Source organism: Mauremys mutica, chromosome 13, assembly GCF_020497125.1.
Source record: "Mauremys mutica isolate MM-2020 ecotype Southern chromosome 13, ASM2049712v1, whole genome shotgun sequence".
In the NCBI taxonomy this organism is placed as follows: domain Eukaryota; kingdom Metazoa; phylum Chordata; order Testudines; family Geoemydidae; genus Mauremys; species Mauremys mutica.
Window position 1 is genome coordinate 27,893,380 of NC_059084.1, and position 287,462 is coordinate 28,180,841.

The window sequence follows — 287,462 nt, forward strand, 5'->3', positions numbered from 1 at the left end:
GTTTTGTTATGACAACAGCAGGAGCAGCCACAACTCAGCCAGCCATGATTACATTTCCCCCAGGAGCAATCATGCAGGTATGTCACTGTCAATCATCCTGATTAAAACCTTGACATTTCAGTTCAACACGCTCCTTGTTCACGGAGTAACGGGTCAGGAGAGCAGCGCTCTGCTCACTCTCCAATCGAATTGGGTACTATACGTAAGATGAAGACACCACACAGATAAAAAGTTGTGTGAAAATCCAGATGGGGCTGGTGTGGGTTATATAAATATTTGCTGCTCTAATTTGGGGCATGTAACAACAAAGGTGGGGTGGCTTAGACTAGTGTTAGCTTAGACGTGTTTGGTTATAAACCATTGTCCAGTTTCAACAGCTTTGTACTTGAATTAAACTCTTGGGGCTGATTAAGTCCTTCCAGGGGGTTTTTTACCTCTCCAGCTAAACAAATGAGAGCCTGCTTGATAATAAAGTGTGAAAAGCCACTGGGTGAGCCTGAGACAGCGCCTTGAATTCCTGTCTACACTCAGGGTATGTCTACACTGCACTTCAAGGTGAGATTGTAGCATGGGTAGACGCACCCGCGCTAGCACTGCTAACTATAACAGTGTAGACGCAGCAGCATGGGCTTCAACATGGGCTAGTAACACACGTATATGCCCAGGGCCCTGGTGCGCTTGTACAGCCCATACTGAAGCCTGTGCTGTTACAGCGACGCCATTTCTTTCAGTAACGCTAGCGCAGGTAAAGCTAGCATGGGTGTGTCCACCTGAGCTGCACTAACACCTTGAATTGCAGTGTACACATACCCTTGTAAATCAAACTATTGCTAACTGGGTTTTAGCCATGAGTTCTTCTGAATTAGTATTGAAAATGGCATATGTGCTAGCTGGGAGAATGTGTGCACTGTTTTCTTAAATCTATAGCAGGAAACTAGGCGGGTAGAGGGGAGCTGGAGTTTCCAGGCAGTAACTCTGCAGTGATGGGGGTTGAGACAGAACCGCCTTAGGGATGGCACGGCAGACTGCTTGCTTTACTCTCATAAGGTTTCTTGTTTGTTTAGAAGGAAGTGGTGCTCTGATTTGCTGGCATTGCTATATGACAAAACACAACTGCAAACACTAGCCAAAGCTGAGGACCCAGGGCCGGATCTTAGTTTCCTTTCTGGTCCCTGACTCTGTATAGGGTCCTGAAAGCTGCTAAGAGAATAATACAACCCAAGATGCAGGGCCGGCTCTAGACCCCAGCGCGCCAAGCAGGCGCGTGGGGCGGCCCTTTCCCGGGGGGGCGGCATTTGGCTTCGGCGGACCTTCCGCAGGCATGCCTGCGGGAGGTCCACCGGAGCCTGGGACGAGTGGACCTGCCGCAGTCATGCCTGCGGCGGGTGCCGTGGTCCCGTGGCTCCGGTTGAGCTCCCGCAGGCATGCCTGCGGCAGCTCAAGCAGAGCCGCGGGACCACGGCACCCGCCGCGGGACTGGGGAAGGGCGGCGCAGCGCGCCGCGCTGCTTGGGGCAGCCTAATTTATAGAGCCGCCCCTGCCAAGATGCCATATTAGTTCTGAGCTATAGCGGAACCCCCACATCAGTCACTAGAGTAAACTCAGCTCAGCTGTGCCTGGATTCACAGACAAGAACAAAGCTGCTGTAGAGATACATTTCCAGCCATACTTGACAATAGCACTTCCTAACCCACTCCATTTCCTGACCTCTGGTGCAGGGGGTGTGGCCATGGGAAAGGAGTGTGTGGTCATGGTGTCCTTTAGCCATCGATCAACAGCTATGGCCTCCTGGTCTCCTACATAGCTGATGTTATTTAGAGCAGCCCTGAGGTGGCTCTGATTTATGGAGTGGACTAGCCTGGCAGACAAATAGAGTGGATTACAGATACATTTGCATCCCCACTCCTGAAATGTGACAAGCCCAGCTTGACTCTAGCTCAGGACCTGGGTGGGTGTAAATCAGACTAGCACCTGACACGCTAGCTAAAATAAAATCCCAAAGGCTCCCAATCTTCATGCATAAGCTGACCACCACCCAGGGTCAGGAAGGAATCTCCCTCCATATTACAGTACAGATTGTGTACAACAGACCAAGTTCACTGTGGACTGAATTCTGAGCTCATTTACATGCTGCGCAACCACGCTCAATTCGATTGTGTTGCAAATGAGAGGAGGCAGGAGGAAGACAGTCTGTGTGCACATGGCTTGACCACTAGCTGGAAATAGTTCTCTTCAGAAAGAGCCAGTTTTATTCTCGAGCCATGGAGTCTTCTCAGGTTATTACCCAGCATGCAGCACAGAAAACAAAGAGCGGTGATTCCAGAGTAAGGAACTCAGCACTGGTACTAAGGGGCTTGTGTAAAAAACATTTGCTCTCCCAGCACAAAAGGAGATCCCACTCAGGACTGCCTGCCAGGCAAAGCAGCTGTGTGTCCTCCAGGCCAGTGCAAAGAGAAACCAGGGAAGCTGACAGATTAGGGGAGAGTTCTGTGTTATGCTTTTCCTTACCATTTCACCCAGTGTCCCGGAGCATTGTGTTCTGGCTTGTTTGAAACAGGCTGTCTTGTGTCACTGCAGATGTTTGCTCTCAAGAGGCGAAGTCTCCAGCAGGGTCCAAGCCGGTAGGGACCTGCTGAAGGAGCCCCAGTGAGAAGCAGAGGTGCTGAAGCCAATGGAGTTGAGGGGCTCCCCCCTTGAGCACAGTGCAGACACTGGACCTATTGCTGAGAAGGGCACAGTCCCAGACAGACAGCTTAGCACACGCTGCACCATTGTGATGGGGAGATGAAGCTTGAAGGGGTGAAATGAATGAGCTGCGATTCCAGGGTGAGGAGTCCCATTCCCTGGGAAGATATTGGAATTCAGAACCTGGCACAATGGCAACGCGTCAAGATGAATGTTCAATAGTAACAACAGTAATGTCAGATTGAGCCCCCCGGGGACTGGGCCAGCTGGAGCAGGGACTGGGGCTTGGACTGTGATTGTGAGGTCAGTGGAAATGCAGCAGCCCCATTGGTCAGCTGTTCAGAGCAGATCAATGGGGTGTCACCATGCTGATGCTCTCATCTCTCCGTGGTTGTGTTGGGACAAATCCCTGCCCCTCAGGCTGCCCCAAGGAGAGGCTCAGCCAGCAAGGACACAGAAACAGTGACAGGGAATGGGGACTGTGTGCAAAGCACAGCCCCTCCCTCTGGCGAGTGCAGGCAGAGTCTCTGGACTGGACTGATAAGGGGTATGGAGGTGACTGTCCATTCTGCGTCTCTCCTAGGCTCACTCCCTTTGTGGGGGTGTTTTCGGAGACGGGGCTGAGGTGCAGAATTCAGATCTGTGTTCAGATTTCTCACACCCCAAAGGGACGGGACAGGGGATTGGCTCTGGGGTTTTGGTTTAGCTATTTGTAGAGAGAGAAAAAGAGAGAGGTGGGGAGGGACAGAGGGAGCTAAACCTAGACATGTAAATGAAGAAAAACCCCAGGGGTGGAAGGGACCTTGTTCCACTCACCCTCCCATTCAGAAGCCATTTTTCCCTTTTCAGTACCTCAGGTGTCTTGGCCCAAACTTTTCCTGCAAAGAATAAAGGTAATAAAAAGGTAATAATTGGAGACATACCAATCTCCTAGAACTGGAAGGGACCTTGAAAGGTCATTGAGTCCAGCCCCCTGCCTTCACTAGCAGGACCAAGTACTGATTTTGCCCCAGATGGCCCCCTCAAGGATTGAACTCCCAACCCTGGGTTTAACAGGCCAAATGCTCAAACCACTGAGCTATCCCTCCCCCCAATAATAATAATTAATAATTAATAATTAATTAATAAGATGATCAACTGAATAATAAGATGATCCAGTGGGGAGTTCCTGAATCCATCCCGTGACTTTGGCAAACTCCAGTTGTGGAAAGAGAAGACACGGTGCCAATAGAAAGGCAAGGCCTGAATCTGGATCGAGTTTGTTGGACTGATGAGCTCGACCTTTTGGCTTGAGGAGAGAGTTCAGCAGAAGTGCAGGAATGTCCCTGGGCAGAAGCAGTCCTAACAGGGTGCACAGGTGAGCATGGCAGCTCTGGGATAGCCCACTGCGGATGGCACCACCTGGCCATTGCTGTCTCTCCAGTGACGAAGGGGAGACTCAGCCAATGCCCAAAGGAGCTGGACACTCTTGTTAGAATTGTGTATTTTGTTTCCACAGATCGAACAGTGCCCCAGCATCCTTAGTCCATGCAGACAGAGAGTGGGAGAAGAGAGAGAGAGAGGTTGGAGCCCATCAGCCAAGCCCAGCAGAGCCCCCGTGAACAGTGCAGTGTGGTTTGTTCTCACACAATGTGGATTCACACAAATGGGATTTTCTGCATGTGTCTCTTGCCTTATTCATTCTGTGAGCTGTTTGGAGTGGGGATGTGTCGGAGTTGTGTTGTGTCAGAGCACAGCACTTTCACGGCACTAACCCCATGTCTGATACTAACCCCACCCCTGATCTGCACCCTGACTCAGTGCCATGCAGACCACAAACCCTTCCCTTCCACTTGCCACCTTCCCTCCCTTCTAGGCCATAGAGAGAACAGGAAGCTGTGTTTTCCCTTCAATATGCTCAACATGCTCGCAGCTCTGCATTAAGACAATGACTATAATCAATCTCATGCTTCAAGGCTTCCACCAGTCATCTGCAGGGGTCAGGAAGGAGGTTTTTGCCTCCTGATGCATTGTTGGCCAGATGTATTATGGATTTTTTTCACCTTTCTCTGAAGCAGGGGTGTGCAATAATTTTGACAGAGGGGCCACTCTGTGAATTTTGGTGAGTTGTCATGGGCTGCACATTTCTACTATATTAATGGAGTGGGTGCGGGGTCTGGGAGGGAGTTTGGGTGCAGGAGGGAGCCTGGGCTGGGGCAGGGGATTGGGGTGCAGGGTCTGGGAGGGAGTTTGGGTGCAGGAGGGGGTTCTAACCTGGGGCAGGGGTAGGGGTACAGGATGGAGTGCAAGGTGCAGGGTCTGGCTGGAAGGCGCTTACCACAGGTGGGTCCCGGCCAGTGGCACAGCAGGGCTCAGGCAGACTGCCTGCATGCCATGGCCCCACGCTGCTCCCGGAAGCAGTTGCGGCTGGCTGCTGCTCGCATGTCTCTGCGCACCCCTTGGGAACAGGGGGACAGCAGGTCTCCGTGCACTGCCTGTGACTGCAAGCACTGCTCTCATTGGCCGGTTTCATGTGGAGCTGCCTCCCCTCCCGCCAGGGGCATACAGAGACATGCCAGCAGCAGCTGGCCACTTCTGGGAGTGACGTGGGGCCACAACAGGCAGGCAGCCAGCCTGAGCATCCCGCTGCACCATGGGACTTTTAGTGGCCCAGAGATCATGAGGGGGCAGCCAAGGAGCCTGGCGGTGCAGACAGAAATGTTAGACAGGCCAGATCAGGCCTGCTGGCCGTATTTTGCCCACCCCTGCTCTGAAGCATCAGGTATTGGCCACAGCTGAAGGCAGGACACTGGAGAAGATGACCCAAAGCTCTGAGGTGGTACAGTGAATCCTCTCTTCCCAGACACTTAGCTGGTGAGTCTTGCTCACATATTCAGGGTCAAACTGATCACCAGATTTGGGTTTGGACAGGAATTTCCTCCCAGGTCAGATTGGCAGAGATCTTGGGTTTTTTCTCCTTCCTTTGCAGCATGCAGCAGGGAATCACCTGCTGGGACCATCTGGGCATATCCCACCTAATCAGCTGCCTGCCACTGCAGGGGTCTGAGGCACTGGGGGCACCACGGTCTCTCCTGTTCTCTGCCTGCCGCATACGACAGCTTGTCTCCTGAGGTCTGAAATGTGGACAAGATATTTAGCTGTGGTTTGGTCAGATAAAATCTGAGTTATCTTTTATCTTTAGTTATATGTAACCAGGACACGGCGAGGGAGAATGACCCAGTGAGTCAGTGACAGAGCTGGAAATACAGCCGAGGAGCCCTGACTCTGAGAGGCCCCAGACCTTAGGGCTAGAGCATTGGCACCATCTTTGGGCTCAAGAGAGGAGAAGGCCAATGGCGCTGGGAGCAGCGAGAGAGAGCAGGAGGAGTCAGTGCAGTGACTGTTCCAGCAGCAGAGAGAGCAGGAGGAGCGAGAGCAGCACCATGAAAAAAATTGGGCACAAAACTCAAAGGGGGAGTCCCATGTGGGGGTGATCACAGCTGCAGCCCTGCTGTGAAATGGCCCTCGGTGCCCTGAAGAGGGAGCGACAGACACTGGTGACTGGGAATGTGGGCAACTCTGGGTATGTTACCAGCGGGGGAGGAAGCGTTGGCCCTTCCTCCTGTGGATTGCCATGGGCTCGCAGGGGCGAAAGAAAATGCAGGCTTGTTATTTACCAGGCTGCACGTGGCAACAGACTATATTGGTAAGGGATGCAAGGAGAGTGTGGGTCACGATGCAAACTGCTGACACACACACACACACACACACACACACACACACACACACACACACACACTAAACTTAATCAATTTAAAAGTTTTATTGGGGATAATTACAAGGGGTAAGGGAGCAGCGTATGATTAGCTAATAGAGTTAATGAAACTTAAAACACACAATGACTAAAATATCTATTAACAATATTTATAAACAAAGATGCAGCATTTAGTAATAACTGATACTTACAAATACAAACCAATGCAAACGTAGAAGCTCTGTTTGAAACACGTGAGCTGAGAGAGAGGCTTCGAGGTGATCAGGCTCGGTTACAGGTATACACAGGATACACGGGTATACACAGGATTCGTTTTTCTTTCTCCTCTCCCTGCCTGCACATGGCAGGCAGGCCATAAAGTACCCACAATGACATCATAGAAGTGTCATAGGGGACAGGGCCCAAAACCTGTTTGTGTTCGTTTCTGATTGGCACAAGCAAAGTTTACACCATGTAGGGGAGCAGGTGCCTTAAAGTCTGGCTTCGCCCCCAAAAGGTGAGGAAATGCATATTGTCTTAGAATGCGTTCAACACTGAATGACAAAAGAAGAGGCCAGGGCAATACCGGTATGGGCAAGTTCTATAGGATGCAGACAGGAACTCATCCCAACACCTCCCTGCTAGCTCCCCTCATGGGGAGCGCTGGAGGCCTGAGCGAGGGGGACAGGGGCAAAGTGTCTACACCGGTTAGAGAAGGGCTGTTATAAAGGTACCGAACATCCACTGAGGCCCATGGCAGATGTGGGTCGGGGCCAGGGATAGGAGGCCTGAGCTAGGGGTGCAGATGGGACCATCGGAGACTCAGACTTGGAGATGCAGAGTCGTGGTCTCCTCCTTGAGCAAAATGGAGGCCCAGGATCTCTCCCTAAGAAGGGTCCATTCCCAGAAAGATTGCAACAAGGCAGGGTGGGATGCAGGGGGACCCGACAGCTGCTACAGCTGTATTCTTTCTCGGTTTCTCTCCCTGGTCACCTAATTCCTTCATTTTTTGATCCTTAGTGGTACACTAAGGATCACCAGGAGATACATGCATCGGACTATCCCACTGCTCCATGGCTAGAGCACTGCCTTGAGAGGTGGAAAATCCCTCTGCAAATCCTTTCTCACCCTCAGGCAATGGGGGAATAGAGCCTGGGTCTCCCACATCCCCAATGAGTGTGTTGTCCACTGGGACCTGCCTGCAACTGCTGCTGATTTGTGTGGAGCGAGGCAGGAGCCAAACTTGTTCTCCCAACAAGTGACACAGGTACCTGAGCTGCCTGCCTCTGGGGGCACTCCCGGCTGTGGATCACTAGCAGAGATCAGCCCTCCCTGCATCCCTGACTTAGGCCCCAAGCTCCAAGAGAGGAGCAGGATTTACGACTCTGGCTTTTGTGAGTGGTGTTCTAAGGCGCCTCTCCCCATTCATTGTATAGGGAGCCTGGGTGCCTAACTCAGGCTCTGTGGCCTGCAGTGATGTTCCTATGATTTTCTAGCGGCCTAAAATGTAGGTGTTGTCATGCTCAGCATCGCAATACCTCAGTGCCTTGTAGATCCAGGTCTCAGATACTGTAGTGATGCGCACCACAGAAAACCCAGGCGGAAATTAATAACTGTCTGCAGAGCAGAGTTTGAACAGTGTGCCGTGAATAAGGCCTCGGGTTACACACTGAACAATGAAGATGTAACAGAATAGTGAGTAGCAGCTCATTCAGGGAACACTTTTCACCCCATGGACCGAGTGTGGAAAAATAGAAGCTGGGACCATGTAACTAAAGACTGGCTCATCATGTATACACACAAGAGGGCTTCATTATGGTTGCACAGGAAAATCTTAATTCTGGAATTTCCTACCTTTTGGGTACTTGACTTTGCAACCTTAATAATGTTCTTTTTAAAGTAGTTCATGTTTTTGGGGTGTGTAATAATTTATACAAGCTAGATGGAGACTTGTGGGGTTCTGCCCCTGTGAGGGGGAGGAGAAGCACAAACGATGGGGCAGAGTTAAGGCTGGGGCGGATTTCCAGGTTTCCTGAGGTTTGCACTAACTGTCTGTTCATTTTCCCATTTGCCAATTGTTTGGCATTTTATCACCGCTCTTTGGAATGCGTTGGTTTGTTTCCACCTCACCTTTCTCTCAAACTTGGTTTTTATTTGGGAGCTCGACTTAGAGCTTGGGTTTGCTGCTGAAGGGGGGCTGGTGCACGGGGCTCTCTGATTGCGGGTTAGGCTGCCCTTTGGAGACCCCACTCTCTGCAGGCTTTTTTCTATGTTTAGTGAAACAAAGTGAAGGATTCTTTGAAACAAGTCCAAGTGGGAACTGGGATTGTTTAGTCTGCAGAAGAGAAGAGTGAGGGGGGATTTGATAGCTGCTTTCAACTACCTGAAGGGGGGTTCCAAAGAGGCTGGAGCTCGGCTGTTCTCAGTGGTGGCAGATGACAGAACAAGGAGCAATGGCCTCAAGTTGCGGTGTGGGAGGTTGAGGTTGGATATTAGGAAAATCTTTTTCACTAGGAGGGTGGAGAAGCACTGGAATGGGTTACCTAGGGAAGTGGTGGAATCTCCTTCCTTAGAGGTTTTTAAGGTCAGGCTTGACAAAGCCCTGGCTGGGATGATTTAGCTGGGTTTGGTCCTGCTTTCAGCAGGGGGTTGCACTAGATGACCTCCTGAGGTCCCTTCCAACCCTGATAGTCTATGAGTCTATGGTTATTTAGTGCAACATACATAGCTGCCAAATCCATGCCCCTTTATAAAAAACGGCCTAGTGCCCATGTCTTAGGAGGAACTTAGGATCATTCCAGCAAAGGGGCAGAAGGAGAGATGGCAGGTCCAAGGCGCAGGTCTTTTGCAGAAGCTATAGGAGTTGGTTGCATCTGGCCTTAGACGTTTCAGGTATTTAATACAAGATTTGGGGTCCTGCTGCACTGCCCCCGCCCCCAGCCGCTCTTGTCCAGTTGCTTGTGATCGCCCTGGTGCCGGTGTTTAGTCTGCAAACGGTTTCTCTGCTTGATCGTAGGGGCGGGAGTCCTGGCCTTGCCGGGCCAGCTTGCTGCCCAGTCTGCCGGTTGTTTTCTGTTCCCGCACCACCGGGCGGGGTGTTTAGTGCCCGTGCTAAGGCAGTGACTAGCCGGGGCCTGCTCCGTGGCGAGCCCCGCTGACGCTGGGGCCACTCCGGGGAAGGGCGGGCTCCCACTGAAGGCGAAGGTTCCGCGGGGCAGGGGCTCCCGGCGAGAGGAGAACGGCGCGCCGCGGCGCGGAGTATGTAGCGGCGCCCCGCGGAGCAGCTGGCTGGCGTGACCGATCCCCGCTCGCGTCCAATCAGGCAGGCGTGGAGGCGGGCGGGGAAAGTTGCCCGCTGGAGGCTGGCAGCGGTCGGAGCGCGAGGGAGTTGCTGAGCCCAGCTCCGAAGCAGCAGCCCCGGGGCCAGCCGCCGGAGATCCCGGCCCGGGCGCCTTCCTGCCCCCGCTGGACCGGCTGGAGGAGATGCTGGGCTGTGCGGAGATGCTGGCAATGTGCCTGCTGGCTGCCAAGCCCGCCCCCAGCCCCTGCGCCGGGCAGCCCCCGCAGCCCCGCGGCCAGGGGCTCGCCCTCTTCCACGATGTAAGTAGGCGCGGGGCGCGTTCCCCCTGTGCGAGGAGCGGGGCCAGCCAGCAGGCAGCGTAGGGTCCCTTCCCGCGGCTCCCACGTCCAGGGGGCTCAAGCCCGGGCTAGCCGGAGCCGGCGGCTGGCTGGGAGCGCTGGGCTGGGAGCTGGCGGGGTCCCGCAAGGCAGGCAGAACCCACCGTAACGGAGACTTCTGGCCGAGGCTGCACCCTGTGGGGAAAGATGCTGGTTTAGCTGCTCTGTGTGTGTGTGTGGTGTCCGCACCCACCCACCTACCGTGATGCGCACGGTCAACTATCTATCTGTGACCCAGGGGCACCTGCAAAATCTGCCTTTAGGGGCACAAGCAGGCAGTGATGTGGGCAGGTGTGTGAGTACAAAGGACAGGGAATTGTGTCTTTGCATCCCCACGTTTTGCATCCACGATTGAGGTGTCCGGGGTTGAAAATGTGTCCATGATGTGCAGTGCCATCACTTGGACTGGGAAAGAATGGGGAAATCCTTGCTTTCTCCTACGGAACAATGTGCAGTTCCTAGCACTGTTCCCTAACAATACACACGCCGATTTCATCCTCCAACTTTGCAAAATGCTACTAACATCCTTTTGGGATCAAGCTTTTGGGGGTTTGTTTTTCTTCATTGTCATGCAAGGAAAATAGTACGTGTTTCTTTTTCAATCAGTAGCCTGGGGAGGTTTTGGTTTTGGGGCTGGTCGATTTTCATGGCCAGTTTGGAAGCTTAAGCCCCTAACTGAATTATGTAATGTAAGAAACCTACGGTAAAAGTCACCCGAGCATGGTTTAAAATCTCGGCCGGGAAATCTATGTTAACAAAGGTTTATTGAAGCTGGCAGTCACACACTTAATGTGGGCGATGAAGGGTTTTCTAGTCCAGCTCCAAAGATGACTGCCAGCTGGGAAACATTTGAGTGTCTTTGCTTGTAATGTGCTGTATTTACTGCAGAGTTGTGGGTATTGCCTGATCCTTGTGTTCACTGCCTCCCTCTTAGAAACTAAGAGTTAAAAGCAGCTTTGAAGTAATGATCTGACTTAAAGCTTCCAGATCTCCAATGCTAGGAGCTGGCTAAGAACAGCTGCCCGTGCTTCCTGCAGCTGTGGGTGCAGTGGAGAACTTTCTGTTGATATCTTTCATCTTGACATTCAAAGCAAACAGCCCATTGTGCTTGATGCTCTGCTCCCCTGAATGTATCGGAGAGACATTAACGGAAACCCCTGTGGCTAATTGTACAAAAGAGAATTGTATGAAATGTTTATGAAGCCAGATGCTGGTGTCTGTTGGTGCCCCTGGCTCATTGTGAGAGGTCTCCATACCCTCACACCCAGGCTTTGCCAGTTCAGCCTTTATTGCACACAAGAGTGAAAGCCTTAGGAACACACAGCCAATTGGCTATTGTTTCTTTTGGCTCATGGATCTTAGGGTACGTTTATACTTACCGCGCGGGTCGACGCGGCGAGTTCGACTTCTCGGAGTTTGAACTATCGCGTCTGATCTAGACGCGATAGTTCGAACTCCGCCCTGGTCTACACACAGCCCCGGGGTCGAACTAGGGTACGCGAATTCAGCTACGTGAATAACGTAGCTGAATTCGAACTACCCTAGTTCGAATGACTTACCCGTCCAGACGCCGCGGAAGCAAACTCCGCGGCTCCAAGGTCGACTCCGCCAACTCCTCCTGCCGCGGTGGAGTACCGGAGTCGACCGCGGCGCTTCCGGAGTTCGAACTATCGCGTCTAGATCAGACGCGATAGTTCGAACTCCGAGAAGTCGAACTCGCCGCGTCGACCCACGCGGTAAGTATAAACGTACCCTCCGGAAGCGCCGCGGTCGACTCCGGTACTCCACCGCGGCAGGAGGAGTTGGCGGAGTCGACCTTGGAGCCGCAGAGTTCGCTTCCGCGGCGTCTGGACGGGTAAGTCATTCGAACTAGGGTAGTTCGAATTCAGCTACGTTATTCACATAGCTGAATTCGCGTACCCTAGTTCGACCCCGGGGCTGTGTGTAGACCAGGGCTTAGTCCTCAATCCTTTCTCTCGAATTGTGTATGCTGTGGAATTGCTTCCTACTTAGACAGTAGCTTGGAGCTGTGGAAACCACTGCCCAAGGTACTGTCTCCTCCAGAGGGTCTGACGGGTACCCTCAGAGTCAAATGTGCCCAGCTGACTCTTAGAACGTGGCCTCCTGCTTCCCACTGCCTGTGGCTACAGGGTCACCCGCTGGGCTTTGTGCAACTGAGTCACCAACAAGAGACATTTTTTTTCATTTCAAACATGCAGCGTTTCAGCTCCTGGCTCATTGCCTGGCTGTCAAAGTGCTGGTCACTCCTGTCTCAGGCAGAAGCCACCTCTCTCCTCCTCCCCTCTCCGAGCAAGTGAGGTGCCCTTCCTAGGACTGAAATCAAGCTGGTGGTGGGGTGGCCCAGTAGCTAGGGGGAGGCTTTGATGCTGACAGAGGGAAATGAAATGGAAGCTTCAGCCCTTCCCTGAGGATTAGAACAATTTATAGCAAACGTAATCACCAGGACAGAGTCCAACAGGAGGAGCATGACTTGCAAGGCCCTTGGAGCACTGCTGGGGCTGGAGCACAGTTAATCAGCATGGCTCAGTCAGAACTAGTGACGTCTGACTAAATAAATTGTTCCCGTTTGCACCAATCAATAAATCTGCAGGATTTTGCTTTGAAAACTCTAAGCTGAGGATAGACCGGGCTGAGGATGTGTTATTACACTGGGAGCAGTGTCAGCATGTCTGTTGTGACAGGAGCAGCTAAGTTTCTGGCTAAGGGTGGACTAGATATTTGAGCTGAGATTTGCAATGGACCCAAATCCCAGGTCAGCAGGAGCTGAGTGCCCGATTCTCAAGGATTCTTTGCAAATTCCAGCCTTTGCAGTTGATTTGCAATGTTAGGTGTTTGCAGCTGCACACATATATTTGCAGGTGTCTAAATTCTCATGTCAGGTGACACATGGGGGAGGTAGGTGCTCAGGTACCTTTGAGATTGGCACAGAGTAAAAGCCTTTATAGAATCACATGAGTTAAGCATATGCAAATACCTGCATGTAACTGTCCATGCTGAACTTTGAAAATCTGGTCCTATTTCAGAGAGAAATAAAGTGGCAGAGAGCAGTAGACAGAAGTCCTGCCAGTCCCAAGTGTTTAAAAATAATCACAAGTCAGGCCTCCAAATATCATATGTAAATAATGATAATAAATATTGGGTCATTTTTAGTTTGTATTCTGGTTTCAGATACAATAGGGATCATGTCTGCAAGCTTTTCTCTGAAACAACATGGGCAAGAAACTCACTTTAAAAAGAGCTGAGATTCTCATGTATTCACATGACTCCAGAAGCCGGGGCTTTAAGGAAAGCACCAAATAGTGTGAGACTCATGAAAAAATTGTGAGAATTGTCAAGTGCAACTGTTTAAAAGTGACACCCATTAGTGCTTGTCTAATCTAACTGCTAAAATATTTTACATGCTGTCTGTTTTATCTGCTGGAATTACACACCCTATTGTAAACATGTCATGAACCAGTTGAAGTCAATCCTATTTGCTCAGGTAGGGGTGTCTGACAGACACCTCAAAGACCAGGTGTGGCCCAGCGACTTCTAGAATACCATCCATGGCTTTCTTTAATACAGAGGTCCTGTAATGGACATGGCCGATCCCAGCATGCAGTGCTCAATCTTGATCTCAGTAGCAAGGGTGCTCAGCTCAAGGTGGAGCATTACATGCCGGGAAGCGTAGTCTCTGAGGGAAGCAATTTAGGTGTGCCTCCGAGACTGAAGTCTGGGTACCCAAGTCTGGGTACCCAAGAACATCTGGGCAGCTTTTAGGGTGAAAGCCGCAGTTCCTGTGCAAAGCACAAGTTAACTTGGGTTGCATGAGGGATGCTATCCTCCCTTCACCCACAGGCAGGGTGCCGGATGTGGATTTAAACCCCACTGGGGGTTTGTGGCCAGTGGGTCTGTGCAGACTGCAGCCCCACTCTCTCTGTGCCCTTCTCCTTTGGCTCCTGCCCCCCCCCCACCCCGAGCTCCTGGGAGAAGAACCCCCACAGATTTCCCCGTCCTTGCATGGCTGCTCCGCTTCCTGGGCTGTGCTGCCGAATGTGGTAGTTTCACAGCATTTGGCTTGTCAGGAGTCAGAGGAGCCGGGCTGCCCAGCACCAGGTGCCTATGGAGAGGCCCAGCCTGAGCATGCCTGGGTGCTCATCTCAAAGACATCGTCACTGCAGATAAGATCCTGCCACACCTGTCCACGTTGAGTGGCAGCTCGCTATGCCAACCATCAGCTTCGGTGGGGCTACTTGTGTGGTGAGTGGCCACGCACCCTGTGTAAAGGTGGTGGAATTGGGCCCTCTGCCTCAAGAGCGAGCTGAGAATGGGATGAGACAATCAGGGACGAGGCTGCACAGCTGGTAAGTGGCTCCAGACTTTACAGCTGTGAGAGCCTGTGTTTGCAGTTTCTGTCCTGGGGACGGTCACGGGGGGCACGAGGGGAATGTCTGAGGCAGGGGGAAGCCATGGGAATTCCATTCCTCTCTGCTCACTGCTCCCCAGCAGTGAGCACTCAATAGCTCCCCACCTGGGAGTGTATTTTTCACTTCTCCATCCATTTTGCTGTGGTTTACATTAGCACTTGCTAAATATTGGCCAGGTTGTGCCCGGTGCCTGTGCAGGTGATGGCTTCCCCCTTGTTTCTCCCAGGCAGGGGCTGGCTGCAGTTGCAGTCCTTGCACTCCCCTAAATACAGGACTGTAAAGCGTTAAGTACACCAGAAAGGATAGGCAGAAGGAGGGGTCGTGGCTGTCCCTCCCCCATTGCAGTGACTTGGAGAGGAAGGAGGTTCCAGTGCTTAGGGCTCTATCCAAGATGTAGGTTCAATTCCCAGCTCTGCCACAGACTGCCTATGTAACCTTGAGTAAATCACTTAGTCTCCGTGCCTCAGTTTCCCCTCCATATAATAGGGATAATAGTCCTGCCTACTTCATGGGGTGTAGTGAGGGTAGATCTGCTGGGGACTGTGAGGCACTCAGCTACTCCAGTAATGGGGACTTTACCTAGATAGAGTGCACAGAGCATCCCCTTAAAGAGCAGGAGCTGCACTCCCCAAGCACCAGTCACCTTGCTTTGCAGCTTTCAGCCCTCTCTGTGGCTTCCCCTTCACCTCATGTCTAAAGCAGCTGAGAGATGAGTGGGTCACCCCCGGACCCCTGCGCTCTCCCTCCCTGCATGGGCATCAGGGCAGAACACTGTCCTGTATGTTTGTTTCAGAACAACCTGTTTGTTCCAGGGTGATTAGAATCAGAGCGAGAGATCTCAGCCAGTGCTGGTGCAGTAGCTTGGCCCATTGCTTTCCAACTCACTCTGCACCGCGCATACGTTCCTGCCCTACGGATGGGCCGGAGTTCTTGCAGCGCGGCATTTGTAGCTGAGCTTCCAATAAGGGAAGATTGTACAGAAACCTGAGATACTTAACCTAAGCTGGAGCCACATCTCTGACCTGGCTCTGGCTGGAGGAGCTGCCCAAGGAATAAAGGGGGAACTGGGCTCAGGGAAGTGATAATGTGACAAAGAACTTCTTGCCTCTAAATCCAGCTCCCATCCAACTGGGGCGAGCATAGTAACTCGCTTTTCATGCCTTCTTAAGAGCTTAGGTGCCATGAGTTTGCAAGACAGTCCAGTTCTCAGCAGACTTGGGCATTCAAACAGCAAAAGATGCCCAAACTGATACTAATTGGCAGTTTCATTGGGGAGGCTAACGATGCATTGTGCAAAACAAAGACCTCTCTGCCCCTAACCCTTTCAGCTCACGGTTGAGGGGTGTGAGGCATGTGGACCTATTCTGCCATTGGAGGATTTCAGTCTGTAGGACTGTCGAGCCAGCGTCAGTGACTACCCAAAATGTTCAGCTGGATGGAGCAGGCAGAGCCCCACTTGAAAAGCATGGTCTGGCTGATAGATGCTGAATGCCAGTAGAAATCCTCTGGGCAGCTGCTTTCTTACCGAACAGTTAATCAGAGCACCATTAGCACAATTAACACCCGAGGCACCAATCTTGTTACCAGCAATCCTAGACGCATCCAACGGCTGCCCCTGTTCCCACAGCTTCCCTTGGACCTTCTGTTTGGTTTCTCTGCTCATAGGTTAGTCCCAGAGACGGGTGGGAGGATTTTAACACTTCTACTTTCAGCACGAAGTAACCGGACAGCTTCCAAACAGCTTCACTGAGCTTGGCTGTGAGCAACAGCCTACTTCCTTCCATGGCTCCTCCACTGCCACAGGCCCATGCCCGCCTTGCAGATCAATACATGTCAGCATTTGGAATGATAAGCAAGAGTGCGTTACACATGAGAGGTGTGTGTGTGTTAATATACTGCTAGCCTAGAGCCACCTCTCATCGTGCGACTTCAAGCACTTCACAAACATCAGTTGAATGAGCATCACGATCCATCCCTGGGGTAGACTGAGACACACGACAGTGCTGAGTAGCTAAGTATAACTGTAATTACCCCTGTTTTACAGATGGGGAAAGCGATGCACAGGGATTTTAAGGGGTGTGTTTATAAAGGGTCTCTGCTTGTTTGTTCCCACATGTCTGCATGCAAGCAGATGCATGCTTTAAAAATTCTAACCTGTGTGCACATGCTGTCAGTTGGCTGACCCCTGTAGTGCAGATCCACACACCTGTGCCCTCAGAGGTCCTAGACTAGTGATTGGCAATGCACACAGAAGGTGTCTGCACCTGCCAAGTGTGGCTGCATGCATGTGCATGCGGAGAATGGCCTTGGAACATGGATCCTTAAATGACTTGCCCAAGGACACCCTGGTTTAGCCCAGGACAGCCCAGAGTCATTAGCTGTGCCTGGAGCTGGACCCAGAAATCATAGTCTCCTCCTCACTGTGTTACAACCCCCACCGCTCCAGCTGGTGCTAATTAACACTCTCTTTGCATGCAGTCTCAACAGAGGCACCAAGGACTAAATGGGTCCATAGAGAAGGAACTGTCCTATCAGCCATAGATTAGCTCCTTCAGGTCAGGACTGAGGCCCATGCAAAGGCAGCATGTGGAAACCTGTTCCACTGTGGACTATGCCAGGTTTAAACAGAGGCCATTAGTCTCCAAGGCTTCCCAGCACCTTTGAAATCAATAAAGTGTGTACACACACACACACACACACACACACACACAAACAAAATGTGGAGTCTGCCTCCCACTCACTTGCTCTTAGCCACTGGACATCTCGGTCTCCGTGCTTACAGAAGATTGAAAATAAAGAGCCCCCCTTTATTACCTCTGGGACTGAAAGGGCGTCACCCTCCATCTGTCCTTGAAGTGAGACCCCGAGCTCCATCCTGCATGGGTGAAAATTCTTATCGTTTCCCTGGGGCAGGCGCCTTGAGGCCTGGAGGGCAGGCTTAGCTCAGGTGCTGCTGAAGATAGGTACACCTGGCGCCCCTTCCCGTAGGCCGTGCTGGGGGAGGACGGAGGCAGAGGTCAGAGAAAGCAGAGAGGATTTCGGAAAGGCAGCCCACAGAAAGCTGCAGCTGCTTTGGCCTGCCCGGAGCCTTGGCCAGGTCTGCTGTTCATGGCTAGCACAGGGGGGCCCCGTGAGGAACTGCCACCTCGGCAAGCGACTGGCAGCCTGCAGTGTATCTGGCAGGCTCCTCCTTTGCTGTGAGCCTGATGGTGCCCGTTAGAGACATGAGGGGTGGGCAGACGAAGGGGGGCTGACAGTGGAGGGAGGGATAGGGGATGGAGGGTCTGCTGAAGCATCAGAGGCCTGAGAGCCACACCAGGATATTGGATTCCTTAGATGCACAGGGAGAGAGCACAGGGCTTGTGCAGCGCGCTAGGGTGGCTCCTCTGTGCTTTCCCCTTTAAAGGTCCGTGAGGGTGCGAGGAGAAAGGAGCGAGGAGAAGAGAGAGCAGACGTGAAAAGAGGGGTCAAAGACAGGGGAGTGGAAGAGGAAGGAAGGCAGGGGAGGGAGGGAGAGAGGATTTAGAGATGAGACACCCCCTACCTCACCACTCGTTATCCATCAGTTGAGACATGCAGGCCACACAAATCACCGAAATAGCCTTCCCCGCCGACGTTTGTCCATCAAATGGCCTTGGCAGATGTGCAGAACGTTAAGCACGAGAGCCTCCTGCCAGCTCCCCCCTGCCAGCTTGCCACCCATTGGCTTTATCCAGCTGGCTCAGTAACAGCCAGAGCTCACAGTTAGTGCGGCCCCGGTGCTGTTCTTTAATAGCACATCCTGGGGGTGCCCAGAGGTCCCACTGCGGAGCGGGGTCTCCTCCCGCCAGGCAGCTGAACACATGTGTAGGTAGCTATAGCTTCTGCCCTGAGGGCTTGCAGTGTAAGAAATCCTCTCCCGTTTGCTTGGTTTATTCCGGTCAGGAAGCCGCCTGGAGGAAGTTGCTTGATGCCACAGGTGTGTTGGAGGGTGATATGAATCCAGGTGTCCCTGCTTGCTCCCTCTCCTGCTGAGCCAGTTACGTCCAACACAAAACACAAGGACAAACCGTCCATGAGCTCAGCTGAGGACATGCTGTCTCAGAGCTGGCAGCGTGGTGGCTTCACACCCCTAGGAAGCCCAGGTCATCCGTGCAGCTAGCTGGGAGTTTAGAGGCCAGTGATTCTGAGATGAGTGTGGGAGAAGAAAGCATGCCACTCCTGGCACCCGAGAGGATGCCAGCTGAGTGCTGGTAGGGGGAGCTGGCAGTAGGTGGCGCCATGCAATAGCGAGGGAGGCTGGAGAAGGAGCAAGGGCTGCCAAGGGACAGGGAAATGAAGAGGGGGTTTATTGTTTAAATTGGATCTAAATTTCCACGTTTGTGGGTGGGCTATTGGAGCACTAAATCCTCCCGCTCGTTCCAGCACAGCATGCTGAGCTCGAGGTGAGGAACGCAAGCAAACAGGCAGCAGGCCGGTTTAATGTGATCCTGGCAGGTCTCTCTCTGGGCTGCTAAGGCTGATGTACTCTGGGTTTCTGCACCAGCCCGTAACCCAGAGGCATTGTGCAGGTAGAGTGCACAATGGCTAGGCAGAAAGGCTAGAGTCATTCCTGAGTCTGCCTGGCTAGATTTCCATTCTGTCCCCTGGACCCAGCAGCGTGTCTCACATGAATGCGTCCTCACAACCCCTCCTAAGGGCCGGATTCTGGCCCGTACCCTGGGAAGGGTGGACGAGGGGCTGTGCAGCGGCCGGAGCCCCCAGAGGATGTGACTGAGTCAGCCAAGCAAGCCCCCTGCCACCCTTGCAGAGTGGTTCCACCTCCAGATCCAGCCTCTGCCCTCTAGTGCAGAGAGAGGCAGAGGCAAATCCACTGTCCTAGTCTCACCATGTCCCCTTTAGGGTATGTCTGCTCTGCAGCTGGGAGCATGATTCCCAGCATGAGTAGATGGCATGTAGCCAGGAGGTCCAGGCAGGCTTGTAAGCAGGCAGCTACCCCCAGCTACACTATTTTTAGCGCACTAGTTCGAGCAGAGCTGGCCCATGTCTACCTGAGCTGGGAACCCAGGTGCGGCATAGACCTACCCCTAGACAGGATGACTAGGCAGGAGCAGGGACTGGCCATGCCTACACTGGGGATTGAGGGGAGAAGAGTTCCTTGAGTCCTATCAGATGTCACTTGGAATGGTCTTATTGTCCCCATGAACATCTAATCCTTTTCTGAACCCTGCCCAGCTGCCCCAGTGCAAGGAGTCCAGGCTGGGCGCTCCCCTGTAGGGCTGGCTGGAAACCAAGAATTCCAGTTCATGGAACATTGCGACGACTCAGAATGTTATTATTCCACATCGGGATGAAACCGAGACCTTGTGACATTTTTTGCAAATGGAGAGCCCCTCACCCTAGAATAGCCAGTAGTCCAGTGATTAGGGTACCCAGCTGGGCTGTGGGACACTTGGGATCAAGTCCCTGTTCTGTCTGAATTAGGCACCTAAATATCTTTGAGGATCTGGACCCAAGTGGCCTGAAGACTATCCCAGGCATGACCCATCACTTGGGAGGCAGGTGGTGTCTAACCCACCACTCTTAAACACCCATCCCACCCTGTGACACTGACCTGGATAGACATGGCTTTCACAGATCCCTGAGGTTTCCAAGACACCCAACAACCTTTACAGACCATGGTCCAGGTTTTCACAAGACCCCTGACCAGACTTGCAGGAGCTCTGCACTCAGAGTTGGAGCCAGATTTCCAAAGGAGTTCAGCCTCCCCCACCCCGCTCCGCTTTTTGGAAAATCAGCTCACTAATTTTGGAGCCTGTGTGGGAGCTGAGCTCTTCTGTACAGGGAAGATCCCCGGGCCCAGATGTGCTGGCTGCACATGGTTGGTGGCTCTTTGTCAATAGCCTGAGCAGATCAGCTTCAGATGCCGCAGGGGAGCAGAGCTGTGCAGGAATGAGCCATTTTTACAGAATCACGGTTCTTGATCATCGCTACACCTTGAGGTCAGGCTTCAGATTCCCTTTGTAGTTCAGAGGAATCCAAGTCTTCTCAGGAAAGAGGTGAAAGGTGGCGCTGTGCTGGAGGCTCAGCTTTTGCTATTAGCCTCCGAAAGACAGAAGAAAGCCTTTCTCTCACGGCGGCCGTAGGCTTTGAAGTGTTTGGCATGTTTATGCTAAGACAGTAGAACCTTCCAGCTGGTGCGGTGGCAGAGATATCCCACTTGAAGCGTGCACAACAAGAGCAGATGAGGCGTCCATACAGCATGGTCAGGGAGGATTTTTTCTAATCTTTTCCCTGTTCTTCCTTTTCTGTAATTTTCCCAGATGAGCCTTGACCCTTCCCTCAGCATGTTCTGCCCCCTCATCAACAGGGAGATTCATTAAGGCAGCAGCCTGTTTTCCTCACTGCTTTTGAATTCTAGTTTCTTGAATGCCCAGTGTTCTGCACAATGGGTGGGATTTTCCACAGCTCCTTAGTAGCCCCTAGAAGTGACTTTCCTCAGGCACTTGGGCACTTTGGAAGATTGCACCCAACTTAAAGGTCATTTCCTGGCCTCATGTGAATCCTTGCCAGAAGTTTTATGCCTATGAACTCACCATAGTGGGAGGGGAGAGGATCTGTGTGCTCGCAGCTCTGTTCTCTCCCTTTCTTCAAGTGTGGGGAGTTGGGAACTTCTCTTCCCCCCGCCTCCCTGATTATGGGCAGCATCGAAGCATATGACCTACAGAGAGGTTTCAAGGATAATTTTATCTATTTTTGGAAAGTGCTTTCCAATCTTTGGATAAAGGAAGTGATTGAGTTTGAAGTACAGTGTTTTTATTACAGTATATTTCCACTTCTGAACATCTCCAGTGCCTGGGGAGACTTTTCTGCACTCCAGGGCTTCAGCACTATGACTCTGCGTGAAATCGCCCCAGTTAACAAGTTGAAAAGAGGGTGTTGTGACTTCCAGCCCTGGGATCTGAGAATCAAGCCGAGTTCTCTTGGACGTCATGCGTTGTCGTTAATGAGAATGGTTCTGCATTCAGCGCAGTTCTGCTGATAATGTGAGAGCGCAAATAGATTCCAGCTTGCTGTCCCAGGGCAGGACGGAAACAGACGGCACTAAAAACCTCCTTGCCTCATTAATTCATCAGATCACTTGACTCTGAGTGCACATGGGGAGCAGTTCACTTCAGCAAGACGGTGCCAGGTTAGTCACTTTCCTGACCCTTTAGAGAAAATCACTGTAGCGCCTGCCTGGTGCTTCTCCCGGGCCTACTTTGCAACCAGAAGACAAACTAGTGAGCCCAGGCCCAATGGGGAGGGTAGAGTTGTGCTCCTCAGCCATTGTAACAAAGCTATGGTGAGGCTGCTGCTTTCCTTGAAATCCTTTCCTTGTTCTCTCCCTGCCCCTCTGTTCATTGTCCGTCAGATCTAAACCTGGATTTTTAAGGCTGGTTTATCTTCCACCTGCTCCCCCAGAATCAGCCCTGACCTCTCTGTTGTTATGATTAAGTGGGAGATTTTCCTTCCTGTGCTTCTCAGTCTCACTCCCAGACTCCCTGGTTCTTGGTCAGACTCTGGGATGTTGCCCTGCAGTAATGTGGGTTCCTATTTTCATTCCCTGGAGTGATCACATCTGACAGTCCAGGAGCTGAGGACATTATCTCGCCCTGTGGAGGCAGAGGAGTTCCCAAGGCACTGAATCAATTCATAGGGAGCTTAACAAAGAAATGGCTGTTGCTTCAGCACTTGCTCTCTCCCCTTCAGCATCCTCAGTATATTCAGTTGACAGATTCTCAATGCAGTGACCAGGGCTGTGGCTGGCGGTGAAAAGTGCCCGAGAGCGGCTCTGGAGAGAGACCCGGCATTACCTGCTTCGAGGGAAGGCAGCAGCAAGAGCATCTAAGGGAGACTGTCAAAATACATTACAGGATGATGGGCTCTTTAAGAGGGGGCGGGGGTCAGTGCACCTGTGACTGGTTACCTGCCCACTTAGGCTTAAGGGAAAGCACCTGGGCTATACCAAGAGGGAAGGAGGAAGAGCAAGCTGCGGCTCTCCCCCAAATGAATACGGGTCACTTTGTGGATGGTTGTGTGATGTGGGTTAAACACAGGAGAATTAAAGTGGCTGGGGAGAGAATCAATGAAGCACACAGGGAGGTCTCAGAATGGGGAGCTGCTTTGAGGTTTTAATTTTCAATCACTTTAAACAAAGAGAACGCTCTTCACTAGAAGACCAGTTAGAGAGGAGTGGAACTGATATCTTTGTGGAGAACAGGCGCACTAGTGAACAGTTTTAAATTTCTGGGTGTACTGTCCGATAATGAACTTGGAACTTGGAAGAGAAAGTATTACAAGAAATGTAAAGGTAGAATTAATCTATTTACAGGTATTTCTGGGATTAACTGGGGAGCAGATGCGAAGGTGTTGAGGATGCTATAAAGAGCGTCATTAAGGTCAGTCATAGGTTATGGGTGTCAAGCTTTTAGTTCTCTGTCTGGAGTGGAGGTGAAAAGGTAGGTAGCTACTGGAGAACCGCCTGTCAATTTAAGAATGAAAATGTTAGCTCTGACATTTTGTCAAAGGAAGTCAAGGGAAATAGCACACGTAGGAATACTGGACAAATATATGAGGAGTGTGGGAAATTAAGCTGACAACATTTGCCCAACGCAATAAGCTTTCCCAGGGGAAAAAGACTGCAGGTGGGTGGCCAAGGGGAGAGGAGGATCCTCTTGGCGGGGAAGGAGAGAAGCTCCAGGACTGAGTTTGTTTTGATTTCTAGATAAATAAATTAGGCCCAGAGGGGGAATGTGTTAAGGACTCTGGACTAGTGATGTTTATTTAAGGAGCCATAGAGAGGCTAAGCTGAAGAAGGGTGGTGCAGAGCCATGTGTGGGGTGCTACAAGACAGGCCTAGCCCTTTGACAAGTCCCAAAATAGATGAGAGAGTTGGTCATGGTGTTTCTCCAATGTGCAAAGGAGGGCTCATCCATGGATTTGAAACATGGGGAATGTCCATCTAGGACAGGCACCTTGTAAAATAGAAATTAATAATGATGCTTGTACTGGGTACATGGGTGTGTAATCTTACTGATATGGGCGGTTTATGTGGAAATTGCTGCCCTGTGCTGGGTGGGACAACAACTGTCCAGCTGTGTGTCATGAGCCCCACACTGCTTACAGCTGGCGGAGACCCTCCTTTAGCTCTGGTGCCAGAGAACATGCTGGAGGAGTGACGCCAAAGTTTGGAGCGGTCGTTCTGTGCTGTTCATTGACAAGGGTGGCCAGAGGTTTGTGACAGTAAAAATCATTGTGTGTCTACAGCTCCTCCCATCCAGGAGCCAATTGGAATGATTAAAAAATGCCTTCAGAGAACCAGAGAAGTTAGAGATGGGAAGGCCCTCAGGGGTCCCACCTAGCTCATCTCTTGCTGTCAGCATGAGTCCAGGGCAGGCATTTTGTTCTCCAGTATTCTGTCCTTAGGCAACCCTGTCCCAGTACGCCAGGGAGCCTGTGGGGAGGATTGCATAGCTAGAAAGCAATCCGCACATGAGAACATTATTTCCTTCTGCACACAACTAAAAACTCAGCCACAACCAAGTGAGAAAAACACAGGTCCATTTCCACCCTGCACTTACCAACCTCCGAATGATGGAGTATTTGGAGCAGCTGCGAGCACTGCTCCTGCACTACTGAGTGGTTAGGATGGACTGACTGGCGACTGAGGCTGGGACCAGTGGCAGATTAGCCACTGGGCCAGTGGGGCCTGTGCCCGGGATCCCAGGCCAATTGAGGATCCCCCGTGCCCTGACCCCGCTCCCCGGCAGAAGTGTTGGGCAGGTAGGTGGGGCAAGCCCCAGCACACAGCCCCCAGCTGCAGCCCCAGGACTGGATGAGCTTCCTGCTGGGGCTGGGGCAGGGCTGAGGGAGCTGTGACACCCGGGCCATGGTGGGGGCACAGAGGTTCTCCAGTCTTGGGGCTGCAGTGCAGGGGGGAGGGAGAAAGGAGGAAATGGTTATGGGGGGGCCTCAGTGGGGGGGGCAATGTGGTGAACTGTGGATGGGACAGGGTGGGTCCACGGGGGAAGGGGCAGAACAGTTGGGGCCACAGGCAGAAGGGGCAGAACAGGGGCGGGACTGCAAGTGGAAAGAGTTGGGAGGGGGCCCCCCACTTGCTCTGGCCCAGGGCCGCACGAAACCTTAATCCGCCTCTGGCTGGGACATAACAGACTAATGATGGGAAACACTGATCCAGAGCCACTCTGGTGAGCCATCGGGTTTGTCCAGCCATGCGGCAAATCAGGGTGTTGGGGTTCTATTCCCGCTCTCCCCTGACGCGCTGTGTGACCTTTGGCATGTCACATGATCTCTTATACCCATTCTACAGATGGGCAAACAGCAGCCCAGTACTGCTTCCCACCATGTTGTGGGTCATATGTAACATTACTCAGAGTCCAGGAGCTGAGGTCATTACCAGCCCTGCAAATGAAGTGCAGCTTCCATGGCACCGGCTCTTTCCCTGGGTCTCAGGTAGGGCCCAGTCCTGCAAGTCTTACTCAGGTGAGCATCTCTTACTCATACATGAAGTGAGGGCACCGACTTGCATGAGGAAAGGTGGCAGGACTAGGCCCCTACTGGCGAAACAGGCTGAGTATTCAAACCAAACCATTATTTTTAAAGGGGAAAAATATATCTGTTTTAGGAATTTAATTTAAAAAAGTAACTTCCTTTAACAACGCGGTCCCTCCCACAGCACTTAAAATAGAACCTTACAAAATGGAAAAAACCCACTCGCTAACTGCCTCGCCAGGGGCTAATTTGGGCTGTGTGGAGAGGATTGCGATTGCCATTCTCTAGGCCATTTGAAGACATCAAGACAGCACTAATTAGGGTTCCTATTATTAGTGTGCTTTGTTCTCAAGGAATCTAGCTGTGGTAGGATGGCAGGTTATCATTTCACCTGTCAGATTTCATCCCTGCAGTGGCTCACAGCCAGGAAGGCCTCATGCTTCACATGGGGAGGCTGGGTTTGCGTCTCACGCCCAGCCTGCACTCCAACAGAGTTATCAGCTGTCAGACAGGTTACGAGGAGAGACAGCGTTTGATTGGTTTTATTGACCAATACATGGGTGGAATGCCTAGCAAGCACAGGCCCCATGTAACATCCCGAGAGGCCTCAGGATTGCTGCCTGCGGAGGTTCTTAGGCTGTTGCTTGACCTTTCTTTTTGGGAAGTGGTAAAGAAGGGGAGACAGGCAAAAGAGGTTCATCCGCCTGTTGTTGTATCGTCCCCCAGGTCAGCACCGATGGATGGATTTAAAGGGAGGGGCTGTATTCGCTGCTGGTGTAGATTGGCGTTGCTCCATTGACTTTAATAAAGCTGTGCCAGTTTTGGAGTATATGGAGATCAGAAATAGGCACTTGCCTCCGAGCGCTGAATCCTGCTCAGGGCTCTCTGGGAATCAGATACTCACAGATTAGCCCTAAACTCATAGATGGTTCCTGGCTTGATGTGAATTCAAAATATGCTGTGCAAGGCAAACTCCTTCCTTCCTCCCCTAACTACTGGCAGCTGTTCTGAGCAGGACAGGATCATTGTAAATGCAGCAGCAAGACTATGGAAGAGCCACCCTGCTTCCAAAGTGACTTTCACGTCAATGCTCAGGGTCTGCATCACTTAGGTCTCATTTCAAGGATTGCTAGGCACAGGAGGCACTGGGGTGAGTTCCAGGGGCGGTGGTGGTGGTGATCTGGTCTGGTTAGTGGCTGAAAGGTGGAAGAGAACTGATACATGTACATGTAATAGATGCTGAGAGCAGGGGTAATAAAAGAGATGGGCCTGAACCAGACAGATCAAATCTTGCAGAGTTTGGATGCCGGGGGGAGGTTTGACTCACTGTCGAGTCAGGGACTAGTTAAAGCATTTGGATCTGGAATTGAACTTCCCCTAAGTTCAGGTGCAGAGTTATCTGGGGACTCTTGTACCTCCCGCGCCACCGGGTCCGAGTGCCCCACAAACACGAATGAGTTTATCATCACGGCACCCCTATGATAGGGAAGTACATCCTCACTTTGCAGAAGGGGGAAACCGAGGCACAGAGCGATTAAGTGACGAGCCCAAGAACACAGAGAGGGTCAGTAGCACAGCCAGGAATTGAACTAAATTAGGCTGGTATCCTAATCACAAGACCACCCTTCCCACTTAGAGCTCGTTAGGGCTCAGATCTAGCTCTAGTTAATAAGACTTTGCACATACAGCTCGTGTACACTGGGAGTGTCTCCAGGCATCTTGCAAATCTCACCATAGCACCCTGGGAGGTGCTGTACATAGGGTTTACTAGTCGTGCTTAACAGACAGAGAAATGGAACCACAGAAAGGTGAGGTGACTTGGTCCAGGTCTCACAGTGAGTCAGTAGCAGAGCCCAGGAGTCCTAGCACCCAGTCCTCTCCTGTAACCAATGGGCCACGTTCCCCTTCTGGAGGACGAATCAAACCACCTGGAGAAAGGTTTCAATTTTCTATAGCTATTTTGCATCACCTTACAGAATTGAGGAGAGAAATCGACCCCTGCTCTGGAATTCTATGGGATGGTTAATAATGACCCTTGGAAAGGATTTCATTCTCTACCGAGTTCCACAGGGTTTTAGAGCCGTTTCATAGGCTTCTAGAGAAATGTCTATAGCAGGGCTTCTCTATTTGATGCCTGTTGCATTCAAAGGCTTTTTCCCCCCATAAGGATGCTTCCCATCTCAAAGTGCTGTGGACACAGAACAATCTGCGGTGTGATCAGGATGCATCTCGGTGAGCCCTGGCTCTGTGCACACATTCAGGCTCCTAGCCCAGTCTCGGTCCCGGAAGGGATGCAAATCAGAAGAGAAGGCAGTTGCCAAGCCGGTGTCTGTTTAATAAGAGAGCATCAGGCTGTGAACACAAAGGACAAACAGCAATTGGTAAGGTGATGCCAGCAGTTTGTTAGGTGATATCACCAGACTGGGCACTGTTGTCTAGGCAGTTACTCAGGTGCACCCATGGGAAAGAGGTGGAGGAGGGCGTTCAGCAGTAAAAAAAATCAGCAAGAAGCCAAGAGAGAAATAAGAGGGGCAAAAACAGCTGATGTGGGGCAGATGCTGCCGAGTTCTCATGGCAGGAAGAGCCTTTCCCAGGTAATGATACCCAGGAGCTCTCCTATGGCAGCACCAGCCCGCACTCGCCAATTGCTGATTTTTGGGATTGGCGACAGGTTTGTAAAACCAAATTCAGTTTGGGGAGAATCCAATTCTGAAATTTGTTTTGCATGTTGAGTGACTTGAAAGAATCCATTGCGGGTCTGTGCCAGAGTGGGGGCTTGAGCTGGGGTTTCCCACCCCCCAGGAAAGCACCCAATGCCCAGAGTTCATGGATTAACTCCCCTGTGAGGTGTGCACTGGACAACAGGTGAGGTAAGCCATTGGGCCACCGCAAAGGGAGAGGCGAGAGCTTCCTTGGGGGTGGGGGCATGGAGGGCTCCCTTGGAGTCTTGTGGGAGCTCTTCCTGTAGGGGGTGGAGAGCAGCAGGGGGGGCGAGGGGCAGGTGGGGGACCAGGACTTTTAAAGAGCCACTTTGTTCCTGTGGAGGCCAAGAATTAATTAATATAGGTTTGAAGGGATCTTAATGTATGTTAGCTAATTTAGCAGAAGTTAGGATGTGACCCTGCATGCTGTAAGATATGTGGTACAGAGAGAATTGTGTGAAGAGTCATTACGACCTTGTAAACTGCAGTCTTGTTTTCTGTTCTAGTATTGCAGACAAATAAGATAGCGAATAGGCTTATGTATAAACAAATGCAAATGTTTATCTTCAATGTCTCCAAGATTACTAACCATTGTCTGTTACAAAGGTATAAATGATTGTTATGAATTGCTTACTAATTGAGAGAGATCCGTCCGGGACTAGGGGCAACCCAGATTCCTATGGCACTCTCTCCCTCTTGTGTTCACTAGAGAAATTAATAAAGTATTTAATTTTGCTGCACCCAAACAAAAAGCGAGAACTTAGTTTTTCTTCGACAATTTGGGGGCTCGTCCGGGATGGCAACGCCCACGGACACACAGACGGCTGCTACGGATCGTTCCCCTTCGAACCCCATGGCGCCACAATAGAGGTAAGAGACCTTTTGAAATCTCTATTGGGGTGTCGGAGGAGGACTGTCTGTGGGGGACGTCTGTTTCTGCTGGGCTCACGCCATCTGAACTTATTGACTGTGCAGCAGGATCAAATGCAGAGTGGTATTGGGGTGAGGCCCCAATAAGGTTAGTTTATAGCAGTACTGGGAACTGCTGAGTTGGCCAACAGGTAATGCATAAGGTAATGCATAAGGTAACATAGGTAAATGCATTAGAATGCACCGGTGCTGAGGGGTTTTTACTGCCTCAAGAGGGGTTGTCATACCGCCTCATGGTATTGGTCCGGACCAGGTAACGATGCATCTTGGTTTAAAAAAAAAAAATTTTTTTTAAAAGAGATAAAAAGGTTAAAAAAGGGTTAAAAAGAGGAAAAGAGGCCTTGGTGTGTGTGTGTGTGTACACCAGTGTGAGTGATCGTTATCGAAAGACGCCCAGAGTACCCCGTGAAGCGGAAGCTAATGATCAGGACTGCTCTAACGCAAGCCCGGTAACTAGTGGATCTTTAGGAGATCCGACCCACGGTGGGCTGACTCAGCTTGGCATAGTCCGGCGAGGAAGCTGCCTGGGTCTAGGAGTGTGTGAACCCATCTTCCCTCCCCTTTCCCTTCTGTGTGGGCTACTGACAATCTGATCGTCTCCCTGGAAGCAATTAGAGTACGCGGCTTTATCTCCCAGAGACTAGCCGACGCTCTTTGCTGTGGAGGAAGAGGTTTGAGGGGCGCACAAGCGGGAGGCGGTGTGGGAGAGGCAAGGGACGGGTGGAAAGCCAGATCTGGTACTGATGGAGGTTAGAGCAGCCTGAATGCTTGGCCCAGGGATGCATCCCCATTGGCCCAGAGACCTGGAGGGAACAAGCAGAACGTTCCCTCGGCCCACAGCTTCTTCCACATGATGCTGGGGTTTCAGGGGAGGTCGGGGAGAGGATGGGATTTGGGGTAGGCAGGGAGCATGCAGAGCAGCCTGGATTGCAGGGTGCACTTTGGGGGAGGCCAGGATTTGGGGGCTGGGTGAGGAGCTCAGGGAAAGGCTGGGAATGTGGGGGGCTGGACGGGTAGCTCTGGGAGAGTCTGGGAATGTGGGGGGCTGGACGGGTAGCTCAGGGAGAGGCTGGGAATGTGGGGGGCTGGGCGGGGAGCTCTGGGAGAGGCTGGGAATGTGGGGGGCTGGGCGGGGGGCTCTGGGAGAGGCTGGGAATGTGGGGGGCTGGACGGGTAGCTCAGGGAGAGGCTGGGAATGTGGGGGGCTGGGTGGGGAGCTCTGGGAGAGGCTGGGAATGTGGGGGGCTGGGCGGGGAGCTCTGGGAGAGGCTGGGAATGTGGGGGCTGGACGGGTAGCTCTGGGAGAGGCTGGGAATGTGGGGGGCTGGACGGGTAGCTCAGGGAGAGGCTGGGAATGTGGGGGGCTGGGCGGGGAGCTCTGGGAGAGTCTGGGAATGTGAGGGGCTGGACGGGTAGTTCAGGGAGAGGCTGAGAATGTGGGGGGCTGGGTGGGGAGCTCTGGGAGAGGCTGGGAATGTGGGAGGTTGGAGGGGAAGCTCAGGGAGAGGCTGGGAATGTGGGGGGCTGGGCGGGTAGCTCAGGGAGAGGCTGGGAATGTGGGGGGCTGGACGGGTAGCTCAGGGAGAGGCTGGGAATGTGGGGGGCTGGGCGGGGAGCTCTGGGAGAGGCTGGGAATGTGGGGGGCTGGGCGGAGAGCTCTGGGAGAGGCTGGGAATGTGGGGGGCTGGGCAGGGAGTTCTGGGGGAGGCTGGGAATGTGTGTGGGGGGCTGTGAGTGCAGGATGGTTGAATGGGGCACCACGTGCTGCTGTCCCCTGCACAGGGGTAAATTTCCCCATTCTGCTCAGTGCTGTAACAGCCATTGCAAACTGCTGGCATCTCAATGAAGAAGGGGCGTGAGTGAGGAGCTAATGCTCAGAGAGATGCCCGGTAAGGCTCATTGATTAGCACAAATGAGTTATGTGGGAAGGCAGAGAGCCTTGCTCCTGAAATGCAGATGTAATTAAACGTGTGTGTGTGTGTGTGTGTGTGTGTGTGTGTGTGTGTGCCTGCCTGTGTAAGTAATAACTCCATGTGCTGAGCTCAGCAGAATGGAAGCTGCAAATGCAAGATGCGTCAGTGGCTGGGTGCACAGCGCTCCCACTCTGTGGCTTTGGCATCCAGGGGAGAGTTTGCTTTCACTCCAGAGAACAGGCTTGTGTTGTGTCCTTTGTGACTACAATAAATAAAGCCCAAACATTTACTCAGGGAGGGAAATGGTTTATGGGCCACAAATCCCCACACCCTTCTTTAATAGCTGCCTGTGGACAGGATCCACAGTGGCCAATGTTCCACCCCCCAGCTCTGCACTTCAGAGCTGCTGAGGCCAAACCAAGGGCTCCCTAGAGCGGATGGATCAGAGGAGTTAGCCCGAAAAGAGGAGATGCCTTGAAAAGATCAAACATGGCTGTGAAGATTGTTAGCGGCATTTGTGCTGTCCTCTTGTTCCCCCTCAATCCCTGCTTCCCAGCATTAAAAGCCTCCCTTGTACTGACTCTCACGCTGCTCAGATTCAGGAACACAGGTCGTGCAGGGAAAGTCTCCTGTAGCTCTGGCTTTCCCAGCACACAGGAATGAGCCCAGTGAACTCCGGTAGATCCGCAGAAGCTTTATGCTCATTCCTTAATCACAGACATCGGCGTGGCTGCAAAATTGCTCTGAGCTGGGAAAGGGCGGAGAGCGGCAGATTTAGCCATTGCCAGACCAGCTGGTCTGAATTTCTGACCTCAGCGACCCCCCAATGAGACTGTCCTGCATGCTGCCCCCAGATTCTCACATCCTCTAGATCATGGGCCCGGCCGGGTAGAGTCTGACTTAGTCTTGTGGGTGTGCAGCACCCAGCACAACGGGGCCCTGATCCTGCCTGGGTATTTTGGGCACTCCCACAAGGTACATATTGGCTACTACTAATAAATAATAATTGGAAGATTCATTAAAACAGGACTATTCCGACTGCTCATAATACTAGCACTTTCCTTCAGTAGATCTCAAAGTGCTCTGCAAAGGAGCGTAAGATCATCATTGCCATTTTATAGCTAGGGAAACTGAGGCATGTGATTTGTTCAAGGTGACCCAGCAGCAGAGCTAGGAGGAGAACACAACTGTCCTGACTGCGAGGCTGGTGCTCTAGCCACGAGACAACACTGCTTCCAGGGAATTCAGCTCTCACCAGCCTGTATAGTGAGAGAGGCTGTATCTCATCTGCCCTAGCTGCAGAGGGCACTGCAGAACACAACCAACAGCAGGCATACACCTTGCAGTGTCAGCAAGCCGGAAGCCAATGCAGACGCTGGAGGCGACAGTGTAGGATGCCTGGCTCCATCACATACAGCCGAGTGAAGCTTCCTACAGGGGCTTGTGTCTGTGGCTGGAGACTAACTGGGAGATCTGGGGGGGCTGTACAAGGTGGCACTGCGGAAGTTCAGAGGTTTTTTTTTGTTGTATTTGGTCTTAAATGAAAGTTGTTTTTGGGCTGATGCTGATCGGTTTGTAGCTTTCGGTTCGGTTTGGTTTGGTTTGGAGTGAGAGCTCACTTTACCTGCCCTGTGCATGTGATGTAAAATAGGAATGGTTTGTTATTTACAGTTCTATAGTATCTTCTGTATGAAAGGCTCTCCAGGGAACCTGACTGGGATTGCCTCACCACTCCATGCCTTGCAGCTCCCCTGGGCTGGAGTGTGGTAAATGTTTAACATCAAGAAGCAACATAGCCAAGCAGGCTACGCTTGGAAGACAGGGGGAGAGTTTAACACGGGCAGACTGGACCTGTGGCTGGGACATGGTAGCTGACACCCAACACGGCTCTCCATTAACAGCTTCGAATTGCCATTCTGTGCCATCGGAATGACAGCACCTCCTGTAGCACAGCACCCCTGGGCCCTCTCCTGAGGCATAGACGAGGTACTAACTCGGGGAGAGGGGCCCCCTGCAGAGTCACTGCAGCACTTAGGGGTGTCCCCTCTCCCCCAATCCAGGGCCCTACACTGCCCAGCTGCTGTGCCTGCAGAGCAAGGTGGGAGGGTGCTGGTGCTCAACCAGCTGGTTCTGTCCGTGCTCTGGCACTGGCCCTGGGGATCCTGACCTGGCTTCAGAGGTTAGCTCTGGAGTTCTTTGGGCCAGGACTGCACTGGGTCCCTGCAGGGGTTTTGAGTTTTCCCATGGAGGAGTGGGGACAGGGCCTGCTCAGCCTTTGCAGCCAGGTCCATGTCTTCCGCCTCCAGGCCCTGCAGAGACTCCTTTGTTTTGCAGATAGTCTGGCATGGAGCACGTTGACATAGACCTTCCTCCACCGCCTCCGAGGGCTCCGATATGACAGGCAGCTCTTTTATCTTCATCCGAGGGGTCTTCAGTGAGACCTCTCTGAGCTGCCGGTCTTTCACCAGGACCTTCTCTGGACCTGGAAGCTGGTGTCAGCGACAAGGTCCATGATGGCCGCTGAGGGGTCAGATCTCCTCGCGGAGCCCCTGGTACACAACCTCCAGCTTGGTGTGCAGGTGGTGGAGTCCCCCTCGGTGCGCCAGAGGCAAGAACCACCAGAATTGGAGACCTCCTGGACTACGACTGGGGGGACTGGGTGAATCCCCTGGTGCTCAGTCAGCGCATGGGGCTCTCCATCCCTCATACGCCCTGGAACCTACTCCAGGAGGTGAGGGCATCCTTACTGCCCACCTCTTGGCCCTTCCTTGAGTGTGTCTTGCAGGAGGGTGCTCCCTACTCACCCCTGGCCCTCCAGACCTTGTTATAGGCCCCTTGCCACATGAGCCCCCCGACTCCCCTTGCATAACCTGAGCCAGCTGCGTGACTTGCAGCTGGCTCATTTCTGAATCGCGCCTGGCGAACAGACGTACACCTTTGTGCTCCACACATTCCATTTCTTCACCCTCGTGTCCAGCCATGACACCAAGTGGTGGAACCTTCTACCACCTGTGGAGGGTGAGGAACCGTGGTGGGCCAGTCTGTATTCCACCCTGGTCCCATGACCCGCCAGGGATATCAGCTGGCAGCTCCTTCATGGAGCCGTGAGCACGGACGTGTACCTAGCACGGTTCATCCCCCTCCCTAACACCTGCCCTGCCCGTGGTGTATGGGAGACCCTGGCATATGTTTACCCCCCTTTGCTGGCTCCTCCAGAACCTTTTCCTCAGGTTCTGGTTGCACTTTTCCCCGCACCTCCTGATCTATGCTCACCTCGTCTGTGGTCCCACTCGTCAACCTCCTCCTGGTGCTGCCCAAGGTGGCTGTCTATAAAACCAGGAGGAGGATGCTGAACAGGGAAGTGCTCTGTGACTGTGGGACTATTTCCATTCCTCCCTTGGTTCACATATCAGGGCAGAGTTCCTCTGGGCCATGTCCACTCATAGGTGCTAGAACTAGGGGTGCTGGGGGTGATGCACCACCTCCTGGCTTGAAGTGGTTTCCATCATATCCAGGGTTTACAGTTTGGTTCAGTGGCTCTCAGCACCCCACTGTACAAATTGCTCCAGCACCCCTGCATCTGCTGGCTCCCTAGACACCTTTGAGAAGCAGTGGGCACTGTCCAGGGTTCTCTGCTCAAGGTCCCCCTCAGGATCCCTGATTTTGAACCTGTAACCCTCGCTCCTGTCCCTGGATTATCATTTGTTGTCCTCCAAATTCATTTGAGTTCTTGGGACAGTAGCTCCTCCCCTCATGCTGAGGGAGGAGCCTTCAGACATGGGTGGGCTTGCGCCCACCCACCCTGGGAATTCAATAGGTGCAGAACAAGGTGGTGCCTTCTTTGCTCACCCGAGTGCGCACCCAGTCCTGCAAGCCATCCATGCCCAGTGCTCCCATAAACATCAGTGCGAGTTCCATGCCCAGGGACACACAGGACTGGCCCTTGCATTTGCATGTTGCCTTTGTGATTCTATCATCCCTGAGACCATGAATGGAAAATCAGAAAAGATCAACACTCAAGAAAGCAAAGTGGAGAGAGCCTGTCCATCCCACATCTGGGCAGGGCTTTGCTCTAAAATCCAGAGAAATCCCCAGTGGAGGAAAATGCAGGTTTCCTTATTGAGTGGTAGGCTGGAAAGCTCCAAAGTGCATCAGTCAGTCCTAATGGGCTCTGAGAGAGCACAGAGCAGAACAGCCTGGCCTGACTCAAAGCCTATATCCCATAGGTACCTATTACCTAACGCTGGCAGGATCTGGGCTAGTTTATATCCCTGCAGCAGCACAAGATGGGGAGGAGAGGTGCATGTTCTGCTGCGAACAGCATCCTTCTGCTGAGGCATCACCTGCTCTGCACGCTCGCTAAGGGGGAAGCATGATGAGGGGTGGGTAAAAGCCAGGGGTTTGGGAGTGTGACCAGCATAATAAAATCCCTCTCCCCAGCCACAGGACAAAGGGTTTCTTAGGGACAAGCTGCAGAGGTTCCTACAGGACGTTAGTAAAGAGGGCAGGAATGCATATGGAAGCAGGAAACTTTCACAGTAACTCAGTGTTTGCACCAAAAGAAGGGGAATTTACAGAAGTGAAATAACATTTCAAAGGGCTAAATTCTGACTCCAATGGAGCACTTCATCCATTTACACCAGCAAAGAATTTAGCTTGTGACGTCTAAATGTTCTGTCTGGTACCTGAGTTGCAGCCACAAAATCTGGGCATTCAGATGCAGAGGCCTAGTTCATGCACGGATGCAAACAACAGAGAGAATGATGGGTATGAAAGGGACCAGCACACTTCCTACTCATAACTGGCCTCTAGTTCCCAGGTTCATTCCTAGAGACTTTTTAGAACATAGGGCCAATACTTGCTAGCCTCCAATCTTCTGATACTGTACCTGGTTTTAACAAGAAGTTACATAGACCAACAGATAATAGACACCGAAAAAGCAAACTGTAACAAACTCAGGCAAATAACGCTGTTACAGAAGATTCAGGAAAGAGGCTGAGATGGTTTGGACACATGTCAGGAATGGACCTGGAAAGGTTACCACCTGTGGCAATACATGCCAGAGTGCAAGGAACTAGAAATAGAGGAAGACCGAGGATGTGTTGGATAGACCTGGTGAAGAATGACATGGAACCAAAAGGTTTAAAGAAGAATAAAGCTGTGAAGCTGGTACAAGATAGAAAGTGGTGGAAAGATTTCATTGGTCCCATTGTTGCTGTTAAGCTGACGGATGGGAATCAAAGAAAGAAAGAGAAAAAAATAATATCATAATGCCACTATATAAATCCATGGTGCGCCCACACCTTGAATGCTGCGTGCAGTTCTCATCACCCCATCTTAAAAAGATATATTAGAATTGGAAAAGGTACAGATAAGGCAACAAAAATGACTAAGGATATGGAACCAGCTTCTGTATGAAGAGAGATTAAAAATACTAGGACTTTTCAGTTGGAAAAGAGACAACTGAAAGAGGGGGGATATGATAGAGGTCTATAAAATCATGAATTACATGGAGAAAGTGAATAAGGAAGTGTTATTTACCCCTTCCCATAACACAAGAACCAAGGGTCACCCAATGAAATTAATAAGCATCAGGTTTAAGACAAACAAAAGGAAGTACTGCTTCACCCAACACACAGTGGAACTCTTTGCCAGGGGATGTTGTGAAAGCCTAAACTATAACGGGGTTCAAAAAAGAATTAGATAAGTTCATGGAGGACAGTTCCTTCAATGGCTATTAGCCGAGATGGTCAGGGACACAACCCCATGCATGTCCCTAGTCTCTGTTTGCCAGAAGCTGGGAATGGATGATGGGACGGATCACTCAATGATTCCCTGTTCTGTTCATTCCCTCTGAAGCACCTAGAATCATAGAATAATAGAGTTAGAAGGGACTTCAAGAGTCATCTAGTCCAACCCCCTGCCAAGATGCAGGATTTATTGCATCTAAACCATCCAAGACAGATGGCTATCCAGCCACGAAGCAGTGCCATGAGGCAGTGCATGTAGTGGCATTGGCTACTATCAGAAGACAGGATACTGGGCTAGATGAATAATTGGTCTGACCCATTATGGCTGTTTTGATGTTCTTAAAGAAAATCTAAGGGAAAAAGGAGTTCAGGAGAGCTGGCCGTTTCTCAAAGAGACAATATTAAAGGCGCAATAGTAAACCATCCCAGTGTGAAGGAAAGATAGGAAGAATAGTAAGAGGCCACTGTGGCTGCATCAGGAGCACTTTAATGACCTAACAATCAAAAATGGAATCCTACAGGAAGTAGAAACATAGACAAATTGCTAAAGATGAGTACAAGAGGAATAGCACAAGTAGGGACTGTAAAAATCTAGGAACTAGAACTCCCCTCTGCAAAGTTGGGATAGCTGATGTTCTGACAGTGCTACCAGGAAGCCATAGAGCAGTCCAGCTAGGGAGCACTGTGGATAGCAGCTGATGCAGGAAGTACTGCCCAAGGGACTCAGCGTGACGGTGCCTTGCGGCCTCTGGTTGGCCAAGGGCCCTATTTAATCCTGGGGTTGGCCTAGGAAGATGTCTGTGCATCTTTGGCCTGCTGCAATGCCAGACTTTGCTTGGTGTCAGGATCTCTGGACTATGACTCTGACCATAGGTGCCGACTCCGTGGGGAAAAATTAGTGGATGCTCTATACTCTATACTCTATACTCACCAGCAGCCAAGCTCCCCTTCCCCCACCCGCTCCATTTCCTCCTACCCCCCTGAGCGTGCCGCGTCCCCGCTTCTCTGCCTACCTCCCAGCATTTTCTGCCCGGCCACCACCAAACAGCTGTTTGGCAGCATTAGCACACTCCAGGAGGGAGGGGGAGGAGCGGGAATGTGGGGCGCTCAGTGGAGGAGGCAGAGAAAAGGTGGGGCCAGGGCAGGGATTTGGGGAAGGAGTTGGAATGGGGGTGGGGAAGGGGTGGGAAGAGGCGGGGCAGGGGCAGGGCCTCAAGGAAGGGGTGGAGTGGGGGCAGGGCAAGAGGCAGAGGGAGGGGGTTGAGCACCCACGTGAAAGAGGGGAAGTCGATGCCTATGACTCTGACTCATGCCTCCAGATACCAGGCTGGTACTGCCTCTGGACTCTGACCCTGGCCTGACTCTGACCCTAGTTCTTATGATTCCTCCAACTCCTGCTTGACGACTACGATCCCTGGTGGGAAGACCCTAGCCCAGCTGTGACTGCCAGGCCAGACTGCCCATGCCCTGGTCCCTTACAGGGACAAAATGAGTTATACCTACAAGGGACATAGAAAGCAATGAGAAGAGATTCTATACAGCCCTGCCAACGGGGGTGGGGGGGCAAAGAGTGCAATTGCTCAGTGGCCCGGGCGATTTAAAAGCGCCCAGGGGTCTCTGGCCACCGCTGGTGGCAGCACAGTGGGGCAAAGGCAGGCTTCCTGCACGCCCCCGCTCTGTGCCGCTCCTGGAAGCAGCTGGCATGGCTCTGAAGCCCCTGGGGAGGGGGTCTCCTTGCGCTGCCCCCACCCCAAATGCCAACTCTGCAGCTCTCATTGGCTGGGAATTGTAGCCAATGGGAACTGCGGGGGCGATGCAGGTGGGCAGTGGCACATGGAGACCCCCTCGGCCCCCCGGCTAGGAGTGTGCCAGTCACTTTTGAGAGCCGCCTGAGGTAAGCACCGACTCCCTGACCCCCGCCCATATCCCAACCCCCTGCCCCAGCCCAGAGCCCGCACCCAAACTCCTTCCCAGAGCCTGCACCCCCTCCTGCTCCCAAACTCCCTACCAGAGCCTGCACCCTGCACCCCCTCTCATACCCAAACTCCCTCCCAGAGCCTGTGTCCCACACCCCCTCCTGCACCCAAACTCCCTCCCAGAGCCTGCACCCTGCACCCCCTCCCGCTCCCAAACTCCCTCCTAGAGCCTGTGTCCCACACCCCCTCCTGCTCCCAAACTCCCTCTTAGAGCCTGCACCTCCTCCTGCACCCCAACCCCCTGCCCCAGCCTGGTGAAAGTGAGTGAGGGTGGGAGTTAGTGAGCAGTGTAGGGAGGGGGGATGGAGTGAGCAGGGGCGGGGCCTCAGAGAAGGGGCAGGACAGAGGCGTGGTCTCAGGGAAGAGTTGGAGCAGGGTGCGTGGCAAGAGTTTTGGGGTTTGTGTGATTAGACAATTGGCAACCCTACCGGGCGGGCATGTGAAAGCCCTGTCCATGCTGAAAGAGCGTGCCTAGCAATGAAGCTGACAGCTCACCGGGCATCACGCAGCGTAGGTGCAGCACCGCCCAAATGTCAGGTGGACTGCGTCCGTTTGGGCGCATCTTATGCATACGTAGGGGCCCACTGGCTGTTCTGCCCTGGGGCCCGGAATTGGTGTCATCAGGCCTCGTTCTATAAATACATTAGGATCAAGAGAGAGATGAAATAAAGTGTAGGGCCACTACTTAGTGGGGAAGGAAAGCTAATGACAGATTACATCAAAAAGGCTAAGATGTTTAATGCCTATTTTGCTTCAGTCTTCCATAAAAAGGTTAATGGTGACCAGATGCTTACCACAATAAATATGAACAAAAAGGGGGAAGGAACACTGGAAAGAACAGATTAAACAATACTTAGATAAATATTTGAGTCATCGGGGACTGATGAAATTCACGCTAGGGTACTGAAGAAACTAGCTGAAGCAATTATATCTGAGAACTCCTGGAGGATGGGTGAGGTCCCAGAAGACTGGAGAAGGACAAATATAGTACCTGTCTTTCTAAATGGGAACAAAGAGAACTCAGGAAATTATAGACCAGTCAGCCTAACTTTGATTTCTGGATAGATACGGGAACAAATTATCTTACAAATTGATTGTTTAAAGCTAGAGGATGACGGGGGTGGTAAGGAATAGCCAGGATGGATTTGTCAAGAACAAATCATGCCAATCCAATCTAATTTCTTTCTTTGACAGGGTTACTGGTCTAGTGAATGGGAGGAAACGGGAATACGATATATCTTGATTTTAGTAACACTTTTGTATTCTGATAAGCAAAGTAGGGAAATGTGGTCTAACTGTAATTACTATAAAGTGGGCATCCTACTCACTGAAAAAACATACTCAGAGAGTGATTATCAATGGTTTGCTGTCAAACTGGTGTGGGGGTGGGGGTGGGGAGAAGATTTATCTAGTGGGATCCTGTAGTTATATGCTCTGGGTCCAATGCTAATCAATATTTTCATTAATGATTTGAGTAACTGCATGAAAAGTCTGCTTATAAAGTTTGTGGATAACATCAAGTGGGGAGGGGTTGCAAGCCCCTTGGAGGACAGGATTAGAATTCAAAATTACTTTAATAAATTGGAGAATTGGTCTGAAATCAACAAGATAAATTCACTAAAGAGAAGTGCAAAATACTACACTTAGGAAGGAAAAATAAAATGCACAGATAGAAAATGGAGAATAACTGGCTAGGTGGTTGTACTGGTGAAAAGAATCTGGGGGTTATAGTGGATCACAAGTTGAATATGAATTAACAAAGTGACGCAGTTGCTCAAAAGGCAGTCAATGTCATTTTTGGCTGTAGTAACAGGGGTGTCATATGTAAGACACAGAAGATAATTGTTCCATTTACTCAGCACCGGTGAGGCCTCAGCTGGAGTGCTGTGTCCAGTTCTGGGCACCACACTTTGAGAAAGAGGTGGACAAACTGGAGAGAGCCAGAGGAGAACCTCAAAACTGATGAGAGGTTTAGAAAACCTGACCAATGGGGAAAGGTTAAAAACACTGGACATGTTTAGTGTTGAGGGCTTGGGCTGGGGTGTATAAACACCACACTGGAGAAGAAGGGATTAAGGAGCAGCTCTGGGCCCAGACAGGGCCGCCCTGGGGGGGGGAGGGGGCAAGTGGGGCAATTTGCCCCACGCCCCGGGCTCCACAGGGGCCCCCAAGAGAACGGGTGAGGCTCCCGCCCCGACCCTGGCCCGACCCCGCCTCCGCCCCTCTCCTGGAGCCTCAGCGCATCCAGGACCGTCCCTGAACAGGGGCAGAGCGTGCCTCCGGCGGGGCCTGAGCCCCTCCCTGCTCAGAGTAAGGGAGTGGGGCTGCGAGCTCCAGGCTGAGCGGAGGGAACTCAGGCCCTGCTGGAGCTCGCAGCCCTGCCCCCTTACCACGCGGCTCTGAGCGGGGAGGAGCTCAGGAGCCCCGCCGGAGCCATGCTGCAGCTGTCGAGGGAAGCTTCTGGATACGACGCGCTGAGGCTCCAGGTGAGGGGGGAGCCAGGGGTAAGGGGCCGGGGGGGGGTGGTTGGCTAAGGGGCAGGGAGTCCCAGGGACAGTCAGGGGACAGGGAGGGGGCAGAGGTTGAGGGGGTGGTCAGGGGACAGGGAACGGGGGGGTTGGCTTGTGGGCGTTCCAGGGGTCTGTCAGGACTCAGCGGGGGGGGTGAGGGGGTGGATAGGGGTCGGGGCAGTCAGGGGACAGGGAGCAGGGGTGGGGTTCTGGGGTGGTGGTGGGGGTCTCTGGGGGATGGTGAGGGGGCAAGGAACAGGATGGGTCGGGGATTCTGAGGGGGGGCGGGCAGTCAGGGGGCAGGATGTGGGTGGGGGTCAGATAGGGGGCAGGGCCAGGCTGTTTGGGAGGCACAGCCTTCCCTACCCTAAAGCTCATTCAGCAGTTTGAGGCTTGCAGAAGAGCCAAGCTGTTAGCTTTTCCATTAGGGCTACCATCCCTTTCACTTCTCAAATGCCAAATTATAGTCTATATTTAATTTCAGTGCCCTAGGGAGATTCATGTCATGGGAGGGTAGCTTCATTTAAAATTAGCCACTGGGGGAGGGATCACATGAGAAGAGCAATATCCTACACCACCTACCTCCTTCCCAACCCTACCAAGGGAGACTCCCCCTCCCCCCCCGCATTCCCTGAGGCTTCAGAGGGATTAATTCAGTGGTTCTCAAACTTTTGTCCTGGTGACCCCTTTCACATAGCAAACCTCTGAGTGCGACACCTCCCCCCCTCATATAAATTGAAAACACTTTTTTATATATTTAACACTATTATAAATGCTGAAGGCAAAGCGGGGTTTGAGGTGGAGGCTGACAGCTCGCGACCCCCAGTAATAACCTTGTGACCCCCTGAGGGGTCCCGATCTCCATTTTGAGAACCTCTGGGTTAATTTAATGTTAACACCCTTTGTCCATTCACATGCATGTACTATTTTGAGCATATCGGTTTTCACAACATAGGCTCATCCCAGATTCTGGAACAAACTCAAATGCTCAGTTCGTGGAGTATGTACACAAGATATACTAAAGACAAACCCACAGTAACCGTTTCCAGTTTGTGAGGGACCCCATGGAGCCAGTCTCTAGGAAACAGATAAATGCATGGAGGTTAAGTCCATTAATGGCTATTAGCCAGGATGGGTAAGGAATGGTGTCCCTAGCCTTTGTTTGTCAGAGGGTGGAGATGGATGGCAGGGGAGAGATCACTTGATCATTACCTGTTAGGTTCACTCCCTCTGGGGCACTTGGCATTGGCCATTGTCGGTAGACAGGATACTGGGCTGGATGGACCTTTGGTTTGACCCAGTATGGCTGTTCTTATGTTCTAACCTAACTGAACCCAAAGTTATGGAGACAGATATGAGTCAAAGAAGCCAGCAGAGTATCAGAAACCTGGAAAAATCTCTGACTGGATGGGCTCAGGCGTTTGGTCACAAGCTGAGATGGTTCAAAAGTTTTGGATTTTTTTTAAGCAGAATTTTTTATTTTTTATTGTTTCTTTAAACAATCAAACACAGCAAGCAGCAAATATTTGGCCACACACTTCTGAAACCCCAAACCATATTCAGGTTTTGGCAGACTAATTTCAGCTTTTCAATTAAAAAAACCACAACAAATTTTGAAGGAAAGCAGACGTTGTCCGTGATTTTTTCTGCTTTTTAAAAACCCCTAGTTTTCGTTCCAAAAAAAGTTTTGACGGAAAACCCTTTTAATGAGCTTTAGTGCCTTTTAGCACTAACTGATGCTGAGAACCAGTGATACCTTGTAAAGAAGTTTTCTCAAAACTGGGTTTGTGCCGAGATGCGGAAGGTTTATTTTTCCCAGGGCTGCCCGTGGAGGGGAGCAAGTGGGGCGATTTGCCTGGGCCCCAGAGGGACCCCCACGAGAATATAGTATTGCAATTTTTTTATGGAAGGGGCCCCCGAAATTGCTATGCCCCAGGCCCCCTGAATCCTCTGGGCAGCCCTGGGCGGGGCCACTCCTGGAAAACCTGCACATGTTGGAGATGGAGCTTTAAAAGGGAGGCAGAGCACCTGAGAAGCAGGTAGACGGGGGAAGGGAGCAGCCCTGTGCTCTGAACCCTGGGGGAGGAGCACCCCGCGAGCTCATGGTGCCTGAGGCTTGGAGATACTGACCCAACCAAGCCTGCAAAGGAGGGACTGGTGATGTTTGAACATCAGGAACTTTAATTTTGTGGCCATTTTGTGGTTCTACATAGCTGATCTAGGAAAGCAGCTATGTAGAACCCAAGGTGCAGATCTTACCTGCCTACCATTGGGCCCTGGATCGGTGCCCGGTGGAGAAGGTGTACCTGGGATCCCCTACCAGCGCCTACGGAGGGGATAACTACAGAGGTCTATCCCTCAGCTGAGACGCTAAGTGGGGAAGATCCTAAAGGTGCAAGGATCCAGACCCTAAAACTCCAACCCCAGGGGGGAAGCCCTGAAGCCCCTTTCTCACTTCTGAAGATAGCTGCGTCATTGGACTCTGTGTACCTCAAAAGGGCTGGCCTTGAATACGTGACCCAGCCAGGGGGCTGAGCGACTGAAATGACAGACCTCCATGTGGCAGATATATAGTGAGGAAAGGGAATGCCCGGGAGGAAGGCAACCTGCCACACCCCAACCTGACCCCAATGTGACACTGCTGGTGAGTGTTCTCCTCTACGGGGCTGTTATAATGAGGACAGGGATCAATTGTTCTCCATATCCACTGACAGTAGGACAAGAAGTGATGGGCTTAATCTGCAGCAAGGGAGAATTAGGTTAGATAATAGGAAGAACTTTCTAACTATAAGGATAGTTAAAGCTGCCTAGAGAGGTTGTGGAATCCCCATCATTGGAGGTTTTTAAGAACGGGTTGGACAAGCACCTGTCAGGAAAGGTCTGAGTTTATTTGTTCCTGCCTCAGTGCAGGGGGCTGGACTAGACAACCTCTTGAGGTCCCTGTCAGCCTTGCAGTTTTGTGTTTCCACATTTTTGTTAGCAGCTCAGCTGCTTGTTCTTGTGTACTGTCTGTGCTCATGGACGATACCATCCGTTCCTGGGGACATGCTGCTCTTTGGTGTATCAGTTTGTTTCAGCACCACCTCCTCTGTCTCTACCAACTACCAGAAACAAGAAGGTCTAGGGTAGGTATACTCCCAATGTGCTGGGTGGGAAAAAGCAATGCAAAGAAATCATTTATCTTCTCTGAAGCAACCTTATTTGCTTCTTTCACCTCATGTTGACCCAGCTGGACCCCTGATTCTTTCACCGGCCTCCTGTTTCTGAGGTACTTGATGGGTTTTTTGCTATTTGTTTTTATATCAGAGAGTGAGATTTGCAAAAGCACCTAAGTGACTAGAAGCACGAGACCTATTGACTTTCAACATGACTTGTGCAGTGAAATCACTTGGGTTCTTTTGAAAACTTATTTCAACTTCCCTCTGAGCCCGGTTCCTACTTTCCCTTTGACTTTTCACCTGCCATTATTCAGTATTATTATTGTCTCTACAATGAGATTCCGGGCTTCTCACTGTGTGTCACTCCGAAGCCTGGAATGTCTGAGTCAGTGTGAAGTGGTGGAAGCAGCTACCAGCATGGCTGAGAGTCTTTTTGTTCCGAGTATCACTGGGTTCCCCCATCACTGGGTTTCGTGGCCTGTTACTGTCCAATTTTAAGTTCTCAGCCATCTTAACTTTACACATTATACCCCTGCAACATCATGGCATGTGTCTCTGCCATGCCAAGAGTCCTAGTCCATGATGGTATCAGAGGTTGTATGAGAGACTGCACAGATGGGCCAGCTGCCACAGTTCCTCAGAACCACCCACACAACAACACAACCAGCACACACAATACCACAAACACATCGTCCCTCATTTCACACACCCCTGATTTGCACCTGCACAAATCAGCACGAATCTCATAGCATAGCACAGGCTGCGCACAAATCAACACAATTCTCCCAGCACAACACACAGTCATGCACACACACCCCCAAATCACACTTACTATAAAGCCTTGAGAGTCTCCAGTCCATCGCTAGTTATTTGGACTGTGTTAGCACCTCGCAGGCCCAGCCTCGACCAGGACCCCATTGTGCTAGGTCCTGTGCACACACTAAATAAAAAATGTTCCCTGCCCCAAGGAACTTACAGTCTAGTTTACGCTTCTTTCTACTGGCTGCACTGAAGCTGGATTTCCATTTTCAGACCGATCACTGTTCAGTTTGAATAACCCCTTTCACCAAGTAACCAAGCTGTTTTTATACCTTGCCTCTCTGCTCTCTATTTCCCTTGACAGTATTTTGTGAGGCTCCAGTAACCTCCAGGACAAATCTACAGATTTTAGTCTCCCCACCTTTGACTTTCAGTTCTCTTTGACTAGCTTCCGACTAGCAGCCCCCTTGTAATCGGGTTCCACCAGACGAGGAGGGCAGGGCTAGGAGACACCCAGGGACTGTGCTGCAGGAAGTGGTGGTGGGGATGATTAGTTAGATAGCATATGGTAAACAATTCCCCCCATGGCTGGTATTGCCCAACTGAGGGAGCTACGTGGCTTTTACATCCTCCTCTGGAGCACCAGGAACTGAACACTGATGGACACAGAGTTGTGGATTCGATAGACCATTGGTCTGCTCTGGTGTGGCGCAAGGTGGGATGGCTGACAGAATGGGTCCTTGGTCTGGTCTGGTCTGGTCTGGTCTGGCCCAAGGTGGGCTAGCCGACGGAATGGGTCACTAATTCATTGTGTATGTCCCAAGGTGGGCTAGCCAATGGGATGGGTCCTTGGTCTGCTCTTTTATGGCCCAACATGGGATAGCTGATGGAATGGGTCATTGGTGTGCTCTGGTGTAGCCCAAAGTTGGCTAGCAGATAGAATAGGCCATTGCTCTATTGTGTATGGCCCATGGTGGGCTAGCTGACAGAATGGGTCATTGATCTGTTGTGTATGGCCCACGGTGGGCTAGCTGACAGAATGGGCCATTGATCTGTTGTGTATGGCCCACGGTGGGCTAGCTGACAGAATGGGACATTGATCTGTTGTGTATGGCCCACGGTGGGCTATCACATGGAATGGATCATAGGTCTGTTCCGTTTGGACAGGACTTCTAACACTGTTTTGTTACCGAGGAGCACAGCCTGTGAAGTGACTGCCTCTCAGTGTAGTTATTTCCCTTTTTACGTTTTCATTATAATGTGACTAAAAGTCACACAAGCTTTGAACAGATATAACCTCTCGAACACAATACAGCTGTGAGCACTCACAGCCCAGCACATTATAACACTGCAGCATCTTTGGTGTAACTTACAAATGAACAGGATAGACTGTAACCTCCTAAATTCATCTGAAGTCAGCCAGGTGTGTACTGATTATCAGCCAATCCCAGAGGAATGAATCATGGAGGGAGATCCCCTTAACATTAGCTCAGCTCATCTGCTTTTGAGGTGTGTGGGTGGCAGGTCAAAGCAAGTGATAATTTATTTTCCACCTCCTGCCTAGTATTATCCATATTCTTTCATCAGACTCAAAAGAAATCAGTACAAATTGTATCAGACGTGAAACAAAGAAACAGATTACCCCATTATCCAGAATTACTTTAGCCAGAAAACTGACTTTCTGTAACCAGCTCCTTCATCATACCCAGAATGACTCTTAAATGCATGTTGTAGTGGGCACAGAATCAGCTACTGCTCTGCCCTCACCACGGGGGAGGAGTTTTGCTGCTGGGCGTGCTGCTGTTAAGGAAGATCATATAGGGAAAGGAAGTCCCATTTCCTTAGTGCTGTTACTCAGAGATTTTTCTGATAGGTGAAAGGCGGGAGGTGCTGCACTAAGTGCTTAACGCTGTTGTCTTTTTAAGCAAGTGTGGCCTGGTGGAGAGTGCACTGAACTGGAATGGGCCTCAATAAACTTGGGTTCTCTTCCTGGCTCCACAGCTGACTGAGTGACCATGGGTGAATCACTGCTCTGTGCCTCAGTTTCCCTCTCTGTAAAATGGGCACAATGATACCGACTTCCTTTGTAAAACATTTTCAGATCTACTGAGGGAAAATCCCTCTATACGAGCTAGGTATCATGGTAATTATTTTGTTTAAAGGAGCTGAAACATTGAAGGCTTTGAAGTAACAACCATGGTCACGTGCTTGTTGCACGTTGCAGGCCACATGCTGCAATCTGGTCTTTTCTAGTTTGGATCCCTCCATGCTCGCTACTCTAAAGCGAGCGGAGGAACAAAACGATGCTCTGTGCACATGCTGGAGTTTGCTAAATCATAGACAGGCATCCTCAGGGCTCTGTAGATTGGAGGAGAGAAACAGCTTGAATAGTTTGCAAAGGAAAATCTCCTCTGAGCAAACCCATCCCACATTGGTAATTAACACTCCAAGGATGTGTCTACACAGCAGCAGGGAGCTGCATCCCCGTGAGGGCAGGCAGATACATGCTAGCCCTGCTCCAGCTGGTGTTCTAAAAGTAGCATTGTGGCTGCAGTGGCATAGGCTGTGGCTTGAGCTAGCCACCCCAGGTACAATCCTGGCCAGCTGCTGGCACATACTCAGGTGGCTAGCCTGAGCCACGGCCCTTGGCACTGCTGTGTAGCCATACCCCTAGTCATTTGGGTAGATTTGCGCCTCGTTAGGGGTCTGCAAATTGAGTGTCTTCATTTGCTCTGCAGCAGGGATTGGTGCTTTTCTGTCTCACACAGGAACGAAAAGACGATGCCCTCTATCCCCAGTGTTGTTACAACACGTTCTGTGTTTTTCTTTTCAGGTTTTTCGACGAGCCGACAAGAACGGTGAGTACTCAGGACACTGTATCTTATCCCTGTTCCCAAGCTGCCTGTAGGAAAGTAGATTTAGTTCTTTCCCTATGGAGGTGTCTGCCAATAAAGTGGGTCTCAGGATTTTTCCCATAGGGAAAAATACAGAAATGGCAATGTCAGGGAGATGTTTAAGTGAGATCTACCCAGATAATCCTGGCAAATGACCTGCTGCAGGGAAGGCGAACCCCCATCTCCCCCCAGGTCATTGCCCATCTGCCCTGGGGGAAAATAGAACACGACAAGCCACATAGCCCAATGTGTTACCATCCTACCAGCTCCACAATGCAGAAGATTTGCCCCAAAGCCAGAGAGGAACAAGAAGCCATCCAGCAAAGCGAACCCACTGTGACTGGTTCCCCCTGGGGCGCCACCTGGAACTGGGGTACCGTAGAGCCCTCTGACCCACCAGCCTGGGCTCCCTGTCACACTGTGCTGCTGTGACAAGTTGCAGACACACTCCTGGTCTTACACTTCCACCAGCATCCACACAGGTAGGGACGCACCCAGCTGCAGTTACATGTAGGGTCTCTGACCAGCCACTGCATGTGAACCAACAAAAGACAGTCTACAGCCAAAATAACCGCCAGCTTTCTAGCTTAGGACCCCAGAGGGGTATCGTCCTGCCCTGGTCAAAACCCCGACCAATATGAATTTATTATCCAGTTCGCCTCCCCCTCAATGTGGAGAGAAACATGCAACAGCCTCTCTGAGCTAAGATTCCCACACGCTTCACTTCAAACTCACTGGGTTAGATTAAAACATAAAATAAATTTATTAACTACAAAAGATAGATCTTAAGTGGTTGTAAGTGATAGCAAACAGATCCAAGCAGATTACCTAGCAAATATACAAAAACACAAACTAAGCTTAATATACTAGACAGGTTGGATATGAATAGCAGATTCTCACCCTAACTGATGGTACAGGCAGACTTGTAGATTCTTAAGGCACAAGCTGCATTAGCTTTACAGTTTGGGTTTTTCAGGTTTTCATAGACAGGCTAGAAATCCCTTTAACCTGGGTCCAGCACTTCCCCCAGTTCAGTCTTTTTTCCTCAGGTGTTTCTAGGAGTCTTCTTGTGTAGAGAGTGAAAAACAACAGATGATGTCACTCCCTGCCTTATATAGCTTTAGCATATGGTGGGAACCCTTTGTTTCAAAACTTGGTTCCCAGACTGGTTTGTGGAAAAATACTGACATCCCAAGATGGACTCCAGAATCATGTGGCCTGGTCACATGTCCTTGTAGAGTCATAGCAGCCATTACTTACAGGCTGTCTGGAGTGTTCCCAGGAACTCACCAGGTAGGAGATAAGCTTCTCCTAAGGCCTACTGTTTTCCCTAATGGCTCATTGCCCTGAATAGGCCCTTTCCAACTAGCTATCTAGACCAGGGATCGGCAACCTTTGGCACACGTCTCACCAGGGTAAGCTCCCTGGCAGGACGGGCCAGTTTGTTTACCTGCCTTGTCATCCCTCAGCCCACGCCACTTCCTGCAGCCCCCATTGGCTTGGAGCAGCGAACTGCAGCCAGTGGGAGCCGCGATCGGCCGAACCTGCAGACGTGGTAGGTAAACAAACTGGCCCAGCCCGCCAGGGTGCTTACCCTGGCGAGCCACAAGCCAAAGGTTGCCGATCCCTGATCTAGACTGAAAGCATCTTGTCTAGTGGGCATTACCCAGGTGTAGTACATTTGAAGTACAGATACATAGTCAGTATTTATAACTTCAGATACAAAAATGATACATGAATACAAATAGAATAATCATATTCAGCAAATCATAACTTTTCCAATCACACCTCACATGACTTATCTTGTACAAAATGCATCATAATTATATTATAATAATATTACTATGATGAATATGGGGTGCAGTATCACACCCACCCCCAGCAGCTGGAAGCTGCTGGCTATGTCGGCTGGACTCTGATGGGAATATGTCTGTATTTAAGAGATGAACCATGTAGTGTCAAGGTTTAGTAAAAACTGTTTTCCCATGCTAATTTTCCCCTACTGTTACTCACACCTTCTTGCCAACTGTTGGAAATGGGCCATCCTGATTATCACTACAAAAGTTTTTTTCCTCTTGCTGATAATAGTCCAACCTTAATTGGCTAGTCTTGTTAGAGTTGGTATGGCAACACCCATTTTTTCATGTTCTCTGTGTATATATATCTTCCTACTGTATTTTCCACTGCATGCATCCAATGAAGTGGGGTTTAGCCCACAAAAGCTTATGCCCAAATAAAATTTTTAGTCTCTAAGGTGCCACAAGTTCTCCTCATTCTTGTACTGTCAAGTGTCCTCCCGGAAATCTCTCTGCTGAGTGGCCCTGACAAGGTGGGGAAAGGAGACTTTGCCTTACAAATGCATTTTGTAGCAACAGCAGCCAAAGGGCTCAGAGCCACATTCAAAGGGGAGCTGTGGGCTCCGATCCCCTGCCCCCACAACTGGATTCCTGGCTGTTACCTTTCTCTGATCATTTGCCAAGCAGCATCTGGTTGCTGCATTTGCTGGCATAGAAGGGGGAGAACCGTATTTTACTCTTTTCCACTGTTATACAGCAAGGCAGGGCCGCCCAGAGGATTCAGGGGGCCTGGGGCAAAGCAATTTCGGGGGCCCCTTCCATAAAAAAAAAGTTGCAGTACTATAGAATACTATATTCTCGTGGGGGCCTGGGGGAAATTGCCCCAATTGCCCCCCCCCCCCCCCGGGCAGCCCTGTAGCAAGGCAGAGGATAACAATCACTTGTGTGCCTGATGCGTCCCATGACACTTTTTGCAAGAGTTGGGTGTTAGCCCTGGCATCCTTCTTAAACTCCAGTTTGGATAATAATATGCCGGCTCCCTCAAGATGTGACCACTAGTAGGTAGGGTCTGGGGTTCAGGACGCCCGGGGTTCTGTTCCTGGCACGTCCACTGACTCATGGTAACTTCTCTATTTCTTCATCTGAATTGCCACTCACTTGCACCAGCGTTACACAGGTATAGCCCCTCTGGTTTCTTTGGCAAATGTTGCTCTACAGTGGTATGAGTGAGAGGGGAATCAAGGCATAGAATTCAGAGGCCAAAAGCCTGTTAAGCCCTCCTCCTAATTCCTCTTTCTGAGCTGGGTTATTCCCTTTGCTTTGGTTAGCCCAAGATTTTCACCTGTGGCAAGTGATTTGGGGAATCTCAGTTCTTAGGAACCCACTGTGAGACAACTGATATGCTGCGCCCTTGTCCTCTGAAAAGCAGCCCCCTTTAAGGCGCCTCACATTGGACTGCTAAAGACAGACGTGCGTAATCACCTGTCCCTTTTGAAAATCTTCACGAGTTTGCTGTCAAGCTTAGTTTGAAATGCCCTCGGGGATGGGGCTTCAGCAGCTTCCTTTGGGAGACTGTCACTAGCCCAGCAGATCTCAGTGTCAGGGATTTGGTCCTTAGATTTTCCTTTCTTAGAATGGGATGATAATACTGAACTACAGGCATTTTGGGAGGCTAATTACTGCATGCTTGTGGTATGCTTTGTGGGCCTCGCCTGGAACGAGCTATAGAAGGACTAAGCGGTGTTATTATTATTTATTATTAGAGCTGTGCAGAGAACAAAAGCTCTGCTTGGTGAAGGATTGTAGATTGCAAAATCTGACTTCATTCTGAATCGGAGAGAGAACTGGGGGCTTAATACTTTGGTCTCATTTGGGTTGGTGGGTTTAGTGTATGGTGATAACTGAAAACTTTGAAACACTCTGAAGGAAACCCCCCCACCCCCCCGGCCCAATTTTTGTTTCAGTTCACTTCAAAAGTTTTGTTTTGACAAAATTCACCTTTAAAAATGTGTTTGTCTTATAATGTAAACAAATGGGAAATGAAAAGTTCTTTCAAAATGCAAAATCAAAATGTTTCCTTCCCCAAATGTCACTGGGATGTTTTGACAGTATCAGGGCTCTTTTTCCTTGAGTCTCTTCCAAAACAAAATTCTGGGGAAATCAACTTGATTTCATCATGTATTTCTGTTTTGACAGCCCTGTGTATTTTGATGGAATGTGGTTCCATTGAAATGTCTGTGACCATCCAGAACACTCCCAGTCAGCCCACTCTTCTTGTATAGACTTTACATGGCCTGATTCACTTCTCTTTGCAGCTGTATAATTATTCCTCTCCTTTTATTTACATGCAGATGATGGCAAGCTGTCATTTGAAGAGTTTAAGAACTATTTTGCTGATGGTATTTTAAGCTCAGAGGAGCTGTGGGAGCTGTTCAGTGGAATTGACAGGCATCATTCAGAGTAAGTACTATAATGTCCTAGACAAGAGGATGTGAAGCAGGATTTAAAACTCCATTGTTTGTGGATAGGGTGACATTTGGAGATTTGTGCAAATAAACTTCTGCAATAAATATTAGGCATGAGATAAATCCACATCGTGGAATTGTCAGATATTAAAATTCATTGAATACCAGATATGAATGTGGCTGCAGAGTCAGACATTTGGGGACAATCACTATCAGATTTATGTGAATTCATTCCAAGCAACATCCATTTAAAATTATGTTACATTGGTTTGCAGTTTAAAAATCTGTTTCAGAAATATGCACCATCGTAAAACTGTATTAGAGCCGAGATAGACGCATGCAATGGGATCAAAACAATGACAATTCTGTGGTGTCAGTGACACATGGGACCTCATTTCTTATTTACATAAAGGCCGCTTTACCCCACCCTGTCAGCATAAAGGGGCTTCATATGGGATTTAGAGTGACTGAGAATTGAGGCTACTTTCAATGAAAATAGTGAGCTGAATTCTGATTTCTATAGGCTGGAGAACAGTAGAGTTACTCCAGAATTCCACTGTTACAGAGATCAAAGCCTGCCCTACTGTATCGTTCTACGCAACGTACAGCCAGATGGCATGGAAGTGCTGTATTTAATGTTTGAACCAGAGTAAGGACAAACTGCACTTTTTAAAATGATGGAGGCCAATTTTATCCCAGGCATACATCCACTTAAATGAACAGAGTTGCACCAGGGAGGAATTTGGCCCTAGGCTTTCTACACCATCTGGGAGCAGCCGGACTCTCTGAGCTGAGTAGATCCTCAGCACAAGCAAGCAGAGTCTCAGACTGCTGGGAAGAGAGACCAGAAAATCTGTCATCTCTTTCCAACGCTTTCATTGTCATGGTATCTCAATAGCTCACAAACATTCATTACTTTCCCCCGTCCCGTTGAGTTAACGCAGTTTTCCCTGCAGTAAGACAGGGAACAGAGGCACAGAAAGACGAAGGCCAGATCCTCAAAGGTAAGTAGGCACCTAACTCCAAGTCTGTTGCAAGGCCAGGAACTAAATCTAAGTCTCTTTTGCCTTAACCGCATTATAGACTCTAAGATCAGCAGGGATCATGATGATCATCTAGTCAGGGGTTGGCAACCTTTCAGAAGTGCTGTGCCGAGTCTTCATTCATCCACTCTCATTTAAGGTTTCACGGGCCAGTAATACATTTTAACGTTCTTAGAAGGTCTCTTTCTATAAGTCTATAATATATAACTAAACTATTGTTGTATGTAAAGTAAATAAGGTTTTTAAAATGTTTAAGAAGCTTCATTTAAAATTAAATTAAAATGCAGAGCCCCCGGACCAGTGGCCAGGACCCAGGCAGTGTGAGTGCCACTGAAAATCAGCTTGTGTGCCGCCTTCGGCACCTGTGCCATAGGTTGCCTTCCCCTGATCTAGTCGAACCTCCTGCACATCGCAGGCCACAGAACCTCACTCACCCACTCCAGTAATAGATCCCTAACCTCTGGCTGAGTTACTCAAGTCCTCAAACCATGGTCTAAAGATTTCAAGTTACTGAGAATCCACCGTTTAAACTAGTTTAAACCTGCAACTGACTGTGCCTCGGGCTGCAGAGGAAGACAACCTCCCTTCCCCCGCCGCCCTGGGTTATGGTAGTAGCAAGATTCGGGTGCCTGCTGTCTTTCCATTTCCACCATTCTGCAGGGTCTCCAGCATATGGAACACAGGGTTTAGCATGAGCGGTGACAGCTTCCACCGCCGTGTTTGTATTACCAGAGATTAGAGTCTGTTCAAATTTTTGCCTAGCAGCTGCACAGACTTGTGAGCTCCAAGGGGGATTCCGTTGTCAGAAGCCTGATTGCTGGTTTTCTGCTCTGTCATCTCCAGCAGACTTTTCTCCCCTTAGCCAGCTTTCAGGTGGAAATGACAGCTTTTGCATTAGACCTGTTTGTCTTGGAGGTGAGACTGTGAAACTTAAAGTGAGCAACCAGCCCGCAAGCTGCATCCTTGCTCAGACGCAACATGGCTGAACCACTCAGGCAGGATGACTTGTGAAATTGTTCCTGTTCTGGTGCGGATGCTTGGATCTGGAATGTGTTGAACTGCCAGAGCTCAGAGAGTAGAAATAACTATAGAGATGGTGGCTTAGTCTGAGTTTATCTGGCAGATTAGCACCCTGCGGGGCTCTGGCATTTGAATCAGTCTCCCTGACACTCCCTGGGTATGGAATCAGCAGGTTCTCAAGGAGATCTTCAGGTGAAAGGATGGATCTCACTTATTTACCAGTGGCTATCAAAGCAAACAGTAAAGGGGGTTCCACCTGCTTAAGCCATCTCATACAATTGACAGGCTGCAAAGACAGTGCCCTCTGCATGCTGTGCAGCTTGCAGTCTGATTGGGTGGTGTTTGACACCCACTTAGTACAGGTGTGAGGCACTGCAGAGCCAGCCCAGTGGATGAAGAGTGTTTTAAATGGCTGACCATAATGAAGTTTGCCATGAGAGTTTAAATGAGCGCTGATTTTATTGGTAAGGAATGAAAGACCAGAAGAAGATCTCTCTATGCTCGTTATATGACCCCCCACTGCCGCAGTATCTGAGCACCTCACAATCTCTAATGTTGTCCTCACACACCCCCATCAGGCTGTGCGTGGCTGTTATCTCCCTGGTGCAGATGGGGAACTCAGGCGCAGGCCCAGCGTCACACAGGAAGCCTATGGCAGAGCACCAGCCCATTAGTGATTATCTTCTACATGGAGGATGGGTGAAGTCCCAGAGGCCTGGAGAAGGGCAAACATAGCTTCAAATGGGGAAGAAAGAGGAATTATAGACTAGTCAGCCTAACTTTGATGCCTGGAAAGATACTGGAACAAATAATTAAATAATCAGTTTGTAGGCACCTAGAGAATAAGAGGGTTATAAGGAATAGCCAGCATGGATTTGTCAAGGACAAATCATGCCAAACCAACCCAATTAACTTCTTTGACAGGGCTACTGGCCTAGTGGATGGGGGGAGGCAGTTATCCGGCATATTGGGAGAATGGGGGGGTGCCGGTAAGTCAAAAATTCCGGTTAACTAAGAGGGAGGGAGTTGATGTTAGTAAAGCTTTTGGCACAGTTCCATGAGACATTCTCATAAGCAAACTAGGAAAATGTGGGCTACATGAAATTACTATAAGATGGGTACATAACTGGTTGAAAAACCCCATACTTAGAGTAGTTATGAATGGTTTCCTGTGAAACTGGGAGGGTGTATCTAGTGGGGTCCTGTTGGGGTCTGTCTTGGGTCCCGTACTATTCAATATTTGCATTAATGATTTGGATAATGGAGTGGAAAATATGAAAGATGGGAGGGGTAGCAAGAATTTTGGAAGACGGGATTAGAATTCGTAACAAGCTTGACAAGTTGGAAAACTGGACTGAAATCAAGAAGATGAAATTCACTAAAGAGAAATGCAAAGCACTGCACTTAGAAAGGAACAATCACAGCCACAGAGTATGGAATAACTAGCTAGGAGTGGCACGACAGCTGAAAAGGATCTGGGAGCTATAGTGGATCACAAATTGAGTAGAAGCCAACAATGTGATTCAGCTGCGAAAAAGGCTAATATCATTCTGAGGTGTATTAACAGGAGTGTTGTATGTAAGACTTAGGAGGCAACTGTCCTGTTCTCCTTGGCACTGGCGAGACCTTCGCTGGAGTACTGTGTTCAATAATCGGTGCCACACTTTAGGAAAGAGATGGACAAATTGCAGAGAGTTCAGAGGAGAGCAACAAAAATGATAAAAGGTTTCGAAAACCTGACCGATGAGGAAAGGTTAAGAAAACTGGGCATTTTTAGTCCTGAGAAAAGACTGCTGAGGAGGGACCTGATAACAGTCTTCAAATATGTTAAGGACTGTTATAAAGAGGACAGTGATCCATTGTTCGGTAGGTCCATTGGGGCTCAATCTGCAGCAAAGGAGATTATAGTGTGACATACCAGGGCACAATCCAGACCAGCAGGGGGCTGTATCACCCCGGCCCTGCAACCTTGGGTGCCTCATATGCCTTGCTGAAGTAGCTCCCACCTGGGCCACTCACAAACAGCCTGCAGGTCACCCCTGAGTGTCTGTGCGTAACTGCAGCCTGCCAGCTACACCTTGGCTCTCACCAGCCTGGGTTATACTGCAGGGTGACCCCAACATATCCCCAGTCCCAGATCTTCCCCCAGACATGTATGTCCTGCACTGCCCAGCCCTCTCCTGGACACAGTACACATATATTAAATCCATTATTCCTTTAAGGGAATAACATGCCATCTTATTATCTTCAGTAGTTACCCAGACACTTCAATTTAAGCATGCTGGATTAGATAAAATAGTAAAACAGTTTATTAGTTATAAAAAGAGAGATGTTTTAAGTGAGTCCAAGTAATGAGGCATAACAATCAGAAATGGTTACCAGAGAAATAAAGATACGACGTTTACTAGTATCTACCCCTATTGTGGGATGTTATCCAAGGGCAGAGCCATTGGATTCAGGTCCAGATCCAGTCTCAGCGAGCTATTGCCATGTCCCTGGCCGATATAGCTCAGCATGCTCATAAACTTGGGAATAGTTAGCAAGTCCTGTGAGCATTCTTTTGCACATAGAGGACACCTCCTACTGTGAAATTATCTTAGACCCTGACCTCTTGGAACTGCTTCTGTCCCTCTGTCTATAGAATCAGAGGGTTAGAAGGGACCGCAAGGGTCATCTAGTCCAACCCCCTGCCAAGATGCATATCGACCATTCCCCATGGAACTAAGGCTTCTTCATTACTGGTCCTCTCCCTGTATCGTCTATTTCCCACCCACTGCTATGCAAAGGCCTCTTCGGCATTGCTGTTCTTTGTTCACCCATCTGCGCAGCTGTTCCCAGCCCGAGCTGCTTCTGTCCATCCATCCCTCTCAGTAATTCCCAGCCACTCTTCAGAGTGATGCTTCTTCAGGGCTGCTCCTGACTAGAGCTGGTCAAAAAAAGCCAGTTATTTTTTGTGGGGAAATTTTGAAAAATGTTCAATTTTTTTCCTGAATTCCCTGCAAATTGTATTTTATTTCATGACAAACAGAAACCAAACCCCAGCATTTTTTTGGTTTTCAAAGACAGTTTTTGGAAATCAATATGGGGATGTTTTATCACTGGAAAAATGGAACATTTTGACCAGAATGAAATTTTCCACCAAATTGTCTGTTTTGGTTGTTTGTTTTCGCCCCCTCTGTAAAAAAAAAAAAGTGTTGCTCAGAATATTTCAAGCAGCTCTGCCCCAGCTCTTTGTCCATTGAGCAGGTCTCTGTCTCTGTGTGAGCTGGAGCCCTCTAGCCCTGCTTGGTATCATTCATGCAATGTCCACACTGAATGCTGTGCTCATGTGCACATACTCTTCGAGGTGGCTTGCGTATAAATGGCAGTGTAGCCGCAGCAGCAGTAGTAGTAGCAGTGGAGGCAAGGCTGAGCCATGCTGAGTACAAACCCAGCTGCCACTACCCGTGCTACCTTGGCAACACTGCTCTTTATACACATGCTACCTCTCATTGAGCTCCCACGAGTATTGGCATATGAGCAAGGGAATCACACCCCTCATTCATAGTCTAGACGTAGCCTTTGAGGGCAGGGGCGGCTCTAGACCCCAGCGCGCCAAGCAGGCGCGTGGGGCGGCCCTTTCCCGGGGGGGCGGCATTTGGCTCCGGTGGACCTGCCGCAGGTATGACTGCGGCGGGTCCCCTCTTCCCGCGGCTCCGGTGGACCTCCCGCTGGCATGCCGGCGGGAGCTCAACCGGAGCCGCGGGAAGAGGGGACCCGCCGCGGGACCGGGGAAGGGCGGCGCAGCGCATCGCGCTGCTTGGGGCAGCCTACTTTCTAGAGCCGCCCCTGTTTGAGGGTCATTCTCACATTTGTCTCCATTGACTCTGATGTAACGTTTGACTTTTAGGTCAGCTCCTGCTGCCCAGGGAGTTTCTTTCCAGAGAACATTTGGTTATACTTAGATTGTAAGTACTTTTGGGCAGGGGTTATAGTTCTGTTTTTGTACAGTGCCTGCTATGCTGGGGACTTGGTCCGTGACTGGGGCTTCTAGGCGACCACGATACAAATAATAAATAATTATGTTACCTCTTTTGACATGAGCAGTTCACCAATATTTGGGGCTTGCTGGTTATTTCTATTAAGAAGAGAACTTGATGATGGAGTCAGGTATTCCTTTGGTGTCATCCTGTTTATTTACAAAGATGTACAAAGTTCTGTTTCTCTGAACAAGGTAGGAATCAAACGGCAGGGGACAGTTTTTTGTTCACACTACCAAGCCTCTTGCCGGCCAGCACTCAGCCCAAAAGCTCTCTCTCTAGGCTTTTTCTGAGGGCCACAGTGCCTTTTGGCTGTCTCCTTGGCTTTCTGCTGCTTCTCTGTCAGTTTCTGTGGGGTTTCTCCTGCATCTCTCCTACACACACACAGACACACCACAGCAAAATCAAATTAATCACCCACCCATGCCTTTATCTGCCCACCTCTTGGACCGCATGGCCCAGACATTGCCCAGGTTTGCACACAGTCTAGCCCTTGGGCTCTGGTTGTCCACTGTTTCCACTATCGCTAAGACAGGGGCATGTAATTGTTCCCACATGCAGCCTGAATGGAAGGCAGCCATCATGCCAACACCCTGAGTGGGCAGTGTCACTGCCTCACCCCTACACAACAATGATAATGCTTGACATTAGACGCATCTGTGTCCGAGAGGGGAACGTCCTGCCTATGAACAAAAATATTTCCAATAAAAATATAAATTCAATTGTGGACGTCAGTGGGGGCCCGATTCTGGGGTGTTTGCTAGACTGGAACTCGCTGGCTTCAATGGGAATTGAAGTACTGGTGAGTTAAACTGAACAACTGGCTCCTGTGAGGTGCAGAGCATCCTCGGCTCCCATGGGGCAGCATGTTGCAGGAGACTCTCAGCCCAGGATTGGGCCCAGAGTTGGGAGGTGCTACTGGACGGTCTGAGAAATGCTCCAGGCTGGAACTGGTGGGTGTGAGACATTCTCATAAATTATCTCTCCCTTCTTGTCGCTCCAGTTTCTGGGTGACCTTGGAGCCCTCCCCAATGCAAGTCATTCGCCCTTGTGTTGAAAACACAAATTATAAAGAGCCAGGCCTAAAGTACTGCCTTTACCCCCTGTTCTTTAGAGCATAGCAGAAGGCTCCACTTTACCCACTGCCTGACAAGGCAGGTTTACCCCAGTGCCCACAGCAGATGACCCAGCACGGCCAGAAGGCACGCAGCAATGAGCAGGGTGCATTGCAAATCAGACCATCAGCCCACAAAATCAATGCTGCTGTCATCTGTACACAGCCTGACATGCTGCCAAGAAGGCTGGTCTGGGGAGCTGACTCTGGGGCAGGGGGATGCTCAGGGGATGCATGAGAACAGCTCTCCTTTTCCCTTTGAATCGCACCAGCTGTGGTGTCATCGTGGCCAGCTGTCACTGGCTGGTGTCTGTGACAAGATGCAGAGGCCTGAGGATCTGAGATCACTGAGTGTCTCGATTCCAGGGTCAGCGTTCCTGATACAGCCCATTAGCTAGATACAGCCCCTTAGCATCAACTGACCTGGGCTCTTCAGTGCTGCTGTTTGTGCACAGCATTTCAGATAAGGACAAGGAACCCGGCCTTCTGGGTAATGAAAACTGTGTAAACTGAACTCCCGTCAATGTTCCCGTCCCAGCTGGAGGAGTCCCTCTGCATTCAGCTCAGCGACAGAATCATAGAATCTCAGGGTTGGAAGGGACCTCAGGAGGTCATCTAGTCCAGCCTCCTGCTCAAAGCAGGACCAAACCCAACTAAATCATCCCAGCCAGGGCTTTGTCAAGCCTGACCTTAAAAACCTCTAAAGGAAGGAGATTCCACCACCTCCCTAGGTAACCCATTCCAGTGCTTCACCACCCTACTAGTGAAAAAGTTTTTCCTAATATCCAACCTAAACCTCCCCCTCTGCAACTTGAGACCATTACTCCTTGTTCTGTCATCTTCTACCACTGAGAACAGTCTAGATCCATCCTCTTTGGAACCCCCTTTCAGGTAGTTGAAAGCAGCTATCAAATCCCCCCTCATTCTTCTCTTCTGCAGGCTAAACAATCCCAGTTCCCTCAGCCTCTCCTCATAAGTCATGTGCTCCAGCCCCCTAATCATTTTTGTTGCCCTCCGCTGGACTCTCTCCAATTTATCCACATCCTTCTTGTAGTGTGGGGCCCAAAACTGGACACAGTACTCCAAATGAGGCCTCACCAGTGCTGAATAGAGGGGAATGATCACATCCCTCGATCTGCTGGAAATGCCCCTACTTATACAACCCAAAATGCCATTAGCCTTCTTGGCAACAAGGGCACACTATTGACTCATATTCAGCTTTTCGTCCACCGTAACCCCTAGGTCCTTTTCTGCAGAACTGCTGCCCAGCCATTCGGTCCCTAGTCTGTAGCAGTGCATGGGGTTCTTCCATCCTAAGTGCAGGACTCTGCACTTGTCCTTGTTGAACCTCATCATATTTCTTTTGGCCCAATCCTCTAATTTGTCTAGGTCCCTCTGTATCCTATCCCTACGCTCCAGCGTATCAACCACTCCTCCCAGTTTAGTGTCATCTGCAAACTTGCTAAGGGTGCAGTCCACACCATCCTCCAGATCGTTAATGAAGATATTGAATAAAACCGGCCCCAGCACCGACCCTTGGGGCACTCCACTTGATACCGGCTGCCAACTAGACATGGAACCATTGATCACTACCCGTTGAGCCCGACCATCTAGCCAGTTTTCTATCCACCTTACCGTCCATTCATCCAGCCCATACTTCTTTAACTTGCTGGCAAGAATACTGTGGGAGACTGTATCAAAAGCTTTGCTAAAGTCCAGTAATAGCACATCCACTGCTTTCCCCTCATCCACAGAACCGGTTATCTCATCATAGAAGGCAATTAGATTAGTCAGGCATGACTTGCCCTTGGTGAATCCATGCTGACTATTCCTGATCACTTTCCCCTCCTTTAAGTGGTTCAGAATTGATTCCTTGAGGACCTGTTCCATGATTTTTCCAGGGACTGAGGTGAGACTGACTGGCCTGTAGTTCCCTGGATCTTCCTTCTTCCCTTTTTTAAAGATGGGCACTACATTAGCTTTTTTCCAGTCATCCGGAACCTCCCCCGATCGCCATGATTTTTCAAAGATAATGGCCAATGGCTCTGCAATCTCATCAGCCAACTCCTTTAGCACCCTCGGATGCAGCGCATCCGGCCCCATGGACTTGTGCTTGTCCAGCTTTTCTAAATAGTCCCGAACTACTTCTTTCTCCACAGAGAGCTGATCACCTCCTCCCCATACCGTGCTGCAGAGTGCAGCTGTCTGGGAGCTGACCTTGTCTGTGAAGACAGAGGCAAAAAAAGCATTGAGTACACTAGCTTTCTCCACATCCTCTGTCACTAGGTTCCCTCCCTCATTCAGCAAGGGGCCCACACTTTCCTTGACTTTCTTCTTGTTGCTAACATACCTGAAGAAACCCTTCTTGTTACTCCTAACATCTCCGGCTAGCTGCAACTCCAAGCGTGATTTGGCCTTCCTAATTTCACTCCTGCATGCCTGAGCAATACTTTTATACTCCTCCCTGGTTATTTGTCCAATCTTCCACTTCTTGTAAGCTGTTTTTTTGTGTGAAGAAGAATTCACCCAAACAGTCCCGGTGTTTAAACACCGGCCCTTCCTCTGTGGTGCAGAGTGAGCATGAAGGAGTTTAGGTCCCAATTCTGGAGGTACATGAGCAGATGTGTAACTTTAATCTTCTGGGTGTGTTTTCTGTTTAGATTGCAAGGCCTTTGGGACAGTGTGACAGGCCAGCTCTGATCAGAGAATGAGCCCCACCTGGGAGAGATCGGGGGTCTGCCCTATAAAGAGCAGCAAGAGGCTGCCATGAAGGAGGCAGAGCTCAGTCTGCAGAGAGTGAGGGAAGCTCTCCAAGCAGCAGGGCGGGGAGATCCTGCAAAGACCCCAGGCAGGAAGGCCTGGGAGTTGGAAGAGAAACCTTGGCTTGTGTGGACCTATGCATGGACTTGGGTTGGGGGAGGTTGTGTTTTATTCACAGTTGATTTTATATTAATAAACCAAGGAGGGGTATTTTTTGACAACGAAAAAGTCTGAAGTGACGTTTATTTGAACAGTTCAAGAGGAGAAACTGAGGCAGACTGCCTGTAGCAGGACCCTAGGCCACAAGGGGGCACACCAGAGGCAGCCAGCCCAGTTACAAGCAGGGATCTGCCCCCTTAGAGATCTGTAAGGCTCCATGTGCAGCTGTGTTGCTATGTCAGTTGATTACCGTGTATAACGACAGCATTGTCGCTCCAGCCCTGCATTGGGGACGTGCATTAGCAGGCTGTGACTGCTGTGCCTTTGATCTCTGCACAACTTTGAGAATATGAGGAAACCACATGGATGCAGTTGAGTCCCTCCAGATATCTGTGTACGGTAGCTATGCACACATACCAGGCCTAGCTACACACGGCTGCTCTGTTAGGATCTAGAATGTTCTGCAACAGGAAACAAGGAAGCCCAAAAGAAAGCATCCAAACTATTTGAAGGGGCTCTCCCCAACCCTATACACTGCAACGTTCTGTTCCTGCACCTCACTGGCACTGCACCTCGGGCCATCAGAAAGCTGTGGACTTGTGCTGTGTGACTTGGGCATGGTCTGTGTATAGGGGGCTGGTGCCAAACCATCCCAGTGGTCTGCTGAAGTGACACGTAATGTGGGGGCCTCCGGACATGTTTCACTGTATGTGTTGTATGTATGTGCCCCTTCTGTTCTGCCTCGATGGGGAAGACGAGGGCACTTGGCAGTGGGGCTGGTAGCAGGGGAAGGTGTGGCAGGGAGCAGCAGGGGATGCAGCAGCAGCTGTTTGGAAGGCAACAGAGATACAAGGAGGGAGTGGCTAGAGAGAGGATTTGGGGAAAGTGAGTGAGAGAGGAGCAGAGGGAGGGTGGAGAGTGAGGGGGTAGGAAAATGCTTGTTGTAATAAAGAACTATAGTTAAGTGGAGCAAGAAGTGGCTATGGGTACGTCTACACTGCAGCTGAACATGTGCAGTTAGCCCACGTCCACTGCCTTGGTTTGCAGGGTTCAGGCTAAGGGGCTGTTTAATTGCAGTGTAGATGTTCGGGCTCAGGCTGGAACTGGGGCTCTGGGGTCCCACAATAGGGAGGAACTTCGCCATGGTGATGAGTAACTTAGAGACAGGCCCGTCCCCAGGGATAAGGAGTCGTTCAGTCAGCATGCAGCCACGCTCCTGAGACGGCCTCTTCTGATGCAGGTTTCTGGGCTGTTGTATGCCTGCCTTTTAGGGGCTGGACTGAGCCCACCAGGCACCAGCTCATTTCACAGTGGGCACAGAACAGTCGCCAGAGGGCAACAACTTTCCCTCACTGCTCCTGAGCTGGATTGGGACTGGTGACCTGACAATGGATGGAATAGTCTGTGTCCTTTACTGATCTCAGAGTGGCACTTATGGGCATGGAGATCCAGCATGGGGCAGGACACTGCGCTGCTGCTGCTAGGATCAGTTCTGGGCAACCTCTGGTCCTGCTGGAGAGATGGTCACTTTGTTCCAATAATTTATCCATGTAAAACGCTTGGGGAGACTTTCAGGTAGTTGGGCCGTTCATAAACAGGTGTGGGGGGGTCCCCAACAGCACTTTCATTATGTGATTACATTAATTTTTACCAGACAAGCAAAATTCTCTTGAACAGATACCAGCTCAGGCACAGAACCCACTCGCCTGCTTTTCAGTGAGTGAAAATAACGAAAAAACTAAAGATATTTTACCCACCTAACAAAGCAACTTACTGGCTCCAGGCTGTGCAGGATTTTATGAAGCTGAATTATTTATCAGTTCACAAAAATATCCTGCTGGCAGCCCATCAAGCTTAGGGCAGGGTTGGTTCTGGTGTTAGCCAGACAGATTAGACTTTCCCTTGACTCGGCACTTGTGTCAACTCTAGCTCACTAGAGTTTATTCGGGGGGTGCTGTAACTTGCCCTGGGATGTGCATGTGCTTCTTAAAGGCCTGATCCCACTACTACAGAAGTGTTGATTAGCTGTTTAGTGGCGCCATCTCCCTGCCGGTGCTGTTGCTTTTCTGAGCGCCCTGCCAGAGTGTGCACATGTGCTTATGAACTATGGACTGGCGGGAGAAACGCGTTGTCTGTGAGACGTGTGCAGTACAGTCCTCTTGCTGCTGCTACTCTGGAGCCTCTTACCGGATGGGATATGGCTAGGGCTGGCTCCAGGGTTTTTGCCGCCCCAAGCAGCAAAGAAAAAAAAAAAGCTGCGATTGCGATCTGCAGCTCTACCGCCACCACTTCAATCTTCGGCGGCAGTTTGGCAGCTGGTCCTTTGCTCCAAGAGGGAGTGAGGGACCCGCTGCCAAATTGCCGCCGAAGACCCAGATGTGCCGCTCCTCACCGTTGGCCGCCCCAAGCATCTGCTTGCTGGGCTGGTCCCTGGAGCCAGCCCTGGATATGGCTCTACAGTCCACTGCAGTGGCTCTTAACCTTTCCAAACCACTGTACCCCTTTCAGGAGTCTGGTTTTTCTTGTGTACCCCCAAGTTTCACCTCACTTAGAAACGACTTGCTTACAGAATCAGACCTAAAAATACAAAAGTGTCCCAGCGCACTGTTACTGAAAAAGTGTTGACTTACTCATTTTTACCATATAACTATAAAATAAATCAATTGGCATATAAATAGTGTACTTACATTTCAGTGTACAGTATATAGAGCAGTATAAACAAACCATTGTATGAAATATTAGTTTGTACCAACTTGGCTAGTATTTCTTATGTAGCATGTTGTAAACCTAGGCAAATATCTAGATGAGTTGATGTACCCCCTGGAAGACCTCTGTGTACCCCCAGCAGTACATGTACCCCTGGTTGAAAACCACTGGTCCAGTGCACCTGCATGTATCTAGAAGTGCTGTTCCGTGAGCTGTGAGTTGCACTTAGAACTGGGATGAAGGTGTGTTTATTTTACTCTGATTTTATTATTTTCTCATGTTTCTGGGTGAGCAGTGCTCTCACTCCCAAGTGCTCTCACTCCACTGCTCAGTATAAACTACTCCAGACCTGGACAGAAATATGGGCTTTGATTATTTGAAGTGGAAGCCCCGGAAAATGGAAAGTGAGAGCAGCGGGGAGAGTAATAATGTAGGAAAGAGAAGTTGGAGTGAAAGTGACACACTATGAATCACGAGGGATGAGGGCGAGGGGGGAGCAACTCACTAATCACAGAAGGAGTGGTGAGGTATGAAGCACATTCATCCCCATGAATCACTGACAGGGCCATTGAGCATTTGAAAAATCTCTGAAGAAGCACAAGGACTCGGGAGAGTTTTGTTAAATCATAATGTATTTGTGTATCTGCTCAGTGCTGAGGGGATATGGCTCCCGCCACTGGCTTAACAAGCCATTGCCTTGGGAGACGAAGTACAGAGACAAACACACGCTGGAGATGTCACATGCTGGCTCGCTGGCTTGCCAAATGGAACGAAGGCCTTCCAGGGAAAAGGAGGTAGAGGGATTGTACCTGTGCAAGGAAGTGTATTCCCACTGAGTGGATTGAGAGCAGGCAGACAGCTGATTTCCCAGGAAAAGCCAGAGGACGTGATTGCCCTTGAATAGCTTTTCCAAGAATGACTGAGAGACAAGAAGCCTCTTTCTTTGAAGTCAGAGCTATTCTGAGCTGAAACTCACAAGACTGGTCAGACATATTGCGAGAAAGAAGCAGGACTGGTCGGATAAGGTGCATCACCCTGGTGCACATGCCATAGATGCGCTGGGTACAGCTGAGAGCCCAGGACTCCCTCTCACCCTTTTCATTCTCAGGGCAGGCGCAGAGGTTAAATGGATCCCAGAGAACATCCTCTGCTGATTTGACTCCCAAAGCATCACATGCCCAGCCGCACTCCCTCTCTCTAATCAGCACTGCATGGGAAATAGCCAGCAGGAGTGGGGAGCGACTGGATTATTTGCATTCAGTGACACAACTCAATTATGGGAAACATTTTCATTGGCACCAATCACCCCTTCTGCTTCCCTTGTGACTTCCCATTGCCTAAAGCAGGCCAGGTCTCTCCAGCAGTTGGCTCAGATCCACAGCAGGCTGATGGGATAGGCTGTGATGGGGATACCCCCTGAGTTCCCACCAAGGGCATGCTCATTAAAACCCATCACCTGCACTCTAGGCGGTGAGAGCCACTCAGAGGTCGCTTCAGGTTCACCCCAAACTCTAATCAGTTTGTGTTTGCAAAGCACGTTGAGCTCCTCCGACGGCAGGTGGTAATGTGAGTTCTGATTTTAATAAGCATGCACCTTGGGAATGCACTTTCGCCTGCAAAGCAGTCAGAGCGGAATGAGGAGACACTTTTAATAATCTGTGGCAGACTGTGTTTCCAAAGCGTGATCATATCTAGGTCACGGCTGCCCTGCACTCGTCCCAGCGCCTGCTCTTACATAGGGAGAGGATGTGGCTATTACACCATCTCATTAGCCAAGGGAATGGTATAAAGAAGATGGGGCCAAATGCTGGGCAGTGGTGCAAAGTCTGAGTCGAAGGACTTTGAGCTGCATGAAAATATTTTTCCCCACCCTCGATCTGTGCTCAGAGACTCACTTTTTACATTGCTGCCCGGGTGGGACCAGCTTTGATTTGCCTGAATTTGAACCCACTTGAACATTGTGGTTGTGTGAGATTGACTTGATCAGAATCGGGTTCCCACCCCGCTGGGTAAGACTGTGCAGAAAGGGAGCCGAGCAAACGGAGCAACCTGATGGGAATTGGGGCAGAGAGACAGGGGAGAGCGAAAACAAATCCAGAGAGACTGGGAGACAAAGAAGCAGCGAGGGGCACAGAGACTATTCAAATGAAAAGAAGAAATGCAGTTGATATGGTGTGTATAGGATCATGCTTGTGCCAGCTGAGTTTCTATCATATAGGGCCTGATCTCAAACTCCTTGAAAGCTGTGAGGATCTCTCCAGTGACCACACTGGGCTTTTTTGGATCAGGCCTGGAGAAACAGGCTGACCTACAGCAAGAAACAAACATGCTGATTTGTAAACAGGCTCATCCTTTTGGGTGGAACTGCAGGCCAAAGTCTAACCCTGTCACACTCGGGCAGCACATGTGTGTTACAGGCCCTTTGATGCTCTGGTGATGGGCACTGGCAGAGACCCAGAGGTGAATATAGAAGTTGACCCCATGAGTTTAAATTAGAGAGGGGAAAGATTAAGAAGAGATGAGATGAACATCTGTAAGGGATGGTCAAGGTTTACTTGGTCCTGCCTCAGTGCAACAGGCTGGGCTTGATGGCCTCTCAGTGTCTCTTCCAGCCCATTTCTATGATTCTTCAAATAAAACTAGTTCAAGAACCTAAAAACTGGATCAAAAGTTTCCCCAAATCACAAACTCTCCAAGTGTGGACTTCACATATGTCCCTAATTGAAGCCATTTGGGTCTTTAATCCACTCAGCCTCACTATCAATGGTGTTCCACTTTAAGTCCATCATAAGCAGGTTCAGCTATAAATGTATTTCAGTCTTCCTTTATATCATGTCATTTCTCAGCACAGTGTTCCAGGAGGCCTCCGATCCCAGAAGCCCTCACCGTCACTCTAGAATGGAAAGTATCGCTAGTATGTGGCAGTGGGAATGGAGAAGACAGCTTCTCCTCCCTCTGGCTTTGGTTCAAAGCATGCAGGTTACATTTTCATTGCCAGCTTGGCTCAAGGAGAGATGATGATGGAGATTTTTATACACAACATGGAATTTGGCTGGGTAATGGAATGATCCCTGCACATCTTCTGCCATACACACCTGTCTCACTGCCAGATCTCTTCTACTCCCTTAGGTAACAAGACTGACATCTGGGAAGATGAATATTTTAGATCCCTCATGCTTTATTTTGCTCTTCTTCTGTGCAGCCACCATTGTCCCCTCTCTCATTTGCGCTCTCTGTCCCCTTTGTTGCTCTTTCTCCCTCCTTTGTATCTGGTGCTCCTGGTGATGAGAGCAACATAATCATTTAGCTAGCTAGAGTAGAAAGATTAGATCTAAAGGAATAAAACTCATAGCATGTTCCAACTTGTCTTTTTCTGGAGACTTCACTCTGGCTCTGATAAACAGAGAGCGAGTTGGAAAATCAAAATATTTCCTGTGGGAAATTTCAAATGAAAAATCTTTCAAATTTTTTGGTTGGAAAATTTGTTTTCCCATGAGACCTTTCAAATGAATTCAAAATGAAAATATTTAATTTTTACATAAAATGTTTTAATAGAACAAAGCAAAATCTCATTTTAAGCTGAAACTGAATGAAAAGTTGTTTCAAATCAACGTTTACTTAAAATTTCATTTTGTTTAGGTTTGTTTAAACCAAAAACTCAAAATGACATTTTAAATGGAAACAAAATGGGAAAAAAATGTTTCATTTCAAAATGTTGATTCCAAACAAAAATGTGTATTTGGAAATTTCCTGCAGGAAAATCATTTTTTTTGTCAGAATGTACATTTTCTCACCAAAAAAAGAGATTCAGTTTCAGCAAAAGTCCGTGTTTTGGTGGGAAAACTTTCCATGGGAAAGTTCTGACTAGCTCTATTGAAAAAGTTTCTCAGTTAAGCTGACATGCCCAGCCTCAAAAGGATGAAGTAGTCCTGATTTTCGCTGGGTTCACCCACAGCTGCTTGCAGAACAATGCAAGTCTCCAGAATTCATTCAGGGCAGCACAAGCTCAGAACATGGTGCTGTGGAGGGATGGCACTGTGGGTTGGGCTACCCTGCAATAAAAAAACGCAGCACTAAGTTGCAGAGCCGGGTCAACTGACTCGGGCTCGTGGGGCTAAAAATTGCAGTGTAGACGTTTGGGCTCAGGCTGGAGCCCAGGCTCTGACTGGCTCCCCTCTCATGGGGTTTCAGAGCCTGGGTTTGAGCTCAGATACCTACGCTGCAGTTTTTAGCCTCCCAGCCCAAGCCCCATGAGTCCGAGTCAGACACCCTGGGCCAGCTGCGGTCATGCAGACGTACCCTCGTCTCCACCATGTGGTCACACTGCATTAAACACCTGTCAGGGATGGGCCAGGTAGACTTTATCCTGCGTTAGCGCAGGGGGCTGGATTACAAGACCCCTCAAGGGCCCTTCCAGCCTGACATTTATTTGATTCTGTCCATGCACAATTTCAGGTCAGCAGGCAGCAGTGTGACCTCATGCTTTGAAGATGCAGGTGGGATAGGGGATGAAAACAGCTGTGGCTGCATTCTCAGCAGACAGCAGGGCTCCATGTGGGCTGGAGACCAGAACTTTCCATATTGTTTGTTCCACAAAAGGTATTGGCTCCCGAGCCCACCTTCCCCGCTGGCTCCTCGGTGAAATTCAGCCAATGCTCAGTAGCCACCAAGCTCCTTTCGATCAGCTAATTAAAAGGGGCAGGGTCCTGTGAATAAGGAGGAAGGTACTAAAGGAGGAATCCACCTGATTAGAAAAATCTGCGAGGTCTGACATGGATTTCATGGGGCACGAGGGCCATGGCCCCTCCCATGGCAGGCAAAGAATTGTTCAGCACAGGCCCCTTCACCTGCTGATCACAGGCATAATGGGGATGCGCAGTGTCTGAGTGCAGATAGCCATTGGTATGAGGCTCAAGGAGGGCTTTCCAAACCAACAGTGCCACCTGTAAACGCAGCTGGGCAGCCAGGGCACTGAGTGCGCTTGAGCCCTGGGAAAGGGCATGTTGCAGCGTCTTTGTGTTGCAAACTTTGCTCCAGTTCACCTTCATTTCTCCTCTCAGCATGGAAACCCCCATCTCCGCCTATTTCATCCCAGCAAATGCGACCGATGCTCGCACAGTCAGAGAGGGTGGCTCTCTCCCTAACGCCCAGCCTGTCCGTAAGCCAACTGGCTGCGAATGCACTCAGTGCTAGAGTAGATGGAGCGCCAGGAGAGAGCGGCACTGTGCACAGGGTCTTCTGCTGAGGTGAGCAGGACTCCAAACATCTTGGAAATGGTTGTCACTACTGATATTGAGAACCATTCTAGCCTGCCATCCCCGGGCGCTCTTCTTCTCCGAGAGTGTGGTGCCTTGGATAGAGTACAGAATGGAAAAGGGACGAGCTGTGCTGGCGCTCATTCAAGTTGCACTGAGGCTGGGGAGAAACCTGGTTTAGAGATGCTGCTGAATGGATGTGAGCATGGCGTTGGGGTTGCTGCTAAGTGGTGGGGATGTGGCGTGGAGTTGGTACTGGGTGGGTGACATGGCATTGAAGTTGGGTGGCTGGGAGCATGGCACAGGTTGTTGTTGGATAGGCATGAGTGTGGCATAGTGGTGCTGGTGGGTGTAGGGACCAGGGCACAGGTGGTCAGGCCCAGTGGTCAGAGTCAGAAGCCTGGAACCAGAGCCAGGGTCAGAGTCAGGTACCAAGCCAAAGGTCAGAGCCAGTGTCGGGGGTAGGGCGTAGGAGCAGGGACCAGGAACGAGGCAGGAAAGAAGGAACTGGGAACAGACAGGAGTCTGGGATGAGGAGGACAGGAACCAGGAACAGGCGAGAGGCAGGGCTCAAGAGTCAGGCAAGTAGGCAAGGTTCATAGTAGCAGCCAGCCAAGGATGCTGAGACAACTTCCTGTGCCTCTTTCTGGTTTAAGAAGAGTTTCCCAGTAGGGCTGGACATCGCCCCCAATCAGGAGCTTCGTGGATGGGGTCCTTTGTGAACTAGGGCTTTGTTGGCCCCCGCTCCACCGTTCTGGTGAGCTGCTGGGTGGTGGCCAGAGTCTGCGCACTGCCTGGGAATCCATGGGCCACGTTCAAGGCCTGAGCTCCCTCACACTGGGTGAGCGTGAGCATGGCCTGGGGAAGCAGCTGGAGGGTAAATTCAGTTCAATGGGACATTCAGACACTCTGCCCACTGCGGGATTGGGGGCTGGGAGATCACTGGGGAGCTTAGGCTGGGGATGTAGCTGAGTGATAACGCTGCAGGGAGAAGGGGTAGGAGAGCAGATCCATGCTGGTGGGGACTATGCCAGAACAGGCATGGCCTGGACAGCAGCAAGGCAAGTTTCCCGTGCAGCCCTGCCGACGTGCCTCAGCTCCGCTGGGCAGGAGCCATGAAGTGGGACGGGAGCTCAGCCTCTCTGGCCCATTCACGCCTGGGCTTCTCTGCTGAGGCTGCCATGGAGGGAGGCAGTGGGGATCAGCTGTGAATGTGGGTTTGGGATGAGTTCACTAGGAAGAGGGCTGAGGACCCCACCACTCATGTATCCTAGAACAGCGATCAGATGGAAACCCATCAGTCACCCATCAGTAACCTAGGGGCACAGGACTCTGCATCTCGCATTAAGCGGCATGCATGTCAGGGGAGGGGGGGTAGGTAAAGGGAGATGGCAGCAGGAGTCCGCTCTGCAGTGACATTTCAAACCAGACTTGATAAAACATTACTAAGCATGAAGTGGGGCACCGTCCTGCATGGGCCCTTGCGGGGTGCTGGTTGCTCTAGCAGGGCTTTTCCACCTGTGGAACTGAGCTTCTGGATCCTTGGAGGTTTTCCCATGCCTGCTGTTAATGCTCCGGAGATTTCTCCAAAGCCTCAGTGTGTTTTGAACGAGATTATGGGTCTAATGTAAACTGCCAAGCAGCAGTTTCTTTTTCATCTTGTGAGACAGGAAATATTGAGGTCAGATTAGGGAGGAGAGACTGGGACTTCTGGAGGAAACCTGGCTCTTACACCTTTTGGAGAAATGAGGTTGGAAATCAGCTTGAATTCCTGGTTATACAGAGAGAGACAATAAGACATTTTTTCTCTCTCTCCTGCACCCACACCTCTGGAAAGCAATGAAATCCTAGAAGATTTCTCATAAGAGATTATGGGTAATCTCAGGCAAAGGTCTCCAATTTTAAAGTGGGATGCAATTATGAAAAACTTCGCTTTGCTATATCTGATTGACATTTTCTCGCTCTGGATAATTTCCAGGTGTTTTCTGACAAAATCCCAATGGTGAAATAATGACAGTTCTAGGCTAATTAGGGTTAATTAGTTATGCATGAATAGTCCAAGTACAGCCCTGTAGAAGTGTGGAGACACTTGCTAAAGAGCTGTGGGTAAGGCCCCTAGATGTGGGGCATGGATCTGCTTTCTGAGTCAGGCAAGGGGATTGGAGTGAAAGAGGAGAATCCCAAAGCCCACCGTCTAGGTTGTCATTATCCCAGGTGGTCATCTGGAAGAGCAATGAATATGGACTGGGTTCTGTGGTCAGGACACATGCTGTAGGCAAAGAAGGCTGTGATTGCAGCACCCTTTTGATAGCTCCAACATTGGACATATGATGCCTTTAAATTATTGCCTTCTGATTTGTGCTGCAGAAGTATTTTCAAAGTACCATATAAAATCATAGTAATGTATGGCTGGAAGGGACCCCAGGAGGTCATCTAGTCCAGCCCCTCATGCTGAGGTGGGACCAAGTAAATCTAGAACATCCCGCTCACAGGTGTTTGTCCAACCTGCTCTCAAAACCCTCCAATGACGGGGATTCCACAGCCTCCCTTGGTAACCTATTCCAGAGCTTAGCTCCCCTTCAACGTTGCTTCTTATCCTACCTTGTGTGTACATGAAGAACAATTGATCATCATCCCCTTTCTAACAACTTTTTACATATTTGAAGATTATTATCAAATCCCCCTCCCCCAGGCATCTCTTCGCAGGAACTTGTCACAATAAAATCCACCCCGGTTGCTGAGATGTTTTTAATTCATTCCATACAATCTATAACCCTGCCATTCTAACCCTACCTGGAACCCGGCTTTTGTGATTATATTGGAATGGCGCTGCTCCCGAGCCAGAGAGTACAGATTTACTAGGCCTATTTACATGGCAGAAGTGGCAACATTGATGAGGCAGGTACGTGCACAAGGAACTTTGGCTTGTGGTCCCTAAGGGAAAGAGGGACAGGCATGGAAATCCAGGAATGCCAGATAGAAGGAGCACACTGGAATGGAAATACGCTTCCCATTTTGAAATTCTCAAAAGTGCTGAGCTGTGATTTAGCTGCATGACTCTTCTTTGGGTTTGGCTCAGTGTTAAATTATTCGGTGTTTCAATTATTAATTAATGTTTGTTAAGTATTTGGAAGGTGACAGCATTATTAATAATCCTGGGCCTCTGCTGAGAAGCCAAAAAGGGAGGCTAATAAATATCAGTGGTGACCAGTGGCATTGGAGCAATTTTTGTCGTGTGGGTGCTGAGAGCCATTGAACACAACTGTAAACCCCATGTATGATGGAAACTACTTCAAGTCAGAGGGTTTGGTAGCACCCCACAACAGCCCTAGTTCCAGGACCTATGGTGGTGACAGTGGCTTTTTGTGATGGGAACTCCTGTCCACTAGATACTGGACTGAGGCCACCAGCTCGTTTCATGGGCATCACTAAACAGTATTAGATGGCAGTGACCTTTTCTTTGTAGTAGAGGTTGCATGACTAAAACCATTCAATGTGGTGAATCCTTGACTGGGATTTGAGGTATCTGAGGTGGAAGCCATTACGGTATCTGAGGTGGAAGCCAAACTTGAACAGCTTAACGGAAGTAAATCGGGGGGCCCGGATAATCTTCATCCTAGAATATTAAGGGAATTGGCGAGTGAAATTGCAAGCCCGTTAGCGATGATTTTTAATAAATCTCTAAACTCGGGGGTTGTACCGTTTGACTGGAGATTAGCTAATATAGTTCCTATATTCAAGAAGGGGAAAAAAAGTGACCCAGGTAACTACAGGCCTGTTAGTTTAACATCTGTAGTATGCAAAGTCATGGAAAAAATTTTAAAGGAGAGAGTGGTTACGGACCTTGAGGCCGATGGCAACTGGGACAAATTACAGCATGGTTTTACGAAAGGTAGATCGTGCCAAACCAACCTGATCTCCTTCTTTGAGAAAGTAACAGATTTTTTAGACAAGGGAAATGCGGTGGATCTAATATATCTTGATTTCAGTAAGGCGTTTGATACGGTACCGCATGAGGAATTACTGGTTAAATTGGAAAAGATGGGGATCGAAATGAAAATCCAGAGGTGGATAAGGAGCTGGTTAAAGGGGAGACTGCAGAGGGTCGTATTGAAGGGTGATCTGTCGGGTTGGAGGGGGGTTACCAGTGGAGTTCCTCAAGGTTCGGTTTTGGGTCTGATTTTATTCAATCTATTTATCGCTGACCTCGGAACCAAAAGTAGGAGTGGGCATAGGCGGCAGGTTTGTATAATTTTTGGTGGGGCCCAAAATGGTGGTGCCCCCCCCGCTCCCGCCCTGTAAGCCGATATAAAATGAAGCTATAACGCGTCAGTGCCACAAGATTACAAGGGTCAATTAAAAGTGGAAAGTCAGAAGCAGCACTTGCCTACTTCAATATACAGTATTATATTTTGTTGCACTTGTTGTGATGAAGTGGGAATGTTAATATTTTCTCTGAATACTGTGTGGGTGCCTCAGTTTCCCCTGCAAGATGCCAACTGAAGGTGTTGGGGACAAAGAGATCAGGTGGCCTCCTTGTCCGGAAGAGACACGGAGGCCAGAGGAGGGAGTGTCAGTTTGGAGCTGGCTGGGGAAATGGGGAGAGACCCAGAACTTGGTTCTGGGCTCCCAACCCCCTAAGATAGACCTGACAGAGGGGTTCTGTTTTCTGTACCAACAAGCTCTGTTTAAACTGTGTTCCCGTCATCTCATAGACTCATAGACTTTAAGGTCAGAAGGGACCATTATGATCATCTAGTCTGATCTCCTGCACAATACAGCCCACAGAATCTCACCCACCCACTCCTGTAACAAACCTCTAACCTATGTCTTAGTTATTGAAGTCCTCAAATCGTGGTTTAAAGACCTCAAGGTGCAGAGAATCCTCCAGCAAGTGACCAGTGCCCCACGCTGCAGAGGAAGGCAACAAACCTCCAGGACCTCTGCCAATCTGCCCTGGAAGAAAATTCCTTCCCGACCCCAAATATGGTGATCAGTTAAACCCTGAGCATGTGGGCAAGACTCACCAGCCAGCACCCAAGAAAGAATTCTCTGTAGTAACTCAGATCTCATCCCAGACCATTGGGCATATTTACCTGCAAACCTTCTGTTTTACTGTCTGGCTGAGAATCACATCTGACTGCGGAGTTGGGGTGTAGGGACCTCTGGTTGCCCCAGGACCCGCCTGGGCAGACTCGCTGTGGAAAGTGCATGATGTGGAAGGGCAAGCTGAATGCTCTGAGGTCAGACCCAGGAAGGTGTAAGCTTCTTGCCCTGGAGACAGTATGCTCCGAGAGAGGAGGCTCCCCCAGAGTCCTGACTGGCTTTGTATGGAGTTGTTCCAAAGCATCACAGCATCCCCTTCCACACCATGCACTTCCCAGAAGTCCGCACAGGCACTGACACTCCCTCCTCTGGCCTTTGTCTCTTTTCCAGGCATTAGGAGGCCACCCGATCTCTCTGTTTTATAACACCTTCAGTTGGCACCTTGCAGGGGAAACTGATTTGGGAGAAATGAAGTAAAAGCTGCCCAAACGGAGCTTGAATTTTGAGGTGTTAAAATCTGGAAGGCAGGTGCTGGGGGTGGGAGAGGGCTGTGGGCTCCATGGGGGAGCATGGCAGCAACTGTCTGGAGCTGCATGGAGCCAGACACGCTGGTCTGAGTGGCACAGTAAGCAGTTTGGGGGTTGGAGAAGGGGTAGGGGATTCCGGGGGGCAGTCAAGGGACAAGGAGCAGGGGGGGTTGGATGGGGCAGAGGTTCGGAGGGGCAGTCAGGGGACAGGCAGCAATTGGATAGGCATGGGAGTCCAGGAGGTTTATCAGGGGACAGGTAGGGGGTGGGGTCCTGGGGGGAAGTTGGGTGGAGTCTCAGGAGGGGGCTGTTGGGGACAAGGAGAAGGGAGGCTTAGATAGGGGCTGGGGTTCCAAGGGGCAGTTAGGGGCAGGGGTCTCGGGAGGGGGTAATCGGGGGACAAGGACCAGTGGTGCTTAGATAGGGGGTGGGGGTCCTGAGGGGCAATTGGGGCAGGGGTCTGGGGAGGGGGCAATCAGCGGCCAGGGGCTGGGATTCAAAGGGCTCTGGGCTGCTGGCAGCCGCAGGGAGCCCTGAGTCCTTTAAATCCCAGCCGCGGCCGGGAGTCAGAGGGCTCTGCGCTGCCCGCAGGCTTTGCGGCGGCGGCTGGGATTTAAAGGGCTCAGGGCTCCCCGCGGCTGCCAGCAGCCCAGAGCCCCTTGAATCCCAGCCCCTGGCCGCTGATTGCCCCCTCCCCAGACCCCTGCCCCAATTGCCCCTCAGGACCCCCACCCCCTATCTAAGCACCACTGGTCCTTGTCCCCCGATTACCCCCTCCCGAGACAACTGCCCCTTGGAACCCCAGCCCCTATCTAAGCCTCCCTTCCCCTTGTCCCCAACTGCCCCCTCCTGAGACCCCACCCAACTTCCCCCCAGGACCCCACCCCCTACCTGTCCCCTGATAAGCCCCCTGGACTCCCATGCCTATCCAATTGCTGCCTGTCCCCTGACTGCTCCTCTGAACCTCTGCCCCATCCAACCCCCCCTGCTCCTTGTCCCTTGACTGCCCCCCGGAACTGCCTACCCCTTCTCCAACCCCCAACCCGCTTACTGTGCCATTCAGACCAGCGTGTCTGGCTCCGTGCAGCTCCAGACAGTTGCTGCTATGCTCCCCCATGGAGCCCACAGCCCTCTTCCACCCCCAGCACCTGCCTTCCAGATTTTAACACCTCAAAATTCAGGAGTGCTCAAGCTCCGTTTGGGCAGCTTTTACTTCATTTCTCCCAAATCAAATATACTGATCCACTGTAACTTGCTGTAGAAAAAGTAGGATAAAATTGAGCAAGAAATGCTTATTAGGACTGGAATTGCTATTTTCAACAGCCATTGCCTTTTTGTTTGTTTGAAAGGAAGACAGTGAGATTGCATTGGCAAATTCCCCATAGAAAGAAAGAGTGGAACAAAAGAATAATAAAGGCTCCTCAACTTTTCCTCATTTATGGAGGACAGTCTTATAATATGCATCCAGATATCCTCCAATCACACAAGCTGAAAATTGTTCCACTTTACTGCAGCTCTGTAAGCATATGGGAACCAATCCTGTCTGTGTTCTGTGCACATCCAAAATTCCGGCTGAACGACCCACCCTGGGAGCGAGTTACCAGTGACCCAGGGCTGGGGTGGAAGGAGGTGTGTGGGGGGGCACTGGTGTGGGGAGCCCAGGGCTAGGGCAGCAGCAGGGTGGAGGGAGGGCACTGGTGGGGAGGAAAGGGGGAAGCCCAGCGCTGGGGTGACAGGGGGTGTGTGTGGGTGGGGGGAGAGCCCAGGACTGGGGCAGCAGGAGGGTACGGGGGGAGCCCAGGGCTGGGAAGGGGGACAGCAAAAACCCCCCAGCTGTGTCCTTGTGTGTGTCTGTCTCCATCATCCCTGGCTGTGTCTGTCTGTCCCACAACCCCCTGGCTGTGTCCGTGTGTGTGTCTGTCCCACAGCCCCCCGCCAAGCTGTGTGTGTGTGTCTGGCTGCCCCCAGAGCTCACCGGCTGTGTCTGTCTGACAGTGACAGACCCTGCTGCTCACTCTGCCCAGCGCTGAGAGCCGCTGCCTGTGGCTCCCTCCCCCTCCCTGCTGTGGAGGCGCGGCCAGGCAGCTCTGGCACCGCCCCCGGCAGCTCCCATTGGCTGGGGTTCCCGGCCAATGGGCTGTGAGCCAAGTCAGCCCCGGAGCCTCTCCGGGGCTGGGGAGAGCTGCCACTGAGGTAAGAGCGCCCACATTGCTGGCGCGGGGACCCCCGGAGCACAGGGCCTGGGGCCCAAACATTGGTGGAGCTGGGCCCACCCTCGGGATTATTGGTGGGGCCTGGGCTCCACGGGCCCATAGAACTCGCCGCCTATGGGAGTGGGCTGATAAAGTTTGCGGATGACACAAAGTTGGGAGGTATTGCCAATTCGGAAAAGGATCGGGATATCCTCCAGAGAGATTTGGATGACCTTGTAAACTGGAGTATTAGTAACAGGATGAAATACAATAGTGAAAAGTGTAAGGTTATGCATTTAGGGATGACTAACAAGAATTTTAGTTATAAGCTGGGGACGCACCAGTTGGAAGTAACGGAGGAGGAGAAGGACCTAGGAGTCCTGGTTGATCGTAGGATGACTATGAGTAGGCAATGTGATGTGGCCGCTAAAAAGGCTAATGCGGTCTTGGGATGCATTAGGCGAGGTATTTCTAGTAGAGATAAGGAGGTGCTAGTCCCGTTATATAAGGCGTTGGTGAGACCTCATCTGGAGTATTGTGTGCAGTTTTGGTCTCCCATGTTTAAGAAGGATGAATTCAAACTGGAACAGGTACAAAGAAGGGCCACTAGAATGATCCGGGGAATGGAAAGTCTGTCGTATGAAAGGAGACTCGAGGAGCTCGGTTTGTTTTCCTTAACCAAAAGAAGGATAAGAGGAGATATGATTGCACTCTTTAATTATATCAGAGGGATAAATACCAGGGAAGGAGAGGAATTATTTCAGCTCAGTGCTAATGTGGACACGAGGACAAACGGATATAAATTGTCAGTCAGGAAATTTAGGCTTGAAATTAGACGAAGGTTTCTAACCATCAGAGGAGTGCAATTCTGGAACAGCCTACCGAGGGAAACAGTGGGGGCGAAGGACTTCCATGACTTTAAGATTAAGCTAGATAAGTTTATGGAGGGGATGGTATAACGGGTTTAGTCAATAGGTCAATAACATGCCACAATGGTAATTAGTACAAAGGGTCAATGATAGGATATTGTTAGCCTTTTACCAGAGGGTCTGGCTGGAGAGTCTTGCCCGCATGCTCGGGGTTCAGCTGATCGCCATATTTGGGGTCGGGAAGGAATTTTCCTCCAGGGTAGATTGGAAGTGGCCCTGGAGGTTTTTCGCCTTCCTCCGAAGCATGGGGCAGGGGTCGCTTGCTGGTGGATTATCTGGTACTAGAAGTCTTTAAATCATGATTTGGAGCATTCAACAGCAGAGTCAAGGGAGAGAATTATTTCAGGAGTGGGTGGATCGGCTTATGTGGCCTGCATCTTGCAGGAGGTCAGACTAGATGATCATAATGGTCCCTTCTGATCTTGAATTCTATGATTCTATGATTCTATGATTTGATTTGGGAAGTAATAATCAATGGCACAAACACAAAATGGGAACTGACTGCCTAGGAAGGAGTACTGCGGAAAGTGATCTAGGGGTTATAGTGGATCACAAGGTAAATATGAATCAACAATGTAATACCTTTGCAAAAAAAAACCCGAACATCATTCTGGGATGTATTAGCTGGCGTGTTATAAGCAGGATACGAGAAGTAATTCTTTCACTTTACTCAGCACTGATAAGGCCGCAACTGGAGTACAGCATCCAATTCTGGGCACCACACCTCGGGAAGGTTGTGGACAAACTCGAGAAAGTCCAGAGGAGAGCAACAAAAATTATTAAATTTCTGAGGAAAAAGTGAAAAAATTGGGGTTGTTTAGGCAAGAGAAGAGACGTCTGAGGAGGGACATGATAACAATCTTCAAGTACGTAAAAGATTGTCATAAAGAGAAGGGTGATACATTTTTCTCCTTATCCACTGAGGACAAGACAAGAAATAATGGGCTCAAATTGCAGCAAAGAAGATTTAGGTTAGACAGTAGGAAACACTTCCTAACGGTCAGGGTAATTAAGTACTGGAACAAATATCCTAGGGAGGTTGTGGAATTTCTGGTATTGGATGTTTTTAAGAACAATTTAGACAAACATTTGTCAGGGATGGTCTAGATAATACTTAGTCCTGCCTGAGTACAGGGGACTGAGCTAGATGGCTATCAAGGTCCGTTCCAGTCCTACATTTCTATGATTTGCCTTTATTTTTTGTCATGACCCATCTCAGGGTGGCTTCTGGCAAATAGGCTGTCTGGGAAGGGGCAGCTACTGTTCACCACACCATGGCTCTGAACAGGCTGGTTTGGAGAGAGCCCTGGGGGCAAGCCAAGCAAGGGGCCATTGGATCTGTGCTTCTGCTTGGAACTCTTTCCCCAGGGCATGAGAGGGCTGGGCCTGAGTCTGGGGGAGTTGTGAATTCAGACACCCCAACCCCCACTTAGCTCCCTGCACAAAGGTCTATTTGCAAGGAGAGGTGAATTTCACCCAGAGAGTGTAAGGATCCCTAGTAGGCCTGGTGGGGAACTCTACCATGGACCATTGTGTGTAGGACAATACTGATTCACCAGCTCTGACAGGCAGGGGGACGAGAGAGGGGGAGCCATGCCCCACAGTAGCCAAGTGGCTGGTGCACTCCATTGGGTTGTGGTAGACTTAGGATCATATCCCTGCTCTGGAGCAGTGACTTGACCCATGCTTGCCCACACCTAGGTATGAGTTCTAACCCCTGGGCTGTGGAGTCTGTCTCTTGCCTACTGAACATTTAATTGTTTATCCCAAGTGGAACAGCTCCAGCAGCAGTGCTGGTGATCAGGGCACTCACCTGGGATGTGGGGACTGAGGCTCAGATCTCTGCTGCAAATCAGGCAAAGTGGGGACTTCAATCTTGGTATTGCACATGCCAGGTGAGTGCCCTGGCCACTGGGCTATTGGCGCTCCCTGATTTTTCACAAGAAATTTGGAAAGGTCTCAGTTTTGTTTGCAGTGTGGTTGCAGCTGTGTTGGTCCCAGGATATTAGAGAGTCAAGCTGGATGAGGTAATATCTTTTATTTGGCCAACTCCTGATGGTGAAGGAGGTAAGATTTTGAGCTTACACAGAGCTCTTTGGGTCTGAGACACTACATGACACCCCAACATCATCAATTAATCAAAACTACCCCTAACCAGAGCTGAATTATCTGTACTCTCCAAGGGACTGAACTTCTGACCCACCACAAGTCCTGATACAATGCTAATATGAGGGGGACTAGAAGAATTTGTTTGCTGACTCTGCCCCAAAGAATTCTGTCACAGCAATGACACCACCATCCACAGCTACCAAATCCCCACCAATAGTCATAAAAAAATCATTTGGCTGGACACTCCACAGCAGACAAAACCACACGCTTCATCATTACATTGATTGATTCAGAAAAAAAAAAGAGTGTGAAATCCTTAACAAGCATCACATCCACCACAATCTCCCTGCCATTGAGAGGACAGCCATACAGCCTCTGAAATCCAGCCACCAGACAGTGATCAAACCACAGAAAGAGAGGTGGGGGACATCACAGACCTCAGCCAGGATGATTACATTAATGGGGCCAACCAACAACTGTCTGGCACTGCCTAATATAAAAAACTCAAAGAAGACCCAACACCATAATCCACCCAGGAATCTCATCTCATCAAATCCTTCCCCAGACAACTCCAAGAGAAACTCCACAACCTCCTCCCCCATGAACCTGCTACATGCTTCCCAGATGCACAGACAAGGGAACCCAGACAGACTCATCATATCTGGCCCTTGCACTCTTACTGGTGGAATATTGGGACTCATAGAAACCACCCTCAAGCCACTCACCACACAAAGAGGCAGCTTCCTCCAGGACACAACCGACTTCCTCCAGAAACTCTGCAATGTTAACAACCTGCCTCAGAACACCATTCTTGCCACCATGGATGTCACCTCCCTATACACCACCATCGATCCCAATGATGGCATCTCTGCCTGCCTCAAATATCTATAAGACAATGGACAATACTCAGACATTCATCCCAAACGCATCACTGAACTTGCCCATTTCATCCTCACCCATAACTATTTTATAGAAGGATAAGGTGAGAAGGGACCACAAGGATCATCTAATCTACCATCCTGACAAGATGGAGGATTTGTTGTGTCTAAACTATCCAGCCTCCTTTTGAGAACCTTCAGTGAAGGAGCTTCCACAACCTCCCTAGGCAAGAGAAAGGCTAGTGCTCTAGGTGAGATTTGAACTCACAACCTCACCATACTGCTTTATAAGTACTGTGTACTAACCAGTTGTGCTACTGGAGCACACAGGTTAGTTTGACCTTGGGAACAGCCATGGGTTCTAGGATGGCTCCCCAATAAGCCAACGTGTTCATGGGCCACTTTGAGGAAGAATTTCTGGAAAAATGCACCACAACACCAATGATATACCTAAACTCCCTAATGGATTTCCACCACAGCTTCAGCCACCACCCATCACTCCATCAGATTCTTGCTAGAACTCTCCCACACCAGCATCAACTTCCTGGACACCACCACGAGCTTTGACAGTGGAACCCTACAGACAACACTAAACCCAAGATCAATACACTAACTTTCACAGATCCAGTTACTACCCCAAACACACCAAGAAATCTGTTATCTACAGCCAGACACTCAGATACCACAGAATATGCTCTGAGGAGAAAGTCCGGGATATATACCTTAATACACTTAAAACTGCTTTCACCAAACAAGGACATTCCACCAGAAAAGTAGATCTCATCATGGAATGGGCCACCCAAATACCCTGAGAGAACCTGCTTCAATATGGAAAAAAAACCTCTCTGATGGCATAACCCTACTTGTAATCTACCACCCCACTCTGAAACCCATATGGAGTATCACTAAACAATTACAACTCATACTCGATGGGGACCACATCTTGAAAGAAATCTTTCCTGAACCCCCTCTTCTGGCCTTCAAACAACCCCCAGGCTTGACAAGCTCATCATCAGAAGCAAGCTCCCCACAGGCCAGGATACACCAACTCAAAGTGGCACCAGATCCTGCCATAAAAACAGAGGCAAAACATTTAGACATATCTGCTATGATGATCAATACCTGCCCAGAACCACCACTCACAAGGATCTTGATGGGGGACAATGATTGGCCCCATTGATTGCCCCAACTATACTATTTAAGCCAGAAGGAGGCATAGGAAGTTGTCTTAGCAGTCAGGAAGTCTCTCAGCTTGGATGGTGCACTGAACCTGACTTTTTCTTGATCCCTGGTCCCTGATTCTAGCTCTGACCCCCAGCTTGGTTCCTGACTGTGACTCTGACTCCTGGCTTGGACTCTGACTCTGACCCCTAGACAAGACCATCCCTGTTCTGACCACTAGGTCAGACCGCCCGCATCCTGGTCCTGACAGTATGCCCTTGCACACTGCATACGCCTATTGCATGGTGGTGCCATTCACTATTCTAACTTTTCCCCCTTGAAGTGGTTGTATTTTAATGATGGGTGAAATTATTCAAAGACAGACTCACAGATCAGATCACAATCATAGATATAGAGATAAATGCAAAAATGTTATGTTTAAAGAGCATTACTAAGGTTGCAAAGACAAGCACTCAAAACTTAGGGAATATCAGCATTCAGGCTGCCTATGCAACCTTAGCTTGGCCCCCTGTGTCTATGTATTATAATACAGTCTTTAATTACATGGCCACATGCTATTTTCCCACAGGTCCTCTGCATCATTCAGTGCACAGAACGGGCAGCGTTCACTGAAGAAGCAGCTATTCAATATTTTGTTTTTTCATTGTTCAGTGTCTGGCCTCGGCCCTTATTTACTGCATACCGTGCAAACCTTGCTCTGAAGACAGAAATATGAATTTCCTCACGGGCATTTCTGCGGTGCTCATCACGACAGTATCGGAGTGCTTCACAAACACGAATACATTGATTTTCACACCACCCCTGTGAGGTGAGGGGATGGTATCCCCATTTTACAGGTGGGGATTTGAGGCACAGAGATGAAGGTTGAAAGTGTTCACTAATGTTGGGTGCCTGATCTGATACAGGTAGTATCTGATTTTTCAGAGTCCTTAGCATTATAGAACATGTTATCCATTCAAAGCACAACTCCCATTGTCATCAGCTGCAGCTGTAAGTGCTCAGGACTTCTGCCAATCAGACCCCAGGGACTCAAGTTCAGCACCCAGAAAATGAGGGAAACACAGTTAGTGACTGCTTGTGAAAACTTGGGTTTAAGTGGTCTGAATAGCATCACACAGGAACTCTGTAGCAGAGGCAGGAATAGAATCTAGTTCTCTAGGGTAGCATCAGTGGCAGCTCCAGGCACCAGCACACCAAGCGCGTGCCTGGGGCAGCAAGCTGTGGGGGGCGCCCTGACGGTCCCTGCAAGGACGGCAGTTAGGCAGCCTTCGGCGGCGCGCCTGCAGGAGGTCTGCTGGCTCCGCGGATTCGGCAGTAATTCGGCGGTGGGTACGCCGAAGCCGCGGGACCGGCAGACCTCCCGCAGGCAAACTGCTGAAGGCAGCCTGCCTGCCGTGCTTGGGGTGGCAAAAAAGCTAGAGCCTCCCCTGGGTAGCATTCATCTCCTTTCGACCTTCCTTTCTCTTCCTGTCATCCCCTGCCTCATGCAGTTAGATCTTCTAACTTCTGTAACAAATGAGACAGGGATCTTACAGACAACAGTCTTCTTCACTACACAGCCCTGATTCACTGACTGAGGCAGGGGTCCAGTGAAAAAAATATTATGTGATCATGTGATTAAAGACTGTACCATAGTGCATGTGCACAATCAGGGCCGGCTCCAGAGCCCAGCGGGGCAAGCACCTGCCTGGGGCGGCCCTTTCCCGGGGGGGCGGCAGGCTGGGCCGGCGGACCTGCCGCAGTCATGCCTGCGGGAGGTCCACCGGAGCCCCGGGAGCAGCGGACCTGCCGCAGGCATGACTGCGGAGGGCACGCTCGGCCGGCGGCTCCAGTGGACCTCCCGCAGGCATGACTGCGGACGGTTCGCTGGTCCCGCGGCTCGGCTGGACCTCCCGCAGGCATGACTGCGGCAGCTCAACCGGAGCCACCGGACCTGCGAACCGCCCGCAGCTGCGGGAGGTCCAGCCGAGCCGCGCGACCAGTGGACCCTCTGCAGTCATGCCCGCGGGAGGTCCGCTGCTCCCGCGGCTCGGGGGCGCCTCCCGGGCATGACTGCTTGGGGCGGCCAAAAACCTAGAGCCGCCCCTGTGCACAATGTAGCTCAATTAATGTTGCAAAGGACACCTTAATTCTGGCATTTCCTACCTTTTGAGTGCTTGGCTTTGCAACCTTGACAATGTTCTTTTAACATAGTGTTTTGGGTGTAATTTCCTAAGTTTTTAAAAAAGCGAAGTCCCCAAAAGCCCAGAAATTCCCTCATATAGTATTACATTGAAACCCAAGTGGGTCATTAGCCGGGTTGGAACCTTCTGACCAACACACCAACCTGCCCGTTGAGCTAATGGAGTAACTGATAGCAGAAGTAGGTTGTCATCCTGTGTGCAGGCCAGTGCTGGAGGCAAGTGAGACACACTTTGCCAGTGGGTTTCACAGATATTAATGGACAGCCAAGGAATGGTGAAACTTGGGAATCATGTGTTCTATTCCAGGCTCTGGAGGGAAGTGTGCTGTAGTGCCAGGGGCGGCTCTAGGAGTTTTGCCGCCCCAAGCATGGCAGGCAGGCTGCCTCCCGCAGGCGTGCCTGCGGACGGTCTACTGGTCCCGCAAGACCAGCGGACCCTCCGCAGGCACGCCTGTGGGAGGTCCGCCGAAGCCGCAGGACCAGTGGACTGTCCGCAGTCACGCCGCCGAGGGCAGCCTGCTTGCCACCCTCGCGGCGCCGGCAAAGCGCCCCCTGCGGCTTGCCGCCCCAAGCACGCGCTTGGCGTGCTGGGGCCTGGAGCCGCCCCTGTGTAGTGCGCACAGTCTCTTCTGCCCATTCCCACCATGCGTGACCCCATCTGCCCTGTCCCCTCCAGCCTGTCCCAGTCCTGTCTCTTCCCTGCCCCTGGCTCTCTGTCTCACTCCCATTCTCCTCACCTAGTCCCAACCTCAACCTCAGTCTTCTCATCCCACTCCCAGTCTCCTTGCCCAGTCATTCCCAGTTCCTCTCACCGAACCGCCAGCTCCTTATCCTTAACCTCCTTGCCCAGTGAGTCCCAGTTCCCCCTGTCCTGGATCCTCATCTGATCTGTCTCTCTCCCATATCCCAGGATCCATCCTCCCACCCCAACATTCATGTCCCCCATACCCAGTGGCTCCCAGCCCTAATCTGCCTCCCAGACTCCTTATCCAACCTCAGGATCCATCCCCACTATCTGGCTTCTTGCTGTGGTATCCTTGCCCAGCCTGTTCCAGGTCTCAACCCACACCCCAGCTCCTCATCAGATCTTTCTCCCATACTCCCTTATCTCCTTCCCCGCACCCTACAAATTCTCAATCCCATTGTTCTTGCCTAGCCAGTCCCATTCAACCCCTAGTTTCTCACTGGTTCTCAGTCTCCCCCTACCTACTGGCTTCCGGTCCCCGACGTTTCATTCCCCAGCTCCCACTCCCAGTCTCCCTGCCCAGGCAGTTCCTGTCTCTCTCAACTCCTAATCTCAATTTTCCTCTCCGCTGTCAATCTTCACTAGCAGTTTCCACCCCTCCACTGGCTCCATGTCACAGTATGCTCCCTCCCCCCACAAATCCAGCATTTGTTCCCTCTGCATTTAAATCAGGTGGCTTCCTCCCCTATAGAGCCTGGGCCTCAGTGTGTGTCTCATTGAGGGCACAGGAGAGACAGGCTTCCTGCTCTGAGTGTAGGAGCTTGGGCCTGGACCCAGAATGGCCCACAGCAGCCTAGAACTGGCATTGCAGGGAAAGTCCTATTCAGCCTGCCCAATATGGGGATTTAGCTGCTAAAAGCAATGAAATCTCTAGGCATATGTGAACTGCAGTTTTTTAAAGCCATATACATTGGTCATATTTAGGATTTTTTACGGACAGGGATAACAAAGGAAACATTTTTCATACACAGGCCGTACCCCTGTCAAATTTCAAGTCCTGCTCCAAAGCATGGGGGCATTAGAGCTCCTCAAAGAAAATGTCACCAGAACTTTTTAACTTGTGCAAAACAATATATTGTTACCCTTTTGACTGGAGTTGTTAACCAAAATTCAGGATCTTGCAGGTTGTTTCCATTCAGAGGAGAAATTGATGGAGTCAAGTGTTTCTTTGATGCAATTGTGTTTATTTACAAAGAATGTACATAACGTCCTATTTCCCTGAACACAATGGGAATCAAACAGCAGGAAATAGTTTCTTTGCTCACAGTTCCAAGCCTCTCTTCTACCAGCACTCTGCCCAAAAGATTTCTCTCTTAGCTTTTCCTCAGGGTCATGCTACAAGTCTGTCTTTGATTGTCCACATCTTTCTTCTGCCTTCTCTGTATCTTTCTGTAGTGTTTCTATACATTTGCATTCAGACCCCTGGGAAAACCTCCTCAGATTGCAAGATTTGGCTCCTACTCCAGCCTTGCATAAGGCCTGTGTTTTGGAAAGAGATTTTATTTATTTATTCCAGGAAGGAGCTCAATTGCTTTTTATATTTGCCCGTAATGAATGGCGGCCGTTACATCCACTAACTTCAACAAGGCTTTGCCCAACCCCCAGCATAGCTGCATTTTTCCCTAGCCTTGTTCTCAGAAACGGCAGAATCATTTTAGCTGAAATTTCCCAACATAGTTCAGCCCAAATGGTTAAAATTTGGCAAAGTTATATGCAGCTGAAAACAGGGTTTTATAATGGGTAGTGTTGGGCAATCTTAATAATAAGTGGTGCTACCAACCCTGTGTATAATAGTCTGCAAAGTACTTTTGGATCTTTTGGAAAATGTCCTACACCATGAGATGGAGAAAGTAAAGGGTTATTGTTCTATTTGTTTAGCCTCTCAACGGTGGCTCCTAAAAGCAATCTGATGGCAATGTTACCGCCTGACTGTCTGTCTCTTTAAACAAACCACTTAAGTCAGCAATCAGCAGAGGAATTCGGACATGAAATTAATTCTCAGAAAATGTAACCAACCAGTCTGTGTTTGTCTCATTATTTCCACTAATCTAATTTTTTTTATGGAGCATTTCACTCAGCTTTCCACTTCCTTTGGTTTGGTCTGGAGAGGCCTCTTAGCATAAATTTGCTCTAGATTGAAAATAAGACAAAGACGACACTCATTTATGGACAGCAGAGAAAGGAGGTGCCTTTCTTTCCCTGCGACTCAGACACAGACACACGCGCATGTGCAAACACGGGTGCACAATATCACTTTTGAACCTTTCCCACAGGTTCTAGATCCTCTTTACAGCTGTCTCTCAAACTGTGGGGTCTGCCCTCCCTCCCCCACTGGGGTCTGGACAATGCCTGGCTGGGGACAGAAGCTCTTGCCCTAGTTTTATTTATTTCCAATCCTGAAAATAAGAAAATACCAGGGGTTGCCTTGGATTCCCTGCAACAGTCCCCTATTCCAGCTTCAACTAACTGACTCTTTCATGCATGCAGGACCGAGCAGGATTTTCCTCTGCAGTGACTCCTCCCTGTATCACTGGCACTGAGGGCAGGTAGTGGATTGACTGTCACCCCTCTGCTCTCAGTGCTTCCCTGCTAGTGCCCAGCCAGCATAGATCCTCTGTGAAGGACAGAGGGGAGGAGGCAATATCTGCTCGGGAGATGAAGGGACCAGAATCGGGGGACCCAGGCTGGCCATGAGCTCCTGTCTCCCCATGGGCAAAGAGTTAACTAGCAGACTACAGTAAGATTTTATTATAAACGCTGTGTGTACCTTCGTGCACTGCACGATATCACTCTGCCTGCCACCAGGGCCGGCTCCAGACCCCAGCGCGCCAAGCGCGCACTTGGGGCGGCGTGCCGCAGAAGGGTGGCAGGCGGCTCCGGTGGACCTCCAGCAGGTGTGCCTGCGGAGGGTCCGCTGGTCCCGCGGCTCCGGTGGAGCACCTGCGGGAGGTCCACCGGAGCCGCGGGGCCAGCGGACCCTCCGCAGGCACGTCTGCAGGAGGTCCACCGGAGCCGCGAGACCAGCGACCGCCAGAGCGCCCCCCGCGGCGTGCTGCCCTGCTTGAGGCAGCGCAATTCCTAGAGCCACCCCTGCCTGCCACACAGGGTGAAATCAAAGGGGTGGTAAGGGGGAAACCAGCAGGGAATGACAAAGAGAAGATGCATGCCAAGGGCCCTTGGGAAAACAGTGGGGAAGCTGTTAATTTGGGAATACCCCCTGCATGGCTCCAGCTAGGCTAGCGAAGTGTATTCCTCCCAGGCGGACAGGGGCGGCTCTAGGTATTTTGCTGCCCCAAGCACGGCAGGCAGGCTGCCTTCGGTGGCTTGCCTGCGGGAGGTCCCCCGTCCTGCGGATTCGGCGGCACACCTGCGGGAGGTCTTTCAAAGCCGCGGGACCAGCGGACCCTCCGCAGGCAAGCCGCAAAAGGCAACCTGCCTATTGCCCTCGTGGCGACCGGCAGAGCGCCCCCCGTGGCTTGCCGCCCCAGGCATGCGCTTGGCTTGCTGGTGCCTGGAGCCGCCCCTGCAGGCGGAACACAGGGTCAAAGAGGCTATTAAAACCCAAGAGATGCTGTCCTCGGCAGGAAGGGGCGGGGAGGGGCCAGCAGGGCAGCTGGAGGTGAGTCTCTGACAGGCTATGTCTACACTACAAGCAGGGGTGTGATTCAGGCGGGTTTGTGCTCAGCACAGCTCAGCCCTGTAACCCCTGCCTGCTTGGTGTGGTGTGCTGTCCCCCTCTAGCGACCAGCGAGTGATGAGCAAGCTACAACTTTGGCTCGGTGAGATGTGTCTTTCAGCTTATACAGTAGAAGCTCATTTGTTAAGCTCCAGAGGTCCCAGGTTTGATTCTGGCTGCCAACCAGAGTCAAGATGAATGTTGCCTCCAACACAGGAAGGGGCCTGAGTTCATTTGCTGATGGTTCTGGGAGGGCACTTTTGAACGTGACATGGCCCCTGCATGATCTTGCTTTAAAAATAAATTCTAAGCAGTGCTATGCTTTTATTGGCAAGCCCCTGCCCTCTTGAAACAAAGCCTGCGACTCCCCAGTGCTGTGGGAGAGGTTAGAACCTGGCCCTTTGAACCTGCCACCCTCCTGGTTATCATTCCAAATTTCACCCTGAGAACCAGAATGATTGGCTTGCACAGAAAACCAGGACAAAGTGAACACACTGCCTGATCCATGGCTACTGAGCCCCTGCTGCTGCCTGGGATGTAGCTGGGAGCAGCAGGTGCCAAACCTCGCTCAGAATCAGGTCCCTGCTGAACACTTGCATAACTCATCTATTTTTTAAATAGAACTTTAAAAAACTTGCTGATGAGCAGTATGTGAACTGGAGAGGGCTTTGTGTCAGCAGCTCTCAGTTGGCCATTTGCAGCAGCGGTTTCTCTTGAGACATGGCCCATCCTCTAATGAGAGTTTGTTTTTCTGTTTCTTGCAGCAACTTAGAGACGGAGAAGTTGTGTGGTAAGTAGGGCCACCAGCTTGGTACCTCTAAATGAATTAGTCCCAGGAGATTGTTTCAGAATTGCCCAGGTTTCTTACTTTAAAGCATCTGGCAGTAGTCACTGGCAGAGACAGGACACTGGGCTAGATGGACCTCGGGTCTGAGCCAGTCTGGCCGTTCCTATTTGTGCATCTCATCCAGTTGTGACAGGATGATATTGCAGGAACTCTGCAAGTTGAAAAGCATGGGGTTTTCCCCTGGGTGGGACATTTTGATCCCTGGGAAGGAAAGGGCATTTTGCTCTATTCCATGGGTGTCAATCTGGAGTCATTGCACTGATTTCAATGCACTTAACATGAGTTAGCAGAGAGCAGAATTTGACCTCATTTCATTATGTCTGGCACTGTAATGCCTGCTGTGTAGAAAATGAGCCTCAGCTGCCATTCCAGGTGAGGGCACAGAACACAATAATATCCCAGCAGCAGGTTTCCTAGGAAATAGCAGAATGGAGACAGACCTTGACGGAATTGCTTTGAAATCTAACCTTGATCTTCTGTCCCACTCCAGATTATTTCTCAGAACACCTGGGAGAATACAGACATGTGCTTTCTGCTCTGGAAGCACTGAACACTGCTGTCCTGGCTGCCATGGACAAAACCAAACTGGTAAGGATGGGGCCCTACAAAATCCAGGACCCACACTGTGGGGAGGAGAGAACACATTGGCGCAGTGAAACCTGGGTCTTCGTAATGAGTGCTTCCATGCCCTCAGATTCTTGCTTAATACCCCTTGAGGGGAATGTCAGTCCTTGCATGAGTGTGTAAATGATAATGTTATTAACCAGCTAGTGTGTATGTGTACCACCGCCCGCTAGTATATGGAACTGAAACTCTTCAGCTGTTTGTCATGGGCCCTATACTGCTAGCAACCTATGCAGATTCTAACTGAGCCTGAGTGGTAGGAGTTGTGTGTTTGGAGCAGAGAGTTCTGAGTTCTATCTTTGCTATCCCCATGAAATTCTGAGCGATGGTGGGGTGTGTACAGCACAGGAACAAGCAGGGTGTCCGGGGAGGCTGCAGCCTTGTCACAATGTGAAAAACAGGCTATTGTAGTGCTGAACTGACTGTAGCGCATGGGCTGGATGCAGCAAAACATGTTCTCTGTCTCAATATGCAGGCAGGCAGCATGGTATCCTGGTAAGAAAAAAGAGTGGCTTTTAAAAGTCACAGCAACATGCCCTGGTACCTGCCTGGGTTTGGAAAGCACAGAGGCATCGTGGGACTGGGGAGTAGGCAGGCCAGGCCCTTGCATGCATTTAGCTAATGGAGTCTCTGGCTTGTGGGTGCTGAGGAGACTTGTTTGGATTTTTATTCTTGAGTGTTCCTGCAGCAGGGACAGGTGGTAACGTGGCCTCAGTTGTGTGTGTGTGTGTGTACACACTCATGTATCTTTTGTGCTGGTAAGTGTGCTTTTTTATGAAACCAGGGCATGTGTGCACCTGCTAGTGAGCACACACTAGACACTAAGCATTTCCAGCTAACTGCAGCTCCTAAGAGAATCTCTGCCTTCCCACTAACTAGCCTTGGGGTGGCCCGGGACAATGGCCAGTAATTCTCGAGCTAGGTTTGTACCCTTCCTGCAGGTATCTATGAGGGAAGGACAGAAGCTCATTGTCCAACATTACCTGCAAGAGACATTTGACAAGCTGGTCTTGTACTGAGCCTTGATGGGACTCCCACCTTTCCCTCTAGCCCAGCTCTGCCCCTCAGTACATGACAATGAATCATCCCTCCACTGCCTTTCTTTGATCCCGTTATATGTTCACATGCTTTCCCTGTTAAGGTTTTCCCTCCATTCTCGGTGCCAATAGCCTGCCAAGCCCCCCTGCATTTCCTGGCTCTTTCAGGACAGTTACCATCACATGTGCTCTTTGTTTGAGTTCCTCTGGCAAAGCAGCTCCTGTGCTAGTCATTAGGAGGTAGAACAGTCTCCATGTCTGTAGCTTGCAGTGGCCTGAGTTGCTCTCGCTAGCTAACTAGACGGCTGTGTGGGATATATCCACACACAGCTGGCTCTCCGGCTGGTGGGTTATCACGGTGGAATGATGGAATCCTGTAGATTCCCTAAGAGTTGCAGCCAAAATAAAACCCCCATATTCAACCAATGTGAGTAATAACCTCATGGTGCTGCTGCTCTGCTGTCACCCCAGTAGGAACAAGGCTGGCTTGACAGAGAGGGAATCGCACCATGCGCATGCCTGTGGCTGTCTCACTGCTTGTGGAACAGACACGTCTAGTCAAGGTGTTATCATAGGTAGAGCTGGAGGAATACTGCCCAGGAATAGTCACAGGTATTTGTTCCAGTTTTAAAGTTAATACGCTTCGTCCAAGTGCATGATCCTTATATGTTTGCTTTCTACAGAGAGACCAGGGGCTGATTGCTAAAGGTATTTAGGTGCCTACAGATGCCTTGCTTTGGAGAATCCCAGTGGGTGCCTATCTGCATCTTTAGGCACCTAAATATCTTTAACAGGCTGCCCTAAGAAGCCAGTTTGCTGGCAGGAATGTTTAGAGAAGCAGGGAATTTTGAGTGAATAGTAGGAAAAAATGTAGAACTCCACACTTGAAATCTGACTCTGAGAGTTACCTTGTCCACTCAGGGTAGGGACAACACCAGGTCACCTGAGGTCTGAGTCCATTCAAAACTAACCAACGCAGCTTGAGTATTGAATGTCGAATGGGATGAGGGGCAGATCCAACCCTGATTCCCAGAAAGTATCCAGAGATAATGACTCGGTTTGAGAAAATAACGAAGGGCTCAGGACAATCCACAAACAGAAGAAGAGGCTAAATTCACTGGATGAATTCCTGGCTAGGAGTCACTTGCTTAGTCCAGTTGCATGTGCTTTCCCTCTTGCTCTATTTTATAAGCTCCCTTTGCATGGTTGGAAGGCAAATCTGTGACTCGTAACTAGGCCAGGCAGGCCAGGCCCTGCCTGCTTGTGCGTTGTATGGCAGAGAGTCTGCAGCAGAGAGCGTTCCATGCTAAATACAGCTGGGAGAACGCCTCTGTGAATAATGGATGGGAACGCTCCCTGGGAATCAGCGGCCCCTTTTTGTATCTTAAGTGTGTAAATTGGCTTGAGTCTGTACTCAAGGGCTTATTTCATTCACAGCTGCAGGGTGGGATGGAATTCCCAGAGATCTTTCTTTCCATTTCACATGAAGCAGTTCAGACTTGGTGTGCAGCAGATTGTGTGTGTGTGTGAGAGAGAGAAAGAGGCAGAAGGGAGAAGCGTGTGAGTGAGTGAGAGATGGAGAAGGCGTACATGTGTGTTTCCAAGTCGTTATGCTTCAAAAGTATAGGAGCTAGGGGAGCAGGGCCACTGCCCAGCTCTGCCAGCCAAGGAGGGTTGGCGTCATGGATAGGGTGACCAGACAGCAAGTATGAAAAATCGGGACAGGGGGTGGGGGGTAATAGGAGCCTATATAAGAAAAAGACCCAAAAATTGGGACTGTCCCTATAAAATCGGGACATCTGGTCACCCTAGTCATGGATGTTCGTCCCCCTCGAAAATCAGGCTCCAGGGATATTGAGTTTAATGCCCAAAACTGAGTCATCCAGATTTAGGGTACATTTTGGAAAATCAGGCCCTAAGTGACTTGCCCACTATCACACCATGACAAAGCCAGGAATGGAACCCAGGCTCCCAGTCGTGTGCTCTAACCACCAGACAACACTCCCTCCCATTAGGCAAATGGTTAACTTTAAAGTGATTGCTCAGAAATAAAACTATTCAAGGCAGTACACGGCATTGCTGCACAGAATTCCAGACCTCAGCTCCATCTGCCAGCCATTGCTCCCTTCAATCTCCTCATTAAAAGGGAAGCAAGAGGCAGAAATATGCAAATCCCTGCATTCATAGAAGCCCTGCATACAGGATATGGCTGCACACGAAAAGATTCTGACACCTGCTACCCACTCACTGGCATAAACAAGGCAATCGGAATCAGAAGAACATGTGAACAGCAGGCTGTTACACCATGGGGCTGTCACCGCAGCCAAGATTTGCTTCAGCTCTAGGGGGAGAGAGAATCATTCACAATAGGTGTCAGTCAGAAAGTCCTGAGTTTGTTTCCATTGGGGTGGAAGGGAGGATGGCTCAGTGGGTAGCACCACACGCTCCCCTTGTGCGTGAAATGGGACAGAGAGACCTAGCAAGTTATGGAAAAGGAGAAGAGGCTCGTGAAGGAGGAGGACTGAGACCCACTTGTTCCTGTTGCCCTCCTATGGTGAAAAAGTACAACAGCATAAAGGGACAGGGCAAATTCCTTCCTGCTCCCAGCAGGCGATCAGCTTGTGCCGTGAGGACAGGGGGTCCTTGTAATTTTTATCCTCAGTGCTGTGACTGCAGACACATCAATTATAGGTGGCACATGATGCAACAATGCCTAGAGTTAATGATGCCTAATGCTTCTCATTATAAACCCTCCTTTTCAGTTGCTTATAACTTGGCCAGACTTTAATCATTTAAGCTAAATTTTCCATGTTGGGTGTCTGCCTCAGGCTGAATTCTTTTGGAAAGTTTCAGCAAAAATGTTTCGGCATTTCCCAAGAGCAAGATTCGGGAGGAATGAATTAGTTGTTTATCAAGTAAATAGGAAAATAGAGGTTCCAATTCCCACAATTCTCTGGTTATTTAGGACTCCCACACGGTAAATAAAATTGGCATATTCCAGATGTCCCCATCACCTCCATTCAATATCCTCATTAAAAAGGAAGCAAAAGGTAGAAATATGCCCCATCCCATATGGTTTTTTGTTTCCAGGATAGATTCTGTTCTCAGCATGGTCTGTGTGTAAAGGTTTATTAGACACAGGTACAGGGCAAGATGAAAGTATCTCCAGATGGTGTCTTTTGTAATGAGTTAATTCTTTGCGTATTCAGGTGTTTCTACAAAGGACAGTGCAATTACCGCCTGCTTCACAGTGTGGCACCCACGTGATCTATTCATTCATTTAACAGTCACTGGTTTAATTATGATGAAGCTCACTGGGACGTTAAAGATGGCTGTATAGGCCTGTTCAGCAGGCACCTCGCGCACACATTCTCTTAAATGAACTTGTCACTTTTCTTTATCGCCTCTGACTCAGCTCCTTCAGCTTGAGCAGATTCTCTCCCAGCATTCTATGCAATCCACTGACATTTCTGTGGATAACAGAAGCAAGAAGGCCAGGCTGAAATGCTAGATTTCAGTGTATGGAAATGTAATGCGGTTCCAGGATCAATGCTAGACATATGATATGAGACAGTGGAGGGGGTTTTTCCGCCTAGGGCGTTGGATCAGGGTGGTAGCTCAGAGCTAACTCCTGCTTGTTATACTCATGGTAATTGTCACATTGACTTGAATGGGGCTACATATGTGAGTAAGGAGGGTCAGGTTAGGGTTTACTATCCATAGCCAAAGTAGACAGCAGGGGATGAAGTCTGGTTTCTTATTAATGTGATGTGCCCATAGGCTAAGCCATTAGAATAAATGAGTCAACACATAAGTAACTAGCTCTAAAAACATCAGGGATTTTCCAAAGCAAGTAAGTGACTCAGGAGCCTAAGTACCAGTGATTTTCAGTGAGACTTAGGCTCCTAAGTCACTTAGACACTTTTGAAAATTTTCCCTGTTGCCTCTTTCCTGCCTATGTCTTCATCACATTCCCTCTTCACTCAGACTGGCCCAGCTCCCATGGAAAGTAATCGGGATTATTACTTATCCTAGAGCGCTGGCCAAAGTCTGTCAGAGTTAAGGCCCCCAAATTGTTTCCATCCAAACCGCCTGTTTTCATTCATCCATCACTTTCGAATTTTTCAATTGCTGGGCTGAAGTTTTCCAGACTTGGTCTCTGTCCCAAGGGAATTTGGGGGAATGGTGGTTAAGCAAAAACAGCCCAAGTGTCTTAGAATTAGAGGATAAAGAAGAAAATAGTTTTTCTGATATTAAAAAAATTTCTGTTCATCGCTTTTTTTTTCTTCTTCTTTTGAACAGCCCTAAAGTCAAACTGGCTGTGAATTTTAAGTTCCAATTTGGCAGGGATGTAGCCGTCCAGCAGGAGCAGTGCAAGGTTTTGTTCTGGGGGGAATTGGTGTTGATTTGCTAGTTACCTGTGATTGAAAATCACCAGACAGGGTATGGGCAATCGATTTCTTTGCTAAGCAATTTAGTGGCACTCCAAAAGAAGGCCGAGTTACACTTGTGTGCGGAGCTAACTTAGCTGAGCAATACACAGCTGTGTCTCCTGACGGGCAACTTTCTAGCTATTTCAGAGAAATGGAAGATCTCTTCCTGTTCCCACGTTCCCCACCGTGATGCTCTTTGTCTACAGGAAGATGCTTGGAGCCAGTACATGCAGAATTCTCTCCTTCTGTCCTCCAGTGACTTTCATAATTCCTTGCACTTCCCAAACTTTATTTAATGACACTTCATACCACTCCCCGAGCCGGCAAGCAAATTGCTCCTGTTTAACCCGTGGGGTAAGCGACACACAGAGAGAATAAGGGACTTGCCCAAGGTCTCAAAGGAGGTGGGGTTCAGAGCTGGGAATGAATCCCAGTTCTCTGATGAATCCCAGTTCTCTGATCACAGACTGCTTTCCATCCGCAGCATGTGCGCTGGGATGGGATTACTCAGAGTCACCTCCTTTTCTACTATACATTGAGGTCTATGGTGGGGAAGGCTCTAGGCAAATGTAAAGCAGTTTCTTGAAGCCCATTTTACAGGTAGAAAAACTGTGACGCAGCAAGGTTGTGATGTGGGGAACACTTCACATCCTGGCTCTGCCATTTACTTGCTGCATGACCTTGGTCACATCACTGAACCTCTCTTAACATCAGTGTCCCTGTCTGGAAAACCGAGGTTCTCATGCTTACCCACCTCGGCGCAGCATTTTGAGATCTGGGGATGCAAAAATGCTGTCTATGTTCAAAGCCCAGTACAAAGACCCAGATCCTCAAAGAGATTTAGACTCCTACCTTCCATGAAGTCATTATTACAGAAATAAAAATGAAGGCACAGAATCAGCACCTGGCTTGCTTGGGCAGCACTGGGGTTCTGGGACCGGCATAGGCCTCTCTTCTAAAAAGGCATGGGTCTTGTCCTAGCTTTGACACCTATTTGCTGTTTGATCTTGGGCAAGTTATTTAACTTCACAGTTAGCACTGCTCTTCTGCATCAGCCTCATTCATTCCCCCTCCCCCAAACTCTCTAAATGACTGGGGAAGCACTGCCAGTGCAAATTCTTGTGATATGTTTATTTTTGCTCCAGTATTTGCAGTGCTTTTGCTTCCACACACATTCCTGTGAGTAAAAACCCCTTCACTCATCTTTGCGCCCAAGCAAATGGATGGGTTTCATCCGTGCCTCGCTGCCAGTGCCCTGCGATAATGCACAGAGTGCAGCTGATTCTCAGAGATATCCCAGTGGTGGGAAGATAGAGCTGGGCTTTCCTGGGAAGGAGAAAGGTGTCCTGGAAATGGAAGGTGGTGTAATTAGTCTTTATTAAAGTATCACCCTGGAGACTAATTTTCTGTTTGTGGAGCTGGGTTGCTTATGTTTTCCTCTTTAGGGTGGCTAATTATTTGAGACGAATCTATGCAAACAGATTATCGTCCTCTGGTAAGCGGAAGAGCCACATCCCCGGTGCTTCCTATAGGGATTAGCTGTCGGAGAGCACCGTGCATAACAGCAGCAAATGCAGCCTTCTGTGCACGCCGAGGCTTAGAGCCAGCTGACAGACCTCAAAGCTAGGTGACTGATGCAGCAACTTCCCTTTACAGAGGAACACGTCCATCTACTCTACCACAGTGCCTCCACGTCTGACGTTTTCACAAGGCTTTGCAGGGGTGCGTTACCAGCTTAATGGGCTGCACTCTCCTAATGAAGGAGTGTAACCACCCTAAGTCACCATCCCTCCTTCTTGCTCTCCTGAGTGTGCAGAGAGCTTGCACAAGGCCCCCTGCACCATGTAAACCCCAGGGGAATACTGAATGTGGACTTGTAAGGGGCCTGGGAGGAGAACCCTCCTGGGTCGCCACCCCACTCCAGGTGTGCCTCTAAAAACACCAGTGGGACAGAGGGTGTAGTCAGCAGAAGGGTGGACATGCTCTCAGGGGAACAAGGCTGCAGTTCCCTAAGGGGCACATGCTTTTTAGGGGTTGCCAGGTGTCTGGTTTTCGACTGGAACGCCCAGTTGAAAAGGGACCCTGGCGGCTCTGGTCAGCACTCCTGACCGGGCCGTTAAAAGTCCTGTGGGCAGTGCAGCGGGGCTAAGGTAGGCTCCCTGTCTGCCCTGCTTCCACACAGCTCCCAGAAGCAGCCGGCATGTCCAGCAACTAGGCGCAGAGGTGATCAGGGAAGCGCCGCGTGCTGCCCGAGTCCGCAGTGCTGGCTTCCACGGCCAATGGAAGCTGTGGGGGCGAAGCCTGCAAGCATGGGCAGCATGCACTGCACAGAACCACCTGGCCATGCCTCTGCCTAGGGGCCGGACATGCTGCCACTTCTGGGAGCTGCTCAGAGCCAGGGCAGGCAAGGAGCCTGCTTTGGCCCCATTGTGCCACCGACCGGGAGCCACCCAGAGGTAAGCGCAGCCCAGCTAGAGTTTGCATCCCGAGCCCCCTGCCCCAGGTCGGAACCCCCTCCTGCACCCTAACTCCATCCCAGAGCCTGCACACCACAACCCCTCCTGCACCCCAACCCCCTGCTCCAGCCCAGAGCCCCCTCCTGCACCCCAAACTCCTCATCCCCAGCCGCACCCCAGAGCCCACATCCCCAGCTGGAGCCCTCACCCACTCCCACACCCCAACCCTCTGCCACAGCCCAGTGAAAGTGAGTGAGGGTGGGGGAGAGCGAGAGACAGAGGGAGGGAGCTGGAGTGAGTGGAGACGGGGCCTCAGAGAAGGGGCAGGGCAGGGGGTGGAGCCTCAGGGAAGGGGCGTGGCAAGGGTGTTCTGTTTTGTGCAATGAGAAAGTGGGCAACCCTAGTGTTTATGCTCTAGGGCCCAGGCTGGCGTTCCATTGGCAGGGAGGGCTGGACCTCCCTTCGCCTCCAGGAGGGTGGGGGACGCTGGCTCTCAGAACCTGGAGGGAAAAAGAGGCTAGAAAATGTGGTTCCCCATAGCAGCCATGACAAGGGACAAACATGGTGGGGAAAGAAAAGGATTGTGTAGAAAGCCCCTTTCCAGGGCCAGATCTAGAAGGAAGCAGGTTGGGCCTTTGGGACTCTGCAGAATTCTGGGCAAACAAATTCTCTGTTCTTTGATTGGCTCTTGCAATTGTTTCTTTGTAGAAATTTTGAAGCTGCTGCCTCGGCCAAGTGTCTGCGGCACTGCAGAGACTCGCTGAGTGTTCTGGACAAACCAGGCTAAAGCCCAAGGCAGGGGCTGTCATAAACAGACAGTTAAGGGTTAATTCCTCTTTTACCTGTAAAGGTTAAGAAGTTCACATAGCCTAGCTGACACCTGACCAGAGGAACCAATGGGGAGACAAGATGTTTTCAAAGAGGGAGGAGGGAAATCAGTCTTTTGTCTGTTCAGAAAGGTTTGTGCCGGAGTGAAGGATCCAGGAATCAGCCATCTAACATTTCTTAAACGTAGTAAGTGTTTAGAGAAGGAATGTATTAGATTCTGTTTATTTTCTTTTGTGACTTTGTTTTTGCATAGAGGGAGAATCAAATTGGGTTTCTTTGTGTAACTAAGGTTTTTGCCCAGAGGTACATCCTCTGTGTTTTGGATCTGTTGTCTATGAGAGTAGCTTGCATACTAATCTCACAGAGATAGTCCTTTCACCCTTTTTCTTTAATTAAAAGTCTTCTTTTAAGAACCTGATTGATTTTTCCTTGTTTTAAGATCCAAGGGTTTTTTGGATCTGGGCTCACCAGGAATTGGTGGGAGGTCAATCAGTCTCAGTCCTGCCAGGAACAGGGGGATAAAGACTGGGGAAATATTTTGGGGGGAGACAGAGTTTCCAAATGGCTCTCCCATAAACATTTGTTTAAACTATTTGGTGGTGGCAGCTACTAGATCTAAGCTGGTAAATAAGCTTGGGGATTATCTCATGCAGGTCCCCACATCTGTACCCTAACGTTCAGAGTGGGGGTGACACCTTGACAGGGGCCATATTCAGATTTGTTTACAAATCCCAGGGATTTGCCTTTACTTTTTGTCCTGACCCATCTCAGGGTGGCCTCTGGCAGAGAGGCTGTCTGACAAGGGGCAACTTGGCAGCGACTGCACACCATGCGTTGGCTCAGAACAGGCTGGTTTGGAGAGAGCCCCGGTAGGTCAAGTAAGGGGCCATCAGATCTGTGCTTCTGCTGGGAACCCCCGGCACCTCCAGGGTGTGAGAGGGCTGGGCCTGCCTGTAGGTTGGGGGAGTTTTGAATTCAGACACCCCAACTCCCACTTAGCTCCCTGCACAAAGGTCTATTTGCAGGGAGAGGTGAATTTCACCCAGCGAGCGTAAGGATCCCTAGTCGGCCTGGTGGGGAACTCCACCATGGACCATTGGGTGTAGGACAATACTGATTCACCAGCTCTGACAGGCAGGGGGACAAGAGAGGGGGAGCCATGCCCCACAGTAGCCCAGTGGCTGGTGCACTCCACTGGGTTGTGGCAGACTTGGGATCATATCCCTGCTCTGGAGCAGTGACTTGAACCAGGCTCTCCCCCACGGTGCGTGTCCTAACCCCTGGGCTGTGGAGTCCATCTCTGAATTGTTTATCCCAAGTGGAACAGCTCTAGCCGCAGAGCTGGTGGTCAGGCCAAGGCTCAGGTCCCTGCTCCAAATCAGGCACGGTGGGGACTTAAATCTGAGTCTTGCACATGCCAGATGAGTGCCCCGGCCACTGGGTTATTGGCTGCTCTGAGATGGGAGCACCCTGTTTTTTCATGAGAAATCTGGAAGGTCTCAGTTTTGTTCTGCACTGAAATTTCCTTCAAAATATAAATCTTGTTTTCCGGCCCCACACCATGGCAGTGCCTCGATGTAAGCAGAACTGGCGATCAGACCTGTTCGCTGGCTGAAAAGCAGGCTAAGAAAATGCAGCCTTATTATCTAGTGCCTTTGGACTGGGACTCTGGAAAGCTCAGTTATTCCTCCTCCTGCCATTGGCTTTCTGGACAAGTCCCTTTGCACCTCTGTGCCTCAGTTTCCCCGTTTGTAAACTGGGGATAAAAATGCTGGTCCTCTTTGTAAAGTGCTTTGAGACCAACAGATTAAAACCTAGACAACTTTTGTTTTATGTACTGCTTTATGTTGCCCTGTTTTCAAATAATTTATGAACACCTGTTTCTCCTGAGCTTGCTTGTAGCGAATCATTGTAGTGGATGAATAATGGGTCCCTTGGAAAGGCAACATCAGGAGCCAACAAATTAGCATTCTGTACCCTTCCTCCTCAGCGGATGCTAGAGTGGGTCCATGGGCAATTAGTTCCAGACGGCTTTTGCAGTAAACAGAAGAGAGTGTCTGAGTTTGTGCAAATCAAGCAAATACAAAAGAATGATGCTGGCAGCGATTTCAGCGCCAAAAGCTTTAGCTAGAGAGAATGAGACTGTGCACAGATGGAGTCTCTCCAGGAATCCCCAGCCCATATTCGGGTTCCCCGCAAACCGACGCCCTGATCCCATTGTAATAGTCTCTTTATTTGGATTTCCTTCCAGCTGGGGCAAAAGGAGATTGAAACAGCAGGGGGAGCTCTCGCCACACCAGCCAAGGAGGAGAGGCGGGGGAGTTGGTGGGGAACACTGCGTAGATATGGTTTCATCGGAGGATGGAAAGCTGTTCTCTCCCCCTTGCTGCCACCCCCTGCTCATAATCAGACACACCGAGTACTGGAGAGGCAGAGAGCATAGGCCTGGGTGCTGCCATAGTAAAACCAAGCCAGAGATTTTCAAAGTGGCCTCCGGGGTTGGATTCATTTGAACAGGATCTGAACAGCCTGATGGCTCAAGTAGTGCATGCAATCTCAGCCTCCGGGTAGAGCAACCCCTTTGCATGAGGATAAGTGGTTTGTATCTGTCGCTGTGCTGTCGTGCTCTTGGTTTAGCCAACCTGGGTTGAGACTCTCTGCCTTATGCTCATCTGCCTGGTGGCTGGGTGTGTACCTGGGTGTGCAGCTGCAAATCCCTACCCAGGACTCCAAATAACACCCCACATGCTGGGGAGCTCAGTCTGAACCGGACTCCAGAGTTCCTGCTTCTGGCCCACCTCCAGCCACGTGGGAAGTTCCTGGCTAGCCCACACTGAGCTCCCGTCACCACCTGAACGGCTTTGTGGTGAGCTGACCTGCAGCTGAGACCTGTCCAGGCAGCCAAGGCCGGGGCCCATTTAGTTGCTTCTCTAGAAGGTTCTGATTCATGGCCTGACAGGTAAATGAGGAGGTTCATTTAAAACACAGAAGAAAGTACACCTGCAGTAACGTTGCCTTGCCAAGTGCTCTCCCAGTGGCTGAGGTAAGAAGCTGTATTAACAGCTGCTGTCCCCTCCCGCTCAGGTCTGAGAGGAGAGCTGGCTCTAGCCTGACACTTCTGAACATTTGAAGCCATGGGAACACTGGCTCAATTAATGGCCATGTCCTCTGGGGTTTTTGTCTCCTGACAGAAATGTTTCCCACTCCTTGTAATCCGGGTTACTCAGCGGATTTGGGAGAGCGTCCCAATGACGCAGTTAAATCATAAACCCCTCTTCTCTTCGGTGAGACATTGTGTCCAGGCTGTGCAACAGGAGTTGCATCTGCTATCTACTCTAGAAATGAATGTTACTGATCATTGCTGCAGAGCTAGGCTTTGTGACAGTCGTATGGCACCCTAAAGGAGGGTAATTCAGTGGTACGGGCAGGGGTGGCTCCAGGCACCAGCACGCCAAGCGCGTGCCTGGGGCGGCAAGCCACGGGGGGCGCTCTGCCGGTCGCCGCAAGGGCGGCAGGCAGGTTGCCTTTGGCGGCTTGCCTGCGGAAGGTTTGCTGGTCCCGCGTCTTCGGTGGACCTCCCGCAGGCGCGCCGCTGAATCCGTGGGACCGGGGACCTCCCGCAGGCAAGCCGCCGAAGGCAGCCTGCCTGCCATGCTTGGGGTGGCAAAATACCTAGAGCTGCCCCTGGGTACGGGGTTCTCAACTGGAGGGTGCTCATGACAGAGGAGCAGCCAGGCCAAACTGGAGTGGGCAGCATTGCAGCCCCATGCGTGAGGGCTGTTGTATCCTGACGCTATTGTAAGGTGGGGGCTGGGTCTTGAAGCAAGGATGCTAAGGTGGGGCATGTCGAGCTTTTCAGAATCCACCTTTGTAATAGTACAATTAGCTGCGTGTTAGTTAATAATCCCCACTTCTATAGCATCTCTCATCAGCAGATCTCAAAGCACTTCACAGGCTGTCATGTATTTATCCCCACAACACCCTTGTGGGCGCCCCCAGCCCGGATACACAAGGGACGTTACAAATGGCTGTGCGGACGTGGCTTGAGCTCTCGAGCCTGAGGGGGATGCCTGAGAGCCTGAGCTCCAGCGACTACATAGCTCTCTTTAGCACTCTAGGATGAGCCCCACCTATACAAGTCTGTGAACCCAGGCTGGGAGCCTTACTCCCAGGTGCAGTGTAGACATTCCCACAGGGCCAGGGCAGTGTTGTTAATTCCATTGTGCCTCAGTTCCCCCTCTGTACAGCGAGGCTGAGTGACTTGCCCAAGGTCAGACAGGAAATCTGTGGCAAAGCAGGAAACTGAATCTGGGTCTTCTCGGTTCCAAGCCAACACCCTAACAACTGGGCCCTCCTTCCTCACCAAAGCTGTTGGGAACAATCAGTGGAGTGGAGCTAAGCTCAGGACCCCAGTGAGGGGGCACAGCTGGCTTTATGCCATCCTTGCCATCCCCCAATCCTAGGGGAATTTGGAGGCCATTTCATCCCCCAGTACAAGTGAGAGCCGTCTCGGGGCTCAAGTTGCTCTCAAATGGTGGGCGAGCCTTGTGCTAACCCACTGCACAGGGGGTGAATTTCACCCTGTATGTGGCGTTTCACTAAGAGTTTGTCTGGCCAAAGATCCCTTCCCTTTCACCTCAGCAAGTGATGGCAAGCACTTCCAGGGAGCACTGGTAACTACGGGGGCTCAGGAAGGCCATCTGTTCATTCCCAGTGAGGAGCAGCTGTAGCAACAGCAGGAGACGAGGTAATCATCCCTAAACCTCCCTGCTGGGAGGTAACCACAGCTTCTCATCAGCCAGAGCAGAGGAGGGGATGGAAGTGCCAGTCCCTTTGGAAAGAAGAATTCTGTGCCATCTGGAAGGTGACTCTTAGCCCAGTGGAATCCAGGTATAGCAAAATGAAACATCGTTGATTTTGCAACCTTTATTCACTTTGTGGACATTCACTTATTTTAATTTGGGGAAACTGAGGTACAGGAAAGGGGCAGTAACTTGCCCAAGGTCTTGCAACAAGCCAGTGGCAGGGCTGAGGTTAGAACTCTATCCATTGGTCTGCACTGCCTCCTAGTCCTGGCTCCTGGACTGGAGAGACCATTGGTCTGTTGCAACATTCCTGCACAGGCTTGTGTGACATGGGAACTGTTCACAAACCTGTGGATGTGTATAAAAGCCTAGGAGTGGGCTCTCCCAAATCTACAGCCCCAATGAGCAGGACTGAACAAGCCCTGAAGCGTTAGGCTTGAGTGAGCCTGGATCCTCATTATATACAACACTTGCCCCCTTCCTCCCGCACAGACGTTTCGCTAGCACTCTCGGAAATGCCAGCGTTGACAGGGTTAAACTCAAGTGCTTTCTTTCGGGACTTACAAAATTATGGAGCCCTCAACTTCTCCAGGGGTCAGAGTGAGATGCAATAGGAATGGGAAATGTTCAACCTTGACAATGTTGTGGGAATCTGTTCTGGACACCCGCACTCTGGAGAGCAAATTCACAACATCCAGCAAGGGAGGAAATCTGACAGGCTTCTGATGTTTTTGGTGATTCATTTCTCCTCCAGTCTGAGTGACCCAGAGTTCACACCGAGCGGGGAGCCTGTGATTTGAAGGGGTTCACCATTTCATCATGTTCCTCTCCCCTTCTTGTTCTGATCGAGCACTGTTTGAACACAGCAGATCTTCTGTCTGTAATTTGATTTGAGCCTGGAAAGTTTGAATGGACTGGAAATTAGAAGTGACTCAGAAAGGAGCTCAGTGACTTACTGCAGATAGGATACTAGGGAAAAAGCAATAGTTATTGAGTTCACTTATGTTCCTCTCTCTCGCATGCATGCACCCCAGCTGCCCAGGGGATGAGGTCGTCTTCTCCCTGTCCCATGCTACCACAGCAGTAGTATATGGGCTCAGGTCTGTTACCCTTACTCCGCTTGTGTAGTTCAACTTCCATGATAAAGAGATTGCACTACAGTACTTGTACTAGGTGAACTGAAAAATACTATCTTTTTTTACAGTGCAAATATTTGTGATAAAAAATAATTATAAAGTGAGCACTGTAATACTTTGTATTCTGTGTTGTAACTGAAATAAATGTATTTGAAAATGTAGTAAACATCCAAAAATATTTAAATAAATGGTATTCTGTTATTGTTTAAGAGTGTGATTAATCGCACAATTAATCACAATTAATGTTTTTAATCGCTTGACGGCCCTAATTTGAATGATACTAAAGTAGGGTGAAAATCAGAAAATGAATAATACTTTTTGTAGAACCCAGGAATTTTTTGGTAAAAATCAGTTTAAACTGAAAGCAAAGGGACTTAAGCAAACACAACACAAGGAAGACCATGGGCTCCGTGTACATGCAGTGCACACTGACAGAAGGAGCTTTTTGGATGGTGTAAGAACACCAGTTCCCAGAAAGAAAATGTCTATGCTGACAGGAGCCCTGATCCGTCGACATAGCTGTGTCCGCTGGGGTGTGGTTTATACACACCCCTGTCCGACGTTGCTATGCTGCTGTAAGTTTTAAGTGTAGACCTAGCCTGTCATAAGCAGCCCCATCAAAGTAAGTGCTGCCCAATATAAGTGTTACAAAACTGGCCTTGCAGCTGATAGAGGGCGTGTGGGACAGTCTGCTGGGATAGAAAACTGCTGCCTGAGTGAGGAGACTGTGGGGAGACCACTTCCTGCAGCCAGGGGTCAGTGAAGAGGGGGATAATGGGGAATGGGCAGAGGAACCGTTGAGGCAACAAAGGAAATGGAGGAGCCATGGGGTGAGGTGTGAACCACGAAGGGAGGAGAATGACAACAAATGGGCCCCCGGACAGCTAAACATAGAAGCTGCTGCCGAATTGCCCTCACCGTGGAAACGCGCCTGCCGCCCTAAGGGCACACGGACTGCCCCCGCCCTCCGTGGCGGCAATTCAGCGCGCTGCTTGGGGGCAAAACAACAGGGACTGCCACCCCTTGCAGATTGCCGCCCCAAGCACCAGCTTGGAATGCTGGTGCCTGGAGCCGGCCCTGCTCCAGCCACCCCAACTCTGCGCACCCCCTGCAGCCAGAGTCACCCACAGCCACCAGATGCGCTCTGTGTGCTCTCGCCAGCCACCCGCAGTGCTCCTTCCAGCCGGAGCTGCCGCTGCCTGGGAGATGTATTGCAAGCGCAGTCAGAGTGCCTGCCCCCTCCCACCCCATCCCCAGCAGCTGCCCATTAGCAGTGCTGCAAGAGCTAGCTCCCCTATGGGCACAGAGCTGCCCCGTCCCAGCCCCTGCGCTGTGCCCGGCGCGCCCAGCAGGAGCACTCACGTGGGCTGCAGCCAGGTGGTGCTGCTTGCCGGCGGGGAGTCTGTGGCAGGGCTGGCACAGAGCCCAGGTCTCCCTGTGCCCATCCTCACCTCCCCGTAGGGCCTGGGGCATGGCTGAGCGCCGCGCAGGACAGGACCAGCCTGTCCCACGCCAGCGCCTCCCTCCCACTTACCTCCGCCCGGGTCCAGAGCATCTGGGTCCTGCTCTGCGGGCAGCTCAGCCAATCGAGCCCCTGGAAAAGGGCTGCACTGCAGGCGGCACCGGCAGCATATCCTGCAGCTCTGTGCGGTAGCCACTAGCATCTCTGAGAAGCCTCTGCCCACCCCCCACACCATTGAAGGGATTCTTGGCCAGGGCTCGCAGGGCCCCTGCGGGGCCCGGGGCCTGGGGCCAATTGCCCCACTTGCCCCCCTCCTCTGGGCGGCCCTGGCCATTAGCTATTAGGAGGGTGCCCTTATTTGAATTGCTTGTGCAATTTCAGTCATTTTGCATGCAAATTAGGCACACAACTGGGTCTGTGTTTTTTGTGTATAAAATTGCATCCCTACATTGTTTCAAAATCAGGCCCGCAATGTGTGGTTTAGAGTTAAGACCTTCTGCAGAGTGCTGGGAGATGGTGTCTCAGGATAATGGGGTCAACAGGCAGTATTATAGCCCAGATAATCATGTCCAGGGACAGCGGGAACACTCTTACAAACCTGCCTTCGCACACACAAACAGGCATTTCGTGTTACATAACTTTGACAAGCCATCACATATCAGTTTCCTCAGTCACTGTGTTCCATTGCAAATGTTTGGAGGCATGGGAAGGGGCATGAGAAGTGCGTGGCACCATTTGAAATATTGCCCTTCTGATCTCGGCCTGTGTTTTGCCTTCCGGATGATATTACTGATCATGAAAGAACTGCAAAGGGAAAGACCGCTCTGTATTATCTGAGTTTGTTGTGTAGACACCAATAGAATGCTTGGGCACTGGACAGCTCTTCTACAGGAAGAGAGTCAATTCTACCTCCTAGGAGTAAGGCAGTGAATAGTAGATTCTGTTTTAGCCACAGTCAGTCATTTGAGATGCTCATTTTCCTTCCTCCTGAGCCCCCTCAGTGGTGACAATGCTTCCGCCATGGACTGTAGCCAGAGAGCGCCTCACCAAGGAGCAGGGAGTGCAGTCTGTACCAGAAAGGGACCCCCTCCATCAGGGGGTCCTGGAAACACCCCTCATCCAGTTCAAAAACCATGATCACCAGAAGCAAGACTGAACCCATGGTCTTCCTTATGTTGTGACACCTCTTCTTTGCCTTCTCCTTGTCTCCTTTCCTTTCACCCCAGAGGGCTGAGGCTGGTGCAGGTGGCAAGCCCAGATTGTCTGCCAGCTGAGGATTTCCCATCCTTGGTGTATGGCCGTCACTGGGGGGTGGCACAGTCCAGTGGGGATGGGAGGTGGTTATTTGAGCTGCGATGCACAGAGCTGGTCTGGAAAGTAACAAATTTTCCCATTACTTCTCCCTTACTGGTGTGAGGGCTAAGCAGGTGAATAGCCAGGGTCAGTATATCCCTCAGAGGCCAATGGAACGTCCCCAAGGACTTAGTAGACAAATCCAAATGTTGTGTTCTGTTTTCCCCTGCTGTGGCAGCAGAGTATGTAGTGTATGCAGCATATGCATGTTGTGTGTGCTGGGTATGAGTTGTGTCAATGGTAAGTGACTGTTATGTGTGTTTTCCTCTCTTCCTTTTTGTGTTTGGTTAGCCCACTGATCCCTCTTGCTAATGGTTGTAAGCTCCTTTGTCTGGTTTCATATGCATGAAGCACCCTGCAAACTGGCAAACAATGACAAGTAATAACAGTGAATAACCTAACGATGACACCTCGGTAATGAGGGTATGTCCTCAGTGGATACTTACCAATTTCTTCTTGTAAAACAGTGTTTGAATCACACTGCCTCCTTCTCCAGACCTTTTCCTCGTACCCTTGCTTTGGCATTCTGATTGTCTTTCTCGAGATAGAATTTCTCATGCTGGGGCTTCCTAATGGTAAGGGCCACTCTTCCTTGGGTGGGTGGTCAGGGTAATTCTGCTGCCTCCCCCATCTTGGGAGATATGCCTCTGACTAGCAGGTCAGTTGTAAAAGCCACCAAACACCTACTGTGAGGTCATCAAGATGTAGTTTTGCAGCGAGTATTCAGTGACTTCAAGACTTGCCCCTGAGTGTGACCCTGGGACTTGGTCCCTGGATATGAAGAGCTGGAGTGGCGTTAAAGTCTGTAGAGGAGATAGTTGTACTGGGAATAAATTTCATTCTGCAGATTTGAATTAAGTTTGAGGCCATCCCTAAACCACTTCTGAGATACACAACCCCATTGCACCATCCCCCGAGCAAGAAGTATCTGCAAAGAAAACTGCTTATGGATTCAGTGATATTTTCCTTTCTCAGAATATTGCTAGGCAGCAGCCTCTCCAGAGCTAAAGTGGCAAACTTAGAGTCAGCCGAGAATGCTGGCATAACTCCATTAACTTTAGGGGAGCAACGCTTGCAGAGAACTGGGTCTTGAGTGTCCAGAATTAGGCCAATTATGCACCAAGTCTCTAAAATCCAAGACCAAAAATTGCCTGAGTCTCAAAACTGACAGGTTGGGTCTGGGTCCAAGGTAGAATTTTTCTGCTTGATTTGAAATGAAATGTACAAGGGGTTCCTGAGTTAGGGCATCCTAAAAATAGTATGCAGAAGGGAAAAGGTCTCTTAATTTTTGTCACTTTATAAGAAAATGCGAGAGAATGAGAGAGAGAAACTTAGCTAACTAGCCTCCCCTAGCTGAGATCTGACGTCCACCACCATAGTTTACCTGATTTAATGTAAAAATCAGAATTATTAACTTTGTATTAGGAATCTTGCTATGGCAACATGGGGAAAGAATGCTTTCTATATTCTATCACCCGCACCACTACTCTCCTCCAAACCCTGCTCCATTTGGCTCTTCTGAGTTCTGCTAGAGTGAGTCCAGTAGACAAATGGGGTGTTTCTCCTCCTGACATTCATAAGTACAGCTTGATTGGGGATTCCTTCTACAATCTGCAGGGCAAAGATCCATCCTATTGAAATTCAGGGACTTGAAAAAAAATAAGGAAATTCTCCAACAAAACTTTAAGGTGAAGTTAAAGTTGCAGCAGCACATCCAGTGTTGGGTGCTTTGTATCCCTGCAAGGCACTAGAATTTTAGTGTTGTCTATACACAAACTGGAACCAAAATAATTAAATCAGTTTTCATTCATGCCAGCTTCAGTTATTTTGGTATAAGCCTATTTGTGGCCACGCTTGTTTCAGATTAAGAGTGGCCACACACAGACTTCCATTGAAATAATCATAGGTGTGAATTAAAAGCAGTTTAATTACTTTGGTTCCAGTTTGTGTGTCGACAGCCCCAGAAATAGAAACTCAGGAAATCCAGGAGTAAGGTGGTATTTCTCAAACAATGCACTAATATGCACTCAGATAATGATACCCTTAACTCTGCCCCTGGAGAGAGGACAGGAAACTGGGATGCCAGATGCATTGCTTTTCTTTGTTACAGAGACCTTTGCATTCCTGCCTTGGCTTTAATTGTATAGACAGAATTATACCATTTTGGGCCAAAACAGTGGTTATTTATTAGAAACTAATTGAACTTTTTGTGGACATATGCTGCCCCGCACTCCTGGTACTCGCCCTTTCTCATCCACATATGCCGGAAGGATTTAAGCGAGGCTGCCATGGACCCTCCAGCCCAGACTGCCATACTCCTCTTTGGGGCAGCCAGAATTTTAATCCGGTAGCCTTTGCCATATAACAAAGCATCCAGCTCTGAGCACATCCTCTCAGGGAAGCCAGGAAACATTGATGAGCCCCCTGATAACACAGTGTTACCAATAATGTCTCCCTTGCACTCATCTGGCACCTTCTGGAGGCTTTGGAAAGCTAAAAGGTGGATGCCTGGAGAGTTTTGGTCTAGCAGTTTTGGTTGGAAGAGTGGCTCTGGGCAGCAGAACCGCTCCTTATCCAGAGTTATCCAGTGCCCATCAGGGGTCTTAAAACCCATTGGGAACTGGTGAGCTTTGTCTTGGAGGTCTCCTTCATAGTCCATGGACACGTAGCAGCACTGCTTCTTCATCTGGGTCACTGTCGTCTTCTGCAAGGTACAGAGCAGCTGTGGGTCGTTGGAGCTCTTCAGCAGCAGGGTATGCATGTGCTTGGAAAGGAAAAACCCAGCCACGTCCAGGCGATAGGTGGCCTCCCTCCAGATCTGCCCAGCGCAGATGGAAGTGACATGGGACACCCCAGCCCCGGTCTCCACAGCCAGGCCAGTGACCCTGCCACAGGAGCAGAGGGAGAGGAGCCCCGTGTTAGCCACATGCAAGGCTGGAACACCGAAGTCCTCGAAGAACACCTCGGCCACCTTCTCCCTATTGGTTGTGGGGCAGGAGGGTGAGTCTGTCATGAGCAGCGGGCACGCCTCAGGGGACAGTCTCAGCTCACAAAAGAAAAGGTGGCTCCACAGATTTTGCATGGCTTCCCAGTCAGTGATGATGCCATGCCTGAGCGGGTGGGTTTTGGATGCCCTGGCACCGCCTGTCCCACAGCCAGTGGCGATGAGATGGCATGGGGTCTCCTGCGTCACAGCTGGGCAGATGGGAGGCATGGACGTGGTCTTCAACACAGACCTTGGCTTGTCATCTCCAGCAAAGCCGGCCCGAGTGAAGCAACTACCATTGTCGACGATAACCGCAACCTTTCCCATAGTGTTAGCTGCACCACCAAACTGTCTGAACTTTATCCACCTCTGACGTCAGGATGTAGGAGACGCGCAGTCAGGGATTAGAGGGAAGAAGGGAATTGGAAAGCTTGCCTCATCCTGCAACAAAACAAATGGATTATCTATAATGCAGTTCTAATCGATTACCAGTTAAATACAAACCCATTGTTAATGCAGGATTACAACTGAGAAACGCAATGATCTCAGGACATGCCCACAAGCCGGGGGGTGCTCAGCAGCAGTGACTTGGATGTGCCGTTGAGTTGCCTCCTTCTGGAGTTGGTCTGGTTGGACACTTTTGGCCGTCTCATCGTGCCTTGTCACGTAAACACAATCATGCTGCTACTTCAGCTCAGCAGCACGTTGCATCGAAACAGCCTCCCGTCACAATGGGAGTGCTCCTAAAGTCCGAAGGAATGATCCGGAAGAATAGCAATCCAAAGTGCTGCTCGGGTGCTTCTAGGCTGAGATTTTTTTCAAAGCTGCCTAGGGGATTCGGATGCCCAACCACATTAACTTTAAATCTCGGCTGTAGTGCACTATCTATGGCCTGGGGCTGGTTTTCCTACGCCAGACTGGTCGTAGGACATTTCTGTCTTAGCACGGCCACATGAAAATGGCAGCTCCCAGTGTGTGTGTCAATGTGGCTTGATAGCTGTCTAGCCTTGTGCGGGTACCAAGCAGAATGTGCACCACGCATGCAGCCATGAATATGCAGAGTGAGCACGAGGCCAGAGATGCACTGATGCTTGGCTACCTAGGGCTAGAAAATCAGGTTCTACAGCCCTCTAAAAGTTATTGCCAATGTAGTTGCTTATAATAATAATAGGAGATATACCTATCTTCTAGAACTGGAAGGGACTTTGAAAGGTCATGGAGTCCAGCCCCCTGTCTTCACTAGCAGGACCAAGTACTGATTGTTGCCCCAGATCCTTAAGTGGCCCCTTTAAGGGCTGAACTCACAACCCTAGTTTAGCAGGCCAATGCTCAAACCACTGAGTTATCCTCCCCCACCCCCACCCCCAAATACATCACAACTCCGAGTCTGTGCTATGTACAGAGGGTCTATGCTACGCTCTGTATCACTTCACCCTAAAGACTTAAATAGTGCTTAGACCTTGTGCTGATTCTCCCTGAAAACTGCATTTCCCCCCTCATTAGTTGATACCTGCATGCCTATTGGGAAGGGCGATCTTTAATGGTGCTAAAAATGACATTGTGTGTGTGCTCGGTGTGACATTTTCTACTGTTCTTTCCAAATCAAAACTGTGCAAACCTGGCAAACTCACGCATTCCTCCGTGGGGGCTGTGGATCCTTTAGCGGTATCAGTGTTCAGGCTTTTATCACTTGTCTTAGCTTACCAAATAGTCACAGAGCCTTCCCACCCCACACGCACCTCAGAAAGGACCGAATGGATTTTGTTCAAATTAAAAAATAAAGCCCCCCCAGCTTTGGGCTGTGGTTGTGAAATTTCGCTCCCAAAGGAAATGTTTAAGGAAAATTGTGAGCAGCTGATAATTGGGGTTTGGACTGGAAGGATTTTCTCCACCTTATGGTGCAACCCTCTGAGAAATGGGCTGTCCGTGGCACACACTGATACGAGGTTACTTGCTGCTGTTGGGAAACTCTCCTAAAAATGTCTGTCCCCCCACACTGGGCCACGTTATATAGTGCAGAGCTACCCAGGATATGGGCATGGCAAAGGGGGTTCTGGTGATGTAGGGAGTAGAGCTGGTTGGAAAAATTCCAGCTACATGTTTTTCGTCGGATTTTGCAGATTGTTGAGATCAAAACATTTTGAGGAAACGGTTTGATTTTGATGAAATTCCTCCAGAAACCTGGCAGGATCCGTCAGAAACTTGCCTTCTCTCCTGTCAGATCACCCGCCCAGCTCCTCAGCAGCCCACCAGGCAGGTGGCAGGGGGTGCAAAGCCTGGAAGCTGTAGGCTCCCAGGATCCGTGGCTCTGGGACAGCCATGCAGACAGACTACCTTGGTGTCAGGGATCCAGTGTCCTGGGCAGCCCACCAGGTGGACTGCCCCACAGCCAAAGCTCCATTCCCCTTTGTGAAGCACTTTGAAGTTTTTGATTTTAATTTTCCATCAGAACAAAACAAGATTTCAAACTAATGAAATCCTCCATCGAAATGGAGTGACATTTCTCTGCCCAGCCCTTGCCGGACGACCTTGCTGGGCACCATTTGGGGTTACCTTATCTAACACGATCATATAGTTAAATCCGATGTTCGGCAGTCTCCTCCATGCCATCCTCTTCTCACTTGTCTCTCCTGTTTTCTTTCTCCATCCTACACTGCCCCCAGATGAATGGGTTGATAGCAGCGGTGGCCACATTGCTGAGAGCTCCCCATGGCAGTTTGGCACTTGTCAAATAAATGTTCATATGTTGTTGAATTCCAACCCAAATGTGCTCAGCCCTGTTGACTGGGCCTAGGAACTTCCTGCAGCTATAAAACCCTGCAGCTCAGTTTTGTCACAGGGTGAGGGTGGCCTTGGGTGCGTTCTAGGGCTCCAAAAGGGCCTTTATGTTGCATTTAGGGCACCCCTCTCTAAAAGAGCATTATTTCCTCTGGGGGAGATGTGTTGGAACTGCTTCCTGATTGCAGCCCCACACAAACCCAGATTCTGATACCCTCCCTGCTGGGATGGAATCATGTATGGTGTGACGCCCTCACCTGATGATTTCCATGTGTTCATCTCCCCTTCCCTCTGACCCCTGGATCCTCTTGGAGCTGGCCTAGGATAGACGTTAGGGTTCCAGTGGGGGGACGCATTCCTGGGAGTTCTGGAATCTTTCCCTCCCCCATGTGGCTTCTGTTCCTAGGAAGGGATTGTTAGCTCCCCTGACCTCATAGGCCTGTGTGTGTGTGTGTGTGTGTGTGTGCTGGAACTGGTGATGCCAGTAGAATGCATTGTAATACCAATGCCCTGACTCCTCATGGGCATCAGCAGGGCTAGCTCTGGCTTTTTGGCCGCCCCAAGCAAAAAAAATAGTGTGGGGGCCGGAGCAGCAAAGCAGGGGAAAAAAATAAAAAACACGGAGCGGCAAAGCGGGGGGTGGGGGTGGGGGAAACACAAAAAAACCATGCGGCTGGAGCGGCAAAGTGGGGGCGGGGGACAGCGCGGCCGGCAAAGCAAGGAAAACAAACAAACAAACAAACCCTACAGGGCAGCTGGAGCCAGGGTGCAGGGGGACTCCCTGTGCTGCAGAGTGTGCGCCCGGTCTAGTGGGGGGGGGGGAGGGGAAGGGAGCAGGACAGAGAGAGGGAAGGGGGGCGGCCAGGGCTTCAACGGGGCACTCACCCCGCGGCCCTGACCGCCGCGCCACCTGCCAGGAGGGCTCTGCGCTGCTCTGGTCGGCTGGGAGGGAAGGACGTGGGCTGCCCTGCCGAGTTTGCTGCAGGGCGCTCCCCTCCTCCGCCCCCTACAGGGTGGCCGGATCGGAGAACCAAAAATAAAAACACCTGCTGTGCCACCCTAGGACTGGGCGGAATGCCGCCCTGTTGAATCTGCCGCCCCAAGCACGAGCTTGCTCAGCTGGTGCCTGGAGCCGGCCCTGGGCATCAGACCCAGGCAGCCCTTTCCACAAGTAGGGATGACACTGCTGAGACCCTGGCAAGGTCCCAGCCCACTGTCCTAAATTCTGTCATGTTGCTATGTGCTGTTAAACAGCCGTTGTGTTCCATCCAAAGGGAGGGGTGAAGTGATTCCTACACTGACAGCTTGTAAAACTCTGTAAGATCCTTTGGGATGAGAGAGGCTATTTACGTTATTTATCGACAGGAAGCATTTCATGCGCACTCACTGAAATGCAGCCACCTCTGTGGTGGAATGTAGGAGCTGTTTAACAATGTATAGCAACTACACAACAGTTGAGGACAGACAGGAAACTACAGGAATTGTAGGGAAGCAAGATTTGCCCAGCAAACTGTTTCACACCCCTATTCTTGCCTCCAGGGCTTGTTTCTTTTTTGCTATGTTCTAGATCTCTTGCTAAGCACCACACACAGCTCAGTCCCAGTCGGATAAGGCCATTAGCTGAACGGTATTGATGGTATCCATTTAGAATTCTATTCAGAGTCCATCACCTAGAGATGGGGAAATGGAGAGGGCAGATGGGGCCAAATCCGGTGTCCTTTTCTCTGTCTTTATCTGAGCTTTGTCTGCACATTAATTTGGAGACAAATCCTGCAAAGTGCTGCACACCCTCAGCGCCTGTTGACTTCAGTAGGAATTGGTGCTTAGCACCACCGCAGCAGAGCACAGTATCTGGCAGAGCCATGCCCCGAGTAAGGAATGCAGGACTCCGCCCATGGAGAGTTATCTGCACAGAGCAAACACTTCTGCAGGAACAAAACATAAGCCAAAATAGGGAACGATCAGGTTAAAGAATATTTAGATACTAGATGTATTCAAATTCAAATTTGGTGCTTAAACTGAAGTAATCTCAGAATCGTGAATAATTATCTTTGAGAACTCCTGGAGGAAGGCTGAGGTCCCAGAAGACTGCAGAGGAGAAAACACAGTACATATCTTTAAAAGGGGAACAAGGAGGACCCTGGGGAATTATAGGCCAGTCAGGCAAATTTTGATACCTGGGAAACATTGGAACAAATTATTAAACAATCAGTTTGTAAGCCCTTGAGGATAATAAGGTTATAAGGAATAGCCAATATGGATTTGTCAAGAAAAAAATCATGCCGAGCCAACCTAACTTACTTCTTTGGCAGGGTTACTGGCCTAGTGGATGGCTAGAGGAGAAGTAGTAGATGTGATATATCTTGATTTTAGTCAGGCTTTTGACACAGTCCCACATGACACTCTCATAAGCAAACTAGGGAAATGTGGTATAGATGACATTACTATGAGGAGTTGAATGACTGCACTCAAAGAGTAGTTATCAATGGTTTGCTGTCAAACTGGGATGGTGTATCTAGTGGGGTTCCGCATGGGTCAGTCTGGAGTCCGGTACTATTCAATATTTTCATTAATGACTTGGATAATGGAGTGGAGAGTGTGCTCATAAAGTTTGTGGAGGACACCAAGCTAGAAGGCGTTGCAAGCACTTGGAGGACAGAATTAGAATTCATTAGGAGCCTGAAAAATTAGAGAATTGAACTGAATTCAATAAGATGAAATTCACTAAAGAGAAATGCAAAGTTCTACAATTAGGAATAAAAAAATCAAATGCATAACTACAAAATGGGAAATAACTGCTAGGCAGTAGTACTGCTGACAAAGATCTGCAGGTTATAGTAGATCACAAATTGAATATGAGTCAACAATGTGATGCAGCTGCAAAAAGGCAAAAATCATTCTGGGGTGTATTAACAGGAGTGTCGTAGGTAAGTCACATGTAATTGCCCTGCTCTGCTTGGCACTGATGAGGCCTTAACTGGAGTTCTATGTCCAATTCTGAGCACTTCACTTCAGGAAAGATGTGGACAAATTGGAGAGAGTCCAGAGGAGAGCAACAAAAATGATGAAAGGTTTAGAAAACCTGCCCTATGAGGAAAGTTTAAAAAACCTGGGTATGTTTAGTCTTGAGAAACGAAGACTGAGGGGGACCTGATAACAATCTTCAAATATGTTAAGGGCTTTTGTAAAGAGGACTGTGATCAGTTGTTCTCCGTGTTCACACAAGGTAGGACAAGAAGTGACGGGCTTAATCTGCAGCAAGGGAGAATTAGGTTAGATATTAGGAAAAACTTTCTAACGTTAAGGGCAGTTAAGCTCTGGAACAGGCTTCCAAGGGAGGTTGTGGAATCCCCATCACTGGAGGTTTTGAAGAGCAGGTTGGACAAACACCTGGCAGAGATGGTCTAGATTTACTTAGTCCTGCCTCAGCACAGGGGACTGAACTTGATGACTTCTTGAGGCCCCTTCCTGCCCTACATTTCTATTATTTTGTGATTCTACCAGCTTCTGGGATGTGGCTTTCTTATTCACCAAAACCCTGCTTTGTGGGTCTCTCCTTCCTGAAGTTAAAGATCGCTGATCTGGGGAGAAAGAGGATGGCAACATCCAAATTTCTTTTACTCTTCAAAAAGCTCTTTCTGCTGGGGCTGTCTCCTGGTTCACGCAGTGTGACTGCACTGCACAATTATATAACTCCACTCCGGAGCGTGACTAGCAGCACAGATTGACAAGGAGAGAGAGCAAAGGATAGTTTGTAGCAGACAGGAAAGCACTTTCCAGCATGAGTTTCTAATAAAAGCCAATGTTAAATGGTTCAGCAACGCTTTTGTTGCTTTCTATCAGTCACGACAGAGGGATGTTATAGGAACACTAAGCCTCCCATCTTGCTATATACACTACTGTAACTCCTGATCCCTGACTGATTTCCAGTCCACTGTTTTGACCAGGTGCCAGCATTTTCTTAGCCCCAGTTTCTCTGGTTAACAATGCTCTATGACATCTCTCGATGCAGAATGGACGTCCCTGTATGTCCGTATTCCGGAGGTTTGCTCGTGGAAGCAGTTGGCCCTGCACTTCCCACTCCACCAGGAAAGCCAGGAACCCACACCTTCTTAGCTCTCAGCTGATAGAGCGGAGGCTCCTATCCCCTCTTTATACAATGGGAATTTCTTCCCAAGCATTTTGCCTTTTCACTTGCCATCCTTCTCATTGGTTGACTCACCTCTTGGAACCCCCAAAAGGCTGTGAAGGGAGCTGTCTCCAGGGCTAGCTTGGCAGCACTCACTTTGTAGAGCCAATTTCTTTCTCACCTCCCACCCCATCCCCCACCTCCTGCACTGTCTCCTGGAGGCCTTCTCTCCAGTCAAGGACTGCATTGGTGCCAGTCCCTTAGTGTAAAGTTCTAATATTTCTTGCCTTCCTCCCATGCCCCAGAGCACATACTAAACACAGCCAGTCATTTGAGATGCTCGGCTTGGTTTATTTTCCCCCTTCCATGGGTTCCTTGGTTCCAGCGTGCGCTGTAGTGTTGCTGGAGACAGCAACGCTCCTTGGGCTGCTCACAGCCTGGGCCATCCACTCACAGCGCCTGGGTGTACGGTGTACCAGAACCTCACCCTGTTTTTGGAGCCCAGGGAATCTCCTTCCTCGGCCTTGTCAGACTCCACCAAAAAAAACAGGGTCAGGATCCTCCTCATCTTCTGGATGTCCCCATCTCCGGCTCCCAGTCGTGTTGATGAGGGGAACGGCTGTGGTGGCCGGGGAACCTCTCCCCTCTTGCTGCCTGGCTCCGATCTGCCAAAGATGTTAACTTTGCTACCAGGAGAGAGGGTGATCACAGAGAGGGTCTTTGGGCTGTGGGACAGCTTCTCAAGAGGAGGAATCAGCATGGCTTTGATCTGTAGAATAAATGAAACAAACAACGGATTCTGTCACATTGGCGTGGGCCGCTTCCCTGGTGCTCGGGACCTCCCATTTCAGCTCTCCAGCCTCGGCCAGGCGCTCCTGGAGAGCAGACGTGGTCAGTTACGCTGCTAATGGTTCCACAGAGTGAAGCTACACTGGAGCTACTTCCCAGAAAGTGCCTTCATAGTGTCACCGGTCCCTTCACAGTCACCCCAGGGGCAGGGTGTTTGCTAGTTGGCTGACGGGAAATTCCAAGGCTTCTTATTAGGCAAAGAGGGTGATGGTCCTTGGGGACTTTCCCTGGGTTATGGATGTGTTTTAGGGGACCATTCCCCAGTCCCCCTGCCCAGGGTTTTGGTTTCCTGTTTCCCCGAGAGCGAGAGACAGTGGCTGGCCTAGGGGCTCGAATTCCGATTATTCAAGAAGGATTAATACAAATACATTGTCAATTAGGAACTCATGATGGTTCTTGTCACCAGCATTCCTGGGCACTGTACAATGCGGCAAACAGTATCAAAATGTACAACCCCCTACCCGACTCACCAGCGTAATGCACCCCTCCCCCCAAAAGAAAGTCATCTCGGGGCCAGCAAAAACCTAGAGAAGGGCCTTAGCCCAGGGCCAGTTATTATAGTTTTGAAACCTGGTTATGACACAAGTCCACACAGCAGTCAGCCTCTTCCTGGTCACTCTACAGGAGAGATGGAACGCGGTGATAGTGGTAGGGGAGTGGAGCCTGGCGTGTGTCTGTCTGTGGCAGTTGTGTGGGGAACGACTGTGCATGTTGTGTGGGACGAGGGGTGTGGCCAGGTGGGGTGTGAAGCTGTCGGAGAGCATTAGTGTGGATGACCTTGTAGCTCGGGCGAGTCACCAGCTGGCACTTACAGTGGACTTGTTCTTTTTCAGATAGATAACCAGTCGCCCTTTCTCCTTTTCCTTCTCCAGATCTGGGCACTTCTTCTTCTCTTGCTTTGCTTTTTTCACCTTCTTTCTGGAGTTGTAATTGCCCATCTTGTGATTCCTTCCGAGCCAGCTGGTACTGCCCCTACTGAGCCAGTTGTATCAGAAGTCAAGGAGCTTCTGTGATGTCAACCGTGGGCATAGATGTGACTTTACAATGGATGAGGTGTCTCTGAGGCTGCCTGGCCCATTGGGTCCCATTGTCCTGCTGCCTATCCCCTGGATGCCCTTCCCTGGCATTGAGAGAAAGAGGCCAGGCTCTGTGTGTGCCTGTCTGTGAACTCCTCAAGGCATGGAGCGCTGGGAGCAGATTGCACTGGGTGGATCTGAATGATGCTAAGGAAACCCTCAAATCAATTTGTGCCACATGCAGCTCGTTCCTTCCCTCAGCCCTGCCTGATAATGAGCTGGCCCAGTGCGAGTCACTCATATTGTGTAGTTTTGCTGAGTGGTCTCATTAAAGACAGTCCAGACTAAAGTATTGTTTAGAGGGCATAAGTGACGTGGATCTGGCCCTTTATTTTAGAGATGGGATCACCTATGTGTAATGCAGCAGAGCACAAAGTGCCACACGGCTCAGCGCTTTGGGATAGAAAGTAGAGACAAGTCCCGGATCCAGTGAAGCACATGGATGAATTTTAGGAAGGCAAAGTGTCCAGGATGCTGGTTTAACATCCCTGTTCTTGCAAAAATTGACACGGGATCTACCAGTGATCAGGAAAACCTTTAGCATCCCTAGCAGCCCCCTACTGCCACACTCAGAATAGACTCAGAAGGCAGAACACTCCTAGTGAACTACCAGCATCACTACTTGCAGTACCCAATGTCCCTTGCAGGTTTCCCATCCAAGTATAGGCCATGTCCCAGTGCTACTTAGTTGATAGGATCACAGCACCAGCTGCTCTGGCTGCAGGCAAATGGTAACCTGTCACTTCCTACTTGAGCCCTGATCTTTGGTTTTGATCTTTCAGCTGAGAAGACAATGTGATGATGCAAAAAGGCTTATAGCTTCAGGTGGGAAATGCTGCGTTCATGCAAAAGCCCCACCAGTCTGATGTTATGTAGCCATCTACCTCAGTTGTGGCCACGTGCCAGGTAGTTAGTTAGATCTCTGATTGACAGCAGCTCAGTCCACACACCTTGAAAGTGCAAAACTGCCCCCAGGTCACCAGATACTCCCAAATGGTGAATGCAGAAGAGCAGGCCAGCATGTAAAGTTCTATTTCCGAATAATATTTTCTGTGGCATTCCCAGAGTCATCATCTGCTTTTTAAGAGAAACAAAGGCGGCTAAAAAACTTGAGAAGGAAAAAGTACCTGAGAAGGAGAGAAATCCAGACACTGTTCTTTTAAATGGATCTAAGAATGAAAAAGAACCTTGGAGTAACCTGGACCAGTTTTAGCCATGCAACCAGAAGACACAGAAGACTTGCTATGACACACCTAATCCATCTCCTTGGCTGACTCAGGATTGTCGCCTCCAGTATATTTAATAGCACATAATCCATAGTCTAGTTGCAAATGCCCCGTGTGAGGTTGATTCGCCACTTGGTTGGGAGGCTGAGAGATGTTACCATTAGGAACTCTTCCCTGATATTTAGCCTAAACGTTCCTTGTCTCAAATGCTTCCCTTTACTTCTAGTTCTGTCCCCTTGCACCGCCTCCAGAAATTCTCTTGCCTCCTCAGGAACCATTGATAGACTGTCCAGATATTTGTAGGTCATTCTTCTGTCTGCACTCAGCAGTCAGATGCAATGGATTAGGTTCTGGACAGGGCAGTGATTCTCTCCTCTGCCACTCACGTTGTGGGTCTGAGCAAATCTCCTAACATCTCTAATCTCTTTGATGCAATGTCATCTGTGTCAAGGCATGTTGCAAGGGTTAATTAATGATTGCAAAGCACTGAATACAGGCTCAGTAGTGACGCATGCCTTAAGCTTTCCTCGTGTGACAGTTCTTCCAGACTTTAAATCATTTTAAGTGATCTCCTCTGATCTCCCTTCAGTTTGTCCCTCTTCTAGGTCAACCTCCAGGTTCTACACCCATCATCACCAAAGTTGAATAAGCATTTCCTTGCAAAGGGAAGGTGTCCAAGCTGACTGGGGATCAGGAGCTGAGTTTGCAAGCACCACAGGTCCTGTGTCTTCTGGCTTCCCAGCCCTCTCTGTGTTGCTGCACGGTCATTAACTAGGAAGGGAGATCATCAAATTGCCAATGCCACTTTGGGGATGCAGAGCCACTGGCAGCAGCCTGACTCGCAACATTGGCACCTCTGGAGGACAGTGTTACAGGGCTCAGAACAAAGCATGTTTATTACATCTCAGGCACATGGCATTTTGAAAGAAGGGGAATGTGAAAGAAATAGATTATTAGCATATTTATAAGGAGAAATTGAACAGGCAGGAAGCTGCTGTAGCTGGTGTTAATGTAGGATTCTGCTCATTCATAGAATCGTAGAAGATTAGGGTTGGAAGAGACCTCAGGAGGTCATCTAGTCCAACCCCCTGCTCAAAGCAGGACCAAACCCAACTAAATCATCCCAGCCAGGGCTTTGTCAAGCCAGGCCTTAAAAACCTCTCAGGATGGAGATTCCACCACTTCCCTAGGTAACCCATTCCAGTTCCTCACCACCCTCCTAGTGAAATAGTGCTTCCTAATATCCAACCTAGACCTCCCCCACTGCAACTTGAGATCATTGCTCCTTGTTCTCTCATCTGCCACCACTGAGAACAGGCGAGCTCCATCCTCTTTGGAACCCCCCTTCAGGTAGTTGAAGGCTGCTATCAAATCCCCCCTCACTCTTCTCTTCTGCAGACTAAATAAGCCAGTTCCCTCAGCCTCTCCTCTTAAGTCATGGGCCCCAGCCCCCTAATCATTTTCGTTGCCCTCTGCTGGACTCTCTCTAATTTGTCCACATCCTTTCTGTAGTGTGAGGCCCAAAACTGGATGCAATACTCCAGATGTGGCCTCACCAGTGCTGAATAGAGAGGAATAATCACTTCCCTCGATCTGCTGGCAATGCTCCTACTAATGCAGCCCAATATGCCATTAGCCTTCTTGGCGACAAGGACACACTGCTGACTCATATACAGCTTCTTGTCCACTATAATCCCCAGGTCCTTTTCTGCAGAACTGCTGCTTAGCCAGTCAGTCCCCAGCCTGTAGCAGTAAATGGGATTCTTCCATCCCAAGTGCAGGACTCTGCACTTGTCCTTGTTGAATTGGCAGTGTCTTGGTCCGTAATTAGCAGTCACTGATGAATGTCTGCTTCTGGAAATGCTGGTGGCAATAGCCTTGTTCTGCCCAGCAGCCAGACTGACTCTGAAGGCTCATGACGCATATGCATATTCAGCAGCAACCTGCAGAATTTCATTGTGCGGGTATTTATCCCTGGGGTTCCCAGCCTTTGGCACATGCATCACTACTAGTACTTCAGAAGCTTTTGGTAGCACTTCAGGCTTCTCTGCCCAGATCCCCAGCAAAGGTGTTTAGGCTCCTAACTGCCATTGATTTCAATGTAAGCCAGGAGCCTATATATCTTTCTGGGTCTGGGCCCTAATCTCTGCCTTAATGCTTTTGTTGGATATCGGTGCCTGCCACTACCACATCCCATTCAGTTCATGATCTGTCCAGAATGGTGTTTGCACTGCTCCTCACTCCAGGTTCATCTGCAAGTGCCCAAGTTCCATTGCACCCGTGAATGGGCGGTGGCAGGCAATGAGTGGTGCAGCCAGTCTTAGTATGAAAAGGACCTGGGAAAGTTGCCTGACATGGCTGGGAACTGTTGATTTTTTTTTCTATAATAGTTTGAAAGAAATTCAGCTCATAACTGCCTGAATATGGAGAAGTTCTGCTGAGTAGGAGAGGGCTGATCCAACAGAAGATGGCCTCCACAGCTTTTGGACCATGGAGCTGTGTTGATTATCTCCTTTTGCTCTGCAGCTTGCAAGGGCTAATTCTGATTCTCTTCTTTAAGCCTTAGGGGCTTTGCCTCCCCATCTGTAGAACAGATTCCCAGAGTCTTCAGCATGATGTCACAGTGACCGCCCAGGGTATCCCCCAGATAATTCTGATGTGGACTCTGCATTCTTCCCCAGCTGCAGTAGGTAATGAAGTAATCTGGTGAATGTGAGTTGGCCATGGCCTGCAGAATGAGAGTGACCTCTTCCTGGCTGACAATCTGGAGGAGTATGTGCCACCTGTCTAGGACTTTAGGAATTGTCAAGACCAGACTAGACCCATGGTCCCATGTAGACTGATGTCCTGTCTCTAACAATGGCTAGTGCCTGATGCTAGAGAGGAAGGGGTAAAATGCCTGAGGGCATTTACTATTCCAGTTCTGTGCTGTGAAGAGAATATCTTCCTCATCCCAACTCTCAATTTGCCCTTCTAATGAAAACTTGAGCTACAAGGCTGAGATACCCCACAGCTTTCCTCCTCTGGCCTGTGGAACGGATGGCTGTCAGCCAGGAACGAACAGTAAAGGGAGAGTGCCAGGCATGGATGTAAAAGATCACGGAGGTCTTGAAACCTGTGAGCTACGGGAAGGGGAATGTGTGGAGAGCTTCCCTTTAGTGCTCCCGGGTTGTTAGCAAGGGCTGCAGGTAGCCAGTGGAATTGCTTCCCTGCACCAGAAGCCTCAAAAATCTTCCTCTTGTGAAATCTCCAGCTTGATCTCTCAGCTAAGCATCACCTGAGCTTCAGGGGCTGGATTCTGCCCTCGGTTGCACCAATTTACTCCCAGTGTAATAGCACCAATGAACCTGACCACCACAGAAGTGGTGGATGGCGTGGAAAATGGCTGTGTGGCTATCTAGCCCACTCTTCAGAGTCCCCTCACTCCCTGTCCTGATTCCCTCAATGACCTCTGACCTTTACTTTAGCCCTACCCCTGCAGTATTCTTGCCAGCAAGTTAAAGAAGTATGGGCTGGATGAATGGACAGTAAGGTGGATAGAAAACTGGCTAGATGGTCGGGCTCAACGGGTAGTGATCAATGGTTCCATGTCTAGTTGGCAGCCGGTATCAAGTGGAGTGCCCCAAGGGTCGGTGCTGGGGCCGGTTTTGTTCAATATCTTCATTAACGATCTGGAGGATGGTGTGGACTGCACCCTTAGCAAGTTTGCAGATGACACTAAACTGGGAGGAGTGGTTGATATGCTGGAGGGTAGGGATAGGATACAGAGGGACCTAGACAAATTAGAGGATTGGGCCAAAAGAAATATGATGAGGTTCAACAAGGACAAGTGCAGAGTCCTGCACTTAGGACGGAAGAATCCCATGCACTGCTACAGACTAGGGACCGAATGACTGGGCAGCAGTTCTGCAGAAAAGGACCTAGGGGTTATGGTGGACGAAAAGCTGAATATGAGTCAACAGTGTGCCCTTGTTGCCAAGAAGGCTAATGGCATTTTGGGTTGTATAAGTAGGGGCATTTCCAGCAGATCGAGGGATGTGATCATTCCCCTCTATTCAGCACTGGTGAGGCCTCATTTGGAGTACTGTGTCCAGTTTTGGGCCCCACACTACAAGAAGGATGTGGATAAATTGGAGAGAGTCCAGCGGAGGGCAACAAAAATGATTAGGGGGCTGGAGCACATGACTTATGAGGAGAGGCTGAGGGAACTGGGATTGTTTAGCCTGCAGAAGAGAAGAATGAGGGGGGATTTGATAGCTGCTTTCAACTACCTGAAAGGGGGTTCCAAAGAGGATGGATCTAGACTGTTCTCAGTGGTAGAAGATGACAGAACAAGGAGTAATGGTCTCAAGTTGCAGATGGGGAGGTTTAGGTTGGACATTAGGAAAAACTTTTTCACTAGTAGGATGGTGAAGAACTGGAATGGGTTACCTAGGGAGGTGGTGGAATCTCCTTCCTTAGAGGTTTTTAAGGTCAGGCTTGACAAAGCCCTGGCTGGGATGATTTAGTTGGGTTTGGTCCTGCTTTGAACAGGGGGTTGGACTAGATGACCTCCTGAGGTCCCTTCCAACCCTGAGATTCTATGATTCTATGATTCTATGCTGCCTTCTAAACAAATGTGGAAGACGAATTCATGCTCGTGGTCTCCAAAGAGCTGAGTCGTCTCCTCTTCGTATGCTGTGAAATTCATCCCAATGCATCCCTTTAGTTCAGAAAGGGGGCCCTAACCCGCTCCCGTGGCAGCCATCAGCACTCTGCCATCGTGCCCACCTGGTGCAGGGGCAGCAGGGAAGAAGATGCCAACAGGATTGATAAAGTGATGAATGAATGGGATGAACAGGAGCAGCCCCAGGCCCACAGCTGCTCCCCAGGCCAGTAAAACCCATTAGCCTGCCCCAGTGTGTTCTTGTGATGGCGCTGGGTCCATTTCCCTCACAAGGAACTCTGGCTGAGGACTGTTGTGTGTCCCAGCCACACCCTGCAGTGCATGGGGGTGCATGCAAATCAGTGCCTCCTCGAGAGTCCGGAGCTGGCGTTGCCCCATCCCGTGCTATGTGCTCACCCTCTACACTCTGTGTATGCTGCCGCCATGTTGCTGTGTGCGGATGGATGGCCCTTCCTCCCATGCCTTCCCCCTCTTGTGCCCCTGCACCAGGCTCAGGCATGATTGAGGCATAGACTAGAGCGGATCTGAGGTGGAGCTGGTGGGCTGGGCTGGGCTGTTTCTTTGGAAGCAGCTAATCTGTGAATGCTGCAGGTGTCTGGTGGCCATAGGGCTGGGCACTGCAGGGAGAAGCTCGGAGGGCTCCAGGGCTGGAATGTGCCAGTCACTGACCTGCAGACTGACAGCAGGGCCTGCAGGGCCTCAAGGGGTTGGTTTGTGTTGCCCATGGCCGGTGGAGTAGGGAGCTGACTCGTGGCAGGCAGAAACAAGGTTCCTTACACTAAGGGCAAGTGGTAGCAAGGTGACTCACAACATGGGGCACTCGTGGGAAGCGTCACAGGAATGTCACCTGAGCGGAAGCTAAATCCCAGTACCAGTTCTTCCCCTTTGTACTGCCACGTGATTTTCCTGAGGGAGCATTTTCTAAATTCCACTGTTTATCTCCATTCTTCCCAGTGCTCCAGTCATATTCCCCTTCACTGTCTGCACCTAATTCTCTGGGTTCTTTCATGGGAAAGTGTTATGTTTATTTCACCTTTCTGTGGTGAAGTAAGCTCTTTTGTCATATCAGTGTCCTGCAGGAGGTGATGGCCTTAGCTCAGTGTCTGTAGGAGAAGTGGTGTCTAGCAGCTACAGCGGGTGACTGGGCATCAGGATCCCTGGGATTTCTTCCCAGCCTTGCCACTGATTTGCTGTGTGACCTTCAGCAAGTCACTTTCAGTATCTCAGATCCTCCCTCTGCTTATAATAGTATGTTTATTTGCAGCATATAGTTCAGCTGCTGGATATCTCTGTGTGCTGTATAGTATTCCAGACAGGATGGTAAACAAGAGAAAGAAAGCTGGAACTCAAGCTAGGTGAAAGCCTGTTGGTCTGTGACTCTAGTTGTAGAAGTTTTGGTTAATAATCATCTCCTGTTTAAGATGGACTGTGATACTATGACACTGTTAAGTGGGCGTAGTAAATATTTGCCCAGGAGATGGGCTGTTGCGAGGCGTAATACTTTGAGATTCCTGGGAAAAGTGCTAGAGAAGCATATAATATTATTAAAGTTCCCATGCCTTTCTCGTCAGCTTTATTCTCCATAACAAGGAGTGTTAGCTGTATGCCACATATATTTTGTGGCTCACCTCTGCTTACAATCTGAATAACAACAGGCTATCAAAGGAACATGATCACTCCTGCTCTACAATGCTCTGTCTTTGGCCTCAGTTCAGCAAAGCACTTAAGAATATGTGAAATTTCCATTGGACTTGACATGATTTAAGCAAATACCTAAAGTTAAGTGTGTGCCGGGGTGTTTTGCTTAATAGGGCTGGATCACTGAATCAGGACACCAATCAGGAGAATTTCTGTTGTGTTATAGTTATCGGATATTTATCAGTTTCTGATTTTCACTGTAAATGTTGGGTATATTTTGTTTCCAGTTTTAGGAGTAAAAATGATTTTATCTGTGTTTAAAAAATATCCCTTGAATTCTCTCCTACATTGGCCATCAGGATGCCCAGAACATAAGGACATAAGAAATGGCTTATGGATATGGGACATCTCTCACCTCCTTCCACAGACAGATAACCAGATAACATGGTAACAGTGGGATATTTTTATATGGATTTTATAGAAAAAGCCTATTCTCAAACTTTTGCTTGTGTCACTTTGAACTGCAACTGGAAACTTTAGCTCTTATGAGGCAAAGCCTTGTCCTGGGTCTGAGATCTCTCACCAATGGGGCTGATGAATGTCTGAATTTGGTTCACAGAGTCCAGGCCGGGTTAGTTCAAGCCAGAAGTGCTATGTATCCTTGAAGGCAGAGACTCCTCCAGTCTCCCGGCTGCTGGCTGAGCTCAATGGTTCTCATATTGTGCGTGGTCCAGCACACAGAGGGCCATATTCTTGCCTGTTGCCATTCCTTGGAAGTCCGTGGAGTTAAACCAAGGATAAATTTGACCTACTCGTTAGTTGCATTTGTGTATTGAGTTTAATCTGAGAGGAAAGAAGCTGCGGGTCCAGTCCCTGCCAATGCAATGACAATTTCAAATGATTCTCTTTGCGGGAGGGGTGTGTGGATTCGGCGATGGGGAGAGGTGCCGGATGGGCTGCCCTGGGGACTCTGGTCCAGTGGTTCTCAATCTTTCCAGACTTCTGTGCCCCTTTCAAGAGTCTCAATTGTCTTGGGTACCCACAAGTTTCACCTTACTTTAAAACTTACAAAATCGGACATAAAAATACAAAAGTGTCCCAGCACATTAGTACTGAATAATGGGTCCAATAATCAATTGGAATATAAATATTGTGCGTCCATTTCAATGTATAGTGTACAGAGCAGTATAAACAAATCAGAGTCTATGAATTTTAGTTTGCACTGACTTTGCTAGAGCTTTTTATGTAGCCTGTTATAAAACTAGGCAAATATTGAGATGAGTTGATGTACTCCCGGAAGGCCTCTGTGTACCCCCGGTTGAGAACTGGCCTTTTGTTGGTCCCACAACAAGCACACCAGGATAGCAACAGGGCATGCTCTGCCGTGCTGCCCCACCTGCCTCTGGGCTCGAGGAAGGTGTTTGGCTCTCTGGCCCATTCAGTCTGACTCCTTGGCCTCCGTGAAGCTGCCAGTGGGGAGGCCCATCGATGCTCGCTGTGCTGTGCTGTTTGTCCTAGGGATCCCTTCTGCAGCTAGTAACTGAGTTTTGCACTGCACTAGAGAGCCGCTGATTGTTGCCGAATGGTTCCCTTTTCCACAGCAGTGCATTCAATATCCAGCGCTGCTGAGAGCCTGGGAATGAGAACTCCTGAAGAGTTTGACCTGTGAAAATGCCATTAGCTTCCTTGCAATTTGGAGCTGACTGTGCCTGATGAGAGGAGGCCAGCTGTGGTTTCCCTTTAATCTGATTTCTGTTTTAAATTGCCCACTTCCACCCCACGGCCCACGATCATCTCTAGTGTGATCAATGGGGAGGTGAAGAGCTACCAGCTGCCTTGCCTATATCCAGCTCTGTTGAACACAAGAAGCTGTACAAGCGAGTAGTTAGGGCAGAGGGTTGGGAGCTGAGATTCCTCAGTTCTTGTCCCAGGCTCTGCCACTGACTTTCTCCGTGACCTTGGACAAGACATTTATAGATTTTGATGTTCCCAGCACTTATCTCAAGGCTCTAAGGTCTTTACAGGAAAGCAAAGCCAACCCAGTATTAAAGTCTGCAACATTTTTATATGTTTTCACCTGCCCCAAGCATGAACTCACTCCGCTCGTGCCTCAGTTTCCCACCTGATAAGTGGGAATGCATTAACCTTTCTGACTGGGGGCTTGGGAGGGGCTCTGAATGGTTGTCCAGTGCCCGGAGCATTTTGGACAGCAGCACCATTATTGTGCCAAGTCCCAGTGAGTGGGAGGGAGACGGGCCTGGGCCATTGCAGGAGAGGTGGCTGCAGCCCAGGTGAGAGCTCTCCTGGAGCACCCATGATCCGGCGGCAGGTGTGACGTTCCCTCTCTCTCCTTCCCCACAGGAGTACGAGAGTTCCTCCAAGATGGAGCAGTTTGTGACCCGCTTCCTGCTACGGGAGACCAGGACCCAGCTGCAGACCCTGCAGGCCTCGCTGGAGTGCGCCTCAGACACAATCGAAGAGCAGGCCGGGTGGGAGAGGTAATGCCGGGGCGGCTGGCGTGGGGCAGCCTATAGCGGCACCCAGGGGAGGTTGGGAGCGTGGCCCATGGTGAGGTGTGTATTTGGGACCCACCCTTTTGTGCTTGGTTCCCAATGTGGCTTGGGCTAATGGCCTCCCAAGAGAGCCCCTCTTGCAGCAGGGTGTTAATGCTACAAAACACAACTCCCAGTGCCTGCATATTAACACAGCTGACCCGCAGAGTTAGGGGACCTCTCATTCCCATGTGATGCTGCATGTTCTGCTCCTCGTTGGCTTCGTTCCTGAGCCCCGTGACCCACTTTGCCCCCTTTGTTACCAGCAAACAGGCCCATTACTAGAGAGCTGAGGAAACACCGCTCCAGTGAGGGCCAGAGGCTGGAGGCACTTGGACACGCTCTTACTGTGCTCTCTGGATTGGACCCCTGTTCTGCTGACGTGCTCCTTTGGGTCTTCCGCTGAGGCTGTGTCTACACTGCATGTCGCTGGTGGTGGCGTGTAGTGCATGTGTAGCTACACACTGCAGTGAAGGGCAGGCTGAGTCCACACTGCGCTGCACGGCTGCATGTGACCAGGAAAGGCTCTGGCCAGGGGAGGCAGTGGGGAAAGGTTCCAGCAGCAGGGACCTGCTTTCCCCATTGCCTTCTCCCTGCTGTCGGAGTCTTTCCTCACTGCCGGAGCCTTTTCCCTCCCCAAGGAGCTGCCAGAGCCTTTCTGCACTGCCAGAGCCTTTTCCCATCCCAAGGAGCTGCCAGAGCCTTTTCCCACTGCCGGAGCCTTTCACTGTGTCTGGGAAGGGCACTGACAAGGGGAAGCAGCAGGATGCTACGTTGCTAAAATGGCAGTGTCATGGGAGAGGCACTGCTTGGGCATGCAGAAAGCCATGTAAAGTACTTAGCCAAAGGCTCTGGCATGTCTTTGCTCTACTCACCTAAGCAGTGTCTCATCACCAGCACTGCTATTTATTCCTGGGTTAAGGGGGCAGGCAGTGTCTGCCCTCTACATGCTGCTGTAAGGAGTGTGCAGTGTCGCTGTACCCTGAGAATTGTGCAGATCACTGAAAAAACAACCCAGGCACTGCCTGCCCCAACTGCTTCAGTTCAACTGGTCCCCAGCACAGGCGCTGCACTGCTCAGTCCACCTGCTCCAGGCCAGCCACTAGCTGACTTGAAAGGGAGTTTGCTCGAAGAAGCACCTAGTAAGATGTGAGTGGGGCTTGAGCACTCAGTCAGCACTGCTCCGGATCATGTCTGAGACGCTCCTGGGTGACTGAGCTGTTTTTCTGTTGTCATTTGAGCATTCATGTGCAGACCCAGAAGTGGGTGCGACTGTGTCAATCTGCCATGTCTGAACATTTGGGCAGCACATATGCCTGTATTAGAACATGAGCTCTTTCTGCTCAGCCAGAAGGTCTTGGTTTCTTCCTTCTGATGTCATCTAACATTCAGGATCCGGCCCCCAATAGATCTCTATTAGTGAAAACATGATTGTCTCGCTAGTTTCCCTGCCTCTGTGTGGTGCCTGCACACCCCATTCCCACGGTGAAGCCGGTGGTGGCAGACACAGGGAAGGATGTAGCCAGCGGGCTGCGCTGAGTACATCTTTTTTGTTTTTAGGAAAGACTTGAAGAAATCTGAAGTCTTCATTGGCCCGAGATCTGGCAGGAGATGTGGGCGCAGAGCTCAGAAGACCGTCTGCTTGTCTCCAACGGATCCCTACTCCGGGATGCTTACTACAGGTATTGGCAGGGCCAGGCAGATGAGGGAGAAGCCGTTGCCACTGTGCCGCCTGTCTCTTGGGACCTTGCTGCCTTTGGAGGGTAGCGATGTGGGTTGCAATGAAACATGGCAGGGTGTGAACACCGGCTCTGAGTCTGCTTTCCTGACGGGATGTGAATTATAATGCTCGAGTTCAAGGAAGCCTCGTGTGTCTTTCTGTGATTTGGCATAGCTTGAGGGATGGGGAAATATCTGAACCAACGTTCTGGAGGAAGTCAGATCAGGCCATTGTTCTGTATGCAGTCCCACTGCCAGGAAGGACACCAGTGCTGATGTTCTGGGGACCATCCTATCTGTACTTAGTTGGAGCTTCTCAGTCTCCTTCGGAGTAAGGATCAGAGTTTGGGTCTGGTTTAGACCCAAATGTTCAGAAATGTATCCATATGATTCTAAGCCCTGCCTGCCCCACCCAATCCATACCACCCCACAGCCTTCCTGCTCCCCTCCTGTCCCCACCCATCCAGCAGTCCCTGGAGATAGTTCAGATCAGCACCTGCACCTCTGGATGCTTAGCTGAACCCCAGCTGGTACTTTGGCATTAACGTCAGTGGGACCAGGATCGGCTCATTGTAGTCGCATAAATCACAAGAAATCCAAAGGGCTCCCATCCCGCTGGCAGTGAAATCCAGACATTGCAGACATTGCCTGCAGTCTAAAGGAAGGGTGTATTATTTAGACAGAAAGAGAGTAAAATATTGTCTGCCTTCCAGAGCCAATAAATGCCAAATAAATCTGTCCCCTAAGCGCTAAAAGGCAGCAAGAAAGGTTCACCACTTTCTCAGTCTGTTGGGCCTGCTGCCAGAGGACCTAGTCAATACAAAGAGCTGGGGCAGACAGCCCAGGTGTGGGTGAACTGAGCTGTCCCCATGTGAACCTGGCTAACAATGGCATCTCCCTGTCAATATTCCATCTAGGGGCTTGTGTCGAAGCTGACAGCCAGTGGGCGGCTCAGATTAACAGGCTACAGCAGCTCATTGACAAACTGGAATGCAAGGTGAGTGGGCAGAGGGGAGACTTGTTCCGCATTTGGTAATACAGCTCAACCCCACCCCGCAGCCCCCCTCCGAGGGAGGGCCTGGGCCCCTGCATCTCAGCCAGTGCATCACCTCTGACTCGCCTCAGTCCTGGCCTGCAGCACTCCCTGCTGTTCTGGTTCTGGGCCCCCGCACAGCTCCGCTAATGGACCCACTCCTGACCTGAGCACCCCTTGTTCTTTCAGGTCTGGGACAGCTCAGTCCTGACCCACCGGCCCCCCTCCTGCTCACCGCTCGACCTTCCCTGCAGAGCTCTGCTGAGGTGCCACCCCCCTTGTTCTTCAAGTCCCCAGCCTCTCCGGAGCAGATTGCTGCTCTGTCAAGTCCCAAGTTGGTTTGGCCAGTGGGTTAATATCCAGTGGGGATTCTCTTGAAGGCCCCATGGAAGGGCACCCCTGCTCCGGAGGAGTCACCTGGCTGGTCATGCAACTGCCCTCCTGCAGTTTGGGCCCTTCTACCCTCTCCAGACACTGCTGCTGGCCTGCCTGCCTGCCTCCTCCATCAGTCCAGCTGGCTCTCGGTGGGTCCGGTGGGACTCAGGCAAACCCTGCCCACAGCACCCTCTGACAGGCTGCCCTGGGCCGCTGCCCCAGCTGCCTGGAGCCAAAGCCGGCCCTGACCCCACCCTTGTTTTCCCCTGTAATCAAATTCTCGTATTAGTAATGGTTTTGCTTTTCTACAAATGCAGAGCCCAAGGCTGGAGCCTCTAAAAGAAGAAGTTGTTTGCAAAGGGAGAAATGCTGTAAGTTCTAGGCCTGCTGCTTTCCATTGATTGCTAGCACAGAGACACAAAGAGATTCTCTCTCACGCTCACCTCCACATACGTGCAGGTGCAGATGGGTACAGGCCTCCTGTCCCTGCACTGACACACAGATGTGCACATTCCTGGTTGAACTCACCAGGGAGAGCTCCCGGCTTTGTTCTGAAGCTGGAGTCATTGTTCCACATTCTCACACCCCTTGTGCCCCAGATCGGCAGAAAAGGGAACCAGAACGGTGGGCAGACTAGGGCATAAGTTCCATCCACTAAATGGTTCCTCTGAGGAGAGCGTGTTTCCATCCATGGGTCTGTGTGTGAAGAAAGGGCACTAATAAGCCACCGTGCAGTGTGATGGGCAGGGGGAAGCAGAGGGAGCGGCGAATCTGTAGTACAAAGGGCAGCCCCAGCGAGCTCCTGGAGCAAGAGTAGAGACCCTCTCAACGAGTTGGCACCTTTGCCTCTAGCAAGGCCCTGCAGGCTTGGCCTGGAGTCCTGACTGTGCCCTCTCTCCCTGCAGCACATCCTGGTGGCTCAGAGACAGCTGTCAGTGACAGAGAGCGGCTTAGAGGGATTCCACCAGGCACTCCAATCCTACACAGAGGTCACAGCTGGTCAGAGCCGCTGCTTACAGTAAGTCTCCTGAGCAGCTGTGGAATCAGACATTTGGCTGGGGGAAATATGGGTGTCCGTAATGTCACTGATCACAGTGCTTCACACCTTACACCTGAAATTCCAAGCATTCAGGAATCGCACAACACATGAAGGAAGTGCTCTAAATAATGACGGTTAGCACCTGTACAGCACTGCAGAGACGCCATGCAGACGTTAACTCATCCATCCTCGCAACACTCCTGAGAAGTAGGGAAATGCTACAACACTAGATACCTGTGTCAGATAGGGAAGTATTCCTGTTATTGCTGTGAATTATTATTATCCCTCTTACAGACTGGAAATGGAGAAGCTAAGTAACTTGACCAAAATCTTATCCCAGAAGTCGGTGGCAGAGCTGAAAAAGACCCAGGCGTCTTGATACTCAGTCCCCTCCTCCCAATATTGTAATTCTCTTTTTTCCCGTGAAAGAAGAGATTGGGTACATTCTTCCCTTTTGCCAAGCAAGGAAGGAGGTGCCCCCCACAGCTGCTCCCATTGGGGAATTGGGGCCAGATTTTCAAAGGGATTTAGGTACCTAAAGATGCTGATCAGCACCGGTGGGATTAACAAAACATCTCAGGAAGGGAGGTATTGCATTCCCATTGAAGTCAATAGAAGTTAGGCACCTAAATACCTTTGCAGATCTGGGCCTAGGCATCGAAACTGCTTAAGCACCTTTGAAAATCCCATTTAGGCACCTCAATAACTTTGAAAATCTGTCCCTTAGTGCCAGAGCTGAAAGAAGTGTCTTTTGTGGAGCACGGTATATAGGTGATGAATTCATTGACCATGCCACAGAGGTATGACTGGAGAGCTATGGGCATGATGGGTAGTGTGGCCTGGTAGTCACAGCAGGGAGCTGAGATTCAGGAGACCTGAATCTGATTCTCCGCTGTCACTGACTTGCTGCCTAAGCAAGTTAGTTAACCTGGTTGCCTCTCAGTGTCCTTGTCTGTAAAATAATCACAGTAATCACTCTCTCACAGGGGAGTCTGATCACTAGTATTTGCAAGTATCTTTGAGAGCCTCAGCTGGCAGGAGCTGTGGAAGGATGGAGTGTTGTTATACTGGCATAACATTTTGGCTGAGGGTTTGTCTCCATGGCAGTCAAAGCAGGGGCTTCGTAATGAGGGGGCCAGGGAGCCATGGCCCTCCCATTTTAAAAGTGGGGGCAGAGAGGAGCGGATTGGGGTGGGGCCTCGGGGGAAGAGATGGCAGGGGGGCTGGGCCTCAGTTCAGGCACCTGTAGCCCCACCCCCCACTTTCAGGGCGCTTCTGCCGCTCCTGAGTCAGAGACGTGAGTGCCTACCTGTGCTAGCTTTAGTCTAGCTAGCACGACTCTGAACAACAGGGAAGAAGTGATAGCCAGATCCTAGCATGGGCTAGTAATGTGAGTACATCCCCCTGGGCTCTGTGCACACTTGTGCAGCCTGTGCCAGGGTCCACATCCCTGTCTTCACTGCTATTTTTAGCTGCACTAGCTAGATTAAAGCTGGCACAGGAATGCCCACACGAGCTGCAGTCACACCTCCGATTGCAACTTAGCATGTGTCCCTCTAGTGGGTGCTCCCAGCAACTGTAACAGCCAACTACTTACTCCTAGCTAAGGAGGCCTGTGGTTTTGGTGCTGAAAGTCCTGGCTTTGATCACAGCTGTGGAGTACCATGATATATTGCAATGGCACAGCATGAGATGAGAGATAACGGGAGGAAGGGAGAGGTGGGGTACACCAATCACATTTCAGTACTGTGTCCACCATTCCCCTTTGGTTTGAAAGGGACAGTAGTGCAGGTGAAAAGTGTCTGGCTGAGAGCCCCTGAGACTGAAGGCCTCTGTCTGAACCAAAGGCACATCCCTCACCCCAGCAGTCCAAAAGGGCTGAATTCTGAAAACAAGGCAGAAATGACCCAGAGCTGGGGGTGGTGTCTGATTCTGCCCCAGGCTCCCCGGGGTATCTGTGGCAAGTCTCAAAATGTTGCTTAGTTGAAAGATGTCGGTTTTCCTGCAGGAAGATTTGAACTGGTTGGAAATAGAAAATTTTCATTTTGTGTCAATTTAAAATGTCACTTCGGATTTTCGATTTAAACAAAACATATGGGACTTGCTGTGGAAGAACGTTGTAATTTCTCCTCCGAATTGTCATTTCCCTATGAAAAAGATTGGTTTCAATGAAACTGTGTTTTTCTGCCGGAAGGCCGGCTGCGTGAAAAATGGTGAGCCGCTCGAGTTGGATTAGCCTAGAAGTAAAGTTTCTCTGATGCCTTTCACCAAGTGCCTTCTGAGGGCCCAGTGAGTGAGTAACTCTGTGAGCACAGCAGCTGTGATGCTCCAGCACAGCTCAGAGTTAATTGCACTCTCTTGGATTCTGCTGTTTGGTTTGTTCTTTTGATTGCAGTAATTGTTACCTTTGCTCCACAGGGGGCGAGTTAGAGGGATTGAGTCTATGTTCCTCTCTTAGTCCAAAGAATTACATTACAGTTGAATGGTAAATTCTCCTTTAGGCATTTCACAATCTGTATGGGCTCTCTCTTCCCTCCCTCCCCCATTGTGTGAACATGTCAGGCACTTACCGCTCTGGAAGCTGGTGTAGGTTAGAGATATAAGCGTGGGGTGAGCAAACAGTGGGGCCTGGAGTCTCATCTTGGCTCTGCTACTCTCTTACGGTGTGACCTTGAACACCTCCCTCCAGCTTTCTGCCTCGCTTTCTTCCTCTGTAAAATGGGACCAATAACTGTGAGCATGAATGAGTTAATGAGTCCGTACAGTGCTTTGAACATGTAAAATGCTCTACATATCCTAAGTGTTGTTAATCCTTCCGTTCCAGTTCCCTGCACCAATGTGTTCAGTTCTTGATGCAAAACATTTTTGAAAAAAAAAAAGTTTGTAAAGAATTGAAACGTCCCTTTTTGACATTTTCCAAACAAAAAATTCCAGGTTTCCCATTCAAAACAAGTTTTTCTTTCAAATTTTAAGCTAATTACAGTAAAAAAACCAACATTTTTTTAAACAAAAAGGTCAAAAGTGAAACAAAACCTTTTGAAATCATTAAAACATTTCCATGAATTTCCAAACATTTCCAAACTGACCTTTTTTCCCCCTGATTTTCAATTTGTGACAATTTTCAAGATTTTGACTTTTTGTCCAAGTATCCTGAAAATGTCTGTAGGCTGGGAAACCCAGTTCCTGCCCTGCTCTAGCTGTGATGCCCCAGCATGTTGGGCTGGCACTGCTCAATGGAAGGCTGAAAGGTGCTGGTTCTTTGCACATCAGTCTATTGCTTGCACAGTACTCCACATGGCTTGGGTGGAAAGGGATCTGAACGTAGCGGCCCCTGCAGAATGCAGTGCTATCCATGCCGATCACCTTTAATGGGGCTGCAGCAGAGTTGTGCATTTATTTATATGCTACTGCTGCTCTTTAAGATGTTCACAAGAATATTATTTTTCTATACAAGACAAAAAACCCATCAGTGAGTCACTGCAGATAAATCACCAAGGCTCAGGAGCCAGGCTGGCTGCTCGGCATGGCCCCATTTATCCCAGAAGCTGCCGTACTGAGAGCATTCATTATTGTCCCTGCAGCGTGTCTTCCCGCAAGCTAACGAGCGAGGCCTGCTTCATTCTCTATGAGTTCTGGCAGGACGTGACTTCGTGGAGAAGGTTTGAGGCTAATTGCAATTCATTGCTGAAGGTATCCGGGGTGAGGAAGGCTGCATCCAAGTGCAATTCTTGTGAAAGAGATAAGACGGGATTTCTATTCAGGATGCTCACCCTTCTTCACTTCTTCCTGCGCCTGCCAGTGGCTACTGCCTCCCTGATTTGACCTGTCTAGTTATTTACATCTACTGTATCTGCACAGGGCAGCAGGATCAAATGACCACAAGGGGGCATTTGCATTGTGAATGATTGCTAACCACCATCACGTGTGGATGGGTGAGCTATCAGCACATTAGAGACAGAAGGCATTCTGCTCTGGGGAATGCATGGCGTGTCCATGCACACTCTTCCTCTCTTGCACACCCACACAACAGCTCTGCCCCACCTCTGTATAGCAACGTGCAGGCTGGCTCTGACACAATCATACCGGCTTTGACATTGTCCTAACTCTCCATATTGCTTTGCAGTCACTTGCAGTCCAACTGCAGCAAGAAGTTCCAGTGGGCCATCATTGACTTGCTGGAGTCTCCAGAGCTCGTGACCACCATGCTCTTCCCAGGTGGGGTACTCTTCCACCCAAACGTATTGAGATGAGCCTCTAACGGAAATTGCAAACTATGGATTCCATCCTGCCACCTTTACTCAGGAATAACGCCCACTGATGTCATTATGTACTGCATACACCCATTTAGTACTGTAGGAATCCATTCACCCACCACGGCAATGCATCCAGCTCTGCGGCGGAACACAGTAGCTGTTTAACAACACAGAGCAACACTACCCAACAGTAGCAACAGTTAAGAACAGGACGTGAGGATGTAAACTTAGCTGGAGAAGGAATTTAAGGAGACAGAATGTAACTGTTCAAATATGAATTTGGCCAGAACACTGAGGCTAACACCCCAGCTCTTGCAACATTTACTCTGTAAACTGTAAGGAAGCAGGCGAGAGAGAGAGAAAGACAAGCAGGATTAATGAATTAGTCAAGGCTTGTAAAGAGCTATGAATGTGTAAAGAGCTACCGCAGTGATGTGTATGATTTATTAATAGCTGTTACTATTACAAGAGGCGATAAGCATGCTACACACTGCAATGCTGTTTGCCTTCATCTCTGGTGTATTTTTGGTCAGCTTTCCGATGGCCCTATCAGCCTTTCCTGGGTCACAAATCTCAAAGTGGGTGCAAAACCCTTCTGAAAGCAACCTGGCTCTTGTCTTAAATTGCTGCATTGAACTCCCAGCCCTGCCCCTGCCCTATATTCCAAGATGCGGCCCTAATGGGTAGCTCAGGCCTCATTTCCATTTGTGGACAGAAATTGTGGTCACATTTTCCTGCCCCAGTTGTGTGTGAGGAGCACAAGGCAGGTCAGCAGAGGGACAAGCGCTCAGATTTGTGCCTAAATTTCATTGTAAAGCACCTTAATGCAGATTTAGCAGGGAGCCCAGGCCTCAGGCCTTCTGGAAATATGGTCTCCCTGATTGCAAGGGCACTGAGGGAGAACCTCAGCTAGCCTTAAGCAGGGGCAGGTAAAACAAAAACCAGCCCAGGTCCACCATCGCCCCAGAGCCCCACCGGAATCTGAGCTCAGGGTGTGGCTAATCTGGACTATATTCTCTACCCAGCTGTCATGTTCCTCCTCCTTGCTCCAGTCCTGCTGATGCAGCCCCCTGCTCCCAACCGTTTGCCCTATGAAGGGCTGGGATTTGGAGTGCAATGTCATTGCTCCTTGCACTAGCTACCACAGTGCGTCCTGCTGACCTATGGGGAAAGCACAGCTGAGCGGTGATTAGGAGCTGTCCTAGCAAGAGTCAGCAGCAAAACATGAAGCTAACGTCCAGCAAGGCCATCGCCAGAACTGACCCGGGGAGAGGATGGCAGCAGTGGGGCTCAGCTGGAGGAACCCAGCGCTGCTCTGGAGGGAGAGGTTGCCTTTTGCACATCTCCTGTTCTTGGCAGGGAGGGGGCTGTCGCTGGGCTTAAAGGGGCCCTGCCCGTGTATCAAGCTGTCACAGCCAAGCAAAATGAACTGAAGAGGCCCCTGTGCTGGGCAGGGCTCAGAGCTGGTGCTGGAGTGTTAAGATCAAGGTGTTAAGTACATTTAGTCCCAGTATTTCTGCCTTGTTTAGTGGGGTGGGAGAACAACCCAGGGGGTTGGAGATCCTGCTGGGCTAGATCCTCACATCCTTGCACAGGCGAAACTCACCAGGACTTCTGTGCGGTTTAGCCAGCGTGAAAACTCAGGGTGGACTGTGGCCTTGGTGCTGTGCCAGGGCAGGGAGGGGTATGAGATTCCCATGGCCGCGAGCCTGGGGGCAGTTCGTCCTGAGATGAGTGAGCAGAGGGGCTCCCACCTGCCCCACAGCCACCTTACCCCGCACTGAGCACCTGAGGCTCTAAAAGCACTCAGTGAATCAATCCTGCAACCCCTGGGTCTTATACCCATTCTACAGAAGGGGAACTGAGGCCCAGACAGAGTCAGTTGCCTGCCCACGGCCATGGGGAAGTCTCTGGGGTAGAACCCAGCTCTCCCTGTCTTTCCACTGTGCACTAAACAATATATGAGTGCCCCCTTTAGCACTTTGTGGCTCATGCTCTTTCCCTGTTTGCTTTCCCAGCCTCCTGGTGGATTGTGAACAATAATTGATCCTCTGCTGCCCGCTCCGAAAAGCAGCCGGCGCATGGATGGACGAGGAATCCTCACTCTCAGATCCCTGGCTCTCCCTCCCCAGTGTGTCTACAGCCTCCCCTCTTCGTCGCTTGTACAGTCCTGTCTGCTCCCGCCTCTGGCTGCACCAGGCTGTCCCTCCTGGGAGTATTTTATCCCTCTCCCCTCACAATGTGACTTTCCACAGTGACGTCACATTGCTGCCAGCCAATCAGCCTTTCCAGCTATGATGCTCCGCCCCTGAATGTACCATCTTCGAAGACCACATGACCACACCCATGTGAGTGGATAAAGAAGCAGCTACCAAGGTACTTGATATCCGGCTAGCAAGTCCAGTGTCATGTGATGACATGCAGGGAGCAGAACTCACGTGGGCCTGACCCGTGGGGCTGGGAGCACTGCAGAGACAGCAGTGCCAAGCCTGAGCCGCGTTGTGGGGGAGCAAAGAATGGAGGACAAGGGACGTTTATTGTCCTCTGGCACTCACCTGCTGTTGAATTCAGGGCAAGGCATTGAGGGACTCTGGATTGATGGCAGTGTGGGGAAATGAGGGGATCTTCTGTGCTCTGAGCAGGGTCAGTGGAGCCAGGACCTACACAGATCCTCTGGGAATCTGTGCGGAATGGCTGGATCTAAATCTCTGCAAAGGTCCCACAACACCTCTAGACAAGCCATTTGCTCCACTCTCCCTGCCCATGCACAACAATACAGTAGTCAGGGAGCGCAGAGGGCGGGCAGAGCATGCACCCATGCCCGGGGCGGCTCCAGGCACCAGCACGCCACGCGCGTGCTTGGGGCGGCAAGCCACGGGGGTGGGGGGCGCTCTGCCGATCACTGCGAGGGCGGCAGGCAGGTTGCCTTCAGTGGCATGCCTGCGGAGGGTCCGCTGGTCCCGCGGCTTTGGCGGACCTCCCGCAGGCATGCCGCCGAATCCGCGGGACTGGGGACTTCCCGCAGGCAAGCCGCAGAAGGCAGCCTGCCTGCCATGCTTGGGGCTGCAAAATACCTAGTGCCGCCCCTGCCCATGCCTGCCAGCCACATCCATGAGCTCTAATTTCAGCCCTCCCGGCCCCAGCATGGCCTCTTTAAGGCTGTGGCTGGCGATGGACTCATCTTAGTCTTAGAGCAGTTGCACTAACCACCGGCACTGGCCTAATTCTGTAGCGTGGAGTCAGATAGCCTCACTGCAATTCATATCAAGACGTGTCCATGGCTCCAAAACAACCCCTGCGTGTAGGTACCCCCACAGCATAATGGGCACTGGCCAGCCTCCCCGCTGGCTGCCCCGCAGAGCAGCCAACAACCGAATGGGCCTTGGCGCCTGAGCTCCCCCTCACTTCTAGCAGGGATGCCAGTGGGTTCTGAGCTACATGCTGGAGCAGTTCTGAGCTACATGCTGCCGGAGTCTCTTCCTCTCTCCAGGCACCGCTTGTACTGAGCCTGTGACCTCCTGAGCATCCTCGGTTCTCTGGGATGTCAAGGGGAGTTGAGGGAGCTCAGCACAAGCAGGACTGAGTCCGAAAGGCAAAATTCTGCTCTCAGCTCCACAAGGCAGATCTTGAGTCTCCTCCTTTTCCCTTGGGCCAGGCTTGGCGTTTGAAGCCTGTTAGGGAAGCAGAATAGCAGCTAGTCCTGGGGGAGCCAAGCCGACTTTCAGAGTGGAGTTTTTGGGCGATCTGTTTCTGAAGGGTGGGCAAACGATCAGAGCTGAGGGGCGTGGGCCCCTCTGTGGCGTGCCCCTGTCAGAATGATCCTGCCCTGAGTCTGCTAGCAGACTGATGAGGCTACAACAACTCAATAGCATGTAAAATGTAATCCCCCATGCATATCCAGCACCTTCCACTGCCTATGAAGGCACTGCAGCATCCCGCCCCTCCCCCCATGCCGCTGGTGCCCCACACACACAACTGACTGAAATGGGGTGCTTCCCAACTTACGTTTTGAACTAAATTGTATCATTTCTTTCAGGGCTGATTTTTATCCTTCAAAATTCCTTGAATTCTAAAATCAAAATGAAATGTCCTCCCAGGGCCCTGCGTGGCGTCTCTGAGCTACGAGGTGGTGTCTTGGGGTCAGTGTCTTTGCTATTCTATATTGCGAATCCGGGGTTTTAAAACATTAAAGCAAAAAGGAAGAGCATAGTTATAAAAAGAAAAGCAAAAGTTGCCTGAGCCAGAATAACAGCCTTATCAATTATTACACATGGCTGCTTAGTTAATTATAATTCTCTTTCTGTATATACAAGATTATAACTGTATTAAATATTCAGACTTGCACTGTAGCTGTGTATGCCGAGTCTCTTGTCTGTTAATAAACAGTTCCACACTGCTGCCTGGTGCTGGTGCATTTACTGGGTGTGGGTCGATTTTCGGCTGTCTCTTATGAGTCATTGTTATAATGACTCAAGGGGGGGATAGCTCAGTGGTTTGAGCATTGGTCTGCTAAACCCAGGGTTGTGAGTTCAATCCTTGAGGAGGCCACCTAGGGATCTGGGGCAAAAATTGGTCCTGCTAGTGAAGGCAGGGGGCTGGACTCAATGACCTTTCGAGGTCCCTTCCAGTTCTAGGAGATTGGTATATCTCCAATTATTACCTATTACCTTACCTTATAAGCACCTCGTTTCAATAACAGCCGCAGAAGGAATGTGCTTTACCAAATGGAACCTTCTCAATGTACTCCGAAGTCCTGCTCATTGTTCTCGTACCTTTGGCAGCACATGCAAAGGAATGTGTTAGACTGAGCATAAATTTGAAGCGTTCTATTGTCTTTTTAGCCGATGATTTGGCGCGTGTGTGTAGGACATTGGGTGGGTAATGAACACAGAGGTCTGGGGCAGGACATTGCTAGGGCACTGACTGACTATAGCATTGGGCATTAGAAATAGGAGCTGGCATGCTCTAGGGGTATAAGATGAGCATTAAGTACAGTGTAGATGGCGCTGGCTAGGAGATAGCCCCACCCCCTGAAAACCATGAACAGAGCAGTAAGAGGGTGCTGGATTCTGCTTGCCATCCAGCCCTGCTTTCCAGTCCCTTCTCCCAACTTTACACCACTAATGTCTTAAAGAACCAGTTCCTGGGGAGTCATGGTGCCTGCTCTCCAGCACGAGCGAGTTAACTTCGCTGACCCAGGCAGAGCAATGACTCCTTAGCTGGTGACAAGCCTGATGCCAAGAACGCCTTCCAATGGTGCCAAGGAAATGCACAAGCTGCTGTGATGTGACAGAAAAGGGGACAGTGGTGCAGCCCTTGATTCCTATAGCTGCTGTCAGCACTCGGCGGGTTAAACGCTAAGTGCTGCTGTGCTGCCTAGTGGGTGTGGGTGCGTTAGGGCAGGTTGGTTGTTGCAGTGCTGGCTCCAGCTGTCCTGGCTCCAGGCATCCTGGCTCCCGCTGCAAAGGGCCGGCTGCCACACTGGCCACACAGCACCGCTGGAGGCAAACCCAGCCCTGCTGAGCCAGGCTACTGGGGTTAGGCCTCCCTCCTTTACAGAAGGGCACTGGGGAGCTGGAGGGGCTGTGGTTTAAAAGCACCTCTCTAAGCTGGCACCCCCGAAGGTGCAGGCCCCTCCTTCCCGCTGCGCTGTGCTGCCAGCAGGGATTGAGCCCTGCAGAATTGCCTACCACGAATGTTCAAAAATCATGAGTCAGGGGCACCAAAAATCATGAGATTGGCTTTCAAATCATGAGATCATGTAAACACAATAGGTACTTTCTAGTTGCCTTCTGCTTTGGGAACCTTTAGGGTGTGTTGGGGTCACATTTTGAAGCTTTCTCCACAGCCACAAGGGCTAGAAACTTACTTTTTCTTTAAGAATGAAGGCTGAAATCATCACATTTCCCCCTGGCTCCAGGAGCTGGGGCTTTAAGGAAAACAATAATTATCACAAGATTCATGAGCGCTGGCAACACTGGCCCAGAGGCAGCCCCTAAGCCCTCAGCCTCCTGGCCCAAAGGCAAACTGAGACAGCAAATCATCAAACAAGGCACTGTTTCCCTAGGGACGTGGGTTTAAATCCCATTGAGAATGGGCCTAGGTGACGCATTGTCTCCTCCCAGGGAACAGCCTGCGGGCCCAATATCCAATATTTCAGCCGTGTCCTACATCCAGTTGTCCAAGAGCTGCTCTGTCTAACTAGGCCAGCGTCTTCTAACACTCCCCTGCTGCTACTCATTCACACAGCCATTCTGCAGCCAGGCTTGATAACACAAAGCAGGGCAGGAGAATGAAGAGCTCTTGAAAAAGCCCCACTTGCAGCAAGCAATGGATCAGTGGCATTGAATTTTCCTGTGTTGCCTCAGCAGCACAAAGCCCAAGGTCAAGGCTGAAATCCAGGGCATGATTCTGAGAACATCATCAGAACTTAGGGTGACCATATGTCCCATTTTGGCCCAGACAATCCCTTTTTTAAAGCCTGTCCCAGTTATCCCCGCTTTTTTGGCAAAAGTCGGCATTTGTCCCATTTGCTCTCGCCAGCTAGATCAGTGCCGGTAGTTCTGATTCTGGCTTTGGGGGTGTTCAGCATTCCAGACAAACCCGCCGAAAGACTGTAACCGTTGGCAGGAACAGACATCCAGTTGCTAAAGAGACTTATTCTCCCACTGACTCACAAGCGATCTCATTTCCTGATGTCTTCAGCTATGGTTTATTGATTGTTTTACAGCTTGTTAACTCCTTTGTTTGCAATGAACCCAGGTCCCAACCAGTTCTCGGAAGACAATAATGGCTATTGAATCACAGTTACCTGGCAGACAGAAAAATCAATGGTTCTGTTAAACCAGTTGCCTGCCTTGTTTGATCATACTATTAGAATGCTCTGACATCTGCAAATCATAGCGTTTGATACAGAAGCTGTGCAAATCCTACAGCTTATTACTACCGAGCCAATGCAACATTGCGGACCTGGTGGGCAGGAGGATGTGTCTTTCCAGAGGAGCAGAACCTGATGGCTTGTGATAACTAAAGCTCAGACAGCACTTTGCATGAGAGCTGAGATCTCAGCCTCACAGTGCTGGTCACACTTTAAATTTGGATAATTATATTCTGCTGCCTTAAAAGCTCCCTAAGGTTTCAAATAGACCCTGTGGCCTTGTCTAATCATACTGCATGCTGCTGTGTTCCACCCCAGAGATAACTGCAGGAGAAGACAGCGTGTGTTTCTTTTTGCAGAGCGATTCAAAAGCCACGTTTCCATGTGTGAAATCTCTGTAGCAAACCCGTCTGCATTACAAAGTTCCAGTGACCTGGAGGCAGGGAGCAGCTGTAATGTCTGAATTTGAAACCTTTCTGCTAATGGGAAAATCCGAGCGCTCCACTTTCAGCATGTTCCTTCAAACCGTACTGCCGGGAGTCAGCCAGGCACAGGGCCTGAGGCGCCGGTGCCTTGTTCTCATTTACACGACGGTCCCTCTACACGGCTCTCAGTGCCAGTACCAGTACGCCCAGCGCCAGAGCTGTGTACAGGAGAGTCAGGCCTGTGTGACACCACTGAAGGGAATGGGCCCGATCTGCAGCTGGGGAACGCTGATGCTGCTCCAGTTGATGCCGATGGTGCTACGGCACAGGCCCTGCTTCTTAGAATGTCCCACTCTTGCTGCTGCTGCTGTGGCCATGTCAGTGACAGCCAAAATGGAAGTGGCTAGTGGAAACAGGCCACCAATTGCCACACTATGTTGTCTAGGCCTGAGCAGGGTTAGCTGACACAGCGGTTCCAATGCCAGCTGCTGATCTACACCAGTGCTCCTGCCAGGGTTAGCGGCAGGGCTGGGAAATGTTCCCCGCAGCGTGTAGTGCAGACTGAGCCCTGCAGAATGAAATCCTGCCCCCATGAGGTCAGTGGCACAGCCCCCATTGGGACAACTTCTCCCTAGGCGGGCAAGGCCAGCTGGCTCGGTCAGCAGCACTCAATCCCCTGAGAACGGGGCTGGAATGAGCCCAGGAAGGCGTGGTCATGTCTGCATGGAGGGCGCGCCGGCTGGCAGGGTCTGTGTGTGACTCCCGGGGCTGTCCTCTGTGTTTCATTCTAATGACATGGCCTGTGTTTGAACCCAATCCTGAGACATGCTGAGCTCCTGTTGACTTCAGTGGGAGTGAAAAACTGGGCCAGAGCCTGCTGCCGCTGTTGCCAATGGCCCCTTGATTTCAGTGGGAGCAGGATCGTGCTAGAACACCGACAGCAGTGTAATTTCCCTTTGCTGGTAGTGGCATGTGTGTATCACTTACATACCTCCCAGCTAGTGGTGTGGCCACCCCCGCAACCAGCCATGGCAGGGCCTCCCCGCTCTCTGGCCTGCCTTTGCCCCACACAAGGGTGCCCGTGAGCTCAGCCAGGGATATCAATAGCATGTCCTTATGACTGACTGCACAGCTGTTCCTGGCACCAGCGAGCGGAGAGGGCACAGCAAGGGAACACAGTCCTGCCAAGCACCTGTCACTGCTCCGGGCATGTTACAGCTTGCAGACAGGGTGTCAGTGTCAGGGAAGTCATGCGAGCCAGGGCTGCAGGGCATCTTTGGCATGAGCGGGCACTGCTGCGCTGTCAGAGTCCTGCTGCTGTGCCCCCTGAACGACAGAGGAAGATCCTCCAGCCCGGGAGTGACAGCCAGCCTGAGCACCACGAGGGCAAAATGCCAGCACAGGAGCTGTGTGCAAGGCACTTGGCATGTGTAATCAGGGAGGAAATTCCCTGGTGCTGGCGGGCTCTGGGAACTCGCAGTGGGATAGTCAGTGCTACATACCTGAGCTAGGCTGGTGGGAGCCGATTGCTGCTCGGCGGCCTCTGTGAACGGAGGCCGAGGTTCAGCTGTAGTGAACTGGTGTGCGCATCCAAACCCGGCTCCCGCGTGGCACCCTTGGTGATGATCTCAGCAGAGGGCAAGGACTGAGGAGCAGAGGAGCAGGCCTTTGCCTTGTGATGTGGTGCCGCAGATCATGCTAGCTCCTCCTGAGCTTAGGCAGGTTCCAGCTGTGACCATGTTCAAACGCAGGTGGGCCTGGCCCCAAGCCACAGCTTAATGCCCCCAAACTGAAGGGCTGGTCTCTGTCCTGAGCTGGGTCTGGATCTGGACCCTATCTCCGGGCTAGCTCAAACCCCCTGATCCAGACCTCCCTGAACACAGGGGGTTTGCAATCCACACCTGTTTTCTCCCTGAACTCACCTCTGTCTGGGAACAGGGGCTGCAACCCTGTCTCTTGGGACATTGCAACACGCTGCTCTCAGGATCTGATTTCACAGGCTTCTGGGTCTTTGCCCTGATGAGGCCAGTGGGCCAGAGGGAAAGGACTTATGGTGGGGAGGCTCTTCACAAATAAGGTGGCATCCCTCTGAGGCAACTAGATGGCCTGCTCCCCTTTCAAGGTGCCCTCACCCATCCTGTGATCTCACCAAGGGCAATTTATGACAGGAGGTCCCAAGAAAGGCAGTACCCAGAATGCAGAGCTCTGAAGGCCAGCCTCTTCTGAGGGCGAAAAGCTGCACCAGTGGATTGATGGGCTTGACCCAGCCTGTAAGAAGATGCAGTCTGATGGCTCAGAGCTCAGTTGCCTTGGAGCTCACCCTCCCTGTTGGGCTGGTGGATGGGGCAGGCTTTGTCAGTCACATGGAAATCACCAAGCCACACTAGTGAAAAGCACAACAGATCACACCTGGTCAGCTCGTCCCCTAGGGTTCATCAGACCCATGACCCAGTGGGGGCCCCCGAAATGGAGGCAGCTCTGGGAAATGGTGACCCAGGAGTGGAGCTGAGTTTTTGTACTGCGGCCCCAATGTGGCGCCATGTATGGGATACTGGGCATGAGGCACCCCATGATCAGCAACAGCAGGAACAGGCAGAGCTTGGCTCGTGATGGTGCGCTGCAGCGGCCGGCCCTCAGCCTTCCAACAGCAGCAGGGCTTTTTGGCAGACACAGGGCCATCTACTCACCCGGTCGCCCCCAGCTGTCTCAGGGAAGGGTAGGGGGTGCCCCTAGTTTTGCCCGGCTGGTGAACAGGTAGGGAGAAGGCCGTCTGGCACGCCAGGGCCGAAGGCTGTCCCTGGCAAAGGGCAGTGCTGACTTTGCTCCACAGGTGGCAACACTGAGCAGCCCTAGCCCAGACAGACACAATCAGCATCCTGCAGCCCTCACTCCCACGAGTGACCCTCAGTCGCACAAGCTGCTCAGGGGTATCACAGGCCCGGTACCTATCCCCTTAACAAGGGGGCTGGGAGAGAGAGAGCTGGCCCCAGACCAGTCCCCATGGGACAGCCAAACACTTGGACTCAGCTGCCTACATTAGCCCTGGCGCAGTGCCTTGCTGAGTCCATTTGCTTCAAGACTAGATCACTCTCATGCAACTGGCACCACAGGTACTGGAACTAGGGGTGCTGCTGCAGCCCTGGCTTGAAGTGGTTTCCGTCATATCCAGGGTTTACAGTTTGGTTCAATGGCTCTCAGCACCCCCTTTGTACAAATTGTTCCCACCCACCCCCCTGACTGGCACTAGCAGCTCCCCTTGTTGGCAGCCTCAGCAGAGCACGGGCCATGCAATGACCCCTCCTGGGGAAGGATAAGGCACACCAGTGGGGCAGTGTGAGGCCCCTGCCCATGCTGGGGACAGAGAATAGCCCAGGCAGACAGGATGGCTTTGTGGTTAAGGCTGGGCTTCTAGAGTGCCAGCTTCAAGACCTGCTTTGCCACAGCCACGCTCCATAGACAAATCATTTAATCCATCTTGTGCCTTAGCTGTGAAATGGGGACAGCACTTCCCGACCTCCATGGGGCATTGGGAGGAGACATATCTCAAGAGCTGTGGCGATGAACTAGCCAAGGACCAGACACAGAGAGAAAGGAGGCTTCAGGTCCCAGGCCTCTCAGCACTTTAGAAACCATTAACTTTGGTTTTCTCTGCTCCTGAAACCTTAGGCCCTGCTCCCCTCTCAGCTGGTGTCACTGGTTTTGTGTTGGACTCCCCACTTCCACCTACCACAGGCTCCAGTCCTGCCACAATGCCATGTGTTCCCCCTGCATCCATCTGCTCTGACCATTCCTGGCTGGCAGGAGAATATCCCCCACCCAATTGCTGAGGGGCTGGGTCTAGAACGGGGTGGGTGTAATTCAGCAAGTGTCTCCATCACCAGAAAGAAGCCTGGGCCAAAGTCCCAGGATCCAAACATCCCTGGCCTTTGTGAAATTCAGCTCCATGGGTTGTGGCTCAGCCCCCATCTCTGGAAATGAGTTACAGACTCAGTGCATTGAATGTAGCTGGGACTTCAGCGCCTCCTGGTGGGTCTCAGGTGAGTGAGTTTAATGTCAGTGTGGTCAATAGAGATCAAAAGCTCTGCTCTTTACAGGAGGTGCCGAGGTCGGGTGGCTAAGGGATTAGCCCAGGACTCCTGGGTTCTAAACCCCTTTGTGCCACTGATGTGCTCTGCCACCTTGGCTGAGTCACTCCACTGCTCTGCGCCAGCTTCCTTCCCCATGCTGTGTGTGTCTCTGTGGAGCTTGTGCACTCTCTGGGGCACAGGCTGTCTCGCCCTCTGTGTTTGTGCAGCACCCAGCACGAGGGAGGCCTGATCTCACAGAGGGGGTGCTAGGCCCATTATTCTAAGGAATGGCAATGCTTCCTCTGCGGAGTGAAGCGACTCAGAGCGAAGAGGAATTCCAGAACAACAATGCACTTATGGAGAGAAATGCCCAGGAACTGCATCCCCACTAGGAAACCAGGGCTCAGGTTTAGTGCCAAGAACCATGGGCCCAAGGAGATCCCTCCAGTGCAGCACAGCCAGTGCTGGATTCTGGAACGTACACTGATGAAGCCAATAGGGGATGAAGCCTGGACTATATTGAAGCTGCAGAAAAAGAACCCAGCCACACCAGATAAACAGGTGTATCCTGCCAGTGTCCCCAGGGCTGCAGCATCCTGCCAGCCCAGAGATAGCTGCTGAGGGGAACAGCTCCTTCCCCTGGCCACTCACCTTCCCCACGCTCATTGCTAGACTTCAGGTCCGTATGTTTCCTTCTCTCAGAATCAGGGCATCGGCATCTTTGGAACTTGAAATCAACCAAGTCCTCAAACTATGCTGCATTTTAGGAAATTAGCTTAGGAGACAGTTTATCATAAGGGGAGAACAAAATAGCCAGGGGGACCTGAGACAAGATGCACACAGGTGCCACCTCTTGGGTATCCCACCCTCCCGCCCGCACCCGACCTGGAGCACCCAATAACCATCCCAGCACTGTGATGCTACTGCCATGGCCTGGCTAATATGGGGGTCGGCAGCCATGATCAGGGCCCCATTTTCAGAAGAGCTCAGCTCCTAGCATGCTGAGTGCTCCTGGCTATCTGGCCTTAAGAAGGGGGAGGGCATTCCAGAGCTGTAGGAAGAGAAGGTCCTGGCTCCACCATCTCAAGGGGTACCTGGGATGGACAGCAGCCCTGCCAGTCTCAGTTGCTGCAGTATGAAATCCATGGTAACAAATCCCCAGCCCGCTGGTGCCTCTTCTCGCAGCTTTCGGAGATGATCCACGCTCCATAGCCATTGGTGGGATGGATAAGAGGTATGAACTCCCCACTGGTTTCTATGGAAACCTAAAGTGCAGCAAACTCTCTCCATTGAGGCCTTAGTGCTGAGCCAACCTGTCCTGCACGTAGAGATGGTACATGTCACGATTCCTGCTCGGTGCGGTCTGGGCTGGGCTGTCGGTGTGCTGGAGTGCTCCCTGAGTGCTTTTTAGGAGGGAAGTTGGGGAATTCTTTCCCATTTAGATTCAGGCAGCAAATGGGAATTCTTTCCCAGCCCAAATTCTTTCCCATTCACTGCCTGAATCTAAATACTCAGTGATTTCCCCTCCAGAGATTGTCACCGTCTCTCTTTAAACTTTTCTGGGGTTTGCCCTGTCATCGGCTAAATATATCCCAGGGCACCATCCACCTGGTTCAGCAGCCTGGGGACCCTTAGGTGGTTCCCCTAGAGCCCCGGAGTGTCAATCCCAAATCACTGAACTGCTGCCTCCAGATGGCGGGTGTCAGGTTCAAGCAAATCTTCGACCGGCATCCAGTGACTTTACCCTTCTCATTTCTCCCACCCGTGACGGCAGCAGCAGACCTAGAGCACAAGAAATGGCTTCCTCTGGAGCCCACCGCAGAAGAAATAAGAGCCATAGGCCAAGATATCCCTACTCGTAACTGCAGCCCTGCAACACATTCTGTACCTCATAGGTGCTGGAACTAGGGGTGCTGGGGGTGCTGCCGCACTCCCTGGCTTGAAGTGGTGTCCATCATACCCAGGGTTTACAGTTTGGTTCAATGACTCTCAGCACCCCCCACTATACAAATTGTTCCAGCCCCCTGCAGTACCTGAGGGCAAGGCACTGACCTGCTGAGAGCCCAGGGTGGCAAAGGGAGGCAGGCATGGCAACATCTGGGGAAGTGCACCATGGTCTCCAGGCTCCACCCTTTGCATGGGGCAGACTTGCCGTGAGCTGCCCATTCTAACACTGGACTCTCTGCTGGAGCCAGGTCTAGCAGCTGGCCCCTGCATGGCTCCCGGCACCTGCGTTACAGGAGCCCCCAAGCCCCAGAGCGTTTCCCAAAACAGGTTGAATTAAAGGGAGCTATGGCCAGGCCTCAAGCTTCCGAGTGAGCAGTTTGGACACTTAATTTAAAAAAACCATCCTAGTGGCCCATCTGATACATAACTGAGGGGGATTATGCCCCTGTAAATCAACCCCTGCCAGGAATTTCTGCTCAGGCTGAACCCCAATGATTGATTTGAAAGTCAGAACTGACCTCTAATTCTGTTTCTTCTCCTTGCTGTCCAGACATCACTGACAAATCTTTTAATCAAATTTTAATGTACCTGCTCTGAGTGCAGCACTCTGTAAAGTGCACAACTCCTCACAAACTGCCTAATCTGGCTAGTAATATTCTGAGGAATATCATAAATATAAAGTAAAAACAATAACGGCCTCCAAATGGAGCCCGTCAGAACACCAGAAGAAATGTGGAATGAGAACCAGGATTCAAACCAGCTGTGGCCTGGAGACACCCGCATGGCTGGGCCATATGATAATGTCATTGGCGGGGTAGCTGGGAGAAATGTTCAGAAGCTTTCAGTGCTGGCCTAATTTTGCCCCCTTTGCAGCGGAGAACCCCAGCCCATGACTTACACAAATTCAGCAGCTCCATGCACTGATGACAAGAAGCCCAGGTAAACACCTGGCTGAACTGGGAGTCGAAGGGACAGCTGAACTTGAACCCAGTGACAGTGTCAAAGAGAGACAAGTGCATTTCTCACCCACTCCCAGCCCTGATGGAGAGGCACAGCCCATAAACCTCCTAATAATCCCCTTCATGCAGATGAGCCCTCCTCACTCCCCCTGCCCTCGGATACCTGCACATAGCCACACAATTCCAGTGCCCCCATGAACATGCACACATATGTCTGAGACACAAATGCAACCTGTATGCTTGCACAAGGCGGCCAGATCCCCCCCGCCTGCAACTCATGCCACACACATACCTGGACACAAATATACCCAACATGCATGCACACGCACCCCCTATAAACCTTCCCCCACACACCCTGCAAACCTGCAACTGGTATCTGATGTTAAGGCTTGCCCACAAGCCACCAACCTGGATCTGCAATGGATAATGCTAAGATGCTGCCCAATCAAGCCATTGAGGTGGAGTTTAAAAAGGCGAATGTTCAGCACATAGCAGGAGGAATGGCTTTTAATGCAATAATTTCACCTACCATACCAACAGTAACACCAACTGGTTACTGTCCAGTGCTGCCAGCATCACCGGCTGAATGGAACACAGTTTTCACTGTATTGAAGAATGCCAGCAAGATGTCTAAGACACTTGACCAAGATTAAAGTGTCTGGACATTTGATGGGGCTATATATTGCAAGGCTAATGAGATTCAGTGCGGGGGCCCAGAGGAACTTCTGAAAATTGTCTTGAGAATGGACGGTGTCCACATAGCAGAGACATTTGTGGCTGAAAGTAGAAAGAAGTATGACTAGAGTGGTCTGGAAGAGGGTCTCATGGAATCTCAGGTAACTGCAAGCAAGCAACTTAAAAGCGAATCATACAATCATGGAGTGAAGGCCCACACGCTTGTAACAGAGGCTCTGTCCAGACTGCGGTGCCAGGCATTTTGTAAATGGGTACACGACAAAGAGATTGACTGTGATGTAGGCCTCTCCCAAGGCAAGCTCCAGGAATGTTAAAATGTGATTATCAAACAATGGGACCACAAGTCTAACGGGGACACTTTCCCAGCTCAGTGATGCCTTCAAGAATGTATGGGATGTATTGCACACATTCCGCGGGACCTCCCGTCCCCTCCCCCAGCAGGGCTCAGGCATTCATCCCCCCTCAGCCCCATTTTGTCACAGTTATTTTTAGTAAAAGTCAGGGACAGGTCACGGGCTTCTGTGAATATTTGTTTATTGCCCCTGACCTGTCCCTGACTTTTACTAAAAATAACTGTGACAAAATCTTAACCTTATTCATGAGCAGCTTGTGCAAAGGAAATCACCCTGTAGCTTGGTCTAGAACTATTCAGCCAAGGCTGGACAGATGTGGCACATGATCAAACAGTGAATGGTGATAGTAAAGAAAAAGGGGATATAGTGGGTTTCACTTTGAAACCAGTAACCTTGGCTAGATGGTTCTTCACTGCTCAGAAGCGCTCAGCTATCACAACTTCCATGAAGGGCATGTGTGATCTGGTAAACTCACATGGCATAGACAAGGAGGCTGCACCACGCCGCAAGCAGCATGAGGTAGGTGATGTAAATAAGGTTGTTCTCACCATCACCGACTGCTTTGATTCGAATGCTGACTTGGTAGCAGTCACCAATATTGAAACTGGTGTTGTTGCACCTGCAGAGATTGCCACCAAGCTTGTTACTGCGAATGAAGCAGGAATCAAAGCAATGAAACAATCTGTGGAAGACATTAAATTAAAACACTTGGGCTTCTTTGATCCCAAGTGCAACATCAAGACATTTGCATCTCTAAGCAAGAAGATCAAATCAAAAGTTAGTAGAGATAAGACAGTGACTGTCAATGCAGACAGGGAGTTGTTCAGCTGTCTTGTAGTGGCTGCATGAACAAGAGAGGTTGATCTGAAGGACGTTTTCACACATGAGCTTCCCATAGTTCCATATGCTTTAGCATGTTCTGAGGTACCCTGAATAAAACTGCAAAGAGTGAGATATTGCCTTAATTAGAAAAACAGTCAGTGCATCAGCTGCTAGCATCCAACATGCCTATAGCTGGGACAGTGGATGACATGGCTGTTATACAAATAGTCGGGCAAGAAGGTACAACTACCTTTGCAGAATTTGCTGAACGGGCTTCAGGATAGTATGGCAGCCTCTACAGAGTTCGGAGAGCTGTGGAAGAGTAGATATCTGATCGATATGCCAGACATGCAATTAAAGCTTTTGAACATGCACAAAGGCAATACTCACAAAGCAATGAAGTCAAAATCCATGATCCCAAAGCATCCGTCCCAACACAGAGGAGTACGTTAATTGGAAACTCCAAGAATAAAGCACATCTGGTAACATTTTTTGTCAGATTCATAGTTCCATATGGCAGATAATTTACTTGGCTCAAATCAGAAACAGATTCGAGAATGGCCTCAGTTGCTTACATGGTCACTTCAGATGGAGTTGTAGATCAAGATCTATTCTTATCACATGAAGAAGCAGATATTTGACTTCTACTTCATGTGGCACATGATTCACAAGAATACCCTCAGTAGCAGTGCGGGCTCTGGACACTCCCGTTGCAGTCCTCTGTGCACACTTTATTCACAAGTTGGAAATAACTTTGGTTTGAAACTTTGGGTTTTGTACTGGTGTGAAAAATAAAGCCAGGTTTACACCAGCCCACATGATAGCAGCTGCTTGTGGCCATGGGCTGCAGGTTGTCCACCACTGGTATAAAGTCACCAGCTTGGCGGGGGAGGGAGGGAGGTCATGCCCACAAAAACTGACCGACATGTGACTGTGACCAGATGAACAGGCCCTGAAGTGCTTGGAAACCTGCCAGGCTCTCACGGCGGAGGATGGGTGATGACGGGGGAGCTGGGCATGCCTATGAACTGTGCAGTGTTTTCAGGATCTGTTTTCTCTGTAGTGCCTTTGTTCTGAGTAACCAATGCTCTGCTGTCTGAAGGCTGGCTGGCCCCTGGTGAACCCTGTCACTGAGCGACCAGGATGGCAGGTGCCGAACAAAAGTCAGACCTGCAGAAAGGACCATAGTGAATGGCAGCCTAAATCCCCAGTCTAAAGCACGAGTCATGGGACCCCGCCACAAGGAAGTGACAGCCAGAGGCCTGAGACCCCAGGGGGGCCCTCGAGGAGGCCCAGAGTTCAGAGGTGCAGTAACCTCGGCAGCTGATGGACATGTCATCCTAACTACAGCCCTTCACTTGTCCAGGAAAGTTTGGCAAAATCAGCTGCTGCCGTTGCATTTTGAACCCGCCAGGGTGAATTCACAAAGGAAAGAATACACTCCCATCCCCTCCACGCGGACTAACACTCAGTTCTGAATGGCGAGACAGGACGGCCCATGGGGCGCCATTGGCAGAGGTGGCTGAGCAGTAAAAGATTCTTGATTTCATAGAATCATAGAACTTAAGATCAGAAGGGACCATTATGATCATCTAGTCTGACCTCCCGCAAGATGCAGGCCACAAAAGCTGACCCACCCACTCCTGAAATAATTCTCTCCCTTGACTCAGCTGTTGAAGTCCCCAAATCTTGATTTAAAGACTTCAAGTAGCAGATAATCCTCCAGCAAGCGACCCCTGCCCCATGCTGCGGAGGAAGGCGAAAAACCTCCAGGGCCACTGCCAATCTACCCTGGAGGAAAATTCCTTCCCAACCCCAAATATGGCGATCAGCTGAACCCCGAGCATGCGGGCAAGACTCTCCAGCCAGACACTCAGGAAAAAGACTTTCAATATCCCAACATTGACCCTCGGTACTAATTACCAGTGGTCGCACGTTATTGACCTATTGACTAAATCATGTTATCCTATCAAACCATTCCCTCCATAAACTTATCAAGCTTAATCTTAAAGCCAGAGAGGTCCTTCGCCCCCACTGTTTCCCTCGGTAGGCTGTTCCAGAATTTCACTCCCCTGATGGTTAGAAACCTTCGTCTAATTTCAAGCCTAAACTTCCCGACTGCCAATTTATATCCATTTGTTCTCGTGTCCACATTAGTACTGAGCTGAAATAATTCCTCTCCCTCCCTGGTATTTATCCCTCTGATATATTTAAAGACAGCAATCATATCTCCTCTCAACCTTCTTTTGGTTAAGGAAAACAAACCGAGCTCCTCAAGTCTCCTTTCATACGACAGGCTTTCCATTCCTCGGATCATTCTAGTGGCCCTTCTTTGTACCCGTTCCAGTTTGAATTCATCCTTCTTAAACATGGGAGACCAAAACTGCACACAGTACTCCAAATGAGGTCTCACCAACGCCTTGTATAACGGGACTAGCACCTCCACTTAGCTGCAAGCTAAGCAGCTGATTCAAATACAGCACGTTTTTGCTTGCATCTCAAAATGGACACTTAGCATCAGCCTCCACAGCTGCCCAGCTGGGACCACGGAACAGAAACATTCCTTGTCTTCATGTTCTCAACCGGGGGGACGTGTATGCAGAGGTGTTCCAGGGGGTACATCAACTCATCTCAATATTTGCCTCGTTTAACAGGCTACATAAAAAGCACTAGTGAAATCAGTACACACTAAAATTTCATTAAATGACTTGCTTATACTGTTCTATACACTGAAATGTAAATACAACACAATATTTATATTCCAATTGATTTATTCTATAATTACATGGTAAAAATGAGGAAGTGAGCAATGTTTCAGTACCAGTTTGCTGGGACACCTCTGTATCTCTAGGTCTGATTTTGTAAGCAAGTCGTTTTTAAGTGGTGAAACTTGCGGGTAGGCAAGACAAATCAGCCTCCTGAAAGGGGTACAGTAGTCTGGAAAGGTTGAGAACCACTGCCCTAGAGAGCTTATAGATCTGGGCAGTTCTGAATCCGTCCACTAGAGGGCAAAGCAGTGCTTTTTATACACAATGTACACACACCCTCACCTCTACTTATCACCTGCTCTACCTCTAAGCCAGTTCCTTCCCAGGTCCCAAGACACACACACCTCCAGCCTGGGCACAAGGCATTATAGGAACAGGTCCACTGGGTGACCTGCTCACAGGTATCATTTCAGGGCCTAGCTTAAGCCCCATGGTTTGAAAATGTTGTCCTTGAGAGGCAGGTTTCCCAGAGAACTTGGAACCAGATTTCCAAGTGATCAACACCAAACCAGGGTGGACAAAGTTCGACAGACCCACATTCAGCAGAAAGCTTCTGGAAATTGGGTTGGTTTTTCTGGAATTTCGATTAGGACATTTTCTTAAAAGTTCCGACACCATCACAATGTCCCATTTAGACATTTTCAGCACAAAATGTTTCCACTTTTTTGTTTTGAAATGACTTTTCATTTTGTCTTGTTAACCACGTTGTTTATATCTAATTATATATTGTGATATAATGCAACATTTTAAAAAAGACAAAATAAAGATGAAACAAAACATTTAGATTTTGTCAAAATGAAACATTTTAAGCGATCCAAAGCGATCCCTCTCCTTTGTCCCCCCCTTCCCCTCCCCCTCCGAATTTCCCTTCATGAAGAATTTCAAAACTTTTGGTTTTCTGATTTGGAATAAAGACATAGTTCAAAATCTACAAACCCTTTGTGAAATGGAATCTCCACTGTCCACAGTGCCCTCTCAGCCGTTCTCTACTAGAGCCCGATTTTCAAAAGGTCTCAGTATCCAACATGCACTAGATGGGCTGAGGTTTTTTGAAAATTCTGTCTCTAAATGTCCAGTTTTGTGCTTGAAAACTGCACGAGGCATAAAGTTCCCTGAAACCAAAACCAAGTTTGGGAAACACGACATCTTGGTTCCCTTACTCCAGCAGCCCAAAAACGCTGCTACCCTTGGCGTCCGATCACTGTCGCACGCTAAACATTTTGTTTTCTCCTTTCCGCTCTGATCCTAAGTAGCTGATATAAGGGCAGTTTTGCTAAGGGCCAAGTCCAGTACATTACAGCCCTTTCATACGCAACGGGCTGTTGGTTTGTAATCCCAAGCTCTGGAGGTTTACAGACTGGGTTTGTTAGACTCCATCCTGACGTAGGGAGATGTCACAACGCAGCACACGCAGGAGAGAGATCTTGGAAATAAGGCATACGTTTTTAATGGTGAGAATAGTTAAGCACTGGAACAAGGATTGTGGTGGATTCTCCTGCACTGGCAATTTTAAAATCAAGATTGGATGTTTTTCTAAAAGCTCTGCTCTGGGAATTATCGTGGGGCCGTTCTCTGGCCTGTGTTACGCAGGAGGTCCGACTAGATGGTCACAACGGTCCCTTCTGGCTTTGGGATCTAGGAATGGGCAGAGCTGAGTGTAGATACATTTCAGGGTCTGCCACACAAATATACCGATCACCTCAAAAACTCATTGCAGTCCAGTGACTCAGACTCAGGACTGGATTTCATACTCCCCATTCCATTCACAATGCTCGACCCAAAGGTGTGCTAACTACGGGCAGCGCTGCTGCTCTGCGGGAAGGAAGAGTGGAAGGAATACAAGTTAGTCTGAGACAGCTGCTCTGGTGCCCTAAATGCAACTGAAGCAGAATGACAAGGATTGACCCCCCAGCCCCTTCTGCACAGGTGTAAAAGGTGCAAGGCGAAGAAGCCTCTGGCCCAGTGACTTCGTCTTACCAAGGAATCATCACACTGACACTTTGCTTTGACAAGTGCTCAAAGGAAGCACCTCTCTCATGACAGGTTTGGCGCTCTTTTCCTGCTGCATTGCCTTTCGTTTCTAATCGGCATCGGGCCGAGTCCCTGGGTGTTCCGCTTGACTGATTTTCATTTCACGGATCCAGCACAAACTATTTCCATCCCAGCCTGGGGCATGTGCTGAGAGGACACATTCACACGCTGTGAAAACCTCCAGACTGAAAAGGCTGAGCAGGGCTGGCTAAGTGGAAAGCGTGTTTCTGGAGGCCGAAGAACGCCGAGTGGGGTAAAGGGTTAATAGTATTACTTATCTCTGTTACAGAAGCACCTAGAGCTGTGGTTCTCAACCTATTTATCACTATGGGCCGCATATGCAGCTCGTTATGTGGGCTGCATCTACACTATATATATATATATATATATATATATATATATATATATATATATATACCACCTGTTTGGCCCTGAGGATGTCACATGAGCTGCAGCTGTGTGCTGATTAGGCCACAAGCAGCCCACAGGCTGAGAACCACTGGCCTAGAGCCTCCAGTGAGATCAGGGCCCCATAATGTGAAACAGACCCTGCCCCGAGATCTTATGGTCTCTATAGACAAAGACTAGGCACAAGGAAGCATTATTCTCCCCACAAGGCAACTGAGGCACAGAGAAGGCCAGTGGCGACACAGGATGTTTTGATTAGATCTGGGAATTGAATGCAGATCTCCTGATTCCTAGCCGAGCGCCTGAATGACAAGACTATGTTTCCTCCCGCGTCAGTCCTTCCTTCCAGGATATGGATTCCTGAGCTGTACCAGTGGTGGCCAAGCACGGCTTTCTGTGTGTCACGCAGCTGGGCTTGCCTTCATTATGCCTGGGTGTGTATAGATTGCAGGGCGGGAGGCTGCTGAGCAGGAGCATTGCAGGCTGGAATCTGCCCTTTCCACAGTCCCCGCCTCGGTGCTGAAGACCAGTGAAGTTACAATCTGCTCCATGTCATGCAAACAAGCAAGCTGCAGCCCTCAGGTTCTGGGCAAGGTGCCAGCGCACCCCTCCGTAAAGCATACTTGCCCCTGACCTATCTGCATTTTACAAACAAAGTCCCTGACTACACACCAGAGTGATGCTTGTCTAGTTATACAGGTCCAACATCACCAGGGAGTTGCAGGATAAGTCTACATTGCAAAACACACCCCACAGCAGTGAATCTCAGAGCCAGGGTCAGCTGACTCAGGCTCATGCTATGGGGCTAAAAACAGCTGTGTAGATGCTCCCGCTCAGGCTGGAACCCGGGCTCTGAGACCTGGCAAGGGTGAGTAAGGGATGGAAACGAGGGAAACCCGAATGAAAAATAAGGGCCGATACTTTGCTTTGAGGGAAACACTTCCCTGAGCATAGCACGTATTTTTCTATCAAGTGCACATTTCTACTGCCCTCAAGTGTTCAGTGCAATTATCATCAGCTTCAATGTAACGCTTCAAAGGGCCAAGGGACGTTCCTTGAAATAAGGGACAGGTGGCCACCCTAGGGCCTCAGAGCCGGCACTCCAGGCCGAGCAGGAGTATTTTAGTGTGAGCCCCGTAAGTAGGGTTGCCAACTTTCCAATCACACAAAACCAAACATCCTTGCCCGGCCCCTGTCCTGAGGCCTGCCCCTGCCCCGCTCCTTCTCCGAGGCCCCGCCCTCCACTCACTCCATCCCACCCTCCCTCTGTCACTCACTCTCCCCCACCCTCACTCACCCACTTATTTTCACTGGGCTGGGGCAGGTGGTTGGGGGTGCAGGAGGGGGTGAGGACTCCAGCTGGGGTCTGGGCTCCAGGGTGGGGCCAGAAATGAGGGGTTCAGGGTGTGGGAGGGGGATCCGGGCTGGGGCAGGAGGTTGGGGTGCAGGCTCTGGGGTGAGGCTGTGAATGAGGAGTTTGGAGTGCAGGAGGGGGTTCCCAGCTGGGGGTGAGGGGTTCAGAGTGTGGGAGGGGGCTCCAGGCTGAGGCAGGAGGTTGTGGGGGTGGAAGTGTGCAGGGTGCAGGCTCCAGGAGGGAGTTTGGGTGCAGGAGGGGGTTCAGGGCTGGGGCAGAGGGTTGGGGTGCAGGAGGGGCTTCAGGGTGTGGGCTCTGGGAGGGAGTTTGGGTGCTGGAGGGGGCTCAGGGCTGAGGCAGGGGATTGGGCTGTGAGGAGGGGGGTGCGGGGAATGGGCTCCAGGTGGGACTTACCTCGGTGGACTTCCTAGAAGCTGCAATATGTCCCTCAGCTCCTATGTACAAGGGCAGCCAGGCACTGCCCCTGAAGCTCCCATTGGCCGTGGTTCCTGGCCAATGGGAGATGTGGAGCTGGCAGTGGGGTGGGGGCAGCGCACAGAGTCCCCCCCAGGTAGGGAGCCTGCCAGCCCCGCTGTGGGCAGCCAACCAGACTTTTAATGGCCTGGTCACCAGGGCTGACCAGAGCTGCCAGCGTCCCTTTTTGACTGGGCTTTCTGGTCGAAAACTGGACACCTAGCAACCCTACCCACAAGCCTGAGTCAGCTGACCTGGGCTCTGAGATGTGCTGCTGCGGATTTTATTTGTAGGGTAGATGTACCCTCAGTTCTCCCAGGTACATCCAAATTGGACGGAGAATTGCCAGGGAGGTCACTTGTCTGCTTTTACACCCGACGTCTTTTTGGCTGGTTTGTTCCCAGTCCAGTTCTGGGACAAAACCAGCCTTGGTTTGCTCCGGTATCAGACAGGGGGGGGCGCCCTTTGGAAGAGTGCACCGCTCCGCCCCCATCAGCGTGACCTCACACTGCAGGCGAGTGAGATCATGTTATCGGGGGCTGAGACACACGGGACGAGGCAGGCCCACGCTGTTCCCAGAAGTGCTGGACTGTCTGCGATTCCAGGAACTCATGAGTGGCCACCTTAGGAATAACTATACCAGTATAAAGCACCTTCGTACCAGTATAACCACATCCCCACTGGGGGCTATAGTGGTATAGGGGGCTGTAGTGGTATAACTGCTTTGGTAAAAAATAAATAAATACATAAAACATGCCTCTAACCTACATGGTTATACCAGGACAACTGCTTAGACGGGGCCTAACCCTTTGCCCCATGGCATCCGCACACATTCCCCGTCAGTGAGTCACTGACGAATGGCTGCTTCCAGGTTGCAGTGCCAGGTATCTGGGAGAGGGAGGCGTGTCTGATGCTCCCCTGTGCAGTGAGAACCTGTTTGAGGGCAGGGCTCCTGAGGGGAAGGACGCAAAGAGATTTTCTTCCCAGCCTCGTCCTCTTCTGAACCTCCCATTCCAGGCCAGCCCAGCAGGGTCACCTTCGCAAAGGCCTGGTGCTCCTGGTCTGTTGTTTACCAGCCGCTTTTCTCTCAGAGGGACAGAAGAAACCTTCCCCGCTCCTGTGTGAAATCGACTACGGTGGAAACAACCATGCATCTAAAGGTGAGTAGCTGGGGTCCCTGTAGCATCAGAGATCTTTGTAAATTACACTGACATTCCCCCACCCCCTAAAACTCAGCTCCAAAGGGGACGGGGTAAGTGTTTAGGAATAAGAGTGTCTCCCCCTCCCCTCTGCTGAGGCTGTGTATGGCCCCCTTCCCCCATTTCAGAATCCTCTATTCCTCCCCTCCCCCCAGTGTCAGGGGTTCTGTCTTTGCCCCCATTCCCCCCTTTCCTCTCACCCCCCCTTTCCTCTTCCACCCATTCCAAGGTCCCCAGTTCTCTCCCCCATGGCAGGGGCTCTGTGTGTGTCCCCATATCTCCCATATTCTCCTCCACTCAGTCCTGGGCCCTCCACTCTCTCTCCTGTGCCAGGGGCTCTGGCGCTGTTTGACTATTAATCATCCAGCCTTACAAGTGTGCGCTGGAGAGCGAAGCTGCCCCTAGGGAAGATCAGAAAGAGGGAAACTCCCCTGACTTTGCAGCCAGAGTTTTCTCTTTGGGGAATCGCTATCAGCAGAGGTGGGGACCCATGGAGTGAGTGTCTGTGTCAGGTAGTCGGTGTAAAGCCTAGGAAGGCTCGTCAGGCAGTTCCTAAAAGCCAGGCTCTGACCCCCTTAGTCATGAGGAGCAGGACTTAGCGCGGGAGCAGCTGTGCTGAGATACGGCGCTACTCAGTGTGCGGGAGGGGAGCAGAGGCTGGCGCTAGGTGGAGACTTACGCCCTGGTAGGGGGTTTAGTGCCGACGGGGGATAGTTACCTAAGCCACCCTTTGCCTTTCCCCTGGGATTTCTCGTTCTTCAACGATGGTGTCATTTGGCCATTGCTGTAGTGCCCTGACCCACCTGCCGGTGAAATGAAGGGCAATGAGCGATTCTGCTGCATTTCACCCCAAAGACGAGGCTGCAAAGGGAGCCCTGTGCAGATTTGCGATGCCTTTTGTGATCTCTCCGTATGGAAGATCTCACATTCATTCCAGATATTGGCTTTGCGTCCTGAACATCTGTCATGTGTCCATTTCACCCCAGTTCTGTGACCAGTCCCTTTCCCCCTGGGCTAAGGGAGAGCAGATTGCTGGGGTTCCCGGGAGGGTCTGGGTTGTGAACTATTGCTCTGTTAATTCTAATGCTAGCAGAGCTCAAACACGACAGGATAACAAGTGGAGATGTGTGGTTTTGTTTGCAACTTTTACACCAGTACACACCACTCTGTGTTGCTCATCTGCCTACGTCTGAGTGAGAACTGGCAGATCACAGGATCAGTATGTACTGAAAGTGGGACATGGCGTACATGAAAGAGCGCACAGGGTGAGCGTGGGGTGGGAAACAGAGCACAGAGTAAATGGAGTGGGTGTGAACTAGCCCACTGGGTGAAATGTGTGGAGGCGAGTGGACGTAGAACAACTCAGCAACTGCAAACAGAATCATTCTTTAAAGTTGGGGTTTTCAGAGGGGCTGTATGGGACCCGGTCACCCAACTCCCACTGACGTTCAACAGGATTTGGGTGCCTGACTCCCTTAGGCTGCTTTGAAACATCAGCCTAAAACGCTGGCTCCTAGGAACTGTGTCTCCAGAGGGATCCCCTCCCACACAGCTGCTGGATCCTGGTCGCCTCAGCTGGAAAATGAGATCATTAGCGATCAGCTGGTGAAATAATGCAGCCTAGTGACTTAGTAAGTCACCCAACCCAAAGCAGCAATCACTGCATGGAGCTGGCACCACACTACCTTGCTGGTTGCTTGTGTAGTTATGGACGGGGGCTTATGAAAAAACAGTTAAAGCAGCTACCAAACACTAGGGCTGTTTCTCTGGATGCTGTGCAACTGTGGGAGCGTTGTTTTCTGTGTCCTGCAGTTTTAAATGAGTAGAATAAGCTAACTGCTCTGCTGGAGCCAGCTGCCCCTTGGTGGGGAGTCATCACTGTGCGTAAGTCTGAAAGGCAGAAGTGCTAGCAGTGCATCCCTTCCCCCAGCGTGGCGTAGGGCTTGGTGCAGGGGTGGTTATGGTTACAAGCCAAAGTCCTGGCCTGAGCCATGAGCCCACCACTCCCTCGGCCCCAGGGCAAACAGACAGATGACTCAGCAAATGCTGCACAAATGTGATTCACAAATGAAGCGGGCGATCCAGCCCATTACACAGCCTTCTTGAGCAATGAAACGGGGCCCGAGTGGGCAAAGCCCAGGGAAATTCACCAGCAGGCATGTGCAGCCCCGCTGATGAAGTGTGCGAGATCGGAACTCAAGCAGCGGAGTGAATTCAGCCAACGTGACCCTCTGGGCTCAGGGAGTGGAGTGGGGAACCTCCCCTGCTAACGGATGCAGACTGCACAGGGCTGGGCTGCCGCCCAGTTGGCCAAGAGGCAGGCAGAGCTAAGGAAGACCTAGCACGCGTCTTTCTCAGTGAAGTGGGCACAAAAAGCACTGACGGGCCCAGCTCAGCTCTGCAGCCTCGGATCTCACTGCAAAGGCCGCTGAGAAAACAGCCACGTCTTTCTGCGGCGGTGACACATGCCAGCTTCAGCATCTGATGACTTGCCATCAAGGGCCAGCCCAGCCAGAGAAGGCTGGGAATTACCGACAGGGCTCCTGTGCTCTCCGCAAGCATGTGACTCCTGCTAGTGTCAATGGGCAGCTTGTCCAGAAGAGAACAGAGCCCCGTGGAGATCCTGCACTGAGAGGAAGGAAGACGGGACGCAGCTCCTCCCTCAGCTTCCCAAACAGCGCAGGCACTGGGGCTAATGCCCTCTTCATAATACCTCACTCTGCAGAGCCCTGGAGCTCTCAAAGGAGGGCAGGATCAACAGCCCTCGGAGACATGGGGCATGGAAGGGACTTGCCCGAGGTCCCCCAGCAGGCCACTGGCAAAGCCAGGACTAGAGCCCACATCTCCTGAGACCTCGTCCCCTCGCCACTGGACCACATTGCTTCTTACTGGAGGGGCAACTGGCAACTAGCCCAGATGTGGGAGGATGCACCAACCCCCCCTCCCTTTCATCCCCCACCCAGGGGTCAGCCCCTACTGCAGCCCTTGAACCGCTACAAGTTACATCCTCAATAGCGCTTGGGCACTAGCCAAACCGAGTGTCCATTTGCCTCCTGACGTGCCCAATCCTGCTCCAATAGACGTCAATGCAAAACTCACACTGGCTGAAACAGAGGGCAAGACTGGAGCCAGAGGGCAGGGTTAGAGAAATTGATGCAGTTGCCCAGCCAGCTGCAACCTGTTCCCACTCCAGGAAACACACTTTGGACATGCAAATTCCATTCAGAGCCCGAGCAGCCCACTGCACTGCAATAAGGAAATGCCCTGGAGCAACTCCCCTTGAGCACTATCTGCTCTGCTCTCTGGGCCTGTATTAAAGGAGGAAACCCCCTTCTGTGCTCAAGCAAAGGGGCCTCTCCGGAGACTCAACCCATCCCCCACCCTGCCTTAAAGATACACTCATGCCACAAAAGACTGAGACATTCGTATTTAGCTCAGGAAACTCCCGCTCCCTAGCACAGCTCATCTGTGCATCTATCCCCCTTTATTGCTACTTGTGACATTCACACTGGAAAGGACACACTGATCTAGGCAGTGGTGTCGCACAAGCTCTTGTATGGCTGATAGTCACCACACAGTGCCTGGCCCACGTGGGGATCTTTGCCTAACCACCCCCCTGACACTTGTTTAAAGTTTCAGTAAAACGGGTTCACCCCCTGCTCCCCCAATTACATTTTATTTTGGTCAGTACCTTGGCATGGTCAGGTCCCCTTTCTGCGAGGGTTCTGTCCCAGCTGACACTGCCCAGGCCTGTAACTTGCCAAGTCGGGTCAGCTCGGCCAGTGCCGGGCAGAGCTTCCGGAACCAAACCTGACACCAAGTGAAACCTGCCTGGTTTCATTAGGCAAATGAAATGCCATGAGGAAAGGTCACGAAAAGTGAAAAATATCCTGCCAGCTACCATGAGTTAGCTACCATGGATAAAGCCACCCCCATGTCAGCAACGGGGACTGAGCCCAGCACAGGACTACCCAGCCAGCAGTCAGCTGGGAGCGAGCGCCTCTAGGTTCTGCACGGGGACCCGGGCTGTTAAATGTGTTTAACAATGGTCTGAGAAGGACTGCGGGCCACATTTGCAGATGGCAGCGTGGGGGCAAAGAACGTCCACTTCCCTCTCTGCCCGGTCAGAAGAGCATGCCCCATCTTAGCAGAGACCTGGCCAGGGCAACCCACTCCTTCCTGCCCCTCCAGGCCTCTTCACTGCAGCTCAGTAGGGGTAACGCTTTCAAAAGTGCCTAAGTGGCTTAGGAGCAAGAGCCCCCATTACTTAGGTACTGAACTCACTCAGCACAAGAGCCTAGCTCCTCCAAGGCTCCTGAACAGTGAGCAATGGAAAGCTCCTTCAGGTGGTACAATAGACACCTCCTATCTGCTCAGCCCCCCCAGATCCCTGGGAGCTTCTCCGAGCTTCTCCTCACTTTCCCCCTGTGTTTGTTCCGCAGGTGGAAGCGGCTGCCCAAGTTCTGCTGGGCTTTGCCTTTTGTCAGACGTTCGGTGCCCACATTCCCTGCCGCGAGCCCTCCGATGCAGAGCTGGAGTCCATGCTCAGCCGCCATCTTGCTCCTGGAGTTAGCTTATTGGCTCCAATGAAGGACGTTTTACCTGACCAGGACCTGAAGTCATGCCCTGTGAACGTCAGCCAGACCTCGTCCCGCCTCCAGGACAGGAGCGCCTCCCCGTGGTCATACAGGTAAGCCGCAGGCAGAGGAGTGAAGGGCATCTCAACAAATGTCACCTCTGGGTTCAGGCACTGCTACTGGGATCCAGAGTTTGGAGGGCCCCCCCCATCTCTCTCAGGTGTGGAGCTGCATTTCCTGAGTCAAACTACATCCCCCTCGTGCCCTAGAGATGGCGAATGGCTGGTTCTGCAGGGTTAATTGTTACTCTCCTGGGCACTTCTAGAACGTGTCCCTCTTTCGACACATGCCTGGGGCACTCTCCATTCCACAGTCAGCCACCCCGTGGAGAAGGAAACAAACCAACATCTGAGCCCCGCCAGCAGCCACGCCCCCTCGCTGGAGGCTCCACCCAGCAGCAGCTGGCTCAGGCTCATAGGGGCATTTTCTTATCACAGGTAGTTCTGAAAACGGCAGCGCAGCAGGGATAGAACTGCCGTGCACCGCAGGCACTAAGCTAGTTCTGTCTGTGGCATTTGTCCCACTCTGTGCCTCAGTTTCCTCCCAGCGAGCTCAATAACGCTGCCCAGCCACCACCAATCAGCTCCTGAATGTTGGTGCAGCACCTTACACAGCAGGTGTGGGAGGAGTAGCGTTATTAACCCTTTCTGAATCGCTCAGTCCATCCCTAGCTGGAGTGCATTGGCCAGCACTCGATTTTATTAGGTGACCTCATTAATCCGCTTTGTTCCAACAGAGTCAACGAAGACCCGCGCCGGTACCCCCGGAGGGTGCTGGAAGCCTACTGCTTGTGTGAGGGCTGCCTAGTAGACAGGCAGGAGGACAGATCTGTGCAGAGCGAGCCCTTTTACCAGGAGGTGCCCGTACTGCAGAAATCCGGCCGGTGTGAGGCAGGCCAGTACGTTTACCAGCCCAGCCGCCTGCAAGTCGCTCAGTTTTGCATTTGCACTTTCCCTTGAGACAAGCAAAATGCTTTCACCTGGGGCCATCACCCTGCAGCCTGCGTCAGTGCCCCTGCCAACACAACACTGCTACTGTCATTCGGCAGGGGGAGCGGAACGCACGCTGGAGCCTCAGGAACTGGGGCTGGCTCGGGTACTGTCCCTGGAGAAAGACAAGTACCACAGCGATCCCACGTAACGGCCAGCACGCTCACCACGCCCTCAGCTACTGTCATTCACCAGTGGCACACTCTACAGAGGACTTTCCAATAGCCAGTCCCATTGCTAACCTGGATTCCTCCTCGGGGGGATCTAGGCCACAGCCAGGTGGGACTGGCTGTTTTTCAGCTTTGCCGAGTGCTGCTAAGGCAGAGGGGACCTGCAGCCCACGGAGTTCCCCAGGGCAGCTTGCGGCTAACCCCATTTTTATGCAGGCTGAGAGAGGTCCAGCCCACAAGGTGACAAGTCCAGGTCAGGATGCTCCATCTTGATCCAGGGGGCAGATGCTCGACCAAGATGGGGCTTCAAATGTGACCTGTCGTCTCTGTGAGCTGCATCTCCACGTTAAATGGAAAGAGAACTGCAATCTGCTTTCCTGGAAGGCCGCAGCCCTCGAGCTCTGGGCAGGCTGCCCACATGGTCCTTGGCCAGACAATGGTTGAGTGCCCCTGTTCATGGTCCCACACAGCTTCAGAGAACACAAAGAGCAACCTGCCCCTCGTTCACTTCTCCTGGGTCCTGCAGAGAGGGGAGTTGCTTTGCTGGGATGGACGCGACCAGCGGATTCCACTCGGGATGATCCTACGGGACGTGCTTGGTCTGTGGTGCTGCTGTTGTCAGAAATGTCTTTGCAGCCTGGGGAGCCAGTGCAGAAGTGGAGCCAGTGGGCTGAGGCGCATTAAACGGTTAGCGACTGCCCGGCACTTGGGAATGCTTAATTCAGAATCAGGTGCAATCAGCCAAGGTCCCTTTAGAAGCCACGTAAACTCTTGTGTGCTGTTTAAAAGACAACCCCCCAGTGTGGGGCAGCAGTCCATGCAAACCCGGCAGCAGGGATGTCGGGAGCTGGTGCGTTTGGCACTAGTGCTTGGGAACACTGCCGCACTGTTGGCTTGTCTTTAGTAAGGGAAGAGAGAGCGTCGCTCCCTGGCCAGAGCTGCAGTCCCGCTGCTCTGTCTTTGGAGGCCTCCAGAAGGCAGGAGGGGGAGGTGGCTTCTTTCCCCAGCAGATGTCCACTGAACTGGGCTGCGAGGCAACATTGCCCCAGGGAGACCTTATTGCTAATTCTCTCCACTAATAAATGTTACTCACCTTGCCACAGTGCCTAGCTATTGGTGAGCACAACAGCTTCCAACTGAGTTTGTACCAGGCTGTCTGCACCCACCTGCCCAGTGTTTAGCTAATGCTTCTGCAGCTCACCCCTGCCCAAGGCTGAGGCTGGCAGGGGGCTGCAGTCTGGGTACAGGCTACACCAGTCTTCCTTTGCCATGTGCCCAGGGCCTGGCATGGCTAGTGCCACTCACTCCCAGCTCCCTGTCCGGCAGGACATCCCAGAATGCACTGTCCCACGTGCTGCTGGCACCGCTCTCTGTGCGTCTCCTGCTGAGGTACTATGGGATAGCTGCCCAGACTCTTCCCACAATGCCCTGGTGCAAACCGATTCCAGCATCGGGCTGGGTGGGAACTCAGAAAAACAGCTTGGGACTGAAGTGGCTGCATGTACACAACTCAGCCATGTTTGTTGTGCACAAGTCAGATGAGAACTGGTTAAAAACCACGGTGCTATTTGTGGGGTGGACAGGGCCTTAACTGCTGGTGACAAGCAGGTTCTCCCTCTCTAACACAAGTTGTCTCAGCAGAGACTCAGTTGGTAACGTGTGGGGAGGGGGGAGCCATTTAGGGGCAGTGAGGAGCCCTTCCTGGTTCCCCAGCCAAGCCCTTGTGGAGGTTCATAAACCATCTGGCCAAAGTTTCCTCATTTTTCATGTTCCCCAGGCCCCAGCACTTCCAGGCTCCTGCCCGAGCAGGAGCAGAAGAGGGGAAATACCAGGAGAAGCCCAGCCTGGTTTTCAGCCTTGGGAGGGGGTTTAGACCACCATCCAGGTGTATCCAGTGATGCGGGGTCCAGCCATCACTAAGAACAGGCCTTATCCTATTGCAGACCCAGGAAATGTTTGGGCTCTAATTGCGCAGCAGCTACAAAGCTCTAGACACCCGAATCCCCCAGTACGAAGCCTGACCTGCTTTTCGTCAGCTTGCTCTTGAGTCATCAGTCCTTATTGCCTTAGCCTCGGATGCAATTTAGTGCCATTGTCCTTTTCACCAGGAGGTTGTGGCTGGGGATAACCTGGAGATGGGAGACCCTCCATCACCACAGTGTGATTCCTCTAGGTTTGGATGGAAAGGGCCATTAGGGGGAGGTAATTGTGTTGTACCAAAATACTGCAGAGCTTTCATGTGCCATGGGAAGGCATTTTGTGCATGCTGTTAGAGGCTGATCAGCGCAGCTGGGGGAGCTGACAGGCCCCTAAAGGCTGCCCTCTACAGAGAGAAGGCTGCTGTCATGGGCGCAAGGGCGCCTCCTCCTGGTTGCTCCAGGGATTAGCTCTTTCCAGGTCCGATGCCCCCTTCTGCCGCTTGTTACATTCCCTGCTGCCTCTCTCTCACTCTCTGAGACTCTGGGTGCCCTCCCTTCGTGGCTTGGCCCTCCAGCCAAGTCTCTAGGTGTTTTCTCCCTTCCCGAGTACCAATCTTCGGCAATCTTCCCATTCACTGCCCAGACAGTGCCATGTCCCCAGTGACTGGTAGGGGAACCCAGGCCCACCCTCTACTCCAGGTTCCAGCTCTGGGACCCTCTACTGTGCAGCCAAGGTCTGCATCATCTTCCTGAGCCTTTTCCTACACCCTTTGCCCTAGGATTCCTTCCTTCCTTCCCTCTCTGATATCCACAAAGCAGCAACAGGTGCCCTCACTGCAGCTCCCTTCTGCTACCAGCTTCCTGGCTTTATCCTGCCCCACCTGTTCTTTCTCTGCTGGGCACTGTCATCACTCAGGGGATTAACTGGGCCACCTAATTCCCCTCAGCTGGGGCCTAGCTGGTGAATTGGCCCCTTCTCAGGTTGGTGTGCGGTTCGCACCCGAGCATGGTAGCAGAGCAGTCCCTTGACAAATGCCTGGCTTGGTTCACAGACACGGCCACCTCATTGTACCAAGAGCTTCATCTCCAAATTGAAAAGGCTGAGATTTTCCCCTCCCCTTTATGCTGGTCTCTGAGGACTCCAGAAGCACTTTCCAAGGGGACATGCATATTGGTTCAATCCCAACAGCGCATCCTGCTTTCTGTCCTGCGTAGCTTGGATGAGGGGAACCAGTTTGGTAGCTTCTGCACACCTTCCTTCCACCTGTTTCACTGCTGCTCCTCACACCCTGCCTCGGACCCAGCAGCTACGTAGCCATCGGTTAGTGGGAGACTCCCACCTCGGCGCCGTTTTGTTGTGCCAACCGGCCAATCATGGGGTTTGAATTATGAGCCCCTAAGCCTCAGGGTGTTTTGTATGGATGCCCAGAAGAAACCCACCAGCTTCACCAGGATGGGAATCACAGGCTGTGGTGCTGACCCCACCCTAGCTGCAGCCTAGTTCCCTCTGGCAGCGCGAGTTCCCTTTGCCCGCTGAGAATTGGGGCATAGAAGTTAGGGAAGTGCAAATGCACAGGGCTAACATTGAAGAATCCAGCCCCAAGGGCCTTTCCCCAGGCCAGAGGCAGCATTAGAACCCAGAACTTCCTGCTGGCTAGTCCCAGGGCACTAGGCCACATCTCCCTCCAAGAGGTGACCTCTCCCAGTCTATGACACGACACCTGATTGCAAAGGCACGCTGTGCTGTGACTCACTGGGGTGCCGTTGTGATGCCATGCTGGGTCACAAGATGACCTACAACTGATCCAGTGACCAGGTGATGCTGCTGAGCAGCGCAAACCACCGGGTGCGTCCCAGTCCATCGGTTCCCAGTGTGACCGAACAGGACTTAAGGCAACACAGCTGAGAGGCCAGTGCCCTGAATTACTGTACATCACAACGGAGCAGGTGTGTGGGTGAGTGAACAGACAATTCAGCTCACTCCACGGGTGCTGTTAGGTCACAGTCGTTCCTCCCCTTGGGGTCAGGTGCAGGCCTGTTCCCAATGGCTAGTCTCCAATGCTTTCTCCCTTTGGAGAGCATTCCACAGTCTGGGATCTCACCACAGCTAATAAAGCCATTCGCCCCTAATTGTTGTTTCCCTTTATGGTGAATTATCATTTTCCATAGGTAAAACTCTTCCCTTCTGTTCCCTGAGCCAACCCCCAGGGGAGGGCAGAGAGCGGCTCCGGGCCCTGGTCTAAATAAACACTATTAATCACATCTAACGGATCCAGTTACCTGCAGGAAGCCCACGGAGCAGAGGAGAGTTTCCTGCTGCCCAGGTCACCCCATGTGGCAGGACGTGTTTGATAAAGTGTCACATTATCACCTGGCAGGGTGCTTGGTTCTAGGGTGGCAGGAGGCAGTTCCAAAGGGATCCCCTTGTCCCTGTAGCTCGCAGCCCCATCCAGGCCAGCCACCTTCTGGGCAAGCCCCACATTGCCCCAGCTCCAAGACGGGCCAGTGGGTTGCAGTGGTGGCACTGGCTTATGGGTCTATTGATTTGGGAAGCCCTGTCCCCAGGCCGCATTTACCACCCTCCTGAAACAGAACGGCCGGACTCGGCTCCGGGAGCGCTTCAGAAGCTGCTCGCTCAGCCTGTTCAGAGAGCGCCCAGCTAACCAGGCAGAATCTGAAGGCAGCAGCCACAAACGGGTTGGGGAGCAGAGCTGAGAGGCCCCAAGGGGGCACCCCCTGCCCACAACCCTCCAGGGTGCAAATGTGGGGGCTGGTAGCGAGAGCTTCCTGGCTGCTCCCAGCTCATGGATGGGAACCCAGGCAGGGCTCTAGAAAACCAAGAAAAACACCTTCTTGCATCACTTGCAGGAGCACATTGGAAGCCAGGCTCCAGAGCACAGGTGCCAGAAACCCACCTAAGCAAGGGAGCAGCTGTACTGTGGCCTGGCTGGAGTTCCCAGGTGCTCTCAGCCCCCTGGGAGCGGTGAGGGCTACCGTATCTCCTGCAGGCTCAGGGCCCTGGTCTGCTCCGATCACAAGGCCCTCAGGTGGCAGATGCTGTGCTCTCAGTGCCAGCCATCGCCCTCCATGGATTGAGTGATTTGTATTCATTCCCATCGCACACCCGCCTCCTGCCCTGTGAAGGACTGAGAGAGGCAGTCAATTAGTCCTGCTCCCAGCTGCTGTGGTGTCAGAGATCATTAACTGAGGTCAGGCCCCGGCATGACGGGGCCAGGCTCAGATGGAATCACTGTATAAATTACAATATTTAGCAGCCAATGGTGTGACGCTCCCTGGGTGGCTGCTGGGCAGGGTCGGCTTTGAAGGCTGAGCTGGCAAACCCTGAAAGCCAAGCCCCAGCTGTCTCAGCAGCTGGGAGCTCCTTCTCTGGTGGACTCAGCACTGGTGAAAAATGCAAATGATCCACAGAGCAGGTAGCTACAGCAGGGGCAGGGGTGGGTGGGCTCACACACCTCACCCTCAGTCTAGCCTGGAAAAGACCAGCTCCCGCTAGCTTAAGCCTACTTGACAAATGCCTTTGTGAGCCCTTGGTTGGTGAGACAGGCAGGGCCGGCTCCAGAGCCCAGCGGGGCAAGCACGCACGTGGGGCGGCCCTTTCCCAGGGGGGCGGCAGGCTGGGCCGGCGGACCTGCCGCAGTCATGCCTGCGGGAGGTCCACCGGAGCCCCGGGACGACCGGACTTGCCGCAGGCATGACTGCAGAGGGGACGCTCGGCCGGCGGCTCCAGTGGACCTCCCGCAGGCATGCCTGCGGCAGCTCAACCGGCGCCACCGGACCAGCAAACCGCCCGCAGCTGCGGGAGGTCCAGCTGAGCCGCGCGACTAGCGGACCCTCACCAGTCAAGCCCGCGGGAGGTCCGCTGCTCCCGGGGCTCCCGGGCGCCTCCCGCGCCTGACTGCTTGGGGCGGCCAAAAAGGTAGAGCCGCCCCTGGAGACAGGCAGGTACCAGGGGTACTGAAAGAAAAGGGATGGTCTTGGTCAGCCACTGCTGGAGTTTCCAAGAGCAGGCAGGGCTCCCAGATCACTCCCTGACATGCAAACCTCTTGGATCCATGACAAGCAGCGGGAACCCCCATGCCATACCCTCCAGCTCTTTCCTCCAGCATCGCACCTGCCTTGCTCATCTACAATCCCAGGCTCAGCCAGGCTGGGAGAGGGCAGACAGCACCTGTCCTCATCAGGGGGAAGTCCGCGTGCCACTGCCTGAAGAGCCAAACTACTGCCCAGCACCCCAGACACGGCAGGACAGGACACCTCTCTGTGCTGGGGTGTATCAGGGTTCATACCAATGGTGCTCAGAGAGGGGCAGCGCTGGCCTCTGGAGAGGCTGGTACGTCAGGTGCCAGCCTCAGTGAACCACAGCTGGCCTGCCAGATGCTGCTGTGAGCTGCAGAGCCAGCTTGGGAAGCGGTGCAGGCTGGGTGTACCCTGGGTGATTCCCTACAGCTGCCTTCCTAGCATCCCTCCCATCCCACCAGGGCTGCAGCAGGGGGCAGAACAAATGGAAATGAACAGCTGGGCTGGGAAAGGAATTAATTAGCACAGAACCAGGCGGCTGCAGCCCTGCCATACAGGCTTCCCAAGGGGAGGGAGGCTTGTTACAAGCCCAGGCATTTTCATGGCTCCGGCTGACCTTGAGATAAACCCACAGGAATCCGCGTGGGAGGCAGCGGAGCAGGAAGAAGGTTGCAAAAGGCTCCCAGGACATGCAGGCAAGTGAATGGTACAATGTCCGAGGTCAGAGAGGCCCTGCTGACCCTATGGCCTTCGTCAACGTACCATGCCAGAGTGGGGCAGCGTTCACCTAGTTCAGCGGTTCTCAAACTGGGGGTCAGGACCCCAAAGTGGGTCGTGACCCTGTTTTAATGGGGTTGCCAGGGCTGGCGTTAGACTTGCTGGGGGCTGGGGCTGAAGCAGAAGTATGAGCCCCACCGCCTAGGGCTGAAGCTGAAACCCGAGTTTTGCAAGAAGGGGGTCACAGTGCAATGAGGTTTGAGAAGCCCTGACCTAGTGAATGGACCCTGCGGCAGAGCCTGGCTGCCTGTCACGTAGGCAGGGGCCATAAACCTGGCCATCTGATACCAGAGTCTGGGAACCTCCAGACTCGCCCCCTGGAGACACAATGAACAAAGGAGTCCCTGGGTGCAACATGCCTGGAGCCCTCTATTAACTGTCAGGCCCTGCCCTCTCGAGAGCAAATTCCGGCCCCAGGAGTCTGTGAGCGGCTCGCCATTCCCAGTGGAGCTGGGCCAGGGCCGGTCTCCAGAGATCATCAAGCTTCATTTCCAGTCTGGGCTGCAGGCTTGTATTATTCCTGGGCCCATGCCAGAGGCACCCACCCCCAAATCCAGCAGCGCTGGGCCTGGCGAGGGCAGGTCCTGGAGGAGATGGTGCTGGTGAGGCACTAGGGGGCGCTGTCTCACGCTGAGAGAACAGTGGCGTTTTCAGTGCGGGGGCCAAACTGAAAAATTCCTTGTGGTTCAAATCAGAAGAGATTTGTTTTGGTTCGCTCGGAAGCGAGATGCAGATTTTGGTGGTGGTTTTTTCTGTTTAGTTTTGGGTCATTTTCCAGGTGTTTGTCACCCTTTTTGTTTTTAAAAATTAGCCTCATTTCTAACCAAAGCGCCCTTGGAAACAAAGAGTCCAAATGTTCCCTTTTGAAATATTTCCAAATTGTTGTTTTCAGGTTTTTTAAGCCGAAGCCACTTGCTGAATCCGACCTGAGCCGGTGACTAGTTTTACTGCCTCCAAAATGCATTTTTCAGCAACTTTATTATATGGCGAAGAGATTGCCTCCACCTGTCTGTCATCCCTTTGAGTCAGTAATAAACCGCGGCTCCAGCGCTGTGTTACTGGAGGGCCTCCTGCTCAGCTGAGCCCTAACGCTGAGGCTGGTTATCAGGGAGATCAGGGCACTTTAAGAATAGATGAGTCAACCCCCCTTCTAGCCAGATTCCTGGGGGGATAATTGCACACCACCGACCGAAAGTGTCCTTGTGTTTTTCATTGGATACACTAGTCTCCTTTTCCTGTCCTAAGCCATTGTTGCAGTGACACTGCGTTTCACACAAGAGGTGGCTGCATTATGACAGGGGATGATGTGGAATCTCATTTATACTTTGCAAGGCATCCTTTGGGCGGAGTGCGCCATGGAAATGGAAAACGTTATTACTACGGCTGTCAGAGATAAGGAAGGGAACAGGCAGACTCGCTAGAGACACGACATATGGACAAACAAGGGAAGAAGCTCCGTTCTTTAATTTACCAAGTGAAATGTCAGCAGCTTTCGAGAACTCTCTGCTTAGACAATGTTGGTAAAAGTGCAATTCCTCTGCAGGAACAGAGGCAAATGGAAATGCAAAACCCCTGTAGGAAAACTCACAAAGCTCAGTCTGATCCCTTTGTGCACCAGGGTACCAATCTTCCAGCAGCTGATTCAAGATTATTTACCTAATTATGTTGATATTAAGTGATTGTCACTTCAGAGGCTGTAATGTGCTGCATGGGAGTTAGGGAAGCTGATGCTTTATACAGATCCAGTCCAAATCTGGCAGGCTGGGAGAACAGGAGACAGCAGGCTTCAGACCCTGGGATTTGCAGTGATTGGGGAGTGTGTGCTGCTAGATCAGGGGTTCTCAAACTGGGGGTCGGGACCCCTCAGGAGGTTGCGAGGTTATTACTTGGGGGTCGTGAGCTGTCAGCCTCCACCCCAAACCCTGCTGCACCTCCGGCATTTATAATGGTGTTAAATATATAAAAAGGTATTTTAATATGTAAGGGGGTTGTCCTCAGAGGCTTGCTTTGTGAAAGGGGGCAGCAGTACACAAGTCTGAGAACCCCTGTGCTAGATGGAGGGAAGGAGGAGACACATTTGCTGTCAGGATTGCCCCACAGCCCATCACCTCAGCAGTGCTGGGCAATAATGCACGTGAGGAAACCCAGGTGCATTGTATGAGCTGTGTTCTGAGCCCAGCTGGGAGATGAGAACAGCCTCTAGTGTCAGAGTTATGCATTAGACATCAACTCCATCCCTGCTGAAGTACTGTGTGGACCCCCAGCAGACAAGGGTGAACTGTGAACATTGCCCTGCCTGGCTAAGAATTGCTCACACCCTATTTTATTGCCCCATGAGCCCCACTGCGCCCCCTTGTCTGTCTCATCCAGCTCCTAGGTCTTGTCCTCTACACTGTAAGCTCCTTGGGCCAGGGACTGTCCTCTATGCTTATGCAGTGCCTGGGACAGTGGGGGCCAGCCTGGCTGATCTCTAGTCACACGCACACGATAAACATTAATTAGAAACAACAAAACCCTGATGATGATGTGAGACAGCAGCTCCCTTGGGAGTTAAAGTTTTACCCCAATTCTACCCTGTCTAATCTAGATTGAGATTTGTTAGAGCTACAATACACAACTAATCATTTATCCCAGGAACTTCCCCTACTTTGCTGCTGGACAATTGCTCGTAAACAAATTGCCAAAGTCCTGGAAATAGCCATTATCCAAAACTATCTGCACATTTCTTCAGCCAGCGAATCTTCCTCCCCAGGCCACCTGTGAACAGTTCCAGGTGGACATCCAGACTTCCTGTCACATGGCACCGGTTCTGTTCCCCGAGTGGCTAACATATGTAACTAATCCATCTTGTGCCCACTGAGAATTTTACATCCCAATCTACGGCACAGTTTGGAGTTGGTTTGGGTGGATTCTCAAGCAGTGGCACTTTAAGGGTGCTGGGGGCGGGTTTGAACTGGCAAAGTGAAATTCATACTGTATTCAAACAATTCTCCACAGCTAATGTCCCCCAGTCTCCTGACTTGTAGTGTTCAGACAGCACCTGGTTATGCTGGTGCGCAGGCAGTAAAAAGCTCACGCTGACACTAGTCTGACTCTGTGAGGAAGTGACCGACTCACGCACCTCTCCAATCATCTCTCTCCTTCACTGCTTCAGCAACTCAGGCGCCATTGTCACCATTTGTCTAGCTGCCTGTCTCCCCAAGGGGCAGATCACTGGAAGGGCTGTATATTGTTTGTCCAGAAGAAGGTAATGAGCGGAGCCTTCCAGGTTTGGCTGAATGAGCCCCCGGGGAACAATCGGGCACTAGCGGCTTTCTGAGCAGAGAGGAGGGAAGGAAAGGGCTGAAAATTCAAGGCAGTCGCTGTTGATCTTGTCTGCAATCACTTGCAGAAGTGCCGTATCAAATGAAAGGTGCTCCAAGAGGCCGGAGCAGTGACTTGGCTGCATTAATTACAGGTACTTTCCAAAATTAAAAAACTTTCCCTCTGCATAAGCTGCTGTATTTGAGAACATTAACTCCGCAGGGTTTTACTCTGGAAAGCAGGCAGCCTCGTTAAAGCAGAGAGCAGAACGGCTGCTTTGACGAATGGCGTACACAACACATATCATTAACAAAGCTCTGGGATTACTCAAGAGATCAGCTTGGTAATGAACACGCAGAACTTGTTTGAACCAACTGCCACCCTGGCTCTTGCAATACGTATTACACACATTATTTCTAATGATATATTTGCCTCAGAAACAGCTGGTGGGGCCATTACTGAGCCGTAGTCCTTACTGCTTATTGTGAATTACTTGTATTGTCTATCTAAGGTGCTGACACGGCACACCTTGCACAGGAGTGATCTCAGGATGGTCTCTGGCCTGTGTTATACAAGAGGTCAGGCTAGGGGCCACAGTGGACGTTTCTGGCCTCATAATCTATGCATCTTTAATGGTTTTATCCCCACAGCACCCCCTTGAGGTAGGGACGTGCAATGACCCCCATTGTACAGATGGAGAACAGAGGCCCAGAAGTCATACACAAAGACTGTGACAAACCTGAACTCAGGTCTCCCACATCCACTGCCACCCTAACTGCTGGACAATCCTTACTGTACTCCCTTGATGCCCTGAGTGGTGCTGTCCACACACACAATCAAAGGCAGTTTCTGCCCCAGAGAGCTTACAATCTAAATAAGCAAGACAGACCAAAGAAGCAATATTTTTCCCATTCTATGGGGACACTGAGCAGTTAAGTGAATTTCCCTAGGTCACCAGGAAGTTGGCACCAGGGTCAGGAACAGAACCCAGAACTCCTGTGCCCCAATCCAGTGCCCAAACCACAGGTCCACCCTTTCCCTGCTGGTGGGGCTAAGGCCAACAACGACCTGCAATGGGATTTCTATGGGCCCAGTCAAAAGGAGGTAGGATACAAGCCAGATGAAAGGCAATTATAGTCTGAGTACAATTGCTACTAGGAAATCTTTACCATGCTGGCTAGATCTGGGGATTAAGAAGGGGAGATGGGTGCTGGTCCAATCAGGCCCAGCTCAGGAGCTATTTAGGGCCATATATTCAGAGCTGTGCACAATTGCAGGGCTCGCTAACATGCTTATGCTAATTAGGGACACAAGGTGGGCGAGGTGATGTCTTTTATTGGACCAACCCCTGATGGTGAAAGAGACCAGCTTTCAAGCCACATAAAGCCCTTCTGCAGGTCTGGGTAAGCGAGTGCACAGTTCTGGTCCCAAACGACGTCACACTGTTGGTGAACCCAACACCTAGCAGGCACCTTACCAAACCATCACTGCACCTGTCATCCTTGGGGTGTGTCTGCAGAGACCAAGGACCACACACGTAAAGGAGACTGAACTGGTCTTTAAGCCCCAGGGATGGCAGCTGGAGTGCGGGTCATTCACAGGCACAGGCTTGCCACAGGAGGCACAAGGCTTGAAGCCCAGAGCCCAGGGCATGCCCGGTGCCTGGGGCAAAGTCCCTCTATGACAGGAACTATTTACACTAACTATACACTACACTATGATAACTGCAAACGTAGAAAAAGCCCAAAAGCCACTAGGAAGAAGCCCTGCCGAAGGAAGAAGGGGTGTCTCAGCAACCCTCAGAGGCGGTAAGAAGTAATTGAGATGGTGCAGGCCAGCAGTGCACCTTATACCAGTGCATAAGCGCATGGCTCCAGAGGGCACTAGAGCCTGCCCAGTGGATACTACTAAGGGAAAAATCTCTGGCAACGGTGCACACGCGCCTAGCATGGAATGGACACGAGCAAGACTCGCAGAAGAACCGTTCACAGCAGTAGTCAGCGCCTTTCTGCTGAATGCATAGAAGAAATGTGGGTCACGGACCACATGCCAGGGTGAGAGGAGGTACAGCAGGCTGGCCAGAGGTTTCCTGTTAGAGAGCAGGCTTATTTGCTCTTTGGACAATTTGGGTTGCCTCACAATTAAAGAGAGAGCAAGCGAGCGAGACTACAGCAGGAACGAGCACTGCACTCATTCTAGAGAACGTGACAGCTTAACATTCAGACTTAACCCAAGAATAGATGCAAATTCACACTGAGAATCTGTGATTAGAGCAAATTAAAGTCTAAGATTTTACCATTGTGAATAATGCATTAAAATGCCGTCCGCTCAGCAGGGTAAAACACTGGCTGCCAAATACAAATGCATGTTTTTCTCCACGTTTAGAATTTCATTTAAACAAATGAATTAAGTGTTTGTAAAAACTGTCCGACAGAGCCCTGGAGGCTGAAATCCTGGGATTATGCAGCACGTAAGAACAGCAGAGACAACTATCCAAATCTCCTTCAGACTGAGCCTCCGCCATGGCTGGAACATGTGGCAAGACGGAGAGCATGCAAAGGTGATGATTGTGGCCTCCCAAATCCTCTCCTGTAATATCAGATAGAGAAGTTATTGTTCACTTCCTGTCCTAAACAGCAGCACGCCATCATTAGGTGTGCACTGTTGGATGTGTTCCACCCCAGAGACAATCACATTTCAGGACCGATGTACTCCATATGCAGTAGTCCGTGGGGACCAGGTTTTCTGACTGCAAAAGACTATAATGTAAGGAATTATTTACCTGAAATGTCCCATCACCTTGCAACCACATCCCATTCTGAAATGCAGGTACTTATTGTAATTATTTACAGTATCTTCTAGACATCCCAACCAACATCAGTGCTCCAGCATGCAAAGCACTGTACGTACACAGCAAGAGACATTCCTTGCCCTCAAGGGTTTATATTCTAAATAGACAAGGCAGTCAAACCGTGGGAGAAAAGAAGATGCCACATACAAGCAGAAGTCACAGATTCCAAGGCCAGAAGGGACTATTGCGATCATCTACTGACCTCCTGTATAGCACAGGCCAGAGAACAGCCCCAAATAATTCACAGAGCAGATCTTTTAGAAAAACATCCAATCTTGATTGAAAAAGTGATGGAGAATCCACCACACACCTTGGTAAATTGTTCCAATGGTTAACTGGGCTCATCTGGGATTGGAACCCAGGATCTCTTGCACCCAAAGCAAGAATCATACCAAAGAAGCACCTCTTTGCAAAGCTCTCTGCAGCATCTTACTGCAGTCAAAGGTGAGGAACTGAGGCTCAGCAAGATATGAAGTGACTTGCCACTCCCTTCTTTTGGGTAATGACCTCCGTCCCAGCAGAAATCCTCGCTTTCTGCTAATTACTTACAAGAGAAATGTCAGACTGTGAAACTAAAGTGACTGAAAATGTTATTTGTCCCAGAGAAACCAATCCCAATTTGTGCCAAGCTTGAAGCAGTGATTTTTATCTCTAAATATTAGCTGCTCCCCCTCAACACTGAGACTTCAGCAGGTGGAATATGCCAGTAAACCTGGCGGGGGATTTCATATTCTGGTACCGTATGTGTATATAGCTCACTGGAATTTGGGGGCTAGAGAATATCCCTTGCGATAAACATCTTGGCCTGAGTACCAAAATTAAACCACTTTTAGAAAATCTCTGTGCATGACTCAGGTTGGAATTCTGCATTTGTATTTGATTTTGGGGATTCATTTTGGGCTCCATGCATGTGCCAGAAGACTGGCATGGCTGCCTTGGTTTCTCAGTTTTGAAGTGGATATATTGCTTTCATGTCCGACAACCCTTATTAGCCATGACTATCATGACAGTGTGGCACTGTTCCTACAGAAACCTCAAGGAATCTAAGTCTGTTGCGTGTATCATGATAAAATGCTATTCCCTTTGCGAGATGAAGAAGTGGTAAGATGAATATAGTCTTTTTATTGACTACTTTGAGTAGAACAAACTAAATACATCTGTAACAGTTTGGGTTCCTTTATACAGTACATTAAATAAGTTATGCACAGGAATTAAGTAACAAATTCCTATTACAGAATTAAATGACAAAAAAATATAGAAAACTCAATCCAACAAGTCTTCCCATACCAGAATTTCACATTTATCATTCCATGTTTAAAAAAATCATTCTAAATCATGACTGTTAGTATTTCATTTATTTACACTGGGGTTAATTTTTATTTTAATACACAGAGAGCCATTGAAGTTGTGTGAAAACTATGGAAGACAGTCTATTTATAAATAATTCCTTAGAGCACTGCATTGCTCTCATCCTTTTTGGGGTCTGATCTTAGGGATTACCCTTAGGCAACTAACTAGTATCATCACTTCAGTATTTGTAGCTAAATACAGAGGATACTACAAACATTGAGGCAATGTTATTTAGTTACCGGAGGCAACTGAAAAAGTTTTCAGAGTTACCACTGTACCAAGAGGGTCCTTAATCAAACCTTCCACTGGGCGCATTGACCGAGTAAGGACTGCAGAATCCCATCCTCTATCACGAAGGATATTTTCACGAAAACCACATAATCTGTGGCTTCTCTCTGGTCCTTATCAACGCAGTACAATGCTGATGGGTACTGGATCGTCACTGGAAAGGTCTGACAGTTTAAGAGAAGAACAGGACTTTGGAGGGATTTCACACCTGAGACGCTGTTTCTGCAGAAATATCCTGATAGCAATAGTGAATGAAGAGAACAGAGATGAGAACCTTACACAGAATAGGAATTGTTTGCAAATAGGTTTCCATTCTCCAGGAGGCATCAGCTGTTCCTTGAGGTTAATATAGATGGCTATGGAACAGCCTCACCCCCAGAGACGGCCCCAGCTCTTGTACCTGAGGCAGGTATGCACACATCCATGGAGACGGACTTCAGACAAGTAAGGAATACTGCCAACAATTATCCCTGCACCCGGCAAGACCAGTCTGTTCTTCCTTTCAGAAGCAGAAGAGTCTGCACCAGAGAAGCAGCTCTTTCATCTACCTGCTGTCTACAGCATGACTGAGTCCAGGCTCCGAACTGTGGTAGTAACCATCTCTCACGGGGCAAAAACTAGAGATTCTTAATACGGAATTTCGGCAATGAGAAGATTTTTGCCTGTGAGCGAAATCTTTTAAGACATGCGAGTTAACCACTTCATTATGGAGACTGGAGTTTCCAAGGACCACAGCCCAACCAATGAGCTAACCTGCTCTTGTTACCATGGCATATCAACAACATCCAGTCGACAGCACACCTGTTCCCATTGCTAGCCCGAGGAACAGTAAATGACATCTCCATTATCAGCTGGCATTTGAAAAGTGACCAAATATAAGTTAGGAATTATTTGTCTTGTTTGGCTCCAATCCGAAGATCACAGAAGAACAGAGTCTCAGAAACAAAACTTCAATGAAGGGTCAATACTCTCTAGCCCTTATTCGTGTGCAACATGAGAAGTCAGTGGGACTCCCAAAGCGAGCATGCGCCGATTCCTGTTGCATTAGCTGCACATATAGCAAGCTCTTAAGGGACTCATAAAATAAGTTCTTCTAGGCAAACTGTGTTTCTCTGCATGCACCAAAACCAATCTCCCCCCCGGGACCAGATTAGAGCATCGCCTTCAGGCCCAACCAGCCTACTAACACAACCCAACCAGATTGCACCCTTCTGAGCGGTCATCTCTAGAGCAGGCTTTAAATGATGGACAAGGTGATATACATTGGCTTATAAGTGCACTGCTAGTGAATTCTGTCAGCTAGAGCAGTGCAATCAGGTGCTTTGATAGGGTTGCCCTTCTCTGCATGGAATATAGGTCTGGAACCAAGAGTTCGGCACACAACAGAGCTCTGGTAATCCCATTTAGGCTTGGACGTTTAAAAAATTGACATTAATTGCAAAATTCGGAAACTTTTTTTTAAATCGTTGTGCCAACATGCTTGGAAAGAACAGGCTGTAAATGATCCATTGCAATCGTGTGGAGGAGATTCACAGGGTGAAAACAAAGTCAACAAATCTAAAACTAACAGTTTCCATGCAATGGAAAAATCTTTCCTGCACAGCAAAGTAACCCAACCCAGCCTCTGGGGCAAGGGGCCATGATGACAGGTTGAGATTTGGTCTGAAACATTCAGCACACAAGGAGAGTGGAGGTTCCTAACCAAGCTGATTGATAAACAATTGACTGTCCAGTTAGAGAAGAGGATTAAAAATGGGCCATATAAAAAAGATCAACTGCTCCCTCTCAGCACGGAGATTTGTTTAGCTTCCCTCCGCAACAGAACACAATTCTCCTCTCCTCCAGGGAATGCCCAACCCCTGTACTCCCTGTGAGTCACTACCCAGCTGAGACCTGGGGAAAAGCAGACATCTGTAACCAAGAAACTGCTTATTTCTCATTACACTGGAGAATGAGAAGTTCTCCCACTGAGGAAAATCAGTTCAGGTGGACAGTTCATACAGAGAGTTAACAAGTATAGAGCCATCTGGGAAGAAGAACAATATGTATCTTATGAAAGAGGAGGAGCAGCGAGTTGTATGGGGAGGCTGTTCAGCAGAAAGGAGACCACCACACTTCATCCTTGGACACTGCGTGCTGCTTGCCTGGATTCTCGTGCATGTCAAGGCAGGACCCGGGAGCTCCTTCCCAAAGAAGTTCAATTAAAACAAAGCAGAAGAGGCCACAGTCCTGAAGGTCCAAGTGACGTGCTCTCTGGTGCCAAGACTTAAAAGCGAGCAGCACTGAGCTCCCATTGGCAAGGCTGGCATGTGGTTCTTAACAACTGCTGATGGATTATAATGAAACGGAAAAAGCCTCACAAAGATTAGCCGGAGCGTCAGGGCTCTAGAGTAGCCGGTGGAGTTTTTACAACCTTCTGTGGAGCGTAAGTGTTTTTTAGGTTTAAAAACAGGAAAATGTGTAAAACATCCTGAATTTAGAGTCCATTAGTGTCTATTGCTGTCACGGAAGCTGGGGTAGAGGATCGAGAGGTCGTTGCAGAGGTCTTCTCTAGGGCGGGACTTGGAACCCCATCGGCTGGCTTGGCGGCGGCTGCTGCCAATCGCCCTGCTGGCAGGGAAAGCGGCTTGGCCTGGCTGTGTAACCCTTGTCCGCAGATCCGATGATGTCGCTCCCAGTCTTTGTGCTGGCAGAAAGAGCCACAGTACCGGGCAATGTTGCATCCGCTGCACGTCTCACTGGCTTTGCGACCGCAGTTCCAACAGCTCTGCAAGACAGAAAACACTTGACTTAAAAATATATTTCTAGAGGACGTTTATATAGTTTGGAGGGCAGCAAGACATGGCTTACTCGGCATTTGCAGGATTTGCAGGCTAGGGTGACCAGATGTCCCAATTTTATAGGGACAGTCCCGATTTTTGGGTATTTTTCTTATATAGGCTCCTATTACCCGCCACCCCTGTCCCGATTTTTCACACTTGCTGTCTGGTCACCCTATTGCAGGCACTGCTTTGTCCCAGAAGAAAGAAAATGTAAACAAATCCACCACTTCTAGCCATTTCACACATATTCTAGCCCAGGAACAGACCACGCCTCTGTGCTAGAACTAGAACAACCTGCCAGACTGTACCCAACTGACAGCCTCCCCCAAGGGCAGGCAACATCACCCCGGAAATCAGAGCACAGGTGCTGCTACACGTTCTTTTCATTTCCTGTTTTAAGCAGCTCTATTTTACTATCCAAGGGCTCTTCACAGAGATTACAACACTACTACAGAGTCAACATTTGCCTGGGACCCTGCTTATCCGCACAAGAGGTTTCAATGGGCTAATCTGGAAAAGAAAAAGCTAATTTAAAAGCTCATCCGCCAGGTGAAACCGTTCCCAGGGGGTGAGACTCAATCTGGAAGCTGAGCAAAGCCTCTCTGGACTCTGGAGGATGTGTCAGCTGGCGGGCTTAGTGACTGGTTTGTAAGGGCAAAAAGGCCAAAACCGGGAGCTGTGACTGCAGTTGGTCACAGAAGCGGAACTGGAGGATTAGCTTTCTGCAGCTGGACATGTGTATTAGCAAAAACATACTGGGAGAGCAACGTCTGCTGTGAAAAACCAGCCTTCTCCAGATTCCACGTGTACCCCCTTACTCCCACCCCACAAGACGTATTTCACGAACCACCGCGCTTCTGCAATGCCAACAAAAAGCTGCTAAGAGAGCAGGAAAAGGAAGCAGCCCCGAGAGTTTCTCTGGTGGCGCGTCGCTCTTGCTGTGAAGCTCGGCAAGATGCGTGTTAGCAGCTCTCACAGCTCAGCAGTTCTGCACCGAAAACCATTTGCTCCTGGCAATAATTTACTGGCTTGTAGCAAAGAGCCTAACTCAGTTGATTGGTAGCGGAACTGCTCTAGAGTCAACACCCACAGGAGAGCAGTCAATCAAGCAGAATGTGGAAAAATACTCCACTGGCATGTGAAGCCTGAGAAACTGAGTCACAGCTTGAAAGCTACTGACACTCCTGCCTAAAACAGTTTGCTTCTAACCATATTTTATGGATTACAGGATACCCTGGAATAATGACACAGCTTCTTAATGTGGTGGCTGAAGAATAATGCATTCCACAGAAGACAAAAAGGTTAGTGACAAAAAGATCTAGTAGCTGGACAGTTCAGGGTTTTCCTGCGGCTCTATGCTCCAATCCCGTTTCAGGAATCCAGTTTTAACTGTATCACATGGTGGTGCTTCCATCACTTCCCTTGGGTGAACACTGCATCACTCAAACAGATCTCGCTAGCAAAAAGTTTGCCCTGATATTTAGCCTACAAATCATTCCTTTACTTAATTCTATCTCATAACTTCTGTATCATGCTAACCAATTCCTCCTGCTCCTTGATACCACCATCCTTCAATGCTTAGTGACTGCTACACCCTCCCCTTAGACGTTTAGCCAAGAAATAGATAACTATATTACATTTCTTTTTGTCTCCTGTCATAATATGTAAAATATATAGCTCCTTTCATCCCGAAGGGTGCCTGTGTACTGGCTGGAGCCAGCTGTGTCCGATCTGGGCATGCAGTACCATCCAATCATGGTTCAGCGATTGGTAGAACTGTGTGACCCTCCATGAAGTAGCAGATTGGACATTACTGAGACATTCCTGGAGGAGGAATCTGAGTTACCTTGTCCGGTTTGGGCCACATCAATATTTTTCAGTGAGACCATGAGGATTTTCTGCACGATCCCAGAATGGAGGTGGCTGGTGCCATCTGTGAGGCTTGCCTCCCTACGGAGAGTTGCCCGAACAGGACTCTTTCAGGCTGCTAACTCAGTATCCTCACAAACCATATAATCACCCCATGCGGAGCCATATTCCATCGACACCAATGGAAGACGCCATAATCACAAGAGAGACTAGCGTTTCTGTGCTTTGGAATGGGAACTCTTGTTTCTTGATGCCCGAGCCCTGAACAAGGAGATGGGGAGGGCGATGCTATTTCCTCCCAGAAGCTGGTCCAATAAAAGCTATTACATCACCTACCTGTCTCTCTCATTCCCTCCCAGGCTCAGACAGTCATGATACCACACAAACCCGCCAAACAATGAGAGCAAGGGGGCTATTGCTGGCCTCCACAATTCACAACAACACAAACTCCATATGCTCACCAGACCCTCGCCCAGAAACTACAGGTCCAAAACAAACCAGAAACACCCACACAGCGATGCTCCAGAAATGCAGCTGTGGCGGGGCGAACAAGGGTAGGAAAAAAGCAAAGAGAGATTAGCGGACACACATGTTCATTCCAGAGTTTGCAACATGCTTTGGGATCCTTTGGAATAACAAGAGCTATAGGAGAAGTCAAAAAGGCTAACAAAATGTTAGGAACTATTAGGAAAGGGATGGAAAATAAGACACAAAATATAATGTCATTGTATAAAATCCATGGTGTGCCCACACCTTCAATAGTGTGTCTAGTTTCAGTCACCTCATCTCAAAAAGGATATAGGGGAACTGGAAAAGGTTCAGAGAAAGGCAACAAAGATGATGAAGGGTATGGGATGGCTTTGACACAAGGAGACAAAAAGGTTATGGCTGTTCAGCTTAGAGCTAGGAAAGTGGCAAGGCGGATAGGAAAGAGGTCTACAAAATCCTGAATGGTGTGGAAAAAGTGAATAGAGAAGTGTTATTTACCCTTTCACACAATACAAAAACCAGGAGTCACCTGGTGAATGAAATTAATAACAAATTTAATACTAACAAGAGGAAGAACTTTTTCACACAACAAATCTGTGGAACTCATGGCCAGGCGATGTTGTGAAGACCAAACGTAACTGGGTTCAAAAAAAGAACTAGATAAGCTCATGGAAGATAGGTATATCAACGGCTCTTAGCCAAAATGGTCAGAGATGCAACCCCATGCTCAAAGTGACCCTAAACCTCTACCTGAAGCTGGGAGGGGAAAACAGGAGTGGATCTCTCAAAAATTACCACGTTCTGTACACTCCCACTGTAGCTCTGGCACTGGCCACTGTCAGAGACAGGGCAACATGGACCATTGATCTGACCCAGTATGGCCATTCTTATATTCTTAGGTTAGTGCTGAGAATCTTAAGATTCCTCTTTAAAAAAAACCCAAGTGTCTTTGGGATTTCCCCTTCCCAATCTTTTTTCCTCCATGTGTTACATTAGTTTCCCCTCTAAATTAGCTCCATACAAATGCATACAGAACCCCCTGACTTTACTCACCATGCACAACACACTTCCCATTAATGAGGGGAAGGACAGGGTTAAGTAAACCAGCATCAGCGGGGAAACGGTGGAATGTCATTTGGCAAGAGCCTGGATGTAACAAGGCCAGAAAGAGAGAGGAGTCCAAGATAACCCCAAAGCTGAGCCACTGAATGATGGAGAGGATAGCAGAGTTGTTGCCAGTGATGGAGAGACCAGTGAAAACAGTGTTAGCACTATATTTAAATATTCCCCTACTACAGATTCACTCTTAATATTGAAGCATTGTGAGAAAAAAAATGGACCAAGCTATTTTCTTTGCTCAAGATGAGGGAAATTGAAAAGGTAAATAAAGAGAATTTCCACTGTAATAATGTTAGGCATTATTAATGAGGAAGGTTATAATTCATTTTCATAAAATCAATCCTTACCTGTCAGTGCTCACTAATTATGAAGGAATCAAACATCACTGTCTAGAAAACATGCAAATACCCTGTTGGGCATATTTTGTGGGTTTTTTTAGTCCTGAAGGATCAAATTAAAATTTTGCACTGACCTGCTCAAGATTGTTCATGCTCCACTAGGCTTTACGAGTTTTCACTAATGAGAAAAATATTGGGGCTATATGTGGGGTGCAGTTAAGTGTTTATCTCAAAATGAATCTGTTATGCAGCACATGTTTTGTAAGACAACACAACCCCCAAAATATCCAAGATAATATTCACCATGCTGGTCTGCACAGACAGATTGACACATACTTACAGACTGCTACATAATGAGCCATGTAAGTTTCTGAATGCCCATCTGGAATTAAGTGAGGAATCAAACTTGGATGTTAACTGTCTTTTGGGCAGCAGTGTGGCCTAGTGGGTAGGGTACTAGGGCTGGGACTCAGGAGATATGGGTTCTATTCCTGGCTCCGCCACTAGTCTGCTGAGTTACAATGGACAAGCCACTTCCCCTCTCAGTGCTTTAGTTTCCGCATCTGTAAAATGGGGGTAAGGATTAAGATGACCAGATAGTATGAAAAATTAGGGACACTTTTGGGAAGGGGGCGGGGGGGGGGTTGAGATAGTTGCCTATATAAGACAAAGCCCCTAATATCAGGATGGTCCCGATAATATTGGAACATCTGGTCACCTAGTAACGATCGTGATCTCCTTTATGAAGTGCTTTGAGAGCTATGGATGAAAAGCACTAGATAAGAGCAAGGTATTAATTATTATTCTTTTAAAGTCATCAAGAAAAACAAGGTAACTTTTAAAAAAATCTCTCCAGGGCCTGCTACAAAATCAGTTGCTAAAGAGCGGCTGTACTCAGAGGAAAAGACGGTTACTCACCGTAGTAACTGTTGTTCTTCGAGATGTGTTGCTCCTATCTATTCCAGTTAGGTGTGCGCGCCGCGCGTGCACGGCTCTCCGGAACTTTTTTACCCTAGCAACTCCGGCGGGCCGGCTGGGCGCCCCCTGGAGTGGCGCCGCTATGGCGCTGAATATATACCCCAGCCGGCCCGTCCGCTCCTCAGTTCCTTCTTGCCGGCTACTCCGACAGTGGGGAAGGAGGGCGGGTCTGGAATGGATAGGAGCAACACATCTTGAAGAACAACAGTTACTACGGTGAGTAACCGTCTTTTCTTCTTCGAGTGATTGCTCCTATGCATTCCAGTTGGGTGATTCCCAAGCCTTACCTAGGCGGTGGGGTCGGAGTGAGACGTGGCGGAGTGTAAAACCGCTGAGCCGAAGGCTGCATCGTCTCGAGACTGTTGCATCAACGCGTAGTGGGAGGCTAAGGTGTGGACCGAAGACCAGGTGGCCGCTCGACAGATGTCCTGGATGGGGACATGGGCCAGGAAGGCGGCAGACGAGGCGTGCGCTCTCGTGGAGTGAGCGGTGAAGCGGCATGGTGGCACGCGAGCCAGCTCGTAGCAGGTCTGGATACACGCTGTGACCCAGGAGGAGATCCGTTGGGAGGAGATCGGCTCGCCTTTCATGCGGTCAGCCACCGCAATGAACAGCTGGGGCGAACGCCGGAAGGGCTTCGTCCGCTCGATGTAAAAAGCGAGCGCCCTGCGGACGTCGAGGGTATGCAGCTGTTGCTCCCGAGGCGAGGTATGCGGCTTCGGGAAGAACATCGGGAGGAAGATCTCCTGGTTGAGGTGGAAGGCTGACACCACCTTTGGGAGGAAGGCCGGGTGCGGTCGAAGCTGCACCTTGTCCCCGTGAAAAACGGTGTATGGCGGACTAACCATCAGAGCGCGTAGCTCAGAGACTCGTCTCGCTGATGTAATGGCGACGAGGAAGGCCGTCTTCCAGGAGAGGTAGAGCAGGGAGCACGTGGCTAAGGGCTCGAAAGGAGGACCCATCAGCTTGGCCAGCACGAGGTTCAAATCCCAGGTCGGGGCAGGACGCCGCACCGGCGGATACAAGCGGTCCAGGCCTTTAAGGAAGCGGGAAACCATCTGGTTAGAGAAGATGGACCGACCTTCCACGGATGGACGAAAGGCGGACACTGCTGCCAGGTGAACTCTCAAGGAGGAGACCGCAAGACCTTGCTCCTTAAGGTACCAGAGGTAGTCCAGGATGGTAGGGACAGGGACCACGAACGGATTGAGGCCTCGCTGGTCACACCAGAGCGCGAACCGCTTCCATTTCGTCAGATAGGTGGAGCGAGTGGAAGGCTTTCTGCTCTCTAGGAGGACTTGCTGAACTGCCACTGAACAGTCCCTCTCTGCGTGGGTCAACCACTCAGGTACCAAGCTGTAAGATGGAGGGACTGGAGGCTCGGATGGCGGAGTCTGCCGAAGTCCTGAGTAATGAGGTCCGGCCACAACGGGAGGGGGATGGGATCCCGAACGGAGAGCTCGAGCAGCAGGGAGTACCAATGCTGCCTCGGCCAGGCCGGAGCTACGAGACTGACGGAAGCTCTGTCCCTCCGAAGCTTCTGTAATACTCGATGGACGAGCGGGAACGGAGGGAAGGCATAGAGGAGGTGATCCTTCCAGGAATACAGGAAGGCGTCCAACAGGGATCCCGGCGCGTGACCCCGGAACGAGCAGAACCGGTGGCACTTCCTGTTCGCCTTGGATGCGAATAGGTCTACTTGGGGAAACCCCCACCTGCGGAAGATTGTGAGCATGACGTCGGGACGGAGAGACCACTCGTGGGAGAAGAAAGACCTGCTGAGATGGTCGGCCAGCGTGTTCTGCACTCCCGGAAGAAAGGACGCTTCTAGGTGAATGGAGTGGGTCACGCAGAAGTCCCTCAGGAGCATCGCTTCCTTGCAGAGGAGGGAAGAGCGGGCTCCGCCCTGCTTGTTCACGTAGAACATTGCTGATGTATTGTCCGTGAACACTGTCACACAGTGGCCTTGCAGGTGGGTGCAGAAGGTGCGACAAGCCAGACGGATCGCTCGCAGCTCGCGGACATTGATGTGCAGAGTGAGCTCCTGGGGCGACCACAGGCCTTGTGTGTGAAGATCGCCCAGGTGAGCTCCCCAACCGAGCGCCGAGGCATCCGTGGTCAGAGTGGCGGACGGGCGAGGAGGATGGAACGGAACTCCCGCACAGACAATCTCCGGGTCCAGCCACCATGTGAGGGACTCGAGCGTTGGCCTGGAGACTGTGACCACCATATCGACGGGATCTCGATGCGGCCGGTACACCGACGCGAGCCAAGTCTGGAATGGGCGGAGATGAAGCCGCGCGTACGCGGTGACGTACGTGCATGATGCCATGTGGCCCAGGATGCGGAGGCAGGAGCGCACCGTTGTGGTCGGGAAGGAGACGAGGTCCCGGATGAGGGAGACCATCGTCTGATGTCGAGATCGCGGTAGGCAAGCCCGGGCCAGCGAGGAGTCGAGGACCGCTCCAATGAACTCTACCCGCTGCGACGGGATCAAGGTGGACTTCTCGGTGTTGATGAGAAGACCGAGCCGTCGGAAGAGGGACAGTATGTCTGTCAACTGGCCCATCACCAGTTGTTGAGACTGTCCGCGAACTAGCCAGTCGTCGAGATACGGGTAGACATGTATCCGACGACGGCGGAGGGCTGCGGCAACCACTGCCATGCACTTGGTAAACACCCTTGGGGCGGTGGATAGGCCGAATGGCAACACTGCGAACTGGTAGTGTGTGTTGTTCACCACGAAACGTAGGTAACATCGATGGGGAGGGTAGATCGCGACATGGAAGTACGCGTCCTTCATGTCGAGGGCGGCAAACCAGTCTCCCGGATCCAGAGAGGGAATGATGGTCCCCAGGGTGACCATGCGAAACTTGGGCTTGAGCAGGTACTTGTTCAGCTCGCGAAGGTCCAGGATAGGACGTAGCCCTCCTTTTGCTTTGGGGATGAGAAAATAACGGGAAGAGAATCCCCTGCCCCGCCTGTCTTGAGGCACTGCCTCTATGGCACCCACGCTCAACAGAGTCTGGACCTCTTGTAGGAGGAATTGTTCGTGAGAGGGGTCCCTGAAGAGGGACAGGTAGGGTGGGTGGGAAGGGGGGGGCGAAACAAACTGAAGGCGGTATCCCGACTGGATTGTTTGAAGCACCCAGTTGTCCGTTGTTAACTGGGACCACGCCGAAAAGAAATGGGAAAGGCGGTTGTAAAATAAAAGGGAAGGATCCGGTAGGGAGAGTGATGGGCCGTCCTCGAGCGTCCCATCAAAAGGCCTGCTTGGCCCCCTGAGGGGCCTTGGAAGAGGCCTGGCCCTGGGTACGCCTATTGCCGGAAGGACGACGGCGGTTTGTGGTCGGTCGCCGGCTATTGTACAGCCGATAGCGTTGCTGGTAGAAGGGCCGGGAGGGTTGCTGCCGGAAGGACCTGCGCTGAGTTGCCGGCGTGTGCATCCCTAGGGTGCGGATGGCAACGCGACCGTCCTTTAGGGTCTGGATCCGGAAATCCGTCTTTTCGGAGAAGAGACCCTGCCCGTCAAACGGCAGGTCCTGCAGTGTGTATTGGACCTCCGGCGGCAGGGTGGAGGACTGCAGCCAGGCGATGCGCCGCATCGTCACGCCGGAGGCTAAGGTCCGAGCTCCGGAGTCCGCAGCGTCGAGGGCGGCCGTGATGGAGGACCTAGATGATCTCCTTCCCTCGTCCAACATCGCCGCGAACTCTTGGCGGGAGGCTGTTGGCAGGAGCTCCGTAAATTTCGCCAGGGACGCCATGATGTCGAAGACGTACCTGGCGAGGAGGACCATCTGATTGGCGATACGCATCTGCAGTCCGCCAGCAGAATAGACCTTGCGGCCTAGCAGGTCCATACGCCGCGCATCCTTCGATTTGGGCGCAGGGGCAGGTTGGCCGTGCCTCTCCCTGTCGTTGACCGACTGCACGACCAACGAGTCCGGGGTCGGGTGAGTATATAGATACTCATAGCCCGTGGGAGGGACAGAGTATTTGCGCTCAACCCCACGGGCCGTAGGAGGGACGGACGCAGGCGTCTGCCAGAGTGTGGTGGCATTCTTTTGAATCGTCCGCACGAATGGCAATGCGACGCGCACTGGAACCTCTGCCCCAACGACATTCGTTATGGGGTCCTCGTCCTCCTGGACCTCCGCCACCGGTAGAGCCATAGCCGTCGCCACGCGGCGAAGTAGGTCCTGGTGCGCCTTCAAGTCTATGGGCGGAGGCTCCTTGGTCGACGCTCCGGCCACCGCTTCGTCAGGTGAGGACGAGGAGGATAAGCCCTGGATGACCGCCTCCGACGATGGATCCGCTGCCTGCGCGTCAGGAGGGTCGGGCTGCGTGTGCCCCTGGGGTTCAGGCGGTATGGAACCCGCGCCTGGTGGCGAAGGGGCCGGTCGGCTGATTGTCGCCTCTGGTACCCTGCGCTCGGACGCCGGGGCTCTCGGGGGGAATGGCACCCCCTGAGCCTCATACTGGGCCCAGGGAACCCAGAAGCCCCACGGCTGTGCCCCTTGAGGATGGCCCTGTGGGGTGGCCGGCAGGTGGCCGTAGCCTTCCATCCCGGAAGCGACCGACGCGGGGCGGGATGGCCATGGAGGTGCCGAGGCGCTGACGGAGTGCACCACCGAATAAGGCAGTCTGTCCCCGGATGACAGCGAAGATCAATGCTGGTCCGCTCGGTACCGGGATGGCGACCGGGAGCGATGTCCGTCACGGTGCCGGGAGCTCGACCGGTGCCGGGAGCTCGACCAGTGCCGGGAGCTCGACCTGGATCCGGATCTGCGGTGCCGGGAGCGGCCGCGCGAGTCGCGGTGCCGGGAACGGCGCCGGGACGGAGACCTCCGCCGGTGCCGACGCGATGGCGACCTGGACCTGGTGCGACGCCGGGAGTGCGACCGGTACCGCGATGACGAGCGGTACCAGGACTGCGACCGACGTCTCGACGGCGATCGGTACCGCGATGGCGAGCGGTGCCGAGATCGCGAGCGACGGGACGGAGATCTGCCATGGGACTGGGAACGTGACCGGGACCGGGTGTGCCGTCCATGTCGTCTGTCCAGAGAGGGCGACCGGGTCATTCTGGCCGGCTTTCCCGCCGACACGACAGCCCGCACCGGCGGTGCCGGGGGCCGGAGGCTCGGTGCCTCTATAAGCTGAATCAGCTCACGCGCCGAAGAGAATGTCTCCGGCGTCGACGGCAGCCGGGGCTCAACCACGGTCGGTACTGGGGAGCGTGGCGGCGCCGGACTCGACGGGCCTTGCGGCGCCGGAGTCAAAGGCCCGGTGCACGACTTGTGCACGGCCACCGCGGGGGCCGCAGGTGGCGCAATCGTTTTCGCCGAGTCCTCAGCGCGGGCCTTAGCAAGCGCCTTCGCCAGCTTATGTCTTTTTGAAGGCGAGAGCGAGCGGTGCCGGGTCTTCGTAGCCGCCTTCTGAGGCTGTGGGGCCGCGGTGCCTGAGCGGCTTGGTGCCGACGGTGCGCTCTGCACCGAGGAAGCTTGCGGTGCCGGCGCGGACGGTGCCGGGGGCTGGAGCGATGCTTCCATCAGGAGCTGCTTTAAGCGGATATCCCGCTCTTTCCGAGTTCGCGGTTTGAAGGTGGAACAGAGCGAACACTTATCTGTTCTATGTCCTTCGCCCAGGCAACGGAGGCAGGCGTCGTGCGGGTCTCCGACAGGCATAGGCCTCTGGCACGATGCGCAGGGCTTAAAGCCCGGTGCTTTGGGCATGAGCCCGCACCGGGGGAGGCAAAGGGGGAAAACCCCCCTTTTAACCTTATCTAAACACTAACTATCTAATTAACAAAACTGTAAAAACTAATCACTAAACTAACTATGTACAAACAAGTAGCGAGAGCTAGGGTTGTGGAGGACAGAGAGCACTCCACAGTTCCAACTGGCCGTCACGGGCGGTAAGAAGGAACTGAGGAGCGGACGGGCTGGCTGGGGTATATATTCAGCGCCATAGCGGCGCCACTCCAGGGGGCGCCCAGCCGGCCCGCCGGAGTTGCTAGGGTAAAAAAGTTCCGGAGAGCCGTGCACGCACGGCGCGCACATCTAACTGGAATGCATAGGAGCAATCACTCGAAGAAGAAAGTGGAACAGAACTGTGTCCAGCAGCTCTGATTTTCCTCTTGTACTGCGATAAATCTGGTGTAGCTACTGTGGCGCTGCTCCGAGTTGGGATCCCCATACACACTGGCCCTTCAACACTATTTTCACCTACACGAGGTAGCCTCTTACACAGGTTTCACAGCATGCCCAATGGAATCATTTCTAAATTGATCCTGCTGTCAAAGAAACAAAACGGGAGTTTAGAGCCCAATGCCAATTGCAAGTCAATGCGAACTGGGAACCATATCTCACCCTAGAACACTGCCCTTCGTTCTCCCAGCCCAGACTGCAGGGATACGGCGCTGGGTTCTTACCTCTGTAGACTCTTCCTGCTCATTGATTACGAGGAAGGCATCCTCAGTAGCTTGGCGCTTTGCGTCTGCAATGGTTTGTTCCATGCGGGCCCTCTCGGATGCAATCATTTCAAATGCCTTCTGCTCTGCCTCGGCCACAGCTTTCTGCACCTCAGACATGGCCTGGCGCTTCACCTCATTCACGGCTTCTTCTGGAAGGAAACAGCCTCATCAACCAGCCTCGCAGGCAAAACAAGCCTCGAACAAAGATGACTGAGTGAGACTGGGAAGGAAAATCCCCCTTGGGCAGCACTATTCAATGTTAGGGTGGATACACTAAAGTAGGAGTTGGCAACCTTTCAGAAGTGCTGTGCCGAGTCAACATTTATTCACTCTGATTTAAGGTTTGGCGTGCCGGTAATACATTTTAATGTTTTCAGAAGGTCTCTTTCTATAAGTCTATAATATATAATTAAACTATTGTTGTATGTGAAGTAAATAAGGTTTTTAAAATGTTTAAGAAGCTTCATTTAAAATTAACTTAAAATGCAGAGCCCCCCGGACTGGTGGCCAGGACCCGGGCAGTGTGAGTGCCACTGAAAATCAGCTCGCGTGCCGCCTTTGGCGCACGCGCCATAGGTTGCCTACCCCTGCACTAAAGAGACAATAAGCAGATAAGAACACTGCTCATGCCAATGAACCTCACCCCGAGCTGAAGAGACAACCTCTAGGGAGAGAGGGGAGTCCAGTAGCCACAGGAAAGTCAATCCAGGCCACTCTGCTGAGGCCGACAACAAGGGTGCCTACTTAGTGCCAATTGCCATGATGCTTACTAGGATAAGCCTACCTACTGGCAACCAGTCTAAATCCACCATCTGGTTCTACACAGCCCTGATGCCAACGGCTTCTGGTCATTAGCCTATCAACTTGTAGCCACTGAAAACCAAGAGTATTGGAAATCCAGGCAGGAGTAGGTCAACAGTAAGCAAAAAAAAAAAAAAAAAAAGGCTAAACACACCCTGCAGATTGAAGGCTCAAGAAACAGAGGGACCCATCTTAGTTTGGATGAAATGGTGCTGGGTTGCGTTGGGATTTGTTTCCCTAATGTATTAACTCCAAACCTCTACACTCGGCCGTTGGGCAGATCAAGTTCAGACCTACGTTTTCCCAAGTGCGTCTCCAACAGCTTCCCAAACTTGTCTCCCCAGGCATGTATACTTATGGGCTGGGCATGCACTGAATGTAGCACACAAACTCCCAAACTGCGCACACACATCAAGTGTGCGCTCAGCTCAGGTGCATGCATCTTTGCAAATCTAGGTCAGCATATAACCAGCCAGCCAGGGAAGGAACAGCACATTCAAGATGCTTTTTACAAGCATGACTTTGCATCTGGCCCTGTGTCCAATCTGCATTTATCTTAAGCTTGTGGTAACTCTATCAAGTGACCATCTACAAATACTTACCAGCTTTTTTCCATATCTCTTCAGTAACATAGCCTGTCCCCGACCTGCTGCTGAAGTCCCGCTGGGAATCTGTGGAAACAAGGAATGCACTGATGGATCAGCAGTGTCTCCTCTCCCTGAATTATTTTGCTTAAACAGCCATTCCAAACCCTGCAGGAAAGCTATGAGAACCTGCAGCCAGTGTCTATAAACCTAGCTAAAGCACCAAGGGACCATGATAGGCTTAATAGCTAAAACCCAAGCAAGTGATTTCTGCAGCTAAGACCATTCATCAAATGGCAAGATGATAAATGAACTTTTAATTAGTGTCCTGCATGATTTATTGCACAGTGTAATCCACTTCCATCTTCTGATACTTTATAATCATCACAGACTATATTTATAAATATACCTCATCAAACATCTGCTATGTGCAATGATTGTGAAGATCAATCTATACTAACCATGTATTACATTAAATACAGCACTTTTCATTTTCAAAGATCCCAAAGGCAACTCACAGACTAAAAATGAAATACAAACTGTGCATCTCTTAAAGCTATAGGTGTACAGACAACACGCCCAATACTATACAAGCTCAGTGAGATCAAATGTGACAGATGCTGGTAAAACGGTATCTCTATTTGGTATCATGTGATCTCAGCCATTTAAAATATATTTCCATTGGAAAGGTTTTAGAAATCCAGTAGTATGGCTTTTACACACAATCCTTTCCGGTATTTTTTTAAAATGTTTTTCTAAAGGTTCACATGACTTCAGAAAAATTAAACTAAACTAAGTCAAAGGATAATGGAAGAGGCAGAAATATCAGAGTTTGTTGTTCCATAGGTTCTTACAAAACTCTGCAATGTCCACACAGCTATTTCACTGACTTTGAGGTTTTTTATCTAACTGCGCCCTCTAGCTTAAAAACACTGGTATTACAGTCCTTGATATTACATCCTGTTAAGGGAGAACTCAACAAGATTCCTGTTCTTTTAAGTCATTTTTAACACCTTGGTGCTGTAGCTACTACCTTAGTCCTGAGCAGCTTTAAAAGGTTGTTGTGTTCTGAGAAGCAACTACGTTCAATGGTACTCCCTGTACTGAACAGATCTGCTCCCTGCGTGTATTCATTACCATCTGCTGACTCCAGTGACTTTTTACCACTTTGCTGCTCCATTAGAATCAACATCGATAAGACAGAGGGAGCTGGGTTCTGTCTCTTTTGTGAGGTCAACAGAATTATTTGCTAGGTTCTAGTTGGTTAAACCTTTAAAAATTCAACTGAAGGCAAAAGGGCTGCACAAGTGTCCCTGAGGGAATCATTTGTCCTGCAGCTTCTTTATTACCTATGGCAAAGAAATGAATGAATGAGTCCAGCTTGACTCTCAGAGCCCCAGGTAAATCTGTAGGGCAGGCAGGTAGAGAAAACAAAAAGCAACACACGTTTTTACTTGTAATTTAAGTGCCTGTGATCTGGAATTTGAGTGACAAACAGAACTCCACAGTGCTATTTTTAAGGGTAGAGTAGAGCAGAGCAGAATAATAATTCCTGGCATACCATTAAAGACTGTACTTCCAATATATTAAGAGGGGCCATCCATAGGGCATACCTTCTTCATGACTTTAAACGGATTGAATGACAATGATTTCTTCCTAATGAAAACCTGCTTCTAAACCAAAGCCTACAGTTCCTTGGCACCTTCAGAGATATCATGGTGCCAATTAGTACTGATTTTATAATTATGGCTGCAACCATTCTACACTCTATTCTCGGTCCTCTTCCCCCCAAAATATTTCCAAAGAGAAACTTCTATAGAGAAATTTTAATTTTTGCAAAGTTTGGGGGAAGCTGCTCAAGTCATTTCAGAACTACAGGCAGCTACAAGTTCACCATGCTTCCAATAACATTTTTTTAAAAAGAGCATTCACTATTTTTGGGGTGCACCTGAAACTCAACGTCAGCTTGGTTTTCAAGTTTCAGATCTATATGATACTCTCAAAGTAGGGCAACGGCTAATCTGGAGAAACCCTTTCAGTCTCAGAGCGTACGAACAACTTATTCGTCCTCCAGTCACTCACTGATCATGTACATTTCAGAGCACTTGATCCAACCAGATGTTGCCATGAAACATTTCACATTCCGCTGCTTTTAGATCTGATACATTAGATGAACCAAAGGGCCCTGTTTCTAAGCCTCTAGGTTTAAGTCTCCCCCAAATCTGGAGGACGCTGCTGTGGAACCACAGCCTCAAGTAAGCCGCCTTGCAACAACGTGACAGCAGCTGGCTCCCTCTCTTACCACTGCTGATGGAGTCAGAGCTCCCAGGACTGTGCTGCCTCGAGATGAATTCACTCCCTCCCTTCCTTGTCTCTGCACTCTCGCTGCACCGCCTCTTCCAGTAGTTGAGCTCCTCCCGGTCAGCCTCCTGACAGCGCCGCAGAACAGCCATGGAGCGCCTAGTCTTCTCCACCATTTCCATGATGCAATTCAAAGCCTGTTGGGGGGGAAAGGTGCATTTTCAGAACTGGTTACCGAAGCCTGTTTCTTTGGCATTCTCTAGAGCAGTGGAAGATGCCACATTGAGAGGGTACTTCCCAACAACAGGCCCAGCCTGCTTACGTAGACCAAAGAACGCAGAATCATTTGAACGCAATGGGGAAATCAGAGACATTCAAAGTCCCGGTGAAATAAAGCAGAACATTCTCTCAACCGCTGAGATTTTTCTTGTTAAAGTATTATTCAAATGAGTCCCGCATAAGCATTATCATCAGATCCATGATAGCAGGTTCCTATTTGACTCCTTATTCTTTACTGTAAAAGCAGCAAAGAATCCTGTGGCACCTTATAGACTAACAGACGTTTTGCAGCATGAGCTTTCGTGGGTGAATACCCACTTCTTCGGATGCAAGTGGTGGAAATTTCCTGGGGCAGGTATATATAAGCAAGCAAGAAGCAAGCTAGAGATAACGAGGTTAGATCAATCAGGGAGGATGAGGCCCTGTTCTATCTCTAGCTTGCTTCTTGCTTGCTTATATATACCTGCCCCAGGAAATTTCCACCACTTGCATCCGAAGAAGTGGGTATTCACCCACGAAAGCTCATGCTGCAAAACGTCTGTTAGTCTATAAGGTGCCACAGGATTCTTTGCTGCTTTTACAGAACCAGACTAACACGGCTACCCCTCTGATACTTATTCTTTACTATATATCTACAGATAAGACTAGGGACCTATCCCTGTTTAGACCAATTATTGGCATAATTTCAACCATTGGAAGGTATTTAATATGCTCAGAGACCCAGGAAAAAAGAAATAATATCAGCTACTCTCACACAATTACTGTTCAAAAATAGCTTTTATTCATTCCCCTGACATTTGGTGGAGAGCCCCATTTTGAAACAGTGTGGGACAGAATTAGTGAGAAATTTCCCTTTATTGGTCTGCAGCTCTAATCAAGTCACTGATTTACAGAAGTGAAATTTCAACAAAATGTTTGGGTATTTCACATCAGCCATGTGAAAGAGGGCTGAAATCTGACACTCTTAATATTTCTAAAACTCTTCCTGAAAAGGTTAACAAAGAGCATACTGTATTCTAAATTTCTATGCAACTCCCATCATCTGGAGCTGCACAGAAAACAGAGGGGAATGCAGTGTGCACCCAGTGATTCTCCATCAGCCCGTTAGATTGACTTTGCCTTAGGGAAAAAGACAGTTGTCAGCAGGGATCCTAGTTTTCCCATGATAAAAAACTGTGAAGTTCTCTGATAAAAAAAAATAAAATAAAAATCCACGTTTTTCTGATTAAAATGAAACACTGAACTTTAGTCTCCCTAGCTACAATACATAAGTTATCAGTTGAACACAATGTTTTATTTAGAATTTTTAAGCAAGTTCGAAACCTACAAGCGTCATCAATCATTATAATAAAATAAATTAACAGAATTGCTCTCCGGCTACCAGCAGCTTCTCACACCGCCCCAGAATACATTCCATGCCCCCTCCCCCCCAATGGGCATACCCCCAGTTTGAGAACTTCTGGAATAAGTGACACTGGTACTTTCAGTAAAATGTAGTGAATAGTTAATATATGTTTTTATTTTTTCACAAAATGTAAAAGCTAAAGATTCTCTGTAAAAACACAAATTATGCATTTTTCTGCAGCAAATGGATTTCTACGATCCCTGTTGTCAGTAACTAGCCATATCCCAGCCATGCAGGATGTAGGAAATGCTTTAACTTTGATATCATCTCTCCTCTCACAACACAATTTTATCACAATTATGTTATATGCAAGGATCAATTTGAAAAGCCTTTAGTAGTTTTTGTTGACTTCACGGAGTCCCAGAATCCAGGATTATGAATGAACAGTATTTTGGGGTAAACTTCCAGCCAGGCCTCTGTCCAGCCTCCACTTGTGCACATGCAAAATTATCCCACAATTTGGTCAGCACTTTGTAGATGAAAACACCTGTTAAAATGCTAATATTTGTACGTAGCCTCGAAATAGTCTTGTACCCGTACATGCATGCAAGCGGTAGCACTGCGTCCAATTGGTTTCGCAGGTGCCATGGTTACTAATTGAACTCACAGAGACATTAGCTTATTTAAAGGTCATAAACAAGTTTTCACAGACATTTGTGCCTGCAAAATGCAGGTGTAACCCCTAGGTGAATGTATGTTACAGATTCCCCTGTGCCTGACCCACAGAGGGTATGGGTCTGTTACAGACTTAGCTACCGAACTTTTGTTCAAGCTGCAGTAGCTCTGAAGGTCCCATGTTCAATCCCCACAGTGCCAAGCAAGATGACATTTGTCACAAAGACAAAACTTTGTGCCACCTGTCCATGTCACAAGCAGCCCTTCGTTTCCAAACACACCCAAGAAGATAGCAATGCCCCCGCTCTACTTAACATTGCATTATCAACAGCAGCAAAAAAAAAAAAGTCTTTGTTCTTCTTCAACTAGCAATAGCAATTACAATGTTTTTACATTACACTGCAGTTTCCATGAAAATATATTGTCTCCTGCGGTTTCCTTACCTGCAGGATGCTCTGCGCCCTTTCGACTGCCTTCACAGCACAAAGACATTTACTCTGTCTTAGCCAAAACCCAGATTATCACAGGAGATCATAGACTTGTTACAGAAAATTCGGCAGCAGTTTGAAAATGTTTTTAGTGCACACTAAACCAGGCCACTCAGAAAATGCTGATTTGGCACCACCTATGACCCAGTCATGTAAAATGAAGCAGCTGGCGGTTTGGTTGCTGGGTCCTCAAAGGAATTTTTTTTTTTTTAGGTTCCTTACGTGATCGAGATGCTTCCACTCATCAGCCCACTCTCTCTCTGTTAAGCGATGGTCCACGAGCTCATCCTGATAGCCTCCATTTAAACCTGTTAAGAATTACATCCAAAATTAGGACCGGACAGGATGATTTCTTCCATTAGACTTTACCACTCTTTCAAATTGTGGTCTGGTAGCTCCAGCCAGCAGATAACAAATAAGGCTCGTTAAACTGAAAAAAATGTATGTTTCAATAGTGAAGAGCAGTGGCGTGGAAAAGAGAAAAACCTTGATTTGAGCAAGTATTTTTTCCCTTTAATCCCAAAGGCATGTACTTCCTATGAAACTGGTCTCTGGGAACATGGCTACACTGCAGCTAGTCACCTGAGTCCAAGCCCACCAGACCTTCTGGGGTAAGCTTTGGTGGCTAGCCCAAGCTACAATGTAAACACTGCTACTTCAGTGCGGTAGCTTGCGCAGAGTTAAGACAAGTCTGTCTATCCATGCTGGGAGGCACACTCCCCATTGCAGTGCAGGACATACTCTGTATTGCCTACAGCAAGAGGGACCACTCAGATGACAGCAGATAGCTCCACTTACGCGGTATTCTAAAGCGCTCCTGCAACTGGTTGTTTAGATACAGCTGCCCCGCCCCCCACAGGTTCATCTGCCTATAGAAAACGATTTCCGGCAATGTGCATTTTATTGGCAGATCTCCTCAGTATGCTGCCCAGCTGTGTACTGGACCATTCCATAGGAGTGCTAGTATGACAGATTCGGCAAGATGACGGGGCTACGGCTTTCTTACCGAGATTGCTATGTCTGTCGCGCATATCCCTCTGTTCCAAGAGCTTGTTGGGGTCTCTGTACAGGTGGGAAGTTGCGATGTCTTCCAAGGTGTAGTGCTGGAGTGGAGGTGGGGTTGGATGGAACTGCCCAGCAGGATTCATGAGGGGGAGAGCCAGGGCAGGGCTGTGCCGCGGAGCTGGACTAATGGTGCACACTCTCTTGGCCGGCGGCTCCGACGGGAGCGGGTCTCTCTCAAAACTATTTTCTTCTCTTCTGTAAAGAAGCCAAAAGAGGTGAATTTCTGTCAGCTCTAAGAACATATTCAGAAAGGGAAAGAGATGAACCCAGCTGTCCAGAGAGAGAAACAGATTTCAGACCAGGACTCTGGGCAGCAGCACTTAGCAGGAACAAGCTGGGAAGGCAAAACAAATGTATTACATTTGAAAAAACCCAAACCACAACTACAGGACACACTGCCATGGGGGGGGGGGGGGGGAGCCGAGAGGATGTTAATTTAAATTATTTCCAGTTGCTCTTCGCTAAACTCGAGGCCCATCCTATGTAATTATACACAAAACTTTATCCAAAATACAATCAGCAAAGCTTAAAATAGACTTCCAAAACACACCCATCCCTGACCCCCCGTATCTCCTCCAGAACAGCCTCCTGTTCCCTACGCACTCCACTCCCCCAGGGAAAGCCTCGGGGAACAGCCACCTCTTGCATTTTAGGCCAGACTGAGGATGACATGCTAGCTTCTAGCCAGCGAGGCTCTCAGGCAGACTGCTTGATAGCGTATCAGTGCCTGAAGAAAACCCTGTGAAGCCTGGCGCAGCGTCCTCACAAGCACACCATTCTCTTGGAGTATTTTTATGGAGCCACGTTGGACACAGAAGTGAGAGTGAATTAGAGGTGTCATTAACTGTGAATGAGAGTTTGACCAGGCCATATGGCTTAACACAGGGCAAGAACAACATCCTCCCGCGGCATTAGATTTCACTTTGACTTAACTGCTCCAGGACCAGGGCCACTACTTAACAACTGAATTGAACATGCAGTTCCCTTTACCTGTCTGGACTATGTCTCTTCCCATTTCCATTCACCTCCATCAGCAGCTCAGAGGAGTCGGCTGGGGACGTGGTGTTTGTGTTCAGCAGGATGTGCTCATGCTGGGCCAGGTACTGGGAAGGCGTTTGCTTGGCAGCCCGGGCGCAGTGCAGCAGCTCCCTCTGCAGCAAGGGAAGGTTGGCCTGGAAAACAGGTTGCACTGCATTGCAGTTTTGGTTTGTAAAGTCTGACAGAAGTGTCGATTCCATCTGTCTACTTGACTCCAATTATCTGTCAAAATGGCACGACTAGCATCCACAGTTTAAAATTAACAGTGCCTGTGCTATAGCCTTGCTGTGCATTAAAAAGGCACCGTATGATGTTTGTATATGTGACATGTGCGTATGTGAAGAAACTGTTCTCTCGAGAAGTAGCGAGGGCCTGAAACGAGTTGCGTTAGGAAACAAAACGTTACACAATAACCTTCCTTGTGATTCCAGCACCTTGACTATTTCAGGGCCTTGCAAAGCTGAAAGCAAGGCCTGATTAGATCACTGCTGAATTTAGTTCTGTTTTATTTTTCTGGCAACAAATAGACAGGATAGGCCTTAATATGCTGTTAGGGCTATCCCAGATTGCTGTATAAACAAACATTTAGAACATACGTTTTATGCCTTTAGTGCATCTCTGATGAAAAGATGACAGCATTCAACATTACATATCAATTACTGATTTGTTTTGGTGGAGTGCATAATTTCTCTGAAACCTCAGAAACTCCCTTCCCTAAGTACTTATATTTCCTCTGTTCAATACATGCCAGGCTGGTCTGCTGAAATTAGTTATGGAGTAAACAAAAAATAAATTGTGATACTTGGAGTTAAAGAGAATGTGTGGAAAAATGAGATTATGCTAAGAAACGTGTCAGGAAATTCAGTCATCTCCTTCAGATGCAATCAGCCCATGGACAATACAGGATCTTTAATGATGTCCATGACAAAGTCACACTTTCCCTCTGAGCTGGTCATATTAGGTCAACATGACTGTATATTGTGGTCTGTCTTCCTGCAACTGTAAGTGTAATTGCTCTGATGAGTTTCCTGTTTACTGGTTCCCAGCAATTGCAGTGCTGCCAAACAACACGTTAGCGAGACCCTGCAGTTTCACCATCACCTTCAGAAATGGAATCACAAAGGGACGAAGAGGGAAGTTGGTGGCCTCTTGGAGCTTGCAGTGAAATTCCTCAATTGTCACTGTAGAGTTCTGTAAAAAGAAGCAAAATGAAACTCCATCTTCTGCATAGTTTAATCCTTAAAATAAATTCCGTGTGAAGAAGGAATCCAATGAAACTTGAAGTTAGCCTTTCCATTTGGCACGTGGGATCAATAATGTTTGCACCAGATTTTAGTCAGCAGCACCTTATCTCCTAACTGTCCTACCAGTACATTGCTGCAGAGGATGACTGAAAGACTTCCCAAATCCATGAAACGTACTCCACAACCCAAAATACAACAGAAATTGCTTGAGTTCTGTGGAACCACCATAGTGATTTCAAACGTGGCTTTAAATAATTGGTTGGAAACACTGATTGGGTACCATCCCTTCTACTCTGTAGGTAAAAAAGCCTGCATGCACTATAATCATTTCTAACACTTGCACAAATACAAATCCTAATGCACACGCAGGTGAGTATCGAGCAAGCCATGGGTTTTGCATCAGCACTGTATTCTAATACTTACGCAGGTGTTAAGACCACTGAAAGTCTGCACAGGTGTTGACAAATTTGTATAGTGCATGCAAGTACATGCACACACGTGAACAGGAAGGACACTGAAAGTTCAGCCTTCATTTGCTAAGGCTAATTTTCAACACTTACAAGAGTTTAGCACTATTTTCATTTGCTCTCCTAGTGTATCTAATTAAATTATGCGGAGCAGCCCAAACCTGCCATTAAGAGCAAATAGTCATTAATACATATCATGTGTTCTGCTACGTATCCCATCAGAAGCATTTTGCGTGTCATGAGGCTCTCCGCTCACTGGAGGCTTAGAATTTACCTTTTTCTAAAATAGTGACTGAATCAGTGAATTTACAGCCGCTATCCCTGTACAGTGGTAGCCAGAGGACCCCAGGATTTGCCAGAGATCTTTTTCCTTATCTTTAGGAGCATATGCATTCAACCAGTCAGCCACATACTGAACAGTTACAGAAAATACCATGGTGGCCTGTATAGATCAAACATAGCACTTACACCACCACTTTTTCAGAGCACCGCACCAAACATCAATCCATTCTCACCACAGCCCCGCCCGCGAAGCAGCAACAAAGAATTATCGGTTTTCCCCAAGGCCACACAGCAAGTCAGTGGCAGAGCCTGAACTTGTGAGTTCCTGACTCTCTCCCCTCTGCACATTCCTTTAGACCGCATTGCCTCATGCAGCAAGGAAATATTAAGTTTGACCACACTGAAGCCATGACAGTATTTAACAAATGGTGTGTCAAACTGGCATTTCCTTCATTTGGAAGCAGATTAGAGCAAACTTAATCAGCAGCCAGAGTCAGGAAAATTAGGAATTCTTTGTGTTCCAGAGGGTTACAAGACACAAGCAGGAGACTGTTTATCTAGCAAAAAATAACATGCACTTCTCAGTTTCAAGGAAGCTCTATCTGCAAGAGGACGCTGAGGAGAGTACGTTCGGGACCCTTTAGCAGATGATTTACATCATAGGAAATTACTGTTTTGAAAAAAAAAATCAGACCTGCTACTCTACTTTCAGTTAGAATAAAACACACACCAGGCCTGTGATTTGTACGGTAGGAATTTTAGCCCAAACCCCTCTGGATTTCATGGAGCTTAGTGGTGTCCAGCTAGTAGCTAAAGAGAAATACAGATGAGATTCCACAGCTTATTGAAGCCAAATGAAGATGATGAAAAACAGAAAAGTTATGAGACAGGGTAAACATTATAAAAAGTTTAGTAAACTTGGTAAATAGCTTTCCCATAAGCCACAAATGCATAGTGTTGTGCAATATATACACATCGGCTGCCAGATTCCCATCACTAGCAGAGCTCTGGCCCACCAGAAAAGCTCCAATGGCCATTTGAGAGGCTTTGGGTTTGAGCGGCTCCCAGGACTCCATTTGACAGTGCTTACCACTAGTGCTAGGACGAGGGTCCGGACCTTCTCCCCGATCTCTGGTGAAATGTCATTGCCAAACTGCTGAAGGGTGGTAAGGAAGCGCTTGAGTTTGCTGAGCTGCCGGGCCCCACAGGTTGCTGGGAGTTGCTGATTGGTCAGTGAGGATGAAGATGACGAGGCAGGACCATTGCTGAATCTTTGGGGTGGAGAGGGTGCCCCATTCAGCGTTGGGGGAGAATGGTTAATCCCATTGGGCACTGAAATGCAGAGCCAAACCAAAATGTAAGCACCAGTGACCACCAGGGGCACACAACAATTCCATGCCGGTTCGAGAGACTCAGAAAATAAAACTGACTAGAAACAGAGCGGAGCACCCCAGAATTGGGGGTTAAAGCAAAAATACAATGTTAAAATGGACACAATGGGTCTATTTCCTCCACTCCTGTACGTGTTTCTCTAAGTGCTCATGAAAACCCAGGACATTTCCCGCTGATGTACTCAAACACAAGGATGCAGGCACAGCTTTGTTGAATGGCATTTATACTCATTACTTTTCAGCACTCTAACCTTTCCACTTCTGGCTCTGTTCCAATACGGAAGTTTAAATATTCAGCCTCTTGTAGACCCGCTGTAGCAGTTTGCAGGCCAGATCAGCTGTCCATAGTTTCTTTTTTAAACCTACCGGTCAGCTGTTTTTTAAAATGTTTTTCTCATCTGAATCCTATTGAAATTAAGAGCATGGACTCTAATAGACTCCCAAGGCCTAGCTTAACTTCCAAAGACATGAAATAATTACTAACCATTAGGGTTAAAAAGAAATGCTTTCTAAATAAATACCTATGGTTGTGATAGCTCTCGGGGAGCTGAGCTTCATAAAGTTTAACAGTGTAAGGCAGAATAGTGTCTCACATATAGCTCACGGGCTTAGATATGCTTTAACTCACCCAGAAATTATGGGCTGCACACCAGAATTTCTGGGTGACATTCTCTGGCCTGCATTAAATGATTGCAATGGTCCCTTCTGCCTTAAAAATTGACAAATTCAAGGTAAATCAATTTTGTTCACTTAGTCCTGAGTCCTGCCAAGCATCTGACAGCACAGATGTTTGCACCCACATGCAGCACTGCTGACATCAAGAGGCCTTTGCTGTGGTGTAAAGGTCCATCCAGGTGGATCCCGCTGCAGGATCAGGGCCATGCTACACCCCAGGGAATTTACATCTGCCTCAGTTTTGCAAGTGTCTGCTGTTTTTGATCCGATAATGTTGGTGACCTTGTTAGTCTATTTCAACGTGCTTTCTGACTAAATTAGACTAAGTTGCTGATGTTTAGGGGCTTCGGGAGGGATTTGAAAAATTGTTCAGATCCCGATAACAGTTCTTGTGCAATCTAAGGTCCTGTCTGGGAAACGTTTAAAGCAGGCATCAGATTCAGGCCCAAACGCGATCTAAACCATGAATTGCAAAGTGGAAAAGTACATCAGATTCAAAACATATTTTAAGTCAATCCACTGTTTCAAAATTACAGTCCCAATTCTGGACTCCTTGTACACCAACACCCATTATAGTCACTGGGAGTTTTGGTTGAGGAAGTAATACAGGATCAGGCCCCAAAGAGTATAAAAACGTTACAGCTCCTCTTTCCAGGGGCACTGTTTGGAGCAGCACTGCAGAAAGGATTCCTAGGACTGCGCTGTCTTTTTGGGATGCTGATGTACACACACGTACACATGCACACAGAGAGAGAAACAGAGTTGACATGGCTATTCAAGAAAAACAGATATGACCACTTCTTCATTGAAAGAACAGGAAAATCCAGCAATATTTACGAAATTGGACCATGAGAAACAGCCTGGACAAATTATTTATAAACTTAGTATAGTGCAAACTATGGTAAGTTAATAAAAATTATATAAAATTATTGTGTCCTTCTAAAATGAGAGCCTTTCAACTTCAAACCACTACACAAGTGAGACCTTTTCAAATTACGGGAAGGGAAGGATTAGGGCAGTTAAACCGCCCAAGGGCTGCTCAGAGATCTGAGGTTATAAAAGCACCACACACCTGGCGTGGCAGTGGAGAAGCGGGGAGACAACCACAGAAGAATAACCAGAGTCAGTTACCGATTCACAGGAAAGATAAGGGCAGAAAAAAAATATCAAAGCTTGCTCATGTTGATGATGAATGGGGTGAAAGGGTTGCTACGGAGGGAAAGTACTGCTAGGTAGAAGGTAGGTCCATTAACATAGGGAGAGGGAATGAAATTAACAACAACATGCTGAGCTCTTGTTTTAAAGGTGACCTGCAAAGAAAAATAAAAAATGGCTTATGAGTTGTGTGTGTCATTATTATGGGTAAGGAAGATCTGAATGTGTTTTTTAAAATGTATTTTTCTATTTAAAAATAAAAAGTAAAGGAATCTATGGAAGATTTAAACACGTTCAAAGAAGCCAAAGTAGATGATGGGCATTCTATGATATTAGCATGCATGATGCATCCAAGAGAAGTATTTGGGACAGTGCTAGAAGACTGGATAAAAGCAAATGTCATAATGAATTTCAAGGAGGAGGATCCCGGCAATTATTTTCCCATAATTAACATCTATTCATAGTAAAAAAAAAGGGAAAAAAAATGCAATAACTAACCATTAGATAAAACTACCATAAGTAATAAGCAAGGGAGGTAGCATGGGGTACTGGCTAGGACACTGGAATGGGAAATCCATGTTCTATTCCTAGCCTTGTTACTGACCTGCTGGATGAAGTCAGACAAGTCTTTCCCACAGGATCTTTTGTCTGCCTGTTCAGTTTAGATCATCAGTTCTTTGGGACAGGTTACTATGGCGTATGTACAGAGCCAAGCTCAGAGGGGCTTGACTTTGGCTGGGGCCTTTAAGCACTACTGGAATATAAATAACGAGACTAATCCTCACCAGACCTACTTCACTGCAATGCTAGTAAAACCTAAGTTAGCAAATGACCAGACCCCAGTAGGATTTTAGTAAAGCATCTGAGACTGTGTGATATATAACCTTACTTGAAAAATTAATTCAAAATGGTTTAGATAAGACTGAATAACCATAAAGTAGGATGCCATAAAAAACACAGTGTATCAAAGATGAGGGCGAGGGAAAGTTTGATGTGGTAGCCCAGTGATAAGTATTACAGAATATCTAATTATTCTATTCTGGCAGAGAGGTTAAGCGGTAAGTGAAACTCACAGATGACACTAAATTGTGAGGCGTTGCAAACATCAGTGAGGGCAGTAAAATAATACACAGGTAGCTAGAAAGATGAGACGTATGGGCAGACAACAGTGAGAATCAACTTTTTAAAAAAAATTCACCTAGTGCATCTGGGGAAAGATAATCCTTAACTCAGCTGTTTCATGGAAAGAAGAAAAGTGGAAAGCTGTAATGCTGAGAAAGGCTTTGGGGAGATAGCGGATGGTAAATTGGATACGAGTTTGCAATATCATAATGGGAGCAAAAAAAGTCCAAGTTCCTGTGAACTACATCAGTGAGGCATGAGGGAGAAGAGAGGGAAATGTCCCTCTGTACGGTGCTGGTGCTATTGCTATTGCAGGTAGGAGAGTGTTATTTCTAGACATCACACTACCAGAAAGAAAAACTAGAGGGAGTAGTTGGAACAGCAACCGAACAGAGCAGGGGTACGGAGGGACTGAATTATGACTAGGAGGGGCAATGATAGTCCAACCTTATTGGAAGGGTATAAATAATTGAAATGGAGAGAGATGATTTGGGGTGGAGAAGGAGGAATAATGAGGAGCAACGAGACCTTCCTGGCAGCGAGATACATCAACCCATGGACTAATCTCCCAAGGGAAGCAGTGCGAGTGCCAGCACTTGTCTTATTTAAAACTAAACTGGAAAAAGCACTTCTGTATTTGAGTCAATGTACCACAGTGAACAATTCTGCACCAGTAGGGAGAGGCACTGAATAAACTACCTGGTAGGAGAGCTTCAATCCCCGATCCCAGTTCTTCGCTACCGTGAAGTGAATACTACAATGCATAACTAACTCTCTATTCTGGGTATCAGCACATAAAAACAGCTGCAATATTGGCAGCAACTTTTAAAAACGGAATGTTTCCCCCACATCGAAATGAAGAGTCCTGTTGAAAATTCAAGGGGAAAAGCAGCTTCCTAACATCAGATCAGACCGAGGTACAGACAAGCCTTACATGCCGTAGGAGTGAATGACAGTGGCCGGGGTCCGCCTGGGTTCACAGGTGGCAGTGGTGGCATGCTTGGAGGAGAAGATCTTGACTGTATCTTCACTTCCACAGGCGATCCAGGCATCACTGGCACCCTCTTCTCACTAGCAACTGTTAAGAGAGGAAAAAGAGTTTAACGCTCACTGAAGGTCAAAGAAGCACACATATACCCTGTCCCAAACCAAATCACTCCTCTGAACTCACAACGCTGGGGGGAGTAGGAGAGAAAGCAGGATGCTCATATTTTGCAGTGATGAGGGCAGTATAAGAACCTGAATAGAATAGGTGAAAACCTCTGCAGGCAGGATACGGATATGGAGCACACTACAGGCTGGACTGATTACGAGCGCACACATAAAAAACTTGGACCAGTGTGTGTTTAATTTGGTTATTTGTTAAATCTTTTCAAAAGTAACAAACCTGCCTGGCAGCACCAACCTACTCCTGCCAGCACATTGTACATACATGGGTGGGATTTTGAGAAATGACTCACGAGCACAAGTCCCATTGAAAGTCTGTATGATTTATGCTGCTAAGTCCCTTAGACTCTTTTGAAAATCACACCCATAGTTTTAAATGAGGCAGCTGAAAATGAAAGACTTTCACATCTCCACCCCTCATTAAAACCTGAGGTCAGGCACATAGCTCTGGGGAATCACCATCACACAACACAAGGCAGAGTTACATTCTTTACAAGGTGCCTGTGATGCCATCAGGTGGCTGGTGGAAAGAACAAACTCAGGCTTTGACAGGTAAGTAAAGGAGACATTTGTAAAGCTCTTTTGTTTCAAGGTTTGATATTCAGTGCTCCAGCAGGTGTGTGTTTGCAGGTGTCAAATGTACGCCTCCCTTCTGTGAACAGCACGGGCTGTGCACCCTTGCAGAAATACAGGGCAACCCAAGCACACACAAAAGGAAGGACATGTGAGCATTCAGATAAATACATCTGAATAGATGAGTACTTATGTGGGCACTGAAAATCAAGACTATAAAACGTATGGATGTATATTCAGTACGGTATTCTCCTAAAGATTTGGGTTCTTAAAACTATTAGTTTTTATAAAACATCATTCCACTTCACCTTTAAGGCCATGTCTTCATTGCAAAAGAGGTGTGACAGTTAACTCATTGTTAAATCCTAGTGGAGACATGGCACCGTAGTTTTTAATCTCGATATAGCTAGTCGAGATCAATCCCAGGTGGAGGGCTCAGGGTTGAGCTCAACTAGTTACATCAATAAAAACTATCTGTGTCTTGTTTCCACTAGGATTTGACATTGAGATAGCTCTCCACTTGCCTGCAGCAAAAGACAAAGCCCAAGCGTCTCCAAAGCACGACTGCTTTACTAAGAGCCAATAAACCCGCCAGCATATTATTCAGAGAACATGGATGCTTATTGCTGCTACTCTGATGACACTGGGACGCAGCGCGTTCGTAAGTTTGTGACCCACAAGGAGTAACATGAGACGATGTGATCCATATCACCCCCCTCAACAATGTGCTGACCACTTTCTGCTCCTGAAACCGACGCCTGTCTCCTCCGATTAGTTCCCGAACGCGTTGTGACTATGTTGTAGCATGCCCTTCATAAAAAACGTTGAAAGATTTCCAGCACATCCATCTGGGCCTTGGCACTTTTTTTTTTTTTTTTTGCAGGGAGGGGGAGGTGAGGGGAGGGAGCAAGGGAAGGAAGGAAGTGACAGTTGTCTTTCACTTCTATGTGTTGTGTGCAGTGTGTGAGAACCCAAAGGGAACCATCATTGCAGACCACCTGCTTTTTCAGCAAGGCTGCTAAAGGCCTGGAGGAGAGCTTAGCAGTTAGACATGTTTCAACCTTCACCACTTGGCATAAGCTGGAATTCAACACAGCCTACAAGCAGCGCACTGAAATGCCTACTGAAGCGTTGACTGAGAACTTTGGATTCTTTCTAGTGCAAAATAAAAAAACCTCAGCTGCTTGGATACTTTTATAGCAGCTGAAACTAATTGCCTTCAATGCTGATTGGCTGTGGGCAAAGGAAAAAGCATTCTGGAACTTTGAAAGGTGAGAAGGCACATGGGGCATTTCCCTTGTCATGAAGGACGTCTGGGCAGTTTTTTGTTTATATATAATGAAGCATTTTCCTGTCTAACAAGCCCACCAAAGAGTTCAGAGCATATTTATGTTAGGAAGGCCCTTCAGAAAAACAGCAAATTGCTACTCACAGCTCTTTCACTGCCAAAACACAAATCTAACTTCTATCAGCACTGCAGAGCAAGCTGGACTCCATTCTGCCATGTGCAGCATCAAGAGAATTGTCAGCAAGCTTCTGATAGCATAATCTGTATTACTAGCGTGGATTTAATAGGCAGGAAGGACCCAGCTAGACCTCTGGGGCTGATTAGAAACATCAAATACTTCTTAGAGCTAGAACAGCCCTTCTCATCTTCAAAGCATTAACTATCAGCAGAGGTAAGAAGCATACACATTTTTACAACTGGAAAAAACTAACAGAGGTGAAGTGAATCAATTTCCAATTCTGAATTAGAACCAAGAAATTCCTGGCTCCCAGACCTGTGTCCAACCCCACCTCTCTAGATTGGAGTTGGAAGCTATTGAAAGGGACTTTATAAGGAACCGCCCACTGAGAGCTGAGTTTAAAACACTTTAGGTGCTTTATAAATATATAAATACTACATAATGATGTAATTTTTGCAAGTTATTAATCAGCTCTAAAGAACACAGTTGTACCAGGGCTTAAACTCTGAGTGGAACAATCCTATCTTTTTAAAAAGGAAACTGATTGAAATGAGAAGTTTTTCACTTAATTATAATCACAAAACCTGCTGCTTTGCAATTTATGGCAGCAATCTGTTCTCCTCAGTAAAGGTGCTGGTTTGTGAAAGCATAGAAGGAACAACCTGGCGCCAGAGCCCTTCTGCACCAAGCACTTGGCACTATCGCCCATGGCCTGAAATCCCTTATGCAAGTCACACACTCCTGTTTTTCCTGCATACACCAGGCCACAGGTATCTCATTTATTCTCCTTGTGGAAAATCATCCTTAAAGTCGGCAAGGTAACAAATGGATCTTGCACTCCAACAATCTTCCTCTCTGTGAGATTAGAGAGGTGACATTGGAGGCATGAGCAGAGATGATTTACAGTAAACCCCCCATTCTCAAGCAATTAAGAAACTCTCTCCATTTCAATGCTCACAATTAAAAATCAAATCAAATCTGCAGTCCTAAAGTATTTATATGGCAGCAGGCGTGTGTTTTAGTTTATATAAACCCTATTTCACATCAGTAATTTTCTGTTCAAATCTCAGCTTCCCATCCGCCAAGAAAGCGACCAGAGAGATTATTCAAGACACTGGCCATATACTGTACACTTCTGTATGCAAGTGTTCGTTCACACTTTTACATTAATTCATACTGAATGTGTCCATCCTTCCTGTGTGTACACTTCCTGCAAATACTCTAGCAAATAAGTTTATTGACAGGAAAATTGGGGGAGAGGGGAACCAACCATGAATCAGACAAGCATTCCAGAATATTCACAGAGAACAAATTTTAAATTTGCAATCAAAAGTATTCACACCAGAAACTTCATGCTAAGAGTTGCACTCATCTGTTCAGGGAACAGAAACACACCCTGGGATCTACAGCGTTCAGTCAAAACAGTTCTAACTGTAAATATCCAATACTTTGCTCCATAGTTTGTGAGCTACCCACTGACTGAAATATGTTTGCACAAATCATTTGAATAAATGCAAACAGTGAGCTAACTCATGGAAATTATAATCGATTGTCAGATAATTCACAAACAGAAAAGAAATTTCTACATTTAATAAATGTCATTCACTGTAAATTGTTCTTCCTATTCTAGCTTTACAAAATTCAATAGTCTCTCCTGCCTTTACCTCCAACGAGACAGCTCACATGCAAACATATGCACGGTACCCCTTTCATACTCTGTTTTCTTCACCCCTTTTCTGTGAAACCTGTTCCCACAACTGCATATGGGGAAAATGACATGAGACATACGATCTCCCTAGAGCATGGAATGGAACCTTGATTTTGATGATCTCTCTTTCCAAACCATTTGCAGGACATATTAAACATACTGTCAAAACACTACCAAGGGCACATTTTTAAAAATAAAGTGTTTTTTATTTTTTTTTAAATAAAGCCCAAGCAGAAATATTGCCATTGTCAGCCATAACGAAAGTTCAATGGAATTCCCACCCCCTCCACCCTCAATAAACAATCCCATGCACTTGTAATAACTTGAAAAACACTGCATTGCTCTGTCGCAGTGCATGGGAACCTGAAAGCCAAAACTCACAAGAAATCAAGTGGCTTGTTTTCATGGCTCACCATGAGCAAAATACAAAAAGCAAGCAGCGCTGTTAGATTTCACAAGCTTTCTATTACTGGATTGTTGTGGTTGTAACCAAGATAAGGACATATCTTTCTTCTAAACATTCTGATTTTACATATCCCTTTAATGGGAATAATATAGGTTTTTACTCAGCTTCACACAGAGAAAAATGAGCTAAAATGGGGCAGTGCAGACACTGATGGAGGAGGTCAGCTCTCCCATCAAGGGCTGAAGGAACATTGCTTTCTTCTCACACTGAACTGTTCAGGAAGGTTTGCTGGTTAATCAATGACAGGATTTTTATTCAGTCTTCAGCTGCTGATCTCCAGCTGTGGTTAGGGAGAAGGGACATCCAGCGGTTGTTCAAACTGCGTGCAAGCCATAGAATTTCCCAGTTATCTGAAATCATGTTGAATAGAATCAAGTGCAATGTTAACTGTTTGGAGGCAGGAAGTGGAACATGAGTTCAGTCTAAATGCACATCCAAGTTAGGATGCTTTTCAGCTCCCTGACATACAAGGTTCATAAGAAGCACCAAACAAGACAACACTGGCAAACCAAACTCCTTCTGCCAAACCTGCATTTGTTCCTGCAGCCTCTCTTTAAGAAGAGCAGTTGCATTTGATAGCTTGACTACTCAGAACGTCAGTTTATCACCACTTCCTAAATTGGAAATCTTAATCTGTTACACTTCAAACAGGCTTCCTTCCAAAATTCCAGACAAACTTCAGTGCTAACTCCTGCTCCTCTACAAAGCTATTAAACTTGCTGTTCCATGTCTTGTGGGGGAATGTTAGCTGACATGGTTTGGTCTGACAGCGCTGACTGGATCTATTTTAGAAACGTTTATGAATTCTGTGTCGCTATTTTCCATACACTGCCTGTAGGACACAGATTGAACATGTTTATAGCACACGGCTTTTGCCATCAAGCTGCCAAACATCACAATTTTATGACGACTTGTGCTGACTTCACATCCAGAGATATCAAATGTTGACTGGTTAATGAAGACGCACTGAATGAACAAAAGAATATTCCTCCCAGTGCCAAGATGAGAGGAAAACTATACTGAACTAAGCTGAAACAATCTGAAGTGTTACCAGGGAATAAGATTCATTTTATTTAAAAGAATCCTGGCCACTGACATTCTGTTTTATTCTTTACTTGACAACTGTTAGTGTCTCCATCCTCTCAAATTTGATGGAGAAAAGCAACAGGGACACAGGGGGGTTGAAAACCAGATTTTACAATGATTAATCAATACAGATTTCAGCTGATTTCCACGTTATTCAGCTGTAATAGCAAAACAACTGATTTTGTATATTGGATGGCCTGAAGGTAGGAAGCTGTTTGGTTTGGGGGTACCACTAAGGACGTCCTTGTGGCGAAAAGGATGGGACATTTCAATGTATTCTTCTTCTTAGCGTAACATGCCTCAGGTGGCATATGACCAGGATTCATCACTGAATTTGGTCCGCTGGTTGGATCATTAGCTTCCCCGGCTTGGGCTGGGCACTGACTGGGGGTGTAACATGAATGCTGATCCATGCATTCAAGAGCTTGGACTGATTTTGTGCCCACTCAAGGAACTGCTGACCACAAAGTTGTACTGTATCCTACTGTGATGGGGTGTACTCACTGGCCCTGAGAGGGTAAATCAGGCCCAGTTAACTGTCCAGGATGCACCTGGAGGAGGAGCCAGGGACCAGGGATTAAATTAGACAAGGCTCAACTGGGCAGGGACAGACAGGTCCTATATAAGCCAGGAAGCTGGCAACAGAGAGGGGCTGCAGGAAGGCAGGCTGCAGTCACTCCCTGGGAGGAGAGAGGTGTGTTGGGACTATAGAGGGTAGTTCACAGTTACTCCCTGGTGAACCCAAAGAGGGGGAAAGCCAGGAAGGTAGGAGAAATAGCAAGGGACAGCAGTGCAGGCCTTGGCTAACTGGAGGGCCCCTGAGCTGGAACCCGGAGTAGAGTGTGGGACCCGGTTTCCCTACCAGCCACTAGGGACATGGCAAATACCAGGCAGAGGACAGTGGACTGCCTGGGACGATTTGGTCCAGGAAAGACTTTGTTACACCCTCCCCCTGCCCCCCGGAAGGGGGAACCATGTTGTGACCTGGCCAGAGGGCTGAGTCACAAAAAGGAGGCTGCAGTTCCTGGAGCAAGCAGGCCTCAGAACGAGAAGACAGTGGGAGAGACACCGCTGGAGGAGGACACAGTACCTCGCAGAATTAATCCCCAGGATGCCCAACATAAGGTGCCACCAGTGGTGAGTGTGCCCCATGACACCCACCCAACCGAAAAATATACTGCATGGCACTCCAGTAATTGGTTTGACTAGATTTTCTCTGCTGGTTGCATTGTATTTTAATTTTGCTCCCCAACTGTTGTCTTCATGTAGCAGACAAAGAACAACAGTTAAGAGTAGCACTGCTGATCAACTTCTCATTTAACAAGCGCAGGCTAAGTTCTAGATGAGGATCAAGTCCCAGAATGAACAATTCGTTACTACAGGTTCTGGAGGAAGCTATCAGACCATCTTTGCCTTCACTCACAAATCAGAGAAGTTCTTCCCCTCAGCTCTCCAGCAACAGCTGAGCGTTAAACATGCCCTATTGTGTCCACAATATACACACTTTTTCAACTCAACAGTTTAAACACCAGCCAAGACAGGTTTTCAAGACATTTACTGTCTTTAAGTAAACTTTCCTGCTATCACACTTAATAAAAGGAGAGTGTTGTTATGATGGGTGACCTCAGAAGAATAGCCAAATTCTACTTAAACTGTAAACGATAAAAAGAAAAGTCTGGTTTAATAATCCTTTGCATTCATACGGTTTTGAAAAAGATAAAAAAAATCAAAATAGCTGGGTGGCTAGGGAGTGTCTAAAAGACTCTAGAAATTTAATTTCTACCTTAAAGTCTTTGGAAACGAAGAAAAAAACCGAGAACCAGGAGAAATAAAGGACTGCAGGACAAAAGCTAGATAAGCAGCTACCATGAGAATTCAAGTGAAATAACCATGGCCAGTGGAAGGACTAGATGACTCCAAAAGGCTGATAGGATAATATCAGGATGTGTGATTTACGTGTTAATAAAATGTGGTTTGTGAACCTGTTAAATAATAACATTAAGCTTCACTATTTAAAAGTTGGCATCCTGGCATATTTGAGAACTGCACAGTGCTGGAGTGGGACAGAAGAAAGCTAAACACATCCCAACAGACGAAGATAGTGTTGCTGGGAAAAATGGGAAGTGATCTAGGAAAGAGAAGGTTCAACCAGAAGCAAAGTGGAACCAATGATGGGAGGATGCTGTGCCACTGACCTCGCAATGCTAAGCAGTACTGTTTGGGGGTAGCTGGACAGAAAGGCTGAATTACTATGAAAGGAATCAGAATGTTGAGATAGGAGCATCCATCGCCCGGTCAATGCACAACGAGGAATGATCTAGTTTTAAAAAGGTCAGCACAAGCAGTTTCCCAGTGACAAAACTGGCTCCTAGCATTAAGCTAGAAATGGTGGAAGTGGAAGAGTAAATGCTGATCCTGGTGCAATAGCCAGAGCAGTGAGCTTTCAGGCAAGTATACAGTGCCAGGAAGAATGGAACAAAGGCTAATATGATATGTAGACAATGTAATTGCCTTTTATATATTAACCAGCTCAAGATTATAAGGCTATTCTGATTTGTACAAGTATTTTATTGATTCAGTGCTGGAAAAGTTAATTCAATTAAGGAAGTACATGTCGAATCTGAATTTAGACCTGGTCTACACTGAAAGGGTAGATTGACCCAGCTACATCACTCAGGTGTAGAAAATCCACACCCTTGCGACATAATTAAGCCGACCTAACTCCTGGTATAGACAGCACTAGGTCGACGGAAGAATTCTTACCACCTCTCTGGGAAGTGAGTTACCTACCCCAATGGGAGAACCCCTCCAGTCCACGTTGGTAGTTTCTACTCTGAAGCACTATAGCAGCACAGCTGTAGTTGTGCGTCTGTAGTATTTCAAGTGTAGACAAGCCCTTAGTTTGTAGGTCCTAACTACAAACCAGCAGAGTCTGTCCTGCAACACACAAAACTGTTTGCTGGGTTCAACCAACTTTGCTATTAAACTGATTTCTCTATTTTGTATTAAAAACCAAAAACGTTAGAAGCAGCAAGACAGGAAATCATCTCCATGCAAAGTAAATGAATGTTCACAGGTTTGTTTACAGTAAGACCTACCATATATCCAAAGAGACCTTCTCCACCCGCTGTTCATCACAGTTAGAGTGATCAGAGTCAGCAAGGCACTTGCCACCAGATGATTGGATTCTAACGTCTATAACAGGGGTCTCAAACATGCGGCCCTCGGAGCTCTTCCCTGCGGCCCACGGAGCTCCCCCAGTTACTTCCTGTCGCCGCCAAACTCCCCTCACCCCCGCCCCCCTCCCCGAGTTATTTTCTGTGCCTAAGCTCCCGCGCGCTGCTCCCCAATGTTTGGGGCCGGGTCTCTCCCCTGGCCCCACCTGCCGTCCCCACGCGCCTCCCCCCAGTGTCTCCCGGCCCCCACTTGCTGCCCCCTCACCGCCCGGGAGCCTGCCCGGGAGCTCACGCTGACTCCACTCCTCCGCTATGCCAGCTTCCGGCATCACCTGCTGCCGCAGGGTCCTAGCGCCCCCCTGCACTAGGGCCAGGGCAGGCTGCCCTTCCCCTGCCCTTCTGCCCTAGTCCTGAGACTCTCCAATGCCCCGAGCCTCTCCAATGCCTCAAACCCCTCACCCTCAGCCCCACAGCCCTCACCCCTGCACCCCCTCCTATCCCCAAACTCCGTCCCAAAGCCTGCACCCCCACCCCCTGTCGCAGCCTGGAGCCTGCACCGAGCACAGAGCCTGCACTCCAGACCCCCTCCCCCACCCAAACTCCAGCCCAGGGCCTGTACTCCAGACCCCCTCCCCCACCCAAACTCCCTCCCAGAGCCTTAGGCAGTAAATCTAAGTGCGTGTTTTGTCCTTTGAGTGAGGTGCATTACTGAGTGTATATATTTATTAAAACTGCTTGGAAATGACTTCGTCAAAAAAAAGAACACTCATGGAAGAAAAGAGAGTTTTCCAAGACAAATGGGAGAATTTATATTTTTTCACAGAGGTAAAAGATAAAATTCAATGCCTTATTTGTCAGCAAACGATTGTTGTTCCCAAGGAGTATAATGTGCGTCGGCACTATGACACGATGCACCGTGAAAAATATGATGCATTCACCGGAAAAATCCGAGAGGAAAAAGTTCAGCAACTTAAAGCAGCATTTGCCAAGCAAAGAAATTTATTTTCAGGGATTAACAAGTCTAGCGAAGATTCAGTAAGAGCAAGTTTTGTGATAAGCGAAATGATAGCTAAATCATCGCGACCTTTTACAGAAGGCTTATTCATAAAAGAATGTCGTATGAAGGCCAGTGAAATTTTATGTCCTGATAGGAAGAAAGTTTTCGAAGGCATAAGCTTGTCTGCAAATACAGTTGCCTGCAGGATAACGGATTTAGCTGATAATGTGCAAAAACAATTGATTCAAATGGCAAAAGACTTTGAAGTATTTTCAATTGCTCTTGATGAGAGTACAGATGTATCAGATACCGCACAGTGTGCAGTGTTCATTAGAGGTGTGGACTGCGATTTGAATATAACTGAAGAATTGCTAGACTTAATGCCACTGAAGGGTACCACAACGGGACATGACATATTTCAAGGATTGGAAGAGTGCATTGAAAAAGCTGCGCTGCCATGGAACAAACTCGTATCTTTGGCTACGGACGGTGTGCCATCAATGTGCTCTGAAAACATTGGTGTGGTTGGATTATTGAAGACCAAACTGAACAGCCTCAATATACCAGGAATTAGCTTCACCAGTATACATTGTATTTTGCACCAAGAAGCCCTGTGTAGTAAAAGTCTACAAATGAAAGAAGTTATGGATGTAGTTGTTAAAACTGTTAATTTTATACGTGCACGAGGGCTGAATCACAGACAGTTCACTTCTTTTCTAGCAAGTATGGACAGTGAATATGGGGAACTTCTGTATCACACTCAAGTTAGATGGCTGAGTCGTGGAAATGTTTTGAAGCGTTTTTTTGCACTTAAAGAGGAGATTGATTCCTTCATGAAAATGAAAAACAAGGAGGTTCCACAGCTTGCTGATTCCACTTTTATCTGCAACCTTGCTTTTCTAACAGATGTAACTGATCACCTGAATGCACTGAACTTGAAACTTCAGGGTAGAAAACAGGTGATAACACAGATGTATGACAGTATTAAGTCATTCAAAGTCAAGCTTACTTTATGGGGGAAACAGCTGACTGCTGGCAATTTGGTCCATTTCTCAACTCTGAATTCCTTAGGAAAAGTTGAACTCAAATCCTTGAAAGAATATGCAGAGATCATTTCTAACTTACACAAACAGTTTGATGTGCGGTTAAAAGATTTCAAGGCACTTGAACCACATTTTCAACTTTTTTCCACACCATTTGCTGTTGAAATTGACAATGTTGCAGAGGAAATGCAGATGGAGTTAGTGGAGCTTCAGTGTGACACGATTTTGAAGCAGAAGTATACAGATGTTGGAATTCCAGAATTCTACAGGTTTCTTTCACAAGAAAGATTTCCCATGTTATTCTCTGCTTCTGCAAGGATAATGGCAATGTTTGGAAGTACATATATATGTGAACAGTTTTTCTCTTCCATGAAGATTAACAAATCTGTGTTAAGGTCAAGGCTCACTGATGAACATTTGCAAGCAACACTGAGATTGGTTTCGTCTCAGGATATCAAACCTAATATTGATGCTCTGGTTGATGCAAAACGCTGCCAGCTAAGTGGCCAAAAATGAAATGACTGTCAAAATTAGCACTGACGTTTCACATTACAGTTAAAGAAGTTGTTAAAAAAGTTAATAAATTGACTTTTAATAGCATACTATATTTTAATACTATACTACTATATTACTCTTCATTTTTTTTTCTGCCTACCTCCAGGCGCTTCCCGCCGCCAAGCCGCCAAACAGCTGTTGGTGGCGCTTAGCACTTTCCAGGAGGGAGTGGGGAGGAGCGGGGAGCCGCGCGCTTAGGGGAGGAGGTGGAGAAGAGACAGGGCAGGGGCGGGGCCTCATGGAAGGGGTGGATTGGGGGTGGGGTCAGGGGCAGCAAGGGGGCGTGTCAGTGATGTGGCCCTCGGGCCAATGCACTAGTCCTCATGCGGCCCTCGGGGTCATTTGAGTTTGAGACCCCTGGTCTATAAAGTAGCCATATTTTGTTTTTACATGATACCTTCTGGGGTGAAGGATTCTGCATACGTGCCCACTGAAATGCAGCCTCTTGAGTGAAAGGGTGGGAGCAGTGCATAACATAGCCGTAGAGAAAGGGAACATTTTAGCTGGGACAGCAGGGCAAAACACTACTCATACAGTAAGTGCCCAGGGATCGTTGAGATCCCTGCAGAGCAGACAGGCCTGTCTTTCACCCTAAAGAACCACCATCCCGAAAAAAAGCAAAATGCATGGAACTCTGCCATGTAAGTAAAAAAGATTGAGATGATCCTGCAGGGTCATGAACCTGAAGTTACATAAAGTCATAATACTTCAAAGTGGAGGCTCAGAACACTTAAGACATCCCTTCAGGCTGCTTTGTGGACTCTCATAGTTTAACAGGATAGAAGAGAAAGCAAAGTTATGTATTTTAGAACTTTTAGCAGGATGTTACTGCGCAGCAAGCTAGCCCGCTGCAGATTCACCCCCTGGCTTGCCGTGCCCTACATCCCAAGTAGACAAACCCTCAGTTTGAACACTTGGAGAAACATGGTTCAGAAAAGGAACAAAAGGGCAAGGGAGGGGATAGAGTTACCATCTCTAGGGGCTATTCAGTAGTAAACTAGATCCTGCTGATAATCTACTAGGGATGGTTTAGGATAATTAAATCAATACTGCCCTGAAGGTAAGCGGCAGACCAAGTGGCTCATTAGATGTCCATTCCAGCCCAAATGATTCCATGATTAAAAGGACACATTGCTATTTCCTTGCTTTCCAGGAGATCCTGTTGTTAATTTTAATGCAGCCTAAAAGCCGCATCAGTGTAACTTGACCTGATAATGTAAATAGGGTGGAGTGAATTATAGCTTGCCACCTTCCCAGCTTCAGCGAATGTTTATTTTGAATAACGTGCTTATCTGCTCCAACTGCTCACCATCTGTTTTCAGTCTCCACCAAGCTAATAATTTTCACATTAGGAACTGAGAAATGGGAAGAATCACATTTAAATTTTATTTTTAACATCTTTGCTTTGCTCTTTGACGTTGTCTTGTCTCCTCCCCTTGACTGCTTCAAGCCATTTATAAAGAGCTTTCCACCTTTGCACAGTGCTTTGAGATACTCAGATGAGAGGAGCTATATGAATGCAAAGCATTTGTTATTAGTCAGTCTCTACCACCCTGTGCGAACAGCTCAGCAATATATCAGCCTACAGTCCGATAGCTGGTAGCGTCTCCCAAGCTCAAATGCAAATCAGTTTGCCTAGAAAAGAGCAAATCTTTTATCATTTGGCAATATAATTACATAAAAAGATGGGGAAAGAGGAAAGGATTAGATACACAAAGCATTAATGAGAGCAGCAGCATAAAGACAATGAATAAAAGCAGCCTTAAGGGAAGGGAAGGGTGAATTGTATTTTGTTACAAAATACCTAACTGGAGCAGGGAAGAGGAAAAACGTCATAAAACGTATAGGGTAAAGATTTTAGGTTTCCATATAAAGAGTTTCCAGGTGGCCTCAAAGTGCTTTCATATATTCTACGGCCAGAAGGAACCATTGTGATCATCTAGGCTGAGTTCCTGTATATAAAACACAGGCCAGAGAACTTCCCCACAATAATTCCTAGAGCAGATCTTTCAGAAAAACCCCAATCTTGATTGAAAAATAGTCAGTGATGGAGAATTGTTCCAATGGTAAATTGTTCCAATGGTTAATTACCCTCACCATTAAAACTTTGCCTTACTTCCAGTCCAAATTTGTCTAGCTTCTTTGCAAAGATGGCAAATGTTGCTACAGTACTCCATTTTACAGTTAAAGAAATTGAGGTAGAGGTTGAGTAATATGCTCAAGGTCACACAATAAGTCAGTGGCCAATCTGGGTGAGCCCAGATCTACTGATGCCCAATGCATCCTCTTTTATACATGGACAGTTTTATAAGGGGCTACACTATGCGTCCTATTGTGATGGGTGGGTATAAGGTTCCTGCCTGGGTACTTCACTGAATGTGATCAATCCATTTTTTTATTGTATATTTCAGTTTACAAAGCACCAGAGACTTTGATCCTGCAAGATGCTGTGGGAGTGGAGGGGACTCAGCACCTCACAGCAGTGCTTAGCACCTTGCAGGACTAAGCCCCTAGAGTTTGGGATAGGCATTTCACAAATCAAAAATAAATGCATGCATCTCCACTGCCATCTCTCCATCTCCCACACACAGCTGTTTCACTTTCAAGCTCAGTTATGTGGAACTCAGCTATAAGAAATTGAAATAGCAGAACATGTTATCATTTGCAACCAGTCAAGAAAGCAGTTAATAAGGAAAATAAGATTAATAATTTCTTTTCTTTAAGGCTGATTGCTGAGCCTTCTCTGTCTTATCCATCAGTGATTTTTATGAAAATCTATTAATGTGTTTGGCAGTATAAAGTTATCAGCATTTGCTCAGTTTTATAGCAATTCTTCCTATTTTGTTGTCACATATTTAATTTCAGCATTATCATTTCAACTGGATCTTCCTTTCCTCCTGCATAAACAGTGCAGTACCAGCCATGACATGCAACTGGCTCAAGATTACACAGAGTCTATGGCTCAGTTCTGGTTTACAGACCCACAGCAAATTTAGTGCTTAGCAGATGAAACTGCCACAAAAATTTGGTCCACAACCTAATGACACACGTAGCTTGGGTCCAGATAATTGAGAATCTCTAAATACATAGCCAGGGTATGCAAGAAATCACTTCTCTAATTTCACAGGCACAAATGAATCTCTGCCAACAGAAGTTTGCTGATGACTGATTTGCATCACAGCGGACTGATTCTCTAAAAAGGTTTGAGGAGTTGGTATACAGTTTCTTTCTGCTCATTCAACAGACTTATTATGGAGCTAGATGGCAAAACAGTTAACAGCTTTGACTTTCACCTGGAGTCCAACTGAAATATATTTAGTAGTCTCAGCCTAGTCCCTAATAGACATGAGGGAACATGGCTGGACACACTGACGGAAGCTGATTGGGTTTTTGATCATTCTACAGCTATGTACCAGCTCTCAATGGGACATGGCTCGGATGGAATCACTGCAGAACGAAACCCCCATTGTCATCCATTATATTAAATGGGGTATGCGGTGTGGGGGAGAACTTAGCAGAGTGGCCTAGGGGAGGCAGTGGAAGAACTGAAGGGAGGCAGCTGAAGGGAGGGAAAGCAGGTCACATTTTAAACTGTCCTGACCCCAAAATGCCAAGCTGCCCTGGAAGCAGCAGTTCATAGTTCCGGAGCCCTTATACTCACTTTGTATTGGAAATGCCAAATTAAGAGCTCTTCAATGGTCACCATTTAGATTTTATAATAAAAAGGACTGCTGGGCCCAGGGAAAGGGAGAAGGGCTCCAGAACATTCAGGGACCATTTGTAAAATAAAGGCAGGGGTTAGAAAAAATAATTTCCGCTTGTTCTTCTGCTACGCAGTATTTTCCACAGCAGGACACCTTGCATGAGACTCCACGAGTTTTGGAGAAAAATTAGGGTTAGTGAGCAATACGGCCTGCTCTGTCAAAGTGTGCACTAGACAGTTACTGGGGCTCTTCTCCCTCAGCTGTAGGCATGTGACCTTTGGCCATCTGTCACACAATGCAATTGAAGTGGGAATCAAGAGGAACCTAATGCACATCCTGATAAACTTTTCTGTTATGAAAATATACCCTGTAGACACAACTTACACTGAGAAGTGCAAGAATAAAGTTAGTGCAGTTGTTCCCTCAGGAGTCCATCTTTTCCCTTTCTGAACTGTTAAAAGTAGCCAATAAACCTGTCTAGACTTTGCACCTGGCATTCTGCAGTGACAGAATGATGAAATACCTCTGAACTCCTTCACCAGAGAAATTTGCTTCCTTCCACAAAAAGCAAAATCTCATTCACCATCACGATCTAGCTGTCCAATACTGTAACCAGAAATATAACGCCCAGACCTTGGATAGCCAACCATGGTCAAGCAAAGCAAAAGATCCTCGCTAATTAGTTGAATTAGTTATAAACATTTTGGTAACATTTCATTTGTTTACCACTGCACACAGGGGTACAAAATAAAGTTGAAAATCCATTTCTAATGTAACACAGATATGTAATCCTCTGCAATATTTATTCACTAGGTTAACAGCATTTCGAATGAAAAATTCCAGCTGCTAAACATTTTTAACGGATACCAAAATAACATATTCAGAGTTCTTAAAAATTTCCTCTTGCTTCATTGCTCTCCAAATAGTCTTACTGTAATTTAAACTATTTGAGTGCAATAATGATGGCTGGAACTAACCTTCCAGATGTGGACATCTGTCTTGTATTTGCCTTACTGGCGAAAACATGAGGAAGATTAATGACTTCAAGTCCAACGGAGACCAGACATAACAAGTAAAGCTGGTATACAACCTAAGAACACTAAGAGCAGCAGTTTCTATTGTTGAGCCATCACCAACACTGAATCAAAGACATTTCAGGGTAATTTCCCTGCATGTATGTATGTGAAGTGTATGCACATAAAAACAGTACATGGAAAACAGAGTCCAGTGGTAACGTTTACATGAAACATTGTGTACAATAGAAGCAAAAACTTCATATGAATACTAACATTATGATAATCACCCTATTTGTGGTCTACACACCTTCACTGTATGTGCTAATTTGAGAGATGTGTGGAGGAAGCCCAATTATCCCACTTTAAAAAAAAAAAAAAAAGTTACTTTTAAGCAGTTAAGCTTCCAAATGTTCTGAAATTATTCACTGCACAATCCAGCAAATGTGTTTCTACTACATGCCAAGTTACAAATGTAGAAACTCTCCCTTGAGTTCCTTGGCGTGATAAATATGGAGATGGTGCACAGGCGATGCCATTCAGACACACTTTGGGAAAGTAATTCCTTCAAAATATTACCATCCAAGTCTCTGCTGCACTTACCGTTTCATTCCTTAAATCTCTGCCAAGGCTTTTTTAAAGCGTATGGGGCCACATTTACAAAGTATTTGCACCATATTTAGGCACCTTAAATACCTATGTAAATCCAGCCCTACTTTAAATACTATGTAATGTGGACAGAATCTGTTCATTTAGGCCCCATTTCAGCAAGGTACTTAAGCATGAGTAGTCCCCTTGACTTCCTGCTGGCTCTGTGTGGTCTTGAGTAAGTCACAACCATTCTGGCTCCTAGTACCCTGGAGTTCCTCAATGTTATTCTCTGGTTTTGGAGGTACTCATTTAAAACTTGTTTTCTATTTAGTAACTGAGTTTCTGAAACAAAACAAAACAAAAAATGGTCAGTCGCTCACTAGCTTTAACCAGCTTTTATCCTGAGTGCCTTTTCCAGAGAACGTCACCTGTTAAACAGCATACGATTATCCTGCTTGTTTGTCTCTAAGACTAATCAGGAGCATGACAAATCGTTTTTAAAAATGACAGATTCAGAAGCCACATCTGATTTTTTTTTTTTCAAATTTCCATTAATCACAACTGAATTTAAACAAAATCCATGTAAGGATTTGCTGAGGTGCTAGTAAGGACATTTCATTTGTCGTATCAAAAAGCCAAAGGTTAGGTGGAAGGACACGCAGCTGTTTACCGCTTCCCTAAGAATTATGATTTCTGTGGGAGATTTTTTGCCCTGCTTGCAGTTAAAGCAGTGTATAAAGCAATAACTTTAGTTTCTGTAAAGGTAATTTTCTGTAGTAGATCATGGCTTTGGTGCAGATATATGTGCAAGTGCATTGGTGAAAAACTCTAGCTACTGGCAGCGTTTTCTACCTTCACAGTGTTTTTTGGGGACAGTATCTAGTGTTTATTTCTATTTAGCATTTTTTAATTCCTGTTAAACGCTTGACATCTTGAAGTCTGATTTTGTCCCTTTTAATAAACATCCTCACCTCTCTCCCGCTTCCGCGAAGAAAGGCAAGCTCCATTCTGTTAAATTCTACTGTTGCTGCTACAGCAATAAAAAGTTGCCAGCGCAGTGCTGGGAACAGCATTTCATCCTGCAGGCCTAGTCCCAATTAGCTCTGAAGCAGCAGCAAACATGTGGTGTTCTTAAAAGTCAGGAAAGGGGCCTGATCCAAAGCACAATGCAGTTAGGAGTTTTTCCACTGACTTCAGTGGGTTTTGGATCAGGCTCATAGTACAGATCAAAACAAAGATCGCAATGGAGGATCAGGGCCTGATGGAGCAGACCTGTGGGTCTATGGGGAGTCCACTAAAATCAGCGGGACTCTGTGCAGTTGCAGAGGCCCATGCTAGTGAATCATGCTGCAGAATTGGGGCCATGGTAATGATGTTCCTTTTAGTTTCTTAATCACACTAGCACGTTTGAAATAAAACAATATTTAGAAGCTAGTGGGCATTCCTGGTGAGGCTACATGCTTAAAGTAGGTCAGATTTCAGGCCTAACTGCTAAGATATGTTTAATGGGGAATATTCCTGGAGGACACTGACTGTTGCCCTGCTTTTCTGCAGTGTTTACCATGGAAGAGACTTAAAGACTTAAGCTGTGGAGATATTTTTAAAAGGTAACACACCAAAGTCTAACAAGTAGCGCAATTAAAAACAAACTAACAAAACCCCTTAAAAATCCCAAATGAGCACCAAATTGAGCTCCATTTAACCCAGTCTGAAACACTTTCTCTTCCCAGTCTCATCCACCTTTCAAATTTTTTTTTAGTCATTCTTTATCTGACTAGTTCAATAATGGGAGGCTTTGAAAAGCATTTCTGCGGCACCGGGAATAGTGACCTTGTGGTGCATTCGTTATGTTTCTAATCAACTGAGCTGAAGAGAATTCACCACTAAACAATACAATCACTGCTACAATGCTGCATCAATACTTACTAAAGACGCATCCACCCTCCTCCGTACAGGGCTGCAGCAAAAAGCAAGGACGAACATCTGCAGGTCAACCTCTTCCTGGATTTTTCCATGGAAGCAAAATGTCTTTTACAAATACCCAGCTAGCCCCAGCCTTAACTGGCTCTGTAAACAGAATAAAACAGCTCACACATTTGTCAAACCAATTTTCACCTGGCACTGTGGACTTCTTTCTGTGGTGCTTGACTCAAAGCCTGCTCCCATGAGGGCCGCAGAACTTTATGATGGGATGTTCTTAGCTGTCAGACTACTGAGTTGCTCACCCTTCATTCTCGCCAGCCATTGTTTTATTCCCTAGTTCTTGAATTTGGAAGGAAAAAGAAGCTGTGAGGAATGAAGGAAATTTTTCCAGCCAGTGTCCTTTCTCAACTCTAGTTTTATAAGAGCTGATATAGACTATAGAGACAAAGCCCAATGCCAGCAGATGCTGCTCCAGTTCAGAACAGAGAGCATTAGCTCTTTGCTCCAGAGCCACTGTGGTTTATTTAACAGCACGAATAGTTATGCAGCCTGGGTTTCCCGCTGATTGTCACCTCATTCCAACCTCTGGATGGCATCTGTACACATCAGGGAGCAGAGGTATCTAGGGAGCTTCCCTCATGTAACCTGCTTGTCTCCACCAGAGGGCCCCTGGTAGGGATGGAGTAAGGTCAAGGAGGGGAAAGGATGTCTCTCTATGGCATCCTTCTTGGAGTGAGGAGATTCACAGAGGGGCTGCTAAGGGAAACCGGGAGAGAGAAGCTGCACAAGCCAGCTTCAACAGGACCAGGCTTTGCTGAACCCTGTAGCACTGGAAGGATGATCCAGCACGGACTGCAGACACCCCAGCAAAGAAACTTGAGAACGAGACAGCCTGGGTACCTGAGGGGTGTGGCCCCAGGAGAGGAACCTATTTCTAAATTGAAGGAGGAAGGCCACTCTAGACCCACTGTTCCCCATAATGCATGTGTGGTAGTGTGTGGTCTGTACATATGGCTCAGAACGCACTGCAATTCCTCCTTTCAAGAACTTTTAGGGTTCTCAGAAATTAAGTTTAAAATGAAGCCAGTGATGGGCGAAGATAATGGCTAGAAGTCAGAACATCTGGCTCCTATGCCTGGCCCCAACATTGCCTTGCAGACCTGATGTGACTTTGGGCAAGTCACCACACCTGTTTCCTCATCTGTGACATCGAGTTAATAAAGTATCTAGCTTGTGTATGTGCATGAAAGAGGCCCAATTCTTTAATGTTTATAAAGCATTTTGAGGTATTCAGATGATCTGCCAGATCATCGGGGGCTCTCTCCTAAGAATGCCCTGCACCATTCAACTGTACGCACCCTTACCTTAAATGCCCCCATCTGACCTCAGCTGTGTTCATGTCACACAGAGATGATTCTCAGACAGCCAGTACCCACGCAGGGCTTTATCACTCTGCCTATTCTGAATTTCACTCAACAGGCACAGGAGCTGGCACAGCCATGAGGTACTCCCAGCTGCTGACACAATGAGGCGTGGCTCTGCATAAGCTGTGCCTTCTAGGTGGCCCCAAGAAAAGCATTTTGCAGTAACAGTCTAGAGGTCAACAAGGTGTGGATAATTGTGGTAAGGGCCACATCTGAGAAACTCTCACACCAGATACAAAGACTTTTTTGGCCCCTGTTGCCTCCAAGAGAATCCAGGAGTAGCTGTAGAGTTCAAGAGTAAATCCAAACCACAAGCTTCCTTCACAAAAAGTGGATAAAAACTCCATTAGTAATGGAACCAGGCACCCTTGACCCCCATATCATAGCCTTGAGGTGATTCTTCCTAACCTGCCAGCAGCATCTCCATTTTGCCATAGCTAGATTTTTCCATCTCCCGGCCTTGGCCAAATTCTTAGACCTTGAACCATCCAGGTTGGATGAAAGACAAACTAGAGCTGCATGTATGGTTTTACATACTGCAGAGTGTTATTGTCTGACCTCAGCAACAGACACAATCTTCCTTGGAGACCAAAGAAGGTAAAAAATATAAGACAAGAGGAAAACAACCTGAAAATTATTAGTGAAGAAAATATTCCCTCTTTCTTTTAAGAACAGATGCAGCAAATTCATCATGCAGGCCCTCTAGCATACCACCAAAAGGCCTGAAAGAAGAAACTTTAACCTCAATAGAAAACATGGAAAGGATATTAGAAATCAGAGTATTCAAACAAAAATTTGTTTGGTAGAACCCAAGCAGTCATTATCAACTAAGCTGAAAACATTGCTGAAAAGCAGCCAGACCTCAGGCAAGCCTGGATTACCTCCAACAACGAGGGAGATGTCGAGTGCACAGATCCCTGAGGACAAACAAGGTTATGAGGGATGGGTCCTAATCCCCAGTGACAAAAGACTCAAGTGTATCCAATAAGTGTCAATCACCAAAACAGGTAACCCAGGAACAAGGAGCAGAACAGACTCAGGGCTGCCCAGAGAGGGGCGCAAGTGGGGCAATTTGCCCCAGGCCCCGGGCCCTGCAGGGGCCCCCACGAGAATATAGTATTCTCTAGTATTGCAATTTTTTTTTTTAATGGAAGGGGCCCCTGAAGTTGCTTTTCCCCAGGCCCCCTGAATCCTCTGGGCAGCCCTGAGCAGACTGCAGATAAAATAGTGTCAAATGTATGGCTGGAAATGTCCCCATCAACAGCCCAAGTGTCATGAATAATTACTAAACAGCGTCGTGAATAGCACTGTCTTAATAATTAAAAAGAGCAGGGAGCATTGAAAAGAAAAATCAGTTAGTTACCTGAACACAGAAAAAGAATAAATATAGGACCATCTAGAGGATTCCTACTAGCAAGATGGAACCAAGGGTGCCACCCCAGAAGTACACTCTTATCAAAACTCTCAGATAACAAGCACAGAAGCCCTGAAGAAGTCAGATTTCATTAAATCAAAGCACTGACAGTCCAGGAATTGATAAGTCATAACTGCTGGCTTGGATGAAAAATCAGGTACAAGCCAAGATCAGGTGTGCCAAACAAGAACCAGCACTAACACAAAGACAATTAACAATAAAAGAATGATCAGAACAAAACAAACAAACAAACCACCATGTGCAGTGTCCCCAGGAATGAAAATTAATATTGAAGTTTTCCTCAAAACAGAAGGCAGGGCCAACAGGCAATCCTATTTCCCTGAATGCAGGATGAAGACCAGGAAAAAAGGAGGTTATTCACCCAGTGCAGTAACTGTAGTTCTTCAAAATGCATCCCGATGGATGTTCCATTTCAGAAACACGTGACCCCTCCCCTCCATCCGCATGCACTTTCAATAGGAGATTTTCATTAGCAGTGTCTTTTCAGCCCACGCATGCGCCGTGGATATCCTCGTGCCCCATGCTGCCACTATACCAGGCGGGGCAGGTGAACTGCCATCAGTTCCTTCTCCACTGCTGAGTCTCAGAAGGAAACTCCGAAGCAGAAGAGAACCAGGGTGTGTAATGGAGCACCCACAGGGACACACCTCTTGAAGAACTACAGTTACTGCACAGGGTGAGTAATCTCTCTTTCTTTTTCAAGTAGTACCCTATGGTGCTCCACGTCAGGTGACTCCCGAGCAGTAGCCCATCAAGAGGGGGGAGCTTCAGAGTTGAGTCCATTACAGAGGAAAGAACTGCACTGTCAACTGCCACATCAGTTCTGGAGGCATCGTCATCTAAAGCATAGTATTTGGAGAAGGCACATACCGAAGACCATGTAGCAGCTCTGCAAATCTCAGCAACTAGGGCATTTTTAAGTAGATCTACAGATGTACACTGTGACCTCACAGAGTGAGCTGACACGCCAGCAGCAGGGGATGTTGACCGTACAAGTTGTAATACATCCAGAAATCCATTTTGATAGCCTCTGGGTAGAAATAGCAGAGCCTTTTGATCTGTCTGCAAATGGAACAAACCGTGTAGGGGATTTATGAAATGGTTTAATCCTACGTAGACAGAAAAATAACATCCTTCTGACATCTAGAGTATGGAGTGCAATCTGCACACTGGACTTGATGGTTTCTGAACAAAAACTACCAGGTAAATGGTCCGATTCACATGAAACTTAGAAGACACTTTAGAAAGGAACTGGGGATGCAGATATAAGGAAATCTTATCCTTTGTAAAAAAATTGAAAGGAGGGTCCACCATTAAAGTGCGGATCTCTCTGCCTCTGCAGGCTGAGCTAATAGCCACTAGGAAGGCTGTTGTTCACAGATAAATTCAATAAGGAGCAGGTTACCATCAGTTCAAAGGGAGTTTTCATGAGACTTTTGAGAACCAGATTAAGGTCCCAAACAGGGATAGGGACTTGCACTGGTGGAAAGAAATTTCCCAGACCTTTCATGAACCCAGCAGATGCAGCAAACAGGGAGAACCCCTCAATAGTGGTATGAAATGCTGTTATGGCTGCCAGAGGAACCTTGAGAGAATTAAGTTTTCTTTAGCTGCACCGGATATTCCAGAACGAGCTGAAGTAGGGCAGACTGTGGGAGAGTGTCTTGGAGTTCACACCAGTGACTAAATCTTCTCCACTTCTAAAGGTAAGTATTTCTGGTAGAATCTTTCCTACTCTTTAAGAACAAGTGCCATATGTCTGCGGAACAGGAAGACTGTATTCTGCGAATCATTGATGAGCCAGGTCTTGAGGCAAAGAACACTTAAATTGGGATGTACCAATTGACTGGCATCCTGAGAGAGGATTTAAGAAGTGACTGGAAGATTTATCGGTGGACAAAGAGCTACGTGCAACAAATAAGGAAACCATGCTTGCCTCGACCACATTGGGGTTATTAGAATGATTCTGCTCCTGGCTGATTTTGTTCATCACTCTAGGATCAAAGGCATTGGGGGAAAACACATAAAACAGCTTCCCCGTTCAAGGGAGTAGGAAGGGGAACTGGGACCTAAACCACCCATTGAACAAAACAGTTGGCCTTTTTAGTTCGTAGCAGTTGCAAAGACATCCACTTCTGGAAATCCCCAAATCTAAAAAATGCTGACCAGGACATGGGGGTTCAGTTCCCATATGTAGTCTTGGGGAAAAATACCTGCTGAGATCATTGGACATCAAACAGTTTGTCTGCCTGGAAGATACATTGCTCCTATGCAATGTTTTATGCACCAGTTCCATAACCTTATCACTTCGACGCAGAGAAAGGGGGTCTCAGTCTTCCCTGCCAATTGATATAGAACACGCAGGCCACATTGTCAGTCATGACCCTGACAGATCTAGTTCTAGTGATGGCGTAGTAGGTCTTTTCCACTTCTAATAGCCACAATTTCCTATAAGGTCCAGGCATCAGAATCCAGCACTAAGTGACATATTAGTGTCCCTCACATCATAACCAACTGTGGCTTGGCTGTTGTAACCATTAATTACATTCCATTTGTGCTACTTTCTTTAGCCCCACACTTGCTACCCTGTCAATTTACTCATGTATCCAAGGCAGACTAATCTAGTCATAATTCATTTTAGTTCTCTTTGAAGAGAGTGCCTTGTACACTCTGGGCCTCATAACTGCTGCCTACCTAATATTCCTCGATGGGAGGGAATTATCCAGGGGCAGCCACTGGATGCTTTAAGTTCATTTAGTGCTGTGTGACTGATGCAAAGTGAACTTGGCAGCCCAAAGAATCTGGTCTAGTGTATCTTAATGCATGTTAAGCTGCTATGGTAGCTTCATGAATGTAGCTTGCTAACACAATGAATAGCATTGGTCACTGCATTTGTTTAAAAACTGGAAGTGCCTTGTCTACAATGTAGCATAGCTAACAGATGCCATTCCCTCTCAGGAGTCACTGGAATGGTGCTATGCACTTAAATACACCAGCCCTGACTGGCTCCCACGCGCCAGCAAAGGAAGGTTTCAGCTTTAGCATTAGAGAAATCAGAATCAGAAAGTGTGTTTTCAAAAACTGCAACCACACGTGTAACAGCCAAGTGTGTTTCAAATGACATTTCCTTCTCCAGCCACAGCACAGTCTACCAAGCGGTGTCTATAGATTTCCTCTCAGCAGAGGCAGAGTCCTATCTGTGTGTGAGCCGGAGTGAGACTTTCCACAATCAAGTAAGTGCAGAGTGCCTTTCAATTACATTCACCAGGCAATTAGGCAAATTAGATTTGCACATGAGATAGTAACTAAAACGACAAGAAAGAGACCCTAAAGAAAAACAGATTAATAAGCTCATGAATTATGCTGACTACTGGTACTTTGGATAGAGATGGAGAGTCCTCTTGATATTCACAGTGAGGCTACATTTGAGGATAACATTCTTTAGATTTTGTTTGCTGTGTAGTATGTGTATTTTAAAAGACTTGAGTCTAAGTGTGGTACAGAATTACAAGCCATACAAACAGGCCTTACTTCGCTCGATCCAGCTCCACTAAAAAAACAGCCACTTCTGTGGGGGGTACCCTTTCAAGATTAGTTTCTTTCTCACAACACACCTGCCATTGGCTTAAGGCAGGGGTAGGCAACTTATGACACGTGTGCCGAAGGCGGCACGCAAGCTGATTTTCAGTGGCACTCACACTGCCCGGGTCCTGGCCACTGGTCTGGGGGGCTCTGCATTTTAATTTAATTTTAAATGAAGCTTCTTAAACATTTTTAAAACCTTATTTACTTTACATACAACAATCATTTAGTTATATATTATAGATTTATAGAAAGAGACCTTCTAAAAACGTTAAAATGTATTACTGGCATGCAAAACTTTAAATGAAGACTCGGCACACCACTTCTGAAAGGTTGCCAACCCCTGGCTTAAGGTATTACTTTTCAAAAGGAACTTGAGCAGATTCTAACTACTTGATTTTACTCCTTTTACCCAAAGACCCATCCCAGCTCAGACTGAACAAGCCACAGATTCTGTTTCTTCTTGTGTCTATCAACAAAATTATGTATTAAATTCCAATGAGTTACATCTGTGCAAGCTTACTGAAGGTACTGGGACTACACAAGTGCCACTGAGGGCATAAATTAGAAGACAACAGGCTTGCTTGCGCATTACTGAAGAGATCATTTAACCCTCAGCAGCTTTATTACTGGTGATTGTGTGCAAAGTGGAGATAACCCAGCTCAACTCTCAAAACTTAGGCCTTGTCTACACTGCCACTTTACAGCACTGAAACTTTCTCGCTCAAGGGCGCGAAAAAACATCCCCCTGAGTGATGCAAGTTTCAGCGCTGTAAAGTGGCAGTGTAGACAGTGCACCAGCACTGGTAGCTGGGCTCCCCTCGTGGGGGTGGGGTTTTACAGCCACGACTACACAGCCACATTAAAGCGCTGCCACAGCTTTAACATTGGTAGTGAAGACATACCCCCAGACAACACTTGCAAACCTTGTCAACTGAGAACACTTGCTCTAGAAACCACTGAGATAACACAGTGCCTCCTGCTGCTATTTTCAGCAACACTCTTCAGAGAAGAGCCACAGTTCAGGCATACTACACATTAAGTAATAAGCACACTGATGTGGCAGCTTTTTGGTGACCTACGCATGGATTTTGATTCTAGAAGCTTTGATGCTGGAGCACAAACTGTGGGAGTGGGAGGGAGGGGGGCCAGAGGGGAGCGAGGAAAGAATCATATTAGCTCAATCTCTCATAACTATGCCATGAGCAGTGAATTTACATCAAACAGACTCGAGTAAGGTGTCACCGTATTATTAATTTATATACTGGCAAGACAAGTGAGAACGCATTACAAGCTACATTCAAGCCCAACAATTATATTAAAGGGACTAGAAGTTAATTTTCTAGGCCGGGGCCAACTCATAAATGGACACCAAGGCCACTGCCCCAATTCTGGACACTTTCAGTCCTTGGTGCCTCCTGCTTATTTAGGGATTACTTTGCCACTTTTCCATTCCCTTAAATGCAAAGTTCAAGTAGAAAAACAGTTGCCTGATTTCCTCCCTCTTTCCCCTCCATTACTAATTAATCTCTCTTCAGAAGTCATGTGAAAATTCTTTCCATGTGCTGTCTTTGATAACAGCTTTTTACAATACATTTAAAAAAAAAAGTCAGGGTGTTACTATTTCCTGGTGCACACACTTCCCCCTGAAGAGGTGATCTATTTTACTAATGACAGTAATTAGTAATTTTCAGAAAACAGAGATGCTGCTCCAACCTTCTCATCCCAAGGACCTTAAGCCAGTAATTTTTTTATAGGGGAGTGTAAGACAGTGACCTGGGTAGAGTCCCTGGGAGAAAAAAAGACACATTAGTTATACTGGTGAAAGACAGGGGAGATTGCTAAATGCACATAAGATTAAGCTGCACCATAGCAGCAGAATCAGAAGGTTATACCAACAGCAGGGAGAAGGTCACTGGAATAATCCCCAGCTCATCTGCTGCTGAAAAGAACCTGCAGGTTTCAGGATAGTGACATTAGGTAAAGCAGCTTCTTTTGAAAGAGAGTGATATAGTAGGTAGGCTCCTTCCATATCACAGGCACTTTTAGTAAACACCATATGGTCTGATCATTTAATTGGGGAGAAGAAACCCCTTAAATTTGGGATTTGACTTTGTAGGTTTAATACAAGTCTGAAGAAAGCTGCTGGGGATATTTACCAACCTCACATGTTTCTGACACATTTTCTAACCTCCAATTTATCTATGCCGATCCAATCCTCCCTTGCAAAGCATCTACTACTGTCAAACTCCAAAGAAGCTGCCCCATCGTAAATGCAAAACCAACTGTGTACAACAATGAAAAGCCCGGCCTGTATTCCCACCTTCCAGAGACAGAGACATCTTTTTCATACAATTTTTGAAGCCCTGGATTAGACAGCAAATCTCAAAAAGAATCCAAGGAAGAATCTGTGACAAAGCTGTCAGAGATGTCTTCTGGAGGATCATGGGCCATTTCCTATCCTTTTAAGGAACTGCACTTCTCAGCTCATCTGCCAATGGAATGGCCCTGGAGAAGAAGGTACGTGTGATAAATGCCTTAAGAACTGATTCTGAGACCTCATAATTTCATCAGATGAGTCTATTCTCTTATCTGGTGGTTCCTTGGGCAGAAATCACCCCTTCCATAGGGATCACTGTAGCATTGATCACAGATACAATTCTGAAGGCAGATGCTGCAGTAGTAACAAATTCTCTCATTTTTTTAATCAAAAAGAACAGTCTATCCAGCCCCTTTACCTTAGCTGGGCATTATCCTACTGCTTTGATAAGATCATCCAGCAAGCGATGGAGGGGAATGCAAATCTCCTTGGATTTGGAAAGAAAGCACTTCTGGTGACTTGGCCAGCCCTACCACTCTGTTCTGGATCCTCTGCCAATGGAAGTTGGATCCCAGGCATAGGCAGGAACTTGCTGAACCTCGCCTCAAACAACTGGGGGTGAGGGGTATAGTCTATTCAGAGCTCCATCCTCCTGATCAGTTCTGGACAGCTTTCCTATGTCTTGAGAGAAAATGGAAGGTTATGAAGCTCTATGACCTTTCTTAGAATGTCTGGATTTTTTTGACTTGTATTAATGGGAGTACTCCTTGACTTCCGGTTTCTCTTTACTAGTGAGTGCTTCATTGAGTCAAACAGAGGAATTTCACTTTGGACAAGCATTTTAGGGGCTCTAAGGCAATCAGTTCAGTCTTTGGAGGCTGTTTGCTCGTAGTGGAAACCAGAGCAGGTTGGCTGGTTTCCCCCCACATGTGAATATTTAAGTGGTTTGACAGAGACCCACAGGTATCCACTGCAGGGAAAGGCAAAGGAATGATAGCAAGTTGCACTAGCTGGAAATAAAGGCATGTGGGGTAGGATGTCACATACATTGCTGCAGGGGTGCTGGAACAATTTGTATAGTGCTGAGAGCCACTGAACTAAACTGTAAACTCTGTCTATAATGGAAACCACTGCAAGCCAGAGGCTGCTGCAGCACCTCCAGCACTCGTTGTTCCAGCACCCATGCATTGCTGCCACCCAAGAGAAAGAGAGACCTTCTTCAATACCTCCTGGGGAATATGTAGCTGACTGTAATGGAAAAAGGGGCCAAGCATTTAAACTAAGGTGGAAGGGCTGGAGCAGCCCACTTGCCCCTGGCAGGAGACTTGAAACCCTAAAGGGAGAATTGATTCCATGAGGCTACTCCTCTGCAAAGCCCACTAGAGAGAGCAGAGGCCCCAGTGGGGAACTGCTTTGCAACCCTCCCCCACTGCAGCTGCTGCTGGGAACTGAGATGTTGGCTGCACGGGTCTCCTGAACTGGCAAAGGCACCACCGCTGCCTGCTGTTATACTGCTAAATCTCTTGAGAAGAGCTGGGGAGCAGAAAAGCGTCTGAGCTGGATGGCTGCTTCTACAGCTAGAAACTTGTCTGGCCTGAACACCAACTGTGGGGTTGGACCTGTTCCTCTTAAAGCACCACAGAGAGATCTACCTGCCTCAACCCCTGCATGCCAGAGCTTTTCCATCTCAACCCTGCCCAGCCCTCTTCCCTTGCTTCGCCATTTTGCCCATTCTGACAGGAAGGCAGGGGAGGGAAACAACAGCCATGGTGCCCCAGAAAGCTCAGCGCCCACTGAATTTGGTTCCAATGTCAGAATTTGGTAGGGGGCCAAGCGGAGGATAAAGTTAATTTATCTTAAAAATAAATAAATAAAATAAATAAATTAAATAAATAAAGGAAAACTTGTTATCTGCTGCTCGGGCTTCTTTTGAGGCAGAGAATGCTGGGCTATTCTCCAGAGGGACAGTCTCTAGCCCCTGCACTGCAAAGGTCTGACCTCCCTCCAAGTGCTATGGAGAAGGATAACCAGTTGTTTAGGCTGCTGGACACCAGTGGGGAATAAAGCCAGGAATTCCAACATCCCTCGGAGGTAGGGAAGTCTTATCAGCATTTTACAGGAGAGGTAAACACAGCACTTGACAGGTTAGCTTTCCCAAGGTCACACAAGTCAGTGGCAGAGCCAGGAATAGAACACAGGAGCCCCTCTCCCAGTCAGCTGTTAACCACCAGCCCACTCTGTTACCTTAATATAGCGGCAGAATGTGTGTTCATAACACAAATTGCCCAGTTTTCATAAGTGGTCACCTAAATTGCATAACGAGCATTTAGTTGCACACGGGGTAAGTGGCGGCTAAGTGCCACTGTGTGTGTGAAAATGCAGGATTTGTATGTGCGATTTAGACAAGGTCTTTTGAAAATTGGTCTCATAATATATAATGGCTGGGGTTTACATGAGCCTAATAGGCTTCCTCCTTCAGTCAGCACCACATGGAAAGTGTGTCTGTGTTTGAGCCATTCAATGACTGGTGTCAATCTTCCCCACAGCAGCCTGCTACCCAAGGTGCAGGGGCGTGTATGTGACAGCTCCACCACTCAGTGCTCTGGAGAACAGGGCAACTGAAATTAGTTGGTCACCCAGAAGTAACCTCTTCAGAACCCAGTGAATTACAATGCCACAGTTCAAGTGGATGTATTTCCATCTGGAAAACTACTGTAAGTATATTCGAAATCTTGCATTATCCTTTCATCCAGTTCTCTATGAAAGTAGTTTCCTAATCCTTGTTCAAAAGTATAAAAGTTGCTTTGTCCCACATGGAATTATAGCACTGGCCATGGTTATCTGTACTGACACTGCTCTAGCTTCCTTAATGCCTTTCAAGGTTCAGTTCTACTCTAAAAAGGGACAATGTAAACCAAAAAAAATTACCCTTTTATTCCATACATCTGCTCCCTCACAGTTTTACTGGCTGACTTTAGTGACAACAAAAGGTTTTGTTTTGATTCCTATTAATTCTGCAAGGTCAACACAGCTATGGGAGGAAAAGTAAGAGTTTGATTCTCATCTGGTTCAAGCATCATAATAAATAGGATAGGTGCTCAACAGGGCTGCCCAGATGTAACAGAGAAAGGTTTTTTCCTGGTGATGATGATGCACAAGCCAGAAAGAATGCAGCTTGATTTCAGATCCTAGGCTGAGGTGCAGGGCTGACAGAAATGTTTTTTCCCCCTTTATAATCTAAGCACATTTAACCTGGGGTCACAAGGAGAAACAGGAAGCTCCGAAGTGCTATGTTTTACAGTAAAAAACACACATTAAATGGTTTAGATTTAAAACAAAATCAAAACATACCATTCTTGAGATGTATTATATTAAAAAACGAGGCGTGCTCTGCCCCTAACAACTAGATCATCCACATTTTTTTAAACTGTCTCCGCCGCCCTCCCTTCGTCTGTCTAAACTTATGAAATTAACAATCAACTTGTAAAAATAGCAGCATCTATTCTCTTGTGGTTCCCTGAAATGTGATTTGCTCATCTGGTTCATAGGTGTGGCACAACAGGATATAAAAGATGAAGGCTAAATAGTTTCCATTAAAGATCATCCAAAAACTAGCAGAATTTTCCTGTTAGCAAGACGCCTCATCTCTGGATATTTCAAAGATTTAATTTACTACCCATTGGCCCTTAGTTATTTCACTTTTACAGAGGAGGAGAGGGAGGAAGGAAGAGAAGGGGGGGGGAATAATTAGCTTAACTTGTAAAATGTTCATCACCATCCTAATACTGAGTAGAATGTGGAGCCTATTGGGGGGTCTAATAGATTTCAGGGTATTGTTCTTTGTGAGTAATAAAGTACGGGGGGGGGGGGGGGAGGGAGATCAGTAAGTGGATATTACTTCTTACCACAACCCCATATGGAAGTAATCAAGCGCAAGGGTGGCAGCTGGAGCCAATAACAGTCACCTGCAGTTGAGGGACATGGGGGTTTCAGATGGATTTTTAATGCTAATTTTCTTCAGAAACAATGAGCTAGAAAGAGCAGAGTAACAGACGAGGCTGGATGAATAGAGACCAGCCAGAACAATAGCTGCACCTGGTGTTAAGAGCAAAGGAACAGAGCCGGCACGCGTCAACAGCATAGGGCACATCTGTTACCCTCACAATAACATCCCCCACCCCATCCTCCCTTCCCGCTCCTCCAGCATGGTAAGTAATACGAGGTCTTTAAACATTCACAGCTTGCAGCACTGCAACAGGTTTGAGTTCTTTCAAAGCAGCAGCATTCTCTGCACACTCCCTTTCCATCCTCGTTTAGATTTAGTTAAATAACAGACAGCTGTCAATACATGGATGGCTATTTAAGTTCCATGGCCGAACTGGAAGGAAGTCATCTGATTTGTGGGCTGACTGATAGATTTTTGGCTTTTCGTCATGCAGAGTAACTGAAGAGTAACAGTGACACTGAAGAGTTCCAGCCGCTAACAATGTTCTTCTGTCCGAAAGTCCACCCACCTGACCTGAATTGCAACAGAGACACTGCCACAACCAAGAAAGGAGGAAATGCTGCATCTGAGCAGAGGACCCAGAACAATGAAACTCATTAAGCATTGTTTTAAAAACTCAGGATAGGTTTTAAACTGCCACTGCCCAAAGCTGTTAAGAACAATGTTAATTACTTGGTTTGTAAAGTGCTCTAAGAACACAATGAGTTAAGACTCTTAATACTGAGCGGATGATGACAGTTTTACACATGTGGAAATCCAGTTTTTTTCCTCATAAAGTCTATAGCCTGTGTATACAGGTCAGACTAGAAGTTCACAATGCTTCCGTCTGGCCTTAGAGTCGATGCAAGCGAGGCACAAAGAAATTACACGCCCCTGGTCACACAGAAAATATCTAGCAGATCCAACAATGGAACTCAAGTCCGACTCCTAGTTCCGTACTTTAACTACAGGACCATCTCTCCCCTGCACTTCAAGGCCCCTGGTATCAAATGTAAGCAGAAATACGGGTATTTTCTGATTCGCTTCAGGAGCCATCTCCAAATCTTTGTACAAATGAAGTAAAACAACATCTCAGAAGTAAAGTTTAATTAGCCTTTGTGAAGGGTACAACATGGCTTTCCCAATGACCATTGTCAAATTTTTGTTCGAACACAATTTTATACCTAATCTCTGAAAAACAATGGAGTATGTAAATATTAGCTAGCCACTAGGTTTGGTCAAGGAAGGTTTACCATCTAACTCAGAGAGACTACAGAAAAGTCAGTTCTTCTAGCATGTAAAAGAGTAGGTGACACTAAGTGTCTCTCTTTCTCTTCAGTTCAAATTTAAAAACACGTTATCTAATGCTGCCTGTAAGCCTTTTAACAAATATCTCCCTCCACACATTTCACAGAAATCTCTTCATATTCTGTTGCATTGTACTCAGCGATCTGGTAATATAATGGAAACTGTGTCTGGGTACCAATCAAATTTGAGATTTTTTTCTCCAAATCATAAAAACTAGAAATGGGAAAGCCAATAGGCCATTTAGTTCTTCCCATACCAAATCAGGGTTGTAAACCATGGTATTTTCTACTAAGAGTAACTAAACATGGCATTGGGAGTTTCCATGTTTACAGTCCAATTAGTTATACAAAATACTGGATCTGGAACTGCCAGCCTTGCAAACTCAACCTGGAATCCAGAAGTCAGGCACTGTTCTTTCCTTCTTGTGCATTAGCACCATGACTAAAAAGTTCTGCAGGCCAAATTATGCCCTCAATGACACGTGAGCAACCCCTCTGCCTTCAAGTGGGTATGCAAAGGTAAACCAATTGGGACTTGGTAAACAATTATGTTGATGAAGCCCTAGAAGAAATCGAATCCAGATCTCTCTCAGGGTATGTCTACACTGCAATTAGACACGTGCAGCTGGCCAGTGCCAGATGACTCGGGCTTGCGGGGCTCGAGGTAAGGAGCTATTTAATTGTGGTATAGACATGTGGGCTCAAGTTGCAGCCTGTGTTCTGGGACTCTCCCACCTCACAGGATCTTAGAGCCCGGGCTCCAGCCTGAGCATCTACCCCACAGTTAAACAGCCACCTCAGCCTGAACCCTGCAAACCAAAACAGCTGGCACAGGTATTTAATTGCAGTGTAGACAGAACCTCGGTGATGTTGGTGCTGTAGGCCTCTGAGAAGTGACACTGTAATATTAGACCTAATCTAAAACCCATTGAAATAGATGGGAGTTTTTCACTGACTTCAGTGGGCACTGGATCAGGCCCTCAGTGCTCTTAGCGGATACAATTCAAATACACCAAGCAGGTATGTGAAGCAAGAAGATAACACTTTTCCACAATCACTACTCATAGTAAAACTGCACTTGAATTTGTCTTTTCCGGTTTTAAATGACCCACGTGATAGTGCTTCCATCATTCCCCTAGAAAGACTATTGCAGTCTAGGAATACTCCTCAGATTAGGAATTTACCCAAGTAGTCAATTTAAGCTTCTCTGTGCTCTGATTAATCTCTTACTCTTAGCAATACACCACTGGCCCACTCTGAGCAATTCCTTCCCCTTTCTGTGGTTGCAGCCTTCTAATACTTGGTTTTGGTTATATTTCCCTTAATCATCAACCAATCATGGTAGATATGCTTAGTTCTCTTAACCTTCTTCCGCAAATCAGCCCTTCAAGATCCTTAATTTTGCATCATTTTCTGATTTCACCTCCAATTTGCTGATGTCTTTCAGTATAGAGGTGTTCAGAAAAACCAGAGCTACTACTGATTCCAACAGGACTGTGTGTAAGCTCAAAAGCTTATCTCTCTCACCAACAGAAGTTGGTCCAATAAAAGATATTATACCTCACCCGCCTTTTCCCTCTAATATCCTGGGACTGACGCTGCTACATCACCACTGCTTCCAAAATAACTAATTGTGAGTTAGTGTGGCAGAATGCATCCTTAGCAGTTGTGGAAATAGTGAGATGATGCTTCTTCTTGAGGGTGGCAGAATGAGGTCCTAAGTGGACTAATAAAAAGTCACGAGCTTTCACTTCTTTTGAACCACTCAACAGTTTGATCAGATCCTATTTTATCCATGCACTCTCCCATTCCTATGTATCTATAATGATTATCCATGCAATTCTGGACAACACGCAGGCGTTAAACAAAAAAACCTAGCTAGATGTTACCTCTCTGTTCCAAGCACTTTTCCCCCAATGTTCCCTGAACATCCTGCAGTGTTGTTCTAATCCAGACCTGGGCAAACTTTTTGGCCCTAGGGCCACGTTGGGTACAGAAATTGTATGGAGGGCCAGGTAGGGAAGGCTGGGGAAGGCTACACCTTCCCAAACAGCGAGGCATGGCCTGGTCCCCACCCCCTATCCAACCCTCCAGAACCCCTACCTCCATACAACCCCCCATGTTCCCCACCCCTGACTGCTTCCCGGGACTCCCGCATCCTATACAAACACCCCTGCTCTCTGCCCCCTGACCATCGCCCTGGGATGCCCGTCCCCTATCCAATCCCCCCTGCTCCCCAACCCTGACTGCACTCTGGGGCCCCCCTGCCCCCTATCCAACCCTCCCTGCTCTCCCTGTCCCACGTTACCTGTGGGGTGGGGGAAACGGGGGCTCAGTCCTTTCCCTGTGTGTTTCCCCTGCTCGTTTGGCTGCTCCCCCCCAACAGTCGGGCAGGGCTCGCTCCCTGTCTAGGCTTGGCTGCTGGGGCCAGGGGCCACACATGCTGGGGGTGGAGGGGCATCCTGGCTTGCTCTGCCCCTGTCCCCGGCAGCAGGGCCCAGGCCCCTTGAACACGCCCCGGAACCCTCCCGGAACTCCCCCTGCTCCCCGCCCCCTGACTGTGTCACCCTGGGGCACCAGGTCTGGCAGTGCTATAGCCGTACTGCCTGGCCAGAGCTGCAGCCACACTGCCCAGGCGCTGGGGGACCTGTGACTGCGAGAGAGGCAGGGAGGGAAGGGAGCAGAAGGGGAGGGGCCAAGGGCTAGCCTTCGCCCCGCTCACCGGGGAGTTGGGCCGGCTCCTCCGCAAGCCTGTCCTGACCCCGCTCCCTGGCAGGAGCTCGGGGCCAGAAGGAAGGGTCCTGCAGGCCGGATGTGGCCCAAGGGCCGTAGTTTGCCCCCCTCTGTTCTAATCTCTTCTCCTCTTCCTCAGGACTCAGTCTTCTGCAGAACTCGAACATGAATTTGGCAGGCTAGTTGTTTAAAATAAAGACTAATAGCCCAATTGTGCAGTCCAAACGTGGGCAAAACTCCTGATCACTTAACTGGGAGTTTGCTTGCATAGTGACTGCAGGATCAAGTCTTAAATGGAGCAAAGTAATTTCAATGAGTAACAGCATTAACACTGGCAAATTCTGCAGGTCTTCAATGCCATCATAGCTGATGCTACCTAACTGCACCAGAAATAGCTCACGCACTGATGCAAATAAAACATAACAGAAAAATTCACTGTTAGGAATTTGCACACGTTTGTATGGTTTGTGACATTCTTCCTTCATTCCGGCATGTTCTAGGATGTTAATTTGCACAGCATTGCCCAGTATGCTCTCACAGCTACTTCTTAGGTGTTGGAAATCAAGAGACAAACAGCAAGGTTTAGGTGTCCATATGCAGAGTCACTTTCATTAGCCAAGGTGCTGGCTTGCAAAGCGTACGGAAACAGCCTACACCCAGTGAATGTTTGCAAACTTCAAGAGAAAGAGAATTGTTTAAGATAAGAGCGCATAGGTAAGAATAATGAAACGAGACTTAAGGCCTGAACAGCGGGATAAACTTGCTGCCAGTGAGCTCTATCAGGCTGTGGAACAGTCTCCCATGGGAAGCCCTGACACTTGGCAGGTTTAAAACTAGCCTGCACAAAGCACTAGTAAGTGTACAATAGGGAATAGTCCTGCACTGGCAGGGAGATGTAGTAGATAACCCAACAAATATTTTCCATCTCTGATTCCGTAGCAAGGTTTCCCATCCTCACTTTTAGCCTTCAGAACTTTAGGGTGGGTTCTGGTATATTTGGTGCAACTGGGCAGCATTTTATGGATGAGCATAAGGGGAACACAATGGATTATAAATGCAGCAGCTCTGGAATTTAGTGATGCAAAAAAGAGAGCCAATAATTTTTAGTGGCATACACAAACATTCAGCCCCAGTGCCAATAGCTCACCGGGTGTTCAATGCTATAATTTTTACAGTAGTATGCCCTGAGGGATCAGAGGAACATTTTAAAACTGCTCAACCTTTGGAAAAAGGAAAACAAAAAGCAGGTTTAAGATATATATGTTAGATTGGGAATTCCAGTAGAATAAAATGGAATCCAACGTACAGTAGCCTTGCAATATAAATTTTAACAGCAAAGAGATGTTACTGCATCACAAAACTGAACTGAGATATTTAAATATTGATACCATCAATAGCAGCTTTGAGAGTATAAAGACAAAAAGGTAGCATTCTCACACACAGTGCAGAGAAAAAATGTGTTGGGGGGCATTAAAATTATGAACATTTGGGAGCTGATGGAGGAGACTTAACCCTATACATTTACTCCTATATTATAAATCTCAGTTTATAAAATATTGTTTTGCAAAACTGAGAATAAAGCTTGCCACAATCAAAAACACGTTACATTAAAAAATCCTCTCACTTTTCCATTTCCCATTAGACTAGGAAATGCTGAATGCCAGCCTTCGCCCCAGGAAAACCAAACCCTTCCATAGCAACGTAAAGGACAGAAAGCTCTAACGCAGCTCTCCTTAGAGAAATAGTTTACTATTTTTTAGCTGCATAATCCATGCACCAAGTCAGCTCCTCTATTGAAGTTTTTACCAGCAGAACCACTGCAGTCTAAATGAGACGATTAGAGAGGGGAGGGCACACTGCAAAGCACTGCATATGTGAGGGTTCACATGCACAGATATACACCCTCTCCCACTATCTGAGCTCAAGGTTCAACTGATCCACAGAACAGAAAAATATTTCTACTCTTAAAAAATTAGCACACAGCAAAACAGCATCACAAAAAAAACAAACAAAAAACACACAAATAAACCTCTTAACATTTTAAAAAAATAACCTAATTTAAACATATTGCTTACCCGAAATACGCAGGTTACAACAATCCAGCTGCTGTAGAATTCACCTAATTTCTTCGACATATATAGAAAATGCTCTTCTTTTTTTGCTCTTAATCTTCGAGCACAGCCTCAGACCAGCCTTCCTTCTTTCATTAGCTGGACATGTGTCAGCTCTCTCACATCTGCGATTTCTCACTGACTAGAGCCGCCTGTCCGATCCCAGGGAAACACAGATGGATCCCAGATGGGAAGGTCCAGCCAAACAAACCAGCTCTTTACCTCGCCAGAATATCCAGATATAGACACACACACACCCTCCTTTCTCTCTCTCTCTCCCCCCTCCCGTTCTCTCTGTTACCAGGGCTCCTTGCCAGCTGATGTCACTAAGCACACACCTACCAGTGACTCTCAGCCACTTTGACATTAACTTGTTAAATACCCATAATTTGTTTATGGCTGACAACAACACCGATACTGCACTACAACGATCCATGCTAGCTCCCCGTGAAGAGGGGCTTCAAAGGATGAGACTATTGGACGTTCAACTGGACTGACCCTTCCAAAATCCTTTATGCCTTTATGTTTATGCAGCTCTTGTTTGTAGAGAATGCCTGTTGTAAATCACTCTAGTAGGCAGCCTGTAGTGCTGAAGAGAGTCTTAATTTTAGCACTCAGTTTTAAAAACTGGATTTGGATAAGCTGTTTGGTAAACAAACTAATTTTCTGAAGGTTTTCTAGTGCACGTAAATCTTTCATGTAAACTGCCTTCAAATTTCAGTCTCAGTTTGCAAAATTGCAAAACTGGCATGTGTTAACAATTAGAAGCAATAAGAAGATACTATTCTGACGGTGCAAGGATCTCAAAGTAGGGCTGGAAAACTCAGAGGAAGAGTGATTAAATACGTAACATTCTAATCACAGAGGAGGGGAACTGTTAAAGAAAAACATGCCTTATTGTTTAAATGATATGTATAGTGGATTCATGGGATAAATCTTTTTTTAGCAGTCACTGAGGAAGCTCATAGAAGAAAGCCATTGGACACAACCAACTTGGAGTGTTTCCGTAAAGTATTTTGGGCTGGTCTACACTAGAAAATTAGATTGACCCAGCTACATCACTCAGGGGTGTGAAAAATCCACACCCCAAGCTGACCTAACCCCCTCAGTGTAGACAGCATTTGTTCAAAGGAAGAATTCTTATGGGACCCCCTCCCATAACTGCAGTAGGTTTCTACACTGACCCGCTACAGCTGTGCTGTTCTACCGTTAAGCGTAGGCATAGCCTTAGACATGGTAACTCTGCAACACGTAAGCACCTCTGCCAGGATTCTCACTTTGTTGTAGCCACTCACCAACACACATCTTGGACAAGAACAGAGCTCGGTTGGCAGCAACTACAGTGATCACACTGCACCAGTGCTTCACACATGGAGCCAGATGCTGGGACCTAGGGGTTGCACAGTTCACATCCACAGCCAGTGCCACACATACAAGGGCCCCTGCTCGAGTTTCACACTGCTTCTGCTCCTTGAAGAAGGAAAGAGGTGACAGCACCATCACACCACCACCGGGACTTCCTTGAGCTGTGCAGGTTCAAACATGTAACATGACCCTTTTGAAAATTGTGTGGGCAACACTGAAGTTTCCCATATATTTGTCTGAAAGCTAGACAGCTCAACAAAACTCCCAGCAACTAATGACAATGTAAAGCCCAACATTGCCAAGACTACCAAATGCTGACTTTAAGGGGGGAAGAAGGGGAAAGTGGAAATCCTGATTAAGATGCTGATTCTCTGAAGAGCTTTGGCACAAGAATGGCAGAGGTGTCTGATGATGGATGGCAGATAGTTATTCAGCTTCCCTGAGAATTTTATTGCATGATTCTAGCACAATGATATCTAAGGGCCAAGCGTGCAATGAGGCAACTCCAAGCAGAGAGTACTATGCATGGTCATAAATACTTGCAGGAACAGGCCCCAGGCTACTGGAAGTTATACAGAAATTGAATGGCCTCAGCCAATTAGAAGCCAGGGATACTGGCCAATTACAGACCCAAAACTGGTAAGGGTGGTTCTCAGTTATTAAATTCCCAGTGCTTTGTTTGGTTACTGGTCCCCAGAAACCCACAGCCCTAGGCTCTCAACAGACATGGCCACTTCAGTGTCTCATCTCCCTCTTCATCCCCAAATTGCTCTAATTCTTTTCATTCCCAAGTCAGGCTAAGAACCCCTCATTTCTCTTGGGAGGGAGGAATAGAAGGGGATAGGGAGAGAGAGGAGGAGCTTTTAAAGTAAAGGTTAAAATTGTGCTCTGTGGGAGTGGGAGCTAGTCCTTCCTAAGCAGCAAGGGTGGGGTCAGAGGCACTGAGGGAAAGAACTCCAGTCACTTGAGTGTGCCCCCTACCAACTCAGTAATAGCAGCACCCTGGGCTCACATACGCTTGTCTTCAACTCTGGCGTTTCAGCCCACAGAGCCCCAATCAGGATTTACAGGACTCAAGAAATGCTCCAGAGGTGTGCCAATGCGTGGGCCATCCTTCCTTTCGGGCAGCACTCTGTCACAGCATGCTAATGGGGTGTCTGCTCACAAAGGATTGTTTTCTAGATTTAACTAAAAAAAGGTCTATTCAAACATCCCCAACGCCTCTATTTACTTGTGCTCTAATCAGCCAACCAGCCAGCAGAGGGGGCACTAGTTTAAGCCTATTTTCAGATCTCTCTGTCCCAAGAAGTGACAACCAAGATGTCAGTGCACCAATAAGAAAGTTAGCTATAAAAAAAATTATGTTAAAATTTCACCTTCCTTGAGAAGAAAAAGAGTTCAAATGAAATAAATGTCCTTTTACAATAGTTCCTCTTTGCACGAGAGTTCAATTCCATCTAGCTTTTTATTAATATATAGTACATATGAATGACATGATTCATTCCAATGACATGGGGAGGGTATCACTTGGAGAGCTGACACATTTAGCCTTTCTACCCCAAAGAAGTTGAACCTGAGTTTACATTTGCAATCGTTTCCTAGGTATGCAACTGTTCTGTAAATAATTTATATCAGGGGAGATTAAAGCAGGTGAAGTTCTGATCTGTTCAAGAGATGTTTTATTTGAAAAAGTTAGGGTTTGGGGTGTGTTTACCACCTTTTACAAAGCACATGCAAAATACTGAGGCTGTCAATATTTCACAAAACAAGACAGAAAAAGTGCATCTTAGTTATGCAGACACAAAAAAGTTTAAAAAAGTTAAAACCCCAAAACTTAAGTTTTCAAGAACTATTTTCCTCATGTTTTGGCCTGCAGTCCCAAACACCGCCAGGGGAAAAGTCAATTTGCAACAGCTGCGGACAGCTAGTTAAGTCCAAGGACTAAACAACACAATTAGGGAAACTGATAAAATATTAATGCAGCAGTTTCACAAAAAAATCGTTCAATATTGTTTTATTATTGTTGAGGTGAAAATGTATTCCCACAAATTCAGAGGCTCTGGGGGCATCTCACCATCCTTATATAGTCAGAAGTGTGACTGTATAAGAATGGCACCTTACTCAATGGATCTGTTCTGTGGTTCAGATTCATATCTTTGTTTTGTAACAAAAAAGTTTTCCCTTTAACTCCCGTTAGCTAGCCCAGCTCTGGGAAAGAGAACTGAATTTTATTTTTAAATTTTTTTTTTGCTTTGTCAGCTAGGTTCCATCTGCAAAATCCCTTGTTGTTAGTTATGGTGCATAAGCCCAAGAACCGATCTCAGTTTCCAGAACTCAAAGTCAGTTTGCAGGATATATCATTAAAAGAAACAGGCCAGACTATTGTCAGCTACTGCTAATGGGCACAGTTTAAGGGGCAGAGAGGAGGGAGACAGAGAATACAAAAAGGTGGCATAGAGCTTGCTCTTGATTTCCACCCAACTCTGCTGTACATATGGCAGTTCCCAAGCATAAAAAACAGGCAAAGACTGCTTTAACTCTGGCTGCATACGGCCCCAAGGGGGCGGGTCCAAAACTGCAGTCAGGAACAGACACAGCACAAGGAAGTCCCAGCCAAGCCACATCGCCTTTCCTCTAGTCAACCCTTATGCTGCCAGCAGGGTGAGGGTGTAGCAGAGGAGGCTCTATGCCAGTAGAGTGATCCTCACCCTTCTCCCCCCCACCCCCCATGTGGTGGGCTGATCCTCCCACGGCCAAATAATAATAAATAATAATAATAATTGGAGCTATACCAATCTCCTAGAACTGGAAGGGACCTTGCAAGGTCATCGAGTCCAGCCCCTGCCTTCACTAGCAGGACCAAGTACTGATTTATGCCCCAGATCCCTAAGTGGCCCCCTCAAGGATTGAACTCACAACCCTGGGTTTAGCAGGCCAATGCTCAAACCACTATCAGTGCTACCATCAGCTTCCCCACATACTGCAGTGCAATGTGGACACACTGCCCAGATGGATCTGGTCAAACATCTTTTTTCTTGTAACTTGAGCAAATTTGCTCGAGTCATTTGGATATAAATATGAAGCCCCACTGTGCCATTTTAAGAGAGACACTTTTCAGAGTATAACCATGCGACTAAGAAACCCAGGCCTTGAGGGGTGTGATTGGGACCATATCTATACTCTGTGCAAAGAGGCACATTGCAGCACACAGAAGTTTTCCAAATCCTTCTTGTATGAGTGGATTTAATTGGCTGTGTCATACCAGTGTTATTAAAATGACAGAAAGCTACTCGGATGGCAAGGGCACTTCATGATACCACCAATGGCAGAAAGCTTCTGAGGAGCCATCAGAAGAAAACCACTTTGTCAACAGGCACGTGAGTTTGTTGAGGACTCCCCTCTCCCCAAACAACACATTCTCAGGTATTTTTAAAGAAAAACCTCCCAAACCCCAAAGGCTTACAAAATTTAATTTCAAGTTGTTAACTGCAAGAATGCCTTTGAGAGCGCTAACTTTTGTTGTAGCAGTCAATTGTCACTCAGCGGCAAACAAATCTTTCCCCTTATTTTCACAACCCTGAAAATAGTTTTTAAGTGGAGAAAAATCAGATATATCAAGGATGTTAAAAGCAGTTTGCAGTTATATTAATTCAGCGTTACAGACAAATTAGGAAAATTTGCCCACTCTGCACCAAACCGACTGAGAATTCAAAATGTTACTTTACTTGCCTGTGTCAAAACAAGAGAAGAGATAAACCCACTTCTCATCAAGGTGAACAGAAATGCACTGCACTGAGTAGCCTCATAGGGTCTGTCTACACAGCAACTAGACACCCGAGGCTGGCCTATGCCAGCTGACTCGGGCTCGTTGGACTCAAGCTGTGGGGCTGTTTCATTGCTGTGTTGACCTCCGGGCTTGGGATGGAGCCTGGTTTCTAGGACTCTGTGAGGTGGAAGGGTCCCAGGGCTCAGGCTGCAGCCCAAACCCGGAAGCCTACACTGCAATGAAACAGCCCTGCATCCCAAGCTCTGGGAGCCCGAGTCAGCTGGCACACACCAGCCATGGGTTTTTATTTGCAGTTTAGACATACCTACTGTGACAGAACGGGGCATCACTGTAATAAAGAAAAATACGCACTTATATGGATGGTTTTTAATCTGTCGCTATCAATCACTTTACAAAAGGCGAGTGAACCTTGATTAGGGACCTCCTCCAAAGCCTGCTGAAGTCAACAGGAGTCTTTCCACTGACTTCCATGGGCTTTGGATCGAGTCTTACGTGACTTGCCATGGTCACAGAGCCCATCAATGCAGCCCGTCTCAGCATTCCATTCACCAGCCCAAAAGGGAACGGCGTTCTAGCCTTAACTTATTTTGAAATACTTTCCTCTATAAAGAAAAGTAATCGGTGACTCCTCACTACAAAAGCTCAGCGACTGAGAAACCGTGCAACTCCTTCAACTATGGTGGCGTTCCCAAGCCCACTTATCCACTGACACTTTAAAAACCCTTGCACCCCAATCTGAGTCTATGCCGGTTATGCAATATGTATGTATTTTTTCATCCTTGCAAACGATATCTGTAACCTGTATAACCCAAGCCTGACCCCAGATGTACAGTACCTTCCCTCTCAACCTGTGTATATTTCATTTCAAACATTTACTTTACTAAATTTTTTTTCTCTGGAGCAGATCTCTTGAAATAAATTTTCTGCTAAGCTAACCCGTCCACTCCCTGTGCCTTTGCCACCAGAAGGAAAAAATGTAAAGACAAGACCTACCAACAAGAAAAAATAAACCACATAAACTGACAGACATCGAGCAGGATTCCTAGTTAAAACAGGCAACTAGCTAGTTTGCTCTGACAGCAGCCATCGCTAAGGATTCTGCAACCCAGATGTTGATACTGTGCACGGACACCACCATGGAAAGAACTAATACTGCATGCAGCGGCTAGGAAAATTGCTCTCCGTCTCTGTGCATTAATCTGGTTCTACTTTCTTCACATGGGAACGTTCCATGGAAAGAACTATGAAAACAAAGCTTGAACACTGCAGACTATTGATATATGCTGCTAGCTGTGGTTTCTGGGAAAGCAGAGAAATCTGGAGAATTTTTCCAGTTTCCAGTGGAATTTTTATGCCTATCACAGTCCATTCCCCGGCAATCGGAGAAAATCTGAACTTGCTTTGACTTCTATTAAATTCTTCACATATTTCATGATGCACCGTGGCTTTATTTTTTGCTTTCTGGGCTCCTATCTTGGAAAGACGCCTCAGATTTATTCATGGCAACCATGGAAAGCATTTACCTTTTAAGCTCCCCACTTTCCACTGCACAGAAAATAAATCCAAAAGTACCAGGGCAGCCAAAGTCATTTGTCAGGGTAAATGGAAACTGTAAATTCATGTTAAACGGAATGCAATGGAAACCAATTGGAATACTTCTCCTCTTCTAGTCTCCAGGTTTGGCAGGAAAGTCAAATGTTTGGTTGCCCCCTTTATTCCTTATATAAAAGTCACTAGACCCAGGAAGGGACAGCAGACTTGGATGCTTCTGAAGGTTCAGGGGAAGCTCACTGCCTATCGCTGTCTGGGGGAACTGTGGATAATGCTCATTCAGGTTAGCAACAGTGCTGCACGGAAGCCACCCTCTCGGGTGCACTGACTGGAGATTAGGATCTCTTAGTGTGGAGTAAATTCAGTACATTTAACAAACATACCTGTTTCAACAAGTTCATTGTTTAAACCAGCACAAGGCCAATTCTGTTAAGAGTCTTGTCTACCGTAACAGGCTGGCATCCTGTTGGTACCAGTGCAACATATGTTGATTATTTACATGGACTAAGCAGCCAGGGTTTTACCATTCGGTTTTACTATGTCAGGAGTGACCAAACTTACTGATCCTCTGAGCTGCATACAACAATCTTCAGAAGTTCGAGAGCCAGGGTGCGCCTGTTGGGGCTTCAGCCCCACTCCTGCTGAAGCCCAAAGCCCTGGCAGGTGTGCCCTGTGGAGCTGAAGCCCTGAGACCCCTCTCCCCACTGGGAAGAAGCTCCTACCCCACCACAAGATCCCCCTCTCCGTGCAGTCTGGTAAGTGGAGAATGGGGGTGGGGGCCTCAAGCCACACTTTAATGGTAAAAGAGCCATAATTTGGCCACCCCTGTACTATGTCGGATACAATTAAAATGAGTGAGTTTCCAAACCTTAAAGTAAATACACACACACACACACACACACACACACACACACACACAGAATGAGGTGATGTCAGCTTATTTCAATGTTTGAACTGGGGGTGCAAGGAATTTCATTTAACAGAAGGGGGCTAAGAAAGGGGTTGGGAATGAAAGTTCAAGAGCAATGAATTAAGCAGACAGACACTGTACAATGCAGTCTACTGAATTTGTACAGAAAAATGTTTGCCACATGAGAAAAATGGTAGGAAAGGTTACCTGTTCATTGTTGCCACTCGACCTCACAAGTGAAGAAAAAAAAATACCTGAGAATTTTGTATCCCTTCCAACAAAAGGAACTTTTTCTAAATTTAACACCCTTGCCCTGATCAGAAATCCAAGTCCCTGTAGCCGTCACGGGTATTTAAACCAAACACTGAAATATGGAAAATATGAGTAATCCTATTTGGAAAGAGTAAAACCCAGCCTGCAGAGGATTAAATTTAAACAGTTAGTTCAATAGCTCTGTAACAACAATATTTTAAAAAATGGCAGGGTGAAAAGATACAAGATTCTGGATTCATTCATCTTCAGATGTTCATTAAAAAGATATATATCCTCCTAACTCCAATTTCTGCAACTCTTATCTTTCTTAACTAGCTATCTCAGTCAGGATGATCAGGAATATTTACCAGCTTTGGAACGTAAACTGGTTGAAATCTTTTTCTAGCAAACTCAATCACTATATTCAGTCACTTCAAAACCCCTCAAGCATTATTCTGTTATAAACCATACTGAAAATCTTTGACATTTTGGGCTATGTAATTAAAGGGCTTCAATCTTTTGTGTCCCTTTGTGCCCACAAGTCTTGTCTCACAGGTTAAAATGACTGTGCATTCACATTTGGAGTTTTGAAAGCCTGTTTTCATGTTCAGTCACATCACTGTTCTTTCGCACATCCCTGGGATACCCAGGACTTGTTAGCAGCATCCCTCAATTCACTTTGAACCCTGCCCCAAACAATTATTCAAACCTTAGCCTCACCCCTCTCTCCCCCACCCCCCACAAAAAAAGAGGAAGATCCAGGAAAACAGTAGCAGAGACTGTTAAAAACCTACTGAAGCAGGAACGTTCAATGCTGTGATTTGCTGAATTCTCTCTTGTTGTAGGAATAACATTCACGATAAAATGAATGTGATGGATCCCAAACACCTCAAGTACACTGTGAAACATAGTGCCCCATATTGTACATCCCTCTATCATTACTTTATTCCTTAAAGGCCGCTGACTTTTCCCAACCCAGCCAATAGCCTGTTTTGTTTCTTTGTTATCACATCTCTATTTTAATAGAGGAGGTTTTTAACCCCTCAACATGGGTTTCTATTTCTTATTCACAAGCATTACACAGAAATAATATTGTTGGTTTTCTTTTGAAATTGCACTAAAACAAAATCCCAAGTGGCTGCTTCCCCATGTACCTTACTACCTCTGCATGACTATAGTGCCTAAATATGTTATGGTACTGGAGAGGCACAGAAGGAAATCATAGAAATGTAGGGCTGGAAGGGACCTCAATAGGTCATCTAGTCCAGGTTTGCTTTCATGGCAGACTACAGCAGTCACTAACCTGATAACTTGGGTTTTAAAACCCAAGTTTCTAACCCAAACCACAACCTCTCTTTAAAAGACTATTTTGCAGTGCACCCAGAAGCTGTAAAACTGTGACCAACACTGTACTGCAAACCACCAACTAATGGATTTGAAGTAGCACTTTCCAATGAAGTAATATAGATTAGAATGCTGATTGTTGCCAAACTTTTGTTAGTTTTGCAGATGTAATGCTGAATGGAATTCTCTCACTCCCCTCCCCGATCAAAGACAAAAAATAAAAAGGGGTGACTTAACTTTCAGTTTTGTTTTTATCTAAATGTGAACTTTTTCCTCCCAAAGGCAATCTTTGGCAGCCTGCTCTTGTTGTCAATTGGGTCTCTGGATCATTAGCCCCATAACAAATGGTGGCAGTTGGAAAAGAGACAGACCTTTTGTGCCTGCAGTGGTATTCCAAGCTTTCAGCTCTTGGCTCCATGAAGTCTGATTTAGCAGCACTGCTGGGAGCTATTAGTTTACGAAAGAACCAGCACGCCCACCCAAGCACAGTAGACTGCAAGGGGCTCCTCTTACACTGATGCCATGTGCCTTTCATTCTGCCTGGAGGAGTTTGAAAGGTTGTGGTTTCACTTAGTACAGGAAGCCAATCAAAAACCAGAATGGCCAGGGGAGAAGAGTGGAGGTCAGACAAAGAATGGCCGGATTTCAGCCATGCTGTGGTGTTGGAACATGCAAAGATATTAGTTGATGCACAACTTATTGGAAGTGTTTGTCCTCCCACCAACTAGTAACTTTTAAGATGTAAATTCCAGCATCTCCTTCATTTGTTCTTCCCTTCACACTGCCCTTCACTCCTAATTTTCCTTCCTTCTTGGTGTCTCTCCTGCACATTTTCAGCATCTGTTCTCTTTCCTTCCTTTGCCATCCTGTTTCTCTCCTTTGTGAAGTTCTTCTCTTCCTTCCCCATGTTTCATCATCACTGTAAATTCTACCCTCAACTCTCCGGCTATTCCTTAGACATACAGAACCCCATCCCAAAATAAGTTCATTCTACTCCCTTCATCCCTGACACATTTACGCCAAGTTCAGCTACCTCCCCATACCCTTCACTCCCTGCCTCAAACACTCATTGTATCTCCAAAAGCATACACCTCAATCAATAAACCAAAGGAGGGAGGGAGGGACCCATGAGGCTGTTCCTCTGCAGCCTGCCAGCCCAGCCTGCTGGGATCTTTGTGGGGGAGCATGGAGAAAGAGTGGGAAAAGGAAGGAACTGGGGAACAGTATGGCTGACTGGTTGCTTGTTCAAACAGAACCATTACTGATAGGCAGTGGCAGCTCTCATCATTGCTCCTTCTCGGACAATGTCGGGCTGCGCCATGAAGAGTCAACAGCTTTTGGGCAGCACTGCTTGGGCTAGTGATGCAGCAGTGGCCCCGGCGTCATAGCTCAGAGCAAACGTAACCATGAGCCACAGGCGGCTCTATAAGTACCAAAGGCCAATTTTTAAAGGTATTTAGGAACCTAAAGATGCAGATAAGCACCTAGTGGGATCTTCAAGAGCAACTATAGTATATACTTGATCATAAGCCGGTTCGTTTATAAGCCAACTGCTCCCCTCCCGGCCCCCTCAAGATGGATAAGTAAAAATGGAAAATTTTTATAACCCGTTCATAAGCTGACCCTATAATTCAGGGGTCAGCAAACTTTGGCTCCCGGGCCATCAAGATAAGCCGCTGGTGGGCGGAGATGGTTTGTTTACCTCAAGCTCTGCAGGCACTGAGGTAAACCTAAGTAAATAAAGTGTCTCGTCACACCAGCTGCTTACCCTGACAGGCCAGGACAGCAACTGGTTGGGAAATTTTTTGTGGGAGAGAAGCTGGGAGTCAGAGGAATAACCCCTGTGACCACTCCCCACATGACCGCACCCCTAGCCCGGGACAGCCCCACTCTCCCCATCCCATCCCTTCTCACCTTATCTGGGGAGGATGTCTCTGGCCTGGCTGGAGCTGCTCTGGCAGACTCGGCAGCACAGCCACAGCCTGCTCCAATGGGCCAGACCAGGTGGCTCGGCTGCAGCATGTTCCAGTGGGCTGGGAGGCACGGCCACAGCCTGCTCTGGGGGGCAAGGCCGAGCGGCACGGCTGCAGCCTGCCAGCCCTGGAGCTGCAGCTGCTTCGGAGGCTGGGGCAAGAGCAGCGTGGCCCGCCTCTTCCCTTCTGGCTCTGCTGCCTCTCCTTGCTCCCTCTGCTGGGGAGACGGGCTGTGTCCCACCTCTCCCTCTCTATATCCATTCACAAGCCGACTCCCTTCTCCGGTGCTTCCCTTTTTTACTAAAAAAATTTGGCTTATGAACGAGTATATACGGTACTTGTATATTGGCCAGATTCAGTCTGGCTCTCACTACCCACTGGCTTCAGTGTTTGGGTTGCAAACACAGCAAAGAATCATTTTGCACGCAACGCACAACCTGTGGAACTCCTTCCCAGGGGATGCTGTGAAGGCCAAGACTACAACATGATTCAAAAAAGAACTACATAAGTTCATGGAGGATAGGTCCATCAATGGCTATTAGCCAGGGTGGGCAGGGACGGTGTCCCTAGCCTCTGTTTGCCAGAAGCTGGGAATGGGCAACAGGGGATGGATCACTTGATGATTACCTGTTCTGTTTGATCCCTCTGGGGCACCTGGCATTGGCCACTGTTCAAAGACAGAATACTGGGCTAGATGGACCTTTGGTCTGACCCAGTATGGCCACTCTGATGTTCTAAATCCTGCCCAGCAAAGTTATTTTTTCCTGATTCTGTACTGTTTTAGGAGACAATGTGGTCTAGTGGAGAGAGCATCGGACTGGGATTTGTGAGACCTGGTTTCTCCTCTCAGCTCTGGCACTGACCTGCTGGCTGACCTTGTGCAAGTCACTGCCTCACTCTGTGCCTGAGTTTCCCCATCTGTAAAATGTCAATAATGACACTGACTTCCTTTGTCAAGCACTTTGCCATCTGCTAAAGAAAAACATGATATTATTATTATATCATGGATAAACTCACCTCAGGACAAAATTTATGCCACGCCTAAGGACCTAAAGTTAGGCTCCAAAATCCATACTTAGGAAACTAAAAAAAAGATAGCCTGATTTTGCAAAGGTGCCCCAAGCAGCAGCAGCAGCCCTTCACTTTGCTTAGTACCTCTGAAAATTGGGCCACTTAAATTTGTAAACCCCTAAATATGGATTTAGGAGCCCAACTTCCAGGCCAATGGGTTTGAAAATCTTGACCTTTATCTTTTGTCACAAATGAAGCTTTCTTCCAGCACCATGACGTATGTCAAGAGGAGGGTCACGATTACAAGTTTCCAGGATCAATGTTACCATTCCTACAAGTTTGGTGAGAAGTGCTTCTCCCAGGGGAGCTCTTGGATTGCTACGCTGAGCAAAAAGAGTCTACACTCTTAAAATTCACAGATAAAAAACTGTTATGATGGGACTGAGGATCATCTGAAGAGGAGTTCTGTGTAAGATGGCAAGTTTGTCTCTCACTCCAACAGAAGTTGGTCCAATAAAAGATATTACCTCCCCCACCTTTGTCTCTAGAATTTAATAAACAATTCTGTTGAGGATACACAAGAAAGATATCAACTCCAGCTCACTCCCTTAGCTGTGAATAGGAGGAAAAAGCAGGGGAAAAAAAAACAATTTTAGTCACTAAAGTAAGCAGATATGACTGAATACTCACACAATGGTAGATCTGCTATGTAGCATGGGGCCATTTTTATAGACAACTTTTCAGAGTAAAACTGCAACTTACGTTAACACCTTCAATTCACAGCGAATAGTGTTACTGTATTTATTGCATTGAACAAACATATTATGCACTATAATTTCCCTTACATGTTATGTTAGGTCTCAAAAACTAATATTAAGCCAGTGCCATTGGAGAAACATCTGAAATCAAGTGTAAGCTGACAGAACACACCAACCCACCTTCCGTTACAAACTTAAGAACTACACCGGGGTAGGCAACCTATCGCACGCGTGCCAAAGGTGGCACGCAAGCTGATTTTCGGTGGCACTCACACTGCCCGGGTCCTGGCCACTGGTCCGGGGGGCTCTGCATTTTAATTTAATTTTAATCTTAAACATTTTTAAAACCTTATTTACTTTACATATAATAGTTTAGTTATATATTATAGACTTATAGAAAGAGACCTTCTAAAAATGTTAAAATGTATTAGTGGCACGCGAAACCTTAAATTAGAATGAATAAATGAAGACTCGGCACAGCACTTCTGAAAGGTTGCTGACCCCTGAACTACACCAATGCTAACAATCAATAGCTACCTAGAAAGCATGGGTCCAGTTCAAATAGGGAAGTGCAGTGAGCATCAGCAAAGCTCCAATCCTTGGAATTTTTCACTGTAAATCTGTGTGTTTTGGCTTTGCTTATTCCTGACAGAGGATTAAACTGACCTATTTTAGGGTTTTATACTGCTGCCCACCACCCTGGTCGCTGAGCGCCTAGCCACGTCAAATAAATAGTGACTCCCTAGGAGTTATCAATAAATATAAAGGAATAAATCATACTCAAAGCTTTCAAAAGTTACTTTCCATCAAAAATACCTCACTGCCCCCACTGCCATGAATACGTCCATCACAGAAATGCATGTTTTCTAATGAAAAGCACAGGGTTTCATACTCAACATCACAATGAAGAACTAATGAGTAACTTCCTTTAACATCAAAATACAAGGTGACTAGACTCATCAGCCCCTTTATTTTTTTAAAAGAAGCCGAAGTGGCCTGCTCCCACCCAGCACTGCTTGACTGAAAGCTTCCTACAGCAATGTAAATACAGTGCTCAAGAGGGTGTGAGTTTGACAAATAAACTAACAAAAAAAAATCATGAATTATCCAGTATCTTCAAACAAGATTTCATATTTTTTTATTCTTTTAGGTACAAGTACCTCTCTCAGTTGGATTCCCCTCAGATTAAATTATTGGCTCCTGAGCCTGCAAAGATTTATGTACATGCTTAATTTCACACACTGAGAACGGTCATTCTGCTTTCAAGTGTTTAGACTGTAAACGCTTATTGTTACCTGTCTGCATAGTGCTTCAGCCAGTGGGGCTCAGCCCATGGCCTGCAGGTACTACTGCAATACCAATAAATAATACACAAACAGGCCTTTAAGAGGACCATTCAGAGAGTAGAATGTTCATTTACATTAAAAAAAGCATTTGCTGAATTACAACATCACACTACTTCTACTGAGGCTTTATGTTTAGTTTAAACAGTCTGTCAAAAGTTTGTGCAGGGATTCAAGTTAATCAGGGTTTGCCTACAATATAGTTTCATGACAGATTCCAACAGGCCAATTCACAAAACAACAATTTAAAAAATGCAGTCTTTTTCAATGTAATCATTAAGTTAAATAAATGAGAATTGGCCAAGGGAGACAGCAAAAAAAAGTCAATTCTAAAGTACAACATTCTCAGTAACATGTGGGGTTTGGCATTAAGAGTCCTGTGAAGTAGGCATATCTGCCCAATATTCAGTGACCCACAAACAGTTTTTAAAATAGCTGGTTTGATCTGACAGCTTTGCTGCCCAGAGAGAACAAACACAGTTGAAACATACATTTATTTTTTGTTCGTTTTATTAATCCTGTGTCCAGCCGACACCTACGCTAAGGTGAAGCTGTGTTTAAGTGCATGTGATTCCACTTGGGGTCCATTTTACCCAGGTAAAATAGCACATTAGATGTCTTTTCTTAACTTTTACCAGCTGTGTTTTGCTGACTACCCTGAGCATCTCCACCTGTTTCCACAGATGGTGCAGCTGCAGTTAAAGGCAAACACCTGGCCTTACATATCCATACCTTGCGCTTTAAAAGTAGATTAGAGTTACAACAGCTCCCCATAGCACTGACCTCGTTAAGGCATATCAGCATGTTGACGGTGAATCCTACTTGGGCACTTAAAATGTTGGCCATTTCAAACACCACTGATCTGAAATTTGGAACATAGATTTTTATATTGAACAAGGGTCACTTACATTTGCTTAGCTTTTGATTGACAGTTCAACAAAAACAATGAAGTCCTTGGAGTCTCATGTGGTCGGGTTTTTTTGCCAACCCTAAACTTTAATTTAAAAAAAAAATTACAAATGTAATGTACCAAGATCCATTAATCATCAATAAGAAAATGTTTCTAAATGGCCAACATATTAAATTTGAAAGTCAGGCATAAAAAAATATTCTTGACCTGGACAGCTGTTGAGTGTCAGGCCCACTGTCCCACAGAGAATGATCATAGAGGAGAGGAAACAGGTTGAAACTCAGTCCAGATGAGACTGAGTTAATGCTGGAAGCAACTGGAAGATGCAGCAAGCATATTTTCACTATCTTTGATTGAGGGTGAGACGCTATCATTTGTGACGCATGTGTGTAATCTGGGGGTTGGGTTGGTACACAAATGATTATACAGCAGCAATGTCCAGGAAGGCATTTTATCAGCTGCACCTGGCTAGATGATTGTAAATGCTTCTTTTGGATGTGGATCTGCCACTGTTACCCTTGTCTTTGTCACCTCAGAATTGCTACCTGGAGTTAACACTTTAAATCAATCCAGAAACTTAAGCTAGTGCAGAAAGCAGCAGCCTGCCTATTAAGTGATGCTTCCAGGTGACAGTGCATGACACCTGTGCTCCATGATCTGCACTGGCTGCCAGTTGGTTCTCAGACTGAAGATGAAGTGTTGGTTTTGATCAATAAAGCCCTAAATGGCTCTCTCCTCCAGCTATACTGCCGCATGCAAATCAGCAGAGGCACAACAGCTGGACCCCAAACTTAAAAGAGGTGAGTCTGGCATTAGAGCATTCTTCAAAGGGGCCCTCAGTTCTGGAAAAAGCTCCCCTGTGTCTAAAATAGCCCAGGACTGCTAGCCTTCAGCGCACATTGCGAGACACGTGCTATGAAACAGGGTGGGTTTTGACTGGGGGTAGATGTGCAGAAAGGAGTGGCGTTTTGGTGATTTACATTTTATTTGTTTTTGTAATTTATGGCAGAGGCAGCTAGAGCCTTGGATAGGCTCTATTTTATTTGTTTATAAATCTAGAGAAAATGTCAAAGGCATATCCATTGTAACAAAGGAGTTCTGCCATTTTTCATTATTTCATATGTTGGACAATTATGCCTGTGTACAATTTGGTCTTGCAGCCTAGATAATAAATAGTTCAAAAAGGACCTAAAGAGTCCAAATTCTTATTACAACAAAGACACTTCCAATAAATCTGATTGCCACATGTATTGCTACTTCTACCATCACCACCACCATGACCACTCCCCGTACGTTTCCACAGAAGCAAGTGGGTGTTCATACTGTGACTGCAGACATGGTGAAGAATGTGCAGTGAAAAGACACTGCACACATATATACAAGGATGAGTTCTCTCAGCCTGCCCAACCCAAATGTGGAAAAGATGAGCTGAAGGGCATTTCCCAAGTGAGATGAACCTTTACTTGAATTTAAGTTTTATGAAACTGGATCAGATGCAATAAACTTACATTATAAAGTGGGATAAAGTTTTGCGGTGGCCAATGCTATGTTTAGGTGTAACGAGGACAACCATGATATTCTGGCTGAGAATATCATTTCAAAAGAAGCTTGAGGGGTCACCATACAGAAGATCTCTATGCAAATAAAAGCTATTTGCCTGGCTGATTTGCTTGCTGTCATGTCTAGAAAAACTCTGAACTCTTTCCCTAAGGTTTAGATTTCAAAAAGTTATTAGTGAAGGCCAGAAGGAATCTCTGAGAAGGGACTCTTGAATGATAAGAATTGCTGGAGATGCCGTTTGCAGAGACAACCCACAAATCTGTTCCATGGGTCCAAAAGTCAAACATAATTGAACTGATACTTATAAAAGCTCCACTCAACTCAAGTCACATTTCCAAAACTCTGCACTGCTCAGCCTCCTGGATACTAAAAGCTCTCCCTTACCTAAGCCGATTTACAATGGGTCTCTGTAGCCTAGAGGATTTTAACATGAAAATGGAAGAGTGCTGCTTGCCCAACCCACGTGAAATGGATAATCTCAACTGGATAAGCCTGTTTTAATGAAGAAGCAGAGCATTTCATGAAGTGCAGAGACTTTCATGAAAGACCTGCAAGGCCTCTCCTTTATGGCCCTTTCTCACTAAGGCTGCAATACAAACCTCTAAAGTGTATTTTGTATAAGACTATTACGAGTTATGTAATGAAACACAGGGCCAAAGGTACAGGATTCTCTTCTCTGTATACAAAATATTTTGAAGCCTGTAAAATCAGGAGCAGTGCAAACTTCCCTTGCATCCTCCACCACAAAAACAACCCCACAACACATGCATATCACTCTTCCATCAATGCGCCTCACCTCTTACTTGGAGAGGCTCACTTCTAGTAGCATGAGAGCCCGGTCTCCATGGTCTATTTAATCTCTGGCATCTCTATTGAGTCTGCCAAAAAGGGACCAACTGTGATATGGACACCTGTCTGCTAGGAATGGACTGAAACCAACAACTCATTTCACACAGGCCAACAAACAGCTGTCAGATGGCAATAACTTTGTTAATGCCAACCTGGGCTGCAGTCAATCTAGAAGTGAAAGGCTCCATACACCACTGCTAAACTGCTAAGCAATCTAGCCTCTGTAAGCTTTAATATCCGTGCAATCTGTTGCATTTAAAAGCCATAGATTTCAACAAATTTAACACTGAAACCTAGGTATAGATCCCCTGTGCTATATTCAATGGATATAAATCCATTGAATATGTATGTATTTAAAAAACCCTTTGTTCTTATAACAAGAACACTAAAGCAGACCACACTGAACCAACAGTTCACAATCGCTCCTTCCCTCAAACGTAAACACACAACTGGTGAGAATAAACAGTGATTTTCTGGACTGACAGAACAAGCAGTGTTGGGGGGGATAATTCCTGTGCTGTACCAGTGACTGGAATTACCAAGGCTTTGCCAGCAGCTTAATGAGATGGAAACTCATGTTCCCAATGCCAGGATGTGTTTGCTGGGGTATAAACTACTTGGATGCCCTGCACATTGTACTGCTGTGTTATAAAACAGGTGCAAAAAGCACTGATGCACCCCCATTTGCGGATGGTGCAGTCATCCTGGTAAATGTAGCCAGTTGGAAAGTTCTGGTATGCAGATTCAAAATACTGGCATGCTAAGCTTATGGAGACAGAAAGGCAGTTCCATATCCTAATGATTCCAGCCACTGTTTACTTCCAACAGTTACCCTCCGATGGAGCATTGCAGTTACTGATAAGTAGGCTACTTCTAAAAAAGACTCTGGATATTATATATTCCCCTCCACAGATCCACACTCACCTTCCAGCCATTGCTGCTTTCCTTAGCCATGTCCCCAGTGGCAAACAGGAGGCAGGTGTTTACACTGAGGCACATGACCCCAAGCTAGGTTTAACTGCTTTTTAATGGTTCCTGGTCCACGCATCTCTGAAAGTGAGAACGTAACAGTTTCATGAAGGTGGTGGAGTTTTTGAGCACATTGTGGAACACAAACTAGACAGTTAACCATCTTAAAGAGTAAAGGATGGGCCATTGGTGTCGGAAGGTCAAGAGCTCTCACAGGTAAAGTAATCTGAACTGGAAACACAGCGGGTGGTAGGAGCTCAAGAATTTCTGGCTAAAATTTGCTACTTTAAACCATTACATTAAGAAGGACTTGATTTAAGTAAGATGTTCTTTAAAGCAAAGAAAAGAAAATGGAGATAAGACTTTCATCCAACTTGGGCTAAGCTGGAATGAAGCTGGTTCTGCTATTTGAGGCAAATCCTGATATTAATTCTATTTTGTTCTGCAACTGGACAGAGTATTCCTCTTTGCTTCCTGCCTAAACTGTTATGTAGTGTTGTGTGCTATGAAACAATTACTGTAATTAACCCCAGAGGTAGCTGGATTTCAAATTTAGTGGTGGGTGCAGAAGAGTTTCCTGGACAAGAGTTTACACTCTTTAGGATCCTTTTGGATGAAAAGATGCTCTATAAAACAATCCTTATTGTTTGCTCCAACACCCCCGCAGCTTGTCTGTACAAAGCAGTTAATGCTGCCTGAACCTGCCATCATCTCAACACTAAAACTGGCAAATGGAGGGTGGCACATGCTGAATGTGTTAGTCTGTGTGTCAGAATAGCATGTGGCAGCCCCAGGCAGAAGCAGCTTTGGTACAAAGAGGTTCGGCTTGATCTAAATTTGTTTGTTGAACTGATGCCTCTGCAACTCCCCACTTCCCGCATACACAAATTGATTAACATTGAGTTGTGATGATGATGATAATGTTTCCACTGTAAGTGTTTGATACATACACAAAATACACCTTTACTGACTTTGTACTATCATTAGGTGTCTTCAGAAATATTACAATGATCAGGAGAAAGGTTACATTTACACAAATCAATAGTTGTATTGTATTTGGCTTTGGATCATAAATAGGACTTAATGGATTTTATCACAGCTAAGGAAGTTGCTTGAGGAGCAGATGAAAGTTACAGAAGGAAAAATATTGCTGAGAGTGTGTTGCAACCACTTACCAATTTCTCCTAAACACTCAGCACTTTGAAAAATATCTGAAGGCACAAGAACAAATTCCTTCTGGGGGTTAAGCACCTGAAATCCCCCTTTGAGCTCTTGCCTTTTAGTTAGCATGCATAGAACATTTTGCAGCTGAAAATTACATGGCCAAAATATTGAGCCTTAAGATACCAATTTTGTAATGGAAATGACAATTGACAATAAGGGTGCCATTGGGCACCGTAGTAATACCATTGTTTCCTCTTAGCTGGAAGCAGGTCCCTAACACGAAGTTAGTTATTTACAGCCATGATTTAGTCCCTATCAGCTTCTTCAAACCATATGCCAAATCCAGAGCCATGCTAGGAATAAGATACTGCATCTCAGTCTGCAATATCCTGTCCACTACATGCAACTTCCATTTCAATAACACCAAACATAAAGATGATAGTCTAAATAAGAGCGGTTTATAGTTAAAGCCAACATGAGAGCCTGAGACTGCCTGAGCCTGCTTCCCACAAGTTCACAGGAGTCATATCTTACTAGATTCACCAGACCCAAGAGAAAACAGCCAGAGATAACAAATATAACATGAAAAATTATCACCAGCAAGAGTGATCTCACAGAGCACCAGGATCAAGAACAAAGCAAGGTCCTGCAGGGCTACAGGAAGCCAGCCAGATAAAAGTGCATTCCAATTTACCCTTCCTCATAACATACAGGAAAAGAAAACTAACCACCCTGTGGGTCTCCCCATCTGGTTGTGCTAGAGGTGACAGCATAAGGGCTGCTTCTCTTTCCAAACTTTCTCCTCAGAGCTTCCCCACCTTCACCACTACAAACATTTTGGAGACTTAAAATTAATGTCAGACTAAAAACCCCTTTAAACTGTTTCGTCCAAGTATTTCCAAAGCTTTTTGACAGGGGAAGAGAGGACAAACCCTGCAGCCATTGATTCAGCTCATAGCAAAGAGAGATCCGGGCTCGAAAAACCCAAACCTTCTCTCTTCCCTTCTCCTGCTGTTTTGGAGTCCATGGGCCCTGTTGTGTTTTACATAACAATCAGAACAGGTCCCTGTTTCTCCTGGGGCCCGCTCAGAGCTCGCTTGTAAACAGAGCCTGCTGAATGAATAGATGTTCAGTTTACAAAAGATCCTTTGCTTAAAGCAAATTTGCCTCTCAACACATGGCCAAACTCTCACACAATAAATTAACTATTTGGCAGCCGCCAAACCTTTGCTGGAGCCAAACCAATTAGGGCTTTAATGTGATCCCAATTTCCTATTTCTGAGACAGGGTGGAACCGGGGAGAGGGCGAGAGGTGTGTGTTAAGTAAATCCCCTCTTAGTTTATAAATCTTTGCCAATCATCCCAGATAAATCTGTCATCCACAGCTCTAAGATCTGCATCACACTAACCTTCTTGAATGGAGGGCTATGGGAAATCACACATGGTATTCAGTGCGTCTGCCTCCCAACATGTGTTTTTCATACTTTGGCAATTCAATCATTTAAAAAATATTTACTGAGCTTTGTCTTTAATTAAAAAAACATGTCCACAGATAAGACAAGCTTAGCACAAGTTATTGTTTCTGAGCTAGAAATGTCATACATCGGAGTGATGTCACAAGATAAACCCAGTCCCCTGCCTGAGTATGGCCCATCAGGGAGTCAAACACCTTGAACACTTTTTCCACCCCCTAACAAAAACCCTATAGAGTCCCAAATATCCAACAGTCTCTTGCTCCCCCACAAAGCTATGGGTAAGTGGGAGGGAAGATCCTGGCTGCAGACTTGAAAGACTGCTGGCCGGATTCCTAGAACAGAGGAGCCAAGATGGTGGTGGAAATCCTGGGAGCCACTGGGCTCCATGGTGTTTTAGCATTCAGAATCAGCTAAATCACTCCACATCCTGGCTCTTGGGCTCCTCACACGAGTGTGCGCACACACACACACATTTACTCAGACATTGCTTTATTGAAACTCCTTATATCTGCAGCCACGACTGCTTTAAGACAACAAGAAGTTCTGTATAAGCATATCGGATAATCTAGTTTGCAGTGTAACCACAAAGACTACTGAAGATTTGGTACCAAGAAACAGCCATTGGAGTACATTCTCCTTGCAAGGCCCATGTAACCTTCATTAGCATTAAAGAGGTATGACCTCAGGGAAAGAAGAGCCCACATGTCTTTTAAGCATCTCTATCTTTGAACAGCATCTAATCAAGAGGCTGATATCTCTGAGGAATTTTGGCAACAAGAGTCAGTGCGGTCAGAGTCCCAAATCTAGGAAATACATATTGTTTCTTAAATTACGTCTTAATACCAGATAACATAAGATATGGATCACTGAATATCTTAAGAAATACAGGAATGCACTCATTGCTGTTGGAACAAGTTCTATGGAAAACCCACAGCTTCTCCAAGGCTGCAATGCAGGAATCCAGCATTTTGTATCTGACAGGACTGTGTACGAGCATGGTGCGGTGGTAGTGCCTGGGCCCAGACTCTGGAAGGTGGGACTGGAGTTCCGCCAGCTCAGCGCACTAGCCACACCTCATCCTTTAGTCTTGCAGCAGCTCTGCCTCTGAAAATTATACAGCCTGCTTTTAGCTTGGCAAGAGGGGGGCTCAGGGCCCCTTTGGTAACCTAAAGATCTGGCATAGGGAGGAAGGCCAGTTGGCTACCCCCAGAAGATGACCTAAGGAGAGAAAAAGCCACCAGTCGCCTCCGAAGACTCCTGTAAAGTGTCCACCGTTGGGTGAGGTGCTCTATAAATACTTATTACTATCACGATGGAGGCATGCTGTTAAAGCATCAATAGGAATAGCAATAAATGTTTCATGTGGCTCATTACAGGGAATCACATGGTGTGGGGAGCAGAGGCTCTCCCAATGGCACTTTCCTCACAGGACCATTCCTCTTCCCATCACAAGAGTTCCAGAGCCCTGAGATCAGTCTCTTCCCCTACCCCAACAACCAGGAGGCCCCACATCAGAGATGGCAACATTTTGGGCGGGGTGGGGAAGGACAGAAAAGGCTGCAAAAGGTGTCATATTATGAAGTTGTCCATTGTCTAGCTGGGAGCGTAGATCATCCCAGCATGTCCTGCTCAGCATCCCAGGCCCTGCAACTGCTGTACATGGGGGACAGCAGGGTGAGATCCACCTCAAGATCTGCACCTAGATGTTACAGTAATGGAGTGCATTAGAAATGGCTGGGCAAACACATACGAGAGCCACACTGGCCCCAGGTGATATATTTGGAGGCACTTGCTATTACAACATTACTTACAACAACAGAGTCCCCAGATACCAGGAGAAGGGGAGACATGAGAGACAGTAGAACTAGTATGGATTTACTTTAACAAAGACCAGCTTAGATGGTCTTTAAAAGCGGCAGCAGTATTTATCTACAGCACTGTTTTAAATTAATGGAACATCAGGTATATACCTGCTTGAGACAGTTCCTTCTGAGATGATCAATAGAAAAATGGCTAATATTAACATTTTAAATTGCCAGCTAGTTCTGAAACCTGGCACCCCAATTAGATTGTTTTGGGTGGAATGAGATGTTTCAAACAGTGTTATTATGTCACTGTTCAGCTCCAGTCAGGCCAGCAGCACATGATTTAAAGCATCCTTACAACCAGAAGGGTGAGGGCTATTTTCAAATGAAGTCTCAAATTTTCCAGAATGCTGTACGTTCAAGGGAAAAGCTGCATGAAGATTCTGACCCCTCAAAGGATGCAGGGTTCTCTGCCCACTGATCTCGTGTCTCTGCTTGTAACTTAAAGGCTGATTTATAGAACAAAGTTCAGCTGAAGAATAAATCATTACTTGTAGCAGTTAGTGCTTCTCTTTCCATACGGATGGGCTTTTTATTGGGGAGGAGGAGGAGGGGGAATTTTAGCACTAATGAAAGGTGCAGCCTTGACAATCCTGCAGACTGACGTTTATATAGACAACAGAACAGATATCAGATGGTATCTTCCCTGTTTAATTAGACAGGCTTCAGGTGTGGGGAAGAGAAGACAGACATAGGGACAATTTTCTGCCACAGACTTTCTTTCATTGATACTCAACACAGGAGACAAGGACAAGCCTTGGAAAAATAGTTTCAAACTGCCTGGAAGAGTTTCAGGTGAATCACTTATCTGGGTTGAAGCACTGGATCCATAACTTTCCGTACCAGAGGACTCGTGGCACCAGATTCTCTTTTCACTTACACCAGTTTTATGCCATGCTAACTCCACAGATGGACTCATTCCTGATTTACACCAACAGAAGTGAAAGCAGAACAGGCTTTTTTCCTTCTTTTTTTAATTTTAGAGGCTTAGTATAAAAACTGAGCTAGTTGTGAGACTTGGTTAAAATAATAAATATATAAAATAAATATAAAGTTCGGTGACTTTTCATTTCAACATTGCTCTGAAGCGAATCAGTTCATGAGTTCTACCTCACATATGTGCTGTTTTCCATCCACTGCTCGGAAAAGTCACACACCATATTCAAGAAAATGCTTCTCTTGTTCAGCCAGTTCAAAAGATTCAGGGCCCACTTCTGATCTTACTTACTCTGGTATAAAGGAAGAGTAACTCTACTAAAGCCAATGAATTTACCCCAGGGTAATAGCAAGGTCAAGTCCCTAAAAGATCAGTTTTAATTTCTGAGCATCAGAGCTGTCCTCACTATCATACCAGAAAGGGATATGCAAGTGAAGGCTAGTATCTATTTTAAAGTAATCTGAAATTTTCCCTATTTCAAACACCCAGGGTCACCTGCATTCCCACTTGTATTCTGAACTATCAGCTTCATAGAGAACATTTAAGGATTCCTTCCACAGTACTTTATCAATGCAGCCAGTAAATTTGTTCATTAATGTAATGAAAACATTAGCCAAATAACCAAGTCAATGTATATATTTGGCATTACTGACATTATATGCCCACTCCTGTTGACTTGCTTTCTAAATATCAAAGACAAAATGCAGAAGTCCTTGGACAAACACTACACTTCACTGTGCAGTAAGTGTTGGCAACAAGCTCCTTCATGTTCAGCTGCTGCCCATATGGTTAACAATAACTGATACCTCACACGATTTTTTTTGCCTGCTTTTTATCTACTTACATGGTCTCCATCATCATTTTTGAGCACCTCAAAAATTGGTACTTTTATCCTAACAGAACCTCTGAGAAATAGGGGACCATTACTCTTCCTATTTTATGGATGGGGAACCAAGGCACGAAGAGGCAAAGGGTATGTCTACACAGCAATCCAGAGATTTAATTGCTGCTTGTGTAGACATAGCTGAGCTAGGTTTGATCATCTAGATCATTGCTACTTCTAGTAACAACAGCAGTGTAGCTGCGACAGCAGCAGGGGCTGACCTCCTGAGTACAACCCTGCCCAGGATACTGGGTACAAACTTGAATGGCTGCTGGCCATGCTACCACTGGTTGTGCTGCTGCAGCTTCACTGCTACTGTTACTAGAGCTAGCTTTGATCTCCTGATTGCAGTGTAGCCTAGATGTACCCAAAAGGCTCTGATCCAGTCAAGCATTTATCCATTGACATCAAGGTGGCTACTCTCATGCTTGAAGTTACCTACATGCTCTGCTGGATCAAAGCCTGATTTCAATGGGAGTCAGGTGTTTACATACCTTTGAGGAGCCAAGCCTGAGTGACTTACCAAGGTCACACAGAAAATTTGTAGCAGAGGCAGAAGTTGAACGCAGGTCTCCAGAGTCCCACTCTAGTGCATTAACCACAGGACCATCCTTCTTTCCCCCCTTGAATAGCTTTTCTGAGTAGGGTATTAAGAGATTGTCTTTTCACCTGGTGCTTGGTCCTGTACCAATATGCATTCTTGTCAGTGCCTGCATCACTGACTGCAAAGTCATTCTGCACCACAAACAGGTCACAATGGAACTTTTGCAAGTTATTTTTGCAAGACACATCCAAGCTGAAGAGCACTCTTTTTCATATCCTGCAAATATGTGACATGTAATTACATGATCTAACTCATGTTATTATAATGTGACCTCTCTACTAGAGTTTACTTCTCTCAGCAGCCACCTTGGCAATATGGTGTGTTGAGTGTGCACGGTTTGTCACGAAAGTATTTTTAACTGGGTTGATTGCATAATACCCTCACTCCCACCACATCTCAGTACATTTTTCCACCACACAACAAGGATTTATCCATCATCTGTAGTTTCCTTCATTTGGCAATTCCTTCAGTAACCAGGCATATAGCTTTTCTGGCTGTTTCTACATTACTGCTGGCATCTGTCTTTAGGCGGATTCCCTTTCAGGCCAGCACATTTCATTTTAAAATGTTCTCTCATTTTCTTTGAACTTTAGGATGCACTTTCACTGGTTGCCTTGCTTCACTGAACTCAACTTGTCAACACAGACACACTCAGGATACAGTGATTTTAGCGAATACCAATCCTATTCCACAGTTACACAAAGGCATCACAATGTGATCTCTCTCTCTTCCTGCACCTTACTACTCAGCCCACTGTTGCTTGAAATCAATTATGAACACACAGGTTTATCCATAAATTAACAAATGCTGCACATGTAAGAAAAGATGAGAAGAATGAATGGGAGGCTATTATGGCTATATACACACACACTAACCATCTATTCCACTCATTGGCAGCAGTAATGTACTTCCCTGCAGCCCTGCCAACTTTACAGCTTTCAAAGAAAAGGATTGCAACTCTTCCTAGAAGGAGACCTCCTGTTTCGGTAAAGTTTGTTAAAATGGAGCTCAAGTTAATCACCTTCATATCCCCAATGGAGCACTCTGTAGGCTGCTATACAGCAACACTGGAGTGCTCCGTTACACACATACATGCACATAATTCTGTTTCTAGTTCATTTGGCTGTATGTCTGATAGGAAGGGCATGTGTAAACATGCCAGTTAGTAGGTTTACTAAGATTTTGCGGTGAAGAACTATTACTGTCAGAGAGCAAAACAAAGACTCCTACATTCTGACCTTCCAGTTTGATCTGCAATCCAGTTCTATTCTGTTCAATTCATTTTACACAGATATACGGTTGCTTTACCAGCCCAGAGAGATGTAAAACACATTTGCACTCAACAACAGAGAGTACTTGGTCATGGAGTATTTACAAACTATAGAACAATACCAAGTTGCTACAGGTCAAAAATGTTGCTTTATGGGGACAATTACCACTTTTCTGTTTAAAATGTCATTTAATACAGGGTTAAAGCAACCACCCTGACCAGCTTAAGATCAAGTAGTTTCAGGTTTTAACATTCCCTCTAAACTCATGCAGTGTAATGAAGATGCGTGGGCTAGCGGAGATAGGTGCAGTCTAGTGATCCAAGCACAGGATGCTACTCTGATACTGACTTCCTCTGCAGCCAGGCATTGGTGACAACCTTTGTCTCTATTTCCCCATCTGTGAAAAGGGAAGGATACCTGAAGTAATTCATAAGAGGGTTCTAAAGGATTAGTTAATATTTACTGAACTTTGAAAATGGGAAGTACTTCATAAGGGGCCTAAGTACACTAGAAAGTTTTGCCATTTTAACTATACCAGTATAGTTAAAAAACAGTACAACAGTACTAGTATGGACAGAGTTATACCAGTATAGCTTATTTTGGCTCAGAAGTGGAATAAGCTACACTAATATATGGCACACCACATGTAGACACTCTTATTCTGGAATCAGAGTGTCCACATGAGGAGTTATTCCAGTATAGCTATATCGGCTTAACTATACTGGTATAATGGTCAAAAAAAATCACCCTTCCAACCAACATATTATAGTGGTACTTTTCTAGTCTAGACAGCCCTAAGCATTTGACAGCTTCATTCACAAGCGAACACGTTTAGTCATATTAATTTTTAAATGAGGTTAATATGACATTGCTCAATTTCTTGGAGTAAGAGATCTAGCTGAGTTGCAGAAAAACTTACATTTGTTATGAAAACAATGTCCCAGACAAAATCTGTACAATCTTCAGGTATCCATAAAACATTTCCCTTCAAAAAGAACTGAAAAGGTTTTGTTCAAAATTAAGAATACACTTTTGTAAGTTCCGAACGCAAGTAGAGAGAATCAAACTTTTTAAGACCAATGGGCCCAATCCTGCACCTAATGCCTTCTGGGTGAACCCATATGTCTACAAAAAGCCTCACTGAAGTCAATAACTCCACATGCATGTAATGGTCTCCTGAACATGCCCAATAGCTAGACTGAACCCAGAATGATTAGCATGCTATCTTAACAACATTTGAAATCATCATGGTCTCACAAAGGGTGAAATATACCCCAGTGGAAAACGCCAATTAAACCCTTGCACTTGTTCACTGTCCAGAGGTGAATTTTACCCTATGGGCCCATCCTGCCCTCACTGAAGTAAATGGAAATCTTGCCATTGACCTCAATGGGAGCAAGAATTGGCCCCAAAATATCCTGAGATATCTGAGCTGCAGACTTCCTTTCTCCAGGCCAGACTAACAGTCATTGACTGAAACCACGACAAAAAGAGGCCCATTCCAAACCCGCACTCGCTCCCTCAGATCTCTCTCAAAAATGATGCTTTGGAGATTAATGTTTCTCATGTTAGTCTGAGCCAAGAAGTAATTTCTTTTTAAGTTTCCACAAAACTGACTGCACTGTTTGAGGTTTTTTGTGTTTTTGTTTTTTTAAATATCCTTTGAAGGAAAAAATTAAGACTTTGGGGCTTTCAAGTTTTCAAAGGATTTAACCCGCAATAAAGGCAATGGAATTTGATATTTTTGAAGAGATTTGGCGCACAAATAGAAGTTAGATGAGTTCAATGACAGAACAGAAGAAGACTAGCCAGGGTGAGGGAGAAAGTGGGTTTGGACATCTGGAGGGGATGTGGAAGAGATGCTTAGCAAAAGCATTCACAGCTGCCATCACCCAGTTTCCAAAATACCTTGATCACACCTAATGCTAAGGTACATTGACTCCAGAGGAAGGGTGCATCCCCCACCCCACATCCACCATATCTTGGGGTGCCCAACCTGCTCAGGCTTGAGACCAATATCTACTCCCATAACAATCTCCCAGACCTTGTTGAAGCAGGCAGCCCTGCAGCAAATGCACTTCCTTTCCCATCTCCCTGCAAAAATAAACAAACTGTGAATGCAGTGAGGAGTAACATTAATTTACACACAGTTTTCTGCTGCCGTTCCTTCTCAACAAAGCAAGCACCAGCTACCCAGCCAGCGTGGTTATCAAGGGCAACCCAGGGGGGCTGACACTAAACCAGCCCAAGGGTAGAATGGATCCAGATCCACCTTTCCACCATGGAGAACTGTACATTGGTGCAGAGCTTTAAGGGCTGCTTCCAACAGCAGCTCATTCCCTAGTACCCCCTTCCCCCCCACACACACTGAGAGAGAGGGGGGGGGGAGTGAAATGGGCAAGCATCGACTAGATTGTTCTCAAACATCGATTCACTGCTCCAGATCCCAGTGGAAGGGGCAGTGGGAAGAAGTGGGCCCGGGGTAGGCAAGACAGGGGGATGGGGATCAGGAGTAATGAGGGGAACAGGGGATGGGGACCCAGGGGGAAGGGGAATGCTGGTGAGGAGCGCAGGGAAGGTGGTGGGGATGGATCACGGAATGGGGATGTGGGTGAGGGATCAGGGGAAGGGAAGCGAAGCATGAAAAGAAATAGGTGGGGTGAGGGCGCAAGGATCTGGGATAAGAGTTCAGAGAGATCAGGAATGGGGAAATGCTGTGAGAGGAACAGGGATCGGGGGGCCCTGTGGGCAGGATATGGCTACCGGATGGGTGAGGGGCTCAGGGATCGGGGCCCTGGGGGCAGGGCGGTGGGATACGGATGGGGATGAGCGCAGGGATCGGGGAGCTAGGGGCGGGGGCTGGGTGAGGGGCTCAGGGATCGGGACCCTGGGGGCAGGGCGGTGGGATACGGATGGGGATGAACGCAGGGATCGGGGAGCTAGGGGCGGAGGCTGGGTGAGGGGCTCAGGGATCGGGACCCTGGGGACAGGGCGGTGGGATACGGATGGAGATGAGCGCAGGGGTCGGGGAGCTAGGGGCGGGGGCTGGGTGAGGGGCTCAGGGATCGGGACCCTGGGGACAGGGCGGTGGGATACGGATGGGGATGAGCGCAGGGGTCGGGGAGCTAGGGGCGGGGGCTGGGTGAGGGGCTCAGGGATCGGGACCCTGGGGACAGGGCGGTGGGATACGGATGGGGATGAGCGCAGGGGTCGGAGCTAGGGGCGGAGGCTGGGTGAGGGGCTCAGGGATCGGGACCCTGGGGACAGGGCGGTGGGATACGGATGGGGATGAGCGCAGGGGTCGGGGAGCTAGGGGCGGGGGCTGGGTGAGGGGCTCAGGGATCGGGACCCTGGGGACAGGGCGGTGGGATACGGATGGGGATGAGCGCAGGGATCGGGGAGCTAGGGGCGGGGATGGCGGCAGGGCAGGGGTGGGAGAGGGGCGATGGGGACAGGGCAGCGGGACAGGACCGCGGGGTTGGAGAGGGGGCCGGGGCGGCGGGAGCCGCGACGGAGTCGGGGAACGCTGGGAGGGAGGAGGGCGGACCCGGCCCCCACCCTGCCCAGGAAGCGGCTCTTACACTGGAAGGCTCCCGGAATCCCCACCATGGTCGGGCCGCTCTTTGTTCCGGGCTGCGAGGCGGCCGCGCAGGACACCGGGACGGGACGGGACGGGAGCCTGGCGGCTACTCCTGGCAGCCAGCGCCGCGCTAGGCAGGCCCCGCCCCTCCGAGCTGACCCCGCCCCTGGAGCCTCGAGCTCCGCCCCCTAATGGCGCGCTTACGTCAGCGCGCACGGAGCGAGGCTCGTTTCCTCTCCTTTGCAAGCCCTGATTGGCCCCCGTGGCACCGTGTGGGAGCCGTTTGGCTATGAGCGGCGCGAGGGGTCCGGGGGCTGAGCGTCTGGGGGGCAAGAGCGGGGACGCTGGAGGCTCGGGGGGCGGGAGGAGCTGGGGATGCTGGGGCGGGGGATGCTGGAGGCTCAGGGGGCGTGAGGAGCTGGGGATGCTGGGGGCGGGGGATGCTGGAGGCTCAGGGGGTGGGAGGAGCTGGGGATGCTGGAGGGCTCGGGGGCGGGAGGAGCTGGGGATTTGTATGGGCAGGGACGTGGCATCATTTGGAATCCAATGGGGGTGAGCTCTGGGCTGCTGGGATCCAGTCACTGCAAGATCTGCTAGTGCAGGCCCTGCCGCAGTCAGCACGAGCCCACTGCAATCTTCCCCCTTTTTCTCTATGTGCCATCAAAGCAGATTCGCTCCAGACTCCAACACTTAACATCCCTCACCCCCTAGAGCTTCTTTGCCCTGAATTTCCACTTCCTGTCCCAAAACACACAGGAGCTAGAGCTGTTTAAAAGGGGGGGGGGGTATTAATGGGAAAGAAATTCCCTCTTTGCTCCCTTTCCTCACTCACACTTTCCTTGTGGTTTTACATAGCTCGCTCCAATGCCAGTCTATTTAAAAATTCACCCCAGTACAGAAACCAGGCCTGGACAATTTTGTCTTGGATGGTGAATGTATTAGAAAGCTATGAATAAGGAAAAACAGGGACTTAGAATGGAAAGACTTGGCAGCCTTAACTCAGAGTGCTGCTAGGGCTCCAGCTGTAATGACAGGTATATAATAACCCTTTAGAAAGAATTTTAAATTGTGCATAGAGCTAATCTTTGTAAAATCATGTTGTTACTAATGTTTGCCTCCTTTATCCACCTGCTATGCATTGTCATAAACCAAGGTCTTTAGGGCAGGAACCGTCATTTTACTACCTGGTTTTACAGCGTCTACAACGACGCCCCAGTCCCTATTCACTGGGCTACTGCATTACAAACAATAATAATCAATGCAACAGTAAGTGTCTGCTGTTAAAATTTAAAAAGGAAAATGCAACAGTTAAGATTCCATTTGTAACATTAAAATGTGATTCTATTCTGCAACGTGACATGGTTCCGTGTTTGGTTATTGTTCAGTGATTCCAAATGAAATGTGTTCATTTTACAAATAAAAAAAAATCTAACTGCCAGTAGTATGGATGCATCCTAAAAATCGCGTTGGGCTCTTTATTTCTCATGCATTATAACAGGTAGTCTGTAGATTAAATTCAGTCCCCAATTATAACTGCATAATCCTATTGCCTTCAATTTACCTTCAATTACACCTATTCTGCTCTTATGCACATGTACAATTCCAGTGCAGGCTGAGTGACTGAATTTGGTATTGTGACTGGAATGTATTTAATAATTCTATTCAGACTACACAAGTGGGAATCGAGTCGGGCTCACTTTTTTACCTGTTTTAGCTCTGCAGTGTTAACAGTAGCAAAAAGCGGGTGTGGGAGAGGAGGGAAATAGGACTGTGATTACACAGAGAGCAGATCTGTTGTGTAAATCATGGTTTCTTTTATAATTTTTCAAAGCAAAATGGCACATGGCTGTATAATTTGTTACTATTTTTGTATTATCATAACACCTAAGAGTCCTAATCATGGACAAGCACCCTATTGTACATATTTAAGCTTGGCATTTGACTTTTTTGTAATAATTTGGACAGATATTAATGTTTATTTTTAAACATGTTTCTAAATTTTTATCTGTTTAAACCTTCAGAGTTGCAGGAAGTTATTGGTGGGATGACAATTATCTAATGACATTAGACTCAGATTCAAAAGTTAAAGCTTTATAAAGTGTTAAAACACAAATTGTCAAAATATACGAAGTAAATATCCTTACATCAACAAATCAGATCTATTTTACTGTCCATTCACTAGTCCATTTGTAACAAGCGTCATTCAAAAATCAAAATCACTGAATTTTGACTCTAATAAGTTCTCAAACAGCATTTTTCTTACTTTGCATATGTGTAAATTTTGATGGTTATCAGTGGAACTATTTTTGTGATTTTGTTTTGTGTACAGTGAAATTGATGTTTACCGACATTTACTGATAAAAGTCTAATCCTTCCAAGCCTATACATATTTAATACTTTCTATTCCACTTTGTTTTATTAAATAGATAAATGAATATACTATAAAATATGCAGGTTGTGAAACATGGATGAGCTCTCTATTACTAGTGCTAGGTCACCATGTAGTAAAGGCCTCAGATTAGATTTTGACCTCCAGTCACATTTCCTTTTCCTCTGTAACTTCTGATTACTTCAAGACAAGCAGCCTTTGCTTTAGCTTCCTTTAGAACCTCATGGATCTTTTGATCTCTTGTATGAATCTTCAGAAAAAGGCTAGAATCGTGCTTTTCAGACTCCTGTTCCAATTCTTCTTTAATGTTTAGAGCAGTTTCTTAGTAGTCTCATTCTTTTTAAAGTGATTTTGCTTTCATTTTCCATTAGCTTTGGTAAACATCAATTCTGCCTCTTTGGATGCAATTGATTCATGTTCTTTCTTCCCGCTTACTTTGTTCTGCCTTTAGATTAGATTTATGCTGGCAAGATTTGTTATTTCCACCAGCCATCAAGTCTGAGCCTTTGTGATATCAGCTTCTGTGTGGTTGGCAATACTTCTGGTATTTTCTTGCCTATTCCTTTGCACACTTCCTTAATGTTTTCCCTGTGGCCCTTTTATGTGCATTTTGATATTTACATTTTTGTTGTTGCATTATCGTCTGCTTCTCACCATTCCTGTATGCTTGCACTCATCTCTTCACCTCCTGCATCCTCAAGAGAGTTGCCTCCATCGTTATTGTTACAACTCCCAGAAATGGACTAAATGCTTTACATAACAAATATGTATGGGCATAGACTCTGTTTTGAAGACTTTCCTATCATTTTTTACATGGCACAGTGCATGGGAGTAGCAAACAGGGAGGGAATGGGGTAAGGGAGTAGTGAGGGTTACTAATGATTAGTTAGTAGGTATGTGCACAGCTTAGTGGTTCAGTTGAGTTCTATATGTAATCGTTTCTGCCTCACTGTAGGCATTGCAGAAGAAGTAGGACTTGAGAGATTTGACTGAAGTGAGTGTAGTGGGGTAGGAGGGTAGAAAAACTTTGATGGGTAGCATATTCCATAGTAATGGGGGGTTTTGTACCATCCTTTAAGCATCTGGTACTTGCTACCGTTAGACTCAGGATGCCAGATGAGAAAAATTGGGGGAGTGGTAAATAATGAACAGGACAGGTCACTGATTCAGGGCGATCTGGATCACTTGGTAAGTTGGGTGCAAGCGAAGTAAAGCGTTTTAATCTGGCTATCTGTATACATCTAGGAACAAAGCATGGAGGTCATGCTTACAGGATGGGGACTCTATCCTGGGAAGCAAGAGGGTACAACTGAAAAAGATGGGGGGTCATGGTGGGTAATCAGCTGTGCTATGTTGTGGCCAAAGGGGCTAATGCAATCCTTAGATGCTGTGATGAGGCAAGGCCAGATGGCTACAGTAAAGTAGTAAGGAACAGGTATGTTAGCCCCAGGCTAACCAAATCCCTAGGACCATGGTAACCAAATGGCAGTTGCTCCAGGTTAATCAAGACACCTGGGGCCAATTAAGATCTTTCCAGAAGGCAGTGGAGATAGCTACATTGATTGGGCCACCTGAAGCCAATCAAGGGCTGGCTGGAACTAGTTAAAAGCCTCCCAGTTAGTCAGTGAGTTTGGTGTGTATGAGGAGCTGGGAGCAAGAGGCGCAAGGAGCTGACAGTGTACTGCTGGAGGATTGAGGAGTACAAGCATTATCAGACACCAGGAGGAAGGTCTTGTGGTGAGGATAAAGAAGGTGTTTGAAGGAAGCCATGGGGAAGTAGCCCAGGGAGTTGTAGCTGTCATGCAGCTGTTACAGGAGGCACTATAGACAGCTGCAATCCACAGGGCCCTGGGCTGGAACCCGGAGTAGAGGGCGGGCCCGGGTTCCCCCAAACCTCCCAACTCCTGATCAGACACAGGAGGAGTTGACCCAAACTGTGGGTTCCACCAGAGGGGAAGATCACTGAGGTGAGCAAATCTGCCAATAAGCGTTGGACCCACCAAGGTAGAGGAGGAACTTTGTCACAACTGATGTTAGCAGTGGGATTTTTGGTGTGCACAGCACGGCGGAAGAAGGAGGGTGATTTAAAAAAAAAAAAAGGAGAGGGTTTTTTTTTCCCCACCACAATGAATGACGTAGTGCGGGCACTATACAAGCCACGGCGGCCCAGCAGGAGGCTACCCGTGTCCAGGAAGCCGCCCAACAGGAGGCAGTGCGGCTGCAGCAAGAGACTAATCTCCTGCTGATGGACCAGGCTTTGCAAGACCAAGCTATGTTGCGGGAACTGGTAAACCAGGTAAAGACCCTTACAGAGCTGAACCGTGGCCAGGATGGGACACGGCTGATACAGGCCAGCCATTGGCTGCAGAAAATGATGCGGGAGGATGATGTAGAGGCATACCTTCTGGCCTTTGAGAGGACAGCCCTACGGGAGCCCTGGCCTCGAGATCAGTGGTCTGGCATCCTTGCCCCATTCCTGTGTGGGGAGGCCCAGAAGGCCTACCATGATCTGCCTGAAGATGCTGCAGCAGACTACCCCCAGCTGAAAGCAGAGATCCTGGCCAGATCTGGGGTAACGACCACAGTGCGGGCCCAACGGTATCATGAGTGGAGGTACCAGGAAGACAAAACCCGGCGGTCCCAACTGTATGACCTCATCCATCTCGCACGAAAATGGTTGCAAACAAAGTCTCGGAGTCCGGAAGAGATACTAGAGGTTCTGGTCATCGACCGATACATGAGGGCACTGCCACCAGATCTCCGCAAATGGGTAGGCCAGAACAATCCGTCCACCTATGATGAGATGATCACACTGGTAGAAAGACACATGACAGCCAGGGAATTGACCCGACTACCCAAGGAAAGCCCCTTTTGTAGCAAACACCCAACCCCAACCCTGGAAGGTGGGGCAGCCAAACCCCTGGGGAGTCCTAGATGGAAGAAGAGGGGGGTCGAAAACCAGCAGAGACCCCAGAAGGAAGGGAATTGGCCAGAGTGGGGGGACCCCTGGGACTAAACCCCCTAACCCACATGATAGGGGAATGATTAGAAACAATTATAGATGTTATGCATGTGGGGAGTGGGGACACATAGCAGCACAGTGTCCCAGCACCGAGGAGCCTATGCAATGCAACTTGGGGGATTGGGAGGTCCCATGCTCCCTTATCCACCTTACGGGCGTTGCATTAGCCCCGCATAACTACACCAGGCCGGTGAAGATAAATGGAGCAGAGACTACAGCGCTTGTGGACTCGGGGAGTGCTATCACCCTTATATTGGGTAAGCTGGTAAAAAGTAGCCAGCTGCTACAAGCCAAACACGTAGCAGTGACATGCATGCATGGGGCCGTGAGCCATTACCCCACCATCCCAGTGGAGATAGAGGTTCAGGGGAACCCCATTGAGGTGACAGTGGGCGTTGTTCCTAAACTCCCATATCCTGTAGTCATTGGGAGGGACTATCCAGGGTTTGATAATTTACTCCCCCCAGAGAGGCTGGAGGGAGGTGGGGACCCTGTTGGCAGCAACTCATCGTTGGGGGAATGTCAACCCCCAATGTTTTCTGAGTTTTCTCAGGATCTATTCTTAGCCCCCCAAAAGGCCAAGAAGAAAAAAAGAAAGGAAGGCCGCGAAGGCCTTGGGAACCCGGATCCTGACCCAGGGCCAGAAGACCGCGCTAGTAGGCAGATGGACACGAGCAGCCATCAGAGAAACTACCAACATGGAAGGTGAGCTAGAGACTGGCCCCAGCCATGATGGTGATGAGCCATTGGAAGAAGCAGAAGCCGACTCCTGGGAGCTCAGGCAGGTTAGTCCTGAGAGAGACTTTCGGGCGGGACCAGGCAGAGGACCCTAGATATGATAACGTCAGAAAAGAGGTGGCTGAAATAGAT

General features: G+C 48.6%; 4 protein-coding genes and 1 long non-coding RNA gene across 15 annotated transcripts; 3 read left to right on the plus strand and 2 right to left on the minus strand.

Moving 5' to 3' along the window:
• Positions 1-9,813: 9,813 nt before the first annotated feature.
• NECAB3 (N-terminal EF-hand calcium binding protein 3) lies at positions 9,814-141,657 on the plus strand. Of its 4 annotated transcripts, XM_044986670.1 has the most exons (13): positions 9,814-10,018; positions 47,588-47,612; positions 51,796-51,904; positions 90,216-90,241; positions 90,789-90,886; positions 130,142-130,278; positions 131,893-132,014; positions 132,969-133,048; positions 133,777-133,830; positions 134,365-134,477; positions 138,080-138,157; positions 138,622-138,713; positions 140,770-141,657. In XM_044986670.1, exons 1-13 carry the CDS (start codon positions 9,902-9,904, stop codon positions 140,796-140,798), a joined length of 1,080 nt encoding a protein of 359 aa, XP_044842605.1. In that variant the 5' UTR covers positions 9,814-9,901; the 3' UTR covers positions 140,799-141,657. The 4 variants fall into 4 exon arrangements, with proteins under 4 accessions (XP_044842605.1, XP_044842607.1, XP_044842604.1 ...); XM_044986672.1 differs by lacking the exon at positions 138,080-138,157; XM_044986669.1 differs by lacking the exon at positions 140,770-141,657 and having other exon boundaries at positions 138,622-139,385.
• Positions 110,604-114,582, minus strand: ACTL10 (actin like 10). The gene is made up of 2 exons (XM_044986668.1): positions 114,454-114,582; positions 110,604-111,859 (listed from the first exon to the last, which is right to left on the minus strand). The coding sequence occupies exon 2, from the start codon at positions 111,743-111,745 to the stop codon at positions 110,627-110,629; it is 1,119 nt and encodes a 372-aa protein (XP_044842603.1). The 5' UTR covers positions 111,746-111,859; positions 114,454-114,582; the 3' UTR covers positions 110,604-110,626.
• Positions 141,658-151,260: 9,603 nt separating the features above from the next.
• On the plus strand, positions 151,261-176,867 carry LOC123348109 (interleukin-17D-like). Of its 4 annotated transcripts, XR_006573166.1 has the most exons (5): positions 151,261-151,354; positions 162,950-163,092; positions 167,574-167,821; positions 168,505-172,801; positions 175,519-175,582. XR_006573166.1 is itself a non-coding variant. In XM_044985464.1 (3 exons), the coding sequence occupies exons 1-3, from the start codon at positions 163,081-163,083 to the stop codon at positions 168,725-168,727; spliced, it is 483 nt and encodes a 160-aa protein (XP_044841399.1). In that variant the 5' UTR covers positions 162,869-163,080; the 3' UTR covers positions 168,728-170,025. The 4 variants fall into 4 exon arrangements, 1 of the variants encoding a protein (XP_044841399.1); XR_006573165.1 differs by lacking the exons at positions 151,261-151,354; positions 175,519-175,582 and adding an exon at positions 176,554-176,867 and having other exon boundaries at positions 162,684-163,092; XR_006573167.1 differs by lacking the exon at positions 151,261-151,354 and having other exon boundaries at positions 162,684-163,092; positions 168,505-172,793; positions 175,519-175,580.
• A 6,061-nt stretch (positions 176,868-182,928) lies between these two features.
• CBFA2T2 (CBFA2/RUNX1 partner transcriptional co-repressor 2) lies at positions 182,929-281,311 on the minus strand. 4 transcript variants are annotated; one of them, XM_044985462.1, is made up of 11 exons: positions 281,183-281,311; positions 213,390-213,533; positions 209,203-209,444; positions 207,221-207,310; positions 206,072-206,253; positions 205,023-205,276; positions 204,239-204,324; positions 201,231-201,426; positions 198,947-199,015; positions 197,502-197,692; positions 182,929-186,220 (listed from the first exon to the last, which is right to left on the minus strand). In XM_044985462.1, the coding sequence occupies exons 1-11, from the start codon at positions 281,208-281,210 to the stop codon at positions 185,930-185,932; spliced, it is 1,773 nt and encodes a 590-aa protein (XP_044841397.1). In that variant the 5' UTR covers positions 281,211-281,311; the 3' UTR covers positions 182,929-185,929. The 4 variants fall into 4 exon arrangements, with proteins under 4 accessions (XP_044841397.1, XP_044841396.1, XP_044841395.1 ...); XM_044985461.1 differs by lacking the exon at positions 281,183-281,311 and adding an exon at positions 279,646-279,695 and having other exon boundaries at positions 197,502-197,689; XM_044985460.1 differs by lacking the exon at positions 281,183-281,311 and adding an exon at positions 279,646-279,695.
• Positions 235,813-245,329, plus strand: LOC123348110. 2 transcript variants are annotated; one of them, XR_006573168.1, is made up of 5 exons: positions 235,813-235,985; positions 236,393-236,488; positions 237,919-238,015; positions 243,231-243,398; positions 245,124-245,329. It is a non-coding gene; the product is annotated as an uncharacterized LOC123348110 (long non-coding RNA). The 2 variants fall into 2 exon arrangements; XR_006573169.1 differs by lacking the exon at positions 236,393-236,488.
• Positions 281,312-287,462: the final 6,151 nt, after the last annotated feature.

Bases quoted from the DNA above. Each gene is read 5' to 3' on its own strand.
- LOC123348109 (XM_044985464.1), top strand. The intron at 167,822-168,504 runs GTAAGCCGCAGG...TTGTTCCAACAG, and splicing joins GCCTCCCCGTGGTCATACAG to AGTCAACGAAGACCCGCGCC.
- ACTL10 (XM_044986668.1), bottom strand. From the start codon at position 111,745: ATGGGAAAGGTTGCGGTTATCGTCGACAATGGTAGTTGCTTCACTCGG.
- CBFA2T2 (XM_044985460.1), bottom strand. From the start codon at position 279,691: ATGGGAAAGGAAGTGCATTTGCTGCAGGGCTGCCTGCTTCAACAAG. The intron at 205,277-206,071 runs GTAAAGGGAACT...GCTTCTTTACAG, and splicing joins AAGAGACATAGTCCAGACAG to AAGAGAAGAAAATAGTTTTG. The intron at 197,693-198,946 runs GTAAGTATTTGT...GTTTCCTTCCAG, and splicing joins AGAGATATGGAAAAAAGCTG to AAGAAGCCGTGAATGAGGTG.
- NECAB3 (XM_044986669.1), top strand. From the start codon at position 9,902: ATGCTGGGCTGTGCGGAGATGCTGGCAATGTGCCTGCTGGCTGCCAAG. The intron at 51,905-90,215 runs GTAAGTACTATA...TGTTTCTTGCAG, and splicing joins ATTGACAGGCATCATTCAGA to CAACTTAGAGACGGAGAAGT. The intron at 132,015-132,968 runs GTATTGGCAGGG...TATTCCATCTAG, and splicing joins CTCCGGGATGCTTACTACAG to GGGCTTGTGTCGAAGCTGAC.